At 33.9% G+C, this 288358-nt stretch overlaps 20 protein-coding genes and 3 long non-coding RNA genes across 27 annotated transcripts; 11 read left to right on the top strand and 12 right to left on the bottom strand.

Annotated features, from left to right (window-relative positions):
• Nucleotides 1-35468: 35468 nt before the first annotated feature.
• LOC123696450 (protein hairy-like) lies at nucleotides 35469-43913 on the bottom strand. The gene is made up of 4 exons (XM_045642610.1): nucleotides 43615-43913; nucleotides 37511-37606; nucleotides 37097-37394; nucleotides 35469-36807 (listed from the first exon to the last, which is right to left on the bottom strand). Exons 1-4 carry the CDS (start codon nucleotides 43708-43710, stop codon nucleotides 36527-36529), a joined length of 771 nt encoding a protein of 256 aa, XP_045498566.1. The 5' UTR covers nucleotides 43711-43913; the 3' UTR covers nucleotides 35469-36526.
• An 11623-nt stretch (nucleotides 43914-55536) lies between these two features.
• LOC123696158 (sialin) lies at nucleotides 55537-66573 on the bottom strand. The gene is made up of 11 exons (XM_045642211.1): nucleotides 66265-66573; nucleotides 65819-66018; nucleotides 65623-65703; nucleotides 65008-65251; nucleotides 64084-64298; nucleotides 62469-62630; nucleotides 62008-62140; nucleotides 61618-61731; nucleotides 57785-57915; nucleotides 57445-57543; nucleotides 55537-57140 (listed from the first exon to the last, which is right to left on the bottom strand). Exons 1-11 carry the CDS (start codon nucleotides 66356-66358, stop codon nucleotides 57066-57068), a joined length of 1548 nt encoding a protein of 515 aa, XP_045498167.1. The 5' UTR covers nucleotides 66359-66573; the 3' UTR covers nucleotides 55537-57065.
• Nucleotides 66574-67240: 667 nt separating this feature from the next.
• On the bottom strand, nucleotides 67241-69449 carry LOC123696045 (transmembrane protein 19). 3 transcript variants are annotated; one of them, XM_045642045.1, is made up of 6 exons: nucleotides 69174-69449; nucleotides 68862-69037; nucleotides 68512-68760; nucleotides 68246-68395; nucleotides 67694-68014; nucleotides 67241-67566 (listed from the first exon to the last, which is right to left on the bottom strand). In XM_045642045.1, exons 2-6 carry the CDS (start codon nucleotides 69019-69021, stop codon nucleotides 67406-67408), a joined length of 1041 nt encoding a protein of 346 aa, XP_045498001.1. In that variant the 5' UTR covers nucleotides 69022-69037; nucleotides 69174-69449; the 3' UTR covers nucleotides 67241-67405. The 3 variants fall into 3 exon arrangements, with proteins under 3 accessions (XP_045498001.1, XP_045498002.1, XP_045498003.1); XM_045642046.1 differs by having other exon boundaries at nucleotides 69309-69449; XM_045642047.1 differs by having other exon boundaries at nucleotides 69386-69406.
• Nucleotides 69450-70643: 1194 nt separating this feature from the next.
• On the top strand, nucleotides 70644-90251 carry LOC123696021 (arf-GAP with coiled-coil, ANK repeat and PH domain-containing protein 2-like). The gene is given in 21 exon segments (XM_045642009.1): nucleotides 70644-70842; nucleotides 70844-70855; nucleotides 70956-71072; nucleotides 71332-71505; nucleotides 72350-72434; nucleotides 72837-72980; nucleotides 78073-78168; nucleotides 78473-78729; nucleotides 80068-80184; nucleotides 80726-80902; nucleotides 81425-81531; nucleotides 81710-81798; nucleotides 81891-81985; nucleotides 82232-82366; nucleotides 82660-82730; nucleotides 83172-83303; nucleotides 84733-84890; nucleotides 86561-86674; nucleotides 86931-87037; nucleotides 87715-87863; nucleotides 88749-90251. Coding segments are annotated over 21 exon segments (2394 nt in total). The 5' UTR covers nucleotides 70644-70804; the 3' UTR covers nucleotides 88769-90251.
• A 2906-nt stretch (nucleotides 90252-93157) lies between these two features.
• Nucleotides 93158-96300, bottom strand: LOC123696051. 2 transcript variants are annotated; one of them, XM_045642053.1, is made up of 7 exons: nucleotides 96131-96300; nucleotides 95655-95799; nucleotides 95456-95578; nucleotides 95252-95365; nucleotides 94675-94823; nucleotides 94332-94509; nucleotides 93158-93895 (listed from the first exon to the last, which is right to left on the bottom strand). In XM_045642053.1, the coding sequence occupies exons 1-7, from the start codon at nucleotides 96215-96217 to the stop codon at nucleotides 93726-93728; spliced, it is 966 nt and encodes a 321-aa protein (XP_045498009.1). In that variant the 5' UTR covers nucleotides 96218-96300; the 3' UTR covers nucleotides 93158-93725. The 2 variants fall into 2 exon arrangements, with proteins under 2 accessions (XP_045498009.1, XP_045498010.1); XM_045642054.1 differs by having other exon boundaries at nucleotides 95462-95578; nucleotides 96131-96293.
• A 508-nt stretch (nucleotides 96301-96808) lies between these two features.
• LOC123696049 (putative inactive cysteine synthase 2) lies at nucleotides 96809-98003 on the bottom strand. Its single transcript, XM_045642050.1, has one exon. It carries the CDS (start codon nucleotides 97795-97797, stop codon nucleotides 96817-96819), a length of 981 nt encoding a protein of 326 aa, XP_045498006.1. The 5' UTR covers nucleotides 97798-98003; the 3' UTR covers nucleotides 96809-96816.
• Nucleotides 98004-101735: 3732 nt separating this feature from the next.
• LOC123696064 lies at nucleotides 101736-113814 on the bottom strand. The gene is made up of 3 exons (XM_045642070.1): nucleotides 113647-113814; nucleotides 103085-103215; nucleotides 101736-102666 (listed from the first exon to the last, which is right to left on the bottom strand). The coding sequence occupies exons 1-3, from the start codon at nucleotides 113710-113712 to the stop codon at nucleotides 102564-102566; spliced, it is 300 nt and encodes a 99-aa protein (XP_045498026.1). The 5' UTR covers nucleotides 113713-113814; the 3' UTR covers nucleotides 101736-102563.
• Nucleotides 113815-128880: 15066 nt separating this feature from the next.
• On the top strand, nucleotides 128881-129726 carry LOC123696062 (transcription elongation factor SPT4). Its single transcript, XM_045642068.1, has 4 exons — nucleotides 128881-129131; nucleotides 129212-129318; nucleotides 129402-129457; nucleotides 129560-129726. Exons 1-4 carry the CDS (start codon nucleotides 129063-129065, stop codon nucleotides 129676-129678), a joined length of 351 nt encoding a protein of 116 aa, XP_045498024.1. The 5' UTR covers nucleotides 128881-129062; the 3' UTR covers nucleotides 129679-129726.
• A 650-nt stretch (nucleotides 129727-130376) lies between these two features.
• On the bottom strand, nucleotides 130377-139367 carry LOC123696065 (TP53-regulated inhibitor of apoptosis 1-like). Its single transcript, XM_045642071.1, has 3 exons — nucleotides 139304-139367; nucleotides 131107-131327; nucleotides 130377-131014 (listed from the first exon to the last, which is right to left on the bottom strand). Exons 2-3 carry the CDS (start codon nucleotides 131251-131253, stop codon nucleotides 130916-130918), a joined length of 246 nt encoding a protein of 81 aa, XP_045498027.1. The 5' UTR covers nucleotides 131254-131327; nucleotides 139304-139367; the 3' UTR covers nucleotides 130377-130915.
• On the top strand, nucleotides 132058-135447 carry LOC123696040 (DNA-directed RNA polymerase II subunit RPB1-like). Its single transcript, XM_045642036.1, has 3 exons — nucleotides 132058-132558; nucleotides 133526-133684; nucleotides 134504-135447. Exons 1-3 carry the CDS (start codon nucleotides 132316-132318, stop codon nucleotides 135356-135358), a joined length of 1257 nt encoding a protein of 418 aa, XP_045497992.1. The 5' UTR covers nucleotides 132058-132315; the 3' UTR covers nucleotides 135359-135447.
• LOC123696053 lies at nucleotides 133441-135226 on the bottom strand. The gene is made up of 2 exons (XM_045642057.1): nucleotides 135174-135226; nucleotides 133441-134507 (listed from the first exon to the last, which is right to left on the bottom strand). The coding sequence occupies exons 1-2, from the start codon at nucleotides 135177-135179 to the stop codon at nucleotides 133692-133694; spliced, it is 822 nt and encodes a 273-aa protein (XP_045498013.1). The 5' UTR covers nucleotides 135180-135226; the 3' UTR covers nucleotides 133441-133691.
• A 1037-nt stretch (nucleotides 139368-140404) lies between the features above and the next one.
• LOC123696024 (ESF1 homolog) lies at nucleotides 140405-144397 on the top strand. The gene is made up of 8 exons (XM_045642012.1): nucleotides 140405-140999; nucleotides 141084-141207; nucleotides 141558-141660; nucleotides 141821-141941; nucleotides 142095-142285; nucleotides 143020-143221; nucleotides 143435-143635; nucleotides 143722-144397. The coding sequence occupies exons 1-8, from the start codon at nucleotides 140537-140539 to the stop codon at nucleotides 144381-144383; spliced, it is 2067 nt and encodes a 688-aa protein (XP_045497968.1). The 5' UTR covers nucleotides 140405-140536; the 3' UTR covers nucleotides 144384-144397.
• A 1327-nt stretch (nucleotides 144398-145724) lies between these two features.
• Nucleotides 145725-154455, bottom strand: LOC123696015 (DNA (cytosine-5)-methyltransferase PliMCI-like). The gene is made up of 8 exons (XM_045641994.1): nucleotides 154222-154455; nucleotides 153383-153497; nucleotides 152730-153096; nucleotides 152329-152542; nucleotides 149248-152248; nucleotides 147964-148144; nucleotides 146498-146679; nucleotides 145725-145848 (listed from the first exon to the last, which is right to left on the bottom strand). Exons 1-8 carry the CDS (start codon nucleotides 154281-154283, stop codon nucleotides 145777-145779), a joined length of 4194 nt encoding a protein of 1397 aa, XP_045497950.1. The 5' UTR covers nucleotides 154284-154455; the 3' UTR covers nucleotides 145725-145776.
• Nucleotides 154456-156971: 2516 nt separating this feature from the next.
• LOC123696036 (serine--tRNA ligase, mitochondrial) lies at nucleotides 156972-160805 on the top strand. 2 transcript variants are annotated; one of them, XM_045642030.1, is made up of 5 exons: nucleotides 156972-156997; nucleotides 157393-157966; nucleotides 159105-159292; nucleotides 159505-159672; nucleotides 160483-160805. In XM_045642030.1, exons 1-5 carry the CDS (start codon nucleotides 156987-156989, stop codon nucleotides 160796-160798), a joined length of 1257 nt encoding a protein of 418 aa, XP_045497986.1. In that variant the 5' UTR covers nucleotides 156972-156986; the 3' UTR covers nucleotides 160799-160805. The 2 variants fall into 2 exon arrangements, with proteins under 2 accessions (XP_045497986.1, XP_045497985.1); XM_045642029.1 differs by lacking the exon at nucleotides 156972-156997 and having other exon boundaries at nucleotides 157268-157966.
• Nucleotides 160806-160953: 148 nt separating this feature from the next.
• LOC123696069 lies at nucleotides 160954-161690 on the top strand. Its single transcript, XR_006752033.1, has 2 exons — nucleotides 160954-161215; nucleotides 161619-161690. It is a non-coding gene; the product is annotated as an uncharacterized LOC123696069 (long non-coding RNA).
• A 6196-nt stretch (nucleotides 161691-167886) lies between these two features.
• Nucleotides 167887-171006, top strand: LOC123696067. Its single transcript, XR_006752031.1, has 4 exons — nucleotides 167887-168200; nucleotides 168539-170098; nucleotides 170240-170420; nucleotides 170772-171006. It is a non-coding gene; the product is annotated as an uncharacterized LOC123696067 (long non-coding RNA).
• A 3443-nt stretch (nucleotides 171007-174449) lies between these two features.
• On the top strand, nucleotides 174450-175992 carry LOC123696070. The gene is made up of 3 exons (XR_006752034.1): nucleotides 174450-174531; nucleotides 175060-175131; nucleotides 175331-175992. It is a non-coding gene; the product is annotated as an uncharacterized LOC123696070 (long non-coding RNA).
• Nucleotides 175993-178484: 2492 nt separating this feature from the next.
• LOC123696013 (NFX1-type zinc finger-containing protein 1-like) lies at nucleotides 178485-212142 on the top strand. The gene is made up of 27 exons (XM_045641991.1): nucleotides 178485-178702; nucleotides 180158-180198; nucleotides 181006-181110; nucleotides 181681-182270; nucleotides 182666-182885; nucleotides 183254-183299; nucleotides 187214-187439; nucleotides 188282-188449; nucleotides 190428-191315; nucleotides 191428-191583; nucleotides 192319-192466; nucleotides 193941-194024; nucleotides 194220-194488; nucleotides 195015-195161; nucleotides 195790-195964; nucleotides 196042-196184; nucleotides 197977-198128; nucleotides 198452-198641; nucleotides 199090-199215; nucleotides 199699-199821; nucleotides 200976-201134; nucleotides 201554-201800; nucleotides 204865-205027; nucleotides 206938-207049; nucleotides 207992-208209; nucleotides 209540-209823; nucleotides 210544-212142. The coding sequence occupies exons 2-27, from the start codon at nucleotides 180171-180173 to the stop codon at nucleotides 211266-211268; spliced, it is 5892 nt and encodes a 1963-aa protein (XP_045497947.1). The 5' UTR covers nucleotides 178485-178702; nucleotides 180158-180170; the 3' UTR covers nucleotides 211269-212142.
• A 4306-nt stretch (nucleotides 212143-216448) lies between these two features.
• LOC123696048 (KRR1 small subunit processome component homolog) lies at nucleotides 216449-217679 on the top strand. Its single transcript, XM_045642049.1, has one exon. It carries the CDS (start codon nucleotides 216615-216617, stop codon nucleotides 217638-217640), a length of 1026 nt encoding a protein of 341 aa, XP_045498005.1. The 5' UTR covers nucleotides 216449-216614; the 3' UTR covers nucleotides 217641-217679.
• Nucleotides 217680-218587: 908 nt separating this feature from the next.
• LOC123696044 (serine protease persephone) lies at nucleotides 218588-226557 on the bottom strand. The gene is made up of 11 exons (XM_045642044.1): nucleotides 226446-226557; nucleotides 226128-226259; nucleotides 225668-225746; nucleotides 225358-225512; nucleotides 224824-224850; nucleotides 224622-224713; nucleotides 223447-223556; nucleotides 222247-222390; nucleotides 221639-221754; nucleotides 220293-220450; nucleotides 218588-219790 (listed from the first exon to the last, which is right to left on the bottom strand). The coding sequence occupies exons 2-11, from the start codon at nucleotides 226186-226188 to the stop codon at nucleotides 219623-219625; spliced, it is 1110 nt and encodes a 369-aa protein (XP_045498000.1). The 5' UTR covers nucleotides 226189-226259; nucleotides 226446-226557; the 3' UTR covers nucleotides 218588-219622.
• A 2613-nt stretch (nucleotides 226558-229170) lies between these two features.
• LOC123696215 lies at nucleotides 229171-240542 on the bottom strand. Its single transcript, XM_045642279.1, has 4 exons — nucleotides 238730-240542; nucleotides 236941-237043; nucleotides 236178-236847; nucleotides 229171-231781 (listed from the first exon to the last, which is right to left on the bottom strand). Exons 1-4 carry the CDS (start codon nucleotides 240540-240542, stop codon nucleotides 229442-229444), a joined length of 4926 nt encoding a protein of 1641 aa, XP_045498235.1. The 3' UTR covers nucleotides 229171-229441.
• Nucleotides 234755-236153, bottom strand: LOC123696052. The gene has a single exon (XM_045642056.1). The coding sequence runs from the start codon at nucleotides 236100-236102 to the stop codon at nucleotides 235137-235139; it is 966 nt and encodes a 321-aa protein (XP_045498012.1). The 5' UTR covers nucleotides 236103-236153; the 3' UTR covers nucleotides 234755-235136.
• Nucleotides 240543-247147: 6605 nt separating the features above from the next.
• On the top strand, nucleotides 247148-249480 carry LOC123696030 (aryl hydrocarbon receptor nuclear translocator-like protein 1). Its single transcript, XM_045642019.1, has one exon. It carries the CDS (start codon nucleotides 247429-247431, stop codon nucleotides 248998-249000), a length of 1572 nt encoding a protein of 523 aa, XP_045497975.1. The 5' UTR covers nucleotides 247148-247428; the 3' UTR covers nucleotides 249001-249480.
• The last annotated feature ends 38878 nt before the right edge of the window (nucleotides 249481-288358 follow it).

Raw genomic sequence — 288358 nt, 5'->3', positions numbered from 1 at the left:
TGGATCACTCTATCTATTATAAAAAATGCATCAAAATCCGTTGCGTATCTACTTTTAAAGATTGAAGCATACAAAGGGACATAGGGACAGAGAAAACGACTTTGTTTTATACTATGTGGTGATGATGTTAAAATATCAATAAGTTCACCTGGTTTTAGGATAGGTATCAATTTACATTGGGCACAACATAATATCATAATAGGTATTAGATAGGTAAGTACATATTATTATGTTTAAAATCATATTAAAAACTAGCTGCTCCGCGCGGTTTCACCCCCGTGGCTCCACTCCTGTTGGTCGTAATATTATGATGATATATTACCCTATAGCCTTCCTCGATAAATGAGCTATCTAACACTGAAAAAATTTTTCAAATCGGACCAGTAGTTCCCGAGATTAGCGCGTTCAAACAAACAAACTCTTCAGCTTTATAATATTAGTGTAGATATAAAATAAGAAAATAATTAAAACTAATAGCTGTAAAAGTAATAATGAAGCTTGAGAAGATAAATTGCTTAAAAAAATAAAACATGCAAATAAATAACTATTTTCGTCAGCATTTCGTAGAGGGTAAGGCTAGATCTATATAATCTACACTAATATTATAAAGAGGAAAACTTTGTTTGTTTGTTTGTTTGATTGTAATGAATAGGCTCATAAACTACTGAACCGATTTTAAAAATTCTTTCACCATTCGAAAGCTACATTATCCACGAAAAACATAGGCTAGGTTTTATCCCGGAAATCCCACGGGAACGGAATCTATGCGGGTTTTTCTTTGAAAACGCGGGCGAAGCCGCAGGCGGAAAGCTAGTATCATATATAGTGTCTATGTAGCAGTAATAAGCAAGCCTAGCAATTTGTGTATGAATTAAGTTGCTTTAAATTTAAAAACCTCGAGTTATCTGATGTGAATTCAAACTGACTTGGCTTTCATTTATCAACGACATTAATGCAATTAAAACGTATTATTAATTTAAAAGCAATAAAAGATAGCCCTTTAGTTGATACGCTGCATTCAGATGTCAAACGGACTTTAATATTAACTACATAATTTCATTATGAATAAATACCTTCTGTTCAAATTTTATTTTATGTTTGCTTGTGATAAAGACATGTAAAAAGAATTAACGAGATGCAGAGCTTAAAATATGGACCGATTGTTTACACCTGCGTGAGCTGTCAATTTAATTTGAAAAAGTCGGGAGGTTGTAGAAAATAAACGGACGTCCGCGTCGGCAACTAACAGATTTATGTGTTTTCAACATTTTCAATGCGAAGTAGCTACGATAGTAAAATAAGCTAAAACATTGTTACTTTTCAGAATAATTTATTACTCGAGTCTGCACGAAAATGAAAAATGCTTGAAAAATGTTACTCGGCCGTGGTAAATAATATTTAAAATTGCAACTGGAAATTCGAAAACGGAAGCATCAAGCCATCGACTAAAAAGTTTTTATTACTGTGATCGTTATCGTTGAAACTCGCAATTCGATGCCGAATGCGCAATTTATAAGCGTTATAAATTTTTTATGTGATAAATCGTCAATATCGAAGGTTTTTATCAAAGCCGTTTAACAAAATGTCTCTGACAGATTGTGGAATGTGCGGTGCCCGCGAACGTCCGCCAAGTATTTTAATTAATGCTCCACCAGAGCCACATAAATTTTCACTTAATTTTTAGGGTTCTTTACTTAACAGTTCAAATATCAGCCATTGGATTTAGTAATTGCTCTCTGTCGGATTTCACTAAGTATTCCAAATCCCAATAATGGGTATAAATATTGACGCTTTGATTTCGTTATCTATTGTACATTCCAACTCCCAATGTTCAAAATATAAACCACTGTATAAACTTCCTACCAAAAAACCTTCAACTACATAGTTTATTTTTTTTTTTTCAATAAGTATATTTTCATATTAGCATTTAAAAATGCTATGACAAAATTACTAAAAATTAAATTAAAGAGGCTGTACCTATACCAATACCTGGAAACCACCCAGTGCTACAAACTTCGCGTTAGGCACTGTGTAAACAGAATATTTTAAATAAGGGATTGCAATTCATACACCCAAACATGTTCATCGAAGAACGGAGAAAAATAATATCAACACAACTGTATCAAAAAACTTTAATGTACCAATAAATAATTATGTCCCCGAATGTACCGCTACCGGTGTGCACAGGAAGTTAGCGCGTGCTCTCCACGAAATCGCCGCGTGCATTATTCAATACGCTATTACCAATAAATTAATGCTCACATGGCGTCTCTCCCCACATACTAATGATGACACGCGGCGAGTCGCTTTTTGCACCTCCACAGTTCCATTCAACTTTCCTGTGATACGGCGCAAAAAGCGGTTAGGCCTCCTGTCAATTTGACAAACATTGCAACTTTTTACCACCAGGATATGAAAGGCATCATGACATAATGAGGATACTTCGACTCGATTTCAATACGGTTTTAATTTTTTAGTCAGTTTTTAATTCGTCAAGTATTTAATAAGGGGTTGGTCTCTTTTTGAACAACGGGGTTTTTTGTATGCGATCCTTATATTGTTATAATTCTCTTAGTTTTTTTGAAACAATGTTTACAATCAGTTACAAATGCACTAGTTCGGGTATTTAGGTACGACGTCAGTTAAAGTGGCAACCTAAGGTGGCAACAATAAACCTAGGTTTTCTTTTGAGATAATTTGAGTTCTTCCTAGCTAATTTTATTTAAATACAAATTGTATTCGTTATATAATATCTCTTGGTTATATCGGATAAATAAAACAAAAGAAGCTGTAAATAGAAACAAGTAAATAGAACCTTCAGCAAAATTAATTTATTTAATTTACAATATGGCTGTTTCTTTGTAAAAAGGATCAAATGTTTAAAGCGTAGTATAAAATAAAATTGTTAGTATCGTGCAAATCAAAATTCTCGTAAACATCTGCCATAAATATCTGCAAATAACCAATAGTAATTACGATTTTATAGCCCTGTACCAACTTGAGTGTATACCACTAATATTGGTATTACATTCTACCATGTTTATCACACATTGTTTATTTTTTTTTAATTCGAATATTGTTTATGGTTGCACAAACATATCTTATCATCATCATAATCTTTAAATTTAATAGTTGTGTTCTTAATGTAGAAATTAAAGTAAAAAAATCTGTATACCTAGTACCTACGCATAATACCACTAATTATGGTTGTAAGAGCACGATATGCAAACTGACGTTCATAAGACATATTTACAAAAATCGATAAGAAATTTTGCCAAAAGCAACCTGGTTGAAAAAGATAGCAAATCTTTGCACACCAAAGGGGACGTGAAACATGGTAAAAAACATAAAAACAAGTATAAAATTAATAGCTACTTGAGACGCTCATTACACCAACAGAAAGATGCATACTGATGGAAGTGATAAAATTCCGGTCACAAGGTATAAATCAGAAAATGCATGGTGGCAATTTGCGATTACAGATTAAAAATGATCACAGGAAATATTAGGTACCTAAGTATACAGACCTATTTCTACGTCAAAAAGCCTAATTTTTAGGTAAAAAGTTATGATACAATTTTATCGCAACCAACAATGTTATTATATTAATTGCGTTACAATTACTTTAAAATACAGGAATGAGGAAGTCAAAATCTCGTTTTAAAGGATTTTTCTTTACCACAAAACGGTAAAACTTGAGGACTGAGGCCTCGCAAAAAGCAGTTGGCGGACGTAACAGCGGCTTCTCTGATGCGTCTCATTAAGTCATGTTATTATTCAGTTGGGGCCGCCATGTTGTTTTATGTCCAATTTACAGGTTGTATGTGACAGATGAGCGAAACGCGCATGCACCGACAGCCGCATGTCATTACGGACTGCCTTTGTAAGCCTGAATGTCCTTCGCAAATCTTGGAGTGGAGAGTGGAGACCTGCTCGTGAAAGAATTTAAAGCTTTTAGTTGGTTGCTTTATTCATTTGGTTTCTTGTTTTATTGTTAACAGCGAATCAATACTAGCTTTGTGTCTGGACGACCACTTCAATTTGTAGAATGTAGAGCATTCTGGTATAATCTTTCCTTGATAAAAAGACTAGTCAAAAAAAGTTACCGCTTGTAATGTCCTCAGACCTCAAAACAGTATGATTTGGCTTTTTGAGTATATTACCTATTTAGATATAGCTATGAAGAAAGAGTATTGAGTAGGTACATCGATATAACATAATAGTTAATTCATATTGTAACTAACACTAAAGTATAGTTAATTTAAAAATTTCTATTTTGAAACATAGGTAGGTAACATTTGAATGGACATCATCTTTAATGAGCCACGTGCCGTGTGTTAATCCAATTGAATATTTATCGAAATAACGGGCTCTCTAATTGAATTCAGTGGTAACTCGAATTATATCAATAAGAAAAGGGCAGGCAGCGGCCGCGGCGCCGGAGCAAATTGTGCCTACCAAGCGTTTTCCTTTTGTATTACAAACGCACCGAAGATTCCCATTGGTCCATTTTAATGAGCTCCGATCAATGGGCGTAATTATTTCTTGTATCATTCTTTGCGTCGCGAGCGCGCTGTCATCTCATATGGTCAAACCGATACAAATAGGCATTTCGTGTGGTTTTTGTGCGCGTTTTTAGCGAATATCCGTACAGATAAGTTTGCGTTCTCCAATTACTGAGCGTGTATGGGAGTGCTGAATGTTGAACAATGAATAACAAGCTATGTCCATGCCGATTGCCGTATAAAGCCACTGTTTTCATGTCAATTTAATGAGATACCTGCACGTTCGCACATATCAAACAGATGTTTTGAATTTCGTGCCATCGTTACTACGAAATTCATCTAAATCTAAAAGTGTCTGCGTGTGTGTAATATATGTATGGTACCTGTAAGTATGGTACATTTATACATATATACCATTTTTCGTAAATTTGCAGCTCTAACAAAGGGGCGTGCTCAATTCTCATGCATTTATTCGTAGTCGAAAATGAATTATTTGTCATTATTATACAAATTATTTTAATATGCTTTAAATTCTTCATCGATGGATGTTTTCAAAAACGTAAACGAGCAAAAAGATAAGTTTATTAAAACCACAAGTTATAGTGACTAAGCAGACTATTGTAATTGAAAATAAAAAAGATACTTAGGTACCTATAGATTCTACATATAACTGTTCAGACTATAATCACCTTACTTGAATAAATAATTATACATCTAGCAATATTTGTTTAAAAGCTGTCATAAGTGAAAGTGATATGGACTTATAAATGAGTTATAAAAACAAAATATCGTACAATAAAATACACACCAGATTGAACAAAGATACATAAACAAGTAAGTATAAAAGATACACAAACAAATTGTCAGCAAGCACTCAGAACTACCGCAATCGCCCGTAATTGCAATAAAAATGTCTATAATTAATAAGAGTAAAAGCATTCGTTTGTCCGTATCTGCTATCGGTACAGCTGTGATGCATAACGGCTCTAATTACACATTTATTTGCCATTAATGCTCATGTCTTGTAATCAGTACCTACTCCGCCTCTCATCAAGTTTCGATTTCTTAATCGTATTTAACGCGAGGTATTTCAACGCGAGGCAAGATTGGAGGTGAGGTGTGCGGGGCCGTTCGCGTGACACGCGCTCCTCGCGCTCCTCGCGTCGTTTGTTTTTCGTAACGTTAGCGCTATGCCACAGTGTAAAATACTTATATCAAAAGTAAATTGTGATCAATTTTTATTATGTAAGCAATGTAAAAGTGTTTGTGTCAGATTGTAAATATAAAAGTAAATAAAGAAATCATTTACAACTTTATAAACTGAGATAAGTAGGTACTAGGAATTTATTAATTAGCACAACATAATTATGGAAGTACTTGGTGTAACTAATAAATATTACTTGCTGCTACCAGTAGAAGCTTAGAGTATTATATTAGAATAGTATAGAGCGCGTGTATTACAATATAACTACAATACTACAACAATCTACAAAAATGGTCTGATATTATTTCTTCGTAAAATTATAAAAAAAAAGTTTTATTGAAAAATATAAATATCGCTAATTTCTGAACATTTTCACTCATAACATTTTTATTTATAGTTCTATGACAAAAAGTTACTGGACCAAAATTGTAGAAAATTTAATTTGCAACAAATAATGTTGACAATTTTTTTTTATCAGATTAATAGTTTAAGAGATATATCATAAAAACCATATTAAGCGCTATTTTTAAGATGGCGGCCGTGGGACAAGGGTGGCGACCCCACAAACTTGGTGATAGCTTCACACTAACCCCCCCTACACATCAAAAAAATAAAATGCGTCCTCCTAAAAAACGCAACCCCAAATGTAACTTTTCAATGAACTATAATAACAATGATTATGAACTAACTATTATCATCTATTATACAGTAAAAGTTCCTTATTCGCGCTTCCTTTATTCGCGTTTTCACTATTCGGGAATTAAAAAAATGCGACCCAATTTCTATATTCGCGACTAAAAATTTTTTTATTCGCGGATTTAATAAGTACATACATAATAATAAAATTATTCCAATAGGTATCTAACACAATATCCTTGTCAAATGGACTAATAAGAAAGTAAAATAGATCTTATTACAAGTTAGCCTAAAGTACATAATATTATGTTGTTAATTAATGATATCGCCGAGGCCTTTGACCCAAGCCGCCTTTGTCGCAAGCCGCCTTTGCCGCGATTGATGTTTTTGAGAATGTAAATAAACAGAATGGAAGCAACCTTATAACTCAATAAATAAAGTATATTTTTAAATGTAGTTCCGTTTATAGTAAAAGCCGCTTTGCGTGTTTTATAGGTTTCGTCTTTCACATTCGTTACAAAAATAATTGTGATCGAGTAACGTCTACTGCACTCTTCCTAGTTTATAAATTTATAATGTCAACTAAAAAAAATGAGACACGAAAAAAATCTCAATCGTCACCTAGGAACGTATAACGTAGAACCTATAATCCCATATAATAATTACCATTCCGTATTCACGGTTTCTGTATTCGAGGCATATATTTTATGGAACATATACCCCGCCAATAAGGAACTTTTACTGTAGTGATTAATAATTATTATTAGTCAATAATCATTATTATTTGACTATTATCAATTATTTTTTAACAAATAATCATTATTGTTTTTTTCCTTAAAATAAACAACTGTAATTAATAATTATACCCCAAAATTATGCAAATAATACACCAATTACGTAATAATAATCCATACTAATATTATAAATGCGAACGTAACTCTGTCTGTCTGTCTGTTACTCAATCACGCCTAAACTACTGAACCAATTTGCATGAAATTTGGTATAGAGATATTTTGATACCCGAGAAAAGGCATAGGCTACCTTTTATTGCGAAATATGTACCACGGGCGAAGCCGGGGCGGACCACTAGTATTATATATATAAAACAAATTATTATAAACTAAACTCTTATTTCACAGTAACGCAGCTTTTATCGTTTTGAAATAAAAGCATACGAGGTGAAACTTTATGACCAACTGATATTTTTATTCTGTGGCATCAAGTAACTACGTTTTTATCATATTACTCAATTTACATACTAGTTCTCTTTTCCTGTCCTTTTTTGTGATACTGACACTGCTTTCTTCCGAATTTTGTTTGTTTTGTTACCCATTTTCAATAATTTATCTTTACTCAAAACTTAAAATCGAGCGGAGATAATTTGACACAGGTCCTACGTTAGCAAGCGCCTGATCAGGACTGGCGGGGTAGCGGGCAGCGCGGTTTGTAAAGAAAACGCTGGGCAACGTTAAGTTCTGAGATATAATATGTATTTAATAATTACAGGGCTTCAGTAGAAAACCAAAATTTAGCACGTTTTCTGCAGTACATCAAAATACATATCCTTATATAAAAATTATTTCCAAAATCAGAAATTTCATTAATAAATAATTCGTTTTCGATCTTTATTTTAGCCTATTTTTATGATTTTATATGATCGAACAAAATACACGTGGTTGTGTAACAAATTAGCACACTTTTTAGGAAATATCTTGAAGTGTATTGATTATTTTTTCTAGAAGCGTCATATAATTGCAAATACATGAAAAATTTGATCTTGCAAACCAATTTTACTCCGCTTCGCTGAAAGGACTCCCCCGCGCTCAGATAAGTGTTCTCATTAAAGCTCGCGCAAGATGAACGACATTTTTATTAAGTTGATAAATAGGAGTCAATAATGACCATGATAATTAATTAATGTATGTGATTTCACGTTTTTTACAATTAATGATAGAGCGACACCACAGAGCGACACGCTTCGCTTATTTAAGCATTTAGCAACTGATCATGTACCTATCTTGTACCTATAATGTGTTACGAACAATTAAGAAAAGGTTACAATTTCAACAAAAAAAAATTGTATTTAACTTTATTTAACTAGTTATTAGTTTAACAATTCTTCAATAGAATGTCGGTTTTGAAAAAAGTTCTTACAAAAAGGTCTCTCATCCAAAGCTCTTTTAATATTCTAAGAATAAGTTTTTAATAAAGAAGTTGCGATTTGTAAAAAATAAAATCATAGCGAAAAATACACAAATACAGATGTTTATGAACATGTCTAATTTCGTAATAATTACACATCAATGATAAAAACCCACCTCCAAAACACAATAGCTAGAATAGATCAAAATAATTAATGGTAGACCCAATTATTATATTCGCTTGTAATTACAATGTTATTACGAGTCGTAATTAATCACTGTCGATACAAATCAATACCCAAACAGATAGAATATCTTAATATTATGCTATTTAAATTGTACATTAATGTGATGACCACAGGTGATGACGTTCGTTCGCACTTCGTAGCTCGTATTAAAAAGAATAAATAAAAACTTTGTTTTGTTGGAAAATCACGGGTTTTAGAGCCATTGATAAAAGAGTAGAAATTTTTATCTAGGTGGAAAAAGTCACTGTGAAACAGGATTATAATTAAGAAATGTAAAGTACCTACTAAGGATTCAAAACTGAATATTAAATATATATAGTTATCATAGTTTTAGATTTTTTTCAATATCTTCATCTTTATTCACTTTTTAAACTATGTAAACTTTATGAATCGCTAAGCGGTTGTAGGAGTAATGTAATAAATAATTAAGTTTATTGTAATTTTAATTAGTTTCAATATGTGATTACTCTTTGTTGTGCTCCTACATAAAATGTTTGCACTTCTAACAAAAAAAAAAAACACATAAACGGAAACAACAGAAACATTTACACCCATAACGCGCCAGCCGAGCGAGTGCCTTCAATCAGAACGTCTTTAATGAGATTAAAATTTATAAATAATAGGCAGAGTTAGTATTCATTTTTCCATTTCCATTGTTTACGGCGAGCGAAGTCACGGGTGAGTGCTGTTCCGGTAGCGGACCATTGTTCTGCTGCTAATTGAATCGATGCCACTGATAGATTGTGCTGTGTTAACGCGGTCGCTTGTACGATATTAAACTAGGTTTAGACGGTATTAAAGAGTTAAAGTTTACGTTTGGGAAGGTGTGATTTAAACCTAGTTTAAATGTGAAGTGGAGAAAATTAGCTCTACTTTTACTCGCATGGGTATATGGTGCTTTTTTACTTCACAGAAAGCTCATCGTAAGTTGCTCAAATATATATATGCATCATATATTTATTTAGCTAATAAATAGCGAAAGTAAAGGACAAAATATGTAAGTAAGTATCTTAAAAGTCACAACACTGCAGTATATGCTTTGCTAAGATAGGGAGAATCAGGTATATAAATTATAATAAAACAAATTGTATTTAGTCTCATCGTTTATTACAATATAATTATTAATCAAAAGAAAATCAAATCAAAATCAGTAGTTAAACACAGCTCGTGCCACCGTACTTTTGCACGAATCGTTAGCGTTACCGGACAATGAACAAATCGAATGTGCGCCTTGCGCCCAACAGAACGATTGCATCGCTTGCGTACTGTATATTACTATAGCATTCATTTCGGGTGAGAACACGCTTGAAATAGTATCTGCTTATAGTGGCTCTTGTTAGCACTAGATTTGTGCTGTGGCCTGATAATTTAGTCCAGTCCGATTACAATCGTGAGAAAGCAGTCACTGAGTCAGCGCTGTTGGTCTGTAATTGTGTTGTATGGGACATGCGATATGTTTATGCCCGTTTGTTTTGAAATAATTTTATCAATTTAATATCTGAATGTGAATTTTTTGCATTGAAATATAGTAAAGATAATAATCATTATGCAAATTTCTCTTGATAACCGGTTGTTGCATAATTTGTCGATTATGTTAGTGGACATTAAAACTACATAATTATCTATTGCTGAAATATTATAGTTATCTATATCATAATATAAATTTCATGAATAATTAACATTATTTGTACTTTTAACGAAGAACGTTTCTTACAATCACATCTTTATAAGTTTGAGAATCATAACATAGAAATTTTCGCGTCCAGCCTATTAATAGTAGGTAAATTGCAATGTTATAAAATCTCGTAATACGCTAAGTAGTACACACATAACACTTCAACGTAATTAAAACATGAGCACTAAGTCTTAACATTTTCCTTGTTTCATCGCTAATCAAGCAATTTGTCCTGCAATCTAGCGCACGAGTTACATAAGCTAGGTATCATCCCACCGCCCCCGTGGAGGTGATTTCAAAACCAAGACAGGTAGGGCCGTAATTACCCCATCATAAAACGGAGCGATAAAACCTCTCTAAAGAACCTTTATTACAAAGTTATGAGACTGGTCTGAACGTTATGAGCTTTGAGATGGGAGAAATTTATTGTCTTCCATTTGTATCTTCAAGCGGTGTTCAATTTGTTGTGAATACACATGTCGAAACACAAGGAACGAATGAAACCCTTATGTATTTTTATTTATTTTAAACTGTAACTAAAAACGTAGTGGAATAATTTAGGAAGCTTTTGCCAGCATTCGGATTTGGGATGGAAAAGTTTATAGAAAAACAAAACGAACTCGCATAAGAAAATTAGACGAAGTTTAGGAAATATTTGAATTAAGAAATATTATTTTCTTTTTGCTGTAATTATTATTAGCTTCACATATGTGTCTTCCATTCTTCACGAGCGAATTGGAGATCACCATCCTGTGTACTCCAGGTACTTTTTATTATGTAGACTTTGCAACAAATCGACCTTCCTCGATACTAGATATGAAGCAATCTCCTTATTCTCTACATGCTATTAAACGAACCCGACGTATATAATTAATTGAGCCTGTTTAAGACATTAATTGAGTTATAATATGCAAGGGGCTTGTCAAGCTGTTATAATATAACCTACATAATTGAACAGTATAGTTATAAATCCTGCAAGTCGGGACCACCTCCGAGACTTCTGTCATTCAAAAGATTTATAGCGACGTGTCAATGTGTCCATGTCAGGAAGTCGAATGCCCGTTCACCTCACCAACGCGGGTAAAAACGGTTTGGGCTTTTACCATACGTTTCCATCTATAGAGACATTATGCTATTAGTAAAAGCATAAGGTCTTGTGCTTATTAAAGGTTCGAAAGTACATTTTGATCGTATTCCTTTATGTTGTCATTTTTAGATAGTACCTAGTCCAAAAATGACCTAAAAGTATGTACCTAATTGCTAATCTATATTTTCAAAAACTCATCGCATTTATGCTGTCGTTACTAATTACGATTATCGTTTATCAATAATGCTTAATAACGAACTCTGGCAAGGGTATAAATAATATAGCTCCCTCAAATTATCTTTATAATTGAAACGATAGAACTTGATGCTCACTTTAACTATTATTTTATTAGATACTGAATTGCTATTCCGTTCGTATTTCTGAAGAGGAATATGCGTATAATGATGAGAAAGAAGAACAAAAGCCATTAATTATATAATCAACTAGCGGTCCGCCCCGGCTTCGCCCGTGGTACATGTTTACGTTTTCTCTACATAAGATCCATCCTCGTACTTCAAGGAATATAATAAAAAAAGAATTATCGAAATCAGTTCAGCCGTTCTCGAGTTATGCGCTTACCAACACATTTTGCGATTCATTTTTATATATAAAGATTATTATTAATGATCCGAGGCTCCAGCATTTCTATCCTATAGTTAAATTAACTGGTTGAATGAAAGTAAATGAGTATGTAATTGCTTTGTAATAACGCTTATCGGTTTTAACGCTTTTTTTAGATAGTGATCTTCATATGATTAATTTATGGAGTTATTCCCATCTATGATTAATTTCCTTAGCAAAATTGTTTTTCTTTGCAGTAATAAGTTCTGTTTTATAGAGTACGAGTAGGTACTTAATAATTCAGAAGATGCCCAGAATTATTTCAAAAGAGGTTTTACATATTAAAAAAATAAAAACATTTCATTTCAACAGTTTCCTTCATGGAGGTCATATAGAAAGTATTTTTTTTATTTAGTGCCAGTCACAAACATATTCAAGGTTTCGATTAGGCACGCTGGCACACGCTCGTGCTGTTCCAAAGGTGTGAATCGACATTTAATAAAATAATTTATCGGACACTGATGTGATTTTAATGACCGAGAGGCAAACGGGAAACGGTCACCTTTTTGCACAAACTGCAGTATAATAGTCGAAGTACAGGTACAGTTATCGCGTCCGCGTTAAAATGTAGTAGCCCTTCTGGCTAACATTGAGAAACACCATACAAAAAAAAAAAAAAAAGGTACAGTTACCTTTATTATGACGTTCGTTATCTGGTTTTATTCATTTTTTGTAAGTATATGATTATATTCCAAAAAATAAAAAGGGAAATACTTACCTAATGGTAAACAAATTTTGAAAACTAAAAGGTGTTATTTTTTGCCATAACAAAAGAAAAAGAGCTATCCTTAGTTATTTCCTTTCTTTTTTTCCACAAATAGTATTAAAAAGCTTTTAAAACAACTTTGTCGTTAATAAAAAACTTCTAAATCAAAATCCCTTTGAAGGATATGACAAGTCACAAGATAACTCAACAAATAATGTATTGTTATAGACGATTGTGTCCGCTAGTTTTCCTTCCGATACACTTTATAAATATCTGCAGTGATCTTAATTACTAATGTCTATTATTAATTTCAATGATATTATTTTTTCCTCTTCTGTATCCTCATCCTGGCAGCATGCTTTTTAAATTTATATCCCTTTTTTGAGTTTTGCTTAAATGTAACTGAGGCATAAAGCTGCCAATATTTTGTTAAAGATAATATTTAAACCTCTCATTTTCACACAAAATTTGAGCATAATCCCGCGTTCCTCAGTTGAAAGTGTTTTTAAAATGCTGTAAAAACAACAAATATGCATGTAGAAATAGTCCTACTGTAAATCAAAGTGCATACAGTGCCTAAATAAATCATTCGAGTCGATGTTTCGCCTCGATTGCGGCCCGTTATCGAAAGACAATCAATATAGCTTACCAATTCGATTATTGATTTCGTAATTAAAACGCATTGGTGGGTGTGACTTGCGTGCAATTGAATATATACTTATTTGCTTAGCTTATTTGATTTAATATTAACGTTATCGTGTTTTTCAGTTTTTTTTCTGTATTGTTCTGTATGTAATTGTCAATTTGGGCTTTAGCGAAAATCGGCGGCGAAAATGTATGGTTTATACATTTGACTTTGACGTTTATTCAATAAAAGGACGGTCAATTTTTTATTTCAAATCTTCTTGTTTCAAATATATATCTTTCTTGTAACAAGCATCATGTGAACATTAGTATTTATAAAGTTTGCAAAGTAAATAAAAGTAACAAATAATTTAAAAATAGTAAGATATAAGAGTCTAGGCTCTACCTTATCACAAAGCCTAAAGGTACCTACTTCATTTTATATAAGTAGGTACATTTATACCTGCATCATGCATGACGCATGTATGCAACGTAATTTATATTTTATTTCTAATAAATTAATAACCTACATAAAAGAACAGTTACAATATAAATTATAAATAAAAATAAGAACATAATTTAAATCTTCAATATATTGCCTTCAATATACAAAATGCTTATTTAAAGACCACGTAAATTCTTCAGGATCAGGATTGAATAGCGGGAACGCGAAATACAATCAAGTGCATTAAAAAGGATTATTTTGCAACCATAATTTTACGCAACGTCGACGGCGATTTACACAATTGTATCATAAAAATATGTTTCTATACACATCCAGTCAGTTCTCATGAATAGCGGTAATTAAGGGTCTGGGCAACACAATGACAGCGATCATAATGTAATTATTCACTGCCGGATTGCTTTATAACATCGCACGCTAAATTTTCAACATTTTTTTGCTGTAGCTACAAAAACTTGGTGCTTAATCATATCTTCCTTAATCGATTTTCGAAAATACCCTTTTGGCTCTTATTTTCACCTCTTGGCTAGCAGATCCTTTGGTCGAGAGGAATAAATTGTCAGTAATTTTTAACCCTAATCCTGATGCGTTTTTAATACACGGTGTTCGAATCACAATCGTTTTTAAAACGTTAAGGTTTAAGGATAATAATATTGCGCAAATTATTATTGGATGCAAAGAAGAATATTTCAAGGACCAAAAAGCAGCAAATTCAGTGTTCCTCAGAGCGCAAATTGAATTAGCATCTATTTTACATAAACTGCGAGCCACCGACGTAGAGCCACAGGTAGAGAGAGCATTGGAGCGCGACGCACGAGTTATGGCCCACACCACCATCAATTAAATTTAAGAATTCGATTCGCGAATGAGTCGGCAGCTTCGTAATTGGTCAGGCCATTCCGATGATTACTTTATTGGTCTCCAGATACATCTGCACGATATCTAATAGATATTATTTTCACGTAACATCTTTTATTTTTAAATTTTGTCTTGAAGTAATCCGCGGTGTCTGAAATAATGAATTATTGTCATCGGACTGGATCTTGAGACGTGGGCGTTGCGTCCTTAGGGTGACCGACGAATTTAAATAACTTGTTTCGGCTACCACTTTTGACATAGCCCTTATTTTAGAAACATTTGTCCGTTTCTTTCTATCTCAAATGATATGTCTGTCTATCTCGTTCTGCCTGTTCCAGATAATTTTTGTTAGAAGCTGGCAAAGCGGTGTCGTTGCGATAAAAAATTAAGGCAATGCAAGCTCAGGTAGCGTGTTTTTTGCCGAGTTTCTTTCGCTCGTTTAATTTGTGTTTATGTTGTTTTGTTCGTGACCTGGCACGGGCCGGACAGACGTATGCAAAGCAGGTACTGCAAGATTCAATGTGCACGGACGAGATAAATCTTTATTGCTTTTTGTTAGCTATCAAATAACTTAATTCTGCACTGGAAATGACCCGTGTTGTAAGAGCGCAGCTAAATTGACTGTGATGACCTGATATGTAAGCTTGATATGAAAAGTTGTTTTCATGTTTTGAATACATAAAACAATTGTTTTGTTTTATTATGCTCTCTGCCTTCAAACGCATCTTTATCATCTATAGCCTAAGTCTATATATAGTAGCGTTATACTGCAACTGTTATGATTTTTATGACAAACAATTGTATTCAGCGGTTTGTTGTTCAAAAACAATTATAATAAGTGGTAGGTTATGAGGTAATTAATTCTCTATGTTGAATATAATCTCTACCTACCATACTTCGACCATAGGTACCAATGTATTCCACATTTTGTAAACAATCGAACCCAGATAGCTATTTTAAAACCCACCCATGGAATATAACAGCCAGATTACAATAAAATTATAGTACACGCGTACGTGAGCATTCCGTGCTTCATATTATAAAGTCGCATAGTAAACTAAGCGTTGCGGCTTCGATCGTAAAGCAAACAGATTACATCTCAGTATATGAGACGTGCGGGGTATGCATGAATAAGATGCAACCATAGACAACCTACACCAAAGACAAGCTATAAATTCTGACTGCAAAAAGTGCGATGGTTCTATATTATTCAGGCGGTAACTGATCGGTATAGCCTTTGTACGCTGCAGTGAATTGTGGCGCGCTCTTTTTGTTGAATTTACTTTTAAATTTGTACATTTTTTATTGGATGTATGTTGCATTCTGTATTTTATTTAAAAAATTACCACCATATCGAACATTAGTTTGGTTTAATCTGTTGTGATAGGTACGATATTTATAGATGCGTAGTTTAGTAAAATATGTTGATAAAGAAAAACTGACTACACTACTTCTCTTTTCAAATAGTTTTCCAATACCATGGATAAAAGTTAATGAACTAGTTTTATTAGAGCATAAATTGTCTCTAGCTAGATCTTCTATGTCGTAAATGTAAAGAGGATCACGTCGCATGCGCCTGCGCACCTACATCCAGATAAGCCTAGCGATGGGACTGGATTATTGCTCCACAATTAAATGTGGATGTCGGAACGCTTTTACATACACACTGCTATAATTGTAAATTAGAATAGTGCAGTTCATTACTGCGCTCTATTTGATAAAGCTGCTATAGTTGTATGCATTTATAATAAGTATAAAGCTATTGTTGTGTTGATTCATGCATTTGTGTATCTCAAACAGGTGCTTTGAAAAAGCTACTATAAAAAGTTTGCTTTCAAGTTTAAATCTGTTTATTTTTATGAACAGTTAAATCTTATTTCTGTATCACGTGATGACAAATTATCGGTTGAAAATTGAAATCCCTCCGATCTCGATCCTCGAACTACCTATTTCTAATAAACGGTATTTATTACTTTAGATAGATTGCACACTATCTTAAAAAAGCGGGACTTTAAAATACGATCGACTTGTACAATAACTTGTCATAAAATATAAAGGTTTAAGGTTTAAAGACATTTATTCCCATTAAGACACTTACATGAGAAACTTAAATTTTAAACATAGGTATTTATAAAAAATATCATTCGTTAGTTAAAAATTTAGAGTAAGTTACATACTATAAACATAAGTTTGGGTTAGGTACTCATTCATTGCATTCAAAGTTTGAGCGTGTGGTCTTCCAGGATGTGTTTCGCTAATTGTTTTTTGAATACAATGAATGAGTTTACACTTTTTAATTTGCTTGGCAATCCGTTATAGAAACGTGCTCCCTCGTATGTTGCCGTTCGCCTTCCATAATTCGTTCGGATCTTCGGGAGGGCAAGATAGCTAGCTCGTCTATTAGGATAGTGGCGATTTGATGTTGAGAATATTATATTTGTATTTATGTTTTTATGTAGCGCTTTGTGGATGAACATACACGTATTATAAAAGTATAATTGTTTTAAATTCATTATTTTAGTATCGTCGTAGATTTTATTTGTAGAAGTTAAAAAAGGATATTTAAAAATGGTTTTAATAATTTTATTTTGTAAAATTTGTAGTGGCGCTAATTTATTTTTGTAAGCGCTACCCCATACTTCTATTAAATACATTAGGTGAGGTTTGACTAACGTGTTGTAGATGGTGTGGCGTAATTTATGAGGAATGCAAGAAGTGATATTACGCAGAGATCTAAGAAGTGCTGATAATTTATTTTTTAGGTGGTCGATGTGATAATTCCATTTTAGAGAGCTGTCGATTCGCAAACCTAGGTATTTCTCGTGGGTTTTATGTTCTAATACAACACCGTTAATTTTAAGTGGAGCGTGTGGTGGAATAATTTTGTTCTGAGCTTTGAATTTAATATAACACGTTTTAGATATATTTATTGTTAGTAGATTGTATTGAAACCATTTATTTAATTTATTTAAATCATTTTGTGCTTGCTTTATCATGTCGTGTATAGAGGGACCAAAATAAAACAGACAGGTGTCATCCGCATAAAGTGTTAGATGACCATTTAGTTTTAAATCTTGTAAATTATTAATATAAATTAAAAAAAGCAATGGGCCTAAAATCGAACCTTGTGGTATGCCACACGTAATTGGCAAGGGAATGCTATTGTAGTTATCTATTTTAACGATTTGTGACCGATTTTTTAAATATGATTTCAGCATGTCTAGTGCTTTACCAGTAATGTTAATGGATGCTAATTTCTTTATTAAAAGTTCGTGAGAAACGGTATCGAAGGCCTTTTGTAGGTCAATAAATACTCCCAAAACTAAATTTTTTGCGTCAATGTTCTGTTTTATTTTAGTAGTCAGGTCTATAGTCGCTGACAGAGTGTTACTTTTTGGCTTAAAACCGTATTGACGCACTGAAATAAAATTAAATGAGTCTAAATATTTTTCTAATCTCGTTTGTAAAATTTTCTCTAATATTTTTGACGATACAACACGTATCGCACTCGGTGTAATTTTGTCTGATACAAGAGCTTATGCCCTGTTACGAAAATCTTGTACCTAGCTATTATCTGAGAGCTGGGTAAATGCGTTCTCGTGGGAAGCATAACATTCCTTCCGAACATGTATGTGCTGTAAAAACTGCATGTTGTAATTGTAATGTAAGAAAGAAGAAAGAAAATACATTTATTTGTACCGATGCACATTAATACATAAAAAATAAATAAAATTAACTTATATAACTAGTTACAACGGCACAAAATGGATATAATCCACTCAGTGGTTTGAGAATCTAAGGACATATAGACACTTAGATTCTCCACTGATTTTCAGTGGACACCATATTGACACCCTGACGACAGTCTGTGGCCAGTGTACATATTATGAAAAAAATAAAAGCAATAATCTTAATATACCTATATAAATCTCGTGTCACAATGTTTGTCCTCAATGGACTCCTAAACCACTTAACCGATTATAATAAAATTTGCACACCATGTGCAGTTCGATCCAACTTGAGAGATAGGATAGTTTAAATCTCAAATCGTTTTAGAGAAAGCGGGCGAAGCCGCGGGCGGTAAGCTAGTATAATATATAAGAATATAATAATAGAAGAATATAATATAGTACCTAGATAGGAAACATATATATAATACAAACCTATGGTGGAAAGAAACACTTGTACAACCACAAGTAAAAGAAAATGATACCGCTAAAATTCTTTGGGAAATGCCTGTTCAAACTGATGTCACAATCACACACAATAGACCAGACTTAATATATGTAGATAAAATTAACAACAAAACATATTTGATAGATATAACAGTACCTATAGACTACAACATAGGACCGAAAGAGATAGAAAAGTTAAGTAAATATCAACTACTCAAGACTGAAGTAAGCCGTTTGTGGAAAACTCAAACAACGGTCATTCCGATTGTCATAGGAGCCACAGGGGTAGTAGCTAAAAACATTATAAAATATATAGATAAATTAGATACGTTTATTGACATCAGCATTCTTCAAAAACAAGCAGCCATACATTCATCAATCATATTAAGTAAAGTACTTGGTGATAACGTATTTATAAACGCAGCAGTAAATCATAACACACAAAGTATAGGACTATCAACACATACATCTCAACCAATGAACATACAACACACATCACAAACAGACGAACCAGATAATCGATTAGAGCCACATCAAATATCTACAGACGAACAAACAATAAATATAGCACCAGATTCAATTTCAACAGTTCATGCACCAAGGAATCAAGAACAGAACAAAAGGCGAAGAAGAAGGTTGAACGAATAGTACTATATACTTTTCTTACACTTTATGACATAACATTTACAATAACATGATAATAACGATTTAATTAAGGGGATTCTAAATACTTTTATTCTCGTGGGATACGAGACGGAGTATTTAATGTACCGACAACATGTCGTGAAAGTGGGCATCCACAAACAATACTTATAAAGAATTATTATTACATAACAGACAATAATACATTCTAAAAGAAGATACAATACTGATATGCGATACATCATATTATAATTAATAAACAACAACTACAAATAGTATTATATAAATTTATAAATTCACTGAAAAGTGCTTCATATTGGTTGAGATGGTTGTTAAATCATCTCATTAGATGGCGCGCTGAGTTGGTTAGGCATCCGCCCCGGAATGGCGCGAAGGATGCGGGTTCGAGTCCCGCCTCGTGATCGAATTTTTTCTATTCTTTATAAATTTATATTTATAAAGCATTTGAATGCCATAAAAACCAAAAAATATAAATTCTACAAATAGTATTATCACAGAGCAGTACCGAGTCACGTGTTTGGAGCCCCGACCACAGAATACATAATAGTAGCTAAACGCTACAGAACGGACACTCTCCGCCTCCCGCCAAAATTAAACACTTACCTCACCCCGCACGATCAGACATGTTATGGTACCCATTTCCCCGCAAGGACGATACCAACGACGTCTTTAGACGAAACGCAACGAAGATTGACAACATTAATCAAATTGACTTAAAGCAATTTTATTATTTTGGATTTGTGATTATCGTTTTTCGTAGAAAATGGTTAGATATTGTGCTGTTTACGGATGTATTTCATCAGAAAAACGCGAATTTTTTTTTACGCTAGTCACAAATGTGCCAACCATAAAGAGTTTACACACACATTTGCAGTCTCTACAGTGTGACTGTCAAAACTATAATTTTGTATGGAGTGTCCGGGGTGTGCCCCGACCTCAGAACCTTTTTGAATACAGAGCAAATGGGACTTCAGTTTGTTTTTGAAGCCCAATACATTGTTGCTATTGCGGATCGGTGGTGGCAAGTCATTCCAGCACTTAGAGGCACTAAATTTAAAGCTACCCCTAAATGCTGCAGTTCTGTGGAGGGGCAATTCCATCAGTACATTCCTGTACCGTGTTGAGTGACTCGTGTTTGACTCCGACAACCACTTCAGCTTTTTGTACAAATAGGCTGGTACTTTGTACCAGCCTATTGTACTTACTTACCTTTGTAATGTCGATAGGATATGTGTAGTGGGTACTAGTCGACAGCAAAAGAGCCTTGAAACAGATGTTAGGGTAAAGTAACTTAGGTCATGTGAAATTTTAAACGATTTATGTATTTGTGATTTGGTTCCAAACTGATCTTAAAATACCCGATTTTAAAATGAGGATCAAGAATGACTTCGGCCTTTAATTTCATTATGAATGTTAACACGTTCATAACTTTTACTATAATTAACAGACTTGAAAGTAACAGAAACTTACGGAATTTTACAAGCAAAACGCAGTAGAGTCTTGTCAGATTTAATATGCCATTATGAAGTTATTTTTACTGTCCATATGATCAGAAAAAGCTTTCTTAACAACAATAATTTACAAAGGTTCCAGCAACGTACTAATTATACTCATTAAAGTTTGCGTTCTTTGTAAACGGCACAAATATTCGTTTCACGTTAAGCTCGTAATTATAAGTAATTACTCCTATTATAAATATGACTTCTAAACTTGTCTTTTTTTTTCATGAGTTAATATTTTGTAAATACATATTTATTATATTTATCACTTATTACAGCGACTGAAGTAGGTACTAATAAACAATTTTAAAAGTATTAGCGGTAATTCATCAAGCAATGGATTTTCAGACCAAGTCATTATTTATTTTTAAGGAATCTTGGTAAGCTTTCAGAAATTACAGCTTCGGGAGTCAAAATCTATCTCGAGTCCGATCATTTTATTCGTATTCACAGCTGATTCTATTCAAACTGATAAAATTTTAAAAATGTTTTATTTTGTGTCCAGACTCCAGACTCACCAGATACCTACTACTTGTGAAATAAAAAAAATTTCAATCACATTTTCTTGATTCTATGAAGCTAGGTTACAAAGGTAGGTACTTACAACGGAATGCTGAAATATTTCCATAAATACCGGCAAATCCCTATTTAGTAAGTGACTATAAGTTCAAGTTCATTCTCCATTCCATAAGTGAAGAAAGGCAAGCCAAAATCACGGTTAATTGTTCTCAAAGATTGCTTCTTAGCGAGGCGATGGATAAAGGTTATTAGAGTACTATAAATCACGACGAGGTAAGGCGCGGCGCGGTTTCAGCTAGGGCTATCAGCTTTGCACGTCTAGTTCTATTTTACTTTCTGTACAATTGTATTTTAATTTTTATGTAACGGTTTTATTTTGTATGTATGATGTTTTGTTGTTTGATACCGCATGAAAATAAGCAACAAGATTTAAACAAGTTTATTAAAGCTACTACATGTCTACATCACATTTATTTTTGAAACTTCTTAATCTTTCTTCAGATAAGCAGGAGCCGAGGCACCCACCTTTTTTATCGCTATAGAAAAATCACGCCATATAATTTTTTTACGACTCATAATTCCTTTCGCTGCATGCATATCACGCGCACGTAACACGTAAGATGTGGCTGGCAGCCCTAGCGTGGGCGCGCACGAGTGGAGCGAGAGGCTGCAGGGGGGCGGGGGCAGGTCAGCCGGGCCGTGAGAACGCGCGCGCGCCGCCGGTTCCCAGGCACGCGCCGCCCGCGCCCAGCGCGCGTATACTCCACCGTCCACGAATAATTCGCCTTTTGAATTTATATTCTCTGGATGCCAATAACTCAGCATCGGTTGATGTTTCCAACGGTACGTCCTGACGTTTTCGTCTTATTTACATAACTGTTGCATACGCTGGAAACAAAAAAACATATCATTGTATCATGATTTGGTTTTCCATACTTGAGACGTTGAAGCTGTAGAGTTGTAAATAGAGCTACAGATACTAATCAGCCTCAATTAATTTGTAAGTGATTGTAACTTGAATTATTGTAAGAGCGATGAAATATCTGGGTCTTAGCTGAAAATAACAGGCACACAAAAATGACGTCGATTGACTGCCTGGCATTACGTGATTCATGCGATTGAATATGTATCTAGTAAGCTTTCACAAAATAATATGAATAATGTTTTTTGAATGTAACAGTTTTAATAAATAATGTAAATTCTTCTAAACTTCCCTACATCTATATTTAAAGCTGAAGATTTTATCGTTTTGAACATGCTAATCTCTAGAACTACAGACAAATCTCAAAAATTATTTCACAGCTAGATATGTACACACTGCCATGGAATAAAATAAATACATGAATACATACAAGTGTTTACGCCATCCTCCTTCACTTGCACGTATATTTCTAAACATGTTTCACTCACTAATAGAGTTGATTCTACATAATAATCTTGATCAGTGATCGCAAGATAATTACATGGCACTAATACTTAAAAGATTAGAAAATAGATTTTGCCTATTTATCTTTTTTCAGGAAATAAATTATGAAGTTTCAAGTTTTACTTATAAAAAATTACACCTTTGATAATAATTGCTCGTATACATACGTATACTCGTATAGCTGGAGAGCCAGTGATTAGTGAACCCAGGGAGTAACGGTCTCCCTGTAGGCTGTAAGGTTAGAAATTTGCATACTTTCAAGTTACCACCTAACTATGGTACATAAACGTTAAAAATAAATGTAATGTATGTTTGTACGTTAAAAAGTTTATAAGAGTCTATATGCAAATATGCATAGATAAGTAAATAGTTAGGCTTATATATAACTGAGTTTTAGAAGTAAATTCATACATCTTTGTTCGTTAGTCGTGATGAATAATTTACTAAAATTAATAGTATTATACATGCTCCACAAATTACAAAATCGAAGACGTCGGTTATAATTTATGCAGTCGTGTTGCTCACGAGATGATTCGTGACGATCTCCCAGCGTGAACATCACTGAACATTACGGATTGCATGAGGGCCTTAACAATGTGACGTATGGACAATTAAATTAAACCTTTTTTTATATATTCCATATTATATTATATTATATCAGGCGGAAAACGCGAATCAAAAACGCCCTAATTTTCAAGCAAGTAAAAGTAAGATCGTTTTTTGACTTTGTTTAATTAAATTGCAAAAAAGGTATTAAATTCTCATCCTTATTACAATGTACGATAGTTTATTTATAAAAAAATATGTAGGAAACTGGATATAGGTAGTTGTTACTGGTATTTTCTTATAGTGCCTACTTATATGGAGAAAACATCCGTGGAATTGACCCAATCTGTACAATACATATTACATACCTATAAAATAATTGCACTGTTTATCTAGAGATTCCATCGAGATCGCAAATATTTTAAGATGGTTTAAATAAGAGTCTCGTTAAATTAAGTGACTGCGCATTTTAAGTCTACAATAAATCAACGTTCTTTCTCAAATTTGTTTGATCTTACATCTTTTTATTTATTTTTATATCACACAAAGATAAAAGCAACTAAATACTTTCATGCTGTATTAACAACATTCTATTATCTACTATTTTGAAATTAGCAGATTATTAAGCTTTTTAATTCAGTTAGAATGGAAGCTCTGACGTAGACAGATAAAAAAAGCTTCGACTGGGAAACCATCTCCTGCCACAAAATGTTTGGTACGAAAAGAGCATATATATATATCCGCATAAAACAAACCAAGTTAATTAATTAGTATAGCAGAACATTATCCATTGCCTAATCTAAATAAATGAATTTTACGGACACTATCGCAGCGGTACCTTAGGTAATAGGTCATCATCATCATCATCAGCCCATATACGTTCCCACTGCTGGGACACGGGCCTCCTATGAGGGTACAGGCCATAATCCACCACGCTGGCCAAGTGCGGGTTGGCGGATGACACATGTCGTCGAACTTTTTAAATTCTTCGACATGTCGGTTTCCTCACGATGTTTTCCTTCACCGTTCGAGCAGTGGTGATGTTACAACACGCGCAGATAAATTGAAAAATCAATTTATTTCCTGCGCGCTCGCCTGGTCTCGAACCACGGACTTATCGATTCGAAGTCCGAGGTATCACCACTGAGCCACCACTGCTCCTAGGTAATAGGTATTAGCTACAAATTATTTCTGCCACTAGTTGTATGCCACAAACCTCTTGAACCACTCGTACAAGAACTTTTCCGCTATAAAATCATAAACGTATTATAAAGTAATATAATAAAAGACAGGAAGATAAAGGTTGCGGAATTAATTTAGTTTAGCGGTCGGTGAACAGGGTCGGAGTGGCGTAACCGATGGCTCCGACAGTCGCATCCCGAGTTTGGTCACGGTTCTGATTTGGACTTGCCTTTCCTCCACTCATCTCGCCGACAAAGGACCGCCAGTTTTTGCATTTTCTTGAAGGCTAAGCTGCTTGAAGGAAGCTCATGTTTTTCCAGACATGGTAGGTATGTAAGTGGTAACTGACTAACTGGTAGTGTTTACAATGACCTATCCGCGGGACGCACATTGTATAAAGTGTACAATGATAATATGTTTCTTAGTTATGTATTTGCTAATTTAAATCGAGGAATGAAAAATAAGGCAGCGTTCAAAAATAAAACAAACATGCTGGTAGGTAAGTACCTTAAAAAAGCTTTCGACGGCTTAATTACATCTTTCTTTTTTCTTTTAATCATGATATTATTATTTCTCTTTTAGCGGATTGTTATTTTCTTATTGATTTGAAATAGTTTTGTATTTAACATATTTATATGACCTATTTATTTCATCGGAATTGGTCTAGACTCTAGACCTATATTTTATTATCATTATAGTTAGTTACCATTACATTACATTAATTTATCCTTAAAAATATCTGTGTCTCCGTCATAACATAGGGTTACTATGATCAGAGGTCAATGTTATCTTTTTCACGATGGGGTAATCAAATGTCAAATCAATTTTAAACATGATAAGCCTACAATTTTTCATAAGTGATTGACCAATTACCAAACGGTATTTGTGAAAGTTTACCTAACGATATAGATACAAAAAATAAATAGAGGTATATCAATAGACAATGCAGCTTCTTACTGTAGCTAATAAGCCTTGAGCAATAATTATTATGATTATTGTCGGTACAATCATTATTTTATTATTAAACTGTGCAATTTAATGTAACCTGTAATTGCACGCTCGGGATTGAACAATGAATATGTTTTCGTTAAGCCTTAAGGCGGATGACGATGATAAAAAGAATAATTCGTTTCATGGACCTGTTATTCTATAATTCGAGTATGCCTCGGGCATATAATAACTGTAATAAACAATGTATCGGTACCCATAAGTCACAAAGTATCTACGCTTATAAGCCGTGCACTGAGACCCATTATGAAAATACTCGGGTAAGGGCATCGGACGATTTCTGTAATATCACAACAGTATTGTGTTAATCTGGTCATAAATAAACGCAAAGATAAGTATAAATAAGCTTGTGGTAACATCGTAGGTTTCTTCTCAGTGACTTCTTTATGCAATAACGAAATTGCCTATTAATTATATTTATTTTTAGTAAACATAGATATTTGTACATTATTTTTGGAATACTGTTCAAGTTAAGTAATGCGTTATAAATTACTGATATTGTATACCTAAAACAAAAGTTAATGTAGGCTTGTGTCCGCATGCTTCTACAATTTCTTACCGAAACAATTTGGCCGTTTGTACGCTGTTTTTTTATGTCGTAGGTAACCAAAGGCTTTTTACCACGTGGATTCTGAAAATGGAACAAAAATAATTTAAGGCTTTTTTCAAACCGAACCTAAACAATTATAGTTAAGTATCTATGTTTCATAGTTGATTACGATTATGATGAAGCGTACGATTTAACCATAATTTGTGTGATTGTTTTATCTTTAAGTGCCGCTTAAAGCCTTATTATTAACTGGTATATATAAATATACCTATTTTAAACTTTAAAGTGTACCCTCATCGTGAAGCAAATATTCTTATGATGGCCAGCCGCCAGCCGAGCGTCACGTTTCATCGGGGCTGATTGCGAGAGAACTAGTCACGAACATATACTTCACTTAATTAGCGTAAATAAGACAGTTTCGCGAATGTAAAAACAAACGCATCCGTCGGGGTCGACGTTTCACCAAACCGGATTGAAGTGTCTTTGGCTCGCGTCTTATTCCACACTTTATGCCACATTTATTTTTTAATGAACGCTTATCGTGACTTTTATAATCCACTGGGCAGCATAAGAGAAATTCGTGAATCATTCTGCCCAAAAAGGCTAATATTGACGGTGATATTTCTTTAAAATTTAATCTGCGAGAAGCTTAACTGCGAAGTTGGTGATTATTATCTTTACAATATGCTTCAACGCAATCAAGATATGACATGAAAGAACAGCTTTACCATACTGATACGAAAGGCCAAATGAGAATATTATGATATTCATAAAATCATATAAAAATAGGATGCGGTTGTAAAGTAAAGATGATGTAAAAACATTGTTGTATTGTAACTTTCTTAATTACCGCGTTTGTATGTCGAGTCACCGCAGAAAATATTAAATAAATAATTTAGAAATATGTAGGTACTTTGTGCTCCCAAATAAGAGCTTTCTATCGATCTCTATAAATGAACAAAAAAAAAGCTCTCGAAAACGTTCCAGACCTAATTCGCGGTAGGTGCAAACTGCAATTCGGTTACCGTTAAAAATCAAACATAATCTGTGCATTTTAGAAGGGTTGCTCAACTTAAAAAAAGTAAAACGCAAGTCATTGTAGCCTCACGTCGAAAAGTTCTATTGAACCGTGAACAAATTCACATGACAGCGCCGAGAGCGAGCAAATTATTTGAAAATAAAAATTGTTTATCTTCCTCTTATATGAATCGATGTAGGCAGGTAATCGTTTTGTGTTTGATTATTCATTTGTTTATTTCATAGGTACTTAATAAATGGTATCTTTTAGATTTAGACGAGATACTGATTCTCTGGCCATAATATAGAAATAACTTTCCTAAATATCTTTTACCTTTTATAGATATAGCATACTCCTTTACTTATTTGACTTTAAAAATACATTTACCTACTAACAATAGTTTCACTCTATGAAGCTACAGTTTCATTAATAGATCAATAAAAACTTGCCTTCAGTGTTTAAAGGTCCCATGTTCATATAAAAAAAAAAAAATATGATCATACGACTTCACATGAAATTCAGGCACCGGCAGTTGGTAAGTAAAGGTAAATCGAATCATACAGAAATAACAAATTGCGATCAGTTTAATTTCTCTAATACTTACCTACTTATTACAAACGCTCAATAACGCGCACCTAAAACTAAATATGCAAAGCCCAATATGGAAATTTAAATATCAAGAGTTAACTCATTAATAACATAGCATGTTGTGTGGCCGGTCACTTGATGCAGCACGAAGTGTGAGTTTGTCGTTGAATATTCATATGTCTTAGTATATTAATTACTTTGCTCTACTGAAATCTTACTTCGTTATTTAGTACATATTGCATTTTCTTTTACATAACCTGATATGTGTAATAGTGAGTGTTCGTAGTTTGTAATTAGGTATTTTAGGCTTTAGTTGCCGTCCTCAAAATTCTTTTTTATAAAGGAGGAAGGAGGAAGGTCTACAGCTAACCACGCGAAATAAAACTAAGTTGGATATATTTATTAGGCAATTTATAGGTTACTAATTTGCTTATAAATTGTTATGTTATTGAATGATGAATTGATGGAAAAGACATTATTTTCAAGTAAAAATTGATCCTTACAAGATTCTTCTTCAATAAATACAGTGCAGATAATTCGAAATCGAATCATCCAGCCTTGTGATTAACGTTTTATATAAGTTAAACTTTTATGACTCAAAATAGATCGCTTTATAGCGGCCATTAAACGTCTCCGAGGGCAGTAAATACTAAACAATAGTTCACAAGTGTGCTCATTACTAGCCGCGTACTTCGTGTGGACTGGAGCGCACCTGCCGCGGGCACACGCCACAAAACCACGGTACACACTACTGCAATGTTTCAACTCGGAATTTTTGGTGATGAGATACATAGTTTTATTATGTTTCAGCATCAGTAAGTCGGATAGTGTAAATGTTGATATGGAGGTTAGGAGGAACCGTAGAGCAATTTTGATTCTTCTTTCTCTGAAATTAAGACACATAAAATAAAATAAACTTTAAGGATGATTTATAGTCCATGATCTATTGTGTTTATATTATTTTGTAAGAATGTAATGGTTTGAATAATTAAGATAAGATTTTTATTACTATATTTCGTAAGGTTCTATTATAAAATTATTAAACAAATATCTACAGGTGGGTAGCTCTATCTAAGAAAATATTAAAGAAAAACACACCGGTATCAATCTAAAAATATCAACAGTGCAATGTGCAAGCAAAAACCATTTTATAAGAGTCAAGATTCCAATATACACCCAGCTTTATCTGTCCTCGCTACGCGCAAGCACAAGATAAGACCAGACGTGTGCATTTTATTTATTTTAACATTTTTAAGGCGGCCACGTTCGCGTGGGCGTTTTCTTTTTTTATTGCAAACTCGGTAAGTCACGAAGCGGGCACCTTGAGGGCTAACCGCTAAATAGCACCTACGATATCCTACAATCTCGAAGTACTTTTTACTGCCCACTGAAATAGACCGTTCGCGTTGGCTTGTCTGTTTCGCGCTAATGGCAGTACAAGTCTTTCTTTTTCTGTTATTAGACACCGAGAGCCACTCTCCGGGTATCATAAACTTTGATAAGATTTAAAGGTGCTATTATTTGTAGAGGTACAATTTTATTAAAGTCCGAGTATAGGTGCGATTATCTACGGTTTACGTGGAAATATTTGGCCAAGCTTAGGAAAAAATAAAAATATAACTTATATTATTAAAGTTTCAGTCTATGTAATTGGAATAGTTTTGAAGTAAATAACATCAATTATATCTAAGTATACAATTTCATACAGTACGGATGTAACTGCCACTCTATAATTACATCATTTCCTAACTACTTCAATAGTTAAGGTAAAATTCGTCACGTTTTCAACTTAGCAACAAATACATTCACATTTATCAAGATTTTATATAAATATTGGTCAATTTAAAATAAAGTGCTATACAGCTGTGAGTGCATGCAATTATTCCACTTGTCTGCAGCCGGGTCGTGACGAGAGCGTCCTCCACGCACAACCATTTAATCCGAAAATAAGGCAAAATGTTTATTCTTTCGTTTTCCCACTATATTACGATATGACATTTAAATCTACGACCGTGACGTGTAGGTACTAATGTATATTTGTAATGGAAAAATATTAAAAGTATTCTAATAGGACTCTACATTATCTATAAATAGGTGTGTGAGGCTGCTAGAAGTTTTTTTGCTAGAGATATCGTCATCTACAGTTTAATAATATTGCTGAATCATACGTGCTACGCCAAAAGCTTCGCTTACTTAAAGGAGATACATAATACCAAACCACGCTGATGATAAATAAATCTATACATACCTACTTATAATAAATTTGTAGAAGGGTCAATTCTGTACATTGAAAATATTGAAAAAATAAATAGCAGGGGGTGTTACTGGATCGATACCAAATCCAAATATGTGATTAAATAAATTTTTGTCTGTCTGTCTGTATGTTCAGGCATCACGTGAAAACTAACGGTTCGATTTCGATGAAACTTGGTATAAACTTGGCATAAAATAGGATACTTTTTATCCCGGAAAAATACGTAGAAAAAAATAAATCTTAACTTTTCTTAATTTTTCCGCGCAGACGGAGTCGCGGGCGGAAGCTAGTATTAAAATATATTTGAAAAGTAGGTAACTTTTATATCCAAATATAACACAGTGTAAGTATAATCCATATGAAAAACATGGGTTTAAGTTTACTTCAAAATTTAATTAATTATCTAAAACTAGTAACTCTACATAATATTAATAAATAATTATTATTGAAAAATTACTACCTAACAACAAAGTAGTTAAGCATCTAGTTCATTACATACTGCTTTAGTAAAATCGATTATTTACGGGCAAGCTATAAAATATTCATGATAAGAACACAACGATTACCTATTTACAAGTCGGTAACTTACTTGTAAACGCCAAAGTGTTATTTTTGATCTTGTTATTGTAAATTGATTGGTGTTTATTTAAAAATCAGTAAAAAAATAAAATTATAATTTTGCTTCAAACCCTTCAATAGTAGAGAGTACCTATACCTATCCAACGAAATCAAAAAATGTAGAGTCTTTAGATTAGCTCTTAGTATCATTTGTAAGTTTTATTATAACATTTTTTTTATTTAAATGCGTTTTCCTGAAATATAACCACACTTACACACGCTATTAAACGACTCTTTGAGTTTGACTTGAAATAAGAGTTAATTGACCGACGGATTTTTATGATCAATCATGTTTCTCACAATAATAGGACTAAAAAATAAAATAAACGCTTAAACAAAAGTATCATTAACTCGACAAATGATTCGACCGTATAGCGAACATTCCAGAAGCCTCGACATAGTAGTGCTTCTAAAGTAGCCGAAAAACTAATTAAAATCGCATAGTTTGAGAGCCGGAGGACTGAAGGTTGTCTCGACGCTCGATAAAATTCCCGTCTGGAAATTTTATTTTAACTTTAAGGCGCGCATTAACAACGTGGGTAATTAAGCATCGAAATGTCGCCAATCTACGGAGGCGTTGCACTAAGTAATGACCGGTACACAGGCTATAAAGTGACGTCTTCGGACCACAATGCTCAAACTAAGCTTTATTATATTATCGTAGCATTATTATGGCTGATCAACCTTACTGATTTGTACCCTGAAAATGTTTGGTAGAATAAATTATCATCAATTTGGTAAACATATATAATATTAAATTGATGTCGAATATGAAGCACTTGCTTTTCTTGGAATTAAATACGTTAAGCACGTTTTAACTTTTAACCCATTGAGCCCCGAGCGGCCCGATCGGACCACGACACAATAGATTTTCTATTGTGTCTATGATTCCGGGGGCTGAGTTATTTACCATAAAGTACGGTGTAATGATAAATTAATGATGAAAGTTGGAATTGCTTTTTAGATAATTTCAAGGTAGTTTATGACGAATTGACGATCTTAGCCGTCGTAATTAAAAATACTCACAAAAAGATTAATGATTGTTATTAAAAGATCTTTGGTCATTTTAATTAAGAAGCATTTTCACTTCTATAATGTAAAAAAGTACTAAAGACCGCTGTGATTGAACCATACATAATTATTATTGACCATTAGAATGTATTGCACGACAATAACTTGTCACTTATCGTAAACAAAAAGTGAATGCGCTATTCAATTGGTCAATCAATCCAATTAATTTGAAGGGATAGCTACTCGATTCCCAAAGAACGCCGTAATTGGTACGATTAATGCTCACTCTCAATCGATTCTTTCTTTGTATCGACATTGGACATATTGAAGGCATGTTTGGAATGAATCGGACTTTAACTGCCCACGCACTTCTCGATAGAGATAAAATCGTTAACGAACCGACGAAATGGCTTGTAAAACTGCTGATCATACAATTGCAATGAAATTATTCTCGAGCTTAATTGAGTTTAAAATTAGACAAATAAACGTTGAAACTTTTACTGCCTACGTATCGATTTTCCTTTTAACGATTGGTAGGGCGGAACCCACTCTGCGTACTCCTACGTTAATTTTATAACATAATTCTGCTTTCAATAATAGAAGCTACGTTAAACAGACACAAAGATCTAAGCGCACGTGCGGACCTTAGTGGGTGGTTGATCGTTGAGTTTTTATCCCTTTGGCTTCCAAGTTGACACGTGATCCTCGAGCAAACAACCTTTGTGGTAGACCGTCGCATTCGGCAACCGCGACATTATCTAAATTCTAAGTTCCTATACAAACAACGAACGGGCCGGAACACGTACGACTTTGAGTTTTTTTAGAGCGCCATGGTTGCACGCTTATGTAGTTGTCGGTCTGTGAAATGCTTCTTCATAGACCGATTACTTCAATTTCATTTGTTTGTATATATAGTACATATTAACTCAATGTTTGTATACGAAAGATTTTAATGCAGACTAATATATATTAAAAATTCAAAGTTTGTTTCTGTTAGGGAACTTCTACTCGTTCTAGATACTATAAAGATTTATATGATATGCAAAGTGAAAGATTATGGCAATTGACAAGCAATAACTTATTATAATACCCTTATTTATTAAGTTATTATTTGAAAAAGCTTCACATTTTCTACAATAGCTATAATTTATAAACCTCCGCATATTATCATCAAAAGACTTAAATTATTATGAAGGACGCTGTGAAATGAAGTTAAAATAACTTAAAATAATTACAATAAACGCTTAAATGGTGTAAAAGTACAAAATATAAATTACCATACCATTAAGATCAGAAAGATGAGAAAAAGGGCACGAGTAGAAAATGAAAAAGTGGAATCATCACAGACAATAAGCATAGAGTCGGGTTGTTAGGACATCCTCCCATTCTCATTACGTCGTGTCACGCGTCATAACGCTGATTAATTGGCCCCCATCACACCGATGCGAACAAATGAGAAAAAAGACATCGAGCAACCAACGACCTTCCAATAACGAGCCGTCACTCACACCGGCAGGAGCGCCGAACGGTTTGACAACCTCAATTTATATGCAACTCGATGCCAACCTTCTCAGTTTGAATGATAGGTAATAAAGTCATACCTTAAAATGCTTACCATTGAAAATGCTTTTAAACATTGCGTCTTGGGTTTTATTTTTGGCTTCCAAACTTGCGCTCAATTAGCGTTAAAATGAACGTTTATTAGAGTAAATTACAAGTTTTCGGAAATTATAACGTTGGCGGACTTCAGCCCACTTGGGTGGTACGACAGATGCGGCTAAAATTCGCGAAAATATCACATTCAGATTATCTTCGATCGTTAGAGGGCGATACTGTATACATTACACGAGATTCAATACCTCATGAATTTTTATGTACGGCAATTTAACCTTAATTAAGTGTATGTTTGCGAATTTTTATTAAAATTAATAGAATGCACTTATACTTAGGTAAATTTATACCTTGATTGTTATTAAGTACATTAAGAGAAAATTTACGTCTAGGTGAATATCTATATAATCTATATGTAAGTAAGTACCTACTTATCAATTAACAAAATTGGTGGATAAACTAATAAAAAAATATAAAAGCAAGTGTGAACCGTGAAAGAAATGATGAGAGCGTAGCCTGCAAGTATTTTTTCTTTATTTTTTTATACATGCCAGTTCATACATTTAATAATAGAACCACAACAATTAAAAGACTGATGGCTTATTTCTCGAAAATTGAAGGTTACGTTTAATAAATAGCCCCCGCTACCAGGGTGGTATCGTTGCATGAAAATAATTATGCGACGCGGACAGTGATTGTGGCAAATTGCTGCCGCCATGCAATAACTTCCAATAGCCCGCTATTAGTGTCGAAACAGTGCAAACAAACGGACATAATCAAACGTCGATTGACGAATTAGCCGACCACCTTCGATGTTCGAACATCCGTAACCCTTCCGCAGGCAGATATACTAAATAATTAATGTTTCCCAACTAGTTATTAGCGATTATAACTCTTGTGAATTCTCTTTTCGCGATTTGAAATTAAAAAAAAAACGACTGGATATATACGTTCACGTAGATTTTAAAATAAGCTTTAGGTATTCATAACATTGTAGGTTGTAGGGTGATAGACAGAATATGAAAAATTGAAAACATAAGCATGCTTCCTACTAATAAGGATTTCACGTTTTCACTATTAACGTTATCTAACGTTAACTAATACGGTAAAGGTACAAAGTAAACAATGCGTTCAAAAGGGTTCTATAAATTAGAATATAAATCGGCACATTTATACGACACCCACATTTAATTTGCAGTTTTCGTGGAATACGTATATCAGATAGTTATTTTTAAAAAGGGATCGTAACTCACGATGTAAAGCTATTTCGTGACCCATACATTGTGCATGAGCGCACTCAATTCATGTAGGCTTTGAATTGAACACGCAGTTCTGATATCGGAAGATAATCATCTAAATGGGTTTGCGCTGTTAGTACCTCTTCGTTACTTTATGATCACTTAAAGAAAAAAGTTGCACTCTAATATCGAAGCCTGCGGTAAAATTAAAAGAAAGTTTATCATTAGCGTATTTTATAGAGTTCTATAATATTCAAGAGATATATTATGTCGTAACTCGTACTTTTTGAGTTTCGATAAGGTATACCTATAGGTACGTATATACGTAATACTGTATGTATTTTTTATGTATGTTTAAAAAAATTTTTACATAAGAGAAGATAATTAAATTTTTATTACCTACATACTAGAAATACAATTCTGTTAAAACTACAATCTTTATTTATGAATTTTTCGAAATTTATCAATAATTTTAGATAGATTAGGTACACGCAGTATGAATGTATGCTATGTAAACACGTATTTCGCAATTTTTGATTAAACATCCTGCTTGGTAGGTACTTAACGGAAGGACACTTCACTTCAATAAGTGTTTGCGACCACTGCACTAGGAGATGTAGAAGATATTATATTGTACATTTGAGACCTGGGTGGAGAGAGTTCTCAATCAGTTTTAAGTTCTTTTCGACTATAGACGCCGAGGCCCGAGACATTTTAGATCTAGGAGGAGGGATCTCTCAACCAGTTTTTGAAGTCCTTTATGACTTTGAAAATAAAAAGCAGGTAGTTTTTTTTTCAAATATTTATTCCACATTATCGCTTACTGTCTTTTAGGTACTTCACATGAACTTAAATTATGCTTATCATAGTATCACTTTAACTTAAATATTTACAGTTTGTTTCTCTGTTTATAATATAAACTACAAAGATAATTTTCTTTAATTACATCACGTCATTTACTCAGTAACACTTAAATTAGTGATGAACGAAACTGGCTTATTTACATTTACTATAAATGAATACAGCATTTAACACTATCAAATAAATATAATGTACTTATTAATTATTATATTGCATACAATTACTGTCCATAAAGGTAACTTATAAAGGAAGACAGAGACTGTATATTGGTAACAAACTGAACAATGAAAGTAAGTTATTTGTAGCATATTTATCCAAGATTTCTTAACTATTTTGCTATGTAATAAACATTTAATTGAATATACGAAGCACTATATAATTATAGCTTTATAACTATGTTAATTAAAATAGATTACTCAATAACTATCGTCAGATGCAGATAATAATCTATCTTACATATTAACGAATGGAAGACTATACGACTTTGCTGTATTCATAAGGCACACAGAATTCTTTAATTAGGTATATTGTGAAAACTAAATAATTTTATATAATTTATACAAAATAACACTGCACTGTGCAGTAAATTTGTTGATTATTTTTTTAATCAAAGAACGCGTGCTATAATAGCTTCATCTATATGGCACTTAGTGCTTTATTAACATAAAATATATTTCTTTTAATATATTGGACATATCGTCCCTCTATATGAAATACTGCCTCAGATGTCATTCACGAAAATTTACAATCACTTAACTTATTCTTAAGGAAGACCTAACACTAAACTAAATGGCAAAACATACATACACACAAAACTAGGTATAGAATCATAACCTATTTATTCATTCAATCACAAACTTATCTATTGTACTGACCACAATTCACAAAACGATGTATTAGGAACTTTAATGTACTATCACTCAAACCAAATATAAATCTACATTAAACTATTTATCACAGTTTTCAGGCAAAGGAATGGAAGGCAGGTGCGTCACCAGGGCCGCCATGGTTTTTCTTCTGGTGGTCTCCGAGTTACCAGGGCAAGGGGGGAAGGTTCGTCGGTCGGCGGTGGGGGGGAGTCCCACCCGGAGCTCGCGGGAGAAAAGCAGCGGGGCTCAGATGACGCAGACGATGTTGCATCCCGGGGAGAAAGTGGCACCAGAGTGGGGACTGGTCCTAACGTACTGGCGCTCATACCAGCTGGTAGAACTAAAGCAATATCCCCATTCGATAAACGAGTTGGTACCAAACGAACACCAGACCCGGATCCAGCTGGAACAATAAAAAGCTAATATTATGATTGTGTCATAAATCTCCATCGTGTGGATATGTGATGAATAATGAATATATGTACAATCATCAATTATAATAATATGTAGGTAGATACTTGCAATAACTGTGTTATGCAAACATATTTGCATGTTAAATAAATTCTTTAGAAAACACTATGAAAATATTGCAATGTTTTTCTAATCGTGTAGGTTTTAATCCTTCAGAAATCTTTATCGTTTTATTATATATACACTATTTGTTATTTGTTCGAAAATCTAATTTAAATTACCTGATATAAAGATGGCCGAATGTTGTGGAGGAGTCACAACGTCCTCCGCATCGGACGGCGGTGTCGGTGCCCCGGCTGGTCTACTCCCAGGAGTGCTCACACATCCTTCTAAGTGTCGCACTAAGCGCCTCTTCAAACCAGCTTCCAGTCCCGGGAATTTCGCAACTTCTGACAGACAGTGCCTGTAGCCCGCTCTAAATCTATCAGGCGATCCCGCCCCCTCAGAACGCAAGCCCTCTAAATGCTTCACCGTCATTTCTAGAATGTCGGCCTTTTCAAGCTTCGAATGCCTCGCCGGCTGCAACAAGAATTAGTAAATTGTAAGTACGCTACAATAATTTTAAATTGCATAAACCATTAAGAGTAATATGTCTAAAGCAAAGAGCTCTTTATGAGACAAGATGAAATGCTTACGTCTTTTTTCATTGCGTCGAGGATCAACGCCTTGAGCTCGTTCAGACAATTATTGATGCGAGCTCGACGCCTCTTTTCCATTATCGGCTTGTTGCTCTGGAACAAAAGATAAAAGACGTTAGTTTATAAGGTTCAGTGCAGCAATTGTGCATGTAATAAATTATATGTGATATTGAAAGCAAGTCATTCAATTTGCATTGGTTCAGAATCATCTAGTCACGTCGTGATTTAGAAACAATTTATTTATCTTGGAAGCAATTTTAATATAGGTAATATAATAATAGTGGGAATGTTTCATGAACATTAATGAAAAGCTAATAGCTATCATCTACGTATTACGTAAAGTATGGCATCAAGCTCAAGAAGACTAGTCTCTTATCACAAATCCAAACAACCCTAAAAGACATTAAAATGGATATCTATGGGCTATGGCGCGTGCGGCGTGCAAGGTGAAGGCCGCGATTAGCTCGGGACGTGACGCCGGGTTACGCGAGACACGTGACTTATCCGCATCGAAGGACCATGCTTCAGTGACCAGGCAATAAACGCAATTATAGTGAAAGTGTTTTATTGGCCTCTAGTTTTCGTTTCTGAAGCATGCCGATTTTTAAAGTTCAATAACTAAATAACGTCTCCTTTGTTCACTATAAACAACAAGCTGAATTCATTCGATGTGAGCTGTTCTCGGATTTCGCTCCCATGTTATAAGCAATTTAATAAAGTCTTATTTAAGTAAATATCCTATTTAAGACGATAACATCGTGTTTATTTCATGTAAGCTCAATGTCACCATTGATGCTGCGATCTGCATATACCTTGACAGAACAATGCAAATTTTGAATACAATAAACGTTTAAGTCAAAATATATTTAACAATATTCTTGGTAAATATTAATGATTAAAAAGTACAATGCTCCGATTATCCAACGAGCATTTTCTATATTATATCTGCAATTTATTAAAACAGCGGAGAGCAAAAATTGTTAAAAAGTAAATAACAATTGCTTACTACGACTAACAAAAATAGATAAGCTTGCTTGTTTGGCTTAAAAAGTAGATTGATTAATAATTATAGAACGATATTTATTTATTTTTATTTATTTAAATTCTTTATTGTACTGCCAACAAAAATTACAAAAAGAAAACTTATACTAAAAGAACACATAGCACAGATAGCCTTATCACTTATAAGTGATTTCTTCCAGGCAATATTTACTTTATTATTAAAACATTTTCAACTTCAGCTTTTATTACGTAAGTCCTGTATATAATTACGATGTACAAGATAAATTTCTATCGCCCTTGCACACGCCTCGGGCGGCACGTGGCTGCAAGACGCGTGTCATCTTATATCTCACGGTATATAAATATGGAATACCTTATCGGAGCTTGTTAGGTAGATTAGCTATGGTCGTTTCATTTAATAAATATAAATTAATTTTTATTACAAATGCAGAATAAAGGAAAAAAACAGAGACAAGAGTCTAAGAACTTTTTAACTCGAAAGTTTCAATGTATCTAATAAGGAAATATATTATAGAAACCTGAAAAATGGATTAAGTGATTGCAGATTTGGGTTGTAGTAAGGCGAATTAGTAATTACAAAAGTAATGGCTAACAATGCTAATTAGTTTTCAAGATTAGAGTTCAAAGGGCTGTATGAAAGGAAATAAAGCCATTATATCTTGTACTATTTTTAGTGCCAATCAATAGTGTTTAGCAGACTGTAGTTTACGTAACGATTTGGCGAGTCACCGACACGGAATTAGACGGCGCCGTGTCGCGCACGTGTGTGACGGAATATGTTTTAGGGTACCGTATTGTTTTATAGAAAAAAAACATTGCTACAGGTAGTATTCGATGTTTAAAAAATGATGTTTATGTGTGATGTTAGAAAAGTTTAGTGAGATTTAATAGTTACTTCTAATAACCTAGCTGTTTCAGAGACAATAGTTTATGTGGAAAAAGCTTTTTGACGAACTTATTATATTAATAAATTGTGAACTTCAATAAATCCGTAAGAATTCTTTGAGTACATTTACAAATTTGTTGTATTTAACTATTTGTACATACCGCATCTTCAAAATCCTGAACGGCATATAAATATACTAAATTACTCTACAACAACAATATTTTATACATCACATTACAATAAGAGGTTTCAATAGGAATGTTCACGCAATTAATTGGATCTGAAAACTATTACAGGGGTCACTTTCAACTAGCTATTTTGCGAGCTGGCACTTACCCAGTTGTAAGGTATGCAGCATGCACTTTATACATCCGCTGTATTTTATTTATCTACACCTATCTCTAGACACTTATATTCTGTAGATAATGTCAAACAATTTGGAAATGCAACCTTTAAAAAAAATCATCAGATTCTGTTATGTTATTATGCGTAAAAGAATAGAAATAATGTATATAATTTGTTAAGTACTATGGTATTACGTTATATTTTTTTTAATTTATCGGAACTGGGAAGTGTCCATGAACAACAAACGTATAAAGTTATAAACCTATTCCAAGAATCAAAATTGGTGGCAAAAGTATGTACTTACACAGTGTGCAAATTGCTATTGTAAATGAAACAGTATTTTTTTAAATTGGATAAAAAAACGAAAACAGTAAGTTAGCCGCGGTTAGTTATCAGTAAAACTCGAAGAAATTTATTTTTAAACACTATTATTATCAAATCTCGAACAATAAATATGTGCAAGTACGTCACACGCACACCTATAAAATAAAAATAGTTTTTATATTTGCGTTATCGCTTGTCAGTGACCACCCAGGTTTAACTTGTATATTATTATCTGTGCCGGCGCTATTAGTCCATGGCTCGCTTTACCCACTGGGCATTTGGCACGCTTGTCGAATAGCGAAGCATGCAGCGGGGCGCGTGCCAATGCGTGGGCGCAGACGCTTCCGGCACGCTTGTGATCCGCACTAACGCGCGCTAATGGCTAACATTCATATTTAATGTGATAGAATATAAACAGGAATTGCATGTGATTCATATTATGAATGAACGCTATTTCACAAATTTGAACCCATCACAGCCGGGACACGACTCCCTATGATTCGCATTTGGAAAATACGCTGACTTACTAAAAATAAATCATCCGTTAATTCACCTATGAACATAGAAAACTTGTACATAGAAAAACATACATCAATACCGGTACGCATAGACACCCAAAAAGATCTTATACCTACTTCAATTTCATTATTGTGCTAAACCATACATTTATCTACATGGCACGCGCGGTATTTCTTCATATCATTATTATCCAAAAAATAAAACGCACACGATATTTATAAAATATCTAATTCATGAATATCAACCGCAGTACTAAAGCAATGCGTGCTAACTGCTAATTGTGTGAATTAGCGTCGAGTGCAGTGGGCGGGCGGGAGGCTGTGTAGGCGCAAGTCGCACGCTGCGCTTATCTCCGACGATGTTTATCGCGTGATGCATCACTCGCCTACCATACATTTATTCAGGGGTGTATTTATCAAAATTGTATGTTAACTTTTTATATTTCTTTTGGATGTAGCGCTCAAACATTGAGTATCTCCAATCCATTATATTAAAATGAATAGAAAGTGAACTGTAAATATCGTTAATACAAATAATAAAAAATGAAACTTGAATAAATCCCATACATATTGTATCTTTTATTTTTTAACATAAGTAATTGCATACTATATTTTCTTTAGATTCTAATTTTATTAATTTAAATACCATTATGGCATTTTTCAATAATTAAAAAAATAAAATGATAAGTATTGCGAATTACGCACGTAAGCATGCATGGCGTAATGTCGTATGTACACAGTATGGTATGTACATTTCTAATCTTTCATCTTTGTAAGCAACGAACAGAGTCTTGAAATGTGACAACCCTATCAAACGCTCCTGTATGTCCCACGATATCAAGCTATCCACTACCATTCTAATCGACCACACGTAATTCAATGTCCACAAGTCGGTACGGTGGGCGAGCATCACGTTCCCACGACAATTAGCCCACGGGTGCCCACTCGCCGCCCACGTTGTGACTCATGACCGTCTGGCGCTACAGGGCTGCCAGCGAAGTGAAATCATTCTATTGGCCCTACATTATGAAATTTGCTGTCGTCCAACGTCATTTTCATAACAAACTGCAATCTTTCCCTTTTTTAATGACTCCTTCATTAATAATGGGCTACAAGTGTAATTTGAGTTGTAATTGAATTGCAAAAATAAATTTTCACGGAATATCTAAATATCTTGGTTCTGGCAATTGAACAAATTGCATCTATTTCTTGCAACATGTAACCGGAATATACGAATAAATTAGAGGAATTAGCCGGTCGCTCCTCGTAATGAGGCTAACACTTATTTAGTTTGCAACGGATATAGCTCAATTAATTAGGCCCATACACACTTTTTTAATAATCATAAGAGTTGAGGATGACCGCAACTTAAAAATAAAATAGAATTCATTTATCTTCTCGAAACTAAATTTTCTTTTTTTTTAGTACCTATTTGTACAATCGAAATTATTAAAATAGGTGCGTTATGAGTTATGAACATAATTACTATCAGTAGTTTTAGTTTACCATAAGTAGGTACTTATTAACATTGCAACACGCGCGTGGTTTGCAAGTCGATGCGAAGATGTAACGTCACGTTTCCTCGTGAGTTGGAAATGTTTCTTTGTGTAAAAAACACTAGACACGTTCCACGATTTTGTATTTAATCAGTAGCTCGTTTTGTGTTGGTCTTGATAAAGAAACACGCCTTGCTTTGATGCTTATGAATACATATTAATTAATACTTAATAAATAGTTACCTACCTACTTATATACGCATTAGATGTAGCAAAATAATAATTAATTAAATTAGGTAGGTACCTAACTTAGGAGAAAAAAAAGAATTGAATTGCACTACTAAAGATACACAATAAATAGATGCCTACTCATTAAACTTTAAACTCACATACATAATTATTATGTGTTAAATTCGACTTCTAGAAGCATATGAATCGTCATAGACTAGTTTTACCAATAAATTTACCACCAAAACTTATTGGTAAAACTAGGGTATTATACCTATATTGAGTATTCCTGGGTAAAATTCCGACCTACACTTACCTATCTGTTTATCAGTCTAATTTGTTGAATAAAAATTAAATCATAGATAGCAATATTTACTACCTATGTACTCTATAATTTAATAATAATGTTCGCTACAACCTATAACTAGCCTACTAATGTAGCTTTTAAAACACACAAGTCCTACGAATAATATTTTTTTATTCGTAGGTAGGTATATTATTTATTCTCAAATTGTGTTGTGAATTATTGCGAAATTCTCTAGTATCCGCCATTGACATTGCAGGCAGCCAGGCACCTACTTAGGTACCGAAAGTATTTAGTTACAAAACGATCACTGATTACTATATTGTTGAATGACGACGGGTGGTGGATATAAACGTAATAGCTTCATCTGAATGAGCCGACAGTCGTGCATATAATAACACTAATAAGCTGCACGGCATATAATAATCACCGCCGTTGACGCAAATGTCAATGAATATTCATCACTTGTCGGAACTCGGAAGGTTTCTCTATTGATAGATCTACTCATAATATGAAAGTACCTACATAATATACCTAATTAATACACAAACACAATGATGGTATAAATTGTAAAAATCAGACAACTAAGAATAACAAAGTATACAGTATCTAAGTAGGTACCTAAGTAGGTACCTAACATATCCTTAATAATTTTTTTTATTTTATAAAACATAAAAATTTAATACCTACCTAGTAAGAAATAAAAATATAGACCGTAAAGATAATGGTTTCAGCAATTTTTATATGGGATGATAATACTTCCTTTACAATCCATACATTTATTAAGTTTACCTACACTTGGTTTACATAATACATACTTAGCCATAAAATATAAATAATCTGGTACAGTAATAAGTTACGAAGGCTGTGTAACATGACCCTGAAGATGTATCAAATAATATTATTTTTATGCGTACAAAAAAGTTCAAAGTAAATTCTAGTTAATAAAAAAATATATTAAAAAATTGCTAACTTACCCGCCGATTATCTCCCGGCTTCTTCTGTTCAACCGTATTAGTACTGTTCATATTGCTAGCAGGGTTAGCCTGCGTACCAGCTACACCGGTCACCATATTGTTCTCAATCACTAATTATTTCACTCGACAGTTTCAGGATTAATCACAGCATTACGCACGATACGAAGTTTACTGTAAACAGGCGTACGTCTGTCGCGTGCGAGAGTTGGCGCGCGACTGAATTGAAAAATGAAAATCGTGTGGCGGTCGACGGACGACGACGGCCGATGTTCCGTGATCCGTCAGTCGGCAAGGATTGTTTGTGCTCTCGTGGCTGGATGTCGTTGGGCCTCGCTTTGGGCACGCGACACCACGCGGCTTCTTCGCGTGGCTCGCGAGTCGCGGGCGACCAACACGCTTCTTCAGATGCTGCGGTTGCTACCTACTAGTTGCGCTAACGTGGTTCACCGCAGAAAACGATACTAATAGATAACATTATTTTTTCATAGAATCAATCAACTACACATATCATTATTTACTCCTTTGTTTACGTGTTATTGATTTCCATTACATAACAAATCAATAGGAAATTAAATCCTTGACGTTTGTCTTTAAAAGCAATTTTTAAAGTTAATGGAAACCTTCGTTCCTGAAAATTGCAGTGTGAAATGATATTATGTTATGCGGTGATAAACACGTGATGAACGCTCAAGATTAGGTATAAAGAGAATGATGATGATAATTAGTAATTACCTATATATACATATAATAAATCTGTAGAAGGGTCAATTCTGTACATTGAAAAAATAAATAGCAGGGGGTTACTGGGTCGATACCAAACCCAAATATGTGATTAAAAATTTTTTTGTCTGTCTGTCTGTCTGTCTGTATGTGAAGACATCACGTGAAAACTAACGGTTCGATTTCGATGAAACTTGGTATAATTATACCTTATTATCCTGGGCATAAAATATAATACTTTTTATCCCGGAAAAATACGTAGAAAAAAAATAAATCTTAATTTTTCTTAATTCTTCCGCGAATTAATAAAAATAAAAATTTATTCCGGAGTCGCGGGCGGAAGTTAGTTAAAAATAAATAAATGAATTAAATCAATTCCTACTTACCTATCTAGGTACTCTTATTAAATTTCAAATACAACTAAATTACTGAATAACTGTGCAATCAAAACTTTTTTGTATACCTACATATAGATTTCAGATAGGTATTCACAGACCAATATATTCTTCTTCTTATCTATTACCTGTGCTATCACTTAAAATTACAAATAGGTTATGCGTAAAAATTTATTTTGATTTTGAACTTATGTAGTTACGATTTAGACTAACATAATTAACATTGCTCGACATAATTTCATGCAGATAAAGACTAGACTCCAGATTTATTTATTTATTTATTTATTTATTTATTCATCTTAGGGAAACAAACAATAGAGTGTTTCTTAAAATTAAAAAAACAAAATACTATACATATATCAGCAAAGTTTCCACTGAAATTTACATTCTTAAAGTATAAAAACACATTCAGTCACATACAGTAAACATTAATTAAAATTTTACACATAAATTATTAATTTAAATTTGTTAACATATATATCGCAAGCATGAGTACAATTTAATGATCATAATTAACGTTTATTCGAACTTTTTTTTTGAAAGATTTTAGACTTTCACAAAACAAATCAAGGTTACTGAAATTTTCATTATAATTAAGACAAACACGGTATAAATAAGTATTTCTAGCAAAATTGGATTTAAGATTCGGTAATGCAAAAAGGGCTTTGTCACGAGAGCATATACGCGGACATCGTAAGAGTAAATTGCCTAAAAGAAAAGAAGAATCGACGCCATTATTAAGTATCTTATATAAGAATACCTGGTCTCTTTCATGTCGACGATTTATCAAAGGAAGCACTTCCGGAATGGAACCTGACTGATTAGATCCTTTATAATTCAAGTGTTTGATAAATTTATTTTGGATGTGTTCAATATTATTTATGTAGATATTATATTGAGGATTCCAGGCTGTAGATGCATACTCCAATATAGTTCGTGCGAACGAGTTATACAAAAGAATTAAAGTTGAACACATTTTAAATTCCCTACCAACTCTTAAAACAAAACCAAGCATTTGATACGCTTTGGCTGTAATATAATTAATATGGGCTGAAAAAGTTAACTTATGATCTAAGAGGACACCTAAATCTTTTATTTCAGTCAGCCTAGTCAGCAATATTCCATTCAAAGAGTAATCGAACACTATAGGCTTAATTTTTCTAGTAAATGTTATAACGTTACATTTATTCACATTTAAGTGCAGGGAGTTCGCAGCGCAGTAACGACACAAGTTTAAAAGATCCTCCTGTAGTAAAGAGTAATCACGTTGATCTTTGATCACTCTAAATATTTTCATGTCATCCGCATAAAGTAAGATATTACAGTGTCTAAACTGACAAATAACATCATTTATAAAGATATTGAACAGCAGAGGACCTAAGTGAGAACCTTGAGGGACTCCAGAAGTGACTGGAATGAAGGAAGAACAATGACCTTTGATATTAACAGCTTGGCTACGTTCTCTGAGGTATGATTCCAACCAACGTAGGAGATCGCCATGTATACCGGCCACCCGAAGTTTGTGAATTAACAACGAATGGGAGATTTTATCAAATGCCTTCGAGTAGTCGGTATAAACCACATCCACCTGTCCACCCTGGTCCATAGCACAAGCCACATTATGAAGAAACTCACACAAATTAGACTCTGTGGATCGTCGGTCAATAAAGCCATGCTGCTGTTCAATAATAACTGGTCTGATATGTGGAAATATAGCATCATAAACAACTTTCTCGAATAGTTTTGCGATCGTATTTAATTTTGAAATAGGCCGATAATTTTTCATATCATGTTTATTTCCGGATTTATAAATTGGGATGACATGTGACCGCTTCCAGAGTTTTGGCATTGTCCCAGTATTGAGAGATAATTTAAATAAATGACAAATGGGAGACGCCAGATTGTAATAGCAGGACTTATAAAACAATGGAGGAATTCCATCAGGTCCACAGCCTTTGGAAATATCCAATTTTTTCAAATAGCTTGCCACTTTGTTTCGACAAACTTGAATTGATCCTAAACCTAAAGAGTGATTATCAACCGTACAATCAAGAGAATCACAAACAAGCGAAGATTTACAATTATCTGCTTCGTAAACAGATTGAAAATAATGGTTAAAAGTATTGCAAATATCACGACCGTCGCTTATAGGTTTACTATCTAAAAACATTGTGGCAGGTAAATCGGGACATGCTTTTTTAGATTTAACGAACGACCAAAAATATCGACTATTGAACTTCAATTTGGTTTCCGCGTTACTGATATAACGATCATAACAAATCTTATAACAGTGTTTTTCACGCTCACGTAAAATTTTAAAGGTATTGTAATCACTTAACCTTCCATAAGTCTTCCACTTTTTATGAAATTTTAACTTCTCTTTATTAATTTTTATTAATGATTTAGAGAACCAGGTATATTTGGTCTCAGTCACTCGTCGCTTGGGAACATATTTTTCAATAATATCATATAGGTAATCATAGAAACTATTCAAAGCAATGTCAATGTTCTCCGAATTAAGCATGCTAGACCAATCACAGCGAGAAAGTTCAAGGTTAATATCATCAAAATTAGCAGCGCGAAAAACATGAACAAAAAGAGGGATCGATCGTAAATTATTCGCGCGCAAAGCAACAACTTTAACAGTTAAAGCTGGATGATGACCATCCTCCAAGACAAGAGGTTCATTACAATGTTTAACAGAGCATTCGCACCCTGCAATGACGAGGTCCAGTTGCTTATTGTTTTTATTTAGAATTCTATTATACTGACTGAAATTCGTAAAGTTTAAAAAACAGTGCATAGCTCTGATTAAAATGTCCTGATCATTAACATTGATTATATTAGGGTATTCATGAGGATCACCCCATATAGCGGATGAAATACTAAAATCCCCGAGGATTAAATATTCGTCAGTTGGGTGATTAGTATAAGAGGAAGAAATGGTTTCTAAAAACTCAGTCATACCTTCAAACTGCAAACGGCAATGTGGAAAATAACAACAATAAATTCGATATATTTTATGGTGGGAAGAAGTCCCAAGCGTAAAAGATACTTCAATTATATCAGCAGCAGCACCTGTAACATCGATACAATTCGAGGACCGAATTAATAATTCGCGTTTTAAGGCGATTAAGACACCACCACCTAATGTATCACCTCTAAGGGAATAGTTTCTATCACAACGATAAACGTTATAACGGTGATCAAACAATTCAGCATCAAATATGCCCGGCAAGAGCCATGTTTCACATAAGCAAATTACATCGTAATCAGAGCATAAAAGATTTTGGAAAAAAGTGATTGTTTTGGTTCTTAGCCCACGTACATTTTGATAATAAAATGAAAGCTCAGGGGACGCCATTGTTCAAGAAATGTATAAAATCACTACATCGAGAGTGATACATAAAAAAGCACATAAAATAATCAAAAAATATTAACATGAGTAGAGACAAGAGACCTTGTGTAAACGAGTGTTGATAACCAATCAAAAGTGCGTTTGGATTTTTAAAATTACATTTGAGTAAATACAATATATTAATTTTTGATGTTCTCGTGACTTTGCCATTAATTAATAAATTAATTATATTAAGGATTAAAAAAGTTAATTGAGCTAGAAATAGTACACTTATTTTATCTTGTTTAAATCTTTGTAATCAGAGATGTGAATCAAAGGTGTGTTATCCGCCTGACGAACCATGATTGAGCAGTTCTTTACCCACACGAACTTGTAGCTTCTTTCCTTTGCCAATTCCTTAGTGCGTTTAAGCAAGACTTTATTGGCTCTCGTCAAGTGGTCATTGAAGTGTATAAAGGAGTTGATGCCAGTATAGCCAATATCACAGGCCTTTAGTTTTAATTTTCTTGCTTGTGTTAGAAAATCGTCTTTTTTGTAACGAGTCTGAAATCTTACAACGATGGGCTTAATTTGTTTATTATCTCTATCTTTCGGAGCGACACGTGTGATAAAATCTAGATCAGTGCTCAGGTTTAATGGAAATTGAAATCTGTCACCTATGACTTTTAGGATTTCAAAGAGATTTTCACCCTTTTTCTCAGGTATACCATAAATTTCAATATTCGAACGCCTAGACCACTGTTCCCTGATATTATTATCATTTTCTAGGCTTTTTATACAATCTTTTAGATTTGAGACTTCAGTAGCCGTTGAAGCAATGGATTTTACCTTTTTTTCAAGCGTTGAAATAGTTTTGCTGAAATCATCATATCTGCTGTTAATAAATGTGATACTGTCTTTTAAACTAATAATTTCTTGCTTTATACAATTTAAATCTGACGAAATCCTATTCATAATTGATGATTGCAGTGAGCGCCGCAGCTTTTCCATCTATTCGGATATAATCTCTCGAATAGAGTCAGCTGATAATGCATTATTATTCACAGCGATAGGGGATTTAAAAGAAGATGTGCCACCTCTACGTGTTGTAATGTTATCAGGACTTCGTTGTAACAATTGAGCGCATGAGCGTACTGGGGTATTTTCAGTATTCAGAGATCCAGATTCAGATTAGGAAACACATCAAAGCCAACCGCGATTGTTTTACGTCTATTTTACATAGGTACTTACCTAAGCGAGATACCTATGACGCCCTTGCTTTGTAGGATATAATCCTCTAATCATCTCTAATGATACGTGCGAGCAGCATGCAGAATCAACTGTTAGTTTATGTAGAACCTTCCTTGTTGTATAGCTATTTTTGCTTAATATTGCCTATAAGTATATAATATCACGTTCATAGAAAGATAGTACCTAGATAACTATAATAGGTAGATTAAATTCAGAAAGTTTTAAGTTCCAACCCGAAAACTCAGACCTAGTAGGTAGAGTAGGTAAAACCGGCTACTCAGTACTCACGGTAGCACGCGCGCGGCCTGAGGAATTTCAGCTGTTCTCTAAATTGCCCCTGCTTGCCTATACACGTAACAAATAACAATTAAGGGTGAAATTCCAATATTCCCCCTGCTGTAGGTAGGTGAGTAGCCTTGCCTTGTGATAATAAAATAGTGCAACTTTCTATTAGTGAAAGAATTTTCAGGATCGGATCGTATAAAATTACGATCGATAAATTTGATACCTATCTACATTAGGTATCTACTGAATAAAGTTCTGTTCTAGCTTTAATAAAAATCAAATCATCAATACAATAGCCATATTAGGACTAAAAAAATATCAACCTAGAGCTAGAGCAGCCGTCGCCGCGGCGGTAGCATTCAGTATTCAAAATACATCTACTTAGCATATATGCAAAGCTTAGACATTGCCCGCTTATTACCATCCGTTCGTTTGGTCCTTAACGTTCAACATCTTGAATATCAGTCGGCATGCCTACACCGCCATTCAAGCTTGCTATTCATACAAAATGAAAGCATGTTAGTATTTTATAGAGCGAAATAATTATGGGCTTAACGAAGCTTGCATTTTTGCGAGATGTTTTACAGCGCGGACATACCTGTGCATTGTAATAATGCAGTTCGAGTTAAATACTAATTTTCAAGCTATTTACATGAACAGATTTTTATTTTGAATGGTTTAATCGCATTGGTACCTACTACTAGACCAATTCGATGAATACTCTAGAAAAAGTAAGAATGCACTGCAGTCTGGCCAATCATCAAATACCTACTATCTGAAAAGATGAAATGAGGTTCCTTTCAGTTAAACATAAAGCCATAATGAAGGTTCAAAAAATCCATAATCATATTTATGTAATGATATCTCACTGTGCTTTTTTTACTTTATTCTGTAAATAGGAATTTCCTGTGAACGGTAAGTAAAAGAAGTTGCTCCAATTAATAATTAATAAATTCCCAGAAAACACTGTGCCGTTAATTTTATCTAAAAATATGTATAACAGTTACAATTTAACGGTCCAGATATTTTTTTACCTTTGTAAAGCAGCCGCCCACAGCTCCTATTCAAAAGGTATCCGATAAACAATGGAAGTGATCTATTTTTAAACATTTTATGGCCAAAAACTGGAGCAAATATCTTTTATTGGTCTTCTTTTTAAAGTCTATGATGTTTTAGTGTCGTGACTGTTATTTTCTAAGTAATGTTTTTTGCTTCAATTTTTTTCAGGGCCCCTATGAGTTTGTCCGATACCGGTAGTCGCTGGGTACAGTATTAACGATGTGTCATGTGACCACAGACCAACCAATAAATAAAGCACTGGTAAATCAGCTGATGTTTTATTTTGCACCGTTTATTGAGATAAATGCATTTCCATTTTTACGTATTGAAGTATAGGTAGAACCCAGATCATTTTGGTCCTTTATTTTTATTGTCGTAGTGGAATTTTAAGAACAAACCTCGACAACAAATTTTAAAGCTATATGTATAGGCGCACACACACAAGTAGTTCATGGGAGTAGTAATTAGGTACCTTCTAAAGTAAAAAGTTACGTATGTTTGTATTATCACAAACTAATCCTATACTAAGTAGTTATGTATAATGTATGCAAGTACATTTAAGTATTATGTTTTGTTTTGCTAGGCGTTCTCAAAGCTTTTTTCCTCTCATTGTTCTTATCTGTGCTCTCTACATAGGTAATAGTACTACAGTAGTGTAATCATGTACATAATCATTCGGCGTGAGGTTTAATAACAATTTATTGAATTATTGAAAAAAACCACAGGTCCCTCAGGTCCAGGAATTACTTGTCAGAGACAATTTGAAAATAAAGCAATAAAGAATGAGTAGAAGATACCATGGTTATCTATAATATAACAATTGTCATTTCACCACCTCTGTGGTGTATTAATTGTTCCGACAATAATTCGTTACACAGCAAGACATCTCTAACATTTCTCCTTTCCAAACGAAAAGGCTAGCGGTAGCAATAAAAGTTGTGTCTTCCAACAAAAGGGTTTTAAATTCTTCGAAACACCGCATCGGCCAGTAAATAATTGGTGACGAATAAATAAATAGCCAATGAGGCGAATGGTAATGCGAGAAGCGGTCCGAAACGAATTGTGAGTCGTGGAAATAATTGAACGCGGTGTCGGTACTCATTAGTAACTTAAACCACAATGACTACGACGTAAGAACCGATACAAAGCTTAGCAAAAGACAATAAATATTTTTAGGTACGCACGGGTGACAGGCCACATACGTTTACGTGGATAGCGATTCGAAAGATATACATTATTTATAGACTAGTGGACGCATTAATATCTTAGATTTAGGAGCGTGTTATCTGCTCTAATCTTAGGCTCTAATAAAAAAAGTAAATTACACCACCGGAATGTTCTGAAATAATTTTTTTTGAAACTTCGTTATTTCATGCATATGTTTCAGTTAGATTGTAGAATTATTTAAGCTATTGCAATATAGCTTTTAAGCTATTGCATACCTAGCTTCTATCGCGGGCCTTGAGCGCGGGGAGCGAATCGAAAAATTCCGTAACGAAAAAACCTCACGCTCCCCACTCCGACGGGCGGAGGTGTGGCTTGAAGGCATAGCATGCAATAGCTTTACCGCGGCAGTCCCCGAGTGCCACACTACTTTTTTTTTGTTAAACCTTTGAAAAACCAACAAAATTCAAACTTTTGATAGGCTATGATTATTAAAGTTACCTACATTTGCTAGACAAAACAAGCATTAAATTTTCTAACCAAACAAACCGTTAATTTTTATGACGCAAACGTCCAAAACAATAGATGCAAAGGTTTGTAAGTTCATAACGGGCGTACATGAAAAAACATTGTTAAACATAGTCATAAATGTGCCGATCGTTAAGCTTTGTTGGTAGCCTTTGGCGGCTCGTAAAGTCTTCTGAGACCTTCGTTAATATTTGGTATTTAAATAAAGAGAAATTGACGGGTTGAAATCAGCAAAAGGGACTAAAGGACAATACCCGCCAAAATATTTAGCAAACACGCGTTGAGACGGCGAAATTACTTTGTTAACGGTTACTGCAAGGGTTCATTGCATTTCTTTTGTTAAACACTTTTTACACACAAATTTTACGACGTCAGAGAAAGGTTTGCGATTCTTAACTTAAACTTAAACTATCTCTTTTAAAAGTCTCTTGTGTCCGTCAATTGACTATAAAACGTTATGAGCAACAACGCCAAAATTTTAATATGGCTGTAATTACCTATCCTCGTTTTTAACAAAAAATTCTCTTTACCTAAACATCTACTTTCTCCTTTTTCACGAGAATAATTTAAAAAAAGAAGTGCAATTATAGAAGAGAAACAAATGTATTAGTACATTTGATCGTTATTTCTACAATCATTTCATAATTAATATCAATACATTTTATAAACATAAGATATACCTAATTAATCACGGTAAAAGCAAGAAAATTCCAACCTTATTATTATAAAACAGAATTTAAAAAACGCGCAAGACTTCTACGAATTTCGGTTATTGGGGGTAATCGGCAATGTAATTGCCTTTCTGCTACTACATTAATATTAAAAAAATCTCACCTTAAGAGCTGTTAATGTATTTTGACACCTTTAGCAATTTAAATATTGCAAATTATCGTAACATCGATGCACAGGAATGTCGCACCTGCACTCGTTAAATGACTATGAAATCACAAACTGCGTGATTATACAGCATCCAGGCTCGTAACGTGATAAATGTTACAACCGTACAAAATACTCGAGGCGAAAACAAACATTAGTTTTTTGCGATAATCACCGTTGGCGTCCGGCGTCGCCGATAGTGTAAAGATTGCCACAGAATTCGTCTGAACCCCTATTTCACTGTCCCCCAACCTATAATTTTATCGGACCGAAGCGAGAAAATTCGAGCGCAAAAAACTAACGTATCATCTTGCGAATGCGTATCATCATACATCGACACATTTTCGTAACAAAATGCATGCGGCGGGATTCGGGAACAAATAAAAATCCGTGTAATTTTATCGAAATTTATTTTCGAATGTTCTACAAAAATACATTTACTTACATATGTAGACGTTGAATAAAATTTATATGTATATCGTTTTAGTTTATACAATTTCATTTTATAAAGTATGGCGAAACAAATTTATAATAAAATAATACACGTATAGGTACTATTTAGAGATTCTATATTTATTTGGAAAACATTTATATTTACGTTTATCAAAGATGTACAAATTTCATAATTAATGATTTTGAAAATTACCATTTATAAAAGTTTAGCCTTTATAAAACTTTTTAAGTGTGTTACATAAAATAGACAAAATGCTGATCATCTAATTTATTAATAACTGAATAGTATTACTTATAAGTGTAATTCAATAAATACAAAACGGTAAATATCCGTACAGACGTAGGTATGTCTTCTATTTAGTAAACGTAAATTTAGTACACTTTCTTGTGCTGAAATCATGGATATAATATATGAATAACTTAAGTCAACTTACATCATTTTGTAAAGGATAGCCACATTGACAAAATACAAATGTGGAATATTAAAAAAAAATCTACACATGAGAAAAAAAATATTTTGTCAATCTTATCGAAAGTAATTATAAAATTCGCCAATAAAAAGTGTAATGTCGATTAAAAATGACAATAAATTCCCTAAATATTTGATTATTAGCATCACAAACGAATACTGTGCTATTTTAACTACATATTTAAAAATAATTTACTGGAATGATTAAATATAACAAATTAACTAACGGTGCTTTGTACCGCATTTATTCTAATAGTTTATGAAAAAAGCTGTTCAATAAAAAGAGGAAGCGACACATTGTTAGCCAAAGAATACAGATATTAAAAGAAATAAAAACAAATAAGGTAATGGACCTTCTCCACAACGTACAGAGTTGGTCCAACAAAAGATTGTCGATGTTTGCCGCCATTACGGCGATTATGAATAAACATCTATAATAGAAATTTAGGCCCTCTACACTATCGTGATTGCCTCTACTCGACCAACGCTGCCCATTGTGAAGAGGGACCATACCGTTTCAATGTAGAAAAAATATTCAAATTTCGTTTGATAAGTATTTCCGATATGTTATGTAGTACGCTTATAATTTATTTATTTAACACTCAAGACCGCATTGAAAACAAACAAATACACATTGATTTTGATATAAATTTTTCGGTGTAAAAAGAAGATTCGTGTTAATAAGATTAAAGATTAATGTCATGAAAATGCATTACAATCACAATAACTGATAACGCTTTGGGATTTCAAAATCCTTAGCAATAAGTTAAAACAGCCATTAATAAATAAAATAAATATTTGTACCGGATAGTCTAAGGTGCAAATAAACGAAAGTAAGCAATTGTCATATAAATTAAACTAATTAAATAAATGAAGCGAATAATTGAATATTTAATTAAAACGAACTAATATTGTTTGGTTACACCATTTTCAATTGCAAATATTGCATGCTACATGCACGATGCAAATTCATACGCCTTAAAAATTTGATATTAATACTTTGAATTTAATTCCACAATATAATATTTTAAAAATTTGATTTGTTTACTAATAATTAATTCCCAATGTAATATCATAATAGCCAAATGAATTTCAGTTATTCCATAATATATTGAATACACAATTTAAAATTGCCTTCAACGACTTATTCTAGAAATTACTAGAAACAATAAAAATCTTAGGTATATGTTTTTCTAAGGGCCGATTTTTCAATCCTTGGTTAAATTTTATCCGTCCAATAAAGTATTACACGAACATTTTAAAATGTCACCTGTAAACTGTCATATACGGACAATTATTAGAATACATTTTTGAAATGGTAGTTTAATACGTTATTCGATGAATAAAACTTATTCATCGAATAACCAAGGATTAAAAAATCAGCCCTAAGAATTACACCATTTCATATCCACATTCGCTACACTTACATCACAGTCGTTTTATTTAAACCATTTTTACAATTTAAAAAGTTTTCCAAACATCCTTTTCACGTATGAATATCTGTTGAAAAAAATACTTCCAAAATCTTTGGCAGTGGCGTTATCTATGCCACTATTATTGTATTAAAGCACCACGTGTTTGCGGTTTTTAAAATTAAGGGCCCGATTCACATCTTGCTTATAAAGTCCCTGATGATAGCCTATTAACAATTCTTCTCTATACTTTCATACATTATTTTGTATTCTCATACATTATTTGTCACGTTATCTAATAGATACTAAACGGAACATAACCAGAAGTTGTGAAACTGGGAGTAAATAATTTTAATAAAAAGCGTGCTCATATTATCTATTAACTACATATCTGTATGTTTCCCACCCAATAGGGTTAAATTCAAATCATTATAATAATTCAAGCTGTTGTGTAAAATAAATCGATTTTATAAATTTTTAATAGGAACGTACATTGTGTATTGCGTAAATAATATACAAAATATATGATAATGCAATTAATGTTAAGTTAAAAAGAAATCCAAAACATAATGTATAGGTAATCGATTTTAAGTACTGCTCAAAGTTGTTACAGTTTATGAATATAATTTATTAACAGAATAAATTTGAATAAAATAAATGTTCCAAATACAATTTTAATACAAAATACATATTTTATAACTGTTATGTTGTTCTAAATGATTTTAAAATTCATTCATACCATTTTTAGCACCTTCACTATATTTCGTTTTACAACATGCCAAAAATACTTCGTATTCATCTCTCGCTATTTCTCGCATCACGCATAGAATTTTATTATAATTAAAAATCATATAATTTGTGTGAGTGATATAAGTCCATGGATTGTTTACTAATTACATAATACAAAATACATATTATAAACGATTAAATAACACTGTTCACTATATAGCTAACAACTGATTGGATAATATAATGTCATATTTCATTTTACCGCTTCCTGATTGGTTATAATTCAAGAAGCTCACTTCTTTTATTTCACTATGATTACTATAATATTTATCTAAAAACGTGCCTGCACTGCAACCGTATACTTCGTAAACACGTCGTCAATGCCAGTTGTCGTACAATTAATGTTTTAAATATTTTATAGAAGATACATATTTCAGATTGCTTATGAAAATAAAAATTTGGAAATTGATGGGAAGACAATCCATTATAGTTAAAGTAAATTTGTATATTGAATTTACCTGCTGCAAGTAACATTCATAAAATCCCTAAACATGTCACACACAACATCTACATAAAATAGCAGACCAAAAAGTTCCACACTGGCAAAAATTCATCGCTCACTGGCATAAAAATAAAAAATAAATAAAATGTCAAAATGACACTAAAAAAAAAACCGAATTCGAAATTCGAAATGTCAAATGATCGTACAACATCTGGCAATGTGAGACGACTCAAACCGCTGTATCATATTGTGCAGGCGCGCATATTGTCCCCTAAGACTCGGGGAACAATATACTCTCCACTGGAGCTGATGCTGTCATGTCGTCGCTGTCTGGCCGAGACCAGTCCTGGAATTAAATTATTGTTAAATATACGACTCATTTTGTGGGTTTTTGTATTTTTATTTGATCAGACAATTTGTGTACGCAAAAAAACATACTTATAAATTATATACCTATTGTTTACATGAGGACTGACGTACTATCCTTAGTTTTTTGTTATTTTTATCTTTTTTTTACATCTACTGTTAAAAACAGGTTAAAAAACAGCTCACAACGTGTTGTGGCAATGAAGAAAAGCCATGAAACGATTTAAAATTTATTTGGTTAAAAAATAGTAGAGCCGGTGCGAGCAGTAGTATAAAATATTTACCTGTTCCTCTGTACTAGCGAAGAATAAATAAAACAGATTGGCACCAAGATCAATGGCCGCCGCTAAGTAGAACACCTCGCGCCACTGGCCCAGGGTTTGCTGTTAAAAAAATATATTTTAAAATATTATGTTGTTACAAACAAGACAAATATGTATGTTCAAGTATGTATTATTGTATAATTAGCCTTTTTGCCAACAAACAGAAGAGGATAGAAGTATCGTAACGCTCCTCAATAGTACAAACTTACAGTCGAATAAGCTAACTCCTCCTTTTTTGAAGTTGGTTAAAAATGGATTGTATATTGGCAATAAGGCATAATAAAGATAGTTAAACAAATACCTGATCGGAACTAATGATCTGTCCAATCACGTAGGGCGCCATGAAGCCGCAAATGTTGCTCGCGGCGTTCGTGATCCCGTACATCGTGCCCGCGAACTGCGGCGATAAGTCGATGTGGTTCATTTGGTTACCTGAATAATACATTTATTTATTACTATTGTGTCAGTGATCTTTTCACTTTATAACACTAAAATGGTCAATATGCTACTGTTATAAACGAGGAAGTTTGTAAGAATGTGTTTGTCCTTTTAATCTTTCAAGCAAAAAGTACCTATCGGATTTTGGTGATACTTAGCAGTGTACCTTAACTTTACCAGTGCAGCTAAAATAACACAAAAGCCATAAAAATACTTGTTTAGCCCGCGGGTGTAACCGCGTGGCACAGCTAGTTTATAATTTCTTTGCTAAAGGGCATGGCAGTCTAATTTTTTTTATTAAATGTACTTACACAATTATTATTCTTTTTTGTTTACCAAAAAATTGTTTTAAAACAAATAGTGACATAATATTCGATTTAAAACCATTGAGATAATATTAATATGGAGCAGACACCACGAACAAAATCTGTGCGCCAAGCGCGGCGGCGCGGGGCGCGCCAATGACGGCTAGACAGTCATAGATTATGCGATGTCACTGACTCACCGCTATAGAGGCGACACTTTGTTTTATTCTGTCTATTTTATTGGGTGCCACTCCTTACATGCACGTTGACTTGAAATTTTCTTTGTACTTACTTAATATTTATTTTAGGTATAAACTGACTTTACTACGCGGGGCTAACAATATCTGGCATATAATATAGGATGATGTAAATAGTGACGTTTTAGGTTCAGTCAGGGCTATGGGAAGTTTTATTCCTTACAAATTGAGCCTTTTTTAGAAAAAATATTAATTACTTATCTCTGAACTAGCGGTCCACCCCGGCTTCGCCCGTGGCACATATTTCGCAATAAAAAGTAGCCTATGTTCTTTCTCAGGGTCTTAAGATTGTCTGTGCCAAAGGAGAATGCCCATGAAAGTATGGACCACAGTACAGTGTTGCGTCAATGCCAGAGTGGTTTTGGAGGGTTCTTCGATATTCAAAAGATTTTTACCAATTGATTTTTTTGTGATAAAAACAGGGGTTTTCAAGATATTGAGAAAAATGTGAAATAACCTCAAAACTTAAATAACCCCGATTTAGTTAGGTTTATGTGTGATTTAGGTAACATTTTATCGTCCAAAGGTTATTTTTCGATTAACATATTTAATCTATGCGTAGAGCTTATGCTTTCAGACAAAGTCTATCTGTTCATCGGCTAGTGTAGGTAGGCACCAGAAATCTTCCGGGACGGATTTCAAGAAAACCTAAATATATACTTAAAAAATGCCAATTGAGTTTTTATTCGGTTAACATGTTGTTGTTGTTGTTGTTGTTTGAATCATTTTTTCACTACATATTCGAAGAAAGAAACAAATAAGAAATAACTGGTTACCAACCAAGCTATGTCATAATAATATTTTTTTTTTATTTATATACATATTTATATTATTTTACTTCACTATCTTTGTTAAAACAACCTACAGTGTATAAACAATACCTTAAAGAGTGATTTTATGTTAATTGATTTTTTTGTAATTCAATGAAAACAATAATCGATATTAATACATTTAGCTATTTACCATAGTAAATGTAATAAGTTACCGCTTGGTTACCGTGGTAACCGGTAATGGACACTAAATCTATAATAACGGATCTAAACAATTACATGTCTTATTAGATTTTACAAAACATTCCCTGTTCAAAATATATTTTCCGATGGTAAGAAGGCCTCTAAATTGCCGAGATTTTTTTAAATAGTATTGTTGTCTTGATGCATGAGAAAAACCAGTACCAAAAATGGGCATTCACCTTTCATCAAAATCGGTCCAGTAGTTTATGAGCCTATTAATTACAATCAAACAAACAAACAAAGTTTTCCTCTTTATAATATTAGTGCAGATAAATAAATAATAATTCAATTATACGTTCAAGTCAGTAGCTTATACAATATCAATTAAAAACTTGATTAAAATCAATTAACAAAAAAAAAAAATTGGTGATTGAGTAGGTACCTAATTGATTTTCATATTTCATGATTTCACCTTTTTTCAATTAACAACCAGTCTATGCTTTTCTAAATATGTAAAATTATTATTTTATACTATAAAAATATACGCCAGCAAATATTACTAACAACACTTATTTCATGCCCAATGTCATATCTTAAATTTTTAATCTATGACAAAATGTCGCCCGCCAAAAATTTTGCTCTAAGTTTTAAAAATTATTATCTAGTTACTTACTGATGAAAAGTTATTCCTTTGCACTTTTCCGTATTCTTTGTATTATTTGTGCAATATCGTAACACACACGTAGGCATATTTGATGCTTTTCAAACATAAATTAAAACAAATAAAAAATGAGCGTGACGTTCGCGCCAATGAGCGAGCAAGCGACTGAGTGCAGTTACGCCACATGACGTATGTTGAGTGGAACATAAGTGATGTAGGCGGTATCGTCTCCATATTAATATTATCTCAATGTTTAAAACAAATAGTGAGATAATAATTTCTTATAATAACATCCAATTCTGTAAAAATTATGACTATTTTTTAATAAATAATGTCAACAGCCTTGTACAGTAATCCAAAATTAATAATGCGCATGCAAATCTTCGCTAATTGTCGTATTTCCGAAGACACTCGAATCATTGAATCGTAAGAGCCCTAAACAACGAACTTGCATTTTACACCTTGTTCAAAAGAAATATAAGTCAATTCACGATCATACACAATCAAAAACAAATCGGGCGGTAGGTGACGGTAGCCTGTCAGTCAAAAAACTCAAAAATCCGTCAGTTGTCTTTAAATATTGGTGGTGACTGCACGTGTTCTCTCTGTGTGGAATTATATAGAGCTGTTATTACGTACCCTTCTTGGTTTTGTTTTTAAAGGTGAATTGAATTAATCGATGAAATGATTTACACAGGTGATGGCAGTAGGGAAAGTGAAAATGAAGAAGAGTTCCGATGTATCTAAAATGTCAGAAATAAAGATAATCCCTGATTTTGATTGTTTTTATTTTTTTTTTTGTAATTGTCATAATATTGAAGAATGATCAGTATGTAAATACTTTTGAACTGAGATTTTAATGATAAGATTTACATATATATGGTTTAAATATAAATCTGTGTTTGAAAACCATACTTTATACAATATAAATTTTGTGTTATTTTAACCTTCTTTTCTTCCATCATTACACCAGCTTCAGTAAGACACTTTAAAAGTACTATAAAATTTTCCAAGTAAATCAATCCAATAAAGATAATATATTCGCAATCGCAATAATTATACTCGCTATTTACTTACAAGGAATTATCGAAACAAAATCGTTACTTACCTACAAATACATATTAATCTCTTTTAGCACAAACCATATAATATGACTAAATTATGCATGAAGAAAATGCATTTAACCGCTCTATATAGATAATATCATCTTCACGCTCCGAGAATATGACAGTTGCCGAACAGTGACGAAGATTTCTATGCGCATTATTACTTTTGGATTACTGTACATATTTATATCACAACAATGAACAAAAAATTGGTTGTTTGTAAAGTAGATTTACGATCGAGATGTTTACGTGATAACGTCTTATGATGAGATGAGACGGGAGATCGGTCCGTCTCTCTCTCGTTATACCTGCGATCGCGCTCGTGAGGTTTTGGTGTGACACAAGTTTCTGAACATGTCACCCGACTAAAACGATTTTAAAGACGTTATCACGTCAAAAAATACTATAACTTACCAGCATAAACAGCGCCTCCGAACGCTGACGTAATACTGAGCAATAACATCACAGCAATGCGGTCACAGCCCGCCCACGCGATGCCCAGCAAACCGAACGCTGGGATAAACGCCGCTGAGAAATAAATATATCGATAAGTTGATAATAATCCTTTTTCTCGATCTATAATAATACTATAAAACGTGCTAACCTCAGTAACTAGGTCTTGATTGAAAAAATATTTTTTGTTTTAGGTAGCCCATTTATTGAGGAATTTAATCTTTATACAGTATACAAACTAGGGCCAATAGAATTGGACCAGCAATTTAAAGTTGCAAAAAGGGATAAATATTTGCGTGAAATCGCGGGGCACAGCTAGTATTGAAATAAAATCTATGCGATTACACTTACCTACTGTATTCCACAGTTTCATACTGTTCAGTCGAGATATCCACCCTTTTGCCAAGAGCCAGTCAGCGAACACACTTATAATGATGCCTGCAATCCAAGCTGTCAGGTATGGCAGAGCAGATAGTCTTGCATTCTGTAAACATTAATTTAATGACGAACAATAAACAACTAGATTTAAAATCACGCTCAAATCAGTCTGTGCCTCTTTTAGGCAGAGTTTTCTAAGCGGAGCGTATACAATAGACTTTGGGCATTACCACTAAGAAATAAGGTGTTAATTTGAATAAATGTCGCGATTTAAACATCGGCAATCTGAAGGAATCAGTAATAGTAATCCTTAGAGACACATTCAAAAAAAATAATTGAAAAATTGTATTACAAAGTTTAAGTTTATAGCATTTGCAGCCAATGAAAATTCTACATAAATTTGTAAAAATACTTCGATAAAAATGTATACTCACAGACACAATATCAAAGTGCAGTATATTGTTCATATACGTTGGTAATTCAGTTAGTTGAGTGTAGAACAGCCATGACTGGCCACACTGCGCTATCAATATTGCCCATAGTGGTAAGCAGGTGAGGAATTTGCACCATGGTATTGACATTGATGGCTTGTCATCCTGTTCAATATTAAATACATTTTTATACCCGGCGCGGCCTAAGATGATCCCTATGACAGTTCGTCTTAGTGATTGCTCGTATGATGGATCGTGTCGATACTTTACTATTTTATAGGCAAAGGCGTGGTTTGCATTCAGCCACGTCGGTAAACATGTTTTTACAAATATTATAAAATGAATTTTTAATGTCTATTATGTAAACGAAACGGTAAGTAAAACGAAAGTTTTCCAAAACATAAAAATGCACCTTATCTTTTTCTTGTAATTTTTAACCCGTTTAACACAGTGTATATTATTTTATAATGAAAATGGAATCCCCCATTTCATTTTTCTAAAAAACTTATATTATCATAGGTAAGTAAATTAACGCGAACGGTAATTAATTAATTAATTATGCTGCGATCTTCTGTTCCATTCAATAGTGAATGAACTAAAGCTTAAGCATGGAAAAAATGTGAACTCGTTTCCTTTATCGAAATTTGTTTATCGATACTTTCCGCACTAGTCGATAAATGCCAACGATGTAAGTTTTGAAGGACGTAAACGTAAAGTCAGATTGATATAATTTCTCGTAAATGATAAGAATTGTTATAATTCCAACGGAATATCATTGTAATAGCATAAAGCTACGTAAAAAATAATAAATGCCATTTTTAGACGCCTCCAATACGTTTCTAATTTAATGGTGACGCCATTACAAGTTTGTCTCTTGAGAATAACTGTCAGTGTCATAGGGATCATCTTAGGCCGCGCCGGGTATAATATATAAGGGTTTTGAGGATAAAAACTACATGAAGTTTCAAATTAAATTATTAAGCACACATTAGTAATTACTTAGTAAGAAATAATTGTGATCATATAAACTATAACTGAAAGATAAATTATCCAAAAGCTTTATTGAAGATATAAGAATGTGCTTAAATATGTGTTTAAACAAGGTTTTAATTTTCTCATAAATAATTATAATTGAGTGGGGTTAATAAAACTGACCAACTAAAGTGCACAAATATTGAGAAACACATTGTATCAAAATTAATAACTACACTACAACTACTGTATAATTATATATTATGTTGAAACAACTGTGCTCTAGATAAGTTGATTAATTATGCCAAAACATTGAGTGGTACATCATGATTTCCTTATCTGCTTGATGAATCATCATTTATCAATTACCTACATTTATAATTTATGTACAAATTAAATTTACTCGAGATTTTGATCTATTCCCCAAAGTAAAATTTCCAATTTCTGTTTATTAATTCTGAATGAAGCTTAGGAAATAAATAAAGATTTAATAAAATTCCTTTCACCTTTGTAGTTCAAAAGTTGCAATTTGTTATAGTTATAACCTTGATGAGATTAACACATTACTTATTTCCCTGTATTAAGTTGCAGTTGAGAAATAAGAAAATCCCTACAAAAATGACAAAAACAACAATAAATAAATTACCTGCGGACCAATAGTCTGTGTGATATATTCCACCTCCTTGGGACATATTCGCGGATGCTTCTGCGGCGTATCATATATCAAAAACATCCAAGCGATAAACCATAGTACACCGAGACCTCCAAACAAGTAAAAGCAAAGAGGCCAACCGCCGCCAAGTTCTAATGTGCATAGCCACCCTGATATTGGTAAGGATATCACTGTGCCAATGTTTGAACCTTGAATGAATAAAAAAAAAATATAATAAGAATAATATACTAATCTATAACATTACTGAATTTGCCATGTCCTGTTGTGACTGGATTATTTCATGTTTCTAAAGCCCGAAAGAAAGCGCGAACTAATGACTGTGGCGCAAACACAGAAAACAATAATTTTCATTGGAACGCGCCTTCCTTCGCGCGCGAGTGTAAAACGGGCTTAAATTTGATACTTTAAAACTAAATACACATACATATTTATTTGCTATCATATACGCGTTATGTGGATGAAAGGAGGCTAGAGAATGACGTGAACTTCTTTTTACTGTGGTAAACATCTCAGTCATATGGGTATTTCCTTTGACTATGCAGGCAAAGACACAGGCGGAATTCTAGTTTCATATAAAATCATTTTACATGATTGGTTCAAACAATTGTGAGAATTGTGTCAAACATTTACGTAAAATATTTATAAAAACTATGAATTCACTGATAATATTGCATGCAACTATTAACCTTGAAAACAACTGTCCCAGTATCATACTAAGTTAATGACTATGAGATAATGCTGTTGTACAATACTTTTCATAATGTATGGATGGTTATAATATTAGTATAATATTTCACTATAGTTGTGCTGTGAAACATCAAATGATTTAATCAGAGCCTTCCTAATATCAATCATAAAACAATAATTCGCAACACAAAGATTATAATCAAATATTACCTGCATACACAATAGCAGCAAACTTAGATCTCTCCAAGGGTGGAATCCACCTTGCAAGCATGGCCATCATGGCTGGATATGTCACTCCCTCACCAAGCCCTTCCAACACTCGCACAACTATGAAGAATTTGAAATCCACAAATGCTGCTATGGGGCTCAAAATTGTGAAGATAGCTGTCAATAATACTCCCACTCCATATACAAGTTTCCCACCAAATATTTCAGCTATTCTTCCACCTGGTATCTGTGTTAAAAAAAAAGTGCATGTTATGTAGCTATTAGCTGTTCCAAAGGTGTGTGTATGTAGGTGTATGTAGCTTGAGTGGTGACTTTTCATATAAATGAATAGTTCTGAAGACTAATGCATAGTATCTAATATATAAAAATCAATGCCACTTTTCGTTGTAATTCCATAACTCGAGAACGGCTGAACCGATTTCGATAATTCTTTTTTTATTATATTCCTTGAAGTACGAGGATGGTTCTTATGTAGAGAAAACGTTAATATGTACCACGGGCGAAGCCGGGGCGGACCGCTAGTATTTTATAAACTATGATTGTTCTGGATCAGTTTAGTAAAGTAAAAATAAATAAAATAAAAATTAATCAATTAACCTGTGTTAATACGTATCCATAAAAGAATGATCCTAGGATTATGCTCTGTTGTTCTGCACTCCAATTAAAATCACCGGGTCTCTAAAATTCAAGAAAACTCTTGTAATATTGTTAAATTTATAGAAGATTTTTTAACAAGGAAACATTTTATTACACGCACAAAGAAATTACACTCATATTGAAAATGTATACATACAGTAGGTACTGTGTTATTACTGGATTGTGATGCAGGACAAACATCCAAAGTTTCATTTGATGGTACTGGAGCTGTGGAATTTACCATGGCTACTATTGCAACAGAGAGATTTACTCTCATTGCATACACATTGGCAAAGCCAAGGAATCCCATTATTCCCAATACAGTACGACTTTTGATCCATCCTGTTGTTTCTTCAACTAAAATATAAAATAATTATTAAACTGTAGAAAATTTACTGTAAATAGTTTGAGCAAATATTTTGTTTCACAGATTCTATTTTGTTATTATTGTAATGGTAGTTGAATAGCAAAAACTTTAACTTTACATAAACAATGAATCAGGTGATTTACGTAGGCTATCGAACAATAAAAATCGCTGAAGCATTTCTTCCGTCATTAGTATTTACTATTTACACTTTAAATTATTACAATAACATATCCTACCTGTTTCTGTTTGAACCAGAGTTCTCCGACTACTCGTTACATCGTTTTCGATGTCCTCGTTTATTATAGGACTTTCATCTATTGGTAATGACATGGTTTATTTAATTTTTTACAACCATTCCTAATCAAACGCCGTTATATACGTAATTAGTTACATATAGTTGTTTATTATATAAAGCTTATTATAAACGTTATGACAATAATAAATATAATACATGTAATCAGAACTTGAAATGACTCACTTTTCTAAAGAGGAATCAATGGTAAACAAAGGATTCAATTGCACAAAATCAGAATCACAATTCTCAGTTCAACTGTCACTTCGACATTTCGTGATTACTCATTACTGTAACTGTCACTGTCATTGTCAACAAAATTCGTTCCGTTTTACTTGCGTTAAACTGAAACATTGTAATTCCCTTTCAAGCTGACAACAATACGTTATTACTTACTAGCTTTCCACCCGCAGCTTCGCTCGCGCAGTCAAAGAAAAACCCGCATAGTTCCCGTTCTCGTGGGATTTCCGGGATAAAACCTATTCAATTTCCCGGGGTAAAAAGTAGCCTATGTCCTTTCTCGGGTATCAAAATATCTCTATACCAAATTTCATGCAAATTAGTTCAGTAGTTAAAGCGTGATTGAGTAACAGACAGACAGACAGAGTTACTTTCGCATTTATAATATTAGTATGGATTTCTTCTGTACATATTTGTCACTGAACTCCTCCGAAATGGCTGAACATTTTAACAAATTTTTTTGTATCATCAGGTAGTTTCCAGGATGGCTTCGATTTACAATTCGAATGTGAGCAAAAGCAATTGCAAACGTAATTAATATTTTATAATTTGGCACTTAATGCTCAATAATATTGTACTGCAGTATTCTAAATTTGCAATGCTAACTTCTATTAAATGATAATATGTCTTTAACAATAAAACAATGTGGTTTGTTTATTTATTTATTAAATTACCGAGCACTATTTATAAATTAATCAATTAATTGAAAAATAGTAGAATCAACTTAATTATATATTTTAATTACAATAACATAATCAATTTAAAATAAAAAGTCAACAATAAAATGCAGCCTTGAGTAATGGACGTATCAGACTCCTATTCATAATTTTTACATGTAAATATATTTATGATATAGGCCAAACATTTTTACAAAGTGTAGGTATTAGCAATCCCATGATAACAGTAGACATTAGGTTGACACTATTGTTATCCAAAATATTTCTTCCACTGATATGTTTCACAGATAATCTTGAGTGGGAAACAATTTTCCCATCCTTGTCAACACCTGAAAAAAGAAAAAAATATACCCGTGAATAATAAAATACTCGTTTTAAAACTGAACTGAACAAGAATACTGCCGGAACATAACATTTTTTCTATATTTTTTCAAAATTCATTAAAACAGATCATACCACTATACTGCAAAGTTGCCCCCATGAGTGAATCAATGAGGCTTCCCAGAAGACCACCAACAGCACCATACAAAATTATCGGCCACTGTGGTGGTGCATATGTCAACAATATTCTGTCAGAAAAATACATAACAGACAAATAGTGAGCCAATCCTATAACAAGACCACCAACTGTGCTCAAAATAGTTCCAATAACACTGACACCCCCATTTGTTCCTTTTGGCACCCTTTTAAATGTTGTAATTAGGTATGGGTCAGAATGCGACAGTACTGTTCCTAATTCAGAAGCCCACGTGTCGCCATTACAACATGCAAGAACACCTGTAAAAAATAATTATTTAAATACACTTATGGGATTTTAATTTGATTAAGTAATAACAATTTTCTAATCCATTATTTAAATTTGAAATAGTTTTAATTTTTTCTTGATTATTTTTATGTAAATTCAAAATGAAAGAAAAATTGAGACTGCTTACTACTACAGAATATTATTTTCCCACACACTTTTCATTGGTAGTTGGTACACATCAATAATTTATCAAGACTACTTACCAAGAACACCCATACTGAGCCATGATGCTCTATAATCTTTAATGAAATCAATAGGTCTTTCAGATGAGCCTACGTCAATAATGTACAATATTGCAAGTTGGGTTGCCATCCCTCCATTACAAAGTACTTGAACCCATGTCCTTTCACCACCTGTCATTTTTGATAGAGTTAAAACATTAATAAAAGAAAAATATTTGTTATTTGTTTGTTTAGACCACTTTATTCATAAAAGCATTTAGTAGGTAATTGTATAAATGTTTGTTTACCTTCTTTGAAATCTTCTTCAAATTTTCTTTTTAAATGTGGCCTAAAATGTGATGCTTTTGATGATGTTAAGAAAAATGTTAATAGTGTCATCAAAAAGCAATAATTTGCCAATATAAGTACAAATCCAACAACCAAAGCAAGAAGAGCTCCGCTAAGGTTTAGCGTCTTCCTCCTGTATCCATACAGTGATATTGGTATAGGAATCAAACATGATGCTAACCATCTTGTAGGAGATATTGAAGACACATCTGTAAATTAAGACAAATAAAACAGTTACTTTTATTTTGGATAAGAAATTAAAACTTATAAAATATACGTAAGACAGAAATAATAATTATGTGTTACATACCTTCAAAACTTTCTTCATGGGTCATCTTTGTATATAATATATTTATTATCCAAAAAGACATAGAAAGCGGAATTGCAACCGCAATCATAAGAACTGATAAAACATGATCATGTTGTAATCTACTCTTCTTCTCTTTAAGTGGGTTTTCTTTAGCTTGCATAGTGAATATTCAGTACCTATATCAGTTGTTAATTAAGTTTGTAGTTATTACTTCAACAATAACTAAAGACATAACAAACTCCTCTCCTCTAAATCAGATATGTGCAAGTACGTTTAAGGTTATCGGCAATTCATAATACAAAGGTTATGTACCGTAAGAAGTATTATTAGGGTCGTTCCTCGAGTTTTAATGACTATAAAATCATTCAGGTAAACAAGTTTTATGGTTCCAACTTTTACAGTGAAAATTTAACTAAGTACAAATAATTTCACAATTATAATAACCACCTGGATTTGGTATTCATATCAGTGTATACGTAAATAATAAACTAAAATTGTATTTATATTTTAATACAAAATCTGACCTTTTTACAGAAATTTATTATCATTTTTTATTTTATGATGACAAGTGACAACAGAGCAACCAACAAAATGTCATAATTGACATTGAAAAATTGCTTTCTTTTTTCTCTCCCTCTACGACAAGAACCTGTCAAAACACGTACCTACGGTTTGTAAACGGGTAAACGGTAACAAACAAGGTATGAACAGCTACTGACAGTGGAGCTTGGACTAATTGGAAATTACTTTCCCATCATAATTTCTACCTTTACATAAATTAAAAATTATTCATCATTTCCAAACTGTCAAGTCACAAGTTGTTCATATGTCGTGGCCATATCGTAGATTTGCTCATTTCATGATATGATCGATCATTTCACGAAATGGTCGCATTTCATGAAATGGCCAACATGGTTTGATCAGATCGTTAAATCGTCAACGTTTCACGATATGGTCATCCACATTTGGCCAGATCGTATAAAATATATAAAGTCCATAAAACATTAAAAAATTCTGAATATTTTTAGAACTTGTTTATTGTCATTTAAGTTAGTGCCACGGCAGTGGCCGGCGAATGCCAGAAGCGAATGGTTTTTGCAATAGAAAACATTTAGGTTAGGTTAGGTTAGACTTTAATAAAGAACGCACGAGCCGAGCGAGCAAAGCGAGCGTGCCGCGGCAGCGGCCGGCGAGTGCCAGAAGCGAATCGCTTTTTAAAAAAGGAACAATTATTATAACATAGGATATATAAATATATTTATGTAAAGGATTTTAGCCGCATTTTTTCCTCAATATAAGATATCCGCATTTTCCATAGTACTCGAACCTCTTCATCGTAAATTATTTGCTATGACCACGCTATGACTTTCTTCATATTGTAATAAAACGAACTATGAAGTTTTAAACTGTGAATAATTAAATTTTCGCCAGTGGCCGCCATCTTATCACATAAACACAGCGCTTACAGCGCCTCTACCAATAATTAATGTAACTATTTTACGATATGATCAAATAATTTTGATCATTTCATGAAAAAACCGCACGTTTAGTTGGCCATATCGAGAAACGATTTCTTATCATTGATCTGCCCAAACCGCCAAATCATGATGTGGCCAATAGACATTCGAGCATTTCATGAAATGCGACCATTTCACGAAATGATCGATCATATCATGAAATGAGCAAATCTACGATATGGCCACGACACATATATTACTTGCTCTGTGGTTTCTTACATATATCTGTGGTTCTTACTGGAGCCTGTTTTTTCTAGTGTTTTTAATTTTTATCAGTTCAATGAGTATTGAGTTGTGAGTTGTTTGTAAATTTGTACCCAAGTCTCGATACTATCAATTATATATTTTACATTAATCTCAATTTTGGTGCAGTGAGTTATGAGTGATTGCTTATTAATAAATGTGTTATTATAGGTATTATAAACAATGAAGCCCGTTATAGATTTCGATGAATGTTTGAGAGACTCCCAAATTTAGGTAAGTTACAAAACTTATTGATGAAAGTTCGCAATAGAAAGTGAAATTACATCCGTGTTTTTTATTTTAATGAACGCAATAATGTTAAAACGTTATGCAGGGAACAGCTGGAAACTGAGGAGGCTAGCATTGACGCGTTAGAACAAAAGCTTGATAAAATTCTCAAAACATGCTCACTTATGATAGAAACGGGCAAAATATACATGAATCATAGAAGGTAATAATATAACAGCATCTTTCATAATATTATTTATGTGTTTATAAAAACCACAGCCAAAAGAACAATAGTTGTATTTTTGTATTGATTGAAAAGAAACTTCTAGTTTGAGCTATTGAAATAAATCATGTTGTCTTAAGAATATGTGAGACTTTGTGCTATTTCAATAACTTAATCTAAATATTCAATTTCAAATATATTTAACTATTTAAATGTATCTCCATGTATTAAAAGATTCATAATAAATACAAATTTTCAGCACATTCACAAATGCATTATGGGATTTGAGCAGCAACTTTGCAGAGGATCCCTCTGTTATGTCAATGCTCAACAGAATGATACATGCATTACAAGAAATGACCAAGTTCCATTCCATCTTATTGGACCAAGCATCCAGAACTATACTGAAGAATCTCACAGCTTTCATCAAAGTGTAGGCTTATTTTATGTTTCAATTAATTTATAATATCCGTTTATACACAGATTAGGTTCAAAGAAATTTTATTAATGACTCTCATAAACACCACCAGATGTACTCATATAAAATTTAAAAATAATATTTTAGAACTTTAAGGTTCATTGACACTTGATGAAATATCAAATATAGATTATACATGGATTCTTTATGGAGCATTCTGAAATGGCTAAGCTTATGACATATGAAAATCTCCAACTATTTCTTATAAAGTAGATTGCAACAACATTAGATAATTTTTTCTTCTCTGATAGAATCTAATTAACATTAAGATAGCCAAGTAATGTTTACCTAGATAGGTAAACAAGTAGATATTTGTTAACCACATCTGTGTTGAGACCACAAAAGAATTTAAAATATTAGAATACATATTTATTATTTACTTACATTTAGAGATGTGCAATGTCAGCCTTATTTTGACTTGGAATGAGCTTTTAATTTTTTTTTATTATAACTGATATATAATATTTAGACATTTAAACATACCTTGAATAGAACAGAAACAAATCATTGCTTGTATTTTTTGATATTTCTTTAAAATGTCAATGCTAACATTCATGTTAACATGTTATAGATAATAATAAATGAATTTACGCTATCTATTTTATATATCTAATTATTTTTCATTGAAGTATTTCTTGTTTTAATTGAAAAAGTGTTAAAATGTTTAAAATTTGAATCAAGCCTTGGAATAAAATGATGACTCAGTACAATAATTAACCGTAAAATAGAATGCTATTACATGAGTCATGTGGCTACTGATAAATCATACTTGTACATTTAATATTCTTTTCTATTTCAGAGATATAAAAGGAGTAAAGGAGAGTAAACATCATTTTGAAAAAATCTCAAATGATCTGGATATAGCCTTAATTAGAAACTCTCAGGTAGATTTGACAACTTAAATAATGAAATTTCAACTCTGTGAATTTTTAATTGTATAACTACTGATTTTTGATAAAGTTGATTTAGAAATTGTCTTTGTAATTCATAAATATTATGGCTTTTTGTTAGTGAAAGAATTTTCATGATCAGATCAGTGCTTCAGAAGTTTACCCTCTATAGCCACATTCTGACTTTCCAAGCAAAAATGTTTCCAGTGTCCATGATATTTCAATTTGCATGAAATGACTGTTTTTGTGACATCTTTTTGAAACATGAGAATATGTTCTTTGTATTTCCTCCTTTTTTTAAATCTAAAAGTTGTTTCTAAATCACCTTCCTAGTATAAAATGGATTTGATGTTATAAAGTGAAGTCATTTTTAACTATTATCAAATACCAATACAGGTATCACGCCACAAATCATCTGATGTTGAGGAGATAGTGAATCTCTTGCTAGCAACGCGTTCTTGCTTCCGACACACGGCTTTGGACCATGTGCAGAAGATTACGATGTTACAAGCGAGGAAACGCCATGAAATTCTTGCAACGGTAAGTTGCTTTATATACACTAACTGCGTCCCACGGTTTCACCCGCGTGAATGAGTTTTTCCTGTTAATCCTAACATTCCTAAGCATTATGAAATAAAATAAAATGAAGCCTAAGTTACTCCTCATAACATCGGCTATATGTCAGTGAATTCAATGTTAAATACATCAGCATAGTACTTAATTGTTCTTTGTTGTTTAGTTATTTCCAATTAAATATGGCAATTAATTATTTTCTAAATGAGCGATTCCACAAATGTAAAGCTTTATGTAGCCGCTAATATTCGGTTCTAATGTCCAGAACATTTCCAATTATTTATATTATATTTTAGTGGTTAATTATCATCCCTCTGGGACATAGGCGCGGTATGAAATTACATTTTATTAGCTTAACCTTGTTACTAACCTTGACAGATTTTATATTATAAAAGTGTATTTATTCACACTATACAGTAATAGTTAAAAGTATGTTTATTTTACGCCCCTCATTCATATCAATATCTACCTATTCATAGAGAGTGTGAGAGTTAAGACGTCATATATAGGTACTTCAGTCGAACGGGTATTTGACCTCTCTGTAAGCTTCACAGACAGCTTCTATTGATTTTTCTATATTAAGAATTTATTTTCATATCTCTTATAAAGTTCAATAACGTATTAAGACTGATTCTTACTAATATTTTTAAGGATTGAGAAATATTATACGACTTAACGAGTTTTGTCGCCACTTATGCCTCATTTAATAATGGAGATTATGTTACCTGAGTGTGGTTAATAAGTACCTAATGCAGTACCTATATGCAATTGATTCGTCATAGAATAAACACGTTAATGGTATCAGAACGTACTGTATTATTATACAACTCGGATCTTGTGGTTATATAGTAAAAAGTTTAACGTTATTTTTACGCGGAATTCGTGGTAATGATATTAAAGGTAGCGTTAATGGCTTATATAAATATTTATAAGTTATACCATTACAAAGTAAATTTAGTTTTAGTTTCCATATGAGTTTTTTTTTTTCAACAAAAAAATATTTAAACTATGTACCCACCTACGTTGACTTTTGGGGCGGAAATATACAAGCCTAATGATGCATATCGAACGATATACTTTTTAATGCGTGGTTTCAAAATGTACCCTTTCAATATTCAATAGGCTCTGCATAGGCCTTTTACGGGTATCATTGCAGAAGTATCGATTTTGTAAGTGGGCATTTATTGCGTGGCAGGATTCAGGGCTATCACCCGGTCGGTCACATGTGCTACTATCGCGTGCATACAGTTTTAACTTCATTATTGTAATTTGTAGACATGTTCCGTTGTATGACTAATGATAAAACGTGTTATTGACTTTAGATATAATTTACTTCGACTGAATGCTGATAAGCTTGCTTGAAATGAGTGGATCTTTATTTTTTGGATTCACTAAATTAACTCCAGCGACAACAGAAGTCGACTTGCATTTTTACGGTCCTTTATTTACGGCTCAGACGAATTACATTTTATCTTCTGTATATTATTTATTTATTTGCCGTCTCTTCTTGAATGAATCGCTCTTGAATCGTCACATTACGAAATTACTGTGTTTTGGTAAACAGCTTTTACAAACAAGAGTCAGTAAGAAACTCTACCGACTCTACGATATTTCTATAATACTATCAATAATTTGCTAACCCTCTATTCTTATTCTTTCTTACACTTAAAAAACAACATTGTTATTCTTTCTTTGCACTTTGCATTTAAACGAGCTTCTCACCATACCCTTAACAAACTTTGTAGAACAGCTACAGTGTCATTATAAAATTACTTCTGATATCGCGATTAGTGTTTCAATCAGTTACTTTTTATACAATGTAATAATGCCAAGACACGACTATCTACACTGTAGATTCTGCAACGTACAGTTATTTTGTTTTTACATTTTTTATCACAACGTCCGTCTCAACGAGCTAGCTAGAATTGCTTTGTTATTTTTTCAATAAAAATAATTTTCTGTTTTTTATCGAAAAGAATATCCTTATAGGTAGCTGGTATTATACACAACGGAGAATCCAATCAAATCCTCATCAATTTAAGACAGTAGACTATTACAATGAGATTTTAAAATCATTTCAAAGTTTTTCAATATTTTAATATTAGTCAACTAATATATCAAAAAACGTATGCATACTATAAAATACATTCATAAAATAAGTCAGGTGTCGGCGTTATTTTGTTACGTAATTATGTACAAGGTAAAAATTACGTCGACTCGTCGGTTGTGATTGAGATAATGTATTGTGCGCTATGTATAGAAAACAATACGTGGTTAATTCAATGTTTGGCCTTTTAAAAATACAATTATGGGAAATTTAAAATGCCATCCACCGTGTTTAAATCTTAAGATGTTTTTTAACAACGAATAATTCACAGTAAAGTTGTAGTATGCAATATGCATGTTTGTATGTTTTATACATAATATAATGGAAAGGAAAAGGTGTCATCTTAAATTATAAACTGCAAAAAAGCATTATTAGTAGATACTGTATATGCGGATTAAATTCAACTTATTTTTTCTATGTCATCTATTTTGCATATTACCATACGCAAAATGTAAAATGTATAGAAATAGTATGATTCAATGATGAGTCGCATGTATACCTACTTCTGAAACACATCGAGATTTAATAAACGTTCAGTTTTATAGATATTTATTTTGGGAAGGTTAATAAAAATAGCACGAATCCTTAGGAGTTTGTATACTTTTTTATTACAGTTATTAGATTTGTTCCAATCGAATTGTTTATTTCCGTATGCCGTGGGAATGTTTTTGGTATACTCGTTTTTATTATACGAAGATGAACACTTTCAGCGTATTTTTTTCTACGATTTAGGTACATTGACCAAATCATAGAAAAAATATAATTTACAATGCATGTTTTTAAAAGCATAATTAAGTTGACTATAAAAACTTGTTTGTATATTATAATTAGGTATTACATTTAAAATTCTGTCGTGTCGCTTGCTTCGTAGGTAAATGCTGTATTTAGGACATTTTTTATATGTATTTTAACGGTATACTCTGTCATTTGTCTGAATTGTATTTATTTCTTTCGTTAGCAACGTTATTTTAACGACGTCAGTAGGTATATTTTAATATTTTATCATCCTAACCAAATACCTAATACCGTCAAATTGGCCAACATTGCCCAAAAATCAATTGTTAAACATGTTATAAAATAATGTTTGAAGAGTGTGTAATGCTATTATTACCACTGAAGGATGTTTTAAACAAAAGTTACAATGGTGGGCAAAATTACCCAGTAATGTAGCGATCTATATTTGACAACATTGCCCACCATCAAAAAATGCTTAGGGTTGGCACATTTCATATTACCACATAATTTGATAGTTAATAATATGACTTCTATTCGGTTAATTTCGAAAAATAAGCTTAATTTGGTCTCCCGGAAAGAACAATGATAAATAAAGTAAAATTGCTGAATTTTAAGCACAACTGAAATGTAAAAATATGTTTATTTTTATTAAATAGTCACTGAACAATATTCTGTTTTGCTTTTTTATCTTTTTATTGCCTACAACATAATCCTACTACGAAATATTTGCAGTAAAAGAAATCGGAAGTCATGCTCATCTTACTGAGATGTACCAACCCTAGGCTTTTGGAAAAGCGAAATGCGATTTGTATGAAAATAGAAAAAATACCTGGGTTACTTTGCCCAGCCACTAAAGTCGGGAACCTTTCATGATACTGCTTTGATTTTTAAAGTAAACGACATCTTTTCCAACATTTTTGAATTGGACTTTAATAGAGGCTAGAGGTCATATTTACGTCAAAAATCGACGTGGGCAATGTTGGCAACAAGTTCAGATAACTTTACCCGCCCTCAAAAACAGACAAAAAATGAATAAAATGTTGAAGAATAATGAAATTTTCTACAGCATTATATGCACACGATCTAAGAAAAACATATGCTAACAGAAAATACCAACGTTGCCATAGAATTTTTATGCGGAAATTGAAATTATTCATAAAAAGCGGGCAATGTTGGCCAATACGACGGTACTTATGCTCGTCCTTAGTATTTTTTCTAATCGTTGAATTTTTCTATCGTGAAATTTCCTTAAAATAAAAACTGAACTATAAGTAAACAAAGTGAATTTGTTTCACGTTACAATAGAGATACCTGTCTAAGACAACCGTTTATATAATTTTGGTAATTATATTATAATTATAAACACGCATCCAATGTACTTTCTAACATCAAATATAAATATGCAAAGACCGTAACATATAATTAACACGTCCACGTATTATCAATATAATCGTACCTTATCACGATTCGCAACACCGATTAATAGGACACTCCTTCCGTAACAATATTGTGTTTGAGCCAATCATCGAAAAGATTACTCATACAGCATACTGTTCTAGTCTCAGAAGTTTAGAGCCTCAATAGTTTTGGTCGGCGCGGTCGAGAGGTTGCTCGTTTCGACTCACGAATCGCGCAAGGAGTGGGTTTGAACGTTGCGTACCTATGTGATATGTACTCGAATGACATATAGTATAAGTATTTATTGAATGGGAAAGTGCTGTGCGACAAGTGACAGTGAATCGTGATTCGAGGTGTAAATTTGTGGTTTTTAATGTTTTTAAAAAATGTTTAAGCTTGTGTGATGATTTGTATTTAATATAATATTGATGTTTTTTTTTACATTTTTCTATAAAACTAAAATGTTTATTTACTGACAGGGAAAATTCAAAAATTGTATCATGGGATAGTGCTAAATTTTTGCATTTTCCGAAGTCAGAAAGAAGTTCCCATTATAAAATAACATTGAAATCAAGCTTCAAGCTTTTCAATGTCATTAACAAAACTTTACATTGATGTAAATTTAAACAAAATTTGTATTTATTAATTCGAGATATATTTAGATTATATGAATTAAAGTTGGTCTATAAATATTTTCAGTTATGTAGTTGAAGGATAATTAAATTAATACACTATAAAATAATGCGCAATAACAAATAAATGATGTCATTTTCTTTGAACGGTGATTCCATATAATTAAATGGTCTATATCTATTACAGTTCCTGTCATATTTGCAAGCTTGTTGCACGTACAACCACCAAGGCGCCGACTTGTCCGAGGATTTGGAACCCTTCCTGAAAACGACAGCCGACGAGGTATCTTACACTACAACTCATTCAATAAACATATGTACCTACTTACCAATAAAACTTTGTTAGTCATACTGTATGACTCTGTAAATGTACGTTAGTATATAGAAAGCCAAAATACCTGTAATTTTTCGTCTAATTAGACACCTATACCTCCATCTCCTGGCGATCGCGTGTCTATAAGCAATAGCGAAGTAACATCAAAAGAAATGTTAATTAATCATTAATCGCCACCAGATCAATTAGCGAATACGCAAAGAATTATAATTATTATTGTATACTAAACAATTCACTAACGATCGAATTGCAGATCGCAGTAATGCGTAACGACACAAAGGTATTGGACAAGGAGATGGAGAATCGTCACACGATCGTGAACAGTAAGGATACGGTGTTGCCCAGTTGCGATACTAGCAAGGGGGTGGGGGAGAAAGAAGGGCTATTGAGCACACCGTGCCTGAAAAATTTGCCCAGAATGCAAGGGTACCTGTTCAAAAGGACGTCCAATGCGTTCAAGACGTGGAACCGACGGTGGTTCTATCTCTATGATAATCGACTTGTATATAGGTGAGTGAATCATACTTTTATTGAAACTTTTGTATGAATGTTGAAAGTCTGAAAGTATGTATGTCAATACGCAAGACGCAAGGATTCAAACTTAAAGTACTATTTTAGGACTTAGAGATTGATGATTTATTCTTTCTCTTTTATTAACTTCAGAACCAGAAAGTGGAAAAAAGTAACTCTCAATTGAAAGATGTTCCATGTATAGCAGAATTGTGAGATTTCGAGTGCAGATTAATTTTCCATCTGTATTTTCTTATTTGTATGTATCGTTTTGTATCAGGTAGTACTCTGATACAGTTTAAAATTTCAAAAGGCTGTCTTTTATTGATTATTTCGACGATTCGATTTAGCATTTATTTCGATAAGGATTCGAACATAGGGTACTTCGGCTTCGGTCTCCTCATTGGCATTTGTTTTACTTGATCGATACTTAACCAAACATTAGCTCTTTCTCTATGAAACTGAAACCAAAAGTATCCTATTTGCCTTCGTCCGTCACGCTTCAGCAAGAACTAAGTGGGTCGTAAGGTATTGCGGTCAAGGACGCGTTAATTAATACGATTTGCACACTTTTTGCGCACATAATATTGACGTTTTATTCAATATTTTTCAGATTTTAAAATAAATTGAAAAATATCCTCTTTATTTGTAGGATTTGCAATATAACTAGTAAAAATTGTTTTGGGTGATTACTATAGCTCCTTTTACTTAAGTGGAGTCGGCTCGAATGATTCAAACATAATTATAGATAAAATAATAATATTTTTTCAATAAACAATCAATTCTGCATAATATTCAAGTTTATCTCATATTTTTTCCCAAGGCCCCATTAATTTATCGAAGTTATTTATTGAATTTTATTGATGAGTAACTTTATCAATGTTGATAATTTTTTATCACAATTAAGCGTGACAGGAAATAGGATTGCATATAAAGTGTTTTGTTGATTGCATTTCACTTACTCTTTTTTATTTTGTTATTATCTATCTAGGTGCATACTGCATATTTGCTAACTTATAAGCTCGATAGTGTTCAATAATTATATTTTTGTAATAATGAATACTCTCGATTTTAAGTATAGAAAAAGAAGAAAACTAAAGAATGAGTGAAATTTAGGAAAATATAATTATTCACGTGTATTAAGCGTACTTTAATAAGTTAATATTCACTTTCTCTCATTATATCAAACGTAGGTATCCAGTTTTCACCCGCTTGAAATAGGATTAAAAACAAAAGAAAATCACCATTGTTTTTCAGGAATAACCCAGAATAATAGCCAACTGGTGAAATAATTAAAAAAAAACATTAGTAGCAACATATCTTTCATTTGTGTTTCAGAAAAAGGACCGGTGAACTGAATGTGACGGTAATGGAGGAAGACTTAAGGCTGTGTACAGTTAAACCGGTGGTGGACGGTGAACGGCGGTATTGTTTCGAAGTGCTTTCACCGTCCAAGTGAGTTACTTTTGTAATGCGTTTGTACTAACAAAGATATTTGCATGTAAATATGTTGTGACACAATGTGTGAGTCGGCTATGACTGGGTACTGCGTAAGTAGGTATGTGTTTTTGTATAATATAATTTCTATGTTAGATTTATAGATATCTTTTTTAAAAATAGAACAATAAGAATGCTTTATGTTTTGGTTACTTGAAACTTTAACTTCAATTCAAAAATAAAATAATTTTCTTTGATGCAGTGCTACAGTAATAGGAACTAGGAATATGTATAATCGAATAGAGAAAATATTTAATTACGAAAATTTTTAAGCTATTGCATAGCTTCTATCGCGGGCCTTGAGCGCGGGGACCTAATCGAGAAATTCCGTAACGAAAAAACCTCACGCTCCCCACTCCGACGGGCGGAGGTGTGGCTTGAAGGCATAGCATGCAATAGCTTTACCGCGGCAGTCCCCGAGTGCCACACGTCGTTTTTTATTTAAACTTCAGACACATTAATAGCATAAAGAAATAATTAATCTTATGAAACTTACCAGGAGTCACATGCTACAAGCGGATTCAGAAGAGATGCTAAATTCATGGATACAAGCGCTACAAAATGGTATAAGATCGGCCATCCAACAGGGACAAAGCAGGGACAACCCGGACTCGCAACTAGTGCTCGTGCCAGACGAATCTAGACCTAACAGCGATAGGAATATGAAAAAAGTTAGGTAAATGCACTGATACATAATAATAATTTACTAACAGTAATGACTTGAAGCGTGTTCATGAGGCATCAAATTTTTTACGCGTTAAATTTTATCAGTTTGGCGCTAATTCGAAAATAGATAAGTCTGTCGTGCAGTACTTTCGCGCAATAAACAAATTTATTAGCTGACCTATTAAAAATAAATATAGTGTTTAATATTTTTTTATTTATTTATTGACAAATTCAACAATACATGCTAACAAAATTGTTGCTACTTCAAATTTTATTAACACATACTGCTACATCTATACTAATATTAAAAAACTGGAGAGTTTTTTTGTTTGAACGCGCTAATCTCAGGAACTACTGGTCCGATTTGAAAAATGCTTTCGGTGTTAGATAGCCCATTAATCGAGGAAGGTTATAGGCTATATACCATCACGCTACGACAACAGGAGTGGAGCCACGCGGGTGAAACCGTGGAGTGCAGCTAGTTAGTTATAAGTGTGAGATATTTTTATTATAGTGTTTGATACAATTGCAGAATATGGGAACAATTACTAAGTATACCGGGTAACAACTACTGTTGTGACTGCGGCAGTCCGAACCCGCGATGGGCGAGCATTAATCTTGGAATAACACTTTGCATTGGTATGTTAATTGTTAAGTTTACAAAGTAAAGTAAAAATACATCTCTTTTATTTCTTAGTGTTTTTAAAAAAAATTGTATTATGTCAAATATTATTATATAGTTTGATTTTTTTTTTGAAAAAACTTATTGCAAATAATAAAATACCAGTTAATGAAACACGATTAAAATATTTTTTAGAATGTTCCGGAATACATCGTTCTCTCGGCGTGCATGTTAGTAAAGTGCGTTCACTCACTTTGGATGACTGGGAACCAGATATTATAAAGGTATGCATAATTTATTTATATACGAAAAACTGATTACACATTTATTAATGAATTATAATAGTTTTAAAAGTAATTCAATATTTATTTTGCAGGTAATGGCGGAACTGGGCAACAAGCTTGTGAATTTTATTTACGAAGCTAATACCGAAGGATCTACCATCGTCAGAGCTACTCCAGACTGTGAAACGTAAGTTTTAAAATTATTAAAAAATAAAATCATACTTATTTTATTTGTAGCCAAAGATGTTTTTCGTGTAAATATTTTACTTTATATTATGCACGTATTAAGGATTTTTTTTGTCAAAAAGTATGCTCATTAAATAATCAAACAATAATACATATAAAATGTTCCTACTTCGGGTGCAATTTTAAATTAGACTATAATCTTAAAACTGATTGTAAAAAATCATAAATATAGCTATTAATTTGACAGCTCCGTTCGAGAGCAATGGATTCGCGCGAAATACGTGAACCTGTCGTTTGTGCGCAACATCGTGAACTCGTGCGACGCGAAGCCGGGCCCGCTGCAGAGCGGCCGCCGGTGGTCCGTCAGGCGGCCCAGACGAAGGTAAACCATTCACAAAAAATGTGTGCGTGTACTAGTGTACACACGTAAGAAGTGAAACTTCTTTATGACCTTATTTTTCAAAAAATAATTTACTATATGCAACTTTACAGAAATACGTCGAATCACGCGTGGTAGGGATAAGAAAAGATGGTGCGTAACGGAAAAATGTCACGTGTAACGAAAAAATGTTACACTCATTTACTTCAATTTTTTAACTCAATACTAAAAAATTAAAAATAGTATGGTATTTTTTTAGTCGTAATGGAAATATAAAAATAAATTATTACTTACAGGTTGCGTCCAGCACCCGCAGTCCCAGACACGATAAAGGATGAAAAGAGCGATGTAAATAGCAACTCAAGTGGTAAGTCTTATAAAGCCGTATAAAGGCATTTTCTCTATACACAAAGTTATATTACTTACTAATTATACAATGTTATGAATGGTAGATTTATAAATTATTAACTCTTGTCTTTTTGCAATTATAATAACAAATATTCTCTTGGAATGATTGGTTACTATTTTGTGAATATTTATATTAGCAAAAAAATCGAAATACACATAACAAATATTGCAGATTTTAAACAAGCTATTTTCAAAAAGTGAAACCATCATGTTTGAATATCTTTTAAGCTATTGCATAGCTTCTATACCGGGCCTTGAGCGCGGGGACCGAATCGAGAAATTCCGTAACGAAAAATCTCACGCTCCCCACTCCGACGGGCGGAGGTGTGGCTTGAAGGCATAGCATGCAATAGCTTTACCGCGGCAGTCCCCGAGTGACACACGTCGTTTTTTTTTTCAGTATCAGAAAGTTCGAGTAAGTCGGACGGCAGTCCAGTGCTACTGATCGGAAAGGAGCTCGCCACAGACCGAGCAGTGGACCTCAGCCTGCCTTCAGACCATGACTCCACTGAAGGGGAGGATGACGATCTAGGTATGGGTTTAAATGGACACAAATACATACAATAATTTAGATTTGTTCTTAATAATAAATGATTCTATATTATTAAGATGAGTTTCATATGGATATTAACTGTAAAGTTACGTCACAGTTACGTTAAAAAAAATTATATTTGTCAAAAAGATCAAGTTAAATTGTTCAGGGTATAATGTGTTTACTGTTAAACAGTAAAGTTTAATTTTTTCAATGTCTGGTTATAATTTATTCGTCTTATAAACCATTATACAATAATATAAAAAATATTCTGTATTGACACATATAACACACACATATTTGATGAATAAGTTTTTAACAAGGATTGAAAAATCAGCAAAAGCAATAATCAGGAATGTGTTTGTAAATAACGAATAGTATCGCTTCAAACCAAATAAAGCGGTATGATTGATTATTATGTTGGTTATTAGTCAGTTCTTTAAAGAAACGAATCTTCAATGGCGGCGCTTATCATTCCCTTTCGCTCACACACGGCCGTACGGTATGCAAAAAAAAAAGGGAAAAATGAAATCACTAAAATGTATTTGATTTTCCCTTTATTAGTTTTTATCATAAATTTATAATGACAATTATGCATATGCGAAAGTAAATAATGTTTTATTGGAATTTGACAAAATATGTTCTTTGGGAAAAGTTGTTCAGTTTTATGGGCTTATTACAAGTATTATGGGGATTTTATTACATTCTGTATACGTAAATATGATAAATAAATAAATAATAAATAAATACACTTTATTTAGCACCAGATAAAAAAAAAGCAGACAATAAAACAAAAAAAAAGACAATATTACAATTTATGCCAAAAAGGCGGCCTTATCGCTACTCAGCGATTTCTACCAGGCAACCTATGGGTAGGATTTTGAATTAAAAAAGGGGAAAAACAATAGGTGGTGCAGTAGATTATGAAAATTTAATTATAATAGATTTAAACCAAATAACTACTTATAAATATATACATAATTGATATACATGATAATTCATATAAATACACAAATACAATAACAAAAAAGTTTGTCAACAAACAATTTGAAATAATTAATGAAATAATTATCAATTTACGTTATTTTTATTTTCTTTTTTGCTGATCCTACTATCTGTCAAAGTCAGCTTTGGCCGCCATTGAAGATTCGTTTCTTTATTGAACTGACTAATACAAACGATTTCCTCGTTACATATCCTCGCACATTATTGCTGGAAAAGCTTTATGGCTGATTTTTCAATCCTTGGTTAAAACTTATTAATCGAAAAACGTATTAAACTACCATTTCAAAAATGTATTCTGGTTGTCCGTATATGACAGTTTACAGGTGACATTTTAAAATGTTCGTGTAATAATTTAATGGACGGATAAATTTTAACCAGGGATTGAAAAATCGGTCCTTAATGTAATTAAATTATGATCGCACAGACGCGGAGGACATATCGTGCCTGTCCCCCGAGGCAGTCCTCCACCGAGCGGCGCGGGCTCACAACGTGTGCGTGATGCGCGGCGCGCTAGCGGCCGGCGCCCCGCCCAGCGCGCCCGCGCGGAGGGCTCGCACGCCGCTGCACAATGCTGTGCTCAGTGTATGTACCCGATTGTAATTATACCACACCCTGGACACTCCATACAAAATTATCGTTTTGACAGTCACACTGTAGAGAGTGCAAATGTGTGTGTTAACGCTTTATGGTTGGCACATTTGTGACTAGCGTAAAGAAATTCGCAATTTTCTGATGATATACATCCGTAAACAGCACAATTTCTAACCATATTCTACGAAAAATGATAATCACAAATCCAAAATAATAAAATTACTATAAGTCAATTTGATTAGTGTTGTCAATCTTCGTTGCGTATCGTCCTTACGGAAAAATGCGGGCCATTTATAGCCTGATCGTTCGGGATGAGGTAAGTGTTTAATTTTGGCGGGAGGCGGAGAGTGTCCGTTCTGTAGCGTTAAACTACTATTATGTATTCTGTGCTAATACTGTAGTATTCATTCATTTCTCTCGAAGACTAATAAGGTACAGTTCGATTCAAACTTAATGGCGGTTCGGAAGTTAGATGAAGATGCGAGTGCGCACAGGTAGATCCCTTAACGTCCGGCTTATAATATCTATAATTGTTTTCTGCGCATCACATCGTACGATGTTCCGAGCCGCCATTAAGTTTGAATTGTACTGTATCAGTTCCATATTCCCAGAAAAATACAATTTAAAATTTAATCAAAGCAAGAGTGAATACGAATAGGCATGCATAGACTACACCACTAGTCATCAGGTAATGTTTCAGTCAAATGCCTGGTTATTTTATAAAAATAATCTGAGTAATAATTCTATGACGAGCGCGACACTGACGACCGCGACCACGAATGTAGAGGGTTGTACTGCACAAGGTCATAACCTTGTGCAGTACAACCCTCTACATTTCTTAACGCAACAGTTGCGTGCGGATCTTTTGACACCTGGCAAAACTCGTAACTATCTTGTAAAACGTCATTTGATGACAGATCGTCGTATAAATTAATAAATCGTAATTCAAATTAGGTAAAATTTCGTGATAACTTGAAAATCACAAAACGCTTTTTTTTAATTCTCTGAAACAAAGGAATTTCCGTCGGCCAATCTTAAAGCATATACAGACGCTCCGATTCGGTTGGTGCCAACCATATTGGAACCGACATAACAACCCTTCCAACATTGCTACAGATTATCCGACGTGACGGTTGGCCTTCCAACTGTCAGTTGACTTTGCTATTACTACCTCTATATTACTTGCTCTGTGTTTGCTATGAAGTAGTGAATGGACGTCTTGCCTCATGCCACCGGTATTATCGAAAAATGCTAAAATAGCGTTATAGGATGTACGCATATTGTCCAACTTATTTTTCAATGTTTTATTGCACACCAACTGACGTTGTCAGCCAATGCACAAAAATACTAAGTTATATATATTTTTTTTTACTTTTATAAGTAGTTGTTTTGATGCGCTTTAAATCAATAACTATTTGTTCGATTCTATAACTTCTTTAAATGTACGATACTAAGAACAAGATGGAATCCACGCAGTTTTAGATATTAATTAATAACTCAGGCCCCGGAATCACAGACACAATAGAAAATCTATTGTGTCGTGGACCGTCATAAAAAGCGTCAATCTCGTGAATTACTATATTCAATTAAAAAATTATTGCTATACCCATAAATGACTCAATTATATTCTCTGGATTTATAAATATTTCTTATTTTGACAGGGTTCAGTGATGGCGTGTTCGTTCCTGTTACTGAACGGCAGTAAGATAAACGCTCAAGATGACGACGGTATGACGCCGCTGCATCTCGCCACAGAGGCTGGTCACACTGGACAGGTGATATATTATAAATACTAGTAAAATCACACGGTTGTACTCGAAACAAATTTTTTTGCATTTAAAACCTTATAATTGATAAAAAAGTTATTGAATGTTTTTTTATTATGTTTGAAATAATTTTATCACATATAGATTTTAGGCGTATAGTAGTTTTTGAGCCTAACCGTTACAAATACTTCACAGATAATCAAATAATACACATTAATAGCATTAGCAACTATCGCGTATAATACGAAAATACATATGTTTGCAGGTGTGTCTGTTACTCCGATATCGCGCGGACCAATCTATAGTGGACAAGCAAGGCCGGACGCCGCTCGATATAGCTGTTGAACAGGCGAATGCTGATATCGTCACATTGTATGTATTCATATTACTTCATTACATATTATAGAACAGTAGTACACAGACATAATTCTCTAAAATTACACAACAGATTTTGATGGGTGTTTTTTTTAAATAGGATGGTTCTCGAGGAAGGTTTTTGTATATAATTTGTTGAGTTGAAGACCAAGCGGGTGAAGTGAAGCACAGTCTGTAATCGAAGCCAAAAATATGGTTTTTAAAATTTTTGTTTGTTTCTCTGTTTGTATTTCCGGGCTATACTCAAAATAAATGCATGGATTTACTTCAAATTTGGTACATAAATAGCTTAAGACCTGAGGATAGGTTTTATCCTAGAAACACCACGGCAACGGGAACTGTGCGGTTTGTTTTTTTGACTACGTGGGCGAAGCCGCTGTCGGAAAGCTAGTAATACATTTATTTAAATGTTAAAATATTATGTTATGAAATATGTGATTAAAAAAATTTTTCTCTGTCTGTCTGTATGTGAAGGCATCATGTGAAAACTAACGGTTCGATTTCAATTAAACTTGGTACAATAATACCTTATTATCCTGGGCGTAAAATAGCATACTTTTTATCCCGGAAAAATACGTAGAAAAAAACATATTAATTTTTTCGCGCGGACGGAGTCGCAGGCGGAAGCTAGTTGAATAGATAAATGTTTGAGTTAGAATTTATCTGTGTAACAGGTTGCGTCTAACGAAACTGAACGAGGAGATGCGCGAAAGCGAGATGTCGTCGAACGACGACACGTACAACGAGGTGTTCCGCGACTACACGCAGCTCGCGCACTCGCACCCCGAGCGGCTCGTGCGCGCTAGGCACAACAATAACGACGGTATGGAACAACAACTATATATATATATATATTTTTTTTAAGCTATTGCATAGCTTCTATCGCGGGCCTTGAGCGCGGGGACCTAATCGACAAATTCCGTAACGAAAAAACCTCACGCTCCCCACTCCGACGGGCGGAGGTGTGGCTTGAAGGCATAGCATGCAATAGCTTTACCGCGGCCGTCCCCGAGTGACACACGTCTTTTATTATTTTGTTTAATTTATTACATTTAATTCAGGCAATAAATTGTACAGACCCATAGAATAAATACCTTATTTGTTGAAGTGATACTTCTTTATCGGGATTGGAAAATTTTAGTGTAACATTTTTTCGTTACGCGTGACATTTTTCCGTTACACGCCATCTTTTTCCTATCCCTACCACGCGTGATTCGACGTATTTCTGTAAAGTTGCATAAAGTAAATTATTTTATGAAAAATATGGTCATAAAGAAGTTTCACTTCTTACGTTTGTGCACTAGTACATGCACACATTTTTTTAATGAAACTTCTTTAGACGTGTTAATTGATTTATTTTATTTTCACAGGTTCTTTTATTTTTATTTTATATTTTGCATCCCAGCTCGATATCAAATGTATTTCTATAGACTATACTTAAAAAAATCGAAATAATCTCATCCCGAGGCGGGATTGTCTTCATTCTTTTTTTAGGATTTTGTTATGTTAGAATAGACTGAAATATAACTGAACTTATGTTTGCCCACTGCGCATACAAATCGTTACAAACACGAATAATGTTAGTGAACTTTCTTCTCTCTTTAAAAAAGCAGTTAATTCAGTACAAACGGTAACTTTCAACTATTTCTAACAGGCCATCTGTCCTCAAGAATTATGTGGTTTTATTCATATAAATTTCTATTTACAGGCGAACAGTCGAGTGAATGACGTTTGGAGAAACAATTGCGTCGACTGCAACGTTGGTGGTGCGAGGATTGACAAACGTTGGACGCATCGCTCCAAGGTTGGCGCCAATATTTGTGCCACATTTGCTACAATAACTTGATGACATGCCATTTGTATTGGCAATTGATGGGCCTTCTTCACAATGGCCAGAAGCATTACCTGAATGTCTATGATCGGCTGTCATTATAGACGTTCATTAATAATCGCCGTAATGGCGAGAAACATCGACAATCATTTGTTGGGCCAACGCTCTCGATTGTGAAGGGGGCCAATTAAAGCTTCGATGCCAACTTTTGGTCCAATATCTATATTGATAAATTGTATTATAGACAAAAGATGCAAGTTTTGGTGCATTTGAATTTGATATTATACGAAATCAAATCTTCTGGAATTCCATAATAGGTGTCTAATGCCGTTAATAATAATCGGTTTGTCAAATACTTTCTTCGTTCCGTTCGCTCATATGTATGGATGACTTAAAATTATAAGAAGAACATAATTAATCATTTTTAAGTGGTTCGAAGTTACCGGTTCAGTAAGATAAAAAATACATAAAAATCGATATAAAATTTAAAATTGATTACTAAAATTTGTTCTAAGATTATGTACATTACAACGAGCGCTAACTTGAACTTTTATTTGTAATTCTTCTATACAAATATTGTATAAAGTGAAAGTTTATACACATCGTCGTTAAACGAAAAAAAATCGTTACTTTTAATGTTGTATTATGGATATTAATATAGTCCTTGTTTTAGACTATATAGATATTATATTTGTGTGCAGGTGCAAGATTGGACACCTGACGAAGCGTGTAGCACTTGTACAATATTAAAATTGAGTAACATACAAAAAATAAAGTTAAATTTTCAATCTCCTCGTTCTATAAAAAGTCAGATTTTTTAAGAATCGCCATGTTATCTCATACCTCCACTCCTTAATTTTCCGAAATATTACATATTTTGATGCTTTGCGAAGTATTACATATTTATATTTTGGAAATATGGCAATTTTTAAGTACTGAGTTCAGTTAAATCAAATAAGTAAACAGAAGGTCAGAGTAAATAACATGAATATGAATATTCATACAAAATTATTTTAATTGCATTCGATAAAAAACTGTTTTGACACACAAACAGATAGCCCATTTCTTATTTGTAAGTATTATAAAATATAGTTAGGTGTCTTTCCACGCTTCGTCAGATTGTTCCTTACTAAATTTGAGGCTTGAAATGTTTGAAAATATTCGTTATATACTATGCCATTTGCCTTGCTTTCGTTGTTATTTGATAGTTTTGTGATTTTCAATTTATAACCAAAGAAATTATTGGAAAACCGTTCGTCACACGACCTTGGCCTTATAACTGTGATGGTCGCTTAAGAGACATTATCTAATTAAATGTTTCATTTATTTTTGCGTATTGTTGTTTCAATAAAAATCTCAGTGAAAATTATGTGGTGTGAATTAAAAAAAAACACATTCTCTGATACCTTCAAGGGATTGAGGATATTGTTTTTAGGATATTAATTATTGTCTTATTACATGTAATAGAACGTAGTTTTATAAATCATTGTTGCAGTTTATTTATATTTTTCTATAAATGTATTACTAATAATAATTTGTCCGTACGTCTATTTTAATTTTGTATCATGTATTATAGTTTTCTGTGGCTTATTTTTTAACATTCCCTTAATAAATCATCAAAAGTCATTCCAATGCGCATTTACAACGACACGATATTTAAATCGATCGAATCTCAATTGTGGTAATTAGGTCAAATTATTTATATTATATTATGTAATGTAAGGAAATTATGAATTTTGTAACATAAGTCACTATATTGGTGTTATTATTAATGCATTGTTTGTCGCCAAGCTTTTTATTATATTATTAAAATATAAAATATAAATATATTATTACATTCAGTATATATTGTAAAACGATTATATTCCCGTGACGATTTTTGTGAGCGAGAATTTCAATTCCTAATGCATGAAATATGCACCATTATTATTTAATAATTTTATCCATGAATATTCCATTTGAAAACCGATATCTATTTTATAAGACTGATGTGGATTTGAAACGAAACTGCCTGATTGGGCTAAACATTATTTAATTCACTAATTGCTAATATACAATGCCTATTAGTGAATATGAAATTGTACTGAAATAGTTATCAATTTAATAAAGGCCTATTCTGGATACCAAACTACTCTAAAATATTATATATGCGGCATTGCATATATTATTAACCTTTTGACCGCCAGAGCAAAAACGCATCGCCGTGCCCTCCACGCCAAGCCACAAATTCAATGAGATAACCTTGAAAATAGTAGGGAGTCCAAAATGTTATCGATAAACATAATAATTCACGTCTGAATATTTGAATAAACAGCTTATAACACAAAAATAATATTTATTTAACCTCATCTCCTACTGTAAAAACTTAAGACCACATTTATAGCAACTATCAACAAAAAAAATCAACCTTTTGAGATGCAAAAATACATATAAAATTGCAGCAAGTTACAGCACTATTCTCTATCAGTTACGCCCCATTGGCATGTATACATGCCAATGGCGCGGGCAACCATCCTTTTTTTTATAATCTCTCGCTTCTGATTAGGGATGTGTAGCTGTATATTATTATAACTTATCGAGTTTATTTATTAAGTTTATATGAACTATAGGTATCATTGTGGAGTGTTTATTTGTAAATATCAAAAAAACTATTACCTTTAAATAAAGGGAATTGCATTAAAACTACATATTTATTTTCCAATCATTTAGTTTAATACTTGAGTTATCTTCAGTGCCTTCTAAAATGCGCAATAGTTCTTCTGTACTATAAAACTCTTCACTTGCCATTTTTGCGATTATAATATTGGTAGATACCTACTCGATAAAATATTTTTACAACTTTCCGCACTTAACAACACGGCACGCGCTTACGACGTCACCATTCCGACATCTATTCATGTCAATGGCGCAGGTCTGAAGGGATTGCATATCGATACTGTGCTAGGGATGCGCATGATTGGCGAAAAGGAAAATATTCAAATCAACAATATCCACAATATAGACAATATGGTATTATACCAAAGAATGTAGTATTTACCTTTTTTCTCAGTGACTAAGCTTATATATTTTTATTTTTTTTTGTAGTTATTACAAAAATTAAGCGAATTAGAGTAATTTCGCTGAAATTTTAATGAAGTTACTTGAATATTACACTACATCACTAGTAGGCACGTATACATGTCATTGGCGCGAGAGAACATGCTTTTTTAGCCATTAATTAAGTTATTTTTTGTCATCAAATATTTGAATAACTACTTGGCAATTTTGTTTACTGTGTACAATTATGTAATAACTGGGGATTCAGTTCATAAACTGTATAAATAAAACACGTAAAAGTAAAGGTTTAATATGTTTATTTTGTATTTATCTATGATCTGTTTCTTGGCATGTATAGGTGTCGTTGGCGCACAGGGCACGATTGCGCATGACATCTATAGATGTCATTGGCGTTCAAAAGGTTAAAACTATGAACTTGTAGCGAAAAACAAAATTACGTATTGTTGAATACGTGCATTGTTTTCAATATATTGTTAAAGGAAAATTATTGTTATATATATTATGTATTGATAACGTATTATATATATTATGAAATTGTAATAGAAAACCCTAATAATGTAATTGACGGTTTTAGTTTTTATTATAAAAACAAACAGCCGCTATGCAAGCCAAACTATTATAAATGTTCTATTTTTAAAAAAACGAGGTCACCAAATTAATAATATGTGAATAAATCCGGTTATAAATCCGTTAAATTTCTAAATAATCGTTATTTGTATCGGACGATACCTCCAGAACTCGAGTGCCATTGCCAGTCAGCACTTACAGGACAAAGTTAATATTATTTGTTAATAATTATGTCTACCGCTAGATTATATAATACTCTGTTATATCGTTGATGTAGAACTTATTTGTAGTTGTATTGCTATTAAATGTTTACGAATTCAATGTATGTTTTTTATTCCCGAATCCCAGGGCAACATTGAAAATCTATCAAGGATGTAGAGTACATCCGTACGTTCTGCAATCATGTCATCAATCCAATTTATGAAAGCACTAAAAAAACTTAAAAAACAAATCTTTATAAATCTACGATTTAAGATTAAAAAAATAATGATTTGCAAATGTAAATTTAAACTAGCTAGCATGCTATCAGTATAGTAAGATAAGAGTATCTTATCCAGTGCTATAGGAATCACTATCAATTGGTATCATTGCAAGTAGAGTATAAATGATTACGAGATCTGTATGAACAATTTAACAGGAATATTAAAAAAAAACAAATAGTATAATGCTTTCACACGTTTATTAAAACCCAAGTAAAACCCACACCAGGAGTATAGCTACAATTCGAATTTTCATTGGTACAATTATTCCAGTACATAATCAATTATAATTTGAAAGGTTAAAACAATTTGATGGCTTATCGATTCGAATTAATATAATTATTTTATTAGACAATAAATTTATTGAAATTTTGGATTGCAATGATTTTGATTGTATTTAATTTACGAACATAGACAGTTAATTGCATAATGTTAAAACGGGAATACAAATGGAATATTTAAATTTCAAGGGCCCAATGAAAAATCCACTAAATTAACTTTAATTCCGATTCGGCCTAATTGCGACTTTTTCAAAGAAAGTATGACCCGCATACTAACATTTGAATTAGTAAGGAATGGCCGTTTGCTTTGTTTACTTTTCTACGTAAAGTAGTAAAGTGAACAGTTTGCTTCGAATCGGAAGAAAAAAATTACACCGATTAAATTTACTTAATACGTCAGTATATCGTAGATATATGTATGCGTATTACATATATACGTATTAGTAGGTACATAATATTATATTGGCACGTTAATTCATGCCAAAGTTGGTCCACCAGTTGTTGTTGAGGTTGGCAGAGGCTGGCGAAGGCGATGTGACGGGCGTGGAAGGTGCGCCCATGTTGCGGTTGCCGCCGCCCAACGTCAGCGGGGAGGCCGACTGCATGCGGCGACGGGACAGGAGGCCTGACCTCTCAATACCTACGAGTAAAGGTTCATTTTTAGTTTTAATTTTAACAAAACATTTTAAATTGAAAAAACATTTATTAATTAAAGTGAATTTTGAGAATAATTCTTCTCGACTCATGAATGGAAAGTTAGATTGTAAACGTCGACAAATTTAAGTTTCTATTTCACAAATCTTGGCACAGTAGGGATCTAAACTAGCTGTACACTAATCAGTTTATACAGGTGTGCTCCTGTAAACAACCGTCTATTTAGAATTAGGTACTTTGTATAACTAAAATGTGACTTCGCTACATAGTAAAAAACGTCTGTATACCTATATGCTTAAATCTTTAAAACTACGTTGCTGTTTATTTAATAGATTGTGATTCAAGAGGTAAGTACTATCTTATTTATTAGATTTTAGATTAAGCGAGCGAAGTCGTTATTTATAATATATTATATTACTTACCGCCATCAGAGCTTTCTGGGCAGTATTTGATGGTGTGCGCGCGATCGCCGGTAGCGCCACAGCGCGGGCAGCGGAACGCGCGCAGCACCGGGCACAGCACGCGCCCGCGCCAGTCCTTCAGCACGTGCGAGGAATAGTACTCTTCGTTCTCGCCATTGTTCTTGCAGAAGGCACACTCCTGTGTAAACAATGTTTGTAATTATAACTATACTTGTAATAACCCATGTTATGTTAATTTTATATCAAGTACATTATTTATTTTATTACGGGAACAACGTTTATTTGTGTGAAAATGCTGTAAGCCAAAAAATTGCAATTACTACTTAATAAAAGTAATATTTACGTTAGGTAGTGCGCGTCGTAGAAACTTGTCGCTTCTAACTTTAGCGATTTCTAGCAAGAATTCGTAGAGCAGGCCCGGACGGACGGAGCGGAGCACCGCCAGCTGCTCCCGGGTCAGCATCGACACGTAGTAGTTCGCTGATGACAAACCTACACCAATAAAGTTTCCACAATGAAGGCAATGTCTTTTGGGACAAATAAAAAAAAAACAATTGCTTTATTTATAATTATACACATAATATAAAAATGAATAAAACATTTCAAATATTTTATTGAAGTTATATGCCCGAGAGCCTAGTCGATTTAATTATATCGAGTAAGCTTTGTGTTACAACCGCTTTTAGCTTCCGACGGTTGATAATGCATTATCATAATAAAATATGAATACGGACGGATCCATCAATGGATAAATCAATTTTGTAACATCATGTGTTATAAGAAAACCTAAGGGTTTAATAACGCGACTAAGAAAGAAGAAATATGTTTAAATATTAGTACCTATAATATTAAAAAAATATATACCGGCCGAATTGATAACCTCTTCCTTTTTTTGAAGTCGGTTAATGAAATATACTTACTTTTTATAAGAAAATCAAAAACGTCAACTATTTCGCCGTTTCTGCCGGGGGTTCCAGATCCTTCCGAAAATATATTTGAATTCGCCGACGATCCTGAATCCGGTCTATTTCCTCCTAAAAATAATATTTTTTTACAATTTTCAAAATTATTATAACCTATACCGATATTTAATTTAAATCAATTAATCATAATATCTTAGGTACCATTACCCATGAAAAAATTATGTTGTCCTTGCTCCAAGTCGTCATACAAACTATCTGTACGTCCGGTTGTTGTAGAATTTCGATGATTTAACAGCAAGTCATCGATTTCCGATGTCTGAGGTGCTGAAATTTCATTTATATTAAATATTGAATGAACTACCGAGATTAGTAATAAATTAATGGTCTGCTATTTACGCACCTGTATCACCCACGTTCGGTTCTGGCTGACCAATCAAGTTAATCAAATCATTACCGACCCGACTCTGAAACGGTGGAGCTAATGCTGAAAATGGACTGTCTTCAATTTTCATCATATTCGCAGTATCCGCCGGTCCAAAATTCTCCTAAAGTAAATATTGAAAGTAAATATTATAATGTTTGCACAAAGACGTATAATTCCATCCTGAAACTTACGCAAATTCAACATAATTTGGATTAGTAACAGAACTGCGTAGGTTAGATCCTTTGCAAACTGCAATGCCACGTGTAACGAACGTGTCGGGATTTTTGAGACATTAGTAGATGATTCAACTTAGTTAATCGAACAAACACCAAAGTTTATATCAATCATCAATAATCATTCATAATATTTTCATATTAATATTAATTTATTAATAAAAAAAATGAACCCGGAACGTAAAAGCTATTTTTTTTAATAAAAAAATATTCACTTACCGTTGTCGTCGCTTTTGTATCACTCGTGGTAAACATAGGTTTATTCTCGTCTATATCTTCCAAATTAAATTTTATTATTTGTTCCATTTTTATTTAACACTATCGTCTACGACGCGTCACTTCAATTAAAAAGAAACTTCGAGACGCGAACGTCTATTTTATAGCAAAGTTGTATAGCAACACCTATAGCTAAATACGGTCATGTGACTAGCAACTGTTCACAATGTAGGTATCCCAAGATGTTTTGATAAAATATTTCCAACTACCCTCAAAATATTAACAAATTGTGTGGATGTAAAACTGCGGACATTTGTGTACGTGATTTAGATCTCTGACAGTTTTAAAATGTACCATCTACTAAATAAGTCAGTTAGTCGACGTTAAAAGTAAAATTCATTTTAAATCTAATTTTTACAATACGTAGTAGACGACTTAAAGTGCATTTCTTTTAATACTTTATTTATTTATGAATAGGAATAAGCTACATAACTGTTTAGTCGAGGTAGTTCAATGCATATTATATACTTATAAATAAAAAAATTATATGAATAATACGAGATGTATCTTAAAAATTTAAAAAATTACTAATGCATAACATAATATTGCGATTTAAAACAGTACCCATCTAAGCGAAAAAAAACTAACCTGATTTTTACGGAATTGTTGCGAGTCATTACCCGATATCACTAGTTTATTAATGATTCTGGAACTGGAGTATATTTCAGACCCGAATCACAAAGTACGGTGACAACCCATGCATCTTTTGGCAGTTTTCCTGATTTCAACAACTTCACAGCAGCAGCAACATTTGCTCCACTTGTGTAGCCCACGTACAACCCCTCTTTCTTGCCAATTAAATCTTTATAATGTTCCGTTTCTTCATCAGTCACGCTTATACTTTCGTCCATAAATTCGGGTTTAAATAAATTTGGGACTATTCCATAACTCGATCCTTGCAATAAATGTTTCGGTTTTACAATAGGACATCCTTTTAGCGGCTCAGAGCCGGCGGGTTCCACGACGCAGCACAATATTTCAGGATTTTGTTCCTTTAAAAATTTTGAGACACCACTAAATGTTCCAGATGTTCCTACAGCAGTCACGAAGCCATCAACTCTGTGTCCAGTTTGTCTCCAAATTTCGGGTCCTGTTGCTTCGTAATGCGCAGCTGAATTGTCTTCGTTGCACAATTGCTGAACGAAATATGCCCCCGTTTCTTCAGCTAGAGTAACTGCGGCTTCTATTGGGATCGATACGTCAGCGTACGTAATGTTTCCATACGTGCCCTCCACTTGAGGATATCTTATACATTTTGCACCAAGAGCTTCCATGTGAATAGCTCGCTGTACACTATTACCTTTAGACATAGTGAGAGTTAGGGGATGTCCTAGTACTGCACATACTACTGCAAGACCACAACCTTGGTTTCCTGATGTAACTTCTATAACAGGATCTCCTGGTTTCAAATCTCCGCGCTCGCGAGCTTTTTGTATCATATGCAAAGAAGAGCGACATTTTATTGACGCTCCGGGATTCATGAATTCACATTTCGCTAATATACGGCCAGGTCCTGGGTGCAAGCGGTCCAACGCAACAAGTGGAGTATTCCCAATTAGTTCTAATGCTGATGATTTTATATCGGTCGGAAAATTAGTCGATGAGGTCATAATTTTTTCGGTCTTAGACTAGATCAAACACCAATACACAATTACCTACACCTAAACACAGAAATACAGATATTTAGGTGTGTAACGTTTATCTCATAACATTGATATATCTACTCGAGTGTTATGTAAACACACATAGCACATAATATGTAGGTTGTAGATATTGTTTTTGTACAGTTTGATCAGTGAATGTTTAGTATAAAAAAATGCACTGTTCTCTTATAAATGAACGTCTTTATTAAACTGACGTTACCTACTTACGATATTATTGAAGCTAATAATAGCAATGTACATAATTCTGATTCGTCTTACACATTTTTTTTAGGTATGTATATTAAATCTGTGCCTGTTATTTCTTGCATGGCAGATTATTCAAAAGTCAATACTTACTTGAGAAATTCATAAGGATTTTCATTTTCACTTTATTACACCGAAACTCAGAACAACCTTATCCATAACTAGCTTCCGCCCGCGACTCCGTCCGCGCGGATGTCGGTCTTGGATGGTTTATTTCTCCATTTTTAGTAACTCTGACAATGACATCTTATAAATAAATATTGGACCCAAATACGGCTAGGCCTATAATAAATACGCAACGTGTGTTCGCGGTTCTACAGAACAACGTCTATGGATAAAACTGAAAAATTAAGATTATTTTTTTTCTACGTATTTTTCCAGGATAAAAAGTATCCTATTTTACGCCCAGGATAATAAGGTATAATTATACCAAGTTACATCAAAATCAAACCGTTAGTTTTCACGTGATGCCTTCACATACAGACAGACAGACAGACAAAAATTTTTTTAATCACATATTTGGGTTTGGTGTCGATCCAGTAACACCCCCTGGTATTTACTTTTTCAATATTTTCAATGTACAGAATTGACCCTTCTACAGATTTATTATATGTATAGATAAGAAATATAAATTTATTACAAACTGCATTGTTCATATTTTTTTCATTAGTTTATGAGCTATGGCAGTCCAGTCATCGGGTAGTTTTACATTGAAAGTTTTCTGGGAGTTTCAAAATTGACAATTTTATGATATTGAGTTGTTCTTTGAAAATTTCCATTTTGCCACCGAAAAGCAGTTTCATAGCGATATAATTTTTTCGAATCCTTTTACGAGGAAAATTTAATATCTGAGAGACAAAATAAACTTGCGAAACTCTATTCGTAAGGAAACATTTATTCTACAAATCTGCATTGTCATGCCAAAACGATATATTTTGTATTATCGCAATATTTGGAAGGAACATCTCAATAAAAAAATATATAAGTGCATAACTAATATTATATAGGCACAAAATATATGAGATATCAATAGGACAAAAAATATAAGGCAACAGTTTCGTTATTTAACAGGAATGCCAATAAGTGAGCAAAATATAATCTCCTGTGAATTTGGCAATTTGCGAAATCTACTTAATCTACGAAATAAATTACATTTTAACGAAAGCCCTAGTGCATATGGCATCTCGCATCTGGGCCATCTGGCAGCTGTTATACATTAATAATAATTAGGTAAGTAGGTACCTGAATTTGTTCTCTGAACGTAGCGTAGATCTCCACTCTCCAGAAATACATACCTTTTTTGGACAGCCGTATATGCAAATAACAAGTTCGGATAGTATAAATAAACAAATAAAATATACAGCCTCAATTAACAATCCTAAAAGTAACTTATGTACCTATTTCTTTTTGTAATTTTTGTTGGCAGTACAATAAAGTATTAAAAAAATAAAAAGACGGGTTGCACTCCGGGAGTGCCGGCAGAAGTCAGCATGTTTGATATTTTGGAATGGTATCCGTCTTACGCATGGAATTTAAGGGCTAAAAAAAAAAAACATCCGTCTTACGCTTTTTCGATCAGGCCACGTGTCCTGACGCGAGTTTAAGATTTTATACCCAACGCCGCTAAAGAAGTTTTAACTTCAATAAATAAATACCTAATTATAGCATTATTATTTGTTTTATTAGACACTGGTTTCACCATTGTCTTTTTGGCACAGACCTCCCCATAGCAATTCAAATACTGAGAATTTGTATGCTAATGTATTTTATTTCATTTTATTGATACAAAAAGTTAATTCAAGAATATGAACAACTTGACGAAAACAAGTTGCTATCGATTTGTTGACATCAGACGAGTCGAAAAAGAAAACTACTCATTAAATGATTATAAAACGTAAACAGTCGTAGATACGAACTGTGCCATGAATAAAGTCACGTAGGTGGTAAACATGTCAACATATTATTTTTTGCCATAAAAATTATTTAGAAATATGATAAAAAACACTTCAAATTTTATCGTTTCGCGTACCTACTATATCTACCTATTAAAGATGTTATGCTTTCCATGAGTTCTTTCATTCCTACAAGAAAAAAATTAATTGCTTGTGTTTTCATCGCATTCATTTTATAATATACTTTTCTACTTATACAATTACATATACTTATTACCTATCTAAGCAGCTAGCTGCTAGCCTTGTGTAAAGATCTGACACGACTTTTTTTAAACCAACTTCCAAAGAAAAGAGATGATCCTGTGTTTATCTCTTTGTCCCTACCTATATTATAATATCTTTCATATTTATAATATAGAGAAAGCAACTTAGGTTTTGAGTAAATCATGGTCCTACTTTGTTATTTAATATAAATAACTTGAAAGCAACTTATATATTTCATCTTACTATACAAAAGAGTGCTTATCATTGACTATTATGCACAATTCGAACATAATTTAGGGGTCATCAATTTTATGCGTACTTCAAAACAATACCTACTAATGACAATCTTAAAAACATTTACGATATACTTTTATTGTACCTACCAAGTACCTACCTATACTTTATGGTTTTTAAATATCTATTATTTAAAACAAGCTGTGTATATTCATATCTTAATATATATAAATCTCGTGTCCAATGTTTGTCCTCAATGGACTCCTAAACCACTTAACCGATTATAATAAAATTCGCACACCATGTGCAGTTCGATTCAACTTGAGAGATAGGATAGTTTAAATCTCAAATCGTTTTAGACAAAGCGGGCGAAGCCGCGGGCAGTAAGCTAGTATCATTATAATTTAAGACTAGCCTGCGCCTTAATTTAACTTTAAATCTTTATACTAACAGAAAAAAGCTTTCGACCAAACAGTACTTAGATATTTTTCATTCGCAATTTTTTTCACAGGTACAATTGAATGTTATTAACTTATTAGCAATGACTTATTTCTACACACAGCAGTAGGTAGGTACCTAAAGGAAGTTTGAGATTGATCCAAATAAAAAGTAAACCACCATTATTTCTATAATTATTTATTCGGTAAATTGATTATAGTATTACTTAATATATAGGTATTATGTCATACATCTGACAATAGCTTATGTAGTACTACCTACATAAAAATACTTTAAATCATTTAGAAATATTACAATAAAAATATTATCTAAATCTAAAATGGCGTGGTTGTAGATACATCTCGTTTTAATGAGGATGGACTAAAATTTATAGAACTAAAAGCTAATAAGTACTTCATATTTTTAGTCAGTAGAACGATAAATCTAAACTAATTTGTAAACACATACCATAAATTGAACTAGACAATAAGACAACACAAAATAATTCAATACGCACTAATTCATCTTAAATTGTGCAAAACTTAAAAAAATCTAACTTATAAAAATTTTTACAAATAAAAAATCTGTATAAAAGTCTGCAACAAAGTGGTGACTTCAATAATTATTGATTTCGGAATTTTACACGACAGATGAGATTATGCTAGGTTTCCAAAACGCGCTTGGTCGATCTAATAAAATAAAATAAAAATAAAAATATCGTTATAATAAACAGAAGGTACCTACCCAACTAAAATTATAAATAATTAAGTGATACCTAAATGAAATTTGGGAATATTTTTTTTTAATTTTTTAAAAGATCGGTCATTAGCGATCTTTATTTAGTTGTGTAAATTATTATGTTTTAATTTTATCAAATTCATTTGTTATAAATAACGACACATCTAGAAATTAAAGACTTTTTAACGGATTTTAACAAACCCTAGAAAACGACACATAGCTACGTATTTCGCTTTTAACATACTGCACCAATTGCCTTCACTTTTTGGAATGCTGACTTTTCTGGTGAAAAATAACAGAAACTGTGAGCACTAATATTGTAATACTGTGCTGTGAGTGTGTATTATGATTGTGTTGTCTAAGAAGTGTGGGTACCTGTATTGTGTATGTAACATACGAGAAGCACGCTATGAGTAACAAGTAGGTATGTCACTCATTGAAAACATAATGTTTTTAGATAGAAGATTAGATAAAAAAAAATCCTAATCAATGTTCAAGGCGGAATAAAACGAATACCTAATAATATACCTATGTCCGTATAGAAGATTAATGATCAAAAATCAAAATAATCAAATGTAGATATTATTATTATGTATTAAATTATTTGATCCTAATAAGGTTCTTTAAAATGCAAAAATATCTTACATATTCTGATTTATGATTAAATCAATCATTAAAAAAACGGTCTTACATTATTAAGTCAGAATAAATTCATTTTAATAGTATTATTGTAAAAATTGGTGGAAATAACCGCTCGGCAGTTCGGCACAGGTAGGTGAAGAAGGTGAACAGTGAACACCGTTATTGCCAGATGGAACAACGTTTTGTTATTGATAAATAGCGGCGTCAGACTCGTAGATACCACTGCGCACTGGGGTGCCGCGTGGGTGCCGCAGTGGCGCGCTAGCTATCCGGCGCACCTTGCCTTTTGCAACGATGAACAAACGCATTCGCTGTCGCACTGTCTTCACTCATTTGGCACGATTCGCCAACGTCACAATTGCAACTGGAAAATTTGTGAAATCTTTAATAAAATTCGTCGATTTTCAACACGTCTTTCATGTTTTTCATGCTCTACAACATGTTTCTGCTTTATATGAAAGCTCTACACTCTGGACAATTAGTCGAAGAAAGACTCGTTAAATAGTTAATGTTTTATAATAGGTTTTCTTGCGATGGATTAAAATTTTAATCTTCAATTACATATCAACAATCTCATTATATACCTATTACCTACAACTAGCTGCGCTTCGCGTATCACCCCCGTCTAATTCCTATTGGTCTTAGCGCAATGATATACCTAGCCTATATAATTTTTCAAATCGAACCAGTAGTTCCTGATATTACCCCGTTCAAACAAACAAACAAACTCTTCAGCTTTATAATATTAAGTATAGATTAGTATAGTATATATATCTACTTACTATGTATTTGTTAAGAGGAGTATTTGAGAAGATTCAACGTGTTTGTTGCCGGGTTGGTAAATGGACCAAGCACAAGGAGTGCTGGGCGCGCAGATTTTCATAGTATTTTCTTCTTCTACGTTTATCGCCCTCTGTAAAATAAAAAAATAAAAAAATAAGTTGCTTTTGCTAAATATTAATTTGCACAATTATATATTTTGACCTCGCTCTGCATATAGGTACGTAATACGCAAATTGCTACTATTTAAAACAATGAACTAATTTTTAATTAAAATTTACAATACAGGTCTACGTCACAAAGCCTAGCAATCATGTTTAAGTATTGAAAATTAAATAGGTACATAGTCTAAAGGGCGTTGAACGAAGAAATCATCAGAAGTTAAAAACACATAAACAAAAGTATTCAGAAATATTTTTTGCAATGATTTATAGCAAATCAATTACTGATAAGATGTCTGAAAGGTCATCAGCGGCGACGGTTACCGATCAAAGTGCGTATTCTAGCATAACTTCAAACAAATTGCGTCGTTAATGTTATTGTTTTTATTTGTCAATGACGCTATCGTAATTCTAAGTTGTAAATACGATATAGCGGTATCAATTTCCAATTTTACAATTAATATGTTGAGTATCGTGTGAACCAAATGACGTCATGGTCAGGTCATCGTATTATCGTACTCTAAATAATTGTGAGGCACCCGTGCCCGTACGATACTTGCCCATTTTATTATCTTGTAGTTTATTAAACATCATTATCACTGTCTACATAATCCAATTGAAACCGAATCCGAGAAATTTTGTATTATTAACTAAGAACATTCGGCGTGTACAAGTTTAGCTGTAAATTGAGTCCTTGAGAAACTTCTTGATCATTTGGTAATTTAAATTTACTTTTTACAAATAACAATGACCTAATATGAAACAATATGAACTGGTTACGTTTGAGCTTTATTTTTTTCGTTGTTTCTTTTATAACAAAGATAAGTATCCCTAATCCAAGTTACTCCGAAACGACTTTAATTGACTGTTAATCTGTTGGACCATAATAAGTAATAACAAAATAAGTATAATTTATTTATCAATAGATATTCCCTACTATGTACACAATATTATTCTGCTTTCGTACATCGTAATTGTGCCCTTGAACGTATCCGGTGCGACTAAGCATGGAAAATTCACTGTAAAGGGTCTGTCACACTGTCTTTAATTCCGTATAATCTGATAACGCGTATTTTACCTACTACTTTTATGAATGCACTCTAAACCAGTTACGGCAACAATGAAAATAATATTATGATATCCAAGCGGGTAAGTAATTTTTATTCCGTTATAATGGCTACATATACAAAGGCTTACGGCGCCTATTAGAGTGACGACAGAATTCTAACAGAACAATGCACGGTGCACCCAAAAAGATTATGTATTATTGACTTAAATAGTTATAAAACAATATACCTTCAAGGTATAAATTCAGTTTATATCTTCAGTATATTTATCGGTTACAAAGCGAAGCACATTATAAACGTGTCTTTATTATAATGGGCGTTCTGTAATATTGTAGTATCAATGGATGAATGGAATTGAAAATCACGTGGATCGACTAGCTATCATTTAAAACATGTAAACAGGATACTGCGTAAATGGTAGCGTAGGTCGATGACTTATTTACCATCTTAGCCTTACTACGATGCAGATGTTAATCCGGTGGTGACTCATTCATGGAAAAATTATGTTCATATCTCTGCTTGCAGGAACAGTCAATATTATTGATATTGAGTACCTACCTAGTTTTATGTATTCTCATTAATTTATTTATTTTATTTTATTTTCTAGTTTAATCGAAACTGATTTTGAGAGTTTTTATTTGTATTTTTTATTCTAGGTCCGGCAACATGCAGTACGAGCTCGAGCTGCGCATCTTACTCGCATAGGTAGGTACTCTGCGGCGGCGCATCTTCATAGCGCATCTTCTCTACATAGCTGAGTATCAGATCAATAACAGTCAAATCGGACCAGTAGTTTAGCGCGTTCAAACACACAAACAAACTCTTCAGCTTTATAATATTAAGTATAGATAGTCGATTAAATCAACCAAACGTTACTAAATCAAATAAATTTCCATTAATATGTTATATTTCTGCTAAATAAAAAATAATACTAATTAGTTAATTACCATATACTTTTGGTTTAACTTTTTTTGGGTTGAAATCAACATGGACTAAAAAAACAATTGAATAACATTCACAATTATTTATATGAAGACATAAAAAAATAACTACGTTAAACAACCGACTTCAAATACGGAAAAGCAAAAAATGAAAAAGACATCTAAATAATATTTATTAATTAATAATTTCAAATCTTTTTTATTTTTTACTTTTCCGTTTTTGAAGTCGGTTGTTTTTAACTAAGTATTTTATATTTAATACTTTTTAGTGTATATTTCAACACGAATCAAACGAGCCCAAACTCGATAGAGTTGAGTCAATAGGTACATTACTGAGTTCCTATGGCCACCTTCCGATTCCATCATCAAATCAGCTCTATGTCATGATAATGTTTCATCGCTATCCAATTTACATACGTACCTATTCAAAATTTCAGCTCAATCGGATACCGGGAAGTGAATCAAAGTTATTTTCTACATTTCAATTAAGTCATCGAGATCAGACAAAAATGCTCATAAAATAAAAACTGGCGGGCCTATCTGAATAAAATTTTCATGGATCTAATTCGACACCATTCTGTATCAAACAAAAAAAATAATAACATAAATCGGTTCAGAAACCTCTGAGTAATCGGTGTACATAGGTACATAAAAAAATAACGGTCGAATTGATAACCTAATCCTTTTTTTGAAGTCGGTTAAAAAAGCTTTAAACTTCGGTGTCAGTAGCTAAACATATACAGGGTGTAATCGTTAAGTGTGCACAGGCGATTATTCCGTAACTATTGCAGATATCAAAAAACTTTAAACTGATATCGAAAGTAGTTAACCTAATGAGTAAAATGGTCATAATAAATTTTTAAAAATAAAACTAGAAATATCTAAAAAATTAACTTGAAACCCTCCCATACATTTAGTATGAGATACGAATATCCCATGTACATGGGTTGATCCAAAAGTAATGATAATCAATATTAAACAAGGTCTTTACAGTTATAATAATTATGTAGTACTCTAGCTAGTCTTCTAACTAGAAAATATACTTCAATATTTTTTTTTCTAAACTTAAAAAAAAAACTTTGACTTCATCCACAAAAACCCTCCACGCAACCATCACTTCGCTGTCGTCTTAAAATAATTTATTGCTAAGAAAGTGTTTCTTTTGCCGAAGAAAGAGATAAAAGTAAATAGAAGCTAGATCTAAAAAATAGGGTAGGTGTTCAAGCATTTGGAATGCCGATTTTTGAATGGGAATGGCAGCCATCGCAACTGCCGCTTTGTGATCTTGTGCGTTGTCTTGGTGAAACAGCGTTCAGGTCCGCAGTTTGCCATGTCTCTTTTCCTTACTAACCTACCGCAATCTTTTAATTTGGTCTGTTTAGTAAGAGCCCCATAAAGTGGCATAAAGTGGTTAAAATATTCCACCATAATTATTCCTTCAGCGTCCCAAAAAACATCCGCTTTAATCTAACCTACTGATTTTCACTTTGAATTTCTTCATCGTCACTTTGGAAGCTCGCATCCACGACATTGATTGTTTTTTTGTTTTCAGCATAAACATGGTGAACTCGGGTAACGTCCATGATCACAAAACGTGACAAAAAATTATCCTGATATCATTAAAAATTAGAAATTTACCCTCTACATGTCGAATCGTTGTTTCTTCTTTTCGCCGGGAAACATTCTGGCACGCACGGTTCACATTCAAATTAATGTTAATAATTGGAAACGTGGCCTGTTGATATGATTTTTTTGTGATTACTTGGTGAATACATGAGCAAGCAAAAAACATTTATTTTATATTTTTATGTGCACAGGAAATACCCAATTATCATTACTTTTGGATCAACCTAGTACATTTAATATGAAAGATTTTAGCTTTTTTTTTCTTTTTTTGGTTTTCTGCTTTAATTACTTCGCAAATTTGAAGGGAAGTTCATTTAGAAACTGTAAATGGACCTCCTTATTGTATTGCACAATGAGGACATCACTTCGAAAATCTGTTATGAATACAAAATGTATGGGAAATAAAATGTATGGGAGCGTTTAATGTAACATTTTTGGATATTTCTCGTTTTATTTTTAAAAATTTATTATGGCCATTTTACTCATTAGGTTAAGTACTTTCGATATCAGTTTAAAGTTTTTTGGTATCTGCAATAGTTACGGAATAATCGCTTGTGCACACTTAACGATTACACCCTGTATATTAGGTACTAACTAAGTATAAAGTTATCGACTACATAGTTAATCACATGGAAAATTAAAATTAGGTAGGTACTTACAATAATTACAAAATTGTTGCAAAAATAAGTTGATGAACTGAACAATAATTAAAAGTACCTACCAAAACTGCATTCATTGAAATGAGAAATTAATAAAATTTGCATAGCATGTCATCGTGTCGTCAAGCAATTTCTTCTAATAAAGATTATCGTTCCATCATAAAAACGTTGCAATTTCATGCTAAAAGTAACCCTACCGACGGCTATTATTCAATAAACTCTACAACTGACCTACGGTAACATAACAATGCACGTTTGCGTAATCCAACTAGTGCAGAAGATGTAAACGTGACAGGCGTCACGCCCCCGTGACGTCACGTCATCCTGGCTCGCGGTATCCGTGAGAAACTCGAATTGCTTCTCCACCGGAAGCTCGGTTTGAAAACTGTGACGTATATCCTAATTATACTGCCATACTCGACGATTTCAGGATGCTACATTGAAAACTAACTGCGCCCCGCTGTTTCGCCCTCGCGCCTCGATACCGATTGAGAATAAAGCTTTCGCTGATATTATTAATTTTAAAATCGATTTTTCAGTACATCCGTCTAAAATACACGAATGTGATACTTCTTCTACATCTTTTGGTTTTAGTCCGTCCGTTTTATTTCTTCTTTTCTAAATTCTCTATGCATAATTAAAAAAAAAAAAATTAAAAACTAGCGGTCCGCTCCGGCTTCACCAGTGGTAGGTACATGTTTACGTTTTCTCTCCATAAGAACCATTCTCGTACTTCAAGGAATATTATAAAAATTGGTTCAGCCGTTCTGGAGTTATGCCTTACCTTGAGCTTACCAACACATTTTGTGATTCATTTTTATATTATAGAAGATTATATAATAATTATCCTTCTAGTTAATGTATAGTAATTACTATCGTCATTAATTATTTAAAGTAAGTAGGTAATTCTGTTGGAAACATTGTTAATCTCGCTAAAATTTCGATTCAATTTAAAAAAGTTTAAATAAGCTAATAACTTTATATATATAGATATCTCCACGGGCACTATGTTGATCAAACGTGCCATATAGTTAGTAATTATTTGATCCGTTTTCACTTGTTGATCCGGTTGGTATTTGTGGATCCATTGCCACACCACCGTCCGTATGTGGATCCGAACGGAGCCACAAGTGTCACCATCAGTAATAATAATAATTACGTGCTTTTTATACAAATCCACCTTTTTTGCGTTTTAGCTCTTGTTGATCCGATTCAAATGAGCCAATCAGAGCCCACCGAGCTCAGCCATTGGTCGCTTGCGGCCTTAGCCATTTGAAGGTTTAAAGACATTTATTCCCGTTATAGAAACGTATGTTGCCGTTCGCCTTCCATAATTTGTTCGGATCTTCGGGAGGGCAAGATAGCTAGCTCGTCTATTAGGATAGTGGCGATTTGATGTTGAGAATATAATATTTGTATTTATGTTTTTATGTAGCGCTTTGCGGATGAACATACACGTATTATAAAAGTATAATTGTTTTAAATTCATTATTTTAGTGTCGTCGTAGATTTTTTTTAGTTAAAAAAGGATAGTAAAAGATAGTTTTAATGATTTTATTTTGTAAAATTTGGAGTGGCGCTAATTTATTTTTGTAAGCACTCCCCCATACTTCTATTAAATACATTAGGTGAGGCTTTACTAACGTGTTGTAGATGGTGTGGCGTAATTTATGAGGAATGCAAGAAGTAATATTACGCAGAGATCTAAGAAGTGCTGATAATTTATTTTTTAGGTGGTCGATGTGATGATTCCATTTTAGAGAGCTGTCGATTCGCAAACCTAGTAGATCGGGAGTCATTGACACAAAATTTCGAGTCATTTGTAACAGGATGGCGGTTCTACAGGGGTCTTAGTACGCAATGACAGAAAGAAAAATTATGGTGTGAACGCTGGTACCGGCGGCTTAGTCGCGTGGGCGTTAGTCAAACTCGTCGGAAAAATAGCGAAAGTCAAACGATTTGTAACACAAAAATTTTAGAATTTACCGATAGCCCATAAAAAAGATGTAGACGGTAGTGTCATGCCATACTTTTCCGGTGTGACATAAAGCCCGCCATACCGACGCGAATGCGTTGATTTAAAAAAAAAACAATTCAAAAAAACAATTCAATGTATTGTGCAATTCAAATCGTATACTTTTATTTTCTTAATCATTTACTTTGTATCCTTTATCATTAGTCACTAAAATTTATTTTGTTAACTTGCCAAATATACTTGATAAAGTGCGCAATGAGTACATCAGAGGAAGTTTCAAGGTCGCTCCCATCTCAGAGAAACTCACCGAACAGCGTCTAAGATGGTATGGACACGTAATGAGGCGTGAAGAAAACCACGTAGTAAGGAGGGCACTAAACTTGCCAAATAGAAGAAGGGGTCTGGGACGTCCCCCCGCCACCTGGTGGTCTACCATATCAAAAGACATGGAGAGAGCCCAATTGAATAAACAGACAACCCAGGATAGACCATACTGGCGCATGAGAACGAGGAGAGCCGACCCCAAATAAAGGGATAAGGCAAAGGAAGAAGAAGAACTTGCCAAATATAATGTAACATGGAATTTGCAAGGGAAGGCACTGCCTTCTGAGATATAGGAATTACCTAGTTCAGAAGGCAGAGCAATATTGTAGTTATATTTGAAGTTACTAATAAATTTTATTTTATTTATTATTTTATTGGTACCAGGCTAACTTTTGCACAGGTAACCATCGTCGTGCAGCCATTTACGAAAATCGCCATGCATCGCCATACTTTTCAGACGATTCTAAATGGTCGCCATACCGCCGAAATGATTTTGTTTAATTGAATGAAATGTTGAAATGAATGTTTAATTGAATGAATTTTGTTTACTATTTGTTCATTTGAGCATACATATTTTTCAAATAATGTACTAATACGGCTCAACTCCGACCGAATATCCTTCATATCATCATTACAGCTGCAATCTTGTTCTAGCGGTTGTTTCCGTTTTCTGTAAGTAATTTAAGTATCAGTTGGCGTAGAACTCGTAGAAAACGAACTTAGCTTCGATAGATCGGGATGCGATCCACCGGCAGTACCCACTGCACCACTGCTGGTTAAACGTGTTGGCGATCTGCGTACACTCATATTTACTCCGCAATGGATAATTTGTGCAAGAATATGAGTCGTCATTTGTTTTTGACCTAAATCTAACATTTTAATTATTTTATCAGATTGATATCAGAATCAGGGCAAAGGCGAACGCTACACGTCAATAAATATTATGATAATTATCTTGATATTTACTGATGTATCTTGGGAGGGATCACAGCACACCCTACACCATCAATACGTATCGCGTCAGTACTGAAACGTTCTTTGTATGAGCCAGACGTGATGACGGCAAGATAAATATTGCGATGTAGGTCCTGGGATCAGATCACAAGGAGTTCCAGAAATCCAGCGATATACAGGGCTAGTTCTCAATGACCGGCCAAATTTTCAGAAATGGTTCAGAATCGATAACATTTTAGAACTAATGAAAAAAAAAACGTTTTTTTTTTAATTAGATTTCATTCCTGTCCACCACTAAAAAGCGAACGTGTGGACATTACAAAAGCAACAATTCAGTTCAACAACCTAGATAGGTAGAAGTTAGCACACACATAAATTTGGCAATGCGCGCACGCACACAAGTGCATTGATTCTGGGGGTGTTTACGATTTAGGAAATTTTTAAGACATTTTCAAATGAATGCTATTATTTTTATTTAATTTTATTCGACAATAATGTTTCAAATGCACCTTTGGTTTAATATCTAGATCTTAATTTTAAGTTTGGCTGGTCATTGAAAACTAACCCTGTACTGTGATCCGTCAATACACTACCCTACACGTCAATAAATATCATAATCCGATAGTAAATATTGACGGATCACAATATGGATCTTACGTGTAGCGTTCGCCAAAGAGTTGCCCTGATTCAAGAGGTAGGTTGTTATTTGTAGGCTGCATACTACTTGAGAATTATCACCGTCACTGTATGACGAAAGGTTCGTCCAAATCTATCTTTTTAGGGTTCCGTATTTTTAGTTTCACAACGTTTTCTATAAGTTTCAATTGAATTACGGTCGACTTCTTCAACTTCCATAAAACTCAGGAGATTTTTTGGTAGCCCTAATTTCATATCCCCATGTCAATGTCATGCAAGTGCATATAAATGGAACAGATCAACATACGACTTATGATTTGGTATATAAAACGGAGTCAAGAAGTATTTGAGCATTTCAAAATTTGAACCGTTACGAAGTCGAGTTTGTCTAGTCTAGGCGGATTTAGCAATGTATGGAACATTACCTAACTATAATATGTTTGTGTACGGAGCCAACAAATACTGTAGGGTTTACGAAAAATAATCTATGTTACTTTATATACAGTTTCGTTTTGTCGGATCAAATAAAGCTGTAATTTTGATAATATAAACGAATCTGATCAACATACGACTTTGGATTTGGTATATAAAACGGAGCCAACAAGTGTTTATGGGTTTCTGAATTTCGGCCGTTACGGAGTCGATTCAGTTCGAGATCTTAGCAATAAAAATGTTGAGTATATCAATTTCTCCACGAATACGTTTGGCAACATCGCTCAAATATTTGCGCCGTTGCCACTCCGGGCAAGATCTATGCAACCGGAGTCGAGTAATATCGGGGAAAAGGTGGAGTCAGGAATGCACGGCAGTCGGGCTGGATCAACTTAGTGCCCAAGTTGGTATTTATATATATATATATATATACATATATATAGAATATTGTCCGACAGTCGTCATTTAGCTTTTAATACATAAAAAAAGATTCTTCAAACATTAAAGGGCAGTAAAATTGTGTCATACGCTAACAAAACCTTATCTGCATTTTGACAGACTCAGTCGTAAGCGAACTATTACTAAGAACACGTAATTACCATGAAACGCAAGTGCTGATCTGAAACTTTACTGTTCGAGCTGCCAAACAGAAAATGGAATGTCTGCGTCAGTCCCATACCCAGACAGTTAATATCGCATACTCGTTACTTGAGACGTCATTATATCAGGCCATTTTATGACCAGTCCCGGTGCAATCCGCATTAGCAGCTATCGACTTATTTTTTTATTGTATTACATCTAGATATCGCGAGAAATTGGCTTTAGTCGGAAGTCATATAAGTATTTTCCTAGGTAATTATTATGTAGACACTTCACGAAGCATGGAATATGATCTTCCTAACTCAAACATGATAATTATTTGGTTAATCCTAGGTATATAGGTACTACAACTTTTCTTAAAAATACAGCACCTGTAATCGTTAGAACAATAAGTATCTCATTGGTTATTTTTTTTTCCTTGTTCGTGAATCTAATTAACATTGATTTAAAAAAAAAGATAAATATTCTTTAGTGCTACGCTAAGCATATAATTATTATAGTTAATCGATTGAAATGATGCCTGAAATGATGACTAAACCTATACCTACATTTTGAAACCATTCGTTTGTAAATAAATGTTAAATTATTGCTGTATGTACGATTGGTATTTGAAAAATTGTGCAAATAATTTTATTAAATGTTTTGAACGAAAATACGCTCATTTAAGCGTACTTATATAAATACTGATATCCTGTAAGAAAACTTCACTTTGTTGTTAATAAAATCCATTTGTTTGATACATTTACCAAAAAAGCACACACAAGACAGTTAAGCTCATTCTAAGTTTAGCTTAGAAACAGGGGAAGCACAAAATAGTACGTTCAAGCATCAAGGTTAGCTAATTATAAACACTTTAGCACAAATAAATTTACGACAATTTCAGGTTCAAGTTTCAAATACCTATAATATCATTCGACCTATATGTAGACATTATTTATCAAATAATTTCTAAACAAATTTTAGGATTTTCTTTACAAAAATGCTTTTCATAGATATAATTTGGTTGGTTAAAAAAATTCAAAACATTTTTTTTAAAAAGCTAGGTTTAATCGATCTTATTTATACTCAGACCTAACTATAGATACTAAAACTGCGTGATTATGGTTTGACAATAATACATGTTGTTTACGAGTATTGAGATTTATATAAAAGTTGTGCGAATCAACGAAAAGGTCTGATGAACACTCACCCGATGTCGGGGCACCATGGCGGCGGTGAACGAGACCAAAGCCAGCAGGATTATCAGAGCCTTCATGGTATTAGAGTATGTGGGTACTTCGAAATGGATAAACAGTGTATACGGTATACGTCTTACGAGGGAAGTATACGTCGCGACGGCTCGCTGTTGAGTGTCGGCCGCGTGCGGCCGCTGCGATATATAAGTACTCTGAAGTCCATCAAATTGTCCGAAACTAAAATCACGATTCATTACGACGAAAATTATCACTTAATTATTATTGCGATTTCAATGAGTTGAATGGATGGGTAAGCGATAACCGCCGATCGATCAATAAACATGTGTTGTTTGTTTTTGTAATCGTAGACGTTCTACGAGATCGATGATCTTTAAATAAAATTGACCAATATTTTTACAGTAATTAAGATATTTCCCAAAATAATTTCTCGGAATGATTTAACACAAAAAAAATGGTTTCATTAGGTATCATGAGCGAAAATATTTCGAGTTAAAATTTGAGCATATATGTACTATATTATACTAATTAATAAACGGTAATCACCGTTTATTTTAATATATGCATGATAATATTTTCTTTATATAACCGAATATGATGTGTCATCGTTTTTTATAAGAGTGTCTAGGTCGTTGAATAAAAATTTTAGACGCCTGTATATATGCTTACTGGAAAGGCGTACAATATAGTATTTCACAAAGCCCGCGAGCGCGCCCGCCCTGACGTCGCGTGCACCAAAATTGCATCATCCTAGTTTCCGTTTATTTCTCATTACTACAAGTACCATAATTTTTACGTTATGTTCTTTTAAAGCTTATAATTATTTCTCCCCCTTATTATCTTTCTAAGTATGTACTATTTAACCTTTATGATGACACTAAGAAATAAGCAAATAGTACATTATTTAAATTAACTTATCAGCCACACACATTAATTAAAATTAGTACAAAATTTCCACGTCATTTCGTAACGGGGTAACTTTACTAGTAATAGTCGGAACTCGGAACTTCCGATCGTACGATTTTTATCTCTATGGTTTACAATATTTCGACACAATTCCATGAAACTATTTGATAATATCTGTATGATGTACGTACATTTATCTATTGAATACATATCTTTATCTGGTAGGTATTGGAGGAAATAAATTTTAGTAGATTAATATTTATATTGAAAAAATGTTCTTAGTACATATACTTGCGCAAGATTAATTATTAATGATTTCACTCTAGAAAGATTTCATATGCTTAATGCATTAAAATTTTAAATGATTGTGATTGTTTATCCATTTATTTTTATTTTAATCGTATTTTTGTCAGTCAGATATAATATTAGGTAGGTACAGTATTGTGTAACTCCGCTCTATCTTTTAATCTTTAGTACTTATAAAGGCTTAATTGTAACAAATGTTATCTTGTAAATCTCATTACCAGTGATGGGGGTTGTATTTATGCTAAGCTAGTGGTAGGCAGTAGCTATATTATACATTGTTAGGTTTCAATAAACGGGAACGTGTTTTAGCTCAAGTTCCCACATATACCTAATTTAATTTATTTATTTATTTGGCATCTACTTATCAGATGTAATGTGATAGATCATAGATAGTCTAGCCACAGTCTAGCGTTCTACAGTACGATTCAAACTCGGAAAATCGTACAATCCCATGCGCAGAAAACAATTTTAGGTATGCTAATACCGATTAATGAAACGAATCTGAAATGGCGGCGCTTATCATTCCCTCTCGCTCACACACGACCGTACGGCATGCAAAAAAAATATAATAAATAAATAAATAATAAATAAAAAGCCTTTTATTCAGATCCACATTACAATTATTATAATATGATTCTAATACAAATAAAACTTAAAATCTAATGTAAACCTTAATCTAGTCTCTTATTTGAATTTTGCTTATTTTTTGTAGATCTGTTTGCCAGTCGACAAAGGCCTCCTCCAACCGTTTCCACTCATGTCTTTCTTGGGCCACTCTGTTCCATGTGACGCCAGCCACTTTTCTTATCTCTTCATCCCACCTTTTGTGCGGTCTACCTCTTTTCCTCTTACCTTCTCTAGGATACCATTGTGTTACACTTTTGCTCCATTTATCTTTTCCTCTTACCGTGTGTCCTGCCCATCGCCACTTCATCCTTCTAATTTTGCATGTAATGTCTATGACCTTTGTTTTGCTTCTTATGGCTCGATTTCTCAGTCGGTCTGATTTTTTCACATTTAGCATGCTCCTCTCCATTTTTTTTTTTTTTTTTTTTTTTGTGGTGTCTCTCAATGTTAGCCAGAAGGGCTTCTACATTTTAACGCGGACGCGATGCTCCTCTCCATTGCGTATTGGCATGATGAGAGTTTGCTAGTCGCGTTTTGTGATAAGAACCAGGTTTGGCTGCCGTACATGAGAACTGGTAGTATACAAGTATTAAATATTTTACTTTTAATATTCACGTGAAGATTTTTATCTTTCATAATCTCTTTCAAACTCCAGTACCTCTTCCAGGCATTAGTTATTCTTCTTTCGACTTCTTTGCACATCTGATTATCGTCTGTTATTAGCTGTCCTAGGTAAATATATTCATCTGTGTAATCAATTTGGTTGGTTCCCAAGTTTATGGTAATTCTCTCTCCATTTGTCATTACTCTTGTTTTTTCTGGGTTCAGTTTTAATCCTACTTTCATGCTTTCCGTTGCCAATTCCTTTATCATTTTTGTTATATCTTCCGAAGATTTTGCAAATAGCACAATATCATCTGCGAATCTCAAATGTGTCAATAAGACTCCGTTCACATTGATGCAAAAAAAATAGGGAAAAGTAAATTAACTGAAATGTATTTGACTATCCCTTTAATAGTTTTTATCATAAATTTACAATGACAATTATATATTTGCGATAGTAAGTAATGTTTTATTGGAATTTGACAAAATAATATGTTCTTTGGGAAAAGTAGTTCAGTTTTATGGGCTAATTACAAGTATTATGAGGATTTTGTTGCATTCTGTATACGTTAATATGATAATTCATATAAATACACAAATAAAAGAAGTTTATCAACAAACAATTTGAAATAATTAATATAATAATTATTAATTATCCATTTACGTTATTTTTATTTTCTTTTTTGCTGACCCTACTATATGTCAGTGTCGGCTTTGGCCGCCATTGAAGATTCGTTTCTTTATTGAATCGCTCTATAAAACTTACAATGTTTCCTAAATATTGTAATACCTACTATGTGTAAATGACGATGCGGACGGCCAAACCCTACTTAATTCTAATTATAAATTATTGGTATGCAGGTTGCTGAAGCCCAGAATAAGACATAGGCTACTTTTTATCCCCGAACTCACACAATTCACACAGCGACGGGAACTAGGTATGCGGGTTTTTCTTTTTTTTGGCGAACGAAGCCGCGGGCGGAATTCTAGTAAGGATTCAAACGAAAAACTCATTCACGCGGGCGGACGAAACCGTGGGGCGCAGCTAGTACCCAATATTAGTTACAATAACAAACAACTTTCCCGCCTACTCGAAGCGCCCACCAATTTTTCCATTTGAATAGAAGTAATAAAAATTCGGTTGTCCAATTCATACGTCATCATCCCGCCTGCCAAGTGCCAAATTTTAAGCTGTTGCTTTAATGGTTCCTGGAATTCTGAGTTAATTGTGTTTGTGAGTAAATTGTGTTCTGAAAGTGTAGCGTGGTTTTTAATTCATATTATTTAACGACTTACATTCCTATAAATTGTCTGTGTCTTTTTGGCAGTGGCATTTTTTGTTTATGTATGTATTTATTTTTTTTTTATTCTATCTAAACGTACATACCCACATACATACCCACCTACAGCGCCCGGCAAACTTCTTGGCCAAAAAGTTGCTGAGGGAAGTTTGCGCTTCAAGTTTTAGTATTACATTTTTTTAGTATTACCACACCCCGGACACTCCATACAAAACTACCTATCGTTTTGACAGTCACACTGTAGAGACTGTAATAATTATGTGTGTGTTAACGCTTTATGGTTGGCACATTTTTGACTAGCGTAAAAATAAATTCGCGTTTTTCTGATGAAATACATCCGTAAACAGCACAATATCTAACCATTTTCTACGAAAAACGACAATCTTCGTTGCGTATCGTCCCTGTAGAAAAATATGGACCATTTTATGTCTGATCGTGCGCGGTGAGGTAAGTGTTTAATTTTGGCGGGAGGCGGAGAGTGTCCGTTCTGTATTCTTGTACTGAAAATCTGTACTGAACCATGGACCCAATATACCCAAGACTGAACTTACTACAGTCTACTACCCTGAACCCAATTCGGCCGGACATCGTATCAAAGACGCTTTCGAGACGATATCGAATTCATTCTTTTTACCTAACTAGATAGATTTATTTAAATTTATACTTGGTTTTTTTCCTAAAAATAATACCGTGATCATAAATTTTGATTCGTAGCTAGTATAGCTTGTATTTCATTACAACATATTATACCTACTATAGTAGGTAGTTGTAATGAAAAACGATACCATGGTAATAATTACTTCAATTTATTAGAAATACTTCTACAAAATTATTTTACTTTATTGATAACAATATCTTAACTAGAACAAGTTCCTCCGAAAAATGACGCATCATCCAGAACATTAGATAAGATACGTTTACAAGTAACAATTAATAGTGTGTTTTCTCAACTAGGTAGTTTAGGTTAATTTTTGTAACGATACGATATTTTTTTTTTATTTAATAAATAATAGTTAACTAATTATTTTCATTGTCTTTATTAATAATGAAAAAAATTACAAAAGGTTACCAATCCTGTTATAAGTTTATTTCTTACTTTCTTTATGTACCTATATGTACTAAAATCGATATGTTCACAGACCTTCATGTGTCACGGTCGTGGAAAATCAGTCCCAGAGAATCTATTCCTAGAATAGAACATGCATGTTGCCAGTTGGTTATTGCTTATCGGGTGCATTGAAATCGGTATACCTACTAGCAGTAGGTATTGTATGTTGTAAATCAATAATTTTCTTTCATAGTATCATAAAAAAACACTTTTCTATCTGCTTTTTTGTAAAAAAATTTTGTCGCATTCAGTAGGATAAATTTCAGGCTATACTCATAGGCATATGCAAATATATGTATGTGCTTGTCGGTAGCACAGAGCATATAACGGACAAAGCATATGACGCAAGATTTCATCATTCAGTCCAATATTTAGAGATTATTATTAAAAAAAAACTAAGTAGGTATTTATGTTTTAGAAAAAAGTTCCATTGCTTCTCCGTTTACCATGAAAAAGAAACAAATTGTAGTGTGTTTTTCTAGAAGAGAAATATATATTATTGTGTAGTTTGTTGCGCGCGCACGTGCTCGCACGCACGGTGCCGCCATGTCTCGCAGCTGTCGGCAACTACGACTATAGTTAACTCCTCTACGCCACACCAACTTTCCTATTCATAACTTGTCATAGAGATATAATTAAACGTGATCAACATCCAATGAGCTGTCAAAAGCGTCTCGACAGTCACAACACTCTTACTGGATTGATGCCAGATCCACCTTATAATCTACGCAGCAGTCGGCATCGCATCCAAACAAATCCCGATTTTACGACCGCCCAAAAAAACATTCATTATGAAACGTACGACGAGGCGGTCAGTTAAAACACCAATAATGCCTGCTGATAAATTGCTTTCAGTCTGAATGTCTACGATATTTAAATGAGTCACTGAACTGCTACGGATGCAGTAAAACAATAATCTTTGAAAACAGCATAACTTTGCATTGTGAATTTGAATAAATATCTCATTTTCGATTAAAGGTGATTTTATCACATCATAGGTGATGAAATCAATAAAGGAAGTTGACGATGTTTGCATATTGCTGCTTTTTACAAGTTTATTATCTATTCTTATAAAAAGGAAACTATCTCTTGACTATTTTACATTACATAATATTATTTTACATTTAAAACATTCATAAATAAGAAATGATGCAACGTGACTGCTAGGCGTGTAAGTATCTGAAAATATTTAAGGTAAGTGTTATAGTGTACGAAAAATAGATGATCAATATACTTAACAAGTAGTTATAAACCAAGAGTACACCTTGTACGCCTTATGTTCTACAATATCACAGGGTATATTTTATTAGGGTTTATTATTACAATTAATATTTAACGTTCTACCCGGTATAAGACTAAGTCATGTACCTACATCTTTCAACCACACAAACTCAAAAAATAATGAATATTTTACAACGTTATATTTATTCGAATATATTCAATATTATATGGCCCCAGTAACAGGCCTACAAATAAGTTTACAAAGCAGTAAAAGCTCAAGCCGTGCTCCTGTAGCACAATCATATTTTACAACCTTGTTTCATAAACTCGAACTCGTTCCCTGTTGAAGAGAATTATTTTTACTCGTTTTGTATTGTTGTAATAAATTCAAAGTTCTTCTAGCTAAGACACGTCTTTAGTCCTAGCAATGAGTTCTGCTTCCAGTAGAACGAGCCATAATTCTGAAAAGGCAAAAAGACAACTAAAAAAATTCCTTATTGCCCAACTTTCATAAAAAAATGTTCCCAAAGGAGTCTCCACAGAAATTTGAATATACATAGGTCCTAGTTCCTACATAATACATAATATACCTATTGGATTCATAACATTAGACTACAGCAATATAATAGTTATTTTATAATGTTCCAGATAATATCAATGGCATCAGTCAGCACTCAGCAGTCAGCACTCAGCCGTGAGCCGATACAATATCTCGGCTGGTAGATATTAGGGTATAAAGTTACACAGTGGGTAATACAGAGCCGAAATCTAAGAAAGTGAGCAGTGCATTAGAGTGCATTTATTTTAATATTTTTGGCCGGTTATTTGTGTATTTAGTAAGCCGATACTGACATCAAGCTGACATCTATCTTGAATAAGTTTATTATTTTATTTAATTAAAAATGTTTAATTTAGTATAAAAAATTTGTGTCCTCTCATTAAACTGAATGTGTGAAAATATTATTATTATCACACACCCTACATACTCATTGGATAATAAGTATTTCGTAAGCCTATGACATAACATTGCAATGGCCTCTCAATTTCCGTCTGACGCGCGTCTGCTTATAATACTCCTGGCAAGATTTTCCTCAGGTGACCCAGAAAGTGTTGGCTCGCTGATTAATGTCGTGGGCTGGAGTTCACTGGCCTATCAAAAGATTTCGTTCCTGTACATCACATAAACACGTCTACAATCTTCGCGATAAAAAAACACCCATAATATGTCGTTAAATACGGAGACTGATAATATACGACGGCTGATAGATATATTTTAAGATGACGTGTTCAAATTTTTATTTTTTGCAGCACTTTTGCTAATTCTCCTTGCGCAATATATTAGGTACCTATTATGTTTTAACTTTTAATATTAACAGCCCAATGTAGTTTACTTTTTATAAGAACGGAAATATGATCAATGAAACATATAAAATTTAAGTATACCTAAGCACAGTATTACAATATCTGTGTAAATCTAATTTAAAAATATTAAATTTTGTACGTTCGTGTAGGATGGGATTTTGTAATATTATGGTTTTCCTTTCATTTGATTAAGTTTATTCCATTGATTTCATAATTAGGTATGATTATTGACCCTAACGATCTATGTAATAACTACATAATAAAAGTAGGTACCTACCTAAATGATAGAATTTTAGCAGATTTAGTAGATTCGATTTCCAGGTGTGGTAAGAAAATTAAAAATAAATCTTTCAATACTGTTTCTTTCTTCTCAAAAATAAAGATTTGATAATTTATTTGTTAAGAAGAATTAATTTTAATTTTATATGTACATTTTTTTAAGATTACAAGAAGTTTTTACTGAATTTATTTTACTCATAAATTTTCATTCATGTTCCTAATACTCGATTAAGTGCTGATTTTGCAATCCTTTATAGTTAACTTATTTATCGAATATCGTATTAAACAACCATTTTAAAAATGTGTTACTTGCCCACTTTTTGACAGTTTTAGGTGACATCTGTTTATTAGTGTGTAATACTTTATTGGACGGATAAGATCCAAGGATTGAAAAATCAGCCCTAAGAAAATTTAAATGTTATATTAATTTATAAAACCATGTCTATAATTACCTACTATATTATTTATTGAGTACCTAGGTACTATGGTTAGTTAAAAAAATATGGCACGGGCACGGAGCAGATAGATCTATAATAAATAATAATAGTTTAAAAAAACTAAAAAACACGCTTTTTATAGAAAACCGCACTAAAAAATAGAAAATTTTATCAAATTAGTGTATTGTCATCGGTCCTCAATAAATCTACAAAGTTTGAACGAAATCTGGCCGTTTAAAGTGGGTCAAAATCGCGCCCAAAGAAGTCGGTTACAAACATACAAACATAAAGGTGAAGCTAATATAAAGCGTGTAAAAAGTCACCTCACTCTATATCTTTGTACAGTTTAACAATAGAGGCAATTAGCAAAGATCAAACGGTTATTTGAACATGCATATGTACATTATCAACTCGTGCTCAAATGCTTAATTAGAATTGAGCAATAATTATTTAATGGATGTAATAACATTAATGTGTAAATAAACTAGAATAAAGCGGTCTAGTTCCGGTGTGATATATTTTTAATGACAGATATTTATTTCTTATACCTAGTAATACAATAATATTAATGTTATAGGTACACTACCTGCAAGAACTAAAGTGAAGAATAACTTTTATTTTTTAAAATGTGTTGTGTCTATGAGAACACAATAATCACGTAAGCGCGTTTGCGGGTGGCATAGGTGAGAGTGGGTTGCCAGTTAGGGGTGTACGCAAAGAGATGATCTAATTAGATACATAACTTTTTAGAGTCAGACCTCCACAGAACATAGGGTGACATAGGCGTGAAATTGTACGTGCCACATTGTTTCGTACGTTGAGTGGGAGAAGGCGGAGGTTTGTGTCGTTTTCCTTACCCTTCCCATTCCTTTCCTTTATAAATAATTTGAATTTGAATTTGAATTTAATCACATCATCAACCTTTCTTTATCTCTTACCTCTATAAGTAGGCAATCCAGTTCCAGTGGCATAGAGCCGGTCTTACGCCTCAGTACGCCTCTGCAAATGTTTATGGACAGTGACAGCGCTTAACAACAAACAAACAGCTCCTTTGCCATAGAGTCATAGACGAATATAATAACCTAATTTGAATTCATCTGATACAAAATTAAATGCATCAGTGATTTCATGCATATTTTAACTATTTTCACATATGCGTATGAAAAGTTTAGCTTTTGATACGCTGATGACGTCGATTTCATTTGAGTTTCATGGAATGAAACATTTGGGACAGCCAGTGTTTATAGATTATTATTTATCATTAGATATAATTGGAAACAAATAAATATACACACGTATCGATTATTTGCTTTAAAAACTTAGTGAAAATTCAATAGTAGGCATATAATAGTATTCTCGTAACGTATTCTAAACGCACTAGGCTTAGCGTAGCGTATCAGTGGCAGAAATTTCTAAATCGGTCTTCCAAGATCCAACGCAAAAAGGTGACTTTCAAATGTACCTACTATAGAATTAAATTACGTATAAAGGTTGTAAGAAGGGCAGGACCGCAAACACTTTGTCCTCGCCTCAACCTTTCTCCTCGTTATTGCAAGTTGTAAAATTCGCTGTGAATTGCCTCCAATTTCACATTTAGAATTGAAAGGAACTTTCAGAATATGGTTTTAATCGATTTACAGCAAGCAAACCCAATTTCAATAGTCTAAAGTCTAGTCTAAACCATACTTATTTTAATTAATAAGGTTTAGAATTTAGAGTAATATACTGTATACAGTGAATTAAAAGTGTCCTGTCCCCTTATGAGGTAGGTATGACGGCAGATGCATCTGCATCACTGATCAATTATTGTAATGATAATACATGCAGCCTTCTCAACTACTTATACATATAAAAGCTTATATTATAGCTTTCCGCTCGCACGCCGCAGCTTTCGCGCCCCGCATATACCTACCTATCCCATTTCCGTTCTCAGGATCAGGTTCTCAGGATCAAAGAATATACTACTCTCTAACGAGAGTAGTATATTCTTTCTTCTGCTCAGGATAAAACTATATCTGTATAAACCTACTATTTATCCTCTCTCTCGGGTCTCATATCTTAAAAGTTATGAATTCTAATAGTTGAACGTGTTATGTTCGAAATATCATTTTCTTATTCAGTCTTATTTCTTTCTTACACAATACACATACCTAGTGCTCATAGGCTTCTGAGTATAAAAGTTATTTCTATACCTACTGATTAAAAAATTAATATTTCTGAGACAAATTATTTTCAAAAAGAATATACACTGCACAGTGCACTGTGCACATACAAAATCGTTTGCCAAACAAGCATTTACTATTACATAGGTATTATTATTATAAGTCGAGAGGTTCGAGAGCACTGAGCAATCGAGAACGTGCCAGAACTTTTACGATTAGGTATGACAGAATACAGATTGATCAGATATCTATAACATAGTATTATATTATTATCTCTCTATATCTATCTTGTACTTATTCTATTGAATTAATTTATTACGTCGCTATCTATAAAGTGTAACCTATTAACCCTTTGTGACTCAAACATTTTCAAGCGTAGGTAGGTAGTCCGTCGAGTGCGTATCTAAAAAATAGGATTTCCCATATTATGGGATAATTCGCTAAGGCACAAGCATAGAACTTATATTACTATATTAAATTAATTAATTTTCGCAAGCGTGGATAACACAAATTTATATTAGTGGATTTTATGAAAAAATGCAGTAGGTACCATAATATTTTACGGCTTAAGCGATGCGGAGGTATATTATCCGTTTATCTATTATGTTCGTCAAATGAAGTAGATAATTATTTTAATAAAATATTCAAGTTCAAACAACATGCAACATACTACAGGGTGGCCCATATGTCCGGGCGGTGGAACGGGGAATGTAATCCATCGTCCGGTTCGGTGAGGCGGCTTGAGACGTGTTCCGCTCATGCCGCCAACGGGAGGGAAGAGCAGGCAAACCATCTTTCCTGTTCTTGGCTCGCGCCTGGCCTAGAGATGGGCTGCCGCCGAGGGGGTCGCGGAAGAATTCTAACAAATACCCGCGGCCCCATCATTAAAGCGGCTCGACGGAACACAGTGGGGTTTTAGTCGGTAGGAATCCGACATAACCCACGGCTCCTTCCCCGGGGGCAGTGGGTATCTTTGGAAGATTTCCCCACTATAAAAAAAAAAAAAAAAAAAAAAGGGTGGCCCATATGTTGTTTGAAATGTAAATTTAGAATAAAATACAAAAGGCGTGCATGAGTGCGGCGCAAGATCCTACCCAGTCTACTCGTAACTCGTATTCGTAAGCATATTTACCCAGAACATCGTTACAGCGAATTTTAAAGAAATTAACATCTTCACCCGTAGGTACAAGATTCAGTTTGTACCTTGGCCTGGTTAGTACATTATCCATAGATTACATTTCGCAAATGAAATGTTGAACCGCTTTACTTCGTTTTTTTACCTATAAATGCATTAGGTACCTATAAAAAGTTTTTGTTCGCGCCTTCATAAGAATTACTGATGTATTTGATAGCCAATGCAGCGTATGTATTAAATTTAAATTTATATGATTATTAATCGAATACTATAGAAACTACGCAGTATTGAATGATTAAGATATTATCTGCATAGGGCTGCCTTCATCACATTATTTTATACAAACAACTAGTCTGAACTAACTGTGCCGCGCGGTGTCTCCTGCAGCAGACGAACCACCGAGAAAAATCAAGTATTTGATATTTCTATTTTCTATAGCTCATGTGTTCTTCTCGTAACTTGTATCACCTAAATTACTGTAAGACGTGTGTAAGCCTTCATCCAAATCCGTCGTGACTCGTGTAGTTTTTTCGTGCAGGAGTTACAAACATACACACACAAGCTGTCCTATTTTTTTTAATATTAGTAGAAAATTAGTAAGGGCGTATTCAGAAAGAAAGCTTGAAACTTGCGCATATCAGCGCTTGTCATGACTCATGTTCATATATTTTCCTGCGCGGGTTACCAGCGCTGACAAACGCCGATAAGCGATTATAAGCGCTTATAAGTTTCAAGCTTTCTTTCTGAATACGCCCTAAGTTATGACATCGGCTCCTAGAATTGTTATCTTTCATCTGTAAAACAAACACGTATATTCTGGAAAATAAATATAATAACATAGAAAATGACATACAGTTATAGATACTAGATAGGTAAACGTAAGTAACTGAGTATCGAGAGGTTATATATATTTTTGAATACCTACAGGAGTTAATTTTTCCGTAGTACCTATATACCTATACCAAGGTATTATTATTACACTCTTAGAGCTACCTAATTGTTTAATTTATATATTGTAAACCATTTTTTTTATAATATCAAAAATATTTTCACCAATTTAATAAATGATTTTCACCCCTAATTACTACGTTCTGCAGCTGTACGCCTTGCGTCAACTAGACTGGATAAGGCTCTCTGACCTTTCACCCATTTCATTCACAGATTTCTACTGTTACAAATGGCCCTTTATTATACTCCAACTTATCAAAATGAGATAAAAACAATATCACGTTGTAATAGTAAAATCCTTCAACGCAATTTACGCAGAATATTAATACCTACATAATATCTTAAGGTTTATTCATTTAGGCGTCAGACAAATATGTATGGTACTTGGAAATCATTGACTAAACGGGGATAAAATCAAAACAGGAAATTTCATAGGTAAAGGCAATACATATTGTATGCAAATGTGAAACAAAAAAATGTTTCGTAACAATTTTCAAAAAAACTGCTAGGATTGCGTTAATTTGATTATACCTATCACATTTTGAGAATCGAGTTATTACCAACTAGATAGATTTAAAGGTATCTTTTTTATATTCCTCTTTACCCGGATAAAAATTAGCCTATATGCATATCCAGGCTTAGCTAATATATCTCCGTAATAAATTCCATACAGATACAATTTGGTTTAAAATGATCTCTACCCATAGAGGAAGGATGTATAACTGAGATCTCTACCGCACCTCCCTCTACCACTGCGACAGGCGACTATAGAAAAAATGTAGGCCTTGATGAAACGAAAGATGGCACTAAAATGCTAAAATATAATAATAAATAAAGAAATAATTATACTTTTAACGTGTAATTTATGATAAATAATATTTATGATATATTATCGTATTCTCTCTTTTCATACCAGCATAAATAATGAAGACGTGTTATTTTTCTATGACTTTTCTTTTAATATTTTCCCAAAGCTGGGGGCATTTTAATGGAATAATATTGGCAACATCATTTTAAACGCCAGCCGTCAAGCTCACCGTCAAGCGACAGCGCCGAGCGTGTGCCGAGCCAAGGTGCCGAGGCTTCTTGACGCCGCGTCTACGGGACTCCTTTCGTGAATCGCACAGACAATCGTGACACTAGACCAAAGAGTATAATGTTTAATAGGGCACACTCTAAGAGCAATAAACCTATAGAGTTCTTATATTGAGACAGAACAAAATACATATTTTCTAATCTACTTACTCTTAGTCAATAACAGCATAAGCCAGATTGAGATAGCGATAGAGTATCTGCACTGTCTTCAAACGTAGCGCGCCGGCAGTCAGTTTGTTTTCCAACCAGCTGGTGGGCTCAGTGTGTCAAGTGTTTTTAACGAAATATTTAGAAAATATAAAGTGTACAGTGTTTCTTTTTATTTGTCAGTGTGCTAAAATAACTATTGTATGTTTATCAACCGGCTATCACTAGTCGAATCGGAGTTTTGGATAAAAACAATGTGCAAATATCTTTCCATCGGTAAGTGATTTTCAGCAAATTGATAAATATTTATGTTTTAAACCTATTTGAAGGTTTTATCAAGCGCTTTTTTGTAATTTTATGTTGTAACTGTAACATTTACCCACTTTATGGGGTTGTGGAATATAGAATAATGAAATAATTTTTAAAAAAGGTCACAATAATATCACGTTTGGCATTTTGTTTACCACCGTAGTGTTGTAACACATCTAGCGTATATTATCGATTTATGACAAAAAATCTATTTCATATTAACGTTGATTTATTTTTTTGTTTCTTATATCAGATTTATATTATGTAGTTGTTTTTGCAAATAATAGATGTAAATTTTTTACCGCAGATAATAAATACATTTGATTAAAGAGAGTGAATTTTTATTTTGAAATTTTTTACACATAAGTTACTTTAAATGTGTAACTATGTGAAAATTAAACGGTTGATTAAATGACAGTTCTCATAGATGAGAAACTACTATTGAAATACATACTTAATATACATGCGTTTTCAAAGAAAAACCCGCATAGTTCCCATTCCTGTTGGATTTACGGGATCAAAAGTAATTTTTCCAAATTTCATTGTAATCGGTTTAGTAGTATTCGCGTGAAAGAGTAACAAACATCCATCCTCACAAACTTTCGCTTTATTAGTAGGATGTTAGAAAAATGTTTTCATTAAGACTGTCCTTTTATTAACTTGTTAAAATTAAAATGCTGCATGATTCCTTCATGCTGACTGTGCCTTTCTCCTCACTCCTTTAACTTTATCATCATTTCCTTCTTTATTTTAAATTACATTTCAAGTTTTAAAATTTCTTTTATAATATACTAGCTTTCCGCCCGCGTTTTTAAAGAAAATCCTGCACAGTTCCCGTTCACGTGGGATTTCCGGGATAAAACCTAACCTATGTGTGTATGTACAAAATTTCATTGTAATCGGTTCCGCAGTGAAAGAATAACATCCATTCTCGCATAATTTCGCATTTATTATATACAAATAATGTATTCAACTGAAATTAATTATAAGTTTTGTTTTTTTTATTTATTATTTCACGAATCCGTAAATGCAAAATACATTCACGATTTTATCGATTGAAGCACATCCCATCACTATCACCTTCTATCTATCTAAATACGTACCTATAGTAAAAATGGTGCCATGACTATGTTGAAACGTAGCTTGTTGTCTATAGCTGTCTCATTCTTTCATACGACGTTTTCTTTAGATAGAGAGAAACAAATATATGTAAATTGTATACGCTCGATACAAGTACTCTATAGGTTTATTGCTCTTAGGGCACACTAGACACTTGAAGTTTTGTGATTTGACAGTTGACACATCTTGCTGTGACATCTTGACTAGGTACCTATTCACTTTTATGATTTTTCATTGTTTTTATTTGTATTCTGAACAAAAATTTTGAATCACAAATCACAATTAAATAATTTATAAATCTAGCAATTGCAGTAGGATCCTATTTACCGAGTTATAAGTAATTTAAAATGTCATTAGAAACCGTGCCAAAAGATTTGAGAGGATTACGTGCGTGCTTGGTTTGTTCTCTAATAAAGGTTAGTAAGAAACTTAATTTAGTACAATTTATGTACTTAACAATATCATGTAATAAATAACTATATGAATCTTTGTTTAGACATTTGATCAATTTGAATATGACGGCTGCGACAACTGCGATGAATTTCTTCGCATGAAAAGCAATAAGGATAATGTCTATGACTGTACTAGTAACAATTTTGATGGGTATGCAATATTTGTTTAGTTCATTTTTTCTTGGTACTATTACCTATTTATTCAACTATAAGTAACAATCTTATTTTTTACAGAATGATAGCAGTTATGAGTCCAGAAGACAGTTGGGTGTGTAAATGGCAAAGAATTAGTAAGTTATTTTCATAAAATCATATCGCAAACTGCTAAGACTCAATAAAACATTTAAAATGCATAATGATTTCAAATAACTAATAAGTTGATGTTATTTCAGGTAGATTTTGTAAAGGAGTTTATGCAATTTCTGTATCTGGTCGTCTGCCTGCAGGAGTAATTAGAGAAATGAAGAGCCGTGGAATTGTTTATCGGCCAAGAGACACAAGTCAACGTTAGAAGCATCACTTTCTTTTTTAAATTAAATATAAGGTTACATTATTCAAATGTGTTTTTCAGTTATATTCCTGTTATCGTGTTTCAATAAATGACTATTGATGTTCACAGAGTACATCTATACATAATATATTAAAAATCGTAGGAAATTCCAAACTTTACATTGAATATTTTTTTTAAAGAATATTGTGGATCTACAATAGATACCAAAGTCCCAAATATAGTTTTTTGAATTTTTGTCTGTATGTCCGGTTAAACCCAAAAAGTAATTTTAAAAAATGGTACCTACAGAGATCGCTAGAGACCTGGGAAAGTACATAGAATAGGTTTTATCTCAGAAATCCCATGGGAACAGGAATTATGTGGGTTTTTCTTTGACCATGCTAGCAAAGCGACTGGCGGAAATCTATACACAGCATACAGTATAAGAGTAATGTAACAATCTAATGTAAATGTAACTTTTGCAACTTCTTGGTCCAATTTTTAATTTATAATATATGCCAAGCCCATGTGAGATATATAGGAACATTTCATTAAGAAGCCAGTCATAGAAAATATAATTGCCATCTATACAGTATACATACTGCTATGTCTGATTCAGCTTCTAGGAAACATTCCGTTTTATTTTGGCACCATATTAAACACACAATTATTCATTATTATTATTCTGCTTACTAATATGAAGAAAAAAAACAATTATGGAACATCAACTACCTATTTATTTCTAATAAAGATATAAATTAACAACATCACAGACACTACACTTAAATGCCACTACAGTATGATTTTCTATTAAGTCATTAAAAGTATAAATGCATGTTTAATCCTTTTACAATTTGCTGGACACATTTAATCTTTGTTAGTATAAGTATTAGTAGTATTAGTTTAATATATATGTATAACATCTATAGTTTTAAGTCAATACCGAATTAGGAAATCCTGTAATGGTATTTGATATGTGTGAATAAATAAATAAATAAATAAAATCTAAGCACTCAGAGTAATGCAAAACTTTAAATTTGATAATTTGTACACTAATTTAGGAACATTAAAGAAAATATTGCTTTCATGTGCTAAAATTTACAAAGAATAACTTTTCCAATAACATAAATAAGCAGATTTGAGTATGTGACTTCATTTATTTTTGAACTGCATTTGTAATTGCACGGTCAGCAAACTTAAAGTTCATTACATTCCAGCATGTAATTGGATTGAATACACACAGTAAATTACATTTTTGTCAACTGCTATCTCCACCAGGTGGCTTAAACTCGTTATCGGTACCTAAAACGTCTTTATCAATATCTTTAAAGTCTATGTTCTGCTGCTTCATTGCCTTCTGTAACATAACAATATAATGATACATACATAGTTATTACCATAAAAATTCACGAACAACATGTGGACGAATAAAAAAAACAAATTATTTACCTTAACACATTCTTGGTAAACCTTAAATATACCTGCACATACAGAGTCGTCGTGATCTCCCTTTAAAAAACGTTCAGAAAACCATGAGTTGAAACAGTCATCATACTTTTTCTTTAAATCTGTACATTCCTCCCCTATGCTGTTCATTATTAAAAAGCGTATCACCTATTTACTTTTTTTGATTTAATTCAAACAAAATAACCTTTATCTTCCAAAAAATTATACCCGGCGCGGCCTAAGATGATCCCTATGACAGTTCGTCTTAGTGATTGCTCGTATGATGGATCGTGTCGATACTTTACTATTTTATAGGCAAAGGCGTGGTTTGCATACAGCCACGTCGGTAAACATGTTTTTACAAATATTATAAAATGAATTTTTAACGTCTATTATGTAAACGAAACGGTAAGTAAAACGAAAGTTTTCCAAAACATAAAAATGCACCTTATCATTTTCTCGTAATTTTTAACCCGTTTAACACAGTGTATATTATTTTATCATGAAAATGGAATCCCCCATTTAATTTTTCTATAACTTATATTATCATAGGTAAGTAAATTAACGCGAACGGAAATTAATTAATTAATTATGCTGCGATCTTCTGTTCCATTCAATAGTGAATGAACTATAGCTTAAGCATGGAAAAAATGTGAACTCGTTTCCATTATCGAAATTTGTTTATCGATACTTTCCGCACTAGTCGATAAATGCCAACGATGTAAGTTTTGAAGGACGTAAACGTAAAGTCAGATTGATATAATTTCTCGTAAATGTTAAGAATTGTTATAATGCCAACGGAATATCATTGTAATAGCATAAAGCTACGTAAAAATTAATAAATGCCATTTTTAGACGCCTCCAATACGTTTCTAATTTAATGGTGACGCCATTACAAGTTTGTCTCTTGAGAATAACTGTCAGTGTCATAGGGATCATCTTAAAGCATCTACAGACGCTCCGATTTGGTTGGTGCCAACCATCCGACCACGACCAAATCGGAAAGTGTAGAGAGCGGTCGGTCCGACATAATTATTATTAATATTGGTTTGACGTGGTCGGATGCGCCAGCGATACCAACCAAACCAACTTCCTATCCGACCCAACCAAATTGGAACGTTTGTAAGCTTTGTTCCGACCAAATCGGCTCATTCCATAGAGTAATATAGGTAATTGACTCATTCGCATTCGCAACGCCGCCGGTGTGTCAACATGAACGCCGAGGGAGTTACAGTCACCGAACGTGATATTATAATAAAATTACTGGAAGTATATAAAGACTTTCCCTGTTTATGGGATTTAACTAATAAAGATTACGCAAACAGAGATGCCCGAAATCAAGCATATATTATTATGTTAGAACTATTAAAAAAAATTGACAGTGGGGCTACATTAAAAACATTAAAAAATAAGTTAGATAATATGCGTACATCCTATAGGAGGGAGCGAAAAAAGGTAAGCAAATTCAAGTCAAATATCCTGTTATGTATATAAATAAATAATGTGTTTTATATGTTTTTAATTTATGAGCATTTTTGTCTGATCTCGATGACATATAAATGAAATGTAGAAACTTTGATTCACTAAAAAGTATTTAATAAATATCAAACCTATTTAATAAATAGCACATCTAAATAATATGTAGTAGGTAATTAATAATATCAAATCTTTTTTATTTTTTACTTCTCCGTTTTTCAAGTCGGTTGTTTTTAACGTAGTTATTTTTATTGCGTTTTATTATGAACTAGCTGAGCCCCGCGGTTTCACCCGCGTGGCTCAGCTCCTGTTGGTCTTAGCGTGATGATATATAGCCTATAGCCTTCCTCGATAAATGAACTTTCTAACACCGAAAGAATTTTTCAAATCGGACCAGTAGTTCCCGAGATTAGCGCGTTCAAACAAACAAACAAACAAACTCTTCAAGAAAGAACTCTTCAGTCAAAAAAAAACCCGCATAGTTCCCGTTCCCGTGGGATTTCCGGGATAAAATCTATCCTATTTCCCGGGGTAAAAAGTAGCCTATGTCCTTTCTCGGGTATCAAAATATCTCCATACCAAATTTCATGAAAATTGGTTCAGTAGTTTAGGCGTGATTGAGTAATAGGCAGACAGACAGAGTTACTTTAGCATTTATAATATTAGTATGGATGACATGATTGCTAAAGGATTTCGCCCATTCCCTAGACTGGCTTCTACAGTCTAAATAACAAGAGAAATATGAAGTGATATACGGCTGCGCAATATCAAAACATGTCTTGATGTAGCAAGACTAGCAAGTATACATAGTGGTAAATCAAAACATGTTTTGACAATACTTAACAAGTAAAAAAATCATTATAATATATTCTAAGTACTTTATTGAAGAAATAAAACAACTATGGGTTTCAGTAAACAATAAATTTGGATATTTTACATATTTTAGGTGGAAGCTAGCAAGACTAGTGGCGCTGGAAACGATGAGGTGCATACGCCATCACTATGGTACTATGAACACCTCTTATTCTTGGATGAAAAAATCACGCCGACGACAGAGGTTATTGATAATATGGAGACGGATTCTTCCCAGTCACATAATGATGAGGTAAGCTTTAAATATTCATAGTATTAATCATTCTTTCTTGAAAATGTACCCGGCCCTGATTGTTAAAATATTCAGTGAATATTTGTCTAACAGAATTACCATCTGCAGTACGTTGCCTTTCTGTTCTGTTAAGGCCTACTAAGTTGTCATTTAATCTCCAGTCTCCTGGCCGAAAAGTACATGTTTCAGTATCCTCGGTATCAACACAATTTCTTGTTATATAGTTTGATGACTTTTTTCTTAAATAATTGTGCAGTGTGCATGAAGCCATTACAACTTTGGGTACATTATGAACATTAATTTGAATTGGTCTTTTTAATACTCTAAAACGTTCAGCTAAAATACCAAATGCATTTTCTACAATTCTTCTTGCTCTGGAGAGTCTATAATTGAAAATTCTTTGATCATGTGTCAAATTTCTTCTTGGATATGGTTTTAAAAGATTTTCATTAATGGCAAATGCATTATCTGCCACAAAACAATATGGGGCGATAACATTTGATTGCGGTAAAATAGAAGGTGATGGTAAATTTAGTTGGTTCGATTTCATTTTTTCATGAAAAGTTGTATGTTTGAATACTCCACCATCAGAAATACTGCCATTAGAACCTATATTTACATAAATAAACTCGTAATTTGCATTCACAATACCAAGCAGGACTATGCTAAAAGTTCCCTTATAATTATAGTACAGTGTACCCGATTTTGGCGGCTTCTCGATAATAACATGTTTGCCGTCAATAGCACCCAAGCAATGATTAAATTGCCATTTTATTTCAAAGTCTTTAGCTATTTGTAACCAGTCATTTTCTGTTTCAGGAACCTGCAACAAAAAGAGAACGCGTTACGAGAAGAAAGCAAAATGACATTTTAAAGAAACAGTCGGAATTACTAGAGTCTGCTAAAATATTAATATCTGGTGACGGCACATCAGCTGATGCTTTCGGGAACTCCGTGAGTTCTCAGCTCAAGGAGCTCCCAAAAGTACAAAGATGCCTCGCCGAAAAATTAATAGGAGAAACATTGTTCTATGCAAAACTAGGAGTGCTTACTTTTGAAACCTCAATAAATATTAAAAGAAGATCAGTACAATATTTAGGTCAGGGGTACGCGTACCAGCAGCAGGTGCCACAAACATATGCACCATCACCAACACCATCACCTCAGCATCACCAGCCGTCACCATATGCACCATCACCATCACCATCACCACAGCATCACCAACCGACACCATTTGCACCATCACCAACACCATCACCACAGCATCACCAGCCGTCACCATTTGCACCATCACCAACACCATCACCACAGCATCACCAGCCGTCACCATATGCACCATCACCATCACCATCACCTCAGCATCACCAGCCGTCACCATTTGCACCATCACCATCACCATCACCTCAGCATCACCAGCCGTCACCATTTGCACCATCACCATCACCATCCCCACAGCATCGTCAGCCATCACCATCACATAAGTACTCACATACATCACAATCACTTCAACTCAGTCAGCCATCAACGTCATCAACATTACCTCAGCTTCCACCATCATCATACCAGCAACAATTAGATTCCAATTCATTAATTAATTACATAAGCAGCAATCAACAACAGGTAGTCAGAGGAAAGGGGAAGGAGTTAAAAAAATATTTGATTTTTAAAAAGTAATTTTTCAGTGATATTCGTACTTTTCCATTTTAATTTTTACTAGCTTTCCGCCCGCCTTTGTCTAAAACCTAATAAATTATGTACTAAAACCTTCCCCTGAATCGCTCTATCTATAAAAAGAGCAACTATGGAGTTTCTTGCCGGTTCTTCTCCATAGATGCTGCTTTCCGAATCGGTAGTAAATGTTAAAAATATGACGTTTCAAAAGTGCTTCTCGAAGAAGTCTAATTGAATAAATAAATGTTTGAGTTTGAGTTTTAGGAGCCATTATTTAAGAGAAGAAGAAGAAGAAGAATTTGAGTTTGAAAAAAAACCACGTCAAAATCCGTTGCGTAGTCATTCATATATATATAAAGCTACACTACCACTCACTCACTGACTGACTGACATCGGGTTTCTCGGAAACTACGGGGAAAGTTGGGGGGATTTTGACGTGATCGTATAGAGGTGCGGCGAGTGACCACCGGAAAAATATTGACATCTCCAACACCCTGGACAAGAGAGTGGACCCCTGGAGGTGCGCAAAAACGGTGATACCTGGAGGGGGGGTGTCTGAACAAAAAATGCTCGGAACTGGTGGCGATTACCAGGGGTGGTGGAAAAATGGGGATTTTCGCGAAAACAAGATGGCCGCCGTACTTTGCCAAAATCGCCGTTTATGAATCCTTACGTCTCAAATTTGGCACACGTGCTCTGTGCGAGCCGGCGAATCGATCGGTGCCCCGTTCGAGTGGCTCCGGGCCCCCGTTTCCAACTTCCATACAACGTTAACTCCAACGGCCCGCGGAAACGGTGCGAGTTGGGTGGGGGGTCCCGGAACTAAAAATGATCACCACCCTGGGACGCTACCAGGGAGCCACAGTGGGACGCTTGATTTTGGAATTTTTCCATTTTTGGCGCAAACATAAAAACGTAAATTTAGACGAGGTGGCGCATCGCGGAAATACACTCACACCATGTTCGTACTCGCCCAGCTCCCAGGATATCCAGAAAAATCCGAAATCTTAAACTTTCCCACATCTCGCGAAGACGGTCAACGGCCCGCGCAAACGGTAGCAGCTGCATCTGGGGTGCTCAAACTAAACTTGTAGTAGACCTCGAGCAATTACCACAGAGTGTGAAAAATATTCAAAATGGCGGAAAAAATGGCCGCCGCCATACAAATTCTAAAATGGCCGTCGCTGGTCCGATCGCGCTGAAACTTGGCACAGGGGCTTTAATCAAGCCGCACATTAAGGTGGGATACTCATAATTGAGTTTCCACCGCTGGTTTCCGAGTTTCATACAACGCGAAATTCGACGGCTCTCCGAAACGGCACTAGATAGCCGGGGGGTGTAGAACTAAAAATTGATCAGGAAGATGGGGCGCTCCCAGGGCAATCGAGAAATTTCAAATTGGACGCCATTTTTTTTTCAAAAATGGCCAATTTTTCAAAGCAAGATGGTGGCGCCGGTTACTTCACGATCGGTCTGAAAATTGACTTCTGTGCTCTAATCGGCCAGATTTACAAAACTGCACACTCAGAATATCTCTCCGACCCCCGGTTTCCATTTTCCATACATCACGAAATTCAACGGCTCTCTGAACTGGTGGCACTTAGGTCGGGGTTGCCGAAGTAAAAAATGTTCAAAAACTTGGTCCGCTTCCAGGCACATAAAAATTTTTGCTAAAAAGCGAAATTTTTTTTTTCGAAAATTTTGTATGGAAATTTCCATAGTAGGAAGGGTAATTGAATACCATCGGCAAAAGACGGCACCGCGGGCTGCTTGCTGCCCGCGCACCGCGCAACTTCGAGGGTTGACAGCCTCCCAGAGTAGAAAATATTTATTAACTTTTGAACTACCTACCACACGAGCCAAGCGAGCGAAGCGAGCGAGTCACGGCAGCGGCCAGCATAAATATTCAAATAGGTAGCGAGGAGCGAAGCGACGAGCGTGTTAGGTTAACTTTTGAACTACTTACCGCACGAGCCAAGCGAGCGAAGCGAGCGAGTCGCGTCAACGGCCGGCCTAAATATTCAAATAGGTAGCGAGGAGCGAAGCGACGAGCGTGTTAGGTTAACTCTTGAACAGTTTATTATGAAAAGTCACTGCCCGCTATCGATAAGACGTTTCAAAAATTTTACCAATATTTGAATAAGTAATATATAAGCAGTTTAGGTAGCGAGGAGCGAAGCGACGAGCGTGTTAGGTTAACCCTTGAACAGTTTATTATGAAAAGTCACTGCCCGCTATCGATAAGACGTTTAAAAAGTTTACCAATATTTGAATAAGTAATTTATAAGCAGTTTAGGTAGCGAGGGGCGAAGCGGCGAGCGTGTAAGGTTAACTTTTGAACTACCACACGAGCCATGCGAGCGAAGCGAGTGAGTCACGGCAGCGGCCGGCCTAAATATTCAAATAGGTAGCGAGGAGCGAAGCGACGAGCGTGTTAGGTTAACTTTTGAACTACCTATCGCACGAGCCAAGCGAGCGAAGCGAGCGAGTCGCGGCAGCGGCCGGCCTAAATATTCAAATAGGTAGCGAGGAGCGAAGCGACGAGCGTGTTAGGTTAACTCTTGAACAGTTTATTATGAAAAGTCACTGCCCGCTATCGATAAGACGTTTCAAAAATTTAACAATATTTGAATAAGTAATTTATAAGCATTACCGACTGACTGTAGAATCGCTGTTAGGAGATGTAACAAATGGATAGGAAATTTGAATGCATTTTCGAATGACTGAAGATTTCTGCCCTGGGATGAGCCGCGAGCTGCTTGCAGCTCGCGCACCATGCACCCTCGAAGGTGAACCGCCCCCCGGAATAGAAAATATTTGAATTTGAAATTTATAAGCACTTCCGATTGACTGTGGAATCGCTGTTTGCAGATAATAGCAAATTGACGGGGAATTTTAATGCATTTTCAAATGACTGAAGATTTCTGTCCTGGGATGCTTCGCGGGCTGCTTGCAGCCCGCGCACTACGCTCCCTCGAAGGTGGACAGCCTCCCGGAGTCGAAAATACTTGAATGGGAAATTTATAAGCATTACCGACTGACTGTGGAATCGCTGTTAGCAGAAAATTACAAATGGACTGGGAATTCTAACACATTTTCTAATGACTGCCTTATTGCTTCAACCCAGGGGCAAAAGGGGCTCGCGGGCTGCTTGCAGCCCGCGCACAACGCACCAGCTAGTTTTAAATATATAAGCATACAAAGGGACATAGGGACAGAGAAAGACACTTTGTTTTATACTATGTATACTATTACTTTAGAAAAATAAATAAACTATTTTTTATATATTAAAGTTGTTTTATTGAATACATACCTTTAGGTAATCTTTGAGTACTCTAATGATAGCTTCGCAGGTCTCTGGTATTATCTCAGACAGTAGTTGTGGTGATATACATGTGCTTAATTTAAGATCATTATATTCTCTTCCTGACGCGAGATATTTTAAAGTTGCCACTAATCTTTCTTCGGCAGTTACAGCTTGCCTCATAACTGTATCGGTTTTCGCTATATATCTTTTCAAAAGATTTAATATTTCATCGAATGATTCTGGAGTCATTCGAAGATATGTTCGGAAATCTTCATCATCCAATTCCTTAAGGAGCCGCATATGACTGTAATTTTCTCTATTTCTATAGTAGAATTTAGCCCATTCTCTTCGTTTTTTCCTTTGTTCCTTTTGCAGCGGTGCTGTAGCAACAATGGTTGATGCAACCAACGCTATTTTAGCATTTTTCGATAATACCGGTGGCATGAGGCAAGACGTCCGTTCACTACTTCATAACAAAGTCAACTGCATATATTATATTAACTCTATGGTCAACTGACAGCTGGAAGGCCAACCGTCGGACAATCTGTAGCAATGTCGGAATGGTTGCCATGTCGGTTCCAATATGGTTGGCACCAACCAAATCGGAGCGTCTGTAGATGCTTTTAGGCCGCGCCGGGTATAGACATCAATGGACATCAATATTCAATAATTGCTCTGAAGTCTGAACCGTCGTCTGTCACTTTGATCATTGATTGATGTTTGACAGTTTGAGTTAAGCTTCGTTCAAACAGGTGAATATCGAGAGAGATGCGGAATCACCTGTGGGAACACGGGAATAATTACAGTGCGGAATGTTTCCTGGAAATTGGCATTCCGCCGGAATGCCATTAACAAGAATTACTCCTGAGGCTGTGCTTTGTTTTTTTATCCTCTCTATCTGATGCAAATCGTGTGATTTTCATTAGTAAAATTGTTTTCTCATTATTTCGTCCTTAGACCTATTTTAATTCATGCTCAATTAAATGGCGATTTTTTTATATTTTTGTCGAACTATTAATAAATAAAAAATTAAATTGGCCACGCCATAATTTTTTGTCAAATATGTACTTAATTATTTTATAAAACAATTTTTTTTATTTATGTACTTTAACAAAAAAAATATAGGACAGTGCTAGTCGTCCGCTAAACGGATGAATAAAATAAATTAGTCGTCCGATTACCGGATGAATAAAATAATTTAATCGTCCGATAACATCTATTTATCTATATAGTTAGGTTATCGGGGTTTCCTTATAGAACTGCCGGTTATTTGTGGGGGGAGGAGGGCACACGTAGGTATTTGATTTTTTTTTTGCGCGTCTACGGTGTAGTTTATTTTTTAAGAAACCTAACCTAACCTAACCTAAAGGCTAACCTAAACCTAACCTAACGAATTGAGGGCGAATATCTCGGCCATTTTTGATTTTAGAGAAAAGTTGTTCCTATAAAACATGCTTATATTAGCGTAATCTTTACGATAAAACAATAATAAATAGGTGTTATAATGACACCAACTCCATCAAAAATTTTTTAAGTCCTGCGCCCCCTTTGCTTTAGTCCAACCCAACTAGCTTTAGTGTTAAAAGTTTATCTAGTAATCCGAATAATCGGACGATTAAATTATTTTATTCATCCGTTTAGCGGACGACTAGACACTTCGAAAAATATATGTATGTAGTAGCCCTTATGTCAATTTTAACTTTTTAAAATAATTTGACTTTGACAAATTAAAATAATATCCCCAAAGTTTTTAGGTTACCTATATCCACAGGTTAGGTATATCATGGTGTTGATTTTATTTACTTTAAATTGTGTCAATGTAGCGAATTTACTGATTAAACAAGAGATTTATTAAGTTATTCTGGGTATTAAAAATGGGTGATATTTTGAAAGACAGTAGATTTGCTAAGTATCTGAATGACCCTAAATATCGGCAAATACCAAAACATGAAAGAAAGGTTAAGATTGATAAAAGGTTCCAGTCTATGTTCAGCGATGAAAAATTTAAAGTAAAATATACAGTGGACAAACGTGGAAGGCCAATAAATGAAACTTCTACAGAAAATTTAAGAAAATATTACGACTTGGAGGAATCTGATGAAAGTTCTGCAAGTGATTCGGAAAACAATGATAAGGAAGATGATGAATTAAACAATGATTTAAAAGTTGATAAAGATGATGAAGTTAAACCGGGACAGTTTGTGAGGCGAAAACCCAGTAACGATGAGGAAGAAGTGCCATCAAGTTTTAAAAATGACAAACTAACTCGTGGAAGTTTAGATAAAAAAATCAAAAACAGACTGCTTGATTTAGACGTTGATTATGCACGCGGCGAAGGTAAATTATCTATAAGGAATAAAGAATGATCTTGTACAAAACATTTAAAATATTAGACATATAAATAAAAATATTTACTTTTAGGTATTTTACTTACGGATAGTTCAAGTGATGAAGAAAGTAGTGAGCCTGAAGAAGAAACTGATCTAGAACATGAGTGGGGAGAGTTAGATGCTGATGCTGACAAAACAGATGAGTCTACTAGAAGGTACATAATATATTATTAACTGTAATTTGCAGATATAAGTGAAATAAATGCAATCAATTTAAAAGAAGTCCAAAACAGCTATCAAGTTATAATAAAAAACTTAGAAGTATAAATTTCTTTGTAAATAAATTCATTTTGCTATGTTCCTTTTTTAACCCATTGAGCCCCGAGCGGCCCGATCGGTCCACGACACAATAGATTTTCTATTGTGTCTGTGATTCCGGGGGCTGAGTTATCTACTCACAGAACACATATAAGATAAAATATATAAAACATAAGATACACTTATAAAGTTATTTATAAAAATGAAATTGTTATAGTATAACATGTATTACTTATTGGTTTTACAGAATAGCGATTTGTAACATGGACTGGGATAATATAAAAGCATCAGACCTCATGGTGCTTTTAAGCTCCTTTCTTCCTCCGGGTGGAATTATACACAGTGTCACAGTAAGTTATTATAAATGTCAATATGCCTTACAAACTATTATTTTTACATACAAAATTTTTGTGTCAATACAAATATTGCCTTACTTAGTTTTTTCATTTTGTTTCTTTTCCCACTTATTTTATTGTCATTTTGATTTCAATGAAAAAAAAATTTTTTTAGATATATCCATCTGATTATGGTCTAAAGAGAATGCAAGAAGAAGAAGTCCGTGGTCCCATTGAGTTAACTGAAGAAAAAAAACAATATGATGATTCCAATGATGATGGTGGAAATGAGGAAGGTCAGTTTTTTTAAGGGCTCTTTACCTTACCTGGCATAATACCTAATATTGTAGTTCAATTGAGAATTCGATGTAATGGAGGCAATAATCTCATATATCAGTAATGCCAGAAAATACGGAAAAAAACCTAATATTATTATATCCCTTTTCAAGGTTCATCGTATCATATGGAAAAGCTACGTCGTTACCAATTAAATAGGCTCAAATATTACTATGCTGTTGTGGAATGTGATTCAGTGATGACAGCTGATAAATTGTACACTGAATGTGACGGTATCGAATATGAAAGCAGTGCTACACGTCTGGACATGAGATTCATCCCCGATGATGTAACATTTGATCAGGTAATATTGTCTAGTTGATGATTTTCTTTTCATTTCCAGAACCATACATAAAATTTAAACTGTTTGATGGAAACATATTTAGAGCAGCCAATGCTTAAGTTGGTAGCTGTTCAATCAGTTTAGCTGCCTAATTGAATAAGCCTATAATTAGAAAGCTGGCTGTTAAGTTAGTTAGGGTCAGCTCACACCGAGACGCGACGCGGCGCGACGCTACGCGCACATTTTTCATAGAGCGACTCAGAATATACTTTATTCACTACACGAAAAGATACACATTACATTGTGAGAATTCAGATTACGTTGCACCACGCAGCGCTGCGCCTCGAGGTGCCTCGAGGTGCCTCGCGGCGTAGCGCGACGTATCGTGACGCAGCGGTGCATCGCCGGTACGCGAGGCGTGCAAGAGCTACGATTTTAAGATGCGCCTCGCGACGTTGCGATGCCTCTCGCGACGACGCGCGGCGTAGCGCGAAATCATTGGCCTCTTTGATTATCGTCGCGACGCGTCGCGTCTCGGTGTGAATTGACCCTTAGTTACGAAATATAGAAATCATTAAATTTTAAATTAATATGAGAAGATGCAAATAACTTTATTTTTGTGGTTCATAAAGTTAAGTTTTAATGTAGCAGAATCACCCTCACTTTTGAATGGAAACATTCAATTAGTTCATGCCAAAGGAATGATTATTCCTTTTTTTATTGATAAAAACATGATAAAAAATATAACATTTTAGGAACCTCGTGAAGTATGCACTAAGTTACCAGATTTAACGAAATATAAGCCCAGGCTGTTCACAACAACAGCATTGCAGCAAGCTAAGGTCGACTTAACTTGGGATGCTACCAACCCTAACAGGACTGAAACTATCAAGAGTGCATTGGATGGCAAAATCGATGATCTGGATCTAAAAGAATACCTCGCTTCTAGCAGTGAAGGTATTATTCATTTTTTTTTAATTGCACTTGCAGTAGATAAAGTAATAAAAAAAATATTATATGTACAATTGGGTTATTTTAAATTTTTATCACTACATAGTTTATAACAAAGTTGCTATGTCCCTATGTATGCTTAAATCTTTGAACTTAATTTATATACATATTCATATTTTTGAGCTTAATTTACATTATTTTTTCCTATTATTCTTACAGATGAAAATCCTGAAGAGGATGAAGTTGATTCACAACCAGAAAGTGGAAATGAAGATCCATTACAAAAATATAAAATGCTCCTGGAGGATATAGAAAAAAAGGAACAGAAAAAACAGAATAAAGATATGGAAATGGAAATCACCTGGGGCTTAGGAGTCAAAGACAAAGCAGAACAGCTTGTCAAAAAGAAACTGTCTGAAGGTAAACGAATGATTATTCATTTAACATTATATTAGTTTTTCAATGGTTGAATTTCGATGATTATTAATTGAATACGTCCATTTCAGAAAACAAAAACTTAACTCCATTCGAAAAGCTACTGCAAAAGCGGAAGGAAAAGAAAAAACAGCGTAAATTAAAACAACAAAATCCCGAAAGCCTCGGCAGTGAGTCTGATGACGGATCTTCAGATGATGTTCCGTCTGATGTGGATATGAACGATCCATATTTCGCGGAAGAATTTAATAAGCCCGAATTTAAAAACAAAAAGCCCAAGAATAAAAAGTCGGAAAAAGAAGACGTCGATTCTGACGAAGAGAGAAATAAAGCTGAATTAGAATTATTGCTAGATGAAGACGACGGAAAGCAACACTTTAGCCTTAAAAAGATACAAGAAGCCGAGAATACGTCGAAGAAATCTAAGCGTAAGAAAAAACTTAAAGAGAAAATGAAGGAACAAAAGGAAGCGGTACCCGACTTCGAAATGAACTTGAACGATCAAAGATTCTCAGCTGTGTATAACTCGCATCTTTTCAATATAGACCCCACTGATCCCAATTTCAAGAAAACAAAAAATATGGAAAAACTTATACAGGAAAAGTTAAAACGAAGACCAACAGAAACACCGATGACGGCTTCGGAACCCAAAAAGTCTAAGGAAGATATTGAATTAAATTTGTTAGTGAAAAATATTAAACGAAAAACGAAAGGTGTTATTGTTAAAAAATAAATATTAAATATATGTGTATTTGTTTCATTATTTTGCCTATCTCTTTATCTAACCACAAGATATTATATGGTATGGTTTTCACGCATTAACTACTGAACCGATTACAATGAAATTTAGCACACATAATATAGAGGGTAACTTGTTTTAACGCATAGGATAGGTTTTATCCCGGAAATCCCACGGAAACGGGAACTATGCGGGTTTTCTTTAAAAACGCGGGTGAAGCCGCGGGCGGAAAGCTAGTTATTAATAATAATTATATACACAAATTCATATAATAGCTGATTAGTTTGTTTGTTTGTTTCAACGCGCTAATCTCAGGAACTACTGGTCTGATTTGAAAAAAATATTTCGATGTTAGATAGCCCATATAACGAGGTAGGCTATAGGCTATATAGTACGGGAGCTAGCAACGTTTAAAAAAAGTCATTTTAGTATAGTTGGGTTTTTGATATACTGTTTCTCTTTCTATTTCGGTTAGAGTCCGGGCTGTCTGGCTGGCCGCAGTGGTTGCGTTTATTAGTGCGCATCTTATCTGCACAGGAAAATATCCTTAATTTAAAGTCATTTTTTAACGCGTAATTTTTAATCTTTTGCCTTTAGATAGATCCATCAGTCATAATTTTTTTATTGCAAGACGTTTTTTGCGTTGTAAAATAGGTGCCATACGCAATTTTTATTTCAAAATAACTAAAATGTCATCGAAATAAGTGAAATTACATCAACATGCTAAAACCAAACTAGCTAAAAAAATATAGTTTGAAAAACTAAAAAGAACGCTTTCGAGATAGATACAATAAAAAGTATAAAATTAATCTAGGAGTCAAACAATAAACAATACATAGTATAAATATTTTGTGAAAAAAGCGTGGGGTGCCGTGTAGATTTTATACAAATTAACTAAAATATATATTGTGTAGAAGTCGGTAAGTTTACGTAAGGAAATATTTAATCCTGGCCATCCTTATCACTTATCAGGATAAGATACATGTATGAAATTATTGTATTGTTACCGGGTTTTGGTAAGGTATACAAAATTTTAAATCCGTTGGCTTAAAGTGGGTCAAAATCTAATCCAAAGGAGAATAATTGGTTACATACAAACTTATTATGTTATAAGGTAATCCTGGCGATCCTTATGAGGATAATAAGATAAATTTATGAAATTATTGTATTGTCCGGTGACAAACAATAATAAAGGACCGGTGTCCTTGATAAGTTGATAACTGTACAAAAGTGGATCAAAATCGAATCGAAAGGAGTCGGTTAGTGGTTACATATAAAACATACTTACAGGGGAAGCTAATAGAAGCGTGTTAAAAAAATAAAAATGCCATAATTTGTGAATAATATGATTTATTACTAAATTATAATTACATTTATTAATTGAATATCATGATATTAAAGCTTTTTTTATTTCTCTTCCTAGGGCCGCTCCTAGTGGAGGAGGAACTGCATTACCCACCTGAAATAAAGATTTTAAATTATTAATTGTTTATAGTTATCACTAGTCTAAACTTTCTATAATTATAAGCAGTATTATGAAAGCTACTTCTCATCTGCCTCTGTCGATACATACCCGTTATAAACAAAAACTAGGTACTCAACACATTTACATTTTAATGTAATAGGTTAGGTTTTAAAAAAGCTATGACCGTATCATATCATCATCTGCAGGTGTTCCATCAAGACGTATTAAAAAAGTATAAATTTTAAAAAAGATCGTTTGTGCCGAACACACGTGTCAGAAGTGAAACTTTTTTGGCAAGATTCAAAGATACCAACATCGTCGCTTTACTCAATGACGTGACGGTATTGCCATGACGCGACCTTGAAATTTTACTCTCAACGCACCTAAAGAAGTTTCACTTCAATAAACGCGTGTTAGAGCGGCCGTACACGGGCAGCTCGAGCAGTTAACGGCTGAACGACGTACCCGGACTGCTCGAGCGGTCGGTCGTTGACTGCTCGAGCTGATGCTACAAACCGCGCAGTTGACGGCTTGTAGCGATGATGATGTCTATAGTTCAACGCGGGGTCGCGGCTTCAAGCCGTCAGTCTCAACTGCTTGAAGCGGTCCGTGTACGGCCGCCCGCCGCCGTGTGTGCAGTCACCTGGCGATGCTTGTCCTGCACGGAGCCGGCGAACAGGTACTTGTCGCGGAAGCCCTGCGAGCGCGCGCACTCGCGCACCGACACCACGCGGCCCTGCGCCGGGTGCAGCACGCGGCCCTGCTTGCCCATCGGCTCGGGGTCCGTCACCGTCGTGCTGAAGTACCCGTCCCACGATATGCGACCTGACCACTCACACGGTTATACGTCAAATCGATTATTATAACACAATTATCTATATAAGTATTTATTTAAAAAATTATATATATGTATGTTTATCAACCATCTGGTTTCCATAACAAATAGTTTTGTAATTATGCATTGACTTTAATCAAGCAGCCAGGTAGGGGTCCGTTTACACAGACTGGCTCGGAGAGGAGAGCAGATTCTGATCAGGTTGAAAACATAGTTTTAATAAAGAGCTTTTAATATTTGCAGGCGCCGCGATGTAGTGGAAGCACAAGTGGAAGCAAGACGGTGTCATACATTTACTATAAATATAAGGATTTTATTTGCAATAAATGGGATTGAGCTTGGCCGTGCCTTTTAATTCTAATCTCACGTCATAGGAAACCAGTCCCCTACAAGTTGTATGTCTTAGCACAGAGACTAGTTTGAGAGGAGCGTACCATAGAGGCCGGCCCAGTTGTTGTGCCGGTTGGCGGTGTGCGGCAGGCACCAGGGGATGAGCGTGTGCTCCTGCTTGTCCTGCGCGCCGCACGACAGAGACTAGTTTAGAGGGAGCGTACCGTAGAGGCCGGCCCAGTTGTTGTGCCGGTTGGCGGTGTGCGGCAGGCACCAGGGGATGAGCGTGTGCTCCTGCTTGTCCTGCGCGCCGCACGACAGAGACTAGTTTAGAGGGAGCGTACCGTAGAGGCCGGCCCAGTTGTTGTGCCGGTTGGCGGTGTGCGGCAGGCACCAGGGGATGAGCGTGTGCTCCTGCTTGTCCTGCGCGCCGCACGACAGAGACTAGTTTAGAGGGAGCGTACCGTAGAGGCCGGCCCAGTTGTTGTGCCGGTTGGCGGTGTGCGGCAGGCACCAGGGGATGAGCGTGTGCTCCTGCTTGTCCTGCGCGCCGCACGACAGAGACTAGTTTAGAGGGAGCGTACCGTAGAGGCCGGCCCAGTTGTTGTGCCGGTTGGCGGTGTGCGGCAGGCACCAGGGGATGAGCGTGTGCTCCTGCTTGTCCTGCGCGCCGCACGACAGAGACTAGTTTAGAGGGAGCGTACCGTAGAGGCCGGCCCAGTTGTTGTGCCGGTTGGCGGTGTGCGGCAGGCACCAGGGGATGAGCGTGTGCTCCTGCTTGTCCTGCGCGCCGCACGACAGAGACTAGTTTAGAGGGAGCGTACCGTAGAGGCCGGCCCAGTTGTTGTGCCGGTTGGCGGTGTGCGGCAGGCACCAGGGGATGAGCGTGTGCTCCTGCTTGTCCTGCGCGCCGCACGACAGAGACTAGTTTAGAGGGAGCGTACCGTAGAGGCCGGCCCAGTTGTTGTGCCGGTTGGCGGTGTGCGGCAGGCACCAGGGGATGAGCGTGTGCTCCTGCTTGTCCTGCGCGCCGCACGGGCCGCCCGCCGCGCACGCGCACACGCCGCGCCGCGCGCCCGTCGACGAGCGCCCGTTCTTCTTGTCCTCGTAGCGGTACTGCAGCACCTGACCGAACGACAATTATTATCTATACTAATTTTATAAAGCTGAAGTTTGTTTGTTTGAACGCGCTAAGCTCAGGAACTACTGGTCCGATTTAAAAATTCTTCTTTCTTTCTTTCGGTGTTAGATAGCCCATTTATCGAGGAAGACTATAGGAGTGGAGCACTGCGGGTAAAACCGCGGGGCACAGCTAGCTAGAGGATACGCATACGAATTAATAATAATAAATGATATCTTATACCCTACTAATATTATAAATGCGAAAGTTTGTGAGGGTGGATGGATGTTTGGGTACTCTATCACGCATACTGAACTGATTACAATAAATTTGATATGTAGGTAGCTAAAGACCGAAACAAACATAGGCTACTTTTTATCCCGGAATCCCACAGAAACATGAACTATGCTAGATTTTCTTTGTAAACGCGGGCGAAGCCGCGGGCGGAAATCTAGTTTATCTACAACTAAATCCTTCCTCGACAACCACGCTACGTCTGGGCTGACCCAAAATAAAAACAAAATAAAATATAGCCTACGTTACTTCTTATTAATATACCTTCCTATCAGTGAAAAAGTCATTAAAATAGGTCCAATACTTTTGAAAATTGAAGCCTATTCATTACAAACAAACAAACAAAAATCGATATTAATTCTTCTTTACAATATTAGTGTTCATATGCTAGTAATTTAATAATATCGTGTGGCGCACGTGCATAAGCTCACCGTTATTATATTTTACCGACTCTCTAAAGTAGCAGGTTTTATGTAGAAAATTATTATTCTTTTTGTTCAACATTCTTTAATTCTGATAATGAGATATTTTCTGTGCATGTAAAAGTAAGTGTAACATGGAAAAGATGTACTTGCAGGTTTTTTTAAAGGTTCAGGTTGTATAAGAATTATTATTACAGTATACATAATAGATTTTTTTGAGTTTAGACCAGATATACTTACATACAAACAGACTAACATTTTAAAACTATATTTTTGATTTAGATATTGAATGCTGATCAAGCCTCAAGTATTATTTTAAAAAATATTCAATGTACAGTTTTGACTTTCTTCCGATTTAATTTTTTGTCACATTATTGTTTTGACAAACTTACCTTACACTTAGTTCCATCGGACAATGTCACAGAAATATTGGGAAGATCTCGCCAATCGGAACCAGGAGTAGTCGGTATTCTAGCAATACGAGCTTGTATTAGAGGGGCCATGTTTTTGCATATATGATCCCTCAATTTTGCATTTTCATCTTTACTTCTCACTAACCGTTGGAAATAACTTTCAGGCATCGATCCGTAATCTATTTCAATTTTATTCGCGCCATTGCATATTTGCGGCAGATCACTCATAGCGTCTTGTATGGTGCAAGTGCGTCTCGGCGCCGACTCATCCCATTGCATGTTCGTTACGAATCGTTTCCCGTCGATTGTGGTTGTGAGGGAACAAGCTCGACGGCTAAATACGTGCGTCGGCTCCGGGTACAGCGGGAGCTTGTACCCGGGTGCCGCAGCCAATATGATGAGCCGTCTTCTCGTTTGAGGCACCCCGTAGTTACCGGCTTGTAGGATTCCGAACGTGCACTGATACCCCATATCCAATAGGGCCCTCAAAGTCAACTTCAAAACCATTCCCTTTTTGAATGCTACAAAATTTCTCACATTTTCTAAGATGAAATATTTGGGTCTGTAGTAATCACAGTACGAGAGATACGAGGCCACTAACGAGTTTTTGAAATTTGAATACTCGCGAGAATTAAATCTATTCATGCCTGAAAAGCCTTGGCAGGGAGGGCCACCACACAAGAGCTCGACTTCACCTTGCATGGGGAGCCTCAGACCGCTGGAACTATGTGTTGCACCCGACATGGCATCTTTGAGCAGAGCATTGCAGTCTTCATTGAAAACGATGCAGTTTTTGTTATTCAAAGAGTATGCATGTGCTGCGGCTTCAACATTCTCGATGGCCCATTTACATTCTGCAACACCAGACATATGCAAGCCTTCTGACAATCCCCCACAACCCGCAAATACATCCAATGTCCGTAGAGGTTTGACCTTCACTTCATTTACTTTTGAAATTTGTTCAATGGGTTTACTTGACTTTCCTTTACCCTTTCCTTTGTCTTTGCCTTTATCTGTGCGGCCTATATTCTTCGCGTAATGTGGAACATCTATAATTTCATTTGACTTCTTGTCATATGACATTCGAAAGTAAAAGCGGTTTGGATCTTGTTCTAGCCAGCTATATATGTTATCAGACTGGGGTATGTTCTCAATATACACCAAATGGCATGGTCCAACTACAGCTGAAAATGGTACTTCCTTTATTTCTTCACTCCAATAAACAACATTTAAATCTTCATGTTGTGGAAATCTATTGGTAGTATTTTCGGGTCTATACATAATGTTCACTTTTATATAAATATCTTGTGGTACAATAAGGGGCCCTTCGCCAGCAGCTGTTACAGCTACTATATGACCAATACAAAACGGGTCACTCGTATCAACATTAGACCCACGTAAATTATTATCACTTTTTCTGTAGTATTCAGGATAAATATCTTCATCAACTTTATCAAGTTTAATTCTTGTTGTGCTATTGATATTGAGATTGTTTCGAAGTTTAAATGTGCCCGGCTTAAGGAACACACCATTTCCTTTCTTATATTCAAAATCTTGCCATTTAACAACAGTCCATTCAGATCTATTATCTTCTTTAACATATTCAGACTTTTCAACAAGCTTGCCGATAACTTTTGGGATATCTTTAGCATCTTTTTTCGTCTTACGTTCACAAGATGGACAATATCTGTGTTTTCTCAATTCATTTGGACAGGGTGGATCAGGTGGTAAATCTTCAAATCGAGACGTGAATCTCTCATAAAATTTCTTATAGAAATATGTTTTACCATCATCTTCAAAGAACTCTTGTTCTACCTCTTTTCCACCAAGTTTGAACCAGTCTTCTGGAGATTCCTTTCTGTCTACTGAAGCTTTTCTGAGGATAGACGATAATGGTGCGCCATGACAGCATCGATCTGCTAAGAATACTTCTCTCGGATCTCCTACTTCGCCTAAAACAGTATCTGATGATCTAATGAATACTTCGGCATGAAAATAACCAGATTTAGGATTTATTATTTCTTTCCACATATAAATAACTCTTGAAACTAAAGCCGGTATATTCGCCTGCGATGTTTCAACCATTACAAAATCTCCAATTTTTAACTCGGCGCCGTCAATTTCTACCCGTTCGTAATATATTTTTGTTGCATCAGCTTTAACTGGTTCCCCAATCCATTTAATATTCCTATTGTTTGAACCCGTTAATTTTACTGGCAAAGCATCTTCAATTTTGTTAAATTTATTTTTTTCTGCATTCTGTTGGTATTCATCATCATCTTCGGGTTCTGAATCTTCAGCCTGCTGTACGGCCATATTTGGGCAAAGTCTTCTGACACAGGCCTTCTTAGTCCTGCCATGACCCCCAAACTTAAGCATAGCTCTACAAGCATTGCACTCACCACAATCAGGTAGTTGACAAGCCTCACACACACCACATCTCTTTCTTCTTAACACCAGTTCATGGTTGGTTTTATCTAGTTGATTCGTAAAGAAGCTTTCAAATGTTTTTTGAACTAAGGGTGTGGTGGTAGCTTTAGTCCAAGCTTTTTTATCAACTTTCTTATAATCAATTTTAGCTCGTATTTTCCTTTTACCAAACTTTATTCCCATAAGTTTTATTAATTCTCTCATACATGGGAGTGTTATGAGAGGATCACTGTCTTCATCTGATTCTAAGCTAACAACTTGATCACAGACAAACTGAGCATGTTTGTGAAGCATTTCTTCAGACATTAACTTATCATTAAGATCTGGTATTTTAGACTCTCGAACAACTTCTAATAGATCTTCATATGTAGGTTGCAGATAATGGTATTCTTCTAAATATTCTACCACCACTTTACTCAACCAAATTTTCTCATACAAATTATCCATCAGAGGTGTATAGTCCACACTTGGTTTCAGTAAATTATATTCCCCAAACTCAGTGGAAAGTGTTATACAATTACGACTACCTCCATCAAATCCATGGATATACCTGTAAAAATTATTAAGTTTTGATTAATAAGAAAAGTGAAAAATTATAAAAGAATTAACTAAAAATAAATAATGATATACCATTCAATTATAGGGCCGACATCTTTAACAGGTATGCATTCCTCATCAATTTCTGGGCAATCAGAGCAGATGGATTTCAAATAACCCGACATAAAAATCCTAACGTCACTCTCAACAAGGCCACCGTCAATTGGGACTAAGTGTCCTTCTTGGTCAAATATTGAAAATCCTGTTATGTTAGTTTGTGGGCGTTCCATAATGTCACCTTCATCGCCTGTAACATAGTTTATAAAAGGATATGAAGCTATTTAAATAATATTTTTTATCAAACTTTGTATATTTTATATATTATGTTAGTTAATTAAATTTGGTTCTGATATTCAATGAGTTGAACAGAATTCTGAATATTGTTGTTTTAAAAATTTGACTTTTCTTAAGTCAACCCCCATAATATGATTTACCTGCAACTAAAAGTAATTTTTCATTTGTTAAAGCAATAAATTCTTCCATAGCATCTTGTGGGTGTCCTTGATAATAAATTATGTCTGAATTATTGAGAAACTGTCCACAAATGAGGCATTTCTCTGTATCTAGATTTTTATTAATCATAGTATCTTCAGGTACTGTGGTTTCTATTTTTTTGTCATTTAATTCATTAACATTTTGATTTTCATCTATTTTTTTGTGTGTTTTAGTGCCGACGTCATTATTTAATAGTTCTGAAAGGTGACTTTCTTCATGTTTTTTTGTTTCAGTTGTTATACCATTATCCATATCATTTAGTGTTTTTATTTCATTAGTCAATTGGTTCTCCTGTTTTAATTTTTTCTGCAAAATAGTAATTGAAAAATAATAAATAAATAAATAAAATGAATAGTAAAAGTAAGTAGAAAAATAGTAATTACTACTTCATATTTTATTTTGATAACTAGCTTTCCACCTGTGGCTTCGCTCGCTTTGCCTAAAACCTAATATATGTATAATATACTAAAACCTTCCTCCTCTATCTATTAAATCGCATCAAAACCCATTGCATAGTTTTAACGATTTAGCATAAATAGGAATATAGGGAATGCGAAAGCGACATTGTTTAAAACTATGTAGTGATAATTACCATATTATCATTCATTGTATCTAAATCATTCTCTGAATCCGGACTTCGTGTTCGTTTTTGAACAAACATGTCTGTTAACTTTTGTTGATTTTTTTCACTCAAATTATTTTTTAATCTGAAAAAGAAAACATTTTTTAGTTCATCATCATCATCATCATCAACCACTGCTGAGACACAGGCCTCCTATGAGGGTACAGGCTATAAATCCACTACCCTGGTCAGGTGCAGGTTGGCAGGTGACAAGTTTATGATTCTTTGACATGTCGATTTCCCCACACTGTTATCCTTCACCATTTAGCAATGGTGATGTTATTAGATAAAATGAAAAAATCTATTTATTTCCTTATCGCTCGCCTGGTCTCGAACCCCCAACTTATCGATTTGAAGTACTGTGCCACTACTGCATAAACATGTATATATGTCTACATAGAGCCAGCAAATCATTTAATTAAATTACAAAAATATGTGCAACTAAATCACTTTAGTATGTTTTATAATACAATTTTATTTTTAAATGTTTTCTATAAATTTCACCCATGGCTTCGTAAAATGTCAAAATAAATCGCCATGGGAATGATTGTAGAAATTATTACTTTTTAATTACACAACATAATATATGTATTAACACTACCCAATAAAGTCTAAAAGTACTACATACACTCTACTAGTGTTAAAGGACATTAAAGAGGGGCCAGACTCCTGTAGGCATAGAAAACATACCACAAAATCGATCCGTTTCGTGTGTAAAAATGACAAATAAACTTTCGCATATTTAGTATTATTGATGTCGCAGAAGATTATTATTTTATTATTAATTGACGGAAGATGCAAACGCTTACCTGTTTTCATTGAATACTTTGCTTTTCTTATAATCGTCATGTTCTTCAGTGAGCGTAGGCATATTTATGTAACTAATTCCTATAGGTTCTATAATTGTTTACACTTTATATATATAAGAAATCAAACCATTTAACATACCTATTGTAATTGTATGTTGTAAATGTGGTTGTAATGGTTGTAAACAAGACAACTGCAAAGGCGCATGAAAGGCGCGAAAAATACAGGTCTTGCCATTCTCCATTCTGTGCTAATTGTGATCACAGATTATGTATTAAAGGCCCTACTCACGGTTCAACACAACCCACAATCTGCTGACACAATTTGTTGAAGTCGCGATTGAGCGTTCTCTACTCACGATTCATCCAACCCTCAATCTGCTGATACAATTTCATTCCGCGATTGCTTGCCACAACGTGTGCACGTCACGTTGATGCCTGGCCTGATCAATAATACGCATTATTAATGGATATACTAATTTATGAAATATAAGATAATTATCTTTGTAAAGCTTGTATTTTTTCCAATTTTATTGATAGATTTCAAGGGCTATAAAGTATAAACGGCTATAAAATATAAACATCTTCCTCAAATATGTAAAAATGTCTTTCCCGCGTTTATCTCAAAACCGCCATTTTGCGATTACTGCGCAGCGCGATTGAGCCGAGATTGGAGCAATCACAATACTCACGTTTCAACACGCACACAATCTGCTGAGACAATTTGTCGGGTTGCTTCCGCGCCGATCCAATACACAACATGTTGGGTTACGCCCCCAACGTGCCCTCAACTATACTATTCACGACACAATCTGTCAGCTCACTGCAGATTGTGTCAGCAGATTGTTACTGAAATTGAATCGTGAGTAGGCTACTTTAGTTACTAATTGTGATATTGTTGCCATGGTTGGTTACCATAGACTAAATAAATGAAAACTTTTAGCACCGCAGATTAAAGCCGCAGATATACTTGGTACTTTAAAATATACAGTTAGCATGGAAATATAATATATACTTACAGTTAGGTGTGCCCCTCGGTTTTACCATCATTGCTTCACTCCTGTTGGTCTTAGCGTGATGATGTAGCCTTCCTCGATAAATAGGCTATCTAACACCGAAATAATTTTTCAAATCAGAGTAGTTCCGGGAGCGTTCAAGTATTACGTAACGCAATTTTTGTATATTTTTGACCCCCCCCCTCCTCCCCTTGTAACGCACCATAACGTTTTAATATACCCCCCCCCCCAGTCTCAAAACGTTACGTAACACTCAAGTGACCATTTTTACCCTAAAGTTGCAAAAAAGTATATTACAGATTTTATCCTTTTTAATCCGCAACACCTGCGTATTATGTTTATAATCATCATCACTAACAAGTACTGACAAAGAGAACAACAATAAATGATGTTTAATACAATCTAGGGATTCCCAGTGAAATATAAACAAAAAGGTTTGCCAACTTACGAAAACAAATCAAAAATGACGACCAGAGGGATTCCCCGTAAAACGTAAATGAAAGTGGTTGCCAATTTTGGAGTTTTAATTCACTAATTTTTTATAAAAAAAAACAATGTTACGTAACGTGTTGTAAGAAAGACCCCCTCCGCCCCTGTAACGCATCGTAACGTTTTACGAGACCCCCCCTCCCCCCAAATTGCGTTACGTATTACTTGAACGCTCCCTCCTGAGATAAGCGCGTTCAAACAAACAAATAAAATAGCAAGGCGAATTAAAGTAGCCTACTCACGATTCAATTTCAGTAACAATCTGTTGACACAATCTGCAGTGAGCTGACAGATTGTGTCGTGAATAGTATAGTTGAGGGCACGTTGGGGGCGTAACCCAACATGTTGTGTATTGGATCGGCGCGGAAGCAACCCGACAAATTGTCTCAGCAGATTGTGTGCGTGTTGAATCGTGAGTATTGTGATTGCTCCAATCTCGGCTCAATCGCGCTGCGCAGTAATCGCAAAATGGCGGTTTTGAGATAAACGCGGGAAAGACATTTTTACATATTTGAGGAAGATGTTTATATTTTACAGCCGTTTATACTTTATAGCCCTTGAAATCTATCAATAAAATTGGAAAAAATACAAGCTTTACAAAGATAATTATCTTATATTTCATAAATTAGTATATCCATTAATAATGCGTATTATTGCGTTGAGGTTTAGCATCAGGCCAGGCATCAACGTGACGTGCACACGTTGTGGCAAGCAATCGCGGAATGAAATTGTATCAGCAGATTGAGGGTTGGATGAATCGTGAGTAGAGAACGCTCAATCGCGACTTCAACAAATTGTGTCAGCAGATTGTGGGTTGTGTTGAACCGTGAGTAGGGCCTTTAACACCTAACCTAACGAAATTTATTGAGCTGTATCAGAGTGAAAACTGCGTGTTCCCAAAAAATAAGCACGATAAAAATAAAAATCCAAACATCCAACATCCATTTTGAATCCGGCCACACATTGGCCCGAGAAGCATATAATAAATAGGTACTGAAAGTCCTTCCAAATGCAATGTGTGGATGAACTCACAAGCGCGTTGGCAAGCACACCGCTATGCAAGCGCGTAGGCGGAAGTGCTGGCATAATATGTGTGGAGGAGGCATAAGTGATTCCTTGCGCCGCGCCGCGGCCGCCAGTTGTGTGATTTGTTAAAACAAAAAGTGTTATAGTGCCATAAACAAATACGTAAACAACACTGTTGGAACTACGTTGGATCGGTTTAAATAAGGGCAAAGGAAGGAAAAAACGTTGTGTGGTTTTATGAAACCACGGTAAAAGTGAAACTTACGTTAATTATCGTATTTGTACGATAATTATCGTAAGTCACGCGACATGCGCTACACAGACCAAAAAGTTTGAGACGATGTAATAAAAGTTTCACTTTAAAAATATCTTGAACATTTTAAGATCAAAAATTAGACGTCTCGTAACCAGGCCGTTATCTTCAAAAAAAAATATCGTGATAGAATCTGTGAATCTGTCACTTGTCAGATCGACAGATCATAATAATTTTAAATGAAAAATTTAATGGTACCTATGCTGTGTGTGCTGTATTTTGTGATTTATCAAGGATTTAACTTAGAATATTTTTTTTAGACAAATTCAATAATAAATATATGAGTAAAGTAATTATAACATATAACAAGATGCTAGCGCCTTATTACAGGAGATTTAATATTAACGTCGGCAAGCGATTGTTTTCAACTTGCTATCCTGAAATAGAAACAGAATACTATTGTAATATTAAAAATTGTTCAGAAATTAAACAAAATATTAATCAACGGAAGGGTGTAGGTAGCTTAGATCATGTACTAGAATTGTACCATATTTTAAAAACAACATCTACTAGTGCAAATTCTTATGAAAATGTAAAGAAGGATTTTTACAAAGAATTGATGCTATTACCGAATCGAACTCATCCTTTAGTTCAGCAATATGGGGAAAATCCTGTCACTGTCACTACTTTAAACGAAAAAAAGGATTTTGGCATTCACAAACCATTGGAATTCAGTGAAATTACAGAATTTTTGAACTTGATGAGAACTGACAGGCTTGGGTACACTTGTGATAATAAAAGTTATTACTACTTTGGTGAATTAGCTGAATATGAAGAAGCTCTAATCAAATACACAGTGTCTTCATTATTGAAAAAGGGTTTCAAATTAGTTTCTGTACCCGATATATTACCAAGTGCGATAATAACAAGTTGTGGTATGACTGTAAATAGTGACAGAACTCAGGTATAAAATTGCATAGAAAATATATAATTTGAACTTGTCTAGGACTTATTTGTAAAACATTTTTCTTGAAAAGTACTTGGGGTTTCTTTAGTTAACTGCCGCACGTATTATAGGTTTTTTGTGGGAGGGGAGGGGGGAGGAGGAGGGGGGGACCCTCCCCCCAAACGGGGAAAGTTAGGAAACCAATAGTTTTGGAGAAAAATCAATTTTCCTATTCTAACCTCAAAATGTATGGAATTGGTGTAAAATCATTTTAACTAAGCATTAGACGATAATAACAAAAAATTTACGATACATAAATAAAATACAAACAAGTTGTGTAAACCTACGTAGTTTTTTTATTTGAGTGGGAATCGCCCTAAAGTCGCTTCTGGTGGCAGTTCAAGAGTTAACCTAACACGCTCGTCGCTTCGTTCCTCGCTACCTATTTGGATATTAAAAATAAAAGTTTAATAGTTTTTTAACCTACGTAGATTTATTTTTTGTTTGAGTGGGAATCGCCCTAAAGTCGCTTCTGGCACTCGCCGGCCGCTGCCGCGGCACGCTCGCTTCGCTCGCTCGGCTCGTGCGGCAGTTCAAGAGTTAACCTAACACGCTCGTCGCTTCGCTCCTCGCTACCTATTTGGATATTAAAAATAAAAGTTTAATAGTTTTTTAGCCTACTTACGTAGATTTTTTTTTTTGTTTGAGTGGGAATCGCCCTAAAGTCGCTTTTGGCACTCGCCGGCCGCTGCGTACAGTGAAATGGAACGTCTTGGTCCGCTTTTTTTGCACAACAAAACGGATAAATGCGCTTTTTTCGCACAAAAAATTATTAACTTTAAAAATTAATAACTAAAAAACTACAAGTTTCCTAACGATAATATTTTGGAATTACAATCTTACATTACCTAGCTAACTAACAATATAAATATTTCCAACAAATTCGTGCGGCAGTTAACTAAAGCCAACCCAAGTACTTGGTTAATTTTCATGACTTTAATTTTTTAATTCATATTATAAATTGTTATTAATGCAAAAAAAAAAAAAGAAAAATGATTACTATTCTGTTTCTCTATGTTTAAGTGATACAAGTGTGTGTGTGAATGAAACCGATTGCACATAAATAATTGTTAAAGATATATAATTTTTTTTTCAGATTTATTCTTTGGATCCCATATTGCATGGACCTGATTTGTATCTCTCTGGTACAGCTGAAATGTCTCTAGCCGGGCTTTTTAAAAATACTCTCCATTCTTCAGATAAATTGCCAATAAAGCTTGCCGCAGTTAGTAGATGCTATAGAGCGGAGACTTCTAATGTATTAGATGAAAGAGGGACTTATAGGTTTGTTTTTTTGCATTAAAGTGTACAAGAATAGTGTAAATGTTTTTTTTTTTTTGAGTTCTAAGCCTAATTAGGCAAGTGTTCTACTAAATATTTAATTGTAAAATTGTAAACGACATTTGTGTTGCGAAATTATAAAATTTGAATCATAAAACCAGTAATTATTATATGATTCAAATTATTCATATGAAGTCTCAAATCTCAAATTACAGAGTTCATCAATTTACTAAAGTTGAAATGTTTATTGTTTCACATCCAAATTTGTCTGATCAGATGCTAGAATATATCAGAAAAACTCAAGAAGAATTATTTACGCCATTAGGCATACACATGAGAGTGTTGGATATGCCACCACATGAATTGGGGGCACCAGCTTACAGGTAATCTATACCTAAGGCTGGTTGCAGAGCTTGACCGACCGTCAGTGCGTACCGTCAGTCCTGACGATACGCATCAACAATTGTATGACTATGACACTAATGCGCATGACAATACGCGTGCGTATGGTCGGTCTAGCTATGAACGGTTTTATGAATTTCCATACATATGACAAGCGCGACTGACGTACGCACTGATGGTCGGTCAAGCTCTGCAACTAGCCTAATACTCATTACACACATTACACTATGTCGTTACCATTATTATAACAAAAATATTCATAAAACAGTGACTAGTTCATAATAAAGGTACAATGTTATGATTTGCAACTACTGCGTTTAAACAGTGTAATATTTTGTGCATAGTTTTTTAAAAGAGTTTTTTGACTAATAATGTTTACACAATATGACACTTATTATAAACACAATTCTTTGCATTGTTAAAGGGATATGAAGATAGGCTAACATTGTTCTCTAAGTACATATTCTCGAAAATCGAAATGCTTATCAATGCATCTTCTAGCACCATAGCAGCTTTGTACGCACTATTTCTAACCTAACAACTAACCTTAAAACTTGGTCTCGGACCTATAAATTAATATTCATAAAAAATAAAAATAGGATGACCATGTTAATAATAATCATTGTACCATGAGTAGTACAAATCTTTAGAGCTATTTATATGGAAAGATATATTTTAAAATTTGTTAAACATGTATAGTGGGAACTGAGTATAATATTCACAGTGGTTTTTATCCTTTAGGTAGGACACAAATACCTATTTTATAGAATGTGTTAATATTATTCTTGTAGAAAATATGACATTGAAGCTTGGATGCCAGGCAGAAACAATTACGGAGAAATATCGAGTTGCAGTAATTGTACAGACTATCAATCCAGGAGACTTAACATTAAATATAATGATGGAAAAACTGATAATTATGTGCACACATTAAATGGTACAGCTTGTGCAATTCCACGGATGTTAATTTCTTTAATGGAAACCCATCAACAGGCTAAGGGAAAAATAGAAATTCCAGAAATCCTACAACCATATATGAACAACAAAAAAAATATTGTTAAAAACACAGTCATGCCGAAATTAAAACTTTTAAAAATAAAACATTAAATTTGAAGATTGTTTTTCATTTCACCCGATAAACCTAGATAGCAGATAAACATAATTATGACTTATGAGAGATCTATGTACACATACCAAACACCACCAAACACATACAGTGCGACATAAAAGAGATGAAATTAATTAATTTGGAACTAAATTTTTTTTCATTATCTGGCAACCCTGAATTATCAATGCAGCTGTCAAGTTGAATAAAAATTTGTTGTTTATTTGGTGAAGTTGAGATAAAATTGTTATTTTAAACAAGAAATTTACTCAAAAAAGGAGAAATCATGAAAAAGGTTAAACGTAGCGGTGTCCGTGATGCCATATATAAAGTTTTCATTCGGTGTTTCTCATAATTTCAAGCTGAAAAACGAGAAAAATATTTGGAAAACGTTTACAGACGTACAGCAGATTATACCGGTGAGATTCCATTTATTTTTGCTCAGTACTACGTAAAATAGAATATTCCATTAGTGACGAGTGTTTAATGTACGTATCTATGGCGATTATTACGTTTTTGAAATTTAATTTGAGGTTATTTGTATGTAAACAAAAACTAGTTTTTATAGTGCGACCAGCACAATTTGAGTCAAGAAGTTATATCCAATCCAACCAGCCTTAAATAGTATAGTGATAACTATTTTCATACAGCTATCTATGTATCCTTACTTGCTACTTACTAGAGTGGACGCAGGGATCCAAAGTGAGTCTTGGCCTCCGACATAAAAAAAAAAAAGTTTTAAGCACAGACTAGTTTTAAGCTACTAAATAAATATGTTAAATGTACTATTTGATTTTATTCATCTTAATTCGTTTGTTATAGGGGTTTCTGAAAGCACAGTACGCAGGATAGTGGAGCAAGGGAGTAAAAATGAAGGAGAATATCTACAAAAAATAAATAAAAATACATATTATGTAGTTTTCAAATCACCTTGTTTTTTTTACCTGACGGACCCAGAAGGAGCGTAATGTGTTTGAGCCTTAGGTTTGAGCTGTATGTATGTATGTTTGTTCGTATGTTTGATTCTATGTGCGCCTCTGCAGTCTAAATGGCTTGACCGATTTCTATAAACTAATTCCAAATACATTTAAGTAAAATTTGACCTAGGTAGGTCATTTAAAATACTAATGTATTTTTGTCTTAAATTTACACGATGATGAATGAAACAACTTTAAATCGCGGTATTTATTACTTTTTATTTTTTTGATTTTTATTCTATAGTATCAAGATTGCTTGCGTCGCAGTATCAGTGTTGCTATATGAGCGACGGTGGCGCCCTCATTTTTTGTCATCTCTTTTGTGTCGCACTGTAGGTACCTAAAATAAACATTTTTGTTTCTGGCAGCTGGCCAGTTATAATAATGTACTCTGTGCAGCTGGCCTTTGATTTATTAGTACACTTTGCTTTTAACTTCTTACATTATTTACATAATTTAGTACATAAGATTGGATTAACAATATTAATTGCTATGCTATGGATGTTTCTAGACGGTAGACCCCAAAGGCCAAAACAATAGAGCGGTGGGTTGGCAGTGGGCACTGCCAAGTGCCACTGGGCATATTGCCCTATTATACATTACCTATACTCAACCTATACTCTTTGTGACTCTTTGGGGCATATTAAGACACAAAGATTAAAGAGGAAAATGGAAATTATGACATATCACAGTGACACTAAGCCGTAGGTCTTTAAATTATTATTCTTCTTCTTCTTTTTTGTTTATGGCCTTCCCGATCCCATTATGGACGGATTCTGCCAGTGTCAAGTGTCATGTGCGCCCAAATCAAAATTGATCGTTTATTTCAATGATCGGATTTAGGGTAGCAACTTGATACTCTGTGCTGAGGAAAAATCACGGAAGAGATTGAGCAGTTCAAATGAGGAATCATTCTTACCTGGATAACCAAACAGGACATATACAAAAGCAAAGCATTAAAATTTAAGATTATTGAGGTGGATAAATTTGGATAAAACATTAACAAATGAGGAGGGAACCAAGCACAATAAACATTTAAAATTAGTGGGACGGGGAACATCAGGGGGAAGGAGATCTAAAAGCGAGGAATTTCGTTTAGGGCACTCAAAAAATATATGATCATTGTTACCTTCGGCTAAGCCACACTCGCATAAGGAGTTATCACGAACATGAATTTTTGCTAGGTGCACTGGGGTGGAAGCATGGCCTAGTCGAAGACGGCAAATGGTTGATACTGTAGATTTATTAATATTGATAAATTTGAAAAACCACGGCTTGCAGGGAACCGTGGGCTGTATATCTCTAAAGTATTTAGCTTTGTTTGAGCTATTCCACAGAGAGTTCCACATACTTTCCAGGCGGGACTTAGCAAGGGGAAGGAGATCGTATGAATAGTTTAAATAATGTTCTAGGGTACCACTAGACATAGCTGCTTTTGCTAGGGAGTCGGCTTTCTCATTACCAGTGATATTTGAATGGCTTGGAATATAAACTAATAAAACGCTGAGGTTTTTTTCATAGCAGTTAAAAAGGCAAGATCTTATTTGAAGAATAACTGGAAAATTTGATTTAGAACGGAATGGGTTCGAAGATATTGATTGAAGGCAACTAAGAGAATCGGTAAAGATGATAGATTTTTTAAGATTATGAGAGTAGATGAAGTTAATAGCTTCTAAAATAGCTGTTGCCTCGCCAGTGAAGACAGAAGAAAGGGGAGGACATTTATATTGCAGTATTGTTTTAGAGTTTGAATGCCACACAGCTACTCCAACTGGTAGCCAATTTGACGATTTAGAGGCATCAGTATAGAAGTAATTATAATCGTGCCAACGAGATGAAATGAGCCTATTGAAAGAGATATTTGCGTCAGGGGAATTTTTAATTATACCACAACTAAAAATGATGGAAGGCTTAAAAACTAGAGCATTGTAATTTTTTAAATATAAAGGGTGGTTATTAAGTTGAAAAGAAGGATCTGGAAGGCGATAAAACTTAATAAGGCTTTTAAGGATACAGGGGAAATCAGATGGCGAACGTAGAGTATTAGAGGTGAGAGAATGTAATAGATTCTGGAGCTTGTTAAGGAGGGGATGTGATGCGTACTGCGTTATTTTAAAAAAGTATTTATCGGCTAGATACTGTCGGCGAAGAAACAGAGGTGGATCCACAGATTCTACTTGGAGAGCGTTAACTGGAGACGATTTCATCGCACCAAGTATGAGGCGTAAACATTTATATTGGATCCTATCTAGTTTTACCAATGCAGATTTACTACAAGGCTCAAAAATAAAAGATGCATAATCTAGGTGGCTCCGGATTATTGCATTATAAACGAGTTTCTGGCAATATGGATGGGAACCCCACCACACACCAGCGAGAGAGCGTAGCACATTAATATTTTTTTCGCACTTTTGTGCAATGTAGTCAATGTGTGCAATACCACTTAATTTTTGATCTAACATAACACCTAAAAATTTGACCTTACTTACCACAGGAATTACAGAACTGTCAAGAATCACTACAGGGGGAGAAAATGAACGTTTTTTGGTGAATACTACAATATTACTTTTAACTGGTGATAGAGACAGACCATGGTCATTCATCCAGACTTCTAAATTGGATACTGCACTATTAAGGCGCTCAGCGGCACCATCCATATTGCCAGATGAAGCATATAATGCAATATCGTCAGCATACTGTAAGATATCGCAAAAAGGAGTAACAATTTTTTCTAAATCATTCGTGTAAATTGAATAAAGGATTGGGCTCAAAACTGATCCTTGGGGAAGGCCCTTAAATGTAACTCTACTTGAAGAAGAGCCGCGCACATGAATATATCTGGTCGTTAAAAGATTCATGATAAAACGTATCATCCTCGCAGGGATACTCATCTGAGACAGCTTATGTCTGAGTACCGGAAGATGGACGTTATCATACGCGGATACAATATCAAGGAACACACCCACCAGGAATCCTTTTTGCTGAAATGCCAAGCGTATGTCAGTGGTAAGGATATTGAGGCTATCTAAAACACTCATGCCTTTCCTAAACCCAAATTGAGAGCGAGCAAGGAGATTATTTCTCTCAACGTACCACTCCAGTCGGTTTTTTATTAAATGTTCCATAACTTTGGCTAATGTGGAAGAAAGTGCAATAGGTCTATAAGAATTAGGATCAATCGGGTCTTTACCAGGTTTTAAAATGGGGATGATGAGTTGGGTTTTCCAGGAATCAGGGGTAGAACCGGTTTCATAAAATAAATTAATCAAATTGAGAAAATATGACTTTGCTGAACTATTAGATCTACTTAAAAATGAATAGGGAATGCCATCTAGCCCTGGGGACGAATCCTTTAGGCCTTCAAGCACGGTATCCAGCTCTTGGCTAGAAAACTGGCTATCTATTCCATTAACATTATTATTGCATATAAAATCAAACGGTGGTCGGAGAATAAGATCCGCAGAAGGGACAAAAGGAGGGGCTAATTTATTTATAAAATCATTGAGCCAAAGATCAGGATTATTGGAAGATGGGTTGACATAGGAAAGGGAACCACGGAATCTACGAATATTTTTCCAGACAATGGATGGAGGTGTAGTAGGTGATAAACTTTCGCAGAATCGTATCCAACCTCGTTTCTTTTTTTTGGAAAGAAATCGTTTCGCATGAGCAGCATTTCGTTTGTACATAATAAAATTTTCGAAACTCATATTAGAATTGTACCTGTCTTCGGCAACCTTTCGCTCAGTAATCACCTCAGAACATTCATGATCCCACCAGGGAGGGGATATTTTTCTGGGAGAGGATGAGGGGGTTCGCTTTACAGGCAGGGTTTCAGAAGCAGCAGAGTGGAGACAGGAAACAAAGGAGTTATATGAGAGCATACAATTCTGTCGAAGAATTTCTGGTAGATTAGCTATTTTAGAATCAAGATTAAGTGCAAAAGAGTCCCAATCAGCGCTTTCTAATTTATATTTAAGTAAGGGAGGAAAAGAGGAGGAGGGGATATGAACAGAACGGGAACAGGAAAGGAGAATTGGGAAATGATCACTACCATACGTAGAGGGAAGGGTGTGGCAAGAAAGGGAGGAGGCTAGTATAGATGAACAAATACTCAAGTCGACTACAGTTTTAGGATTTTGCATGGGGGGAACTCTTCTAGTAGGGGCACAATCATTGATTATACATAAATTTAGATCATCAAAGAGGTCCACTAAAAGTCGTCCAAAGGTATCACACATATAAGATCCCCATGAAGTATGGTGGCCATTGAAGTCTCCCATAACTATCACGGGAGGGGGGAGAGAGGAAATAATTAACGATAGGTCAAGGATGATACTGGAATGAGGATGAGGTATATAAACAGATAAAAAGGAGATATCAAAGACTCGCACTGCGACGGCGTTGAAATACCGCCCGTGCGACGGAAGAGGAATCTGGGTGAATGGGAACGATCGGTTTACAAGTAGAGCACTTCCAGCATAACCGTCATCCCTGTCATCACGCAAACAAGAAAATCCCGGAACCCAATAATGAGAACCAGGAATTAACCATGTCTCCGCGATGGCAGCCACAACAGGTTTATGCAAGGCAATTAACTCTATCAGATCATGTTTTTTGCGACGAATACTCTGTGCATTCCACTGGAGGAATACTAGATCCATGGTTTGACAGTATGGAAGAAAAGCGGGAGAATCTTAAGGCAACGTTGGACGGTAATTTTTCGGGGTATTCATTTATTAAACTTTCAATAAATGATAGACACATATCTAAAAGTTTTTCATTGCGCGAAGGCGCCGAGGATGAGGAGGTATTATTATTAATTAAAGCGCACCCATTGGGGAGGGAAGATGGAACGTCGCGAACAATGGCGTTATGAGCGCTTGTATTATAAGTGGTTCCCAAAGTAGCCCTGGGGCGGGGAGGTCTCATTACAGTTTTTTTGTAAGAAACCGTGGGGATAGGTTGGCTTGATAATGTGAGGTGAGATTCAGGGGTTACTGAGTGGATGGTGGATGGATGGGTCTTAACGTTTTCCGCAAATGTTTTGCGCGAAGATGGAATCAATTTAGATGCCTCTTCAAATGAGACACCTTCAGTCGCCATCAATAATTTAATCGCTTTTTGACGACCCTGCTCTGGGCAGCTTTTATCAGTTGCGAAGTGGTTACCAGAGCAGTAGATGCAGGACGCCTCTACTTCTTTTTTGGGACAGCTATCACCTGAATGCATTTGAGTGCACCGATAACAGCGTTCTTTGGAACGACACTGCTCACGAACGTGGCCGAACCGACAGCACTTAAAACACTGGATTGTCGGAAATTGATAAACCTCAACCGGCATGGCAGTGTATAGACAGTATATTATATTGGGCATAGTTTGCCCCTGAAAGGTAAGGACTACAGATTGGGACGGTGTCCAAGATGTCACTCCATCAATTTTCTTTAAACGCCTCGCCTTTAAAACCTTACCACGTCCTCCTGGAAAGTCTATGTAACTTACAAATTCCTCCATTGACCATTCAGTAGGGACTCCCTTGACGATGCCCATACGGGTTATATGGAACAAGGGAATAGTGGCTAGAAATTTCGCTTCCTTTAAACTTGAAAAATTAAGAAAATTATTTGCATCTGCTGCTGAAGTAAATTGTACCGATATTTTATTACGGCCTATAGGTCTAACACCATCTTTAGTTATATTCTGGACACGGTGTTTATACAAGAACGAACCGAATTTAATGGGTCTTATACTTAGGCCAGCCGAAGGGTCTTCCTCAGTACGAGATACATATACTATGTATGGTCCACTCTCTTCGCCAGTGTAAGATGGGGGATTCAAAAGAATTGGGTCAATATAGGTAGTTTGGGAGGCTGGGATAGTATAGTCGTGATCAGGGATATGGCGTTTCGAGGGTAAAATGTCAGAGTCTTTAGAGGAGTGATCGGAACGGAGCCTTTTGTGGCCCGTAGACTCTGCTTCCATCATCTCACTCTGTAAATCCGGTGGTTTATTAAGATCCGGAGGGTCAGGGGGGTAACCGGCATCTCTTATAGCAAGCTTATTATAACATTACTATGTCTTTTCGTACCGTGACACCCTTAACGCAAGCTTGTTGCAGCGTTAAACGGATTTTGTTTTTCTAGCAATTTTGATGACGTCACTCGTAATAGTTCACTCAATTATTGGGACCGTGCGATCTATTTGACAATTTGACAGTTATCGGTTAATAATAGAACTTCGTAACTGCGAATTACATCGGCTTGTTCGAAGAAAAGGCTTCAAACCTTTTGATTTAAGAAGAATCGTGTAAATAGTAAACAAGTGCGTAATCATCACGAGTCCCTATGAGATATGGGGGCATCATATGAACAATTTGAAAATACAATATAGGTAACCTACAGATTTATCTGTGTAAGATAAAAGTAATGTAAGTACCATACCCAATGCAAATCTATTTAAAAATACGTCTGTATATGTACACATTCTCCACTTGTTATTTCTCTGTATAATAAAATGCAACTCTACTTATTCCCTAAACATAAATTTTATCTTTATAATACCTACTTAATGTAAATCTATAAAAGATTGTTTATTATTTCTTCATGATTCAATATATTTTATCATGTTATTATTTGCCTATATAATAAAAGACTATAAAAGTAAATCTACACACAAATGCACTACCCATATTGTACTTATGATTATGTAATCTGTTGTTAAGGATCTCATTTAATTTTGAGAAATAAAACCATTATTTATTTCCAGATTCTACAATCAATTCCGAGCACTAGGAATAAGATTACCCAGAGTAACCACATGGATGCATTGATAGTATTCAAGAAGCCATGGTGCCAGCGCAACATGAATAATATATTTTTTTCAATAGGAAGCAATATCATACTTTTAATGTTTAAGTGCAATAAAAAACATTTATAAATCCAAAATCTTTATTTAGTCCTTTTTATTTATTCATTGACAAATAATTTGCTCCTTTACTTCTCTTGATATCATTTATATATAAAAAAAGTGATAAAACATGGAAGTATTCGAAATTAGATTCAATTCTATTTAGCTTAAATATTTATTAAAAACAATTAGGTAGATATATAACTCAAATCCAAATTTGTAAGTAAATAGCATATTAAAAACACCCTTGATTAAAAAAAATTAAATTTTTATTTATAATACCAGCCTTTAAAACTTAAAATGCAATAAACAAAAACTTTGTATTTACATCACAATGAATAATTCCTACACTAATAGTTTAATGGTATTTAGGTATATTTTTATTTTAAATTTAAATCAATTATTGTATTTGCATAATAAAGAGTTGATAAATCATTTAAAAACTTGCAGTACTTATGTACCTATACTTTTACATTTACATTTTCAGATGTATGATACAAATATGAATATTTTAAGTGTCAGACATGGTGGCGCCTCCCCCAACTTGAAGTTCTCACTACCACATGAACATCTCCCAAGCCGGTACTTCCTTGTTCAATGTTTGGGCAAGCCGGCAATCAACACAACTGTGAAAGATAAATTGGATTTAAACTGATTATTTGTTGCTTTAAAATTTAATAAGTACCTTTAATATGTTTACTTTTATTATTAAAGGGCTTGTCATGGTGTATGTAAACATCTAAAAAGAAGTTTTTTAAACAATGTCGGTATGGTTTGTTAGATACCTTATTTGTTAACTTCAATTAACAATAATCAAAACAGACGAAATCATGCAAAAACCAATACTTTATTCGTAAAAATATATCTGTGTTATCATAAATCGTCCAATGTTTTAGATACCTATAATATATTTATTACTCGTATATTATCTTACCTTGCTATTTCAATTGCTCTTTCATGCCTCTTTCATGCATTCTTTAATGCATATTACTTATCTTTCGCAATTTTTCAATTTGATTTATCCAAATTTTAGATATTATTACGAGGACACCGCCATTTTTATATTAACAACCTAATATGGGTACGTTTTGTTGAGTTCACAAAATAATCTTACTTTATTTTGGTACCGGGAGCCTTCAAAACATGATTACTATACGATTGCCTACAATGTCCAATGAGCGAATGAATTCCGAAGTTTTGTCTATTTTTTTAAGATTAATGGCTTGGCTACGAGGCTTTTAGGCCAAGTCGTAATGATTTGTATCGAACATTAAACGTCAAAAATCAAAATGTCATGTCACTGACCTCATAATTCATATCATTATCTAAAATTTCAGATAAACTTAAACTTAAATAATTATGTGAATCTCATCTCTGGATAAATGAGAAAGTGCGAAAAAGCAATATTGAAATAGCAAGGTAAGATAAAGTACGAGTAAGGACGATTTATGATAACAGACTACAGAGATATATTTTTACGAATAAAGTTTTGGTTTTTGCATGATTTCGTCTGTTTTGATTATTGTTACTTAATTGAAGTAATTTTTATTTAACTTGCAGCAGAACATTGTGCAGAGTGCGCGAAGCTCCCTGACCCCGAAGTTACAAAGACAAAGATAGGTACATAAATAACTCCCAACGAGGTAAAAGTTATGATGAGACGAAGTTGATAGAATTCTCTGCTGAAAGTTTAAGTGCAAATGATTTGGGAGTTCACAAAAACTAGAGCAGCTGGTCAAAAGTAAATATTTATATTAATTTATAAGCAGGGTTGCTTTGGTCTATGTTTGGTTAGAAGCTACTAATATTAACAGTTTTGTAAGGAACACACCTACACATTTAACTTTTTTTTTTTAATACAATATTAAGAATTGCAAGATAAACAATTAAAATGTTAAAATACTTGAAAAATGATTAACAAATAAAGTTTTTATTATTTAACAAACTATACCGACATTGTTTAAAAAAACATCTAAAATTACATATTCCATGACAAGCCCTTTAATAATAAAAGTTTTACACACATATTAAGTGTAATTATTAAATTTTAAAGCAACAAACAATCAGTTTAAATCCAATTTATCTTTCACAGTTGTGTTGATTGCCGGCTTGCCCAAACATTGAACAAGGAAGTACCGGCTTGGGAGATGTTCATGTGGTAGTGAGAACTTCAAGTTGGGGGAGGCGCCACCATGTCTACACTTAAAATATTCATATTTGTATCATACATCTGAAAATGTAAAAATTTAATTGTACCTTAATATAGTACATTGTTTTCATTTTAAGTTTAATAAAAATGAAATTAAAAGTATACATAAGTACTGCAAGTTTTTAAATGATTTATCAACTCTTTATTATGCAAATACAATAATTGATTTAAATATAAAATAAAAATATAAATACCAACTATTAGTGTAGGAATTATTCATTGTGATGTAAATACAAAGTTTTTGTTTATTGCATTTTAAGTTTTAAAGGCTGGTATTATAAATAAAAATTTAATTTTTTTTAATCAAGGGTGTTTTTAATATGCTATTTACTTACAAATTTGGATTTGAGTTATATATCTACCTAATTGTTTTTAATAAATATTTAAGCTAAATAGAATTGAATCTAATTTCGAATACTTCCATGTTTTATCACTTTTTTTATATATAAATGATATCAAGAGAAGTAAAGGAGCAAATTATTTGTCAATGAATAAATAAAAAGGACTAAATAAAAATTTTGGATTTATAAATGTTTTTTATTGCACTTAAACATTAAAAGTATGATATTGCTTCCTATTGAAAAAAATATATTCATGTTGCGCTGGCACCATGGCTTCTTGAATACTATCAATGCATCCATGTGGTTACGCTGGGTAATCTTATCCCTAGTGCTCGGAATTGATTGTAGAATCTGGAAATAAATAATGGTTTTATTTCTCAAAATTAAATGAGATCCCTAACATAAGTATAATATGGGTAGTGCATTTGAGTGTAGATTTACTTTTAAGTGTTTTATTACATAAATAATATAACATGATAAAATATATTGAATCAAGAAGAAATAATAAACAATCTTTTATAGATTTACATTAAGTATTAGATAAAATTTATGTTTAGAGATTATGTAGGGTTGCATTTTATTATATAGAGAAATAACAAGTGGAGAATGTGTACATAAATAAACGTATTTTTAAATATACTCTTAAGATTTGCCTTGGGTATGGTACTTACATTACTTTTATCTTACACAGATAGGTTATAATTGTATTTTCAGATTGTTCATATGATGCCCCCATATCTCATAGAGACTCGTGATGATTGCGCACTTCGCAATAATAAATTATTTACACGATTCTTCTTAAATCAAAATGTTTGAAGCCTTTTCTTGGAACAACCCGATGTAGTTATGTTAATTTTGCATTTTTAATATAATAAATGTATTATCTTCTTTAAAAGCTTCATTTATTAAATAGATTTCCAACTACATACGTTTCACTTAAATTTGATGTGTATTCTTTTAATAATATTCAAAATAATGTTATAAAAGTTCCATATTTACAACTTTACTAAAATTGCTAAAAACTGTCATTAATGACATTTTATCAAGAATGCTAAATGTCAAAGAGAGTGTGCCGGTTCCAATTTTTCGATTGACGTCTCGAAACAGTCTTGTTGCAATTGGTTTACATATGTTTTAGAAGGTCCCGGTGCCAAAAAAGTAAGATTATTTTGTGAACGCAACAAAACGTACCCATAATAAGACTGTTATTCTAAAGGTGCCGGTTACCCCCCAGGACCCATATTGCAAAAGGAAAATTAGTTTTCTATTGCTTACCCAAACAGCACAAACACAACAAAAAGTTTGGTATCACTAGAAAAATAATAGGATAATAAAAAACAAAAACAATCTCTGAGACACGTGTTTTCTCCGACACAACAAAGCAGCGAAAAACAAATTATTATTTGATCTGTGGTCTTTCTGTTTGACGTGGTTTGACTGATTTTCAGTTCTTATGTGCGTAAAGCAGGCTACTCACGATTCAATTTCAGTAACAATCTGTTGACACAATCTGCAGTGAGCTGACAGATTGTGTCGTCAATAGTATAGTTGAGGGCACGTTGGGGGTGTAACCCAACATGTTGCGAATTGGATCGGCGCGGAAGCAACCAGACAAATTGTCTCAGCAGATTGTGTGCGTGTTGAAACGTGAGTATTGTGATTGCTCCAATCTCGGCTCAATCGCGCTGCCGCGTTAAAGGCCCTACTCACGATTCAATTTCAGCAACAATCTGTTGACATAATCTGCAGTGAGCCGACAGATTGTGTCGTCAATAGTATAGTTGAGGGCACGTTGGGGGTGTAACCCAACATGTTGCGAATTGCATCGGCGCGGAAGCAACCAGACAAATTGTCTCAGCAGATTGTGTGCGTGTTGAAACGTGAGTATTGTGATTGCTCCAATCTCGGCTCAATCGCGCTGCCGCGTTAAAGGCCCTACTCACGATTCAATTTCAGCAACAATCTGTTGACACAATCTGCAGTGAGATGACAGATTGTGTCGTCAATAGTATAGTTGAGGGCACGTTGGGGGTGTAACCCAACATGTTGCGAATTGCATCGGCGCGGAAGCAACCAGACAAATTGTCTCAGCAGATTGTGTGCGTGTTGAAACGTGAGTATTGTGATTGCTCCAATCTTGGCTCAATCGCGATCAAGCGTTGTGGCGGATTGTACGTTTCTTGCGCCTCCGGGTCGAAAAAACTGTGTGGACCCAGTTTTTCGAAATCTATAAGGACATGCCTCATTTATGGGACAAAAAAAACAAAAATTATATGAACAAAGAGATGAGAAATGAGTCATCCAGAATTATTTTGGAAATATACAAAGATCTCGACAAGGATGCTACAGTTGAAGTTCTCAAAAATCTTATATCCAATAAGAGAACCTCTTTTTACAGAGAATTAAAAAAAGTGACGTGACGTGCACATGTGCGTGCACACCACAGACATCCAAATATAAGCAGACGAGACATATTTTTTGTATGTGTTAACTCAATATTTTATCTCTTTTACTCGTTCAATGTTCTCATATGCACTATCCTTGTTTTTCGCTTGTAACAACACTAACACACACAGTGACAGTTGTCAAGCGCGTGGCATTTTTTCGATCTGTCGCCATCTTGAAATACACAAAACCAAAGTCTTGGAGTCGAGTGTTTTATTGAAAATATTTAAAAATATTTTATAAAAACGTTAAAAAGAAACAATATCAATATGGTAAAATGCTGTGCAAGTAATTGTGAAAGTTCCAGTCATAAGAAAATACAAGGAATATCATTTCGCAGGTAATTTATCTAAGGTACAATATAAACAGTATTTCTGTCGGGCTAATACTACCAAAATCAACTCTTTTTTTGAAAGTCTTTTAGGCAAAATCGCTAATTACTATGCGTATTATCTGTTCCATCCAATATTGGCTTGTTCCAATGAACTGGGCTTAAATTTCTTGCAATTTACAAATTTGTTTACATTTGTTATGACAGCTTCTGTACTTCAAAAGTAGGTTAGTATTAACAGGGCCGAATTCAGTTAAGTATTGATATTTGCTGTATACATTTCTTTGTTCAATAGGCACATACTTTCATAACGTAACCCCTCATAGTTTCACGTTGTTTTAGGTTTCCTAAGGATATCGCTCTGCGACAACTTTGGATAGTAAATATGAAACGTCAAACGTGGAAACCGAAACCCAATAGCTTGTTATGTTCGAAGCACTTTGAAAATTAATACTTAGATACTAGTAAATCTTGTACAAATCTACGACCTGGTGCAGTGCCAACTATATTTGAACAAGTTTCTGAGGTAAGCTTAACATAACTATCTTACTTCCTTATTATATTACATTTTCTTCACCCACCTCAATTTTCCACCAGTACCAGACCCAGCACTTTACTTTTTCCAACATGCTTTCCAATTACAAGTGCAGGATGCGCTATACATGTTAGTTATGAGTTTTGTCATTTATGGTGTACAATGTACATTGTACAATAAGTTAGCAACAATATAGCATATTTATAACTGTCAATGTAGCCATTGTTGCAATTGTTATGTACATATTTTGATCAACAATAAAGTAATTAAAGCTTACAAAGTCCGCAGTATATAATAGAGGGTCATCAAATCATGGTCCACCTGTCTTAATAATAGATTAACTAGATTGAATGGGTTCCTACTAACACAGGAAGTAATGTGTTATTGTATTGTAACCCTGCTAAGATGTGAATGCTGAATTTGCCGTGTTAATAAGCTGTTTCTTGATATCTTGCTTTATTTTTTAATTGTAATTAGTGTTAGATATTAGTTACACAATATGCAAGTTTTTTTTTGCAGGATGAAGAATTATGTTCACCTCCAATAAAACGAGTTAAAACTTTGCTTCCAGTGCTTCGTGAGATTCAAAATGTAAGGAATTTATTATTTTATTTATATTAAGCATTCTGAATATTAAAATTATCCTGAAATACTCCTAGTGGTTAAGTTGTTGTTATTTTTTAAGATGCTTTATACATTTTATAAATTTATACCAAAACCACTTAATTTTTTAGAAATGTGTTCTTTGTTTTTTTGCCACAAGGATTTTTAAAAATATATTAATTTTTAGGTTACAGAAAATTTGCCAGGACCTTCAAATGTTGATGTCTTGAAACCACAAACAGTCGAAAAGGTAGTGGAATCACTGAAGAAGAAGATTTTAACAAAAAATAAACAGATCAAAGCATTGCGTCAGCAACGCATCCGTTTGAAACGTAAAGTTGCAAAGTTTTCTAATATTATTGCTGAACTGAAAGATAAATTAAATCAAGAAGATATACATATTTTAAACAATATACCGGGAAATAATAAAGATTTTCTGGTGAGGTATTTAAAAAAATCCCGTGGTAGTACTTTAGACAAATCGTATTCAGCCGAACTACGGTCATTTGCCCTCCAATTAAATTTTAACTCCCCCAGGGCATATAATTTTGTACGAAGTACATTCAATACTACGTTTAGGTTTATGACAGTAGCTTAAGCAAATATAAAGGCTATCAAGAAAAGAGCGTATTTGTTTATTAAAGGCCGGCAAAGCACCTGTAAGTGATTTTATATTAATTTACGATGTAAACACAAATTTAAAGACACTAATTTGTCCAATAGAAATTATTTAAAAAAGTTGTGTTGTTTCAAAATAAATAATTGTTAAAAATCTGGTTTTTATTGTTTTATTTACACATTGGTACATACATCGTAGAAGCCGTACGCTACGAGAATTTTTGGGAAGTAATTGATGCAACATGCGATGATGCACATCATGTTCTCCACTCCGCCCTTAGTAATCTGCTGTCTGCAAAGTTATGACTACCTATACTGTGATAAAAAAAATATGACAATTCGCTATAAAATTACTACCAAAATTAAATCCAAATATGGTACGTATCTCTGGGATAAAAACTCTACTTCCACCCAAACTACTGATACCGATTGTGATAAAATTTGAATGAAACTAATTAGAAAGCTATTATTCTCTGAGTTATTGCGAAAATACATACACAAATAAACATATTTAGAAACCGATGAATTGAAAACCTCCTTCATTTTTGAAGTCGTTTAATAAAGATAAAATTAATCGTTCTCGACATTACAGTATTATATTAGATTTGTAATTATTTTAGTATGTATATGGTATGGAAATAATCCATTCATATTCACAATAAAACAAAGCGATCGCAACAGGACAATGTACAAGTGTTGCAGGCGTCCATAGTGCTACAGTAACCGCTTCCCATCAGGTGGATATGGCCCACCTGCTTGTTTTCCACATATAATAATATAATATTAATAAGAAAAAACAATGTTAAACGTCACGAAGGTGATTATATTTTTTCTGACACAGGTACTGAATTCGGCCCTGTTTATGAATTTTGTATTTGTGTGCGTAATTGGCCACGCGTTTTGTAGGAAAAGTTACATCTGCTTCAAGTAATGTTTATATATCTGTGGTGCACACGTTGTGGCAAGCAATCGCGGAATGAAATTGTGTCATCAGATTGAGGGTTGGATGAATCGTGAGTAGAGAACGCTCAATCGCGACTGCAACTCTGATGACACAATTTCATTCCGCGATTGCTTGCCACAACGTGTGCACGTCACGTTGAATGCTAAACCCTTAGCTAAACCTCAACGCAATAATACGCATTATTAATGGATATACTAATTTATGAAATATAAGATAATTATCTTTGTAAAGCTTGTATTTTTTCCAATTTTATTGATAGATTTCAAGGGCTATAAAGTATAAACGGCTATAAAATATAAACATCTTCCTCAAATATGTAAAAATGTCTTTCCCGCGTTTATCTCAAAACCGCCATTTTGCGATTACTGCGCAGCGCGATTGAGCCGAGATTGGAGCAATCACAATACTCACGTTTCAACACGCACACAATCTGCTGAGACAATTTGTCGGGTTGCTTCCGCGCCGATCCAATACGCAACATGTTGGGTTACGCCCCCAACGTGCCCTCAACTATACTATTGACGACACAATCTGTCAGGTCACTGCAGATTGTGTCAACAGATTGTTACTGAAATTGAATCGTGAGTAGCCTGCTTAAGGTAAAAATCCATTGTAGACCCAGAGCCGATAATTTTTGAAACAAAAAAAAATCGCAGTAGAATGAAACCCATTAAAAAAGGAGGAAAATATGATAGTTATATCTTGCATATGATAGAGTGAAAAATTCAAAAAAGTTTTTGGTTTTTTTAATTTTTCACCTAAATTTTAGGTTATGTGAAAAAATTGTTAGTACTAAAGTTGTTGATCTTTTTATTAAAGCTACAACTTTGCCATTGAACTTTTTTCCGTAGGACTTGTAGTTTTGTCGGAAATCGAGAGAGACCATTTTTTTCTCTTAAAAGCTCCCCCCCTCCCACTTCCCGATCTCGTATTGACCGTAATTTATTTTTCCTCCTTTTTTAATGGTTTTCATTTTACTGCGATTTTTTTCACTTTTTATAGGCTTCTACCTGGTCTTTCTTGTCCAAAAAAACTAAATATCGCAAATGAAGCCTAGATAAATGATCATAATATAGTGTTTAATATGATACATAATCATAATGCCACATACAAGTGATCTATAAATTATTATAATAATCACATAATTTAATCTAAAACAATTATATTTTAGACCTGTTAACACCTAACTTTAAGTAAAAAGTAAAATTTGTATACGTAGTATATTATTATTAGTCTGTGGTAAAATCTTCGATTGGGGAATTCTCCGCTATTTCGTAGTTGTTTTCGATTGGCTGCAAAAGAAATACGATAGGTAATTGAGGAAATACCCGACCATAGATATAAAGATGTGACCATATGTAAGTTATGTTGTTTTCCACATTTATTGGGTATTTATTCCACATTTATTGGGTATTTAGGTATGGTTTTATTTTTATTTATTTGACTTTTAATTGAATATAATTATAACGAATAACTATTACAGGTCACAATTCTTTTAGGATCAAATAAATATTCATTAGAAATTTACAAAGTAGTTTTTACTTGTACGTAGAAGTATAATATTATTAATTTACATTTAAATGTTAGTTACATTTTAATAAATAATTGAGATTTTTTTTATTTCTTGATCTTTTCACTTAAATGTTTTAAGTATAAATTATTTTCCTTCCTCATTCAGAAGGCCAATGGCGATTTGGGATAATTGCTAAATATAAACTTGCAACTCAACAGTCGAAGATTCTGTATGCTGCAAAATGCAAATGCTGTGACTTGTGAGCTGTTTTCAGACTTCATTTGAGTTTTGGAAACGCAACGCCGCGTAGTACCGCAAAGATTTTAGCATTTAGTTGATTTAATTGATAATTTCAATTTTCAGAATTATTCCCTTATATTTGCGATTCGATCGTGCGTGGTTCTGTGGATTAAAATAATATTGTGATACCTTTTCGGACTTGGTGATCAAGAGTGAGATCAAGAGTAAGTATGTAGTTAGTTAACTTTAGGAAATTATATGCATTCAGTCGTATATATATATATTCTAATTTTTATATTATCAAAGAAAATCCTCATGGCATTATTTATTTTAGTAAAAATTTACGGAAGAATAGCTGAGTCACGCGGATTTACCCGCCTAATTCCTAAATGTATATTTCCTTTTAAAGCTCATGTTTCTGTGGGAGTATCATACACTAACCTACCCCTTATTACATCAGCCATAATATATTATTCTGTCAGTTAAAGTCTTGCCAAAATCGGCCCAGTCGTTCCAAAGCCAGAACAAACAGACGCTAAAAAATTAAAATTTGGTAAGTCGGTAGATAGGTATATGGACCGTGAATCTGTACTAATATTATAAATCTGTTATTAAAAATCGGATGCATTATGTAAAAACACTAGCATCTACTTTCTACCAGGATAGTCCCAAAGTAGGTATATATTAAAAGGACTGGACTACCCACAGTATGAGTATAATAATTAGCTATTCCTACCAAATTTCATGGTAATTGAACCCGCAGTTTTTGCCTTATACAAATTACAAACCTATACCTATATCTATAAATATATATATTATGTACATATTGTGTTTCGCACTTGGTACTATCTCGTTAACTTCCGTTTGCTTGTGCCGCACACTCACATATTTTACACGAATACGCAAACCCACAATAATTAGTGTAGGATGCCATTAATTTCAAATATTTAGGCACCTATATAGGTATATGCATATAGTTTTTGCGTGCGTAAATATTTTTAAAGTGTAGGTACCTAGTTACAATTTTTTGCACGAAAGGGTAAAAAATAGCCTTCCTCGATGAATGGGTTATCCAATACCAAAATAATTTTTCTAACCGGACCAGTAGTTCATGAGATTAGCGCGTTCAAACAAACTCTTCAGCTTTATTGTAGTACTAGCTTCCGCCCGCGACTCCGTCCGCGCGGATGTCGGTCTTTGCGTGGATGGTTTATTTCTCCATTTTGAGTAACTCTGACAATGACATCTTATAAATATTTATTGGACCCAAATACGGCTAGGCCTATAATAATACGCAACGTGTGTTCGCGATATGTGCAGAACAACGTCTATGGATAAAACTGAAAAATTAAGATTAATTTTTTTCTACGTATTTTTCCAGGATAAAAAGTATCCTATTTTACGCCCAGGATAATAAGGTATAATTATACCAAGTTTCATCGAAATCGAACCGTTAGTTTTCACGTGATGCCTTCACATACAGACAGACAGACAGACAGACAAAAAATTTTTTATCACATATTTGGGTTTGGTATCGATCCAGTAACACCCCCTGGTATTTATTTTTTCAATATTTTCAATGTACAGAATTGACCCTTCTACAGATTTATTATATGTATAGATAGATACCTACGTACTTACCTAGTTTATGAATTAATATGATTATTATTTTGTTTCAGAATTTTTTGAACCATGTCGGGCTTTGGAGGTCCAGGTCCCGGTAAGTAGTTTATTAAAAAAAAATACAAGACTTATAATAGGTATATGAAATGTCTGCCAGATTTTATAAAAAGTAAAGTGAAAAAATATATTATGGTAACTAGTTATGGGTTTATAAACAATATTTTACATAGATATTTTAAATACATACATTCTACACTTATTATTAACCTCAAGAAGAAAATTTTTTTTTGTTTGTAGGTATTGTAATAGGCACCAAAAGTCCTGGACCGATTTTAATGTTTTTACACAGTTCACTAACAGAAAGCTAAATTATTAGAAATTAAATGTGATGTTTCGCTGGTCGATTTTTTGGGGACAAATACGTGTTCACTGTTCAGCCTTCTGTGTCTGCCAGATCGATATTCTTTTCTTCGTCGTCGTCGTCTAATGGTGCATACCTACCTTTATCAAACGAGCGAATACTCTTTTTAATCCCCATTGCATAGAATCTTTTCGAACGCACTAAGAACGAAAGAATGCTCTACACCTGTATACACTAAAATAATTTTACATATTGGGGTTAGAATGAGCTGTAGAATGAGCATTCGATCGTTTAATATAATTATGCACCGTTAGAGCGGGAAATCGACTTAAAGCTTCGCCTCATGTTAAGATATTGCCATCGCCCATGAACATTTGACGATTTTAAGCCTCTCTCTATAAATGTGAAGTCCGAATAAAATAATGGACTAGAAAGGTTTAATAAAATCACGGGTGGCCGAGCTGGTAAAGTCGTCGCCCCGTTTGGTGGAAGACGTGGCTTCGATTTTTTTCTGTGTGGTATAATATATTATATGTATCACAGGACCATCGAACAATTGGCGATCAGGACCTAGAAACCAGGGAGGATTCAATCGCCGAAGAGGTCGTGGGAGGGGCGGTTCACAGCATAGATTGAATAATGAAAATGGTAAGTAGGTAACAACTAACAAACATATTGGTATTATGTATCGTTATGAGTCAATTAATCCTTTCCAAGGTTTACATTACATATAGTAGACTTAACTTCATAAGCCGGATCCGCTGTATCTTTGTGTTAGTTGTTACCACAATAAACAAGCTAAGATACGTTTTTTATATGGAAAGATTCGTTTTATAGATTTTGCTATGAATGCGTTCTCTGGTTACGTGCTGTTTCGAGTAGAGTGGTGTAGCTATAATGTGCGGTGCCTACTATCGATACATGACATAGCTCGAGCTGCGTAACTCGCACCTTTACAAAGCTTAGTAACTATGGTCACATAATTTTACAGCATAGCTATTTCATTTTCGCAGCATAGCTGCATAGCACATCTCTGGTGGAAAAGCACCCTTATGTTGGCATGAATATAAAAAATATTTTACATTTTAGAGGTGACACTCCACATTTCTAGGTTTTTTTATATTTTCATGATATAACCAACTTACATAATATCACTTATGCTGAATTCTGAATGTAAGGGAACAAAGAGATCATATACCTAACTTTTTTTCTTTACAGAAGAGCACATGAATAGGAAGGATAATAATGTGAATTTTAATAGATTTAATAAAAAAAATAACCAGAATTTGGGTATGCTAACACTAATTAAATTATCCCAATGTGAGGGTAATGAAATTTTAGCCGAAATAAATGCTAAAAAGGAGGGATTTTACAATATCATAAAAATGCCTTCCGATAGATTAGATGTTTACAGTTTAATATTATCAATATCGGCAAAAGTATGTCAGTCTCGATTAGACCAGTTAAAGTTGGAGTTCCTGTTGGAAATATGTAATTCAGGTTTTATGCAAAACCTGGTATTATATTTATTAAATTTGCCGTATTCGGATAATAAAAAGCAGAATTCTTTGTATTGGGAGGATCAAACTACTTTTTGGAAGAACTTGATATTAACGCTTGAATGTATCATTGTAATATCACCATCAACTGCTGTAAATAAGTGCAGGCCTTTAATTGAATCTGCATCAAAATGTTGCCTAGACGCATTGAAAGAAAAACATAACTATGAACTACCTGAAGAGTATGCTAAAAAATTTCAAATGTTACGGGAGTTTCTGACCAATCGTGAGAAAACTAAAGAAGAAGAGGTGAGGCTCTGAAAATATTATTCTTTTATCAACGTATACATGCTAACTTCCTTTCTTTCGTAAAAATGACAACAGAAGCTTAAATCTTTTTAATTAATTCACGAATCGTCTTTCTTCCTATCGGGGGCAGAATTATTATGCGTGTAATTTTACGTCTTCCTCTTGGTTCGATCATTTGTTAATTTGAGCAGGCGCTGAAGGAAGTTGAATATGAAAAAAAGAAGTAGCCAGCTACAATGCTCAAATTCAAAATACTTGCAGAAAAAAATAATCAATGCTTTTACGTAGATATAACATACTTATAACATAGACATAATTTGAATCTGTTGATGTAAAATCCAATCAATTGTAACCTTTATAACCTTTTATGTAACCACTTAAATTTATCATTGTAGAAAAAATCACATTCTGGGCCGCCAATCGTTGCGTTCGACGAACCACCTAATTCTTTCCGAGAATTGAGTGTTTTACCCATTACGGAGGACCTCTTGGATTCGAAACCTTATGTACGACCTAACATTGTGGACGGAGCATACGCTAGTATTGATCATTATTTAGATGTCCAGTTTCGATTGCTTCGAGAGGATTGCTACGGCCCTATCCGCGAGGGTATAAGTAAGTTTCTATATAAATACTTAAAACAAATATATTTCCTAATTTTTCTGTTATTTAATAATTTATTTAACTACCCAAAAATGTGTTTCATCAAAATTTATTTTTTAAACGAGTTCTTTTCAAATATCACCCCTTATTCTAGAACATAGAGTGCAAGTTTATTCATTTCTAATAACAACAAAAAATAATAACAGCAACAAAATCTACAATTTGAATGAACTTTTTTTATCCAAAATATATACCTATGTATAACAATATTCTTGGGAGACTGTAAAATTTGTTGCATGTAATGATTCATGTATTTGTAAAATTCCCATTTACCATTTGGTTGAAACAAGTATAATATTTCATTATTATTACGTTAACAGTGCAATTTCGCCATGATCCAACGAGAAGGAGATACGAAAACATAAGGTAATGGATTTTTGGTGCTATAAAAACATTATTTACCCTTATTGTTTAGGATTTCTTTTGAATTTTAATGATACTTACTTCTTAGATCTTACTTACTAATTAACAAATATTTTCATTGAATAACAATTTTTTTATAACACTTGTTTTTTTTAATAACATATATAAAAGTACCATCGCCGTCAGTGCGGTTTTACTATTGTTATTATTTTGCATAAATATAGGACGCTCCATGCTACGTGCTAGTAGGACTTTTTAAACTGACTGACTGACCAACTTTCTGACTTTTTAAGGGCCGATTTTTCAATGCCCAGATAAACAGCTAAATAGACTTTATTCTTCAGTTAACAAAATATTCAATTTTTCAATAGACGGATAGGACTTATCTATCTAATAACTACGTTATATGATGAATAAATCTATCTGCCGCTCCAACGGACAGATAGCGCGCTATTCGACGAATAGGCGTTTGATTTGACAACTGACGCGTCAAATTTGGGATATTTTCGTATGTAATAACATAGAGCATATAATTATTTACAAATAAGCCTCTTTCTATATAATTATTCATCATATTGAAATTGATGTTTTTGGTAGTATTGATGACCATGCCATTGAAAATTTGCCGAACGCTGCCCTTATTTGGTTTCCATCGTAAAATATATAAATTTAAACACAAATTTAATCAAAACTCTTTACTCGAATCAAAACAATAATCAACAATCATAGAACACAAGACAAATTTAAAATGCACTCCTGACGTGAGGCATAATGACGGTTGTTGACAACTTGCAAGAGTTGACTCTTTCCCGCTCTAACCTGACTAATTAAATATGTTTGTTTCGCCACTCCGAAAGCAGAGCTGCCAATATGGAAATATTTGGTCAGATAGATAAATCACGATTGAAAAATAGGCGAGCCGTTATGAGTTAGATAAACAATTGAATAAATCTATTCGAGGGGTAGTTATTAGACTGTTTATCTCGAGATTGAAAAATCGGCCCTAAACCTAATTAGTAAATAGCATATGCCACCAAAAACATAAATGTAAAAATTGGAGCCGAGTTCAATCGTTGACTTAATTTGCCAAAAAAGAAATGAGATCTAATTAATGTGTGCCAAGTTCTGCAGACAGTCCAGAATTTTATTTACAAAGATGTATTAAGTTCTTAGGTTGACTGAAAACTCAATTGTTTTATTTTCCCTTAGAGAACAATGTTTATTCCAAAATATAACTTTTTTAATTTGAATAATATAATTATTTTCACAAAGCAAACAACTAATGACCTATTGAACCCCATAATTTGATGAGGCTAGTTTTTAGAACCTCACAAAATATAAACAGTATGTAAAACTAGCCTCATCAAATTATGGGGTTCAATAGGTCATTAGTTGTTTGCATTGTGAAAATAATTATATTATTCAAATTAAAAAAGTTATATTTTGGAATAAACATTATTCTCTAAGGGAAAATAAAACAATTGAGTTTTCAGTCAACCTAAGAACTTAATACATCTTTGTAAATAAAATTCTGGACTGTCTGCAGAACTTGGCACACATTAATTAGATCTCATTTCTTTTTTGGCAAATTAAGTCAACGATTGAACTCGGCTCCAATTTTTACATTTATCTTTTTGGTGGCATATCATTACTTTTTGTACAGAAAATTACTCTGCAAATTTGATTTATTTTATGAATATAATACTTTTTATACACGATTTTTTTTTATATATTTTTTCTTGCGGTTTCTTTGTATTATTTTCTATATTTTCTTGTATGTTATGAATGTCAGCGCACATTGCCCCGTCATTATCTGCAATTTTTTAAACTCGTTTTTTGTTTAAAAGATTACATGATTTTCTAAACATCCAGCGTGAATTTTGTACTCACACTATTAAAAAGATGCAAAGATCGTTGTAGAAGAATCGTCGCCTTACTCCATGACGTTACGGTATTGCCATGACGCGATTTTGAAATTTTACTCTAAACGCGCCTAAAGATGCTTCACTTATATTAATATTACGCAAATAAAATCATTCCGACCTTCGACGAAGCCTTCTTCCATTACACTGAAATCAAAACTAAACTAAACACTCATAAATAAAGAATAAATAAATGTGAATATGTAAAATTATATTATATTATTGTTACCTGTATGAGCAATATTTTTATTACAATTTTCTTTTATTTTACGTTTAATAACAGTTTTGAATAAAGAAATCATGCAATCGAAGTAATCTGCCCTAGCGATACTAGCGCGAGTGAGTGTGATGTCAGAGGCGCATCGAATCTACAGATGTTTCGCGCTAAAATATGTAAACTTCAATAATCTATATCTCAGTCATTTATTGATGGATTTCAAAATTTTTTTCGGCCACTGACTAGTTTTCATCTATTTTTTAAGACTAGTAAGGTGAATATAATATTTTCTATTTTTATAAACTTTTCCATTTTTCCATACAAACAAAATTAATGTCATTGAAAAAAAAATTAAATACAGACAAATTCAGTATTTTCTGATTTTTTCCTTTGTATACTCACTATTACCTAGTTGATTACAAAATTTGAACTTTCTAGGTCATCTGGAAGTGGGTTAGGTTTTGTATATGTCTATAAGTCAGTCAGTCTTAAAAATTGCGATTTTTGGATATTAATATCTACGCAACTGTTTAATCTGTATTTATGAAATTTAAGGTTCTTGTTTATCTTGAGGTCCTCTTGATATGTACCAAATTTGGTTTATTTAACTTAAATAGTTTTGAATAAAGAAATCATGCAATCGAAGTAATCTGCCCTAGCGATACTAGCGCGAGTGAGTGTGATGTCAGAGGCGCATCGAATCTACAGATGTTTCGCGCTAAAATATGTAAACTTCAATAATCTATATCTCAGTCATTTATTGATGGATTTCAAAATTTTTTTCGGCCACTGACTAGTTTTCATCTATTTTTTAAGACTAGTAAGGTGAATATAATATTTTCTATTTTTATAAACTTTTCCATTTTTCCATACAAACAAAATTAATGTCATTGAAAAAAAAAATTAAATACAGACAAATTCAGTATTTTCTGATTTTTTCCTTTGTATACTCACTATTACCTAGTTGATTACAAAATTTGAACTTTCTAGGTCATCTGGAAGTGGGTTAGGTTTTGTATATGTCTATAAGTCAGTCAGTCTTAAAAATTGCGATTTTTGGATATTAATATCTACGCAACTGTTTAATCTGTATTTATGAAATTTAAGGTTCTTGTTTATCTTGAGGTCCTCTTGATATGTACCAAATTTGGTTTATTTAACTTAAATAGTTTTCGAGTTATAAGGGGGTGAAAAGTGGCTCGAAATGGTTCGTGTAAATATACACACGGCTGCTGCTCGCCAGTTCTCTTCGCTTGAACTCGGCTTGACACGCTGCCGCGTGTCTAGATCTTAATAATGACCGCCTCCTTGGTACAATGGTTGACGCGTGAGCGTAGAACCGAGGGGTCCTGGGTTCGATTCCCGGTGGAGACGAAGAAAAAAAAAATGTCTCGGTCTGAAGGGACGCAGAAGGCTGATCACCTACTTGTACCTAAAGAAAATCGATCAGTGAAACAGATGTATGCATAATGCATCTGTTTCCTTACCCCACTTGGGGACATGGGACTTCACACTATCTTAATAATAGGCAGTACAATTAATCACTATGAAACCTTAATTATTTTTTTACTTTTGATGTTGGTTTTTTAAATACCTACGGTATTTTTCGTCGTATTTAGATCGCGTTACAGTAGCGATGCCAATGCACGATAACATCGCTACTGCATCGCATCGCCGCAAAAAGCCGTGATCGAGGGGCCTAAAATATGAGGACCGATGAAAAAAATTATAAATTTGTAAAAAAATGTAACTAACTATATATAAATCATTTTTTGCAGGGTATTTCGAAAGGTAAAGTTTGTGGAACCGTATGTTTCCAGTATCGCATTTGGACATACTATTCAATTAGATCCACAAACTACAAAGCGATTTAGAAATATTAAATGGAAATTCAATAAGCGCTTTCTATATGGCGCTCTTTTATTATTTACAAAAGATGATTGTAAATCCTTCACTGTAGCAACAGTTTTAGATCGTGAAAGTTCTTATCTCTGCAATGGAAAGGTAAACATTATTTTACAATAGATAATAATTTACTTTTATTATATAAAGACCACTTGTGTATAACTGAGGAAGCTCAATAATAAAAAATAGAACAGCGGAAACATCGCCTTAGCCTCATTATCAGATTGGTGTTTCAAAATTTTCTTGAATTATAACCGCACAGCAAAATTAATTATTAAAATTGATAGGCCGGAAGATACTGACAGAAAATATTGGGTTATTTGTACCAGTATGATGGTAGTTCAAGGGCTTTAAGTAGATACGTAATGACAAAAATAAAAAAATGGTGAAAGCGCTGGTACCGGCGCGGCGGCCCAGTTGCGGGGCAAACTACCTCCTACTTCTTTTTTGTTGGCTATCAGAAAATCCTAAAATTTTTGTGAAACAAATTGACACTCGTAATTTATCCGACGAGTTCGACTAAGGCCCAAGCGACTGGGCCGACGGTACCAGCGCTCTGACCATCTTTTTTCTTTGTGTTATTGCGCACTTAAAACCCCTGAAGAACCCCAAACCCCTGCAAAAATGAACAAATGACCCAATATTTTCTGTCAGTATCTCCCGGCCTATGAGTTATTTTGAAAGTCTTCTCGATTGTCCGCCAAAAACAATTGAGGTTCTCAGTTCGTAGTTTTTCTTTGTTTTGTTTCTTCATTCGATTACAATTTCAACACTGTACCTATTTTTTTAGTGAATCGTACTTACTTAACTATTAAGTTTATTTGTGATTTCTTTATCTAAGTTATAGAGTGAAGGTCTACATTTATTTCTCTCCATGCGCACCAGAGTTCAAAATCCTAATAAGTTGTTTATCTATAGTTTAATTCATGAAACTTGTTTAGATTCCAGTTTCTATAATGGACAATTGTGTGACTCCCAACAATAAGGATGAATATATAATGATCGAAAGTGATATTTATTTTGAACCTTATTACCATGTATTAAAAGTGCTGAAAGACCCCACCTTTCCGGAGGATTTAGCCATGAAAAAATACATAGTAGACGTTGAGGTAAGGTACTTCATATCGTATTTAGCTATCTATACTAATATTATAAAGCTGAAGAGTTTGTTTGTTTTTTCTAACGCGCTAATCTCAGGAACTACAAGTCCGATTTAAAAAAATCTTTCGGTGTTACATAGCCCATTTATCGGGGAAGGCTATAGGCTATATAGTGTGGAAATTTTCTATTTCATTATTAAGGTTTCCGTATAAACTGTTTTTTTACTCATATGTGGTAACTTTAAGTTTAGACACTTTTTCCTTTGTGTTCTCGGGGGTTGCTACGTACCAAATTCCAAGATTCTGCAGTTCACTGCAAATAACCTGTAGGTTATGGTTCCCTTGCGAAAGTCGATATTTATGAATATTTTTAGAATAAACGGCTGCGGCATCTTTTGATAACGTTGGTACATTGATACATCCACGCGTTCCTTTGAACAATGGGAATTTCGGTTTTTGGTGAACCGTTATACCTACATAATGAAAAATTTAAGAGAAATGGTATTATTTGTCGCTATATCAACAAAATAATATGTACTAAAAATCCACATCCCCTCCTATACCCTACCCATCCTCTTCTTCCCTATCCTTAATCCCTCCCATCCTCGCCCTTTCTCCCTTATCCCTTCCAAACCCCTTAATCCTTCCAATATTTCTTATTAGTCCACATGCAAGCAGCTTTATTAGGTTGTTTACCCCAGGAGGGTACCGGCACAAGCTGTACAGGAGAATCCCTCCCACAGCGTTTACGCTGTGGCAGTCCGTCGTACTCTGGGGCGGGCATAAATCCGCTCTCTCTCTCTCTCTCAACAATTATTTGTATCATGAAAATAATTTTACAGTGACACACTAAGCTTTCGGTTCTCACGTAATCCAGTTTTTACGGCAGCGAACCCAGCTGCGACCACGCCGCAGCCGGTGAGCACGAACACGTGCGTTTCGGCGGGGCCGATAGTTTCGGCTATATTTTGGTCGAAACCGAAACTAGATTATTTTGCCGAAACTTGCCGAAACCGAAACCGAAAGTTCGGTCGGTCACTAGTTATTATTTGTGATTTATAAAGTCACTTATATCATAGAATGGTTTTGTAGACAATTTATCAACACGTCCGGAATATATAGGTACCTAAGCAGTTCTTCGTTAAATCGTTTGGTAATTTATTGTAGATTGTAATTAGAGATGCACCGAATATTCGGTTCCTATCCGGTATCCGGCTTATCCGGCCCTTTTTTACTATCTGGCCGGATACCGGATGGTAATGTACTATCAGGCCGGATACCGGATAGTAAAATTGGTAGATTTTATAAATAGAATCGAAATAAAGACAGTTGTAATTGAAGCTTTTTATTATTTTTAACGAATTTTTTTTTCACTGACACGATAAAAGTGTCTCTACCAAGAACTGTGACCGCGCGAACGTTCACTACGAAACAAGTCAAAACCTGCACTGCACAGGCGGCGTGCCGGTGCGCGACACGCACCTACGAAACTCAAAATGCCGTCGGCCGAATATTCGGCGGCCGGATACCGAACATTCGGCTGGTAGTCAGGCCGAACATCCGGTATTCGGTATCCGGCCAAACAACTATTCGTTGCATCTCTAATTGTAATACTTAACTACTTTTAAAAATTACTTACTACTACTACTTTTAATACTATTTTTCGCAGTATTAATTCTACGCGTCAGAAAATATAATTTATTATTATATCTGATAATTATATATACTTAAGTATTTTTTCCCCTTATTTCGTGGCTGATCAGTTGTATACATAATATACTACATCTTTTGTATAAATAAGTATAAGTTTATATTTTTCATTTACATAATGTTATAATTAAAAAATATAAAAAAAATCCTTGCCTTTATTTGCAGATATGAATTATAATCGTATCGTATTATTTATTGACTTAAAATTTTTGATCGTTTTTATATACAAAGAAAGTATTTAGCTGTCTAATTATTTATTATGAATAATATTGTTTAGGCATCATCCTCGCCACCCCTGTACTTGAGGGAATTCACGCCGGATATACATAGAAAATTTTTGTCTTCTGCGGAGAAAATGTGTTTAAATGAGAGTCAGTACGAGGCCTTTAAATTGGCTTTGACACATGAATTTGCCGTAATTCAAGGTCCACCAGGAACGGGAAAGACATATTTGGGCGTTAAAGTAGCCGAAAGAATACTGAAATTAAAACGAACTGAAGAGAATTGCTTTTTGTTAATAATATGCTACACAAATCATGCACTGGACCAGTTTTTAGACGCTATTTTGCGAATAACACCATCGATAGTGCGCATTGGCGGGCAATCGCGTATGGAATCTATGAAAAAATTAAATTTAAATGAAATACGTAAACAAGCCTCAAAGTGTCCGGTGTTGGATCTTTATTATGATAAAAAGAGGATACTAAAAGCTTCCGTTTCTAAATTGAATCATTTACAAAATATGATTTCGGCGATAGATAATGGAATTTTAGGCATTAAAGTATTAAAAGAGCAAGAAAATATAGGAAATATTAAAAGTACAGTTGATAAGATTGAAACTCACTATGGAACTATATTCAATTGGTTATTTGATAGCAACTTGATAAATTATGATTATTCACAACCTATAACAGCAGATGATGCAATCTTAGAATCTTTAACCAAGAAAGTATCTGATGATGATGGTGACATTAATGTAAGAGATGTTTGCTACATTTTTGAGGATTTGAACATTGTTAACAAAAATTTGGATAATATATGTGAATTTTCATTGAACACGGCGAGGAAAGATCTTATAAAAATGATTAAAAAATATAAATGTAACCCAACCGACAACGTAAGAATGGATATTATACATTATCAAGTATGGATAGAAACATTTGAGGTGTGTTGACATTTAGTTATTTTATCCTTTACGATTTACATGAGTAATTTAATGCAGTCGGTACATTTAAGAATTATTCTTCTTCGAAGTTAAAGAACGTGTTTATTTTCAGGACATGAAACTTACATTTTACCAAGATGAAGTTCAAAACGTAGATGCACAACATGTGAATCCTTTGCGCATGTCGTTACATAATCGTTGGATGCTTTATTTTCAGTGGGTTTCGAACTTTAAACGAAACTTGTTGCAGAAAATAAAACCTATACAGGTAAGTTTATTATTGTTTTCAAGTTGTCTTCACATATTTGTAGTTTTTATTCACCAAAATAGAAACCCGTTATAGAAGTAATGCCCTACCACAGTTAACAGATATATATACTTACTCTACTCTAAGTTTCACTTATTGTGTCATTTGTGTCATACTGAATTTGTAAAGAATAATGGCAGAATAATATAACATATATATAATTAAGTATATAATATTATAATAAATATAATATATATATTATTATACATAATTCATAATTATTCTAAACGTTATAATTTATAAAAAGATTTACGACAATTATGATTAGTACTATAAAATGGGCAATATGATGAGACTTATATCTGCATATTAAGGAATTTACAAAAGACAAAAGCCTCATGCTTCTTTATGTAACTAACTCTGTTCCAAACCACAAAAGAAAAAACACGGAACCCTTATAAATTTCAGCTTGATACCTCCACTTCTCCCTGAGAAAATCGGTCTTGAAGACAGACTGACAGAATATGGAAAACAAAGTGATCCTAAAAGTATAAAGTTTTCGTTTATTTCCTTTGAGGTTCGGAACCCTAAAAATTGCAATATTTAAAAACGGAAAAGAGATATCCAAATGCTTATTTTTGACTCGAAACACGCATTTTTGGTATCGCAGTAATTTTAAATGGCAATTTGGCCAAAATCTTTGGTATTTATTTCTGTCCCTATGTCGACGTAATATTGTTGTAATTTATTTAATAGGACGAAGCAATTGCGGCCAGTGCAGCTTATGAAGAGTCAAGAATAATACTGGATATTCGTTTATTAAAAAAATACAAAGTTATTGGTATGACTACGAGTGGAGCCGCAAGGATGAGGAAATTAATCCGGGAGGTGGCACCTCAGATAGGTAATAAAATAAAAATAACCATGTTTATGCAGCATGGTAAAGCTTGCATTTTAAAATATGAATAATCTACTATATAAAAATAAGTCGGGTTTTCCTTCCTGACGCTATAACTCCAGAATGCACGAACCGATTTCCACGGTTTTGCATTCGTTGGAAAGGTCTCGGGCTCCGTGAGGTTTATAGCAAGGAAAAGGTGTCTCTGGTGGCGAAACGGAGTTCGGCCGATTGGCTAGTTTCTTTATATAAATAATGGGATTTGCCAAATTAAGGTTAACAGGATAATGCTTTATTTATTTTATTTTATTTATATTTTTCTTTATCCGGGATAATAAACAGCAGAACAGTGGTTAATTGTACAATCAAACTTAATCTAAATACAGGTATAACTGTCCAACCAACAACATTATCCACAGTTTGGATACTGTATACATTTTTATACGTGCAACAAATGCGAATAAGAAAAAATAAATATAAATGTGCACTTAGCCATGGCAATAAAAATAAAATAAATCAACAAGTCAATAACTGCGTTAAAAACAACCGACTTCAAACTTGCACTTGCAACATTTACAAATACAGACAAAAATGCTCATAAAATAGAAACTACTGGGCCTATCCGAATAAAATTTTTATGGGACACCATCCCGCATCGAACAAAAAAAGAATCACGTAAATCGGTCCAGAAACCTCGGAGTAATCGGTGTACATACATAAAAAAAAAAAACATACGGGCCGAATTGATAACCTCCTCCTTTTTTTGAAGTCGGTTAAAAATTAGAGATAAAGGTAGAGGGACGCAAAATAAGATAGGTTATTGCATGTTTAGGAGCAGATCAACTAAACTTCTTCTACTAACTAACCAAACTCACTAACAGGTATAGTGTATACTGTATACCTCTAAACTCAATATGAACATTTGGTCCGAGCTTTACAAAGTTTGCAAATTAACTAACTCCGAAACCAAACGACTCGACGGATTATGATTTATAAGGTGTCGTTGCAATCATCAGAATTGTGGCAGTGACATAGGCTACGTGATTTAGTACGAGTTTATTTTCATTATAATAATTTTATTATGCCTTTGCGCTTAAGTTTTTGTAAGAAATTAACGAAGATTTGAGTGAAGAAGGCGTCAAGAAAAAAGGGGCAATTTTCTGTATAAATTGGCTTTTCCATGTTTACGTAAATTTACAGGTATTATAAAGCTGATGAGTTTTTTAATTGGTTTGTTTGTTTGACGCGCTAATCTCGGGAACTACTAGTCCGATTGGAAAAATTATTTCGGTGTTAGATAGCCCATTTATCGAGGGATGCTATAGGTTATAAGTATATCATCTTGCTAAGACCAACAGGAGCGGAGTAATGCGGGTAAAACCGCGGAGCACCGCTAGGTCCGAATAAAACCTTACATCTTGTTGCAAATTTCACACATTTAACATGTCTTCCTTTTGTAATTTGCGTTTTCCTTGTACAGTTATAGTTGAGGAAGCTGCTGAAGTACTGGAACAACATATAGTTACATCTCTTCAACAAAATTGTCAGCACGTAATTCTCATTGGTATGTTATCTAATATTTTAAAATAAAATTTCAGGTTCTCTAAATATACAGCTGTAATTTTCTAAATATGTATATGATTTTGTAATGCAGAGTAGCGGTAAATAAACATAAGATATATTTATTTTTTATATTTATTACAAAAAGTAATTTTTCATAATAATAAAATAGTTGATAATAGTAATCTATTATTGAAAGGTGATCACAAGCAGCTACGACCATCGGCATCGCACATGAAGTTGGCTAGATATTACAATATAGAGGTGTCTCTATTTGAACGGATGATAAAAAACAAAATACATAGCAGATGTCTTTCGGTACAGCATCGGATGCGGCCGGAAATAGCCGCCCTTATATCCCCTCATATATATCCAGATTTAAAAAACCATTCGTCGGTTGAGTGCTTCCCCAATGTTCGAGGTCTCGCTCAAAATATTTTCTTCTTCACCCATGAACACCCTGAACAGGTAAAATCTTTTAAAATGTCAACTAATAGGTAGATGATAAGTGTGACATATCGAACATTAATGTTTTAGAAAAGTTTTAGGCTTCACGTTTTGTCACGTTAAAACTTAATTCACATCTGACATCTCTCCCCTCCCGACATAAAAAGAGCTTGTACCGAGCGCACGTGTCAAACTTCTTTGAAACTTCTTTGGCAAGATTCAAAAAGATATCAAAATCGTCGTCTTACTCCAAGACGTGACGGTATTGTCATGATGTGACCTTGCATTTTACTCTCAACGCGCCTAAAAAGTTACACTTCAAAAAATAAAAAATCGTTTTATGAGAACATTACATTGGGTTACACAGTACATTAGTTGGTTATATGTATATGTGATCAGTGATCAGCGTATTCTGCCAGATGAGTAATTCTTTTTTTGTCATTACCATGACTTTAACCCAAGACTAGGACAAGGAGGACTCTTAAGACAAGGAAATGGTCAGATATGAATTAATAACACTGAATTAAATTAGTGCCTTCTTTTTCAGAATTCCGAGGATAGTACAAGCAAGTTCAATGAAAATGAGGCAAATATTATTCTCGGGTTGGCAAACTACATAATGCAACAGGGATATGAACCCGAAGATGTTACAATTCTCGCTGCATATACCGCTCAAATGTTTTATATGACTAAGGCAGGTTTTTTACTATGTTATTTTAGGTTATTTTTTTCTAATTGTACAATCGGCCTTACAGACTATCTTCCCAAATCTTAAGGAAATCTATACTTAATACTTATGTACACCGAAACCTGGTTAAGTGAAACTAAAAGTGACCTGCAAATTTGTCGCATACACTTTACCCAGTGTCTCAGATATCCAGGAAATTAAAATAGCTGTTACATCTTTTAGTAGAGGTCAGAATACAGTTACCTATTTCAGTTATAGAGTGGTAATTACTTATCACATAAAGTAATTATAAATTTAAATGAAAAAAAAATATTACGTAAACATTATACATGAGTTATATATGTAAGATATATATGTAAGATTATAAAAATAATCACGCATATTTTTTTAAAAATAGTACCCAACCGTAACCTAAGTATAAAAAAGATAATTATGTTATAATTATGTTTCATATACTACATCGCATCGTTACGTACTATCTACGGTACAGGTACTTACATTCAAAGGACTGTCTTTCTAATAAAAAAAAAAAACGGTTAAATGCGAGTTGAACTCGCACACTCGGTGTCGGTTCCGTGCAAACATGAAACCTGTATAATTTAATGATTTATTTAAATTAAATGATTTGTTTCAGAAACGCGATAACTATGCATTTCTGTCAAAAGTGAAAATAACGGTGGTCGACAATTATCAAGGCGAAGAATCTAAGATCATATTATTATCTCTTGTGAGAAATAACGCAGATAACAAAATAGGTTTTTTGGGAACTGAAAACAGAATTTGTGTCGCCTTGTCTAGGGCTAGAGAAGGTAATTGTTAAATTGTTTACCTGGTTTTACCAATTTAGAAGTAGAAAATGCTCATGCATACTATTTATATTTTAAAGGTCTCTATATTTTCGGAAATATGTCAATGTTGAAGAATCAGTCCGAACTTTGGAAAAAAATAAATGGAACCCTCGGTAATGCATGTGCAATTGGCACCACATTGGAACTTCGATGTCAATCGCATCCTGATTATATAACACAGGTAATTTTGTACGAGTTGGCGAAGAAATTGAATTAGGAAATAGAGGAAACCACTAGGAGGGGTAAGAAATTTTAGATTTTCGGATCCAACAATCATCGCACGACGAACACATTTTACGCCGAAGCAGGGTGAGGGCCCTATTCGTGCCGAAGTGTGTTCGACTTCCACATCTTTATAATATTAAGATAATATTATACTTGCCTACCCGACAGACGTTGTCCTGTCAAGAGAAATAGGGATTCATTTTTATATAATATAGAGATTGGAGTACTAGTAGGTACTTTAGCTTACTTTTTTTCCTACATAGTCAAAAAGATAGATAATTCTTTATTGCACATACAGAAATTAACATAAAATACAGATATAGTAAGGCAAACAGAGACAAGTACAGTACTCCAAAATTAATAATGCGCATGCAGATCTTCGCTAATTATCGTATTTCCAGAAACACCCGAATCACCCCGAATCATTTAATCATAAGTGCCCTAAACAATGCACTTGCATCTTGCACCTTGTTCGAAATAAATAGGATTCAATTATACACAATCATACACAATCGAAAACAATTCGAGCGGTAGGTGACGGTAGCCTGTCAGTCAAAGAATTCAAAAATCCGTCAGTCGTCTTTATACATTGGTGGTGACCGCACGTATTATCTCTGTATGGAATTATATAGAGTTGATGTTACATATCTTATTTTTGTTTCAAAGTTGAAGATGAGATTTTAATAATTAGATTTCTGCAATTTAAATGTGTTTAAATTTTTTTTTTTTTTTTTTTTTTAATATAAACTGTGTCTTATTTTAACCTTCCATACATCCATCATTACACCAGCTACAGTAAGACACTTTAATAGTTCTAAGTATAGAATTTTCCAAGTAAATCAATACAACAAATATGTATTCGCAATTGTGTAGCTTATCCTCGCTATTAACTTACATTAAATTATCGAAACAAATTTTATTACTTTTCTCTTTTACTATAAAATCACAATAAAACTCATAATTCTAATAAACTATGCATGAAGAAAATAGATTTAACCACTCTATATACATATCGTCTTCGGAGGCTCGGGGAATATGACAGTTGCCGAACAGTGATGAATTTTTCTATGCGCATTATTAGTTTCGGAGTACTGTACATAATATTATGTACAAACATACTGTCGATATAAATAGTAAAAGTAGGTAATTAATAATTATAATTACTTAATAGTTAGGTATATAATGATACATAATATTTCATACACATCTTTTATATTGTTACCATTTGTTTTAATATATTTTCGCAACAATACGTTATAGGTAAAACTTGGTACATATTTTAATAACTAGCTTTCCGCCCGCCGCTTCGCACGTGTCCAAAGTAAAAACCGCATAGGTCCCGACTCCCGTTCCCATGATTCCCGGGATAAAACCCATCGTATGTGTTAATCCAATTTACCCTCTATATGTGTGCTAAACTTCATTGTAATCGGTTCAGTAGTATTTGCGTGAAAGAGTAAGAAACATACATACATGCACTTAACACTTAGGTATACATCCATCCTAACAAACGCATTTATAAAATTAGTAGGATATTATGTATACCCGTGGCCCTGTCGTTGATGCGGCTTGACGGAACACAGTAGGGTTTTCCCCGGAGGCAGCGGGTATCTATGCAAGATTTCCCCACTAAAAAAATAAAAAATAAAAAAAAGGATATTATGTATAAGGAAGTAGGATTATTATTTGTGCATTTACTAGTGTGCAAGCGTAACGGCTCTTATAGATTATTCTGTTTGTCTTTATAGATTGACTCACCTACGGATTTCGAAAAAGTACCAGAAGGGGGTTGTATGTTAAAGTGCGAGTCGAAACTCTCTTGTTCACACGCTTGTCCGTTAATATGCCATGCGTATGACCGAAACCATGACGAAATACGGTGTAATGAAAAATGTGAAAGGTAATATTACGATGATCGCTATTTTTTTTATCATTCGCTTTAGCTGTGGCTTTAACATAATCAGGTAACGATGACATAGATTTAACTCTTTATAACCATATCTGATATCATGTGTTAATACACTTCAAAATGGGGAAAAATAAAAGTGTCTATATTTCAGTTTTACAATGCTGTAGAATGTTCAGTTTTTCAGGGCTTGTTTGATATCCATGAATGCTACATAGATGAAAGATGAAAAGTGTTACTTCCAATGCATATTTCAAGAAAAAACAAATCTTGAATATTTGTCGAAAAAAAAAGGAAGTTTATATTTCTTGTTTCAGAATATTGTGTGATTTACAACATGTATGCCCTCTCTGGTGTGCGCAAGAATGTAAACCTTGTAAAGTTGAAGTTGAAAAAACACTTCCTTGCGGCCATACTAATAAAGTACCGTGCCACATTGACCCAAATACAGATAAAGTTCTTTGTCACAAGATAGTCACTGTGACTTTACCAAGTTGTGGCCATGAGGTAAAAGCATTCAATAAACTTTTTTCACTGTTCTTTCTTATTTGACTTAATTTAATTATGTTTACAATAGTTACTCTCAATACGAGTTTTACAATTACTAGGTACTCTTTGGTTAGTTACGTGTGTGAGGTTTGTGAGGACTAGTGAATAAAATATCTGTGTTTATATATTAAAAATATTTCATGTAGTTTTTGTAACTTTCTTATTACGTTCCATATAAGGGAATCCTTGGGTATCGAATGAAAGAGCTCGATTTGTAAAATATTATAATTAAATACAGTAGGTAATGCGAATTTCAAATCCAAGATCACAAAGAAGTAATCGGTTAATTTTTTATTTTTAAATAAAATTCGTTATATCGTAATTTCTTCTTGTGTATTAATATATAGTGATTGTGGAATATTTGAATTTTACAGAGAATATTCAGAGATGTTACTGTTTTTTTCAGGCGAAAAAGATTTGTTACATGGACATAGGGTTCGTGGCGTGCCCTGTAGAGTGCAGCGCGCGGCTGGAGTGCGGCCACGCGTGCGCGCGGACGTGCCATGTCAACAGAGATCCCGAACATGAAATGGTATCATTTTTTATTTCACCTAGGATATTTTCTTTTTGTGAAATATAATTAGGCTATCCGGAACATCATCAGCGGTTTTAGTTGACCGCTGAAGTCCACATTATCCATCGTATCGACCCTGGAACCCAGAGTTGGTACACCAAATTGCTAATTCATATGTGATGTAGGTTAATTAAATTGCAGGAGAAATCTCTGTTAGTATAGGAATTTGATTTTCTTTATCTGAACCATTTTAAAATGATTTAAGTTTTTCAATAGATCAACGTCTGATGAAACAACATAATTTGAAAGTAAAGAGAGGTTTTTCTATCCTGAGCTGCTCAATAAAACTATTTTATATTTATTGAATATTATGTTCAATGTTCATTGTTCACACTAACTATAATAATTTTGAATTATCGTTTAAATTAATGTGGATTGTAATTATTATTTTAATATGTTTTCTTCATATTAGTTATCATGTAATTAATATTTTGTTTTTAGTATTCATGTGAGAAACCTTGCGTAAAACATAAAAAAGATTGCTCATTTACTTCGGAAGAGGATAAAGAAGACCATATGTGTAAAAGAAAATGTTATGAAAAATGTGATGTTTGCAAGGTTGAGGTAAGTACATTGTAAAATATTATGCATAGAAAATATGGGAGATATAATTAGGAATTCGTACCGAAAACATAGTGTAGGAACTTATGGTTATTTGTTACTCGGAAAAAGGTGCTCCTCAGTTCTGACAATGGCATCCATGTAAAAATGACGCTCATGACTTCGCTCGAATTATATGCGTTGCAACCATGTTGCAACTTGGTTGCAAGATCTTTGTCTTGAATGTCCGAATAAACAATGACATACATATGTACGTAAGCCGCTGTTTTTTTTTAGTGTAGGGTGTGTAGGGAGACAACTGGGGAGTGGGGGGCGACACTATTCCTGCGTTAGCACAGCACCTTAATTCTCTTTAGTAGTTTGCGTTATACATACTAGGTTTTCTTGCTCCAATGTTTTTAAGCGTAGCGAAATTCAAAATCTTTGGATGCAACGATCTTCCCGGAAACAACCATCGCGTTAATACGAATATTCACCGTGCCTATCTAATGTAGCATCCGCGGCAGTGAAAACCAGTATGAGCTTTATTTTCATGATGTTGTATCTTATTAATCAGCTAGTCTTAAGGTGACTAGTAGAGCAAAACGCGAGTTTGCTGCTATATTATAATGCTTTAAAGTATATGATTAACTGCAGTAAAAAATCTCAGATAAATATATGATATTCTTCAGGAGATAAACTAGTTTGATAGTGTGTTGAAAACACAATACAACTTATTTTACTCGATAGAAAAAAATCACAAAGGTACCTCTAAAAACATCTTTTGATGCTTAAAAACCATACTAAAGTCTAAGTAGGTAATCATACTGTTTTTTCGCAAATAATTCTAGATTTCGTGTAAACCGCAAATTCTTATTCCCAAACCAAAAACGTACGCATGTGTGCGTGAACGCCTGTGTGAACTACCGGCCGAGGCCCGTTCGTAATGATTCGCGTATGGCGTCGGGCTGCAGCTGTGGCCCGGTGTGTGTGTGTGAGTGGAATGAAATGCTTACTCAGGGCAGCGCCTTAACAAGTTACTTTTAACCCTTGCTCAATGTGAATTAATAACTGAAAACATAGAATTTCTATGTTTTTTGTATATTTGCCTGCTGTTTTTATTATTTTATTTTCCTATGTTAAATTGTTCCGTTTTTAAAAGTCTGTTGATTTTCCAGGTTATGAAAAAAAGACAAAATTGCAAACATTCTCAAAAAGTTCCGTGCCATATTGATGTTAACACCATTTTGTGTCGCAAAAATTGCGCTCGCTTACTGCCTTGCAATCATCACTGTAAGAAGAAGTGCCACGAGCCTTGTGGGGATTGTGAGCAGCTAGTAAGTGCTCAAAAAGACCTTTCTTTTCTTTTATGGTATTCTATGAGAAATAAATGCTCATCTATAAATTGACGGTGATGGAAGTATGTTTCAATTGAAATGTCAGTAGTCTAATAATTCGTCCCTATTTTTTTTTATAAAAAATTAGAATATTGTCTAAAACCATAATGGATTCTCTGGATGTCAAATTTATCAATATTTACTTTTAACGGACTATTGGATTTTTTCTTTAATCATTAATTTTAATAATGGTAACTACAGAAAAAGTCGACAATAATTAAATTCCGATGTTTTTTTTTAATAATGGAAAATAAATTATGTTTATCTACATCTAACATTTTCATACCTTCTTCCAATTCGGTTCGGTTTAGAAATTTAGTGAGAAGCACTTTTGTGATTTGACATCGTACTTTGCGCAGGTAGTCAAGAAGATTCCGGAGTGTGGGCACAAAGTTAAGGTACCATGCAAAATGACGATCGATGCCAGCATGTGTAAAGCGCAATGCCAACGCGTGATGTCGTGCGGGCACCCGTGCCAACGTCTCTGCTGTGAACCGTGCGACGAAGAGAATTGCAACTTTTTGAGGGAAGACCAAACATATGATTCTCCTTGTGGTCATAAAATAGCACTGCCGTGTAAAATTTCCCAGAGAATACGTCGTGGCGGTAAGTGCAATAGAAATGCGCGTTTTCTAATAAAGTAGGTAAAATAAAGGTCATTGGGCATATTGTTCGGACATTTGACCCAGGGAGTGCACAAACAATATAAAGCATTGTATTCACAGAAAAAAAACCATTGCGAGGCGCCGGGTCTAACTATCCCTCGCTAAGGTTAATGTGGTGTTTTTCTATGTTTTGAATTGACCACGCACATGGGCGTAGCCACGGTGGGGCAGGGTGGGGCACTTGCCCCACTCTAGCTTTAACCTGGAAGGTAGGTAGATACCTAACCAAATCTAAAAATTGAAGTAAGTACTAACTCTTTTGACTGACTAACACCTTACAAGTGTCATACCGCCGTTTGGCTGAAGATTTTTGGATCTATTTCGTGGTGTGGTAGGTGAACAATAAGGTGTTTTGAATAAGAATAATTCGAATAACGAATTACACACGAAAAAAGAAAATAGCTGAGGTTTCTATGTTACATGAACTGTAAGAAAAATGAGTATAGTACCCCAATTAGTTACCCCACTAACTTAGCCAATTTCACTTTGGTTGTTTTACACGTTCTACAACTCACTGATACTTTTTACTTTAGACTTATTCGCCATCGCAAATGCCTTCGCGAATGCCTTCGCCAATGCCTTCGCGAATGCCTTCGCAAATGCCTTCGCAAATGCCTTCGCGAGTGCCTTCGCGAATGCCTTCGCGAATGCCATCGCGAATGCCTTCACAAATGCCTTCGCAAATGCCTTCGCGAGTGCCTTCGCGAATGCCTTCGCAAATGCCTTCGCGAATGCCTTCGCAAATGCCTTCGCGAATGCCATCGCAAATGCCTTCGCGAATGCCTTCGCGAATGCCTTCGCGAATGCCATCGCGAATGCCTTCACAAATGCCTTCGCAAATGCCTTCGCGAGTGCTTTCGCGAATGCCTTCGGAAATGCCGGCGGTACAGCCGCCGGCATTTGAAGACCTGGATATAACTTTGGATACATACTTGGTACATACAGTTGCTAGTTACATATTATTTTTTATTGTTGCCCCACCTTGAGCCCATGGCTAGCTACGCCCATGACCACGCATATAATAATATTATTATGTTAAAAGATATTTTTGCTAAAATAAATATTTCATGAGATATTTATTATATTATGTCGTCAAAAATGTCATACTATTATATAATTTTCCAAAATCCACGTAGTACCTTAATACATAAATATAAACTGACATATAAGCGATATATGCTAACCAAGAAGCATAAATCTTATACACTGGAGATTTCGGTATGAACATTTGACGTGTAACAAGAAAATTGTTGTGTTTTATCACTTTCACACCTAACTTGGTATTGCCACTGTTAATACGAAGTTTTCCCAAGGCTACTATGTATGCCGTAATATTCTGTGCAAAAGGTTAGTTTTTGTAGGTACATGAGTTTGTTGATAAATTGCCAACAACGTCATTCAGAAGCATTGTTGGATGAGACAATTATTATTTATGCTAAATAAAATAAGTATCTGGACCAATTATTAAAAAGCGATACTCCCTGATTATGGGTAGTTACCATAATAAAATTGTAGCAACTCTCACTTTGACAATATGGCATAAGTGTCAAAAAAATTGCGTCGCTTCGAATATTAATTAATATTGTTGCGTATTTAATAAATATTTTCCGAATATAAATAATGTATTGCATTGTGAAAAATTGCAGAAGTGTTTGGACACCAAATTCTGGCATAGAATTTCACAGGCAAGTGTATATTTACGTTATTTACAGTATTCCTCAATACTCCTGCATTTACCTGTTTAGAATCATTTCAATGGCAAAAATTGTAAAATTTTGCATCATTTTAGAAAGCAGTCATGTTAAATTTGTTATTTTCCTAATACTTTATCACTTTTCAACAAGTTTTCAATAAACAAAATTAACAAGTAAGGTAACCATGATGACGCGTTTTTATGGATAGTGAAGAGAATATATTGTAATAACAATATTATGATGAAATTTAGATCACCATTTTCAAGATTTTTACTAGTAATGAAACAACACTCGACATCGGTATTGCACTCACATGTAGTTATAAGATTGTTCGTTTTTACATTGAAATTTATACTTTTTTAACTTACCTCATATTTTTTGTTTTAGGTATTTCAGCTTTCCAAAAAGTAAAATAAAAAGAAATATATGTGCCCATCAAGGGTAAAATTACTGAGGATTACGACCCAGAAAAAAATACCTTTTGAAAAATAAACTTTGTAAAGTTAGCTGAAATTTGTGCAAGGCGTTTATTATAAACAGTTTTTCTTTGATGATTTTGGCTTGAAATTGACCCGTCGAAGCAACGCGTTTAAAAAGAAGATCTGAGTAGCTTACAATTTGGTAAACAGCATCTGATGCAAAACACAACTTTCCTCTATTTACAAAGGATGTTAATGCTATATATCGGTTCATATCCAGGCTTTGTAGCCAAGAGTTATTTAAAATTATCATTCTATACCAATTAAAATTGTACGTACCTATAAAGTATGGCCAGTAATATTATAATATAATTAATACTGTTAAAAATATATGTCGTTATTATTTATAGACCATGATTTTTAGTTTTTTCTATTTCGAAAAATCCTGAATATACAAACCAGTGTGGTCACCCACAGAAAGAGACAAAAAACAACACTGACGTCATTCAAGGTTATATTTTCTTGTGACAAGTCAATGGTCATAGTGCAATCTCCAGTGTATTAGATATAAGCTTCTTGATGCTAACAAACTAGCAGTTAAAGCCTTTCCGCGAGCGGAAAGCTGGTACTTAAATAATAAAAAAATTCTATCATTCTAATATAAAAAAGAGCGTGTGCTGAACACACGTGTCAGAAGTGAAACTCCTTTGGTTTAAAGATTTAAAGATATAAAATCATCGCCTTACTCCATGACGCGACCTTGAAATTTTACTCTCAACGCGCCTAAAGAAGATTCACTTCAAAACATTCGGTTTCTCAGCGCACACTTTCGAGGAACGGGTCAAATATGCCCAACGGCCTCGATGACAGAGCTGGCCGTTCACAATTTCAGATAATGTGAAGTCGCGTGACTTCCTGGAGTACTGCAAGGTGGCGTGCGATGCGCAGCTGGAGTGCGGGCACGCGTGCGCGGGCTCTTGCGCGGCGTGCTGGCAGGGCCGCCTGCACGCGCCCTGCCGCCAGCGCTGCGACAAGCCCAGCATCTGCGGACACGTGTACGTGCACCCTGCTCCCTCCTCTTATCCACAGAATATAATATAATCTATATCTAAATATTGTATAAAACTCAAAGGTGACTGATATAGTGATCTATCAACGCACAGCCCAAACCACTGGACGTATCGGGCTGAAATTTGGCATGCAGGTAGATGTAATAACGTAGGCGTCCCCTAAGAAAGGATTTTAGAAAATTCATCCCCTATAGGGGTAAAATAGGGGATGAAAACTTATACCATGAAAATTTATCTTTTCCACGCAAGCGAAGCTGCGGGCAACAGCTAGTGGAATATAAATAGTCAACTTTGGGCATAAATAATTGCTAGCTCTATAGCTATAGCTCAGGGTTGGTACTCGCTGCTGATTTAACATAGGTACGCGAACACACGTCACGCGACCTGAACGCAGTGAGCGCGTGGACGGCGAGTGGCAGGCATGTGGCAACCCGTGCACCCGCACTCGACTGCCAACTCAGTCGGCAACGGCGCGAAATAGCGCCCGGTAAACTTCTTGACCAAAAAGTAGCATGGTAGGGGAAGTTTGCGCATCAAGTTTTAGTACATTTTTATATGCGCAAGCTTCCCCCACCACGCTACTTGTTGGCCAAGAAGTTTGCCGGGCGCTATACCTTAATTTCGGAGTGAAACCCCCTGTTTTAACCCCCTTCCTCCTCCAGACACGAAAATCCTACTAATATTATAAATGCGAAAGTTTGTGTGTAAATACAAATCTCGTATGGATGTTTCTTACTCTATCACGCAAATACTACTGAACCGATTATGATGAAAGGCACTCATATATCCCACTGGAACGGGAAATGGTTATGGGTTTTTCTTTGAAAACGCGGGCGAAGCTGCGGGTGGAAAGCTAGTCATACAATAAAATCGCTCCATACGTGTGAAAGAACACGCTGTCCCATTTAAAATATTATATTAAGCTATCCTAGTAGCGATTTATACGGTCTTACTATTCATATTATGATAAAGTATAATACAAGCACAGCCTAATCAAAATTCCACGTAAAAAGTATAACGAATTTCCTATCTATAACAAGAATACTTTAAATTTTAATAATATCTATACATATAATAAATCTGTAGAAGGGTTAATTCTGTACATTGAAAATATTGAAAAAATAACTAGCAGGGGGTGTTACTGGATCGATACCAAACCCAAATATGTGATTAAAAAAATTTTTGTCTGTCTGTCTGTCTGTATGTGAAGACATCACGTGAAAACTACCGGTTCGATTTCGATGAAACTTGGTATAATTATACCTTATTATCCTGGGCGTAAAATAGGATACTTTTTATCCTGGAAAAATACGTAGAAAAAAAATTAATCTCAATTTTTCAGTTATCCATAGACGTTGTTCTGTAGTAGGTACCGCGAACACACGTTGCGTAATATTATAGACCTAGCCGTATTTGGGTCCAATAGATATTTATAAGATGTCATTGTCCGAGTTACTCAAAATGGAGAAATAAACCATCCACGCAAAGACCGACATCCGCGCGGACGGAGTCGCGGGCGGAAGCTAGTACCTAATATAATTATAAGTAATATTGCAATATTATTAATACCTATTGCATTTGAGCAATCTTATATAAAACCACATTTCAAGCGTTTAATTCTTATTAACTGTACGTAGTAATAACAAAGCACTGACATAATCAAGATAATACTAAATAGTTTTATTTAAGAGAATTTTGATTTGTTTTTAAACAACGTTCATTTGTAGATGAATATTTGTTTTCGTATTTGCATTATTTATTTATTTCAGGCAACAGTGCAGTTACAGTTAAAATATCTTAAAATACATGAGGCCCGATTAATAATGTCTTCATATTATTAATTAAAATTTACAGTTCTTATAATCGTTTTAAAAAAAGTTTTTTTTTTACTATAGATGCAAGGAACCGTGTAATGAAATATGCCCGCCATGCGAGAAGCCCTGCGAAGTGCAATGTAAACATTCTAAGTGTAAAAACAAGTGTGGAATGCCGTGTACGCCATGTAAGGTATGTCGTGGATTCATTTAATTATTAATTGTCTACATGAATAAGGATATATAAGATTAATTGTGAAATGTAAAGAATCACCTTAGAACTTATTTACATCTAGTGATCTAATGATGTTCATTTATGCTTGTTATCGGTGATTTGACAAGCGTCACTCAACGCCTTACTAGTTCGGCTAGTTCCCGGATTGTTACATAACCCTGTAATATATATCTACTCTAAGCCCTTTGAACAGAATGGATATAACGCTCGGCTGTCGGAATATTGTTGAATGATTCGCGCCGAGCGCTTTCTTTGAATGACAAATGACGACAGAATTTGCATTTTCCAAATGTCCACAAGAAGACGGTTGCAAACCGACGGAGCCCTGCTTTTTTCTGTGTATTTTAAAAACTAACGAACCTTATCTAAGACAGCTTCTTATCCAAACCAACGACTATGCAAGATAATGTTTATAACAAGATTTTAGTATTGCTAAATTTCAAACCTACTTGAATATTAAAAATGTATTAGTTCAGAGATGATGGGTGGAATGTTGAATGTTGAATCTCTCAAAGTTGCGTGAAAACATTCGTAAAATGTAGGAATGATTCCTTCATGTGTGAATCTTAAAACGTTTCATACCGGCACTAAGATACTAGATTCCGTAGTCAGTAGAATTGGGCTAATAACTTCTGCGCTAACTGAAAAGACAGTGCTCGGAAACTATCGAATCAAATATTTAAATTGTTTTTACATTACACTTTTACATTTTGCATTGCATTATGCTTTTGTTGAATTGCTTGTGTGTGTGCATGTGCTTTTTGCCAAGGATAAGGCATAACGTAAACAATTTCGTTATCAAAATTATCATAAATTAATGGAAACGGATCTCGAAGTTTTAAAATTCAATTGAAACTTATTCGATGCACTTGACCCTTAACATTTTTCAATTTCCTTCAGGAAAAATGTGACCGTAAATGTGAACATGGTCAGTGTACGAAATTATGCGGGGAAGTCTGCTCGATACCTCCGTGCTCTGAACCTTGTCCGAAATTGATGAAATGCGGCCATCCTTGCCGCGGCCTCTGTGGCAACCCTTGCCCCAATGTCTGTAAGATTTGCAAGCCAGACTCGTTCCCTAGAGATTTAACTGGATTCGAATATGAAGATGATGTAAGGTATGTTTTCCTTTTTCTTTTTTTGATACGGCGCACCACAACTGTTAAAAAATAAGAACAAAATATCCTTAATCAATACACGGCGTACATCCTCATCGATAGGAACCAAATTGGAATTTATTTACATATTTAGTGAAATGTATAAGTTCTTAAGGCAAACAATCAATTCAAAATTGATTGTTTGTATTGTCAACAAGGAAAATATAAATATATATTTTCTTTCCTCCCAAATTCATTGTTAATGTTCAATTAATAATTCTCTGAGTTATACCCAGACTATAATATAACAAAAATACAAAAACTGACAATTGGAATTAGTAAAAAAATGCTATATATTTTATGAGTGCCAAATTTTCCAGAGAATACTGATTGAAATTCTTAAACAAAATACTTTTATTTGCGTCGCCTGAATGTTTAAGTGTAACCGACCCCTTTAGACTCTATTTGGACCCATTTTAAACAAACAGATTTAATTAAAAGTTTGGTACACTTATCAAAAATCTGCGAAAATACAATAATTTATGTTCCTAAAGCGTGTTTTTTTTTAGTTTTTTACATTTTTTTAATCTGATATAATCTGCGATACAATTTTGTAAAAAATACGTAAGAGAAATCTAAAGTAGGTAACCTACCATTCCCAATGCGCACCGCGAGCCGAGCCCCGAGCCCACGCTCGCGTCGGTACATAGTATAACACAAAATCGCTTTCTCTGTCCCTATATCCCTCAAATCTTTTAAACTACGCAAAGTATTTTGAAGCGGTTTTTATAAATAGATAGAGTGATTGAAGAGGAAGGTTTGTGTGTAAATTTTATTACTTTTTAGACACAGCGTTTTAGACACAGTTTTCCTGTTCGCGCATCAGAACTAAACCTCTTTACAAAGAACCATTCTATCAGGGGCGTAGCTACCGCCGTATCTGCCGTATCAATTATACGGGGCCCCCGCGCCAAGGGGGCCCCCAACCTGCGCTTTTGTGAGAAATCTTTACCCTTCCTAAGGGCCCCCAAACAAATTTTTATACGGGGCCCCGCCAAGGCACGCTACGCTTCTGCATTCTATGTATTTTCTTATTTATGATGACATTAAATATGTTTTGTAAATTATTAAAAATAGTCATATATGTAAAACATTAATATAATGTTTTACATAATACATATATGACTATTTTTCTATTGACTATATTTTATTGGTCATGGTATATGACTATTATTGGCCATATTTATTGGTCATTTATATATTGACTTTTTTTATTGGTCATGGGTTTGGTTTGCCCATTACGAAATCACATTTTAAAACAAAAATTTTTGTACATAATATTTGTTTCCAGGTTCATCGTTTTGGAAGATTGTTTACATATTATGGATGTAGATGAATTAGATGTTTGGATGAATAGTAAAATGGAAACAATTGGTATAAAGACGTGTCCATTTTGTCGAACACCCATTATTAAGACTTTCCGCTATAAAGATCATATAAATAATACACTAAAAAACGAAATTGAGCCAATAAAACAAAAAACATATGGAAATCCAAACGAAATCAAAGCCAAAAAGGTGGAACTTTTTGAAAAAATTTCCACGTTTTGCCGGGACCACTCTGATATTATGAAAGGTAAAATTTTGTTTCTATGTATTTTCTTAATTTTTATTATATTATCATTTCATTATAATATGTATCATCCTATTCCCATTGCCTATCCCATTTAATTTTTAGTGTTTCGTACCGAAAGGGTAAAACGCTACTATATTACCCTTAGCTGTCTGAGTCTATCATAAAATTAAGTAATGATAAAAATGAAATAGAGGGCAACTATCACAAGAACAAAACGAGATTTGTTTTAAAATATTATTAACACCATCATATTACAATGAAATGATGTCTTTAAAAAAAGCTTATTTTACGGTACCCATCGGTCGCGAGTCGCACGATTTATTTTATTAATATTTTTGTCTTTGGAATAAATACAATTTTTGTAATTTTTCTCCACACGTGTTTTCTATCAAATCTATACTAATATTATAAAACTGAAGAGTTTGTTGGTTTGAACTTCAGGAAGTGAAAGAACTGCTAATTTCAAAAACTACTGGTCTGATTTGAAAAATTTCGGTGTTAGATAGCCCATTTATCGAGGATGGCTATTGGCTATAATATTATCATCACGCTAAGACCAACAGGAGCGGAGCCACGGGGGTAAAACCTCGGGGCGCTGCAGCTGCTAGTCTTTTATAAAACTTTCACGGAGATGACTCAATTTTAACTTAAGTAGTTAAGTAACTATATTTTATAATATCTTAACATAATAGTTTTTCAAACTTGTATTTATCGTTTCAGATTCACGGCAATGTAGGAATGCATTTCGTATACTTGAAAATTTTATTAAAAATAACAAAAAAGCCTCTCTTATGCAAATAGAAGTAAATTTATTATATCTTCATATATTAGAAATGCTTTCAGAAATGTATGTTGAATATAAAAAGGATCATCTTTCTATTCTGAAATCCTATTTGGACCGACAAATTGATATGATGTGTGATGTTCTTATAAAGAATGTTAAAAAATTCAGCTATCAGCAACAAAATGATATTAAAAATGAGATGAAACGCGTTCATGCAATTATTCAGTTTGATAAAATTATAGGTAATCCAATGTTTAAATCAGTAAAAAATAATAACGAGGTGAAAATTAAATATGAAGAGGCTTTTAAACTAATATTAGGTTGCAAAATATACACCGAACAACAAACAATGGAGGCCTTAGATAGCCTACAGAAGGCCGTTCAAATAAATGTTGTTTGTCATAAAAAAGAAATAGAATTGATAGTCAAAGCTGTTGGATTGAAAGCTGGGCATTGGTTTAAATGCCCTAATGGGCATTTTTATTGTATTGGAGAATGTGGGGGAGCAATGCAGGTAAGTAGGTGCCCTGAATGTGGTGAAGCAATAGGCGGAAGCAGTCATCGATTACTTGCTACCAATTCCCATGCGAGAGAGTTGGATGGTTCCCAGTTTCCAGCGTGGTCTGAAGAATATAATAATATGGCCAACTTTATGTTATAATTTCATCAATACTTAAAACGAAATTAATAAAACTTATGCTTACGACATTGATACAGTTGACCGATAATTTTAATAAGAGGGTAAGAGTTAAGTGAATACTATCAATAATTATAAATAGGGTGAGTAGGGGGGAAGGTGGAAAACTAAGTAATACAATAAATCAATAATTTTTTTAATTAAATTCAGTTTATCTGAATATCTCAATTGGTTTGTGTGGAATGCAATTATTAATGTGCGGCTGCATTTGTTTACGCAACGGCGCGGCGTTAAAATAACCTTACCCCGAGCACTGTATCTTAATCTACGTGATAGGTGTTTTATTCATATAGCTATTCATTGTTTAGATTTGCCAGTATTTTAGATTTATTACGATATCCTTAGTCCTTACCCATCAAGCCGTAAGAAGAACATAATATTATAAAAGTTCAAATCTAGTCCCTTAGTTACTTTATAGATATATACTTACTAATAAAAAACGTTCTCAAACTATTTTTATGTTGTTTTGTCCCTAATTCAGAATATGTTAGTTACCTAATTTGTAGCGTTCTCCAATATCGTATTAGTTTAGTAGTATGTAATATGATAGTTATTTAATAGTTTTTGATGACAATTACAATTTATTACAATTTACTATTTATACTCATATAAAAGTCCAAAAAAACCATTCAATCATTCCCTAACTCACCCTATAACGTTGTTTGTTTTTTTTTGTGTTTTACTATGCATAGAAGAATATCGTTTTGCTTTAGTCGTGTATTTGTTTTATTAATTGTATTTTGTATAACTACCATGACAATTTCCTCATTTCCAAATCATAAGTGTAAATTTAATACCTAAGAAATTTTAAATATTGATTACCGGTACCCACAATTATATATTACTAGTGGTCCGCCCCGGCTTCGCCCGTGGTACGTATTTAGTATCCTATATCCTTCTCCTGGCTCTAAACTACCTCCCTGCCAATTTTCAGCTAAATCGGTTCAGCCGTTCTTGAGTTATAAGTGGAGTAACTAACACGACTTTCTTTTATATATATAGATTTCGCTGTAGGTACTTGTATAATTATTATTATGTATTTCTTTATTTTCAATAAATTTTCCTAACATACATTAGTCGTGTTTTTTTTTGGTCTCACTTTTTGTTACTTCTATACATACCTATAACAAAATTATTGTAGGAAAGTCTGAACTGTAGATTGAATATTAAAAAATGGAAGTGTGATCTACATTCGATAGATAAAAATTTTATATTTTTGTCTGTACTGTTAACTGAATGGATTTACTTCAAATTTGGTACAGAGACATAGCTTGAAACCTGAAAAGAACTTATGATAGGTAGTTTTTATCCCGGAAACCCCACGGAAACCTATGCGGGTTTTTCTTTGACTATGCGGGCGAAGCCGCTGCACAGTGTTTCATTAGATCAAAAAAATTTCCCTGGGGCCTATGCTGTTTATTATATTTATCGATCAAGGGATGCATTTAAAATAGAAGAGTAGAACACGCACGTGTCAATTCAATTTCAAATACTTTTTATTTCATTAAATGATGAACTGTACCTAAATTATTCGTGAAAAAAATTTAAATAAATTCTGAAAACGTATGTAACTGGTCAAAGATTTATTTTATTTATTTATTTATTCTTTATTGTACATAATATAACAAACATAAATAAGCTATACTATAATTACAATTAAGATACAATGAAAACACACGGCACATACGTACTAAAATGCGGCCTTATTGCTTAAAAGCAATCTCTTCCAGGCAACCCTGATTGCTGATTCTAAATCAAGAAAATAATATTTATTTTATAAAAATATAGTCGGATAAAGCATATTTGAGCGCATATTTTCTAGTTTTTATTTTTGGAAAATCATCTCCTGATAACGAGAAATATATTTTCTATATAATTAAAATACTAGTAAATATTGCTCACAATTTTTTTTTTTTGAATATTTAATGGCCTGGTTACGAGACCTTTAAGCCAATTCTTATTTTTTATCACAAATGTTCACGATATTTTTCCTTCCTTTGTCCGTAATTAGATCGTTCCCACAGTGTTTTTTATGTATTTGTATAACGCACTATAACACTTTTTGTTTTTTAACAAATTAAGGTGGGTTCCCACGGCATGTTTGCTTCACAAGCACTGGCAGACGACAAGCGCTTGTCGCCGTCCGTCGCGATTTGAACTGAGCGTTCCCACGGCATGTGTGCGTATGGCAAGCACTGGCGAGCACGGTGGACGGTCATTCCTACTAACTAATACCTAATCTGTGGGTCATTACAAGATGTTAAAAAAATAAATAAAAATATGTACATATACATATATACGTATATATATATATATATAATAAATACCTAATAATAAATAAATAAGTAAAAACAATATAAATATTGATATCAATACTATAAATACATGCTATAAATACACATACATACATATATACTTACATACATACATATCATACATGATACATAATACATAACTTTGTATAAATAAAAATATTACAGCTCGTTGAAGAGATGACGTATTTGTACGATAATTATCGTACGGTTCCGAACAATGACGCACTACAGACGGCAAGCCCCGACGGACGTCGACCAACACCGTCGCACCGCGCCAAGCGCGCACCTTTGATCTTACCGACTTCCGATGGATAGCACATGCGTCGGCAAACATCGGCAAACTACCACAAGCGCGCCGATTCCCATGGCATGTGGTATGGTGTGGCGCGGTCGGGTTTGTGAAGCAAACATGTCGTGGGAATCAGGCTTAAACACAACTGGCGGCGGGAGGAATCACTTACGTACTCCACAGAGCAAGTAATATAGACGTACTCTACTATTTCACTTGCCAATACTAGTCTATGAAATATGAACATATTATGGTTTTGACAGTTGAAGAAAATATGGTTCATATCGGCGATCTTCTCATTACAGAAAGTGCATATATTGCTGTTAATTATGTTCAGTCTTGCAAGGTGTGCGGGTGCTTTATTGTGGCCAAATCTTAATCTATTGATTGTGGTGATAAACTCACGACTAGCTATATCCAGCTCATCATACCAAGGTCTTCTCTGTAAATCCTCTTGAATATTTCCATACCATTTTCCTTTAAATTTCTGATCCTCCTTCCAGAATTGTAACCACATACTATTTAACGAAACATTTACATCGTAATAATAATCAGTCATAGGAACATCATACTAAAATCACTACCTATTTAAATTTTTTCCGTTTTAGAATAATTAGACAAACGACCGGATTAGGCTGGTTGCAGAGCTTGACCGACCATCAGATGAGTGCGTACGTCAGTCGCGCTTGCCATATGTATGGAAATTCATAAAACCGTTCATAGCTAGACCGCTGACCGACCATACGCACGCGTATTGTCATGCGTAATATGTCATATTCATACACATTGTTGATGCGTATCGTCATGGTCAGGACCGACGGTAGGTACGCACTGATGGTCGGTCAAGCTCTGCAACCGGCCTTAGAATGGTTAACCTGCAAAAGTCGGTTTACACCATGGTTTACACTTTACAGTACTGAGGGATACCCTGGGATACCATACCTACTACGATTTTTTCTTATTACGGCCGGCCGTTTTTTCAAAGTGTGAAATTCCTTATTCATTGGGGACACGACTCGATTGACAATTGACATCTCTATTGACATTGACATCGATAGCTTAGAGCTTGATGACAGACTTGAGTGAAATGGGGTTAGCCCGTAGACAGAGAAACTAATAGACAAAGGTACTCTGTAACCGCGACTGAGACAAAGATAGTTTGTCAATGTATAAGTTGAATGTTGCCATGAGTATCCGAGCTCCCGGATGTTTTGGAAAGGGTAAATATTTTTAGGAGCAATTAAATAAAACCAGTTACGAGATTTTTCTTTTGTCTTTATAATCAATTTAGTAGATACAAAAAAATATAAGCAGATTGATTATTGATGACGAAACAATGTTAATTTCGTGTACACATTTCTTACTTTTTCATTGGCTTGTTCATATTTTACAATATTTTGTGAGAACCCAATCTTTTCTCCCACTTCGATCCATTAATTACGTAGGTCTGGATCATCTGGAAACAAATCGATAAACATAGGTTAATAATAATTAATGCTCGCAGGTAGTTCAGGTTCTCTAAAATTATAAGTGTAATTTTATGTCAATCACAATTATTACTCTGAGAAATAATAAATTAAAATATGTTTTCGATGCTGGGTTATTATGGGTTATTACTGGGTTATTATGGGATTTCATATTCATTTACTTTCGAGTTTCGCCATATTGTCAAATCAATATTTTTTTATTGATGATCGGGGTATTATTTTTCCCGACACTGGCAACACTTACTTGTTGATGTTTATAGGTTATTGAATGTAAAAATCGATATTACGCTAATAGTTTCCTTGTTTTAACGCGACTTGTTGTTACTTTAGGCTAAAGTATAAATAATCATCACTGAGAAATTATAAATAAGGACAATAAAGTCGTACTTACGCGTGAAAAGACACACCCGCAATTTTCTTCTCACTATCGCTTATACATGCAATAACACGACAACGCACCATTCTATTTACTTCGATGTCTATATTAAGATAATTTCACCGTCTTTTCAATGTACTCGTATCGATTTTTTACTAAATAATATCCAAAATTCGAACACCAAGCACGATGAAGGCACGAACTGTCAAAGTTTGTTTCGCAACTCAAGTTGCGGATCTTGAAAAATAGGTTACACACTAAGGGACAAAAAATTGGGTATTTGTGTCTTTGTCTTATGCATTTGTTATGGTATTTTCGCTCTCTTTCTTGTGTAAGTGAGAAAGGTATCGTCATTGGGTCTATTAGTTACTCTGTCTACGGGTTAGCCGAAGAAAAAAATATCTTTGTTTTAAAGAATTTATAAAAAAAGTTCTTTATTCTTCTATTTTTTAGGAAACAATACAGTACACTTTTTTAAAGCGTAGCGAAATTCTAATTTTTTACTGCCAACTGAAGGCCGACTGGCAAAATGTGACGTTTATATCAGCCTAGTTTATCTGTGTTAACGTCACAGACTACAGAGTTCATAAATTCATTTTTTGACATTTGAGTTATGACATTGACATGGGGCATGGGCCAATATTTTTCAATTTACAGTATAATACAATTACCTACATAAATAAAACGAGAATAAAACATTTACACACTGCATCAGATATCATAATTAATGTAAATCAACATTAGTCTCAGTCTACTTATAAAATAATACCTACATTACCTAAAGAAGAATTTGACGAAGTATTTTAAAACGTGCACTACGTTGTTTATAACCTATAAGTGAAAATGGAAACTGAATCTGAAGAGGTGAATGATACAGGCCCTGTAGAAAATGCATGGTCTTTGAAAATACCAAAGTTTACTCCAGATGATAATCCACATGGTCTTTTAGAAGAAAGTAAATTTGCAACTCTTTTTCCAAAATATCGTGAACAATATTTAAAGGAATGTTGGCCTTTAGTCCAAAAAGTGTTAAATGAGCATCAAATAATTGGAGAGTTAGATTTAATAGAAGGTAGTTTAACAGTGAAAACAACAAGAAAAACTTGGGATCCCTATATCATTATTAAAGCACGAGATTTTATGAAACTATTGTCCAGAAGTGTGCCATTTGAACAAGCTGTTCGAGTCTTGGATGACGAAATTGGATGCGATATAATTAAAATAAATTCATTTGTTAGTAAGAAAGAGACATTTTTAAAACGACGCCAGCGTTTAATAGGGCCAAATGGTGTGACATTAAAATCAATTGAACTTTTAACTGAATGTTATGTGTTGGTACAAGGTAATACGGTTTCAGCTGTTGGTCCTTATAAGGGCTTAGTACAGGTTAGAAGAATTGTTGAGGACACAATGAAAAACATACATCCTATGTACAATATCAAAAGTCTTATGATCAAACGAGAATTAATGAAAGATCCTAAGCTTAAAAATGAAAGTTGGGATAGATTTCTGCCCAAGTTTAAAAGTAAAAACGTACCAAGGAAGCAACCCAAAAATAAAGTCAAGAAGAAGGCTTACACTCCATTCCCTCCACCACAACCGGAAAGTAAAATTGATCAACAGTTGGCAACTGGTGAATATTTCCTTAAAGATGACCAAAAGAAAGCCAAACATCGCCATGAAAAAGAAGAGAAACAACAACAAGCTAAAAAAGCCAAGGAAGAAGCAAGGAAAAAGGATTTCATTCCACCTGAAGAGAAGAAATATGATAACACAATACCAATTGAAACAGAAGTTAACATTGGTGCTTTTAAAGCAAAAATGAAAAAAGTTGCTAAATCAAACAAAGCCCTCAAAAAAGCTATATAATGATAATACTTCTTAAATCTTAATAAAAAATTGAAAGTATTTCTGTATATTATTTGTCAATGATCTCAATTCAAAGTAGTGGGTCATTTTAAGGATACATTTTATGAATTACCTTTTGGCACTTGGATGCCATTGTCAGAAGGGTGGGCAAGAAATATGATTTTCCCAATGGAAAAATCTCCATGTTTCAGGGAAATGAATTAGGAAGAAGAAATTAACCTATTAAGATTATTAATTTATGTATTTAGAGCCTTTGAATTGGCTCAAGTCAAATTATTATTGTAAATCTATACTAATATTATAAAGCTGAAGGGTTTATTTGTTTGTTTTAACGCGCTAATCTCGGGAACTAGGTACTGATCCGATTTGAAAAATTATTTCGGTGTTAGATAGCTCATTTATCGAGGTATGCTATAGGGTATATATCATCACGCTACGACCTAGTAGGGAAATATAGGTAACTGCATCAAACAACACACTCGACGATGTATCTACATCAAACGAATATGAGCTAGATAGAGCAAGAGCATTATTTCGTGATTGTTTGTGTAAACGAAAACTCTTATTCAGTGTTGTTCAGTATTAAAACATTGGATAGAATCTTTTAGAATGCACATAGAACAACGAAAGAATGCTCTATGCCTGTTTACGCTAAAATAATTTAACATAGTGGGGTTAGAATGTGCATTCGCTTGTTTGATGTAAATGCACCGTCATAAAATGTTTTACACACAGGTTACAATATTATTTCTGAATTTCAACACATGCCAAAAGATCCTTGTAGCACTATATATTTGACTTTTTTAATAACTCAAAATACTACTATGACTGTTGTCTGTGGTAATCTCGGTATACATGTAAATTTATAGGGATAGTTACAAGAGCAAATGAATAAAAATAAGGAGAAATGAAAATGTAAACGGAAAGATTGGATTAATTAAACACCATTTGTAAAAAAAGTATTTATTAGATAGAGAGCTTTCCAATAATTATTCAATGACTAGCTTTATTAGCTATTATTTGATCTTGGTAATGATTATATATTTTTTTAATATGTATGTACATAGGTATATAATGAATTTATGATTTATCAACAAATTTTAATTACTTACTTTTATTGATTTTTTTCATTAATATAATATTAATATAGTTTGTTTTTTTAAAATAATAACAATTATTCAAAATAATCAAGTACATAGATAACATCTACAAGAACAATGTAGTATCAACTTTAGTCTTGCATATTACATAATTTATAGGCTCTAACAAGACTTATGTGGGAGATGAAAATCCTTTGTTTAAATTATTAAGACATAATTTATGTTTCTCATGAAATTATAAATAGAATTAACATGTTACTATTTTTTAAACAGTTATTTCAAACACGTGCATACTATATAGAAATGCGAATGCATTTCTGTTTCTTAAGGCTTTAAGTGATTTTATAGATCAATTGAACAGATTAATATTCTCGTCATGTCACTTTATTGTATGTTATTCTACAGAGTACAGTTTAACAAATATGACGTGGGTATGCGACTAAAAATGACATTACTACATATTTATTTTGTATTATTTTATATTTTATAATAACAAAATATACAGGTTATGTAACTGATCCATATAATATCTCCACACTAGTATGTCTTATCACCTATGGGAAATCTGTATAATAAATTAATAAAGTCACAATTTTCTACTTGAGCAACATGGAGGGTAGATGCGGGGACAGCTGTATCGTACGAGAGGATGAGAAAGTATCCAACTTTGGATTAAAAACAAAAATTCAAAATATTAAGGCGATTGCCGCTGGGAGACTTTATGACTGTACGCATAAATGAGTATGCAATGAGCATGAGCATGAGATCTCCACACTGCACAGACGAGTAATTTTTTTCAAGAAGTCCGGTTTACACCCTGCGCGGCTATGTCGTGTTTACACACTGCGCAGTGCGGTAGGGTTGCCACACTGTGCAGGTTGCTCAGCGGCGCGGCCACACGACGCCCTCGATCCAGTCGAGGTAGCTGGCGACGCGTGTGTACACGCCGGGCACGGTGGACGCGCAGCCGCGCCCGAACGACGTCACGCCGATCAGCCGGTACTGCCCGTCCGGGCTCGTCAGCGCTTGCAGCGGCCCGCCGGAGTCGCCCTTGCGTCAGGTCAAATAAAAATAAAAACATCTTTTTGTATAAAAATAAAGCTCGGTTACATTAACATAAATTAATATTAGTTAAAAAAAATATTATAGCTATAGTTCTCGTTCCCGCGGACAAAACCTTATGTGTTAATCCAAGTCCTCTATATGTGAGCTAAATTTTATTGTAATCGGGTCAATAGTATTTGCGTGAAAGAGTATCAAACATACATACACGTACATACATCCATCCTCACAAACTTTCGCATCACTATTGGCCTATTAAGAAGAGCTGGAACGTAAACACATTTACACATTGCACATGTAGCACATGTAGTTTTCGAATGCTGAAAGAATTTTTAAAATCTGTCCAGTTGTTTAGTTTAGGAGCCTATTCATTACAATCAAACAAACAAACAAAGTTTTCCTCTTTATAATATAAGTATAGATTAGGTTTTAGACAAAGCGGGCGTTAATAAGCTAGTTTATAATATAACATTAGTAGGATTACGAGTACCTGGCACGTGTCGAAGCGGCCCTGCTCGTCGCCGGCGCATATCTGCGTGCGCGCGATGCCGTCGGGCAGCCGGCGCCACGTGCCGTACAGCGCGCTGCACTTGCTCGTCTCCACCACCGTCACGTTCGCCTTCAGCAGCAGCGCGCTGTTCGTGTCGCCTGCAAATGTATTCGAAAATTATAGTCAAAAAAACGACGTGTGGCACTCGGGGACTGCCGCGGTAAAGCTATTGCATGCTATGCCTTCAAGCCACACCTCCGAGCCCGTCGTAGTGGGGAGCGTGAGGTTTTTTCGTTACGGAATTTCTCGATTCGGTCCCCGCGCTCAAGGCTCGCGATCGAAGCTATGCAATAGCTTAAAAAAATTTTTATGAAAATTTTATGAAATTTTTTAAAATACATAGATTTAAGTATAAACTATAAACTTAGTAAGTCGCTTTGTATGAAAAAAACATGGGGAGGTAACAACTAAAATAGGTTCGTATGAACTTCGTGATATCGTCGTTGTGTATGTTTTTATTCATAATAGATTTTGGCGCTTGGTGGTCTCAAAGTATGAAGGTAAAGGGAATTGAATTAGTGAACAAAAAAAAGTAAGAGTTATTATTTTTTTATTATATTACTGAATATATTAATCACAAATATAATACAATTTATACATAATAAATACAAATATAGATAATAGATAAGCATTATTACTGTGCCGGTTGATAGCAGTCAAGTGAAAGTATCAAAGAATACATATTATTATAAAAATATATTCTAAATTAGTCTAATAGTTAGTAACAAATTAAATCCATACACAAACAAATACCGTTAGCAAACTATTATCCAAGTATTAGTACATCAAATAGGAGAGCGTAAAGTAAGTATCCACCGAACAAAGGGTAAATTATTAAAAATTATTAAGGGTAAAAAAAAGTTACGTTAATGTTTCCGTAATCATTATAATTAACTATTGAAATAGATAATATACAATTATTTTGAAGTAAAATTTGTGTTTGATACCATTTTATTAACATGTATGAAAAAAAAACTTATTTTTCCAAAACTGTATTTTCCTCTAATAAAAAATATTCTTAAAAATGTATATAATTAATTCAAAATTGATATGTAACATACATTTTAGTACACTTACCAAACGTTGGGCGGATAGTTAAATTTAGGTTAATCAGTCTGGTCCAAGAACCTACACCACAATACAAATTTTACACCTTTAAATATTATTAGGAAAAAGAAAAAAAGAAATACATATTAAGCTTTTTCATGACACCTTTATAATATTAGAAAAAAAGAAATATTAAGAAGAATAAGTAGGTATCTATAAGAAATACAAACAAAACGTACGCGAAGTGCTTGTTTTTCCCCAGCCGGTTATAGTCAAAGCAACTTTGGGGTCATCCTCCTGTGTATATAAACAGACTGGATTTAAATTAGACGACAGAGATACGCGTCTATCCAACCTGAAAGAAAATAATAATTAATATTATTGCCTTGATTTAACATTATTTTATAGTTACAAAGAAATTGAGTGGTCACACAATTTATAAGAATAAAAATAAATTGTTTGATTATTTGATACAACATAAATCGGTAGTGGATGTAGTCAGACACAACACGCCACACCCAGTTGAAAATAACACAAGACACACATATAATTTATGAAAAATCATCATCAACCCTTGCTCTGGCTTGATTTTAGTTAAAAAATCATAATTATATAGATAATTTAAATTCACAATATTATAGCACCATTTGAAAGAGCTGCTCAAAAGGATCAATTATCAAATCTTAGAATCAAAATAATAAAAAATTACAAGGCATGTTATCTTTTACGAATAAGAACTCAACTGTAATACCTAAACGATTCTTCTCTTCAGTGCCAATTAAATATAATAAATAAATATAGATACAGATATAATACAACATCGATGACCTATATCATTTTCACTTACCGAAGAAGAGCAATGTCGTTATATTTATTTTTCCTTCCATATTGCGGGTGCACTATTATATTTGATACGTTCACGTCCGTTTCTGGGTTGAACGAGTTCTCTCCAATGTCCACTACGCCCAAACGAGCAATGCTGGGCTTTACGCTGCGAATTTTAATTTGATGTTATTAATCGGAGAGGAGGATGAAACTCGACAAACATGCAATTATTTTTTATTTGTAACTAGCTGCGCTCCGCAGTTTCACCCTCGTGGCTCCGCTCCTGTTGATCATATATGATTAGCGTGTTGATATATATATATTATACATATAGCCTATAAGGCCATTCATATTAAAAAGGTAGGCAATTTTTTCTTGTGTTATTTATAAAAAAGTACTCGACTTATTATATTTTTTAAACCGACGTTTCGAATACTTAACAGCGAGGATGCTCACGGGGAAGCCCGAAGCTGACAAAACCTCGGGATAATAATATAACGAATAAATCGCGTTTAAAATCCGTTAAGTCTTTAATTACATATATTGGTAAATAACGCTACAGGGTCAAGGCACGTATTCATATCTTTGTAAACAATATTAATTGTATATGCAAATGGCTTGTTTGAATAAGGAAATATTATCACAATTCATTTATGACCAATAATATATGAACATAATTTGAAATATTATTATATAAATTATCACGTCATGCATATTACAGCGAACAAAATAGGTGACGTAATCAAGGTGCATTCGTAAAGAACAAAAAACGAGTTTTATATGGACATAAATATACAAATTCATACATTTTTTCGGTAGCGGTCGTTTATTTTTTACGTATTTTAAGACAACTCGAATATACATTCATTACATTCTGGCTTTGACGTGTTACTGCTAGCGCGCAAGAGCATCTTTTGTCTCCGCAACTATTTTATCTCTCCCATCAACTCTATGGGAAGTTGCGTCGCTACGTGCGCGCACTTTCTTACTAGCCCATAGAGTTGATGGGAGAGACAAAATAGTTGCGGAGACAAAAGTTGCTCTTGCGCTCTAGCTCTAATCTGCATAGAAACTAGCCAACTGTGAAAATTCAATCACATAATATCATTTTGTAGCTCTTAGTAACAAAAACATTAAAAACCATAGAGATTGTTCTGTTTAAACTTTCTAAGTGGTGTTAACACGAGTTTCTTTTATATATACAGAAAGATATTATATTTACTCGTCCAAGGTTTCGACGCAGTGAGCAGCTGTGAGAATATACTGGTCGGATATAAGGGATCCACCACACTGGAACTTCAAGCCCTCGGCCGTGTCATAGCCCAGAGCTGCCTGGAATCAGAAAATTTATAATTATTATTCGAAAAATGTATGAAGAGGATGTTAGATAATGTTAAAATTATATTTAATAACATATTATATAGGTATACATATTTTAAACATACAAAATAAATGTTGCATTAAGATGTTGAAATGTATATTAATTGCTAGATATAAACTTATATAATATATATTCAAAGGCTCTTCTATCAATGAGGAAAAATATAAAATACATATTCATGTATAATTATAATAAATAAATCAATGATCTTAACCATCAAGATTGTTATAAACACCAAGTAAAAATATGTACATCATACAGACACAGCCCTAAAGCATGAGCATATAGCAAGTGTTTGTTATTGCTTATACATTTGCGACGAAAACGAAAACGATAAAAATAAAAATAAAATAAAATTACCCATTATTAAAGAAGGGCAGAAGTTCAAAGACCCAATAATTTTAACAAAATTACTATTTATTGTTATGTAATAAATAATAACCATATAAATAAATATGCCCTGACAATCGAAACGCCATACACGCATTTTAAACGTGTAACACAAATATATTGCATGTGCATCCTAAAATCATCCTAGAAATGAATTTATAACCACTCTGGTAATAATTTATGAAACAATGTTTTCAAATCACAATGGCTTGCTCTGTGGGCGTGGGCTTGCTAGTATATAAACATAATCAAATTTAAGAGCAATGACTGTTTTTTTTTTTCATAAACCATACAAAAAATAATTTACCTAGGTACCAAAATTTTTTGAATACCAAATATTATATACAATATACCTTATAATTAGAGTTTATAAATATAAAATTAATTAATATTCCTGTTAATGTTTAATAATAAAAAAAATAACGAAACATACTAAAAAACAAAACAATATAAGATTCTAAAATGTGGTATTTCATTGTTGTTCAATTTGTAAACATTTTAACAAAAAATTGTGTTTATAATGATTTATCGTAACGTAAAGTCGCCAGGGAATTCCTATATTATGTCGCATGACGTTATCATAAGGGATTTATGATTTTAGTAATTTATGAGGAAAATTTTATTACCATGTGAGGGAATTCCCCATTTGATGCTGTTTCACCACCAATTATATGTAATCCCAGTGGTGGTAAACTTGAATCAACAATCTTTTGACACTCTGGAAAAACCAAACAATGCAAGTGTTTATTGACATGTTAATAAATATGTTGCATGCATGATTTATATTATAATCATAACTTATTAATTTTTATATTTATCAATACATACCAATGTCTGAAATCCTGACATTGCCACCTAAAAAAAATTAAATTACATTAATTACTTTTGAATAGTTGGTAGCAGTATTTATTATTTAGTAGTGCCAGTACAGTTTTTTGTTTTAGCTAACAGTATAATTGTACAAAAAAATTCAGGCTGTTTTAATCAACAATTTGTATGTACGTATATATTTTTAGATATTATTTGCATCTAGATTCTAGGTGGAAAGAAAATGATTCACAACTCATTGATAATGCTGACCTATTTCTGTCATGTGTAATTTATTTTTCATATTGGTAAATAAAAACAATAATATGATAACAAATTGAACACAGGCCATGGCCTATATTTTTGACAAAGCAGATGTAACAAATACTTTTTAGTGCGAACTTGACCAACTAGTATATTTTTAAGATAGGACAATATATTATATTATAAAGAATTCATAATAGAATAAGTAGTAAATAACTATTGAAGATAAATTATTTAAAGTTAAATTTCTAAGTCTTCTATTGAAAAAACATAAAAGTAATTATACATTACCAAACTTTTTTTCTGTCAATACGGTTGAAGTCTGTACAGGTTTTGGTGTTGTTTTATGAATTAATGTGTATCTATCACTCGGACAACATACAATTTCGGTAAGACCGCTAAACCCACATCTTTGGAAATTATGGGACTCACGTTCCTGTATTGCCCTGTTCAATCAATAGTATGAAATAATTAAAAGATGTGTTTAATGCTGCAATAATTTGAATATATGCAATATGTTCATCACTATATTATATATTATAATGCGTAATAAGCTTGTTGATATATTTTAAGATGATAATAAAATGAATATCACACTGACCTTATAGCCTCGAAACATTCAGTAACTAGTTTGCAAACACCTACAGTTACTTCGTTATTAGGTCTACACCGGTCACCAACTAAAAAGGAAAAGTGAAAAAGAATAGTCTTAAAAATATTAGAAAGTACCTATAAAATTCAGTAATTTATTCTTTTATCAGATAACAAACTGTCTGTCCCAGCTGTGCCTATTTGTAATTTTATTTTATCTTAATTTTAAAGATTAAAAGTATGTCACATTCATGTCCTGGTCCTCAAGAAATTCGAAGGGAGGTATCCCTTCGAATTTGGTTCAGCCTTTCTGAACACGTCTTATAAATTATAAACAGGACAATGACAATTTTAAAAACTAAAAAAATTGTGGACAATTTGTCAATTTCAAATAAGTAAATAAATGCTTTAGACTTAACTTAAATTTAGGTACGCATTAGCAGTTTATCAATATAAAACATTTAACTTACCATCGCCAGCAACCACAACTATTAAAAACATAAATAATAAACTCAATACGTGATGCATCATTTAACTTTTTACTTCGCTAAATATTTGAATATCAACTTCATAACGAATCACATTAACTGTTAGGGGTTTTCCTACAATGAAACAAAAATAGATTGGTTATCAATTTATACTACCAAAACCGGTCTCATGGATGGATGTCTTTACATCAATGTAGGTAAGCTTTTCATATAATTTAATAGGTATTATTTCTTTGACATCTAGGCACTAGCCTAGCATTACTAATGCTTTAGAGTTTAGAGTAGAAAAATTACACTCACTATGATTTTATATGTTACACTGTTTTATTTTAACAAATTAAATATTAAAAGAATGACAACAGTCGTGTTTTAAACTTTGGAGCCAAAATCCGAATGCTGAGTGTTGACAAACTTAGAGCCTAAAAGGCCCTACTCACGGTTCAACACAACCCACAATCTGCTGACACAATTTGTTGAAGTCGCGATTGAGCGTTCTCTACTCACGATTCATCCAACCCTCAATCTGCTGATACAATTTCATTCCGCGATTGCTTGCCACAACGTGTGCACGTCACGTTGATGCCTGGCCTGATGCTAAACCTCAACGCAATAATACGCATTATTAATGGATATACTAATTTATGAAATATAAGATAATTATCTTTGTAAAGCTTGTATTTTTTCCAATTTTATTGATAGATTTCAAGGGCTATAAAGTATAAACGGCTATAAAATATAAACATCTTCCTCAAATATGTAAAAATGTCTTTCCCGCGTTTATCTCAAAACCGCCATTTTGCGATTACTGCGCAGCGCGATTGAGCCGAGATTGGAGCAATCACAATACTCACGATTCAACACGCACACAATCTGCTGAGACAATTTGTCGGGTTGCTTCCGCGCCGATCCAATACACAACATGTTGGGTTACGCCCCCAACGTGCCCTCAACTATACTATTCACGACACAATCTGTCAGCTCACTGCAGATTGTGTCAGCAGATTGTTACTGAAATTGAATCGTGAGTAGGCTACTTAAGAGCAATTAACCTATAGAGTACTTGTATCGAGCGTATACAATTTACATATATTTGTTTCTCTCTATCTAAAGAAAACGTCGTATGAAAGAATGAGACAGCTATAGACAACAAGCTACGTTTCAACATAGTCATGGCACCATTTTTACTATAGGTACGTATTTAGATAGATAGAAGGTGATAGTGATGGGATGTGCTTCAATCGATAAAATCGTGAATGTATTTTGCATTTACGGTTTCGTGAAATAATAAATAATAAAAAAACAAAACTTATAATTAATTTCAGTTGAATACATTATTTGTTTAATCCTACGTATATAATAAATGCGAAATTATGTGAGAAGGGATGTTACTCTTTCACTGCGGAACCGATTACAATGAAATTTTGTACATACACACATAGGTTAGGTTTTATCCCGGAAATCCCACGTGAACGGGAACTGTGCAGGATTTTCTTTAAAAACGCGGGCGGAAAGTTAGTACATTATAAAAGAAATTTTAAAACTTGAAATGTAATTTAAAATAAAGAAGGAAATGATGATAAAGTTAAAGGAGTGAGGAGAAAGGCACAGTCAGCATGAAGGAATCATGCAGCATTTAAACAAGTTAATAAAAGAACAGTCTTAATGAAAACATTTTCCTAACGTCCTACTCATAAATCGAAAGTTTGTGAGGATGGATGTTTGTTACTCTTTCACGCGAATACTACTAAACCGATTACAATGAAATTTGGAAAAATTACTTTTGATCCCGTAAATCCAACAGGAATGGGAACTATGCGGGTTTTTCTTTGAAAACGCATGTATATTAAGTATGTATTTCAATAGTAGTTTCTCATCTATGAGAACTGTCATTTAATCAACCGTTTAATTTTCACATAGTTACACATTTAAAGTAGGTAACTTATGTGTAAAAAATTTCAAAATAAAAATTCACTCTCTTTAATCAAATGTATTTATTATCTACAGGAACAAAAAAAAAACGTAAGCGTAAGATTGCACAATTCTTCTAGAGTATCCATCTTGATAACACGTAGGCTCGAAATGCAGTGAACACAATATTGCAAATTGTGGCGGCGTCCAATCAACTCATGTCTCACGTTTTATACCCATTTTTTATTTAGCTCTGGAAATCTAAAACAAAATGAATTTATTAATAATCTGAAAGAGAAATTAATAAACAACAAACGAAAACTAAAACACATAGTGCAAATAAAACAACCACGTGGTATGTTTTATTTTCCTGCGGTAAAAAATTTACATCTATTATTTGCAACAACAACTACATATAAATCTGATTTATGAAACAAAATAAATAAATCAACGTTAATATGAAATAGATTTTTTGTCATAAATCGATAATATACGCTAGATGTGTTACAACACTACGGTGGTAAACAAAATGCCAAACGTGATATTATTGTGACGTTTTTTAAAAATTATTTCATTATTTTATATTCCACAACCCCATAAAGTGGGTAAATGTTACAGTTACAACATAAAATTACAAAAAAGCGCTTGATAAAACCTTCAAATAGGTTTAAAACATAAATATTTATCAATTTGCTGAAAATCACTTACCGATGGAAAGATATTTTTACATTGTTTTTATCCAAAACTCCCATTCGACTAGTGATAGCCGGTTGCTAAACATACAATAGTTATTTTAGCACACTGACAAATAAAAAGAAACACTGTACACTTTATATTTTCTAAATATTTCGTTAAAAACACTTGACGCACTGAGCCCACCAGCTGGTTGGAAAACAAACTGACTGCCGGCGCGCTACGTTTGAAGACAGTGCAGATACTCTATTGCTATCTCAATCTGGCTTATGCTGTTATTGACTAAGAGTAAGTAGATTAGAAAATATGTATTTTGTTCTGTCTTAATATAAGAACTCTATAGGTTAATTGCTCTTAGCTTAGAGCATTAAACCAACTTGACAAACGACCACAGGTGACAGGTCACTATTTTTTTTTTTTTTTTCGTTTATCATGGCAACAAGACTAAACTATTTGCCAGTGTCAAGTTTTAAAAGGTAGGGAAACATAAATTTTTACAATTATTACAGAAAATTCACGCACGCGCATAATCAGAGAAGTAGCAATATACAATCTAAAATACTAATCTAGATATATTAAATAACACTAATCTATTAAATAAAAATTATAATTAAATCAAAAACTAAACAATTCTATTTTAAAAATAAACATACTGCATTCTTACCGAAATAAAAAGATAAAAAAATGAAAAATATTTACAACTTTATATTATTTCGAGTGATAAATTTGGCAATAACTTCAAAATATTTGGCAGGATTGAGCAAGAGACAATTAATAGAAATAGGAAAGGGTACACCAAGTGATTCAAGAGATAAATACAAAGAGGAATGGTCGTACAGTGGGCAAGCAAAAAATATGTGATTCAGGTTGCCCACATCTAGAGTACACTCACACATTTCATTATCTAATACGCCAATTTTAGTAAGATGTTGAGGAGTACAAACATGTCCAAGTCGCATACGAATGATTATACTTGTTGCTAATTTACTTCCTTTGGTTTTATTAAACCAAGGCTTCATTGGAATCCGTGGTTGAAGAGAATAGAAACGTTTTCCCTTTTGCATTCCGCTACTTTCCCAAAGTTTAGTCCAGGTATCATGGAGGTAAACTTTAGGAAGGTTACCAAGATCGTGGCAATAATTGATATATGGAAACATATCACCACTATCTATGGCATCTTTTGCTAAGGCGTCTGCCTTTTCATTGCCTTTTATACCGGTGTGACTGGGTATCCATGCAAAAACTATTGTTAAATTTTTATTTTTACAAAGTGTTAATTTGTTTCTAATTTCAAAAATGAAAGGGTAAAATGGCTTATTATGAAATGGATATTTTTCAAGACTTTGTAAAGAACTTTTAGAATCAGTAAAAATAACAGTTCGTGCTAACTTCGCTAATAATATATATTCAATTGCTTTCAAAATGCCCAAACATTCACCAGTAAATACTGATGCTTGAGGTGGTAATTTTATTTTTTGAATAATTTTGTATTGTGTATGGTATATGCCTATTCCAGTGCACCCAGACAAAGACGTCTTAGATGCATCAGTAAAAATGAGGTTCCAATCTTTCCATTCCTTATTTACTTTTGTATTATAATTAAGGTTTGCTAGAGGATCATTCTTGATGATTCCTATATCGTACTTAATGTCTGGATATGTTAACAAATTATCATAACTGTGACTAAACAATGATAAGCGTGGAGATCGATGTATACGTGTTGTAATGGATGTGACTCTACGGAAACTTTCGATCAGACATGGAACTTTTTTAGAGCGCCAATACGTAGATGTTAATATATATTCATTCAAGTCCTTCAATTTATGAAATAAGGGATGGTTGGAAAATTGCAGCGCTCGGAAAAGAAATCTATCGGATAAAAACTGTCGTCTTAGATGAAGCGGAGCGTCACAACACTCAACTTGAAGTGCGTTATTGGGACTAGATTTCATAGCTCCAACAACTATTCGAATGGCCTTCGCTTGAATCTTATCAAGTTTTCTAAAGGCACTAACGTTACCACCTTCCAACAAAAACATTCCGTAATCTAGACTGCTTCTTATTAGAGCATTGTAAATTAGTTTGAGACAAAAAGGGTGTGCACCCCACCACACGCCAGATAAGCACCTTATTATATTTAAAATACGCTCACATTTAGCCGATACAAAATCAATGTGAGGTATTCCTGTTAAATTACTATCTAATGTTATTCCTAAAAATTTTGCTTCATTTTTTATGGGAAAAATACTACCATTATAGCTTACATCTAATTGAGGCAAAGACCTTTTTCGAGAAAAAACTACAACAGAGCTTTTTTCTACTGACAAGTCAAGACCATTATCTTTAAGCCACATACTAAGTTTGTTTAGATTGTTATTTAAACAATTGCATGCTTCTTCTAAGCTATTATTTACACTATACATAACAATATCATCGGCATATTGCAGAATTTTTACAGTATCATTCAGTGACTTTTCCAAATCATAAGTATAAATGTTATACAGCAGAGGACTAAGTACAGAACCTTGCGGAAGTCCTTTGTGAATCTTACGTGAAATGTTTTCTGATTCATTTAAATTTAAACATATAGTTCTGTCCACTAATGAGTTTATTATGAAATTGATTAGTATACAAGGAACATTTAATTTAAAAAGTTTTTGATTGAGGATAGATATAATTACATTATCATAGGCAGATGAAATATCAAGAAAAGTAGCTACTAAGTACTTGTTGTTCGAGAAGGCTAAACGTATGTCTGTTGTGAGAATGCCTATGCTGTCTATTGTACTTTTTGCTTTTCTAAAACCAAACTGACTGTTTGATAGGCAATCGTGATGCTCGATGTGCCACTCTAAACGATTTTTCACCAAATGTTCTGCTACCTTTAATAAAACGCATGACAAAGCTACCGGTCTATAGGATGAGAGCTCGTCAGCTGGTTTATTTGGTTTGAGTATAGGTATAATTTCTTGTGTCTTCCACTCGGATGGAATATTTCCGTTAATCATTATATTATTTATTATGTCAAGATAGTATTTTTTTTTTTTTTTTTTTTTTATTTATTTATTTATTTATTTTTTAATTTACATTGATGCAATCATAAACTCATTCGAGTTTTTCTGTGCACCATAAGCCCACAAACCGCTACATAAATGTTTTAATACTTATTATTAGTTCTTAATCCTAATGAGGGTACTTAGAAATTTTTTAGTGACGAGCGACATCGGTAATCTTGCTGGCCGTGTAAACATACAGTATGCTCCTTTCGTGAATCTATAATTTTGTATTATTTGTATTTATATTTAGATAAAATTAGTTATAAGTTCTTAATATTTTAGAGTTATTAGAAGGTTTTTTTTATAATAGTTTATTTATATTTACTAAAAAGTATTGCTTTAGTTTGAATTTTAGATTTTTGTGAGTTATTGAATCTCTTAAAGATATAGGTAGTTTGTTGATGAGACAGGGTACCATATAATTTAACGTTCTCTTCCCGTGAAGGTTTCTAAAAGATGGAAGTTTTAGCGTAGCGTTTGTGACGCTACGAGTTATTATATTATTATGAGGCGTTTTTTTAATTTTATTTATGTCAATATTAAAGAATTCCTCTTTTAAAAGTGTTAGATTAATTTTTTCATGTATCGGTATGATTTTACACAGTTCAAATAATTTACGATAGTCATTTTTATATTTAGCCTTAATGTTATATGGAACGATCGTTTTTAGTAGTCTTAATTGGAGTGTGTATATTTTGTCAAGATTGGTCTTACAAGTCCGTCCGTAGCTAGACAATCCATATGAGATAATTGATTCGGCTAGTGATTTGTAAAGCAATAATAAAGTTTTGTAGGGAATTTTGTGTTTAATTATCGAAAATTTAGCCAGGATACACCTCAATCTATCACACACTCCGTTAATATGTTCTTGCCAGTTCAGTCTGCTATCAATAGTAACACCCAAGTATGTTTGATAATCTACAATATCTATAGCGTTACAGTTACAATGTGGTGAGTTATTAAAATTCTGATTTCCGTGCAAGCATTGGTGTTCGTGAGCTATTAGTCTGGGTATATGGGAGCTTCTGTTCTGACTAGAGCTTATGTACATTAATTTTGTCTTATTCTCGTTAACAACTAGACCTGCGTCATGTGACCATCGTAACAATGAGTTAAAATCCTCTTGTAACTTCTCGAGTGCTTCGCTTACGTTGTTACCAGCAGCAACAAGACAAGTGTCGTCGGCAAATTGATAAGTCTCACTGTGTTTAATGACATTTGTAAGGCTATTTACGTACGTCAGATAGTGCAATGGACCGATGACCGAGCCCTGCGCAGTGCCCTCCGTAGCAATAACTATGTCACTAGTCGCATTACAGACTCTAACAGTGTATCTTCTATCGTTGAGGTAGTCCGAACACCAGTCCAATAGGTTGCCTCTAATACCGCTGTCATGCAGGCACTCTAATAGTCTCTCGTGACAAAGCGTATCAAACGCCTTACTATAGTCTATAAATACTGCTAGTACATGTTTTTTGTTATTTAAATGTGAATGGACGCTATCGGTAAACGCTGATAGAAGTTGTGTTGTGTTCTTGTTTGGCCTAAATCCATATTGATGGTTGGTTAAAATTTTATTGTTTTCATAGAATTCATATATATGTTTGGCAATATATTTTTCAATAATCTTATCAATAGTAGGCAATATTGTTATCGGTCTATAGTTGGTATAATCTGTTTTTGATCCCTTTTTATAAATCGGTCGGACAATGCCGGTTTTAAGCACTGATGGGTAGGTACAGGTTTTTATACATAAATTAATTAAATTTGTGATGACTGTTTGAATTCTTGTACATATTTTTTTTAAGTCACAGGCTCTAATACCATCTACCCCTGGGGCTTTATTATTGTCTAAGCTCATGATTATATTTTTGACTGCATCAGGCTTCGCGGGTTTTAGTCGCATAGTGACCTGGGCCGAAGTTTTATATTGTGATTTATTAAGTAATGGCATTGAGCAGTTAGGAGTAATATTTTTTGTGCTATTTTTAAAAAATTGTGCAAAGTTGTTTGCGATCTGTTTATAAGACACGTTAGTTTTTTGAAATGCATTATTAATAGTATCATCAATCGACCTCTTAATTCTACCAGTGATTCGATTTAATATTTGCCATAATTGTCTACTATTATTCCCGTTTGCAATTATTTCTGATTTGTAATAATTATTTTTAGTTCTATTAATTAATTTATTAGCGTAATTTCTCGATTTGTTATAATTTTGCTTTAATATTAGGTTATTAGGATCTTTTATCCATTTTATAAATAATGTATCTCTATTCTTGCAAGCATTCGTAATTTGCTTGTTTATCCAATTATTATTGCGATGTGTTGATCGGTTTTTTATTTTAATTGTGTATTCAGATTTTTTATAACACTCCCGAAATTTTGAATTAATAAAGTTATATAATGTTTCTGGACAGTTAGTATCATACGATTCCTCCCATTGAATTTGCTCGAGATAGTTAAGAAGTTTTGTATTATTAATACAAATCTTTTCTTTGGGAACATCCTGTGTTCGTGTACCAATGCAAGCGAGTATCACCGCGCGATGATCGGCCAGTGTAGTACCGAGTGCCGCCGTGAATAAGTCTTGTGAGCGGGATCGTGCAAATATATGATCTATACAAGATTTACTTAGTTTGTCATTATTTAGTTCTAGTCTAGTGTGTACAGTGATCCCGCATACAAGGCCCATTTCATATAACATGTTGTTGTATTTATGCTTTACAGGATTTTCACTCTTAAGGTCTATGTTAGTATCGCCTAGTAGATATAATTCAGTGGTGTTAGGGAATTTTTTAAGTGTAAATTTCAATTCATCAATAAATAAAATTTTACTTAAGTTAGGCGGGCGGTATACCGCGCAAATGTTGGCAGTGTAGTTAGTGTTTGTGGTTATAGAACAAAAGATGCTTTCAAAGTATTTTGTTTTTGCATTTATAATATTACACTTAAGATTGTTATTGACATATAATATTATACCACCGCCTTTTCTATAGTTACGAAGAGCTTTATACATTCGGTAACCGCTTATTTCATATAATACACTATTATTTTCTGATACATTAGCCTCTGTTAGAATTACAATATCAATGCATTTGTTTGATTTACTTAAAATTTGTTCAAGTGCGGTGAAGTTTTTTATGATCGATCGTATATTAATATGTATACATAATAAGTTGAGGTGGCTGTGAGGAATACAATTTAAAAAGTTATTGACATTACTACAATCATTGATTTCGATTATATCATTACACAAATTAGCCATTTTTATAGACAAAGAATAAATTTAAATTAATAATATAAGAGCAGAGACATGAAGTTTCTTACTTAATTATTCCTTGTTGTTAGTCAATGCATGTATATCTTTAATGGACCGTAGAGTAATAATTTTATCATTGTCTCCTTTGCGTGCTTTGATTAGTCCCCTTTTAAACCACACATATTTGTAGTTGAGATTATTTTTCAACTCCTGTTTGGCATTCCAGAACAATTGCTTATGATGCTTTGTCATGGCTTCGCGTACATAGACAGCGTTGTTGTTAGTTTTTTCGTTCGGAATTACTGCTGCAACTATTAACTTTGTATTTCTAGCTGCTGTCATCCATTTTTCCTTCACTTCTTCGTCAATCAGTTCAATTAGTATATTTGCTGTTTGCTCCTTCCGCCCCTGTAGTCTCCGTGCACTTTTGATGTCCTGTTTAGCCTGGTTAAGTTTATTTGCGATATTTTCAGTAATTAATTGAATGTCTTCCTTTGTTTGGTTTGGTATATTTGATATTTCGATGTATTTTCCTAGCTTCTCCTGTTCCGCCTCCTGTATCCGTTGTTCCAGGGCGCCGACACGTGTTTCAAGGTTGTTATTTTTATTTATAAGTTCTGTGTTCTTCCTCTCGAGAGCTTTAATTGTTTTTTTGAAGCCCTCGATGCATTCCATAGCCTCATCGAGTTTTGCGCTATGAAATTGCAAGGATTCGTGTAGCTGCGCCATTTCGTTTTTGATCGCTCTTTCTACGTCTTTTGAGATGTTACTTAGTAATTTTTTTGCGTCGATTTGAACCGGTGCATCACTTTCGTCATCGTCCTCTTCAGGCGTAATAATTGAAGTGCGTCTTGGGAGTTCTTGCTGGCATTCGTGACACGTCCACTCCAGATTGGGGGCCGCTTTTAGGGCAGTAATCTGTTTATTTGTTAGCCCCGCGCACTTTGGATTTAGATGCACAATCCGTTCACACTTGCAGCATTCTAGTCCCGGAGAAGATTTTGATAGGTTCCTTTTGCAGGAGTCACACTTAGACATTTTTTATTTTTATTACTGGGGGTAGATGTACTAGGCGTGCGTTATTAACGGTAGCCGGTTGCAGACAATTATTATTTGTAATGCAGTATCTCCGAGGTTTTTTAAGAAAGAATAAGGTATACCATCCAGGCCGGGGGTGGAATCCTTTACATTTGACAGTACTCCTTTCAACTCATATAGGGAAAAAAAGGAATCAATGCGAAAGTAGTTGTGATCAAATGAAACAGAAGTCACGGGTAATATATTATTCTCTGGAACTGTATTGGGAGCTATATTTTGCATAAAATCATGAGCCAATGACTCTGGAAATCTATATGGTTGCTCAGCAAATGCTGACCTGAAGCGTTTTAAATTTTTCCACACTTGAGAGGGACAAGTATTCGGTGAAATGGATGTGCAAAAAGATTTCCACCCTTCTTGTTTTTTTCTCTTGAGTAGTGATCGTGTTGTCTTTATTGTAGCAATCAGATTATTGTAATTCTCCGTGGACATATTCTCAGCATATCTCTTTTCTTCCAGTTTTCGTTTCTTAATCGCTTCTGTACAATCCTTATCCCACCAAGGTGGAGAAGACATGAGCGTGTTTGAGGTCGATTTAACGGGGAATAGCTCCTCAGCAACTTGCAAAATCGTTTTTGCCAACGCTTCCGAGCATTTTATTCCATTAGTGATATTTACATCAGGAAGTTTCCTTACTTCATTTTCAATTGTATTTTTATATTTGTCCCAATCTACATTTTGCTGTCTATATTTGAAACGTGAACTTTGTTTATAATTTTGATTATTTTTGAACGGCAAAGTAATTAAAATAGGAAAATGGTCACTACCAAACGTATACGGTAAGGGACTCCAAGATGAACATGAAGCTACATCCGATGTACAAATTGTTAGATCTACTGCACTCAAGTTCTCATTCACATGAGTGCGTCGTGTCGGCTCCCCTGAATTTATTACACATAAATTGTTATTGTCGATCAGCTCTAGTAATTGTACTCCATTTGAATTCGATATACTACATCCCCAAGATTGGTGATGGCAATTAAAATCACCTAAGATTATATAGGGTTCTTCAAGTGTGGAAAAAATATGTTGTATATCATGCTTAATTAAATTCGAAAACTGAGGAATATAAATGGAAACAATGGAAATTGTATTATTATAGGTCTACCAGAATCTGATGGCATATTTATATTTAAGAAATAAAAGATTTTCATGTGGCAACTTATTTGACAACTATCAAATTGGTTGTCAAATTATTTGTCTTTTTTGCAGTTGATAAATAATTTTTAGGATTTTGTCTAAAAAATCTTCGAAAATGTCGAAAAAGCCGCTGTGATCACAAGCAAGAGGTGTTGTTTATAATGTGTATAGAAAAATATTTGATGAAGAAGGGTCAAACACATCACAATTTTCAATTTAGAAGATTTTATTGGTAAATTGGACTTACCTGCTTTGATACTTTTAATTAAAAAATATTATATGTAGGTAACTATAATATTGTTTGTTGATTGGAATATAATTTTATGAAAACTTATTACAGGAGTTTCCAATACGGCTATTCGTCAAGTCCAAGCTGTCCAAGTCAATTTTATAATGTGTGTATCTGTTAATACTTACGAAAATAAACATAGTTTTATTTTACTTTTATTTTATTTTATAAAAAAATTATAAGCAGTCTAGTTTTCTATCGATATAACATCGATATTTTCACATGGCATAATGATAATGAACATACAAATATAGGTATGTGTAAATAATAATATGTATTACCTGTGTAAAAGTAATATGTATATTATACATGTAAGTATGTACCTACATAATATTAAGTGGATATCTCATTATTAAGTACAGTATTGTCCACTTATGTAATGTGACTAATGATATTGAGAACAAACTAAAAAATAAGCGGTATCAAGATCGTTCAGTCCATTTTCCCTAGGGTTGCACACTCAAAATTTTGATTTCCCTAATTGCCATCAGATTCTGGTTTACCTATAAGTCTTATTCCGACAATATTGAAACTTTTATCGGTATGTTGGAAAAGTTGTAATTTTTTGAAAGTAAGAGTATTTTTAACTAAAATTGCAACACCGCCGTATCCGTCAGTTCTATCATCCCTAGAGATGGGTTAATACCGATATTTATCAGTATTAGCTAATATGAATATATTAGTCTAGTAATATTATAATATCTTAACTAATATTTGAGATTAGTGATATTTAAACTTAGACCTAATAATACGTATCGCACTGTATTAGATTAGGGGTCAGTTCTGTTTATTGTATCATCATCTTAGTATAATATAATATTGCTAGGTGGATGGATTATGAATATCAAATTATTTATGCAGTTTATGCTGTTACTAATAATACAAAATGAATAGATCGTGTCGTGGTGTGGGATCGGAATACTTAATTAAAATTAAAAAATATCTCAAAAAAATCACTTTTTATTCGTGTTTAAAAACATCAATTTTTTAACTTTTTCTGATGATAGCCGAGTACGTCGGTCGGAAATCAGCTCTCCAGATTTAGAAAAAATCCTTTCACAAGGCACTGAAGTCGCCAGTACACAACAGTGCTTTTTGAATAATTTGCTGAGGTTGGGATACAAAAAAGAATATTTACGCCACCAATCATTCGGGCTAGCGTTTCTGGGTAACATTTTATCATTTAAATATCTTTGAACCTCAGCAATCGCAATGGCCAACGGTGATTCCAGAGTATGGACATCCTGCACGTCAATATCTGCCCAAATATCAATAAAATTGTACGGCTTGCTAGCATTTTCGGAACTGGCATCCGATATTGTAGCTGGTGCAGTTGGCAATACCGTTGGTGTTGAAGGTGACACTGTAGCCCATTCTTTATTTATTTCAAAGACAACCATTTCAGTCACCTTCTTCTTAGCTGCTTCGGCTGCTGGTTTGTCCAAAAAAAATGCTATTTTAAATCTTGGGTCGAGGAATGTAGCTACGCTGAAAGTGCCGCTCTTTTCTATATTAGTCAATCTTGTCTTTATACCTTTTAATATTCTAGTACACACATCTTTACAACTGGAATGTAACGTTGCATCATTAGAAATTTTATCGGAATAAACCTTTAGTAACAATCTATTGAAAATTATGACAAGACTGCCTGTTAGGTACTTTTCTCCACTAATTTGTACCGTAACCTGTTCTAATGGTTTTAAAACAGTGCATAAATCTTGGCACAGTTTCCATTCATCGGCAGTTATATTTTCAAGACAAGCACTGCTTGAGGAGTCCAAAATTGCCAGTGTACTTGTTACTGCTTCTTTCAGTAATAACGCTCTCTCCAACATATAAAAGGTGGAGTTCCACCTAGTTGCGACATCTATTATCATTTTTTTTGGTTGGGTCACGTTATTGTTCAACTGATATTTTAATAGCTTTTCTACAGCTGTGTTACTCCGCCTGAAGTGACTCACGATGGCTCTTAGCTTAACTAAAAAATTTTCAACCTCCGGTATATTTAGGCTATTTTTGGCTATTAGATTGATGGTGTGAGCAAAGCAACCGAAATTTTTTAACTGAAGCTCTTTAATACAATTTTGGACGTTGGAAGCATTGTCAGATACAACTAGTTTAATTTTGTTCGTTAAATTCCAATCATGTATTATCTCATTCAACTCTCTACTCAAATTAACTGCATTATGCGGCCCTGTCAAAATACGACATTGTAAAAGAGCCGTTTCTAAATTAAAATCATTATTGATGTAATGCGCCGTCGCTGCTAGATAGCCCTCTTGTGCCCGCGATGTCCAGCAATCTATTGTGAGGCATGCAGAATCAACATTACTCAGATTTTCTTTAACTTCATTTACACAGCTGTAATATTCTGCATCTAATAAGGTTTTAGATATGTGCTTTCGACTCGGCAGTTGGTAGGCGGGATTTAGTTTTGCCACAAACTTCCTAAAAGAATTATCCTCAACTATGGAAAAAGGAAGAAAACTTTTAGAAAATAGGTCCATTAGCGCGTCGTCTATTTCCTTTCTTTGTTTTGCAGATAACTTTTTCGTACTACTGAACATTTTTATAGTTGATTGTATTGCATTAGCTGGTCGAGGATCTGACGGCGTTTGTGTGCTTGGCACACTTACAAATTCAACAGAGTGTGAAGGCGCCGAAGGCGTCATGTCATCTGTGGATGTACTGGCTTGAGGAACGTAAGCGCCATCGTTTGATTCAATCTCTGTAGAAGGAGTAGAAGTTGGCAGCCTAACTTCTTGTTCTGGTCTTGTATTTTTATTTGTCGTAATTGTTATCAAATGTTTAGTTTTTAAATGTTTATTTAAATTAGATACTGTTGCCTTAAAACTTATTTTCGAAAGGCAAACAGTACATTTTGCAGTCTTATTTTCTTCAGAATCAACTATGAAGTAATTCCATACTCCACTTACCCGAGCGCGCTTCATGTTTCTTTTAAGTATTGTTTAAATTACCTAATGACTAAGAATAGGTATGACTAATTTATATTATATTAATATAAAATATTTAAAATACACTGATACTTATTTCTGCTAAGAGTAGCAAACACTCACGTCACAATAGTAAGGTACTAAACTAACTAATTCTCAGAACGTTGCTTGGTTGCTATAATCGTAACAAAATGGGATCAAGTATTGAACCCTTTACTATTTAAAAGTGTTTAGAACTTAAGAATAAAAATAAAGCATAATCTTATTGTAATATTTTTGAACTAAACTGGAGAGGTACTTAACGAGTTATTTTAAGTACCTACGTCTACGAGTTTAAAACTCCGCATTCTCATTCATTTACATCCGTCCATTCATCTTGTTAAAATATCAATTAATATCAGTAGTAAAATTGAAGAATTTATTGCTATAATACATATATATATGCTCAATGTTTATTTTATAATAATACTAGCTGATGCCCGCGGCTTTGCCCGCGTTGATGTCGAAAAACTCGACAAATCACTACATAGTATAAAACAAAGTCGCTTTCTCTGTCCCTATGTCCCTTTGAACGCTTAAATCTTTGAAACTACGCAACGGATTTTGATGCGGTTTTTTTTAATAGATAGAGTGATTCAAGAGGAAGGTTTATATGTATAATAACATCCATCAAATAGTGGAGAAATACTGTTATTTTTGAGGTTTCTAATGTGATGTCGTAAAAAATTCCATTTTTTCCGCTTACATTGCAAACGCAGGCTGAACCCTACGAGTTTTATCAAAATAATGTACTAAGTATTATACACATTGAAAAGGTCTACAGAAAAGTCCGCGGTGGTATATGTCTATCTCTTATGGATAACCCACAATAACTTTTTTTTGTCATTTACTTTTTACGACAAATAATGGCTAATTTTCGAAGCGATTTTAACCAATACAGCATTAATCCTTAACCAATTAAATACCTTGAATACATTGTTCATTTAATAAGATCTATATGGCCCTTTACACCGTACGATTTAAGTGAATATTTTCGAAGATATTACAGATTTAAAAATTGCGGGACGTAGCGTTTGCGGCGGTACCGGCCGCGGCCGGCCGCCCGGCTATACATATATTTTATACCCGTGCGAAGCCGGAGCGGGCCGCTATGTTTTTATATACAACGCGAACGTTCACAGTTTTTCTGTAGTGTATTTAGTATCAGCATTGCACCCGTGCGAAGCCGGGGCGGGTCGCTAGTTATATATATGTACCAAAAATCCTTCCTCGAGAACTCCTCTATCCATGGATGAAAACAGCATGTGATGATATTTGCAATTAATAAATGTTTTAAAATCAACTAGAGCACAAAACATTTTTATACCATAATAATAAGTATGTGTGGATTACTCTGTGAAATTAATATTAAAAATCGCCACCATCATGTCTGTTTTTCTCTCCCGGAGACATTCTATCCGTCTCATTCGTATGTAGGTTCTTACTTCTTGTACGTAACGTATACGAAAGAGATGGATGTACCCATACAATAAGTTCGTTTGTTGCTACTCGGCATTCGAGTGAATCCGATCATAGGACACAGATTAGATATTACTAATATTATATAATATAATGTTCGGAGTATATTTGTTCTGTGGATATTATTAGTGTCCGCTAGAAGTGATACCTGACTAATATATAGTTATCTGTGGTGATACCTAGTGTTCTGTGAGCTATCCGATCCGTGCCGAGTGAAATGAATCCCAGATTAAGTGAATATTAAATATTAGCATACGAGAGTTCGTCGGATTACTAATACGTGAATCCATAGAATATTACTAATCTCCTAACTAATACCAATATATTAGTTACAACACTAATCATCCCTCAAACAAATGTAACCGGGAATACGAAAATTTAAATATGATTTTAACCAAGTCTCGTTTAGTGAGATTACTAATGGAGTATATTTATTAATGATATGAATTAATTCAGATTTTTTAGGCAGAATGCTCCTGCAATTCCAATGTATTATGTTCGAAGCCATTGTTTTTTATTGTGTTATTAATAATTTTATTAAGTAAAGCAACGTTGGACGGTCTTAATGTCTTACTTTGTTGTAATAAATTGATTAAAGCGAGTAAAATTTCCATTATAGCACCATTTTGAGTATCATTAGATGGAGATATCTTGTAGGCACACCCATTGTCAGGTGTAGGCATTTGACATTCTTTAATTAAAGCTTCATGAGCAGCTCTATCATAGCCTTGGCTACTTTTTGGTGGCGAACGTTGTTTTTTAAAAACAGTCTTTTTATGAGATGTATTTATATTTGAATTTTGTAAACTATGCTTTGGTGAGACTTGCAATGTTGAATTGTTAAGCACTTCGGCATAAGGTTTTTTTACCTGTGGGTGTAATTTAAGTGCCTCTCCATATGACACGTTCTTCTGAGCCATAGTAAGTTTAATTAGTTTCTGACGATTATATTCAGGACAGTTTTTATTATTTGCAAAATGTAAACCAGAACACATTATACATGATGCACCATCCTCTTCAACATTGCAAGTTTCACCACTATGATCTTGCCCGCATTTATAGCAACGGGGCTTGGATCTACAAATTGATTTTGTGTGACCATACCTACAGCAATTATAACACTGAATGGTTGGAAATATATATAGCTCTACAGGTAAAGAATTATAACAAATAAATATTCTTGATGGGAGTGTTTGCCCATCAAAAGTTAATATTACAGATTGTGAAGGCTTCCATGTAACTGTACCATCAATAATAACTTTATAATTAATTCTGCGTACTTTTATTATAGAGCCACATCCATTAGGAACAACTATATTTTCTTTAATTTCTTCCGGAGACCATTCTGATGGAATGCCTCTTACTAAGCCTATCCGAGAAACATGGAAGGATGGTATTTTTGCTCTTAGATTGAATGTTTCTAAGGCTTTATTATTAATAAATGTGTTAGCATCATGAGCAGTTGAAAAAGCAACAACGCATCTATTCCTGCCTATTCTTTTGACACTGCCTGCTACAATATTTTTAAAACTATTTTTTTTCAAAAATTGCCAAATGTAATTGGATGCAACGTAGAGCCATCACCGGGTGATGATTCACATCTTTGTACATGAACAACAAATGGAAAAGAGTCATGTTCAGTGTATATATTTCTAATTAAAGAATTAGACTGTAAATCAATTGAAATATTTTCCTTAGCTGATACAGAGTTGCTATTAGAGTTAACACTCTGGCGACCACTATCTAAATTCTCTAGGCTATTAATAGTATTTATATTTTTACCACGCTTCCTCTTTCTATTACCTTCTTGTTCCCAATCAAGTAGATCTTTATCGAAATTGTCATCATTGCTACATATTGTTACATAGCTAGCGACGGAGGGACCAGGTCCCAGACCTGATCCCTCATTCAAAGGATCAGGAGGATCCTTCATAGATTTCTATGAAGGAGACTCAATTGAAATATACAATTTACATAGGTACCTATTAAAAATAATATTAACAATAAAACTTACCAATATAATATAAAACTATAACTATTTACACTAAATACTATAATATTTACAACAAATTACTCCTCTGATCATAAAATTAAGTTTAATTTAAAATTAAAATTTAAAACACGCTCCCGCCTCGTTCGAAGTTTCCCGCGCTTTTTTTCTTTTTTTTTCGACAGGTCACTATTTTATCATTTAGGTGTCATCAGCTTAACTGACAATGACATTTTTATTTTTAAAATCACCATAGAATCAGACCAAGAAGCTATATGCTGGGTATCGACTTCGCGCTCCTGACGCGCGCGCCCTGAATGACCGCGCCGAGAGTGCGTTCCCCGGAGCGCGTTCCAAATATTTGAAGAATATCAACTAAGCGCGCCTGGCGCGCGTGGCAACTGTTTCAGTGTTTGACCGTTCATCATGGAAGCTAGTCGTGTACGAGCAGCAGCAGCTTTTGTAATTATACACAGCATAATAAAAAAGAAAAAAACAGAAACGAAAAGTGCGTTGGTGGATAAAGAGCTGTACCGAAAAAGAATGCAGTATGGAGTGACACTTAAAAGAGTTAGCAGTTCGAAGTGATAGAAGACACAATAAAAAACTTCACAAGAATGTCTACAGAAGATTTTGATTGCTTGCATAACTTGATAGAGCCAAAGGTGAAAAAAATGGACACCCAGTTTCGCGAAGCTATCAATGACTGAAAGGCTGGAGACTCGTATACAAGCTTGCAATACCTGTTCAGAGTTTCAAAGCAGTCTATATCTAGGATAGTCCCAGAATTATTATTCGGAGCGCTACAAACACAAAAAAATACCGACAAACCGTCTCCATTGGCGCGCGCGCCACGTTAATGCGTGGTAAAAAACCGACACCCGACGGAACGGACCGCTCCGCGTTCGACCGCTCCAACGAACATCTTGGCGCGCGTTCCAAACTGGTATCCATTTCACGCGGCTGGAGTGTGCGCGAATGTTCGATCTCTCGGAGCGCGAAGTCGATACCCAGCTTTAGTACACTGGAGATATCGTCAAGGACTCGTCTAGCACTGTCGACTGAGGACAAGTTCATTAACCCTTACTTATGTTTTTTATCCCTTTCACACCTAACTTGGTATTGCCACTGTTAATACGAAGTTTTCCCAAGGCTACTATAACTTTAATTTTCTGTGCAAAAGGTGAGTTTTTGTACATGAGGTTGTTGATAAATTACCAACAACATCATTTGAAGCATTGTTGGATGAGACAATTATTATTAATTATGCTAAATTTACTAAGTATCTGAGCCAATCATGAAAAAGTCACACCCTCTTAATATGGGTAGTCACCACAGGTAGTCACCATAATAAAATTATGGCTACTCTCAGTTTGTCAATATGGTAATTTTTGTTGTTGCGTATTCAATAAATATTTTCCGAATGTATTGTATTGTGCAAAATTGCAAAAGTGTTTGGAAACCAAATTCTGGGATAAAATTTCACAGGCAAGTGTATATTTACGTTATTTACAATATTCCTCAATACTCGTGCATTTACCTGCTTAGAATCATTTTCACGGCAAAAATCGTCACATTTATCATCAATTTACTAAGCAATCATGTTAAATATCTTCTATCTATCTTCTTTTCCTAATAATTTAATCATTTTTCAATAAACAAATTTAACATGTAAGGTAACCATGATGACGAGATTTTACGGATAGCGAAGAAAATATTGTAATAACAATATTATGATGAACATTTAGAACACCATTTCAAAGATTTTGATACTAGTAATGAAACAACGTACGAGATCAGTATTGCACTCACATATTATGGTTTTAAGTTTGATCTTTTTTACATTGTAATTCATTTTTTTAGCTTAATTTTTGAAGTGAAACTTCTTTATCGGAGTTGGATAAAAATTTAGTGTAACAGTTTTTCGTTACGCGTGACATTTTTCCGTTACGCGCCATCTTTTTCTTATCCCTACCACGCGTGATTCGACGTATTTCTGTAAAGTTGCATATAGTTAATTATTTTTCGAAAAATAATGTCATAAACTCATAAAGAACTTTCTCTTCTTACGTGTGTACCTACACTAGTACACGCACACATTTTTTTGTTTTACGTATTTCAGTTTTCCAAAAAATGAAGTAAAAATAAATATATGTGCCTATCAAGGGTAAAATTACTGAGGATTACTACCCAGAGAAAAAATACCTTTTGAAAAATAAACAAAGTTAGCTGAAATTTTTACAAGGCTGCTATAAACAGTTTTTCTTTGATGATTTTGGCTTGAAATTGACCCGTCGAAGCAACGCGTTTAAAAAGAAGATCTGAGTAGCTTACAATTTGGTAAACAGCATCTGATGCAAAACACAACTTTCCTCTATTTACAAAGGATGTTAATTGTTAATGCTATATATCGGTTCATATCCAGGCTTTGTAGCCAAGAGTTATTTAAAATTATCATTCTATACCAATTAAAATTGTATGTACCTATAAAGTATGGCCAGTAATATTATAATATAATTAATACTGTTAAAAATATATGTCGTTATTATTTATAGACCATGATTTTTAGTTTTTTCTATTTCGAAAAATCCTGAATATACAAACCAGTGTGGTCACCCACAGAAAGAGACAAAAAACAACACTGACGTCATTCAAGGTTATATTTTCTTGTGACAAGTCAATGGTCATAGTGCAATCTCCAGTGTATTAGATATAAGCTTCTTGCAAAGAAACATCTAAGAGAAACAGATTTATAAACAAAAATGTGTCAGCAATTTTAAAAACAAAGCAAGGTGTTAAGGATGAAGGAGGTTGTGTAAATTTTAATCCTTCGAAAAGGATGTTAAAATATAACTCTAACATTTATTGTGAGGATGAATAAATAAAACACAGAAATAAAACGTGTTAAGAAAATCAGTATTTTTATTGGTGATGTCCTATGTAAGTCGGTATATTTCAGTATTTTTTTGAGGTGCCTCGGTATTTTTGTAAAATTTAATCTGGTCACACTGATCCTCTTTCATCTTTGCTTGCATGCTTGGTACTTTTGTCATATCTATGGTCATCACAATTTCTGATTGCGATTTGCGATTCAGCGATTGGTCGTGGTGTACGGTAGTGTCGCACGCTCGGTTGTTGTGATAATATTTGGAAAAAAACGTGCTATCTAGTGAAATATATGAAAATAAACATTACCGAAGAATTTATGAAAAACAAGTAAACATTATTAGAATATTTTTTTTAATCTTAGACGAATTCAAGACAAAAATGTAATGTTTATTCTGTTATTTATTTCTGTGTCCTCAGTGTAAGTGTATGAATGACATCTAAACAAGGACGACTTGTTAATAATATTTAATATTGGTTGTGTTCACGATGGCGGCTTCAGGAGCTGCGAATACGAGGCTGAATGTCTATCCAGCAGCATCGGCTCCAATGGGCCTTGCTAGTCCAGATTTTGGAATGTCTATGTCTGTACCACAACATAGTCACACATTAAAATTTGAGGCACGAAGTTCCAGCTGTGGCGATTCTTCTTCCGAAGCTTATTCACCAGAATTACCTAGGGCTAAAGCGAGCGATAGAGAATGTCGGATTATAGCAGAGAAACATCGCCGAAGTCAATTCAATTCGGAAATTGGACAAATGATGACCCTTCTCTCTGATATAGTGCACTCTCAACGTAAAGTTGATAAGACAAGTGTTTTGAGACTTGCTGCTAATAAGTTACGAAATGAACATGTCTTTGGTAATTCAATCAAATGTTGTCACTTAGAAACATGGTCAAACGCAATTCTGAAATTTTTTGATATTATTGGCGGTTTTATGATTGCTGTCACTTGTCGCGGTCGCATCTTCAATGTTTCTCCCAATGTTCAGGAAAAATTAGGTTACTGTCACATTGATTTGCTTGGCCAAGACATTTATAATTATGTTCACATTGAAGATAAAGAAACACTAAGAAAGCATATCTATCCCGTTCAACTGCAGACAGGCTGTGACGCTAAAATGTTTGAACAGCATCATAACTTTAGTATCAGACTAATGCGTGCTGGTACACGAGCTGATCCTCCAAAATATGAGCGTTGCCGCATTGATGGCATGCTTCGTCGATCAGATAAAGCTACATCTAACGGAGTAGAAGATGAGAAAACAATTCGCAGGCAGAGGGTGCGACACCAGAGAACATTTTCTTCCAGTGGCAACGATTTTGTTTTCATTGGTATGGTCCACCTGATCACTAACCCATTACCACCAAGAATGCTGCCACCAACAGCATACACAGAATACTGGACAAGGCATCTAATTGACGGCAGAATTGTTCAATGTGACCAGAGCATATCATTAGCAGCTGGCTATATGACTGAAGAAGTGACTGGGACATCTGCTTTTGTTTTTATGCACAAAGAAGATGTGCGTTGGGTAATTTGTGTGTTGCGCCAGATGTACGATCAGAGCAAGGAATTTGGTGAGTCTTATTATAGATTAATGTCCCGGTCTGGTCATTTCATTTATATGCGAACAAGAGGTTATTTAGAAATTGATAAAGATACAAAAAAGGTTCAAAGCTTTGTCTGTGTAAACAGTGTTATAGGCGAGGAATATGGCCATAAAATGATGAAAGAGATGAAACGTAAATATTCAGTTATGGTAGATGATGGCAGAAATCAAACTGACAAAGTAGTTGCTACAGATGATGCTCCTGTTGAACATCCAAAGCACTTGGAAAGAATTGTTATGCATTTGGTAGAACCAGCTGTGAGTGAAAGCTATGATGAATTAAAATTGGTAGCTCCATCAAAGGAAAACATAATTTCTGCAATTAAGAATAGTGAAAAGGTTGTGCAAGAGACTGGAGTTAGATTTGATACTAGAAAAAGGAAAAATTCTGATAGCGATGACAACAGTGAACAATTAAAAAGGCATAGTTGCCTTTCAGACTGTTAATTTTATGTGTGTTCCTTCAAATGGGCATCTCTGTGCAAATATAGTTTCATAAGTTAAATAATTACACATTAAATAGTACATCATCTATGTTTGAATGATGCGTGTTAAAATGAATGTATTTTGTTTTTAAAATACCATTCGGAGCCAAATTGTGTCCAACTTGTCCCTCCATAAAGTTAGTCTTTATGTTTATTAATTTTTAATTTTTTTTTTTATATGTTGAAGGGTAGGATGTCATAAAACCTTTTTGTTAAGCTTTTTTAAATTGGATACTATTAAACAAGTAATGTAGATTACTTTGTGCCAAACATGATACTAAGGATTTTTCATAAATATTAAATTAAGTATGATGATATATTGTTGGGAAAAACTGAGGCACTAAATTTGTATAGATGTAATTGTATGACACATAACTATATAGAGGTAGTTGTTATTGTGACAAATAATTCATTTAGTAACATCCAAACAGCTGATGTTAATTTAGTTAACTCAGGCCCCGGAATCACAGACACAATAGAAAATCTATTGTGTTGTGGACCGATCGGGCCTTTCGGGGCTCAATGGGTTAAATTGTTTCTTTAAATGATTGAATAATTGCCTGTTCAGTTTTATCATTTGGTGATTGTAAAGGTGAGGAACATTGGCGAATTTATAATGGCAGGGTTTGAAAAGCCATTTCTATTGACAATACTTGTTTCAAAGGGAAACAAGTTGTGACAAGCAGGGTAAAATAGTTGGTAAAGGTAGCAATAGTTTGAGCATGGGATTTTTAAATACTTACATATTATGTAGAACAAAACAAATTGGGTTTTTACCAAAATAGTGACTGAGGCTACATTTCCTTTAATATTTGCAACGAATAATAGCTTGTTTGATATTATCTTTATTTTTATATAAACTTGATTTAATTATTGCTGATGTAATTTGATGTAACATTGTGTTGCTACGAATAACTTAAGTATATTATGATACTATAATCATTTCTATTAAATTATTCTTAAAGATCTTAATGTGGCATTGTTTAAGTACCTAGACTTACCTATCCAATGGATTTCCTATAATGGAACGAGTTACTTTACTACATAAGTCAAATATAATAATTGTTGATTGTCATAGTCTTAACATAGGCTAAAAGACAATATTTAAAATAACGTGATAATTTTATTGGAGAACAACAACAACTATTTTTATTTATTTTCATATGAAATATATTCAATGATATCTTGGATAATATCAGGTAATGTTACATAAATTTATTACTTGTGTAGACTTTATTCAAATAGGTACCCTATTTTGTATATCTGTACTCTGTAGGAATGTATCCAATTAAATATCTAATAAATGATCTTTCTTTCTTTCTTAATATGCTGATGCTATAAGGCCAATTTGTAATCCATTGGATGGAGGGTCCATAATACAATATGTAAATAATTGCTCTTGCCAGGGTGCTCAATAAATTTAAATCATTTGTATATTGTTACAATCATCTATTTGAATTTTAGAGAAAACAAATATGTGTACTCTTATCATTTTAAGTTTACACATTTTGGTAATAATAAAATTATCCATTTATTGATTGGTATTTAATGTTGTAAATATACAATTGTAGTATACAAATATTTGACTGAATGTTTATTCAATTATTAAATGATATCAAAAGTTTAGGATAAGACTTTTTGTGTAATGCTTGGATATGTTTACATGTTATCTATATGTATCCCATGGCACCTGGTGTTCAATGTCTGTATATAGCATGTAATCATGATTGTTTAGTGGATGTTTTAAGAGAATTTGTACTGTGACTGTTTTTATCCTATTTTAGGGCTTAAGTTAGGAGGTTTTATAGTTGAAGAACTTGTACAGTATGATAATTAAATCCATTTCCACCGCTGTGCAATATACTATCAGAAATTCAATTGGAAAGTATCTCTGTAAGAAATAAACTTAATAACATAAATTTATCCACCAAATTGCTAGTGGATTTGAAAATTTCTTCTGTGTGTTATTAATTTTTTTGAAGTGAAAACTTCTTTAGCGGCGTTGGGTATAAAATCTTAAACTCGCGTCAGGACACGTGGCCTGATCGAAAAAGCGTAAGACGGATGTTTTTTTTTTTGGCCCTTATATTCCATGCGTAAGACGGATACCATTCCAAAATATCAAACATGCTGAACGTTAATAATCAAGTTTTCACTTCTGCCGGCACTCCCGGAGTGCAACCCGTCTTTTTTAATGATAAAAGCTGTTCCCAGTTGCCCTTTGCCTGCATTGTAATATTTAACATCGTAATATCTAGCACATAAACTAGGTAGTTATTAGGGATTAGGCCGTAATATAATTCATCGTCCACTTGTGGCCATTCAATTTTCCATAATGTTGATCTTGTTGCGTAATTGTAAGTTCCCATTATGTAATATTTAACCAATATAGTTAATATTTTTAAATATTTTCTCGGGGCTGCCAGATTTGTTATTTAATCACGAGCACGAATATACACAACGTATACACTATACACCCTTGCTTAGGGTCATCTCAACAAATAGTTGCATATTATGATTTAAGTCATCAAGCAGAATGAGTTTAGATTATTATGCTGGCCTATATATTTTTGGTGATTTACTTAAATAATTATCTCTAGTCGTAGTTTAAAATTTATTTACCTTTTTTAATTGTTTTAATGTGCCATGTTATGAATCGAGTTGCAATTTTGGGTACAATTTAATACTGCTTTTGGCAGCCCTATTTTAGTTAGTGTAAGCGTGTGATAAAATATGTTTATTTGTTGACCATGATTTTGTCAGCAAATATACTATTAATTATTATTATTTAATGGCTAGATATAAAGTATCTTTTCGTATTTTTACATAATTAAAACTAGTTTGTGACAAGTAGTTATGTGTGGAATAAAATTGTCTTTGAAATCTTTTGGCCAACTAGCAACATAAAATAATGAGGCAAGGCAACATAGAAAGCATCTTTTAAATAACTTATGTTATATGTATTCTTTACGTTTTCAATCTTATACTTAGCAAAATCCTATCCATTAAATGTTTTTTTACTTATTGAAGGAAACCCGCTAGCGATTTTCCATAAGTTTTATAAAATGGACTAAAGAACAATGGTGTTTTAGTCTACGTGAGTAAATAGATGTAATTAGTTTTTTTGCATTCCGCCAATAATAATTAATCATAAACACGAAAGTGCAATCGTGTGAGATCTGTATTCTCTATTCTGTACGTAGGTAACGGTTTTCTTGTAATGATATTTTTGTATGATTGATAAACTCTAATTGGGCTATTAAATAGGTAATTAAATAATGTACCTATCGTATACAATATCTGTATTTGAATGCCTACAACCCACGAGAATTAATTAATGTTTACGTCATAAGTATAAATTAGTCATTAATTTGCGACCAAAATTATATTTTACATGGATATTATTCGATGTACCTATGTAATAAAATGTTCGAAAATATTGAATTCTTTAATTTCTCAGTCCCATTAACTTGTTTACCTAGTTATTTTATTTAACATCAAACCTTGAATGTCAGGCAAGTAGGTACAATAATACTTTGTATACCTATAGGCATTTAATTGGAAGTGTTAATCACAACATCGTGTGATGATGTTGCGAGTTGCGACCCGTCCAACAGGTTTTTGTATCGTTATTATTGTCTAATATTTTTAATATTGATGTTTAGAAGCAACAGTGTTTATTTTATGAGTAATTGTTAACTTCTAGTTTTATAAAAGTGAGTAAATTGATTAGTATAAAAACTTAACCTTGATGTTGTAGAAGTAGGTAAACAAGTGACGTACGCAGGAGGTTAACTTGGCATTTACAAAATTATTGGAATGTTTCATCATCATCAGCCCATATACGTTCCCACGGCTGGGACACGGGCCTCCTATGAGGGTACAGGCCATAATCCACCACGCTGGCCAAGTGCGGGTTGGCGGATGACACATGTCGTCGAACTTTTTTAATTCTTCGACATATCGGTTTCCTCACGATGTTTTTCCTTCACCGTTCGTTGGAATGTTTGTTATGTATAAAATAAAATACTGATCAAGAGCGAGTCTTACTTGCACACCCAGGGTTCCGAACAAACCTATTTTTTATTGTTATACCTATGTTATAACTTTTAATTTAGCAATTTTTCCTTTATCTATGGCTAGCTGCGCTCCGCGGGTTCACCCGCGTGGCTCCGCTCCTGTTAGCCTTCCTCTATAAATGGGCTATCCAACACCGAAATAATTTTTCAAATCGGACCAGTAGTTCCTGAGATTAGCGCGTTCAAACAAACAAACTCTTCAGCCTTATAATATTAGTATTAGTATAGATAAAGACGATGCTTTGAGTAAGATCCCAGAGCCGTAAGACAAAACTTATTTTCTAAAGCATATAGGGTGGAGTCTCCTATTATCGGCCTGCTCCTAATATCGGCCTTTTCGAGAAAATGGAATATAACTATAAATATCGATCTTATATCATAAAATTTTTTATGCAAAAAGAGACTCTATATACATAAGCAAAACCTCCCAAATTTCGGTGTGGGTACCTTAACTGTTGAAGATTCAGTTGGCCATAGAGCACGCGCAGGTACGAATATGCGTAGTTTGGCGGCATTGCGGAGTCAAATCCCTGAGTCGACGCTTTACGTGGATAAGTATTTTAATGGAATTAAACAAACCTATAGTATTTAAATTTATATATTCTTAAAGAAAAACAGTCAAATTATCGATAAAATAGTGTGTTTTTACATTTATTTGTCTTTTTAATGAAATAATTGCGGGGCCGAGATTAGGGATCTGTATTTATTGATAAATCTCAACATCGGCCGGGTGGTCGATATTGGGGTAATGTATGAAAACTTTAAATAACATGTTTAGCTATTTTATATGTTAGCAGTGATATTAATAAGGTTAGAAATGAAACAGCAGCTCCGTTTGATCACTAGATCCTAAAGTCGGCCGCCTAAAAAGATTTTTATTAGCTGCGGCCGATATAGAGAGAATCGATGCGTAATAACGGCCACCTTAGTAAAACCTTTTCTACTACCGTACCGTCGGACTTTACAATAAACAGGGCTAGTGATACAAGATGTATTTTAATTTTTGATAATCATGCCGGCATTGTGCCGGCAGTGAATGCCGTCAAAAATCAAAGTATGAGCATCAGAGACGCAATTCGACAATACAACATTCCGACGACCACTTTACAAGGTAGACTTCATGGAAGAATAGACACAGATTGCACAGTTGGTAGAGATACCGTCGAAGAAGATGAAATTGTTCAATGGATGATACGGATGGCTATTTGTGGTTTTCCTAGATCACGTAGCAATGTGATAAATAGCGTTAAAAATATGATAAAATAAGATAAAAGATCCAATCCGTTTAAAATGGACAACCAAAGAAAAAGTGGTATTCCTTGTTTTTAAAAAGACACTCAATTCTTAATGAAAGGGCTCCAGAAGCTATTACTCTGGCCAGGGCTGTAGTTACAGAAGAAAGTGGTTTAATGACTTACAAGAACATATAAAAATTAAAATCAATCGGGCACGGAAGACATAATTATTACAAGATCCACGGAGAATATTAAATAGGGATAAGACGAGCTTTAGTATTTGTCCGAAGACAGGTGAAGTAATAGAGCCTAAGGTATGGAAGAAAATTTATGAAGTTGCTAAGGGTAGTGAAAAAATAACAATAACTGTTTTGCTAGTCATATCTACAGCAGGAGAATCTTTGCCTCCGATGGATGATTTCCCTATATCCATAGACCACTAAAGTAATCGTTTATAGCACCATCCTGGTTTCTCAGTTTATCAAATATTGGTGGATGAGAAGTGTATGTAGTATTCTATGAATATGTTGCAAATGGCTATAATGATTGGGTGATTTCTGATAACATTTCAAAGCCAATTCTTTTTCTAGTTGATGGACACAAGTCTCATTTAACCCGGTATCTTTATTAATTGTCTTAAGAATACTGAATTAGTTACATTACTTTTAATTTTTAAGACAATGTAACGAAAATACCAATCATGATAGGTGAGTTAAAAAAATGATTTGTATCTTAATTGATAATAAAAAATGTTACAAGTTTTACGTTTTATTGATCTAACTTCACCTTAGAAAAGATATGCCGATATTAGGGCCAAAGACGGCAGATATTAGGGTGTTATCTTGCTATTAGTGGCCGATATTGAGGGAAATCGGCATACTCGAAATAAAAATTCTATATTAAATAAAGTAACAATGGATTCGTAATTTTGAAAATGTAGTAATGGAGTTTCAATATCTATCTACCTAAATAAGGCACTGTAAGAAAGAAAAAGCTATCAATGTAAAAATTACATCCAGTCAAAGTTCAAAAAAAGTTGACATGGCCGATAATTGGTGCCACCACCCTAAGTAAGTTTCGGTTCACAGTAGTCTAGTGTACTTTTTAATATCTGAATGCTTGTGGAGCTCTACCAGTGACACCTGCGCCACCTGAGCCAAAACTTTTATCAGACGCTATAAAGCTCCAATAAATGAACTTAGTTAATTTATTTTTAGATGTCTGATTTTTTGATATGTTATTAAGATAACTATTACAATGTTATATTTAATCAGTCAGACAAATTGCAATGATCAAATATCCCCTAAACACAAAAATTACTCAACCATGAGTATGAGCGCGAGAAACCACGCGTGCATGAGAAAAATTGTCCTGACAGACAGACAGACGAACGGACAACAAAGTGATCCTGAATGGTTCCGTATTTTCCTTTTGTGTTTCGAAACCCTAAAAATATGGTTTGATCACGATCCGAGGTATACATATGTGATTAAAAAAGGAATGGTTACATAAAGACATAAAATTACTTAGGTACCTACTGATGAATGGTGTTTTTTATATTTCGTACCTATCTACTTTGCTACTTTTTTCATCAAACCGCGTTCACAACCAGTTTCAATTTGACATTGAACTCGGTTAAATTTTTAATGAAACAGCTTGTCGCTAGATGTGCGTCCGTATGTATCTTAAAGGTATCTTATAATAAACAATAATACATACCTACCTATATTATGTAGAAAAATAAAACAACCATTATTTCATGAAGTTAAGTTTGAATGAGTTCATTGAGTTGTTTTAGCCTTTTAGGGCAATGGGTTTCTTTACAGTTTTCAGTATTTATGTATGTACTTATAGTGAATAGTGCTTTAAAATTGATAAAGGAATTAATTATTATGAATATAAGTGCTGATTTACACAGGGTCAGTAGACGAGTCAGTCGCGGCGCCGAATTTCTTCTTGACTTGTCTACTGACCCTGTGTAAATCAGCACTAACTTTATTTTCCTTTAGACTTCTACAGTCTACTAGAATCGTTTTTTTTTTTTTTTACCTAAAATAATGAACCTAAGGTATCATTATTGAAAATTACGATCTAGCCTTTTACTATAGGCTAATGAGTAATATAAATCTAACTTAATTTGCTAGGTATAGTATGTCTAAGAATGTGTCCATTAACACTTCTTAATGTCTCTATTTAAGGCGAAGACACTTTATTCATGTGTTCTTTATGAATAGCAATCACTATATTACACTGACACTTCACTAAACTAACTCAAAAGGTTTTGTCCTTTTCAGTCTTCTCACTATGTCCGTGTTGTCAAGGAGCTGGATAGCCTCGACGTTCACATGATGGTGAAGTCTGCGTTCGTGAGCTTCGGCGTTCTTTTTAATTATGTCCGTGACGAGATCTACTTTAAGGTCCCGATGTAGGTCGTCATTTCTAATGTACCAAGGAGCATTCACGATCTCTCTCAGTACTTTATTTTGGAATCGTTGTATGATAGTGATATTGCTTTGTTTGGTACAGCCCCAAAGCTGACTACCATAAGTCCACAAAGGCATAAGGACTTGTTTATACAAGAGTAACTTGTTTTGCTTTGAGAGTGAAGAAAGCTTGCCAATTAGCCAGTACATAGCCTTATAGCGAAGCTCTAGCTCTTCGCGTTTCTTTTTGACATGAGCCTTCCAGCGAAGCTTTGCGTCAAGAGTCATACCCAGATATTTGGCTGTATTTTGATAAGGTATTACATGATTATTTATGTATACCGGGTGATAATTTGGCTTTTTGTTTGTGAAGTCTATGTGAATAGATTTAGACTCATTGAGTTTTATTCTCCATTTTTTCGTCCAGTCAAATATCGTATTAACAGCTGTCTGAACTTTTTCTACTGCTTCTTCTTGAGTGTCACCTGTAGCCATTATAGCTGTGTCATCCGCAAATGTTGCAATGGTGTTGTTCTCTAACTCAGGAATATCGCAAGTGTACAACAAGTACAGAATAGGACCCAGGACACTTCCTTGCGGTACTCCAGCCTTTATAGGCTTAAGGTCTGAATATGCATCATCTTGTCTTACTCTAAACATACGTTGTGATAAGTAAGACTCTAAGATGTCAGCAAACTGTTTTGGGAGCATATTTCTTAGTTTGTATTAGAGGTCCGCGCCACGCCGGCGTGCCGCCGCCGAGAGACCCCGGCGCGCCGCCGCCGCCGCCGGGTCACAGAAAAATTGGCGCCGAGTTCAAATTTTGCGCGCGAACACAGCACGCGTTGTTGTCTACAACACGGCAACTAGAATAGTTTTAGTTATAGAATTCAAGTTTTGGGCTAATAAATAACGAAATTCTGAACTAATATTATGAAAAGGGAGGATTTGAATTTCTCTTAGTTTTTACGTTTAACAATCTATAGAGGTATATTATATAAAACTCAAAGGTGACTGATATAGTGATCTATCAACGCACAGCCCAAACCACTGGACGTATCGGGCTGAAATTTGGCATGCAGGTAGATGTTAGGACGTAGGCATCCGCTAAGAAAGGATTTCCCGAAATTCTTGCGGGAACGGGGAAAAACGGGGATGCACGTACAAAGTCGTGGGCGGAAGCTAGTCTAATAATAATATTATAAAGCTGTTTTGTTTGAACGCGCTAATCTCGGGAACTACTAGTCCGATTTGAAAAATTCTTACGGTGTTAGATACTATATGTATTGGTTTTTTGCCGGGTGAAGCCGGGCGAAGTCAGGGCAGGCGTCTAGTATTACATAATAAACAAATATAATTTTGAAACAGTTCTTCTTAATTTTTCAAGAAAATTTTAATTTCGAGTTCGTGTGTGTTTAAGTTTGTATGGTTTTACATTACAACTGCTAAATCAATTTCGACAAAATTATATAACATTACAAGATTAACTATACTTTAAAACATACCTACTAATATTATGTATATACGCACATTGCAAAGCTAAATAAAGCCGGCCTAGAGGTCCGCGCCACGCCGGCGTGCCGCCGCCGAGAGACCCCGGCGCGCCGCCGCCGCCGCCGGGTCACAGAAAAATTGGCGCCGAGTTCAAATTTTGCGCGCGAACACAGCACGCGTTGTTGTCTACAACACGGCAACGATAATAGACAATGTCTACTAATTCGATGCCAGATGTTTTACTCCAAAAGCTAGCCAAAAACACTCCAATAGATTTATTGATAGGGATGACGACGTCGCTCAAGAGTGTTGGAGATATTTTGCTACGGCTAACCCTTCAGATTTAGGAGATATAAAGGGCAACATTCTTAAGTTCTGGGAACAAAAAAAAGTTGTTTTTCCTGGGCTTGCTGAATTAGCGCGATCGCTTCTATCTATCCCAGCTTCAAGCACGCCAAGTAAAAGGGTTTTTTCTGTAGCTGGGCTAGTCTTAACTGCGAAGAGATCGCGTCTAAATCCTGCAAAAGTTAACAAAATTATTTTTATCCATGATAATTATTAATTATAAACATGATTTGTTACAAATCAGTAACAATTCATTGCTATGCAGACGACAGTAGGGGGGATGCTCTTTATCCTGGCCATGCAAACACCTCAAAGGAAAGCCTCAATGAGAGTGGAAACAAACTTGTGCCTGAAGTCGAGTCTTCTCTCCAAGAAGTCTCGGGTTGGGGCGAACTTAATCGAGTTCAATCCCCTAAAGACACAGGTTTGCGCGTTCACCGCTAAAAAGACCTTAGTATATCGCCGAAAATCGGAATCCTCGGAGTTGAAATCACGAGTGACGTTCAATTCCGCAGTCATTTGGAAGCGAAGGCTAAATTAGCCTCGAAAAAACTTGGTGTGCTCAGTAGATCGAGATAGTACTTCAAGCCGGCCCACCGACTTCAGCTGTACAAGGCTCAGGTGCGACCGCATATGGGGTACTGTTCTCATCTCTGGGCCGGAGCCCCACAGTATCAACTCCTTCCTCTTGACCGCATCCAACGTCGAGCAGCTCGAATTGTCGATGACCGTAGGCTTTCCGATAGGCTCGACCCACTGTCAGTGCGGAGAGACGTTGCGTCTCTCTGTATACTGTACAGAATCTACTACGGGGAGTGCTCTGAGGAATTGTTCCACCTTTTACCAGCCGCACAATCTGGATGGTTGGCGCTCCACCACTGTCCGCTTCACGCGCAACTTCCTTCCGCGTACGGTGAAACTATGGAACGATTTGCCACCTGCGGTGTTCCCGAACAACTACGACATTGGGGCCTTCAAGAAAAGAGCTTATTTGTCCATAAAAGGCCGGCAAAGCACCTGTAACACTCCTAGTGTTACAAGTGTTTATGGACGGTGGTGACCACTTAACATCAGGTGGCCCACCTGCTCCTTTGCTTGCTCTGACATAAAAAAAAAACATTGCCAATAAAATTATTGGCAATGTTTATAATTATCATGTTCATCACTAAATAGTTAAGCTACTTGATTTTAATAAAAATAATTTTTTTATTAAACTTAAAGAGAGATTTTTCTACTGCCCGCCCACCCCCTAATAACTTTAAAAATAACTAGCCCACGCCGGCGACGCCGCGCCGCGCCGGGTGCCGCACCCGGCGCGCCGCCGCTGGGCTTTTGGACTGCAGCGCGGACCTCTAGTTTGTATATAAGCCCTTCGTGCCATACTTTATCAAATGCTTGCGCCACATCCAAAAATACCGTGGAGCAAACTTTTCTTTCTTCTAGAGCCTTTTCAATTATATTGGTTATCCTATGTACTTGGTCTATTGTAGAATGTCGTTCTCGGAATCCAAATTGGTACTCAGGAATTAAGTTTCTTTCCTCGATTATGGGTTTTAACCGTTTCAAGAAAAGTTTTTCAAATAATTTTGACATGATCGGCAGCAGAGAGATCGGCCGATATGAAGTAGTCTCATGTGGCGGTTTACCAGGTTTTGGTATCATTATAACTTCGGCTATTTTCCACACATCAGGCACACACTTAAGCCTAAAGGTAGCATTAATGATAGTAGTTAGTTTGACAATAGCCTTCCGCGGAAGGTTTCTAAGGATTTCTCCAGTAATGAGATCATAGCCAGGTGTTTTCTTTCGGCTAAGTCGTTTAATTTCACTGGATACTTCTCTTGGAGTGACTAGTCTTATTTCTAGCTCATCATTTGCTGTTTCTTCTACTAAAGCGAAGTGTTCATTCTCTTCATTGGGTTTGAAAATTTGCTCCAGATGTTGTGCAAATCTTGCTGCTTTTTGCTCGTTGCTTATTGCCCACCTCCCATTCACATCTTTGATTGGTGGGATATGCGTCATTGGTTTTTTTGAACTTTTTGTGGTTTTCCAAAGGGAGTAATCTGTTGTACGATCACTAGTTAGATGAGTAAGGAAGATATCCATTGATTCATCTTGGAATTTTTGAATTGTTCTTTTCAGTCTTTTCGTAAGATTATTAAGGACTGTTTTATCATGTGGAAATCTCGTGTGATGCCATATCTGTCTTTGTTGTCTTTTTTTGGCTATAAGATTTGTTATTTCTGGCGGATAGTTATTGGATTTTTTGCTTTTTCTAACAGTAGGTGTATTATTCCAAGCACTTTTCTGTATATCAACAATAAATTTTCTGATTTCATGCTCCAGATCTTCCTGGCATTTTAAAGGAATTTTTAATTCTATCACAGATTCCAAGTCCTTTTTAAAGCTTTCCCAATTAGTATATTTATTTACTAAAGTAGGATGGCTTTCCCTCATTATTATGCTCTCACTTATAGTTAGTATGATAGGCGAGTGGTCTGAGCTCATGTCATAACCTTCCTCAATGTGAAGAAAATTTTGTGATATATTTTTATAAATAAAAAAGTCAATTAAGTCTGGTTTTTTCTGTCGGTCGGTTGGCCAATAGGTTGGTTTACCCGTTGATAAAGTTTTACATTGTGTGTCTCTAATAGCACATAGTAACTCTCTTCCTTTGGTTGTGGTCAGTCTTGAACCCCAGTATACGTTTTTAGCATTAAAATCACCTCCTAATATAAATCTGTTTCCAAGATCGTGTAGAAGGCTTTTGTAATGATCTGCTTTCAAGGAGTACCTTGGTGGACAGTAAATGGATGAAATGGTTATAGGACAATGCTTAGTCTTTACACTGACCGCCACTGCTTGTATTTCTTCTTTTTCGTATTTATTTACTTGATAATGGTAGATGTTTTCCTTTATAATGACAGCACTACCTCCTCTTGATGTATTATGGGGATGTAGCGCGTGATAAACTTTGTAGCCTTTGATTTCTACGTGGGATTCTTTATTGAAGTGTGTCTCTGAGATGAGGCATACATCAATGTTTTCTATGTCTAGGACTGCTGTTAGTTCATTCTGATGTTTTAGCAGTCCATTTGCATTCCATGCCATAATTTTTAATGTGTTAGACATTTTTATTGTTTATATTTGGAAGCTCTTTTTTTGCTTTCCTCGAGTTTTTTAAGCCTCTCATCAAACGAGGTTAAAAGCTTTAAGATGGTATTCATTTTTTCATCCATGAGTTGGTTGATTGGCTTATTTTGTGACTGTGAGGATGTTTGTGGCTGCGCTCCTCGTGTCACTGATGCATACGAAAGTTCTTTTGTTGTTGTAGGTTTACTGACTTTAGTCACTTTTTCTTTGTTTGGAATTTGAAGATTTGGCTGCGCATTCCTTTTTATGCTTTTGTTTTTAATAATTTGAAGTTCTTTAGCCACTGTGCATCCCCTATAGTTAGCCGGATGAGGCTCTCCACAGTGAACACATTTTGGCTTCATTGTAGTTGGTTTATTGCAATCCTTTGTTAAATGCTTGCCTGTACACTTAACACACCTAGGTTCTTTTGAACAGTATTTTTGTGTGTGGCCGTACGCTTGACACCTTTTGCATTGTGGTATTAGCTTAGATGTTTTCAGGGGCTGTATGTCCACCTTACAGCCTAATATGGAGTTAATTCCATATATTTTTTTTATGTCCTCATCCTTGTCGAAAGAGAGCATAAACATGTTTAAGGGTTCCTTGTTCTTCCAGCTCAGTTTGTTGACCGCGTCCTGGATTTTGTATCCCTTAGATGTCAGGTCTTCAAGTATCCTAGCTGGCACGTATGAGGAATGCAGGTTTTTTGCCATTACCCTAATCGGCCTGTCTTGTTTATTTTCATAAGAATACCAAAGGCAGTTGTTCTGTAACAAAAGCTTGGTAATGGCGCGGTATGTATCACCGTCATTAGAATTTATTTTTACTTTTTCTCCATTCATCATTTTCATGATGAACGAGTCTTTCATTTGATTTGCCGAAAGAAGATCGTAAAACTGTTGGTAGTTTTCTACGTTTTCGACAATTATGGGTGGCGGTGAAGGTTGTTTCTTAGGTTTCACATTTTCTTTGTTTGCAGTAGATTCATCTGCTTGGTGAGATTGCGGGGACAGTGATGTGTTCAATTTCCTTTTTTTTCTACTCTTCTGTCGTACCCATTCCGTTTCCTTTGCAAGCTCTTCTTCATCCGTCTCATACTGGGCCTGCATCGGCTTCCCGTTATTATCTTTTTTGTCCGGGTCAGTACTTTTCTGCTCCTGGATATTTCTCAGCTCTCGCTTAAGTTCTTCTATTTGACCTGTGAGGTCTTGCACTAGACTCTGGAGATGTTCTCGTTGTATTTTTTCTTCGGAGTAACGTTTGTATAACAGATGTTCTGTTTCAGTTATAAGTGTGATTGGAGAAGTCGGAGCCATAATTAATTAAAAGTTATAGCTTCGCCTTAACACTTTGTTTACACAAATATGTGAGTTACTTTCGGTAACTGGGTCATCGCGGCGACCGCACGCGGCCAAACGTGACGATTTGTAGGTTGCTGCGTCAGCACAATACCCTGAGCAATAACTAGCGCCCAAACGTGAGCGACGCGACGCGACCTTTCTTAGCGGAAGTCGAATGATCACTGAATCGTTTGATTAGAAGTTGGATAAGTTTGAGATATGAAAGAAGAATAATTGCCGGTTTAAATTTTGTCCAGTTCTGAACATTCGAAGGCGGTTTAGTTTTTGTAAAATATATTTAACTATTACTTAAGTAGATAAAAACAATGATGGTATTGGTGACCTAAGTACATGTCAGCAACAATAATTTGATAAAATTATAAAGTTACTAGCTTACCGTCCGCGGCTTCGCCCGCTTTCTCTAAAACGATTTGAGATTTAAACTATCCTATCTCTCAAGTTGGATCGAACTGCACATGGTGTGCGAATTTTATTATAATCGGTAGTGGTTTAGGAGTCCATTGAGGACAAACATTGTGACACGAGATTTATATATACTTATTAAGATTTTGATTCAAATTTTTAAAAATGGAGAGACACGGAAATTGTATTATATTGGACGGGTTGCATTGATGAGACGAACAGATACCTAATTATAATTGATCAACGAAATATTCGTAAAATAACAATTTGAAAATAAAATTAAGTGACGCACCTAGTGTTCGCTATCCTAGCTGAATACCAACAAAATATACGTTAAGAGCAACCTACAAATTGTCAATATTATGTAGATCCAGTAAAACAGCAATATAATCTATTGCGCTGTCATTGCGCGCCTACCTCAATAGGAAGCTTGATGCTGACGGCCCACGGTAATAGGAAAGAAGAATCGTAATTCGTAACATCACGATTCATGACAATGAAGCGGTGTGTCGGTGAACGACGCGTTGTGTCAGGGCCGGTGTGTCCCTGACCTCGGTCAATGGCTACGTTTGAAGGTGCCCTCTGTATATTATGCGCGCCAAATCATTGTTGGGCGGTTACTTGGCATCCGATGAACCCGACTTGAAATTTTGGTAGTTCAAATTACAATATCAATGTTGTTTAAACCAACCGGAAAATATCGTCATATAGGTACCTACTGTACGATTCTATCTTATTTATACAAGAATTAAATGAAACACAATGTTGCATTGCAAAGTTATTATTATACTCGTAGTCTCGTATATTATAAATGCGCTTAGGTACTTTGTAGGAAAGGATTGAATTACCTTTTGTAATGTATGTAGGTACCTAGGTATATTGATCATATACAAACTTAACATGTACCTATAAGGTACCTTCTTACTTTATGAGTTTATTTTTATAATCGGTATGACCGTATGCATTGATACATAGTAGGTACAATTACAAACTTAGTAATATGATTTATATTTTATCAAGTCAATTTTAATATTTTATATTTTTAATCAAACAGAATCCTTGAAAATATCATGTAGTTTGATACCTAGGTACATAAATATATTTTTAACCGACTTCAAAAAAAAGAGGAGGTTATCAATTCGGCCGGTATGTTTTTTTTTATGTATGTACACCGATTACTCCGAGGTTTCTGAACCGATTTACGTGATTCTTTTTTTGTTCGATGCGGGATGGTGTCGAATTGGTCCCATAAAAATTTTATTCGGATAGGCCCAGTAGTTTTTATTTTATGAGCATTTTGTCTGTAGGTATTTGTAAATTTTGCAAGTGCAAGTTTGAAGTCGGTTGTTTTTAACGCAGTTATCACTTGTATTTTTTAGATTTGGTCTTGAATGTTACACGTATAGTATCCTGAATCATCTACCTAATAGAAGATTGGTAATTTTGCTTTATACGCACCCTGAAGTGGTATTCACAATTTTCCGAATTTATCCCTCATCCGAAATTCCCCAATGCACTAGCACTAGCACTACCTTAAAGTACATATAATTAAAGATTTGTGTATATAAACAAAGTAACTACAGAGCATTCTATTTCCAAATGTAACTTCTGTCAATGACCTCGTGTCCTTAATTCTTGGATAGAATCAAAGCATAAACATAAAATATTCATTAGTTAAGTTGTACAGAAATATATATTTTGTAAGCTTTTAAACATCCAAGTAAGACAAATCCAATACAAAATAATTAAAACCTATTCAGCCGTTCAGGAACAAGTGGTGTAACTAACACGACTTTCTTTCAACTTCAACTTACATTTATTTATATCAAACTAAGTACACAGTTGACAGATATATACTACGCTAAGTAGGTATATGAATTTATAAGGATCTTCTACAGAAATGTACAGCTACATACCTAAGTACCTAGTTTGAGATATGTGTTGGAAATGCGAAAGATAAAGTATGGTTCATACAAGGTAGGTTCAAACTTCATTTATACTATAAGTATTCAGTCGGATAAGTAGCAAAGTATGATAAAAGATAGCCAATGGGGAATTTTAGTTGGATTAATAAAGAAGAAAATATTTATTAATTTCCTAGAAGTATTATTCTATGTTAGATTTTTCTTTGGTATTTTTCAAAAACAGTGCATAAAAACTTTTCTTTATTTTTGCGGGCACTTCTGCCTTTATCTTAGATCGGCGTCAGGCCAAAGTACCTTCTTAATTAATTCAATTCAAACAAGAAGTGAACTGGTGTTATGTAACATTGGACACTTTTTGTCCCCTGAATTCAGAACGGTTTCCTCAGCAGAATGTATCTATAAAAGTTTAAGTGTACACCTAGGTGTTTTTCCAATCAATGTTATAAACTTACTTTAAGATGAGCTGTACGTGATGTACGTCGAAGGATGCTCTTGAAGGATTTCGATTAGAAATAGGATTAAGACCACAGATTAAGACGATGGATTTTGAATTATATATTTGTTTGTCACTTTCATTGCAAATTTTCAATAAAACCTAAAGAAAATAGTGCGATAGAAATGATAATTATTGTAAATTAATTAATAACCTACTAACTAGATGAGTGATAACTATGTATTGCTTAGTTATTTAACCTTTATTATAATTATAATCACATGCTTGGTTTCAATAATATTATAGAACAAATGTCAATTTATACTTAAATTTAAAACTGCATACTTTTAACGAAAAGGAAAAAATACAAAATTGTAATCATGCCGTAGAGTGTAGGGGAACAATGATTCCATTCTAAAAAAATGGCGAGAGAACGCAAGCAGCATGCCCAATTATAAGTATATATTATAGCGTAAACCTGTTCTTAACATTGTTCTCAAATTGACTCAGGTAAAGGAATAGGTCACCTTAGAATTCGAAACCATTTCATAATGTTACACCGAAGGTCAACTGGACTGTACCTTATAACGTTATTGGACCACCCAAAAAAGCATCGTGTACGTAATTGATTTAGATATAATCTGGCAGACTTTGAAAATAAATTAGTTATGTAAGTAGCTCAGTGGAGGATATTTTTCAAGAATGACAAGCTATTTTATGTAACGATATAATTTCCAATAACTTAAAATTTTTACTTAGGTAATCTTACCCAGAATTCTATCTCAATAAAAATCGAGAAGTTTAGAAGCAATGGATTGTAGTTCGACTCAAAATATGGCTAGGCATACCTACAAGAAAAACAAAACTTTTTGTTCAGTAATATTACCTATTTTCTCTTTATACTTAGCATATAAAATTCTTGTCATCACAATGTTAGTTACCATGCTCCTCCGAAGTCCAACACGGCAATTCCTCATGAAATTTTGTGGGCACATTAACATTACATTGTAACTTTTCAATGGACTACATCGGGTAGACGTACGTCTGAGAATCTGGCATCTGATAAAAGTAATTCAAAACACCGTTCGCCATGATAGCTGATGATAGATGATTTACTTATAATATTTATAAAAATGCATAAAAATATCAATTTTTATTTGCACACTATTACATCTGCTATCCAGCTGGCTTGGATGTAGATGTGTTTCTAATTTATATCATCCGCATGTAAAACTCTATTGTTCATATTGTACTGTTAAAGTTTGAGGTTTTATCAAGGCCATGATACCAATAAGTTCATGATCATTGCTTCCCATATTGCAAATGTTTGGCTCCCGACCATTCGATTTGGCTTCTAGCCAATATAAGTTCACCCAAGAACTACTATGTATAATTTGCATGCTATTATTAAAACGTCATATAATATGTACTCGCATCCATTTGTTACACTATTAAAATACGAAATACGTACTAATGTTCAGTTGATTCTAGATAATACTTAAAAATTTAGAAATCCTCAGTAAATTATAGTGTACGTTACGTACCTACGGTACGTGAAAATAAGTACATATTCAGAAAATCTTCAAGCAGAAATGCGAAAGATCGTGGCTTCCACTACAAATTTAAACTATAACTGTTGATTTTATTAAAAAATTACGATAGCTATCGCATTACAAACAATGAACAAAAAAAAAAAAAAAAAAAACAAAAGTATAAGCGAACAAGTAGTATTAGTAGTAGCACAGACTAATAATAATATACTACGTATACAAGTAGTAGTAGTTTTATGCATATGTCGTGGTCATATCGTAGATTTGATCATTTCATGATATGAGTGGCCATTTCACGAAATGGTCGCATATCGTGAAATGGCCAACATAGGGTAAACGCAGGTATTAACGACCCCTCTAAGGCAATTTCAAAATCAACCATATTTTTTAAGTATACTGGTTCTTCTAAAGATTTATAATTTCATTTTATATGCTAGTGTTATGTATAAAAAATGTATTTATTGAAGCAAATACATTCTAATAAAGGATTATCTTGTAAAAAATAATTTACAATGTGACTAAGTCGATTGTTGCTATTACCGACCCATAAAAACGGCTGTGAAGCTATTAACGATTTTTATGCAGCTATTCCCGATCGTATGTGAGAGGAAGCCTTTTTCCAGCAATGGAATGTATAGAAGCTAGTGATGATGATGATTACCGATCTTAATAAAATGAAATAAAAATGCAAATATATTCGTATTTTTTAATGGTAGTTATTTTTAATAAAACAAATGAGTACTTTTTAGTAATGAACTAAATAATTATAAACTTTTAAATTAATCAACATAATACTATTAATATATGTACATATATTAAATTAAGGATTTCAAACTCTAGGATATTTCGTTATGCTATTTGATTGATTGCTTCGGCGAGTTGTGTTTTACTGAATACTTTTCGCCGCTTTCGTGGCTCCATATTTCTGGAAAAAATATACCTAATTATATGTTTTATGTTAATTTAACCTAAAAATCTAAAAATATAATTTTTTTAAATTTTTTTAAATTTAACCTAAAAATATAATTTTTAATAGGCACCTATTATGTCATAAAAGTAATAAAAATATATTTGCACGCTCAATTACGAGCAGAATGTTTAAGGATCAATATTATCTGTATATACAAACATCTTTATTCTACATTCTGCAAATAAAGCAATTTGAATTTGAATTTGTAGATGAGAAACTAAACAATCTATATTCGATCGGTAATAGCTTCCTATAGTTGCTATTGCCGACCCACATGGGTCGGTATTAAAGTATGTAAGTATAAACCTAAATTGTATTACCGACCCATAAAAAATGGTTATTTTAATTCATTTGATCATCAGACTATAAAATAGATTATAATTGATTAATGTCATACAAAATATGAACAAATGCATATTGTTTAAACAAAAAAAAACAATGATTTACTTCTGTAACTATTCGATAGGGATCCTCGAAAATATCATAACTTTGTATAAATTGACAACGCTAAAAGACACAATACTAGACAAAAAAGTTTAGTCGCTAATAGATTTTTATGAAGACTCATAGCTTAGATTTAAACTGGTCCATAAAACCACTTGTGTTAGTGTGATATAATAACATAAAAGAAAATAAAACAAAAAGTTACGTTGCTGCCATTGCCGACTTACGGGTCGTTGATACCTGCCGCGGCTTAAACTGGTGAAGCTAACACCGTCCCATTTTAATTTTAAGTTTTATCGTTTCAAATTACTTTTTATTAATAAAATGTTGTAAGAAATGAAAAGTTGACACTTAAATGCATTGACATTTAGTAATATAAATTAAAGTATAGATGTCATTTGTTTGTAAATGTCTTAAAAAGATACTCACAGTACTTACCCGAAGGAACAACGGAACAGTACGACACGTCCTGCTTCCATGCTACCCCGCAGCAATTTACGCATTTTAACTCTTTTTTGCTCAGTTACTCACTCTAACGTTAAAGTATACGATGCTCAAGTAATACATTCGTGTATAACTTTGCCTACCTATAGCTAGAACAGTTCTGGAAACGTTTAAATTTCGAATTACTTTTATAGGTCGGTAATACCTTCAGATTTTCGATGGGTCGTTGATAGCTGCGTTTACCCTAGTTTGATCAGATCGTTAAATCGTCAACGTTTCACGATTTGGTCATCCACATTTGGCCAGATCGTATAAAATATAAAGAGTCCATAAAATATTAAAAAATTTCAGAATAACTATATTCTAAAAACTTGTTGGATGTCATTTAAGTTAGTGCCGCGGCAGCGGCCGGCGAATGCCAGAAGCGAATCGTTTTTGCAATAGAAAACAGTTAGGTTAGGTTAGGTTAGACTTTGATAAACAATGCACGAGCTGAGCGAGCAAAGCACAGACATACTTAATGTATGTCTGTGGAGCAAAGCGAGCGTGCCGCGGCAGTGGCCGGCGAGTGCCAGAAGCGGATCGCTTTTTAAAAAACAAACAATTATAATAATATAGTAGTAGTTTCTTAAATTATTTTATTTAATTCGCATTTTTTCTTAAATACATATAAGATATCCACATTTTCCATAGTACTCGTACCTCTTCGTCGTAAATTCTTTGCTATGAATTTCTTCATAATATTGTTATTAAACGAATTATGAAGTTTTTAACTTCGAATAATTTAATTTTCGCCAGCGGCCGCCATCTTATCACATACCTAAACACAGAGCTTGCAGCGCCTCTACCAACGATTAATGTAACTATTTTACGATATGATCAAATAATTTTGATCATTTCATGAAAAAACCGTGCGTTAATTGGCCATATCGTGAAACGATTTCTTATCATTGATCTGCCCAAACCACATCATGATGTGGCCAAACTAAATTGGCCATTTCACGATATGCGACCATTTCGTGAAATGGCCACTCATATCATGAAATGATCAAATCTACGATATGACCACGACACATACAATACAAATTTTGTACGTATTTATTAATATAAAGAGCTAATGGATCGGAATGCCAACCATATCCTACTTCCTACTAATACATACTATAATCCGAAAATTTGTGAGGATGGATGGATGGATGTCTCTCACGCAAATTCTACTGAACCGATATGAATGAAATTTGGTATGTAGATAGCTGAAGACCCAGAATAAGACATAGGCTTTTTATCCCAGAAATCCCACAGGAACGGGTAATATGCGGGTTTCGAACGAAAATCTAGAAATATACTTTAAGTAAGACGTAAGTATAAAATAACTCTACCTACCTACCTAGTCCACAAATTTTATTTTCTATTTACTGTGATTTTACAGTACAAATACATTCATATTTTTATTATAACGTAGGTTACACAGGTAGTTGTAAACATAATAATAAGTACTAAGTATGTGAAAGTTAATATATTATTAGGTATATCGGTAGCTAAGGTGGCTGCTTATACATTTTTACTGGTGTTATGAACCTACTGTAATGCGCAGTACCTAGACGTTTTGTTTTCTTCATAATATAATGTGTGAAGAGCCTATTTATAATCGATTTTATTTTATCTCATAAATAATGATTTTGCCATAACATATCCTCAGAGATACATATCCTCATCGGTCATCCATAGATTCAGAGCGACGACATAAGATTACTCCTATTGTGAAAGGTTAAGTATCAAACTATCAACTTCAGTAATGATTAGGAAGTCTATATCATACCTACTGCAATTAAAAGAGCAAGCCACGTATCATTATTTATAAACACATAGGTATATATTTCTTGTGTATGTCGTACAAAAGAAATTGGCTCAGTTTATGTATCTTTAAATAGATAAATGGGGCGGTATCAATAACAACATTATATTAATGTCATCAAATACGATTAAATTGTTAGTAGAGATTACAGGAACTGACTTATGTTATTGATCGAGGTAATATTCCGTACAAGTATAACCGGTGCGCATGCATGGCGGACAAAGATGGCGGCCGGTTGTGGCGCTCGATGCGATAGATGCATTAACAGGGTTGCCAGACTATAAATACTCCTGAAATTTCCCCAAAAAAAAAATGGTACGGAATATAAGTCCTAATCTTGACTTAAAAATACTTAAGTTACCTACCTGAAGTCAAGGAGAGAATGAATGATATACCTATCATGCAAGTTACATGTTTTATTTCAAGTGACTTATTATTTTGCTTCTCGTAATGAATGTGCTTCAACATCTACAATGACATAATATTCGTATAACGATAAAACACTAAAGAAAATATTTACCCGTACCCAAACATGAAAGATTTACCATAACTATGGAGGTACAGTTTAGGATGGCATCCCAATGCATTAGAGGGGGACGGGGTGCGCAGACACGGCCCATTAAATGACACCAAGGCCGTGGCAGAGGTCGACGACCGCACAATGTCACCTCTACATTGCAGCGACAACTGTTCCGCGCCCCGCCCACTTACCTCTCCCCCGCGCACACCTGCTTATCTTTCTGTTCCGTATTAAACTATCTAGACATTATAGTTATAAGCTGCATTTTGTTTATGTAGCATCAAGCATGCAATACAACAATGTTATAAAAATCTGATCGAAGCAAAGTTCATTTCAAATGTCTTCCTATATAGTAATTAGGTAGGTATATAGGTATTATATTATCAAAGGAACTTTTTCCAATAGGAACTCATAATCTACACTATTATTATAAAGCTGAAGAGTTTGTTTGTTTTTTTTTTGAACGCACTAATCTCGGGAACTACTGGTCCGATTTGAAAAATTCTTTCGGTGTTAGGTAGCTCATTTATCGAGGAAGGCTATTTAGGGTATATTATAATATCATCATGCTACGACCAACAGGAGTGGAGCCACGGGCGCGGGGGTGAAACCGCGCGGAGCAGCTAGTCTATACTAATATTATAAAGCTGAAGAGTTTGTTTGTTTGTTTGAACGCGCTAATCTCGGGATTTCGGGAACTGCTGGTCCGATTTGAAAAATTATTTCGGTGTTAGATAGCCCAGATAATATTAGTATAGATATACCTAAGTACCTACGAGTTGGGTAAACCGGTTTAGTGTAAAAAATATTATTTGGTATTTTTATCAACCATGATAACAACGGGATAATATGAAAACAGAACAAGCTTCTTGCCCCAGCTTTGCCTGGGTTGACCCGTTACAAACAAAATATTATGTAAGTATCTACCTATCCTATTTTACTCGCTTGATCGTTAAAGATTTTAGTTTTTGAGTAGATATTGCTACATAATATACAAAAATAGGTACAAATCTATATTTATTACGTCATGACTCATGTATTAGTGTAATTAGTAAATATTGTATATTCTATAGCATGAGCTATATGCACCATGAGGTGCTGATTTAGTAAATGTACAAAATGAACAACTGTATTCATCGGTAGTAGAGATTAGAACTACACAAATTATATTTAAATCGGTTCTAAAAGCAGACTCAAAATAAAATCAACTTTTCAACGCTAAATGCAGCAGCTGAGCCATAAACTTTTGTTTTTTATACTTGTGGTCTTAACATTTATGTGTCATTTAATATTATTAACATTAAACGATAATAAATGGAGTAACTATGTATTTTATTATTGAAATACAGCATTGTTTATTTTTTCTTGATTGGCTTCTTCTCTAGAGAGATGACTTTTAGACTAATCACTGCAGACATAATTTGAATGCAAAAAAAAAAATAACGCAAGAGTTCGTTTCTCTATTAGATTCAAATTAATCATAAGGAGGGTTGTAGGGAACTGGAACTCATTACATATTTTGATTCCTCATTTTCACACACTTTTTTATTAGTAAAACTAGCTTCCGCCCGCGACTCCGTCCGCGCGGAAAAATTAAGCAAAATTAAGATTTATTTTTTTTTCTACGTATTTTTCCGGGATAAAAAGTATCCTATTTTATGCCCAGGATAATAAGGTATAATTATACCAAGTTTCATCGAAATCGAACCGTTAGTTTTCACGTGATGCCTGAACATACAGACAGACAAACAGACAGACAAAATTTTTTTTTAATCACATATTTGGGCTTGGTATCGATCCAGTAACAACTGTATCTGTGCAATGAAATTGTTGCTATTTGTTTTTTCAATATTTTCAATGTACAGAATTGACCATTCTACAGATTTATTATATGTATAGAATACATATAGGTACTTACACTAGCTGTGCCCCGCGGTTTTATCTGCAATGCTTGGCAGGGGATAGCATCATATTGGTCTTGGCGTGATATTATGTTCTACTAAAGTCTATGCTCAACAGAATTGCATACAGCCTTCAACTAAACAAACTCTTCAATTTATTACATTAGTGAATTATAATTAGTAATGTATAGTGTAGTGTATATAATTAATGTGTAGGGTAGGCATCTACCTAGTTCAAGTTTCTTTACAATTGATTTTTTATACACTTCAAAGTGCAGAAATCTTTTTTAATTTAATTATGATAAATAGGTATATTATAATACATCTATGTATTATACCAAAGGGTGCTTTAGGTAACCTGTAACTGCATTATATAAATATTAAGTAATATGTGAAGGTACAATTGTTGCAACAAATGTTTATTTGATAAGTAATGACTAATAGGTTCAATATTGATAGCATAATGTTTTTATAATAGTGTTACATTGTATCATTTGTTATAGGTATTGTAACATCAGGTATTTCTAGTGAGCCTTTATAGGTATTTAGACAAATACGGACGTGTAATGATTGTTGCTCAACAGTAAAGGAACGCTAGCGAAGGTAAAATTTTCCAACGGGAGTTTTTACATATTAGTAGTATACCTAGTTGTAGTACAGTAAAGAGAACTATTATCACTTTGGTTTATATAATGAATAGTACCTACATCTATATTATAAGTAAGTAGGTAGGTACTATATAGTTATACAGTGAAACCTGGTTAAGTGAGACATCAAGGGACCTGCAATGTCGTTTCACTTATAGAGGTATTCCACTTACCCAGTGTCTCAGATATACAGGTATAAATAAATATCTGTCTCATTTACAGAGGGTTCCATTAATAGAGGTGCGAGGTTTCGTTTTGACATTTTTGAAATAAACATCTGTATAATAGTAAAGCGAAACTAAAACTGAAGGTAATTGAAGCTCAAAATTTATACTTACGTACTTGGAATTACGTGTGGTATTTGTGGGTAGAATAAGAATGAGTAAACAAACCATGTTATCTCAGTTACAGAGGTTTATGCATATAAAATTTACTCGCTGTCTCAGTTATAGAGGTAACTATGATGATAAATCGAAAGAACAAATCCCAGATATAGAGGTTTACCTTGTCCCACTAACAGAGATAATTCAGTGCCAAAGTGTTGGGACCTCAGCATGAGTTTTAGTTATGGAGGTTTCTCACTTATCCAGGTCCCACTTAACCAAGTTTCACTGTAATAGGTAGGTACTATTAATCCATACTAATATTATAAATGCGAAAGTAACTCTGTCTGTCTGTCTGTTACTCAATCACGCCTTAATTGGTTATGGTACAGGTTCAGTAGACCAATTTGCATGAAATTGGGTATATTTTGATACCCGAGAAAGAACATAGGCTACTTTTTACCCTGGGGTATAGGATAGGTTTTATCCCGGAAATCCTACGGGAACGGAACTATGCGGTTTTTTCTTTGACTGCGCGGGCGATGCCGCGGGTGGAAAGCTAGTAATTAATATAAATACATAGATTTAACACAAATTAATATTTTTTTACAAAAAACAAAATCTCAAAATTGATTAGTGTGATTACTCGTGTCCATTTTAAACTTGGGTTAAAATTAAAAATAATCTATGCAACCAATATTAACTAGGTATAATTAGATTGTCACAATCGATCTTTTTATACCGATACAACGGTTAGCTCCTGTTATGTCATATGTGCTGAATATAGACCATCTTGACCGGTTGTAGAGATCTTTTTCATCACTATTTTATGTCTTTTAAGTCAGGTATAGTTTGAGAATTCTTTTCTAAGAAATACCTTCTACAAGCACAGTTAAGTCCCTCTAAAGTTAGTTCCATGAGCTTACTTAATACCACTTAACACGTTCACTGCGGCACAGAAATATCTGTACTTTCCATTACTGCGTTACAGGTCGTTTTAAACCTTGTCCTATACCAGAGATTGTGGCGGCACGAGGCATATTAAACCCCACCGCCCGTAGAAGACCAAAATCGTTTTTTTGGCGCCAAATAAGACAAAGTGTGCGGCTTTTGTCGTGATTATTATTAACAATGAGTTCATTAACCTAAGTCTACCGTCGCCCGTGGTTAGATTAGTTAGTTTAGATTCTAGGGGTAAAATAAAATGTGGGGTCTGATGTACCCCATACCGCACTGAACAATAGCATTTTTTCATATAATTTAGTGATGGGAAAAGAAATATCGATTTTATTTAATTGTATTTATTTATCAAACTTATGGATGTTTTTCATTAAAGCAGGCCAAACAACAGGTAATATTGTTTGCAACCAGTGCATTCTGTGAGAATTTTCTTTACTTTTTTGTCAGCCTCACGACTTGTTAAGAAGGTGCGGAATTTTTAGTAACATCCTACACGTCTCCTCTTCTTTGATCCCTTTAAGAGTATGTGCCTTGTTTGTTGGCTTGTTGACTTGGGCAAGAGTTAAATTTTGATGAGCCATACACCGATTACCGGGTGTTTTGGATTTGCCGCTAGTTGATTCAATGAACAAACACACTAATAGTAATCATGATTATCAACCTATTTGAAGAAAGTTACTCAACATGTCACATTCACGTTTCTATTAACGATATTTATTATAACGAGTAGTTAGGATGTTTGTAAATTACCTGTATCTACATTCAAGTCATTCTTTGTAAAAGCTTCAATAAGTTGTTCCACAAATAGTCTCGAATGCGTTGCACAACACTAACCGCGTGAGCTAGCTTAGGGTGCGGTACGAGGTGCGCGGTGGTACGAGGTGTTCGCAACCTCGTTCCGCACTGTGTTAGAATTTTTATTTGTTCAGTGCGGCACGAGGTCTAAGAAACCCGGTATTAAGGTCGGTATACCATTGAACTAGGAATCAATAGCACATCTCAGATATATAGATATCACTTTCCTACACTGAACCAGATGGAAGTTATGCCTCCCGCACGACAGAGAAGTTTACGTTTTTTCCTACCGCTATAACGACGAGACACGGACAGGGTGTTTCAAGCCCTGTTTCGCAGCTAACGTGTTAACCTACTTATATAAAACCCCTGAGCCACGCGGGTGAAACCGCGGGGCTCAGCTAGTATAATATAAAGATAACTATTTGCAGCCATTTTGTTTGCAATTGCAATAATATATTGGTTTTTAGAATAGATATTTGGACCTATTTGATAAATGATATTAGTTAGAATTGATTTTCATGGTAAACCTATGAAGACATAAATATTTTGATAAATTATTATTCGAGAGATATTTCGCACGTGCTGGTTTTCGCAAAAATATTCGCAAAGGGCTCTCAATGTCCAATATAGGTAATTACGTAATGCGACGCTGCCCACACATACTACATAGCATGTCGGCTGTGTTTATAAAAGCTCCGATCTAGTGTTTTAAACTTCTCATCTCATGAAAAATTTTATACCGGTGCTGAAATTAGAGTAAGATTTTTTGTTTCTAATATTAAATTGATATAAAGTTTTTAAATGTACGAAATTCACTTCTATCAAATGCTATCTTGATTTTCAAACTAAACCTGTTTGTCTAATTTTGTATTGCGTACCTAATAATTACTTCTAGAATTACCTAATTTGAATTAGATAGAGTAGGTACGTAGGTACGTACTTTTGAGTAAAACTTGGATGAATTATATAATTAGACAGAGATATTTCTAGTATTTTTATGGTAACGTTTTGCTGTTTTCTGTAACTAGTAAACAATATTATAGGCTAATCGATAAAAAAGTTCAAATTGTCTCCCAATTTGAATAAGTGCTCCATGACATTTCGGAAATAAACTATGTAACTATCATATTTCCTATTAAATCAATTGCTAGTTTTGCGAGCTATGATTAACATCTATATAGGTATCCATAATATCTCCAAGTTGAGGTTGGCTACACAAGCGTTGCTAATTTACCATAATTGCCACATTCACATAATATAATGAATAAATTCCACTTAATCTTAAAGTGAATTAAAGACAATAAATTTTTTCGGAATGGTCGTTAATAAGATGATAATTGATAAGTAAGCATATTTTTTCTTATGAATAAAATTATACTATTGAATCAATGCTTCTATGTAATATTATGTTCTTGTGCCTTTTTATCCAAAACAATGGTATGTAAAAAAATAGTTTGTCTGTAAGTACAGCACTTACTACTCTCAGTAAGTAGGTACAGTGTTTGTGGTGTGTTACATAATAATTTATTTTTAGAAAAATAGTTATCGTTATAGTGAGTATTGAAATAGACAGACCTTCATAACATAATTGCAATTCATACTCAATAATCAACATGAAATATGAATATTATGCCTCTTTTATGTTCTTCAAACGCTTTTCAAATATTGTGAATTTCTCATATCTCATTATATGGGACTCTCTTTTCAAATAGTGTCTTAGAGCCACTTGAGTTCTGAATCGGCAACGTCGGAAGTCGAAACGACATACAAAGTTGTCGTATCTATATACCTACCTAGATAATCTAGGTGTCTACTTCGCCCGTCACGACAAGGGAGTGGGATGTTATAGGGAAAATTACTCTCACATGTCGAATACGATATTTACTCCAGTCGTCTTTTGTCAAACTGCATTCATTAAAATATTATAAATATAACTCCAATATACCTAATTCAAATTCAAAGATAAGACTTTAGACATTCATGGATCTTGTCATTAAAAATATACGCCTCTCGAATCGGGAATCGGCATGAATTGGAATCTGCAATCTTGTACATCTTATATTTTATATTAATTAAAAATAATTGATTTAAAAGTGGGTTTCAAGTGATGAGTACATATTTCGAACAGGTATTGATCTGGCGTCTTTTTTGTTAATTGGAGCGCTTTCAAAATTTCATAAGTTATAATAAAGTATAGTCAAAAGTATAGTCATATAACCCGCAGAACTGATGGCCGTTGGGGCAAAAAGGTTCTCGAATAGCCACCACGTACAGGACGGCCTTCAACGAGGTGGACGGACAGACGACCTGATCAAAGTGGCGGGGAGCCGCTGGAGTCAGGCCGCTGGTTATCGGTCGTTATGGAAATCTTTGGGGGAGGCCTATGTCCTGCAGTGGACGTCCTGAAAGGCTGGAATTATGATGATGATGATGATGATGATGATAGTCAAAAGCTTTGAATTTAGTAACGGACTATATGTTATCCATTGAATGGCATTAAAGCTTAAATTTTCTTCTTATACATACCTATATTCGACTTTCAGCTACAACGCCCGGATAGAATATTGGAACCTTGTTTAAAACTTTATAATATATTCTATTGATTTCTACGAAGCCCTTAAAGAAATTCCACCCAGTTCTCTAATCGCTAAAACCTGGTTTGAGTTAAAAGGAATATATTTCTTCGAACTCATCGATTTTGTCATAAAATTCATAAAATAATTACTTACCCACTTATTTCAGGCATTTCATGTAGGCAATATTATACTCTCATGAAATCACATCAACAGACAGCATCGTTTCTGTCAAAATGATTTATTTAGAAGGTAACTCAGATTTCAAGTTCTTTTGGTAACAAATATCGTTATAACTAGAATAGGTATCTATAAAATAAAACAACAATCTCTTGCATTTAAAAATTGTTAGCAACGTTATAAAGGCGTTCCAATTAAAAAGTTCTCGTGCCAACGTTTTATATTCTACAATCCTTTAATATTTTAAAAGGTAAGAGGTTACAAACAACATTGTTGTAATGATTCAATGCCAGGGGCTGTATAGCCCAGGCTATGGAGGGTGAGGCAGGTGGTTCCCCCTTCTCCCTAACCCCCTACAACCCTTTACGCCCTACAGTTATTGAATGCACTTTGTGCACTAGTTATAAGTAGGTATGTAAAAGGAAATCGACGCAGCTGTAAGTTGATTACATCTATTAGTGCTCGTTTTGCCGTTTTTAATTGATTTTATGAATATGTAATGCTATTGTCTAAGTTTTTAAATGATATTGACATCATATTTTCTCGTAATAGGTAGCGATGGTTGGAATGGTATATTTCTATATATTTTATTAGCGACATGTTATGATGGAAAATTCCACAGTCTTACCTACTTTTTAGATACAAAAAATACGAAGGAAGGATAATAATTAAATTTTTTATGACCCTTATGATTTAAGCCTGTTCTTTTACAAAATACCTATATCATTATATACTTACCATAGTAGCTAGCTAATAGTTATTATTCTGTGCCATATTATAAATACAGTAGGTACTTACCTACATATTGATTAATGTAAACCGCATTTAAATTGAAAAAAAATGTAGCAAAATATTGAAATATATAGATTATATAATGGAATTTTTTAAAGAAAAATAAGCTCAATACTGTTGTCTTAAGTGTTTCAAATAATAAGGATAAATTCTAAAAATAATATAGCATTACAGTTTCATAAAAATGTACACTGTTTTTCTTAATTCTTAATTTACTTAAGTGAGTCTAAAATATATACCTAATATAGAGAAAGGATAAATGTATGAAATTCAATCAAATTATAATACACATCACATCTTGAAAGGAAGAAAGGCCCGGATTTTTACCTCATGTTTATTTTTAGTTTGCTTGGATATTTCGCCGCCTGACGATATTTAATATAAGTAATAATAATAAATCATTCTTATATGTAAGTATATTAATTGTTATTTATATGTGTATATTGTATATACATAATTTCCAGGATAACCTACAAATATTTTGTACCTTTGGAAATATTGTGCATCGCAGGTTTCTTGGGGGGTGATAAAAACGTGGTTATAACATTGAGATAATATTAATATGGAGTCGATACCGCCTACATCACTTATGTTCCACTCAACATACGTCATGTGGCGTAACTGCACTCAGTCGCTTGCTCGCTCTTTGGCGCGAACGTCACGCTCATTTTTTATTTGTTTTAAAGTGAAACGCATCAAATATGCCTACGTGTGTGTTACGATATTGCACAAATAATACAAAGAATACGGAAAAGTGCAAAGGAATAACTTTTCATCAGTAAGTAACTAGATAATAATTTTTAAAACTTAGTTAGAGCAAAATTTTTGGCGGGCGACATTTTGTCATAGATTAAAAATTTAAGATATGACATTGGGCATGAAATAAGTGTTGTTAGTAATATTTGCTGGCGTATATTTTTATAGTATAAAATAATAATTTTACATATTTAGAAAAGCATAGACTGGTTGTTAATTGAAAAAAGGTGAAATCATGAAATATGAAAATCAATTACTCAATCACCAATTTTTTTTTGTTAATTGATTTTAATCAAGTTTTTAATTGATATTGTATAAGCTACTGACTTGAACGTATAATTGAATTATTATTTATTTATCTGCACTAATATTATAAAGAGGAAAACTTTGTTTGTTTGTTTGCTTGTAATTGGCTCATAAACTACTGGACCGATTTTGATGAAAGGAGAATGCCCATTTTTGGTACTGGTTTTTCTCATGCATCAAGACAACAATACTATTAAAAAAAATCTCGGCAATTTAGAGGCCTTCTTACCATCGGAAAATATATTTTGAACAGGGAATGTTTTGTAAAATCTAATAAGACATGTAATTGTTTAGATCCGTTATTATAACATTTAGTGTCCATTACCGGTTACCACGGTAACCAAGCGGTAACTTTTTACATTTACTATGGTAAATAGCTAAATGTATTAATATCGATTATTGTTTTCATTGAATTACAAAAAAAATCAATTAACATAAAATCACTCTATAGGGTATTGTTTATACACTATAGGTTGTTTTAACAAAGATAGTGAAGTAAAATAATATAAATATGTATATATATAAAAAAAAATATTATTATGACATAGCTTGGTAGGTAACCAGTTATTTCTTATTTGTTTCTTTCTTCGAATATGTAGTGAAAAAATGATTCAAACAACAACAACAACAACATGTAAACCGAATAAAAACTCAATTGGCATTTTTTAAGTATATATTTAGGTTTTCTTGAAATCCGTCCCGGAAGATTTCTGGTGCCTACCTACACTAGCCGATGAACAGATAGACTTTGTCTGAAAGCATAAGCTCTACGCATAGATTATATATGTAAATCGAAAAATAACCTTTGGACGATAAAATGTTACCTAAATCACACATAAACCTAACTAAATAGGGGTTATTTAAGTTTTGAGGTTATTTCCCATTTTTCTCAATATCTTGAAAACCCCTGTTTTTATCACACAAAAATCAATTGGTAAAAATCTTTGGAATATCGAAGAACCCTCCAAAACCACTCTGGCATTGACGCAACACTGTACTGTGGTCCATACTTTCATGGGCATTCTCCTTTGGCACAGACAATCTTAAGACCCTGAGAAAGAACATAGGCTACTTTTTATTGCGAAATATTGTGCCACGGGCGAAGCCGGGGCGGACCGCTAGTTCAGAGATAAGTAATTAATATTTTTTCTATTCAAGGTTTCCATGTCTGGGCCGTGAAGAAAGGGAAAAATTATTTTTTTTTTTTCTAAAAAAGGCTCAATTTGTAAGGAATAAAACTTCCCATAGCCCTGACTGAACCTAAAACACGAAAAAATTAAATTATTCCATATGACGTCACTATTTACATCATCCTATATTATATGCCAGATATTGTTAGCCCCGCGTAGTAAAGTCAGTTTATACCTAAAATAAATATTAAGTAAGTACAAAGAAAATTTCAAGTCAACGTGCATGTAAGGAGTGGCACCCAATAAAATAGACAGAATGAAACAAAGTGTCGCCTCTATAGCGGTGAGTCAGTGACATCGCATAATCTATGACTGTCTAGCCGTCATTCGCGCGCGCCGCGCCGCCGCGCTTGGCGCACAGATTTTGTTCGTGGTGTCTGCTCCATATTAATATTATCTCAATGGGTTATAAGTTATATTTCAGAATTGAAGATATAATATTCAAATTAGTAAACACAGTATTACGAAATTTACACAAATATCTATTTACGTTAGTTAGTGCAAATTCCATAAATTATTATCTAGTATCAACATGTTTTAATAGTCCTGTTCATAATCTAGATAGACTGAAAGCATTGCAGCGGGGGAAATGTTCTGAGTTCAGACCCGCCCTATCGAGACCGGGAGGCTGTGTGCTTTTGCCGTTGCTAGGCAACCGGAGCGAGGCATCTCTTTCCATTACCACTACTATTCGAACCAAATATTTTTATTTGCGATTTTGAATATTATCGTTACTAAATTGGCTTTATAATTAAAAAATTATGTGTTCCTAATAATAAATACTTAATCGCTTAGCTTTTCAGCTATGACGTCGGATTTAAATGTTTCGAGTGGACTTCATAAATACGATTAGCATATACTTATCTTTGACAAAATTTTATTTCGACCTCCAAATTACACACACACATGTTACACAACAATACACAAGTTTTGTTCAAATAAACTGTCTATTGTTTTTCCATTATTTGTTTCTAAAGAATACACTTTTTGCGGAAGCAATAAATAATAATATAGATTAAATATCAAGGTTGATATTGAGACCAAATTCATATTATACAACACTCCGCAATAATAAAAAAAAAGTAAAACGTCAACCTTTTTGTTCCTATTAGGCACAGAACTATACCGAGAGTAGTTCTGTGCTATTAGGTTTATGCTATTATGTTTATTATCTTAATTTTTAAACATTAGGTAGGTATTATAATTCATAACATCTGCATCGTCAAGACTGTACCTACTGAGTCTAGTTAAAATGAATCTGGTCCTCACAGTGTTTGTAAATCTGCAATGTAAAAAATATATTTTCTAATAAATTATAATCTTTTTACACTTGAAAAGAGTGAGTTTTTGTGGTAATAAACGTGTTCCAATGTCGGCCTTGGCACGCGTAGTGGGTTGTCATGGCAACTGAAATTTTTTCTACATTTGCGATTCTGTACACTTTATGGATAATATTTTAATGACCGTATTTATTTCTACGATATTCAACAACAAGAACATTCATTTTGTGTATCGATTGTTGCCTATATGCTATAACTAAAACATACACGAACAAACAAGCATTCATAAATATATAGATCTACAAATTATCTTCTTTGTTGATGATTACCTTCCTCTAAGAGGCGAGGAAAAACAACATGATTTTTTGTCACTTGATCTTCACAGACTAATTTGTGTGTAAAAACTAAAAACACCCTTTTGATTGTTAAAACAGTCTAAAAATTAAGACCTTGACAAGACGTTTGAACGTTTCAAACATAAATTACCCAAAATGGACTTCAAACTTGGTATCATTATTATGCATTCATTCAAAGTTATATAAAAATTTAACGCTCGTTTAATTTATCCATTTTCTTAGAGCAAATTTAAAATGAATACACTGTAATGAAGCTAAGAACATTCTTAAAATACCTACCATACTCTTTAATGATTTAACTACAAGCTTATGCATCTGCAGTCTGCACCGTAGTTATTATTACCGGCTCATTGTAAACATCCCTCCCTCTGTGCACTCGCTGTAGGAATACCATGAATTTTATAAGAAATACGTAATCCGATGCATAATGATTCTTACTTGTTATATAAAAGGTGAAATTTACCAAGATCAACAGTATCTATACATAAGTATAATAAATGTCTAGAAGGGTCAATTCTGTACATTGAAAATATCGAAAAAATAAATAGCTGGGGGTGTTACTGGATCGATACCAAACCCAAATGTGAATTAAAAAATTTGTCTGTATGTTCAATTGTTCAGGCATCACGTGAAAACTAACGGTTCGATTTCGATGAAACTTAATTTTTCTTCATTTTTCCACGCGGACGGAGTCGCGGGCGGAAGCTAGTCATGCATAAAGGTAGAGTAGGTACCGAATCATAACCACAGAATACATAATAGTAGCTAAACGCTATCATTACATATACTCTATGGAGTCATATCGGTTCTTGAAGCATATTATTTAAATTATGTTTCAGCTGAATTAATCACAGTATTCAATACTGCTTATTTACTACGATTTGCAACTCAATGTAACAATGTAGGGGTAGGTTTGCACCTTCTACCATAATTGTAACGTATATAATTTGTAAATTACCTTAGCTTCGGTTTTATTGAAATGAAATAATTAACCATTATACGAAAGGAGTAATAGTAGTAGATATGTACTTGCAAATTGCAAAAAAAAGATCCTCTTATCATGGAAGCGTGAATGACGTAGCCATTAATTTCGTAAAATATTTAAATGTAAACTTACGTAAATAAAATTTAGATTTTATAAGTGAAACATCAAATCTATCCTTGGATATTTTAATAAACTATAGTACAATTAACTTAGTAGATATGTAATTATTTTGGTATTTACTACACGATATTCCAAAAACATAATACTTTACTATTTATACGTTCTTTGCTAGTTTTATGATGATAAGAAAGACCTCATTTTTTAATAATTCTATGCAAATATCTTCTTACAAATTTTTCATTTATAATTCCTACCCAATAAACATAGATAATATTGTGTTGATTATGTTCATGTATTTATAATCTTCGTGTTTAGGCATGGATGATTATGGATGATATCTAAATGCAGTTCCTACAACACATCTGGCACTGAAAGCAATTATATATAGATAGTGCATTACTCAGTAATAAAAATAACGTATGGTAACCCGTCTCATATGCATATTGCATGATATTAAAAGCTAGTGGTACCAACATCTATATAGTAGGTTATTACACCTATTATATATGCATGTCATTAGTTTACCAATCAATCTTAAAATACTTATTATGAAAATATTATGAAACTAGTGGTCCGCCCCGGCTTCGCTCGTGGTACATATTTCACAATAAAAGGTAGCCTATGTCCTTTCTCGGGTATCAAAATATCTCCATACCAAATTTCATGCAAATTGGTTCAGTAGTTTAGGCGTGATTGAGTAACAGACAGACAGAGTTACTTTCGCATTTATAATATTAGTATGGATTAGTTTGATGTAAGGAATAACAAAACATCAAATGGCCTTTCAAGGTTTGATAAGGATCGAGTACGAATGAGGCCGGATTTAATTTAATTTTGTTTAATTAAAACAATTTTCCTCGCAAAGTGAAAATTTTCATTTGTTTATTTTAATAAAATGATAATCATGGAACCACAGCATGGAACTCAATGCAACAAAATGCTTCTTCTTTCTATTTTAATTAATTCTCCTTTAAACTTAATTGCCTTTTTCTGTTCATATTTACTACATATTTACTTTTCAAATAAATCTTTAGCTGATGTCATTGAAAATCACTTGATGAAATTATTGCCGTTAAATATAAAGTAAGAATATTTTATGTAAAAATTTTAAACTTTATATAATAAACTTGTATTCCTTTATCTACATATTTATTAATAAACATGACAATTGTTACAATGTAATGTCATTTACATACTTGTTACATTTTAATTAATATACAAAGCAACAAAGAGCGATATAAAAATGTAAAGTAGATAATATATATGAAGTATTTGAGCATTTATAATTATTATTTAATGTTAAAGGTTCTGTATATAATTATAAAATGGAAAGGAAAACTAACAAATAATAATAAATAGACATAAAGTTGAACATTATTATACGGAAAATATGAGTTAATTCTTGAAAATCAATAACGCTTTAATTTTTGTTTAGAAAATAATCGATATGTAATTGTTAATATAAAGATATAGAACTGAAAATCTAACGAATATTTTATACTAGCTTTCCACCCGCGGCATCGCTCGCGCAGTCAAAGAAAAACCCGCATAGTTCCCGTTCCCGTGGGATTTCCGGGATAAAACCTATGCTATGTCCTTTCTCGAGTATCAAAATATCTCTATACCAAATTTCATGCAAATCGGTTCAGTAGTTAAGGCGTGATTGAGTAACAGACAGACAAACAGACAGAGTTACTTTCGCATTTATAATAATAGTATGGATTAATAATAATGACTTTTCATATACAGGTAATAGGTACATATCATTATTTATAATATAATTTTCAAAGTCAGATATAGTGATTACGCCTCACATCCTCAAAAATTCACTCAGAGAGATGAGATAAAATAATTTACATAGGTATGAGGTATGTATTTTATTGAAAGCCGGAAGCCGTTTTTTCATTACAGGAACTGTAGACATACTTATTTATTATCTGCTCTCATTTTTCTCTCGGATATGTTATTGTTTCTGACTTCGAAATTGAGAGAAAATGTTAATAATTATTATGAAAATAAACGACCACCGACGTTCTATGTTGTCCTTTGATATTATGATATAACGGTCACGTTGCAATCATGTCAACAGTCAATATAATCTATACGTACCTACTGAATTTTGTATAAGCATAATCACAGTATACACAGTATAATGTAGGGGCATATTTATCACATTGAATATTTATGACTGTATACAATATGATACATATATCTATAATATCTGTTTTAATTAACATTTAGCATGTTAATTATAATGTTTATGTTTAGCTTGTGTTTAGTTACACAATAAAAAAATGTTTTTACTTAAGTTCACAATATCAATAGTAAAATTGTAAGTTACTCTGTAAGAAAGGTTACAGTTTTTTTATTTAGTGGAAATCCTTTAGTTTCTGTGATCTGTGGTGGAAATAAATAAATAATAATTTACACGCTTTTATACATACCTACCGTTAGGCGTTAGGAATAGCGTTTTATATAAAGGAATGTTTAAAAATCACCATTGTCCTTGTCATTGGCAAATTGCTTGAGGCCCATATATACATAATTAAAATAGCATTGTCTTTGGTCGCGCATATAGAGCAATTTATAAAAGCAATCAACTTTTTTATTCTAGAATCTATGACATTGACCAAACAGCGTGGTAGAAATGGGAGAGAGACTCAATCTATTTTACCCAAAAAAAAAATTAAAATATTTTTGCGTGTTGGAATGACTGTGTTTGACTTTATGTAAGTGGTTTCTACAGAGAAGAGCTGGCAAGAAACTCTGCAAACGTTCATGGAGGATGATGGTCGTTTTTACCATCCGGTGAACCTTGCCCACAATGCAATGGTATAAAAGAGGCATTTATAGTGATTTATTTCAAGGATAACTATAAACTAATAAATTATACATATTATACAGGATGTCCCACTATGAGTATACTAAGCGCGAAGGGAATGGTAGCTTTGCATACACTGATCACGTAAAAAATACTTAAACAACAAAATTACGTCCAAAATTTTTTGCTAAAATTTTCCTGAAAATTCATGTTTTTTCTCCAGCTTCGCGCAGCCGGCGTATACCGCCTCTCTAATGTGAGCATTTTGTCTATGAAAACATAATCTTAAACGATAGCTCACGTGCGGGTGGCAAAGTTGGGCGGGTTGCTTAATGTTATGGGTGTACACATAGAGTTTTAAGAATTCATCTATTTGAAAAAAAATTGCGTTTGGAATTTTATAAGTATTTTTACGTACTCAGCGTATGCAAAACTATAACCTCCTTTGAGCTTAGTATACCAACAGTAGGACACCCTGTATATACCTTCAATCACTCTATCTATTAACATAATCGCATCGAAATCCGTTGCGTAATTTGAAATATTTAAGCATAGGTACATAGGGACAGAGAAATGTACTTTGTATTATTATACTAGATATGTAGTGATTATGCACATAGTAGGTCGCAGTATCATGATAGTCAAAAGTTTAAATCTATTTTTCGTGGCTGACCATGAACTTTATTGCACGGTGAACTTTATCGATCGAGTATAAAC

Source organism: Colias croceus, chromosome 12 (genome assembly GCF_905220415.1).
Source record: "Colias croceus chromosome 12, ilColCroc2.1".
Taxonomy (NCBI): Eukaryota; Metazoa; Arthropoda; class Insecta; order Lepidoptera; family Pieridae; genus Colias; species Colias croceus.
The sequence above is the reverse complement of the archived record's forward strand: the minus strand, read 5'-3'. Positions and strand labels throughout refer to the sequence as shown.

What these genes read in the sequence shown, in the direction of transcription:
- LOC123696450 (XM_045642610.1), bottom strand. Translation starts at nt 43,710, where the DNA reads ATGGTGACCGGTGTAGCTGGTACGCAGGCTAACCCTGCTAGCAATATG. An exon ending in TCGACGCAATGAAAAAAGAC is followed by an intron (nt 37,395 to 37,510) that starts GTAAGCATTTCA and finishes TTCTTGTTGCAG; the next exon opens with CCGGCGAGGCATTCGAAGCT. An exon ending in TTCGGCCATCTTTATATCAG is followed by an intron (nt 36,808 to 37,096) that starts GTAATTTAAATT and finishes TTATTGTTCCAG; the next exon opens with CTGGATCCGGGTCTGGTGTT.
- LOC123696051 (XM_045642053.1), bottom strand. Translation starts at nt 96,217, where the DNA reads ATGGAACAAATAATAAAATTTAATTTGGAAGATATAGACGAGAATAAA. An exon ending in ACCGAACGTGGGTGATACAG is followed by an intron (nt 95,579 to 95,654) that starts GTGCGTAAATAG and finishes ATGAAATTTCAG; the next exon opens with CACCTCAGACATCGGAAATC. An exon ending in CCCAGAAAGCTCTGATGGCG is followed by an intron (nt 93,896 to 94,331) that starts GTAAGTAATATA and finishes CTTTACTCGTAG; the next exon opens with GTATTGAGAGGTCAGGCCTC.
- LOC123696013 (XM_045641991.1), top strand. Translation starts at nt 180,171, where the DNA reads ATGTCGGGCTTTGGAGGTCCAGGTCCCG. An exon ending in CTTTGGAGGTCCAGGTCCCG is followed by an intron (nt 180,199 to 181,005) that starts GTAAGTAGTTTA and finishes TATGTATCACAG; the next exon opens with GACCATCGAACAATTGGCGA. An exon ending in CCACTCTGATATTATGAAAG is followed by an intron (nt 209,824 to 210,543) that starts GTAAAATTTTGT and finishes TTATCGTTTCAG; the next exon opens with ATTCACGGCAATGTAGGAAT.
- LOC123696048 (XM_045642049.1), top strand. Translation starts at nt 216,615, where the DNA reads ATGGAAACTGAATCTGAAGAGGTGAATGATACAGGCCCTGTAGAAAAT.
- LOC123696024 (XM_045642012.1), top strand. Translation starts at nt 140,537, where the DNA reads ATGGGTGATATTTTGAAAGACAGTAGATTTGCTAAGTATCTGAATGAC. An exon ending in CCTCGCTTCTAGCAGTGAAG is followed by an intron (nt 143,222 to 143,434) that starts GTATTATTCATT and finishes TTATTCTTACAG; the next exon opens with ATGAAAATCCTGAAGAGGAT. An exon ending in CAAAAAGAAACTGTCTGAAG is followed by an intron (nt 143,636 to 143,721) that starts GTAAACGAATGA and finishes CGTCCATTTCAG; the next exon opens with AAAACAAAAACTTAACTCCA.
- LOC123696015 (XM_045641994.1), bottom strand. Translation starts at nt 154,283, where the DNA reads ATGCCTACGCTCACTGAAGAACATGACGATTATAAGAAAAGCAAAGTA. An exon ending in ATACAATGAATGATAATATG is followed by an intron (nt 153,097 to 153,382) that starts GTAATTATCACT and finishes ACTATTTTGCAG; the next exon opens with AAAAAATTAAAACAGGAGAA. An exon ending in CCGATGGAACTAAGTGTAAG is followed by an intron (nt 148,145 to 149,247) that starts GTAAGTTTGTCA and finishes TCGTTCGGTCAG; the next exon opens with GTGCTGCAGTACCGCTACGA.
- LOC123696045 (XM_045642045.1), bottom strand. Translation starts at nt 69,021, where the DNA reads ATGCAAGCTAAAGAAAACCCACTTAAAGAGAAGAAGAGTAGATTACAA. An exon ending in TGAAGAAGATTTCAAAGAAG is followed by an intron (nt 68,396 to 68,511) that starts GTAAACAAACAT and finishes CAAAAATGACAG; the next exon opens with GTGGTGAAAGGACATGGGTT. An exon ending in GGCAACTTTGCAGTATAGTG is followed by an intron (nt 67,567 to 67,693) that starts GTATGATCTGTT and finishes TTCTTTTTTCAG; the next exon opens with GTGTTGACAAGGATGGGAAA.
- LOC123696065 (XM_045642071.1), bottom strand. Translation starts at nt 131,253, where the DNA reads ATGAACAGCATAGGGGAGGAATGTACAGATTTAAAGAAAAAGTATGAT. An exon ending in TTTACCAAGAATGTGTTAAG is followed by an intron (nt 131,015 to 131,106) that starts GTAAATAATTTG and finishes GTTATGTTACAG; the next exon opens with AAGGCAATGAAGCAGCAGAA.
- LOC123696215 (XM_045642279.1), bottom strand. Translation starts at nt 240,542, where the DNA reads ATGAAGCGCGCTCGGGTAAGTGGAGTATGGAATTACTTCATAGTTGAT. An exon ending in TAGCCCGAATGATTGGTGGC is followed by an intron (nt 237,044 to 238,729) that starts GTAAATATTCTT and finishes TAATAAATTCAG; the next exon opens with GGGAGCCGACACGACGCACT. An exon ending in TCGGAGATACTGCATTACAA is followed by an intron (nt 231,782 to 236,177) that starts ATAATAATTGTC and finishes AAAAAAAAAAAA; the next exon opens with TACTATCTTGACATAATAAA.
- LOC123696064 (XM_045642070.1), bottom strand. Translation starts at nt 113,712, where the DNA reads ATGAAGGCTCTGATAATCCTGCTGGCTTTGGTCTCGTTCACCGCCGCC. An exon ending in CCATGGTGCCCCGACATCGG is followed by an intron (nt 103,216 to 113,646) that starts GTGAGTGTTCAT and finishes TTTATTTTACAG; the next exon opens with AGGGCGATAAACGTAGAAGA. An exon ending in CTCCTCTTAACAAATACATA is followed by an intron (nt 102,667 to 103,084) that starts GTAAGTAGATAT and finishes CAAATTTTCCAG; the next exon opens with TTGCAATTGTGACGTTGGCG.
- LOC123696049 (XM_045642050.1), bottom strand. Translation starts at nt 97,797, where the DNA reads ATGACCTCATCGACTAATTTTCCGACCGATATAAAATCATCAGCATTA.
- LOC123696062 (XM_045642068.1), top strand. Translation starts at nt 129,063, where the DNA reads ATGTCATTAGAAACCGTGCCAAAAGATTTGAGAGGATTACGTGCGTGC. An exon ending in TGGTTTGTTCTCTAATAAAG is followed by an intron (nt 129,132 to 129,211) that starts GTTAGTAAGAAA and finishes ATCTTTGTTTAG; the next exon opens with ACATTTGATCAATTTGAATA. An exon ending in ACTAGTAACAATTTTGATGG is followed by an intron (nt 129,319 to 129,401) that starts GTATGCAATATT and finishes TATTTTTTACAG; the next exon opens with AATGATAGCAGTTATGAGTC.
- LOC123696052 (XM_045642056.1), bottom strand. Translation starts at nt 236,102, where the DNA reads ATGTCTAAGTGTGACTCCTGCAAAAGGAACCTATCAAAATCTTCTCCG.
- LOC123696158 (XM_045642211.1), bottom strand. Translation starts at nt 66,358, where the DNA reads ATGTCATTACCAATAGATGAAAGTCCTATAATAAACGAGGACATCGAA. An exon ending in CACAGACTATTGGTCCGCAG is followed by an intron (nt 62,631 to 64,083) that starts GTAATTTATTTA and finishes AATATTGAACAG; the next exon opens with GATGACAAGCCATCAATGTC. An exon ending in GAAACTGTGGAATACAGTAG is followed by an intron (nt 61,732 to 62,007) that starts GTAAGTGTAATC and finishes TTTATTTCTCAG; the next exon opens with CGGCGTTTATCCCAGCGTTC.
- LOC123696044 (XM_045642044.1), bottom strand. Translation starts at nt 226,188, where the DNA reads ATGATGCATCACGTATTGAGTTTATTATTTATGTTTTTAATAGTTGTG. An exon ending in GAATGTTTCGAGGCTATAAG is followed by an intron (nt 225,513 to 225,667) that starts GTCAGTGTGATA and finishes TTGATTGAACAG; the next exon opens with GGCAATACAGGAACGTGAGT. An exon ending in TGTCAGGATTTCAGACATTG is followed by an intron (nt 224,714 to 224,823) that starts GTATGTATTGAT and finishes TGGTTTTTCCAG; the next exon opens with AGTGTCAAAAGATTGTTGAT.
- LOC123696030 (XM_045642019.1), top strand. Translation starts at nt 247,429, where the DNA reads ATGGCGGCTTCAGGAGCTGCGAATACGAGGCTGAATGTCTATCCAGCA.
- LOC123696040 (XM_045642036.1), top strand. Translation starts at nt 132,316, where the DNA reads ATGAACGCCGAGGGAGTTACAGTCACCGAACGTGATATTATAATAAAA. An exon ending in ATAGGAGGGAGCGAAAAAAG is followed by an intron (nt 132,559 to 133,525) that starts GTAAGCAAATTC and finishes TACATATTTTAG; the next exon opens with GTGGAAGCTAGCAAGACTAG. An exon ending in CCCAGTCACATAATGATGAG is followed by an intron (nt 133,685 to 134,503) that starts GTAAGCTTTAAA and finishes TTTCTGTTTCAG; the next exon opens with GAACCTGCAACAAAAAGAGA.
- LOC123696036 (XM_045642029.1), top strand. Translation starts at nt 157,343, where the DNA reads ATGAGTAAAGTAATTATAACATATAACAAGATGCTAGCGCCTTATTAC. An exon ending in GATGAAAGAGGGACTTATAG is followed by an intron (nt 159,293 to 159,504) that starts GTTTGTTTTTTT and finishes CTCAAATTACAG; the next exon opens with AGTTCATCAATTTACTAAAG. An exon ending in TTGGGGGCACCAGCTTACAG is followed by an intron (nt 159,673 to 160,482) that starts GTAATCTATACC and finishes TTATTCTTGTAG; the next exon opens with AAAATATGACATTGAAGCTT.